This window comes from Diabrotica undecimpunctata, chromosome 2, assembly GCF_040954645.1.
Source record: "Diabrotica undecimpunctata isolate CICGRU chromosome 2, icDiaUnde3, whole genome shotgun sequence".
NCBI lineage: Eukaryota > Metazoa > Arthropoda > Insecta > Coleoptera > Chrysomelidae > Diabrotica > Diabrotica undecimpunctata.
This window is the reverse complement of record NC_092804.1, coordinates 31,904,260-32,148,052: the sequence shown is the minus strand read 5'-3', so window position 1 is coordinate 32,148,052 and position 243,793 is coordinate 31,904,260. Positions and strand designations below refer to the sequence as shown.

The 243,793-nt window shown below is 33.0% G+C and overlaps 3 protein-coding genes across 5 annotated transcripts; 2 read left to right on the top strand and 1 right to left on the bottom strand.

Annotated features, from left to right (window-relative positions):
• The first annotated feature begins 365 nt into the window (after positions 1 to 365).
• On the top strand, positions 366 to 48,258 carry chp (leucine rich repeat containing G protein-coupled receptor chaoptin). Of its 2 annotated transcripts, none has more exons than XM_072522565.1 (16): positions 366 to 593; positions 3,148 to 3,439; positions 6,026 to 6,196; positions 7,540 to 8,021; positions 10,138 to 10,448; positions 10,906 to 11,125; positions 12,529 to 12,753; positions 15,368 to 15,755; positions 23,435 to 23,682; positions 26,779 to 27,063; positions 29,553 to 29,747; positions 29,802 to 30,086; positions 32,173 to 32,298; positions 32,364 to 32,483; positions 36,850 to 37,088; positions 39,913 to 48,258. In XM_072522565.1, the coding sequence occupies exons 1-16, from the start codon at positions 591 to 593 to the stop codon at positions 40,175 to 40,177; spliced, it is 3,855 nt and encodes a 1,284-aa protein (XP_072378666.1). In that variant the 5' UTR covers positions 366 to 590; the 3' UTR covers positions 40,178 to 48,258. The 2 variants fall into 2 exon arrangements, with proteins under 2 accessions (XP_072378666.1, XP_072378665.1); XM_072522564.1 differs by having other exon boundaries at positions 23,417 to 23,682.
• A 2,378-nt stretch (positions 48,259 to 50,636) lies between these two features.
• lab (labial) lies at positions 50,637 to 207,305 on the bottom strand. Of its 2 annotated transcripts, none has more exons than XM_072522566.1 (2): positions 206,489 to 207,305; positions 50,637 to 56,390 (listed from the first exon to the last, which is right to left on the bottom strand). In XM_072522566.1, exons 1-2 carry the CDS (start codon positions 207,156 to 207,158, stop codon positions 55,945 to 55,947), a joined length of 1,116 nt encoding a protein of 371 aa, XP_072378667.1. In that variant the 5' UTR covers positions 207,159 to 207,305; the 3' UTR covers positions 50,637 to 55,944. The 2 variants fall into 2 exon arrangements, with proteins under 2 accessions (XP_072378667.1, XP_072378668.1); XM_072522567.1 differs by having other exon boundaries at positions 50,637 to 56,387.
• LOC140434378 (sperm flagellar protein 1-like) lies at positions 133,100 to 133,937 on the top strand. The gene has a single exon (XM_072522569.1). It carries the CDS (start codon positions 133,178 to 133,180, stop codon positions 133,859 to 133,861), a length of 684 nt encoding a protein of 227 aa, XP_072378670.1. The 5' UTR covers positions 133,100 to 133,177; the 3' UTR covers positions 133,862 to 133,937.
• Positions 207,306 to 243,793: the final 36,488 nt, after the last annotated feature.

Genomic DNA, 243,793 nt, shown 5'->3' with positions numbered 1-243,793 from the left:
CGGCCTTCATCACATTAATTAATCAACGTATGTAATTGGATTGCAATGTACACGCAAATTTTTGTGTAATATCAATACGTATTTAATTATGGCATCCTCCTCGTAGAAATATAATCAACCAAGTAATCTTCATTTCTCGCGGAAACTATTTACAATCCGCCGAGTGTAGTTAATTAACGCCTTCCTCGCGACCATCCGAACTACCTAAGATTATTCAAAACTAAAATTAGTCATTAATAAATTCATAGACGAACCCAACAATAATGTAGGTCACTGTAAATGATGTTAATTGTTGACCTTCGTCTAAAACAGAAAAAAATCCAATATAACTAATATTTCGAAAATCCCCATGGGACCTACTTTGATGTAAATTTAAAAATATGTCTACCGGCTTGCGAACTTAGAGATACCGATACGATACGTAGCTAATTTAATCCTATTAAAGGAAACCTGAGGCTTATAGGGTCCCGTAAGGTTTCATCGCCTACTTGGTAAGCTTTGTGTCAGTTGTAATAGCTGTGTTGGAGTTGATTGTTGACTGGATATCTGCGAATTTTGAGTGTTTATGTGGCCAACGTTTGGGAATAAGTATGGTATGTATTCGATTTTATAAAAATATTTCTATTTTTGTTTAGCTAATATCAATATTTTATTTAATAATTGAAATTTAATAATAAAACATGACTTGCATTGCAATTTTGTTTTGCAATATTGTATAGATATTTTTAATATGCAATCAGTCTACGATATATAATCATAATATTTTTGAATGTTTAAATTTTTGCTTGGTTCCACAACTAACTTCTTCTTCTAGTGCCTATTCGTAATCAAATGTTGGTAATCATTCTGGCAATGATAATTTTGTTTGTTGCTGCTTTGAATAGTTACATGGTGGATGTTGCGAACCAAGTTCTTAAGTTCTTTAGCCAGGATATCTAGCATAAGGGACATGTTCTACCGACATCTTCCTTACGCTAAACTTTTCCTTGAATTTTAATAATTTTTATTTGGTTTCATTTTTTCTGATTATGTTTCCGACATATTCCAATTTTCTTCGTTTTGCCATGTACATTATTTCCCCTTCTTTATAAGTTTTTGCAGTACACTTATGTTTGATAATTTAACCATCATTTAGACATTTCGATGAAATGTGCTCTGGCGTTTGCAATCCTTGATGTAATTTTCTGGGATCTTTCCCAGTGTTGTAATTGGTTCAAAAGTTTCAAATTATTTTTCAAAAGTTTTAAAAATTTATTATTATAATTCCTAGTAAATATTCAAACTAATGTTACTCATGATATCTATGCTCAGAGCACGGAAGCACCTAACTTAATGTTAAGAATCCAACTGTAGTTCTAATAGTTCCTACTTTGGCCACAAAATCCGAGCGTTCGTAACCTCTCGGCATTTCATCTCCCTTTTCTCTCTTTGAAAGCCCAGCAGACAGGACGAAATTTTGTTTGAATGGTCTCTTTACGAGATCCTTACCAGGACTACTAATAGTTGCCAGAACTATGTTTATTGGTCCGATCTTATCTTAGCTATGAATTTATGGTATGTGTTCTGAAACCAGAATGTATAGTAAGCCGCCGATACATGACACATGACAACCTTAACAATTCAAAGAATTACCGTTGTTTGGTATAAGTGCCTTTTGTGGAATATCTCGTTAACTTAGCCGCCAATCCTATATATTTTTATAGTGAATATTATGTTTCTGCTGTCGATAGATTCAACGTTCCGAAATCTCAACCTGAGTACCTAGTTGGTAAAATGATATCATTTCTACAAGCCACACAATCATTTTATATATTTTTTTATTGAACAGTGAAGATTATCTATGAACTAAATATTATTGAACAGTGAAGTAAATTATTATTGATCTTTTAATTACATAAATATCTACATAATATGTAAATATATTTTTTTATGTGAACGACTTTCGAAATTTGGAATAAAGCATAATTTTATTTTCATATGAGTAATCATTCATAATCTAATGCCAAGATAATAACTGTTTGTTTTCTTACAATATGATTTTAATTACAGTTTCGTAAGCACTTCTCATTTATAATTTGATACCTTAACAGAGACTGTTAATTTTTGTCCTGGATGAAGTAATTCTCGTACAACATTTTAAGAATTTTTTGTTCGTTACAAAATAATAAAGGTTAGCTTCATTTTAAAGTTTTCATTTTATTTCTTTGTCTGAGCTCGTTTCCTTACGAGAGTAAACTATTAAGGAATGGTGCCCATTTCATTTTAATTTTAAAGTTAATAAAACAGCTTGTACATGATTTTTGAAAGAACCACACACAAACTCTTCCGACACGAGCAGAAAGGCCTAGATTGTTTGTGTACTTAAGTAAATAATTTTCTTACTTTACAGTTTTCATTTAATACAATACCCCAGATATGTATATGATGGACTTGTTCTACCATTTTCTCATTGATGGTCAATTGTACTTCTCCAATTCTTGCTTTGCTAATTATCATTACTTTTTTTTTGGTGTTACCTTCTAGATCATATTTCTTACTAATTTCTGTGACTTTGCTTATTAGAATCCGTAATATTTTTTCGGCTTTGCCACACAGGATAGAAGCATGGACACTTAAGGCGTCGGTTACTAAAAAGTTAAAAGCATTTGAACTGTAGGTATATAGATAAATCCTGAAATCCCATAAACCGAGTACGTAACAAGCAACGAAGTCATAAGAAGAGTCAACAAAAGAATGGAAATATTGAAAACCATTAAGACACGAAAGCTGCAATACTTGGGGCATGTTATGCGTAATGAAAAATACAACATACTTCAATTAATTATACAAGGGAAAATCTAGTGCAAGAAAAGTATAGGAAGGAGAAGAAGTTCATGGCTGCGTAACTTGAGAGATTGGTATAGATGCACATTAATCGAACTATTCAGAGCGGCAGCATCTAAGATCAGAATAGCCATGATGATTGCCAACCTCCGTCGCGGAGATGGCACGTAAAGAAGAAATGTTGGAAAAACTGTAAGGCAGAGGATCAAAATCTACAGGGAGAGATAACACGGAGGGAGATTAGAATTGATTAAGTGCATTTTCTTTATTAGCTTTATTTCTTTAATTTCTTTATTTTCTCCTTATGGTTTTATATCATTTTAGGATCTCCTGCATATTATGAAATTTGGATATGCAGTAGTAATTGGTAGCATAATTATTATGATATGGATTTCAATGATAGAGTCCAAACAAGTGGAATTAGTTAACTATCCTCCTTGCTTCTTCAATCCACTTTGCAGTTGTTCCAAGTCAGTGCCGGACTTGGGAATTGTACGATGCCAAGATGTTCATTTGCCAAGAATACCGGAAACTGTCAACACATCTAAAGTGTTTATGTTGCATATGGAAAATAATGAGATGAGACATTTGGAGCCTTACTTTCTACAAAGTACAGGTAAGGCTATGATTAAACTGCTGTAAGTATATATGTATTTGAAATTTTTAATTAATTTCTAATTTATTAATAAACTTGAAAATATTTTTAGTAATGTAGCAATTTAAAAAAATTTTATCATTCAATTAGACAAGTGGCAAATTATGCGTATATTTTTATTTTTATTATATCTGCTCTAAAGCAACAGCATCTAAAAATATCACTCCTATTAAATATCAGGAGCTTTATAGTATCTTTATAAAACTACTAAATCGCGGTACACAAAAATTTCTCTGTGAATTTACTTTCTATTTTTATATTTATTATTAGTGATTTATAATCACGTTAGCGTATGGAAAACTGTAAAAAGAGAGGCTTGAAACTGTCAGTGTACATAGTTTAATAAAAATTACTCATTTGACAATAGCCAATTTAGTTTCTGTTGTATCAACGGGTTTATAACCCACTAAGGCGTCATTGCTTTGTTAAGTAATAAATTTTTTTTGTAAAAAACATAAAATGAAGTATAAAACTTTTTTTGTGATCGGTATTTTTAATTTTTAATAAAAATATCCAACATTTAAAACATTTTCGGTTTTATCAGTCCATCACAGCATCAAGCAGTGTATTCTTCTTCTTCATGTGCCGAGCTTGATTATCGAGCGTTGGCTATCAAATTGGCTATAGTAATTTTGTTGAGGGCAGATCGGAAAAGAGATAAACCAATCTTTCAGGTATCTAAGCCATGACGTTCTTCTTCGACCTGGCCTTCTTCTTCCGTCTACCTTGCCTTGTATCATTAAATGGAGTATATTATATCTCTCTGGCTGGCTCATAACATGGCCAAAATATTCAAGTTTGCGATTTTTAACTGTTTTAACGATTTCCATCATCCGATGCAAAACAACTTCGTTACGAACTTTATCCACTCAACTTATTCATAGGATTCTCCGATACACCCAGATTTGACGGCTTCCAGTTTCTTGAGAAGTATCCGTCAAACTCCAACCTTCGACACCATACAAAACAGTAGAGAACACATAACATCTCACTAATCTAATTTTCAGACTTAAAGTAATATTGTTTCCACATAGCAGTTTCTTCATCTTAAAGAATGCAGCTCTGGCCTTCTCTATCCGTATTCTAATTTCTTTGCTCATGTCCCTGTTCTCATTTAGATTACAACCAAGGTAAGTGATACTGTTAGTTCTCTCCATTTGTTCACTATAAGCTGTTACCACTTCCGGTTGTATTGGCGTTTTACTGACGACCATCACCTTTGTCTTTGCGGTGTTTAGACTAAGGCTATATTCATCACACGTTATGGTAATCCTATTAATAAGATGTTAAAGTTCTTCGTAATTGCTTGCAATTAACACTGTGTCATCCGCATATCTCAAATTATTAATTTATTAATTAAGCAGTGTATGTATATATGAAAATTACTCATTTCTCGGAGAGAACCTCGTTTAGAATTTAATACTCGACTTTTCGGCAAAAATTGGGAGTCATTATCAAGAGGGATACGGTTCAGTTCGAGTTCGGCGTCTCAATCTGTCTACTCCCCTCACTCGTGACGTACCAGTATGGTGTTCTGTAGAAATACAAGAACCGTCAAATAGCACTGAGGTCTCTATCTGTCTAATAATCAGTGTCGAGTGACTGATTTTTGGATTTGTCTCAGCCTCAAATAACAAAATAACAATTAAAGTATTGTAAAAGTTTACAGAAAAACTTTATCTTAAAGGTATTTTACAGTCGGTCAAATCCTATTTTTAATATCAATATTTTAGTATACTATATTTAATATCAATATAAAATTTCAAGTATACCTACTATATGCCAGTGTGTACTAGTCAATATACACTGGCAAAGCTTCTCAAAGCAGATGGACCACGACTTCTACGGAACACAAAAAGGGATATGGAGAATAATTAGAGTACTAATAAAGGAGGTGAAAGAATTAACAAAAACAAAATATATTTAGAAGGAAATATGGGCAGACTACTTTTGATCCCTTTTTGCTAAAGGTGATGATAATGAATCACCAGCACCAGTAGTGACGACAAATGAAGAAATACATATTGAGGAAAAAGTGTTAAAGAAATTATTAAGGAAATTAAAAAATAGAAAAACCAAAGTGATAACCAATAAACAAAATGAAATTATAAAACTAGTAGAAAAACAACAAGATTTTGGGCCAAGAAGATCATGTACTGACTCTATATCTATATCTATGTTTCCTGGAACTTAGGAAGGTATTTAACACGGTTTTAGTTAAAGAACCTTATATATTTATTGTGGGTAAGAGTAATACCTTAAGGAATAATCAAAACGAGCGAAAGTATCTACCAAACAACACCATAAAAGTTAAAGTAGAAGAAGAACTAACTGACTCAATTGACGCTGGCCATGGAATAAGACATTAGGATTTCCTGCATTCTCCGTTGTCCAACCCGATCATGGATAAAATAATATAAAGTAAGAACTAAACAAAGGAACAATTTATCTAAGTAATTTGGATTAAATTGACATCAAATTTTTGTAGTAAAAGTATCTACCCCTTTTTTTCCTTTAAATATTTTTTCTAATTTTAATTTGTTTTAGGATTATATAAAATAATTATCAGCGAAAATCCTCTTTCTGCGATAACGGATGAAGCTTTCATTGGTTTAGAGAGATCACTCTGGGAATTAGAAATTAGCCACTGTGCCTTAACAATTGTTCCAAACAGAGCGATTCGATATTTACAAAAACTTAGGAGATTAGACTTAACTGGTACATATTATTTACAAATATTTTTTTTTTAATAATAATTTTAATTGTGTTACGTTTTTATACCTAATTGCTTCTTTGTCATCCTTAATAATATTTGGACAAAGTTACATAGTTAGTTATCAAGAATTTCTCCTGTTCTTCCCTTCCATCTCAGTTTCATTTATTACCTTCTACACAGTTTTATCTTTTTATGTTTCACTTTTATCATCATCACTCTGGCTTTACAATTATACGTGGGTCCTAGCCTCCTCAATAATTTCTCTCCAGTCATCTCTATCCATCGCTTTTCTCCGCCAAGCACGTATTCTCAATTTCTCATGTGTTGATTGATGTTATCAAGGAACCTTATATTGGGTCTTGCTCTTCTCTGACGAATGGGTCTACGAACGTTTTTTTTAACTGGATCATTTTGTTCTATCCGCATTACATGCCCTATCCACCTCAGGCGTTCTATCTTAATGTGTTTTACGATATCAGGTTTCTGGTATATTCTACAAAATTCGAAGTTGTATCGTCTTCTACATACTCCAGCATTATTCACCGCTCTATAAATTCGCCTTGGTACTTTTCTCTGGAAAAATCTTAATATGTTTTTATTAGTAGTTTTTAGAGTACAAGTCTTTAAACCATATGCCAGGACTGAACACAAAATAGCATTTGTGGGTCGTACAAATTCTGCGGTTTATCTCTGCGGCAGTATTATTTTAGTGTTCGAACGCTCCCAAGTATACAAATTCGTCCACTACTTCGATGACGTCGTTTTTCCCTAATGCACATTGCAAATAATTGAAACTATTGCTTCTTACAATCATTCCACCATTAAAAATTATCATATATTTTTTTTAAATCCACCTTTAAATAAATATTCCAAATACTCTGCTTTCGGTACATTGAGCGTTAGATCATTTTTTAGTAGCTTGTTTTCACTTCCTAAGCATTGCTCTAATACCATTCCAGTTGTTTCTTGCATTACCTAAATATTATCATCATTAAGTTATTATATAATTTAAGCACTACATAATGCCACCTTCAATTTTTCTTTTCCTCTGGTTCAATACTAATTAGAATAAATATTACGCACTGATCGTTATGTAATCATTCTGTCACATGTAAGTTATGTCTTTGCATCAACTACACTTACCTTACCTAGACTCGTTAATACTCATAAATATATCTCACAATGTTCACATACACATTAGAAAATCCTTCTTTGTTCAGTGACGATGGCGGAATCTCACGAGTTATTATATCATACTCACTATTAAGGATGGAGCAGTAAATGGTGTTTATCGTAATAATAGATAAAAAGTTATTAACATACGTAATGAATATAATATTTTTAGGAAACGATATCAATAAAATATCTCCTGAAAACTGGAGAGGCATCGAGCATTCTTTAGAAGTTCTAGTACTAGCAGATAACGACATCAACCACATACCTATAGATACTTTCTCGGGACTGCCAAATTTGGACACAATAGACTTAAGAGGCAACAATTTGAGGGAACTCGATCCTTCTGTTTTTAGAGACGGTCTAGGAAGACTAGCTTATTTGATTCTCGCTGATAATCAACTTAGTTCCATACCGTATCAAGCCCTTCAACCTTTGAGACTTTTAAAAACACTAGATTTAAGCTTTAATAGAATCAATAAAATGGAGCCTGCAACAGAACCTGGTGTGCAGATTAATCTAAACTATCAGTTAAATTTAGACACTTTCAGGCTAGATTACAACCAAATTTCAGTTCTGGAACCAATGTCATTTCAGTACTTTAATGTATTGAATAGAACTTATTTGGATGGAAATCCTATAACCAATTTAGAAGTAAGTTAATATACTATAATTCAGTAAAATATCGTAGTCTTTAACATATTTGTATGAAAGATAATTTTACTTCTTTTTCTCGCTACCTTTGCAGCAAATAAAATAATAATTTTTTTTATGGTAAAGTATAACTTTCAACAAAAATAATTTAATATATACTTTTACCGAACTTAAGCCAGCAGTTTTTTTTTAATTTTATATTTTTGTTTCTGACTTTTTTTAAGGTACACGTTTCTTTGTTTTATAGCTTTTATGGTTTTCTTTGTCCTTGTTCTTTGTTTTATTATAACAGTGTATATATAGCAGTGGTTTTTATAACTACCTTTTACAATTGTTATAGCTACAAAGTTTCCGATATTCTTCTTCTTCTTGCAGTACCGTCGCCTATCGGAGGTTGACTACCATCACAGCAATTTTTACTTTTTTGGCTGCAGCTCTGAACAACTGTATTGAACTGCACCCATACCACTACCTTAAATTTCGCAACCAGGAAATCCTCCTACGTCCCACATTTTTCTTTCCCGAGATTTTTCCTTGGATTATGAGTTTAATCAGAGAGTACTTTTCTCCTCTCATTATGTGGCCCAGATATTCCAGTTTTTTTGTTTGTATGGTTTTTATAACTTCGCATTCCTTCCCTATCTTCACCAGAATATCTTGATTTGTTACTCTTTCTGTCCATGGTATTTTCCACATTCTCCTGTAACACCACATCTCGAATGCCTTAATGTTTTCGATGTTTAACTTTTTCAGTGTCCAGGCTTCCATGCCGTACAGCAGAACGGAGAAAACATAGCACCTTAACATTCTCCTTCTTAAGTTTATATTTATGTCCCGGCTGCATAGGAACTTTTTTATTTTGACAAACGATTGTCTCGCTATCTCTATTGGCCTCTTGATTTCTCTTGTCTGGTCATTAGAATCAGTGAAGCAAACCTCTAAATATTTGTAGGACGTAACTCTTTCAACTGGCTGATTATTTATGGTTAAATTCACATTGGTGTATAGCTTCTTTGTTACAATCATGAATTTCCGATATTATAATATTCTTATTAGTAGTTTAAATAAATACAGGTATGTTGCATCTAGCCATATTTAAGGAGCATCTGTGTAAGTCCTCATTAGTTCTTCCAAAAACTTAATACTCAGTCTTGGGCCATCCATGATCCTGCGTTTAACGTGTTATGATTTACTGCTCCTCCCTATTGTTATCAATAGCTGCTGGTCCTAGACATTTCCTAATATAGTCAATCCTCGGTGGTCTGTCTTCCTTCATTGTTCTCACATGATCTCTCTTCATGTATACTTGGTCCGTTTTATTCTATAACTAAATCCATTCTGGTTTTTTTGTTACTTTTTTTTTCAAGTTTTTGATAGTTTATCTTTTTTATTATTTGGATATACTTTGGATAGTATTTTTTAGTATTTTTGTATCTCGTATTTTATTATTTACTCAATTTTGATGTTTTTATTTAAGGAAAACATGAATAAATGAACATGAAACATTTAAAAAATCAGATTCTTTTGTATATATTGTAAGAAATATTATTTACCTAATATATGAGGTACCACGAAAACTATGTCCGAGCTTCTTTTACATACCTGCATTTTTTATTGTTTTATTCTACGACTTCTCAATAAAACGGTTTTTTAATAGTTAGTTGTAAAATATCAACAAATATAGAAGGTTGGTTCTCTGCTTATGTTGGAGGAAAAGAACAACTTCAGAAAAAAATTTAACCAATTTTAACAAATACCTAAATTTCACTTCAATAACTCAACAGTATGATCGAAAACCCGCAAACACTTTAAAGGCTATAATAGATAAATCGTCCTCTCATTATCTTTGCCATATTTTATTAAAGGTTCATATTTACTGTTTATTTTATTTTATTAAAATTGATACGCCCCACAATTCCATTATTATTCTATTATCTATGTTTCTTATTGCCACATGTTGCAGAGTCTAAAAAATCATTTCTTACTAAATTATAACCCTTAGAACCCTTATAGATTAAATAAAAATTTTTGACAAAAACGTTTTGGGAAACTAATTTTTGTAAATAGTAGAGATCTGATTTATATGTGTTTATACTTAATATTGTTGTTCTTTTAGGAAAATGCATTTCGACAAGCAAAAATCAAAGAACTATATTTGCGGAGCTGTGGTTTGACACAAATTAATCCAGCGGCATTTGAAGGTTTAGAAAAATACTTAGAAATTTTAGATCTGTCAGGCAACAATATTTCTCTCTTACCAGAAGCTGTTTTTCATCCATTCCAATTGTTAAGGTCTCTATCGTTGAGGGATAATACTTTGCAAAAATTAAATGCTATTGAAGATTTTAATGGATTTCAATTTACTTTGTACAACTTGGATCTAAGCGGCAATGATAATGTTCCGATCTCTCTTCAAGATCTCAGAAGGTAATGTACAGAAAGAAGATTCTAAAATATTATTACATATTTTGAAAAGGTAAACTGTAACACTAGGTATGTTTACAGCACAACATATTTTTACAGCACGAAATAATAATTATGTTTCTTATTTTTAAAATACGAGTAAATAAAGATATAGAAAAGACAGGTTAGATTTAATTTCACGTATAGTACCTCTGTATATTTGCTTGTAAGTATTTCGTCCTAGAAGGACTTATCAGAGCGACTGGGTAGAAGCTTTAAACGTGAAATCAAATTCAGTCAAAAGAAGTAATAATAAAATTGCAAGCCACCCTTTCTTACTTAGTCTTACATTCACCTATACATTCATTATACTTATAGTCTATGTATATGTATAAGGTTTAATAATTTTATTATGTCAATAAATATATATCAGCAATATATTTATCATTTTTAACGAACCAGCATATTTTTCTATTTTCAGATTGCGTAGTCTAAGAAGTTTGTCGATATCAAGACTAACACAGCCAACCTTATCCGCTGACAACTTTTTGGAATTTGGAATTGACTTGGAAGAACTAAAAATTAACTTTGCCAATCTTCAAACTATTAAAAACAATGCTTTTCAACACGTACATGGCTTAAAAGCAATAGATTTATCTGAAAATGCTATTGGAACAATTGAAAATAATGCTTTTACTGATGTAAGTAGTTATTAATAATTTTTTTCTTGTCTTAGGTCGACAATTACTTTTTATTTTTCGTTCTACCAGTACAGGTACCGAGAAAAAGGTGTCGTCTAATATTTTTTTAAGATGTACGTTCATCTTAATGTTTATTGTTATGATGTCATAAATTTTGTACTAAGATTAAGTATAATTCAGACTAGATTTTTTTATTAACTCTTTAAAAAGAAGTCGCAAAGCAATTTCCTCTGTATAACGGAAATAAACACGTTTCAATGCAAATTTGAAGATTTAAAAGAGAAATTATATATATTAGATTTGTTTAAAAAAAGTCAAATTTAATAACCAGAGCTGGATCATGTGTGGTGACTAAAAGGTGATATGCGTACTACTTAATCAACAATGCGATTATTAAACAAGATAACCATTTTCTGTAAGCAAGTACCAACCGTGAAAGGTCCATCACTAAAATACAAAGTTATAAAAAAACCCTAAATTCTGAAACTATACTGTTTTAGGAGAAACAATAATACGCCTAAGAAACGGATTAATGTTTTTTATTCATAATAAACCTGGACTGATAAAGGAGTCTTTCAACGACTTCAATCATGCGGGAGACTGTTTCAAGATTTTACCTTTCCTGGGTTGTCTTAAGAAAAAAGATTTTAGGTATGAATATTCATAGTCTTACGAAAGATAGAAGTTTTGGTTTTGCAAAAGAGTCCAATAAGCGGGTCTTAGTTTGCACAGGAGAAAACAGTCCTAAACTGAGTAGGTTACTCAAGACAGAGTGAATGAGGTAGTTTTTATCTCCGACTCGGATCGTTCCAATTACTACTAGGAAATTTCTTATGAATATATAGGAAACTAGGACACGTATGAATGAACTGTAACCAAATAAATACCAGCGGATCAAATAAGAACATGATACACGTGCTATAAGAGATATATGAAGCTATACCATTAACTGTAAATTTGTTAAAAGAATATAATACACAAGTCATATGCACATACTCAAAATACACATTCACACATGCACACCTACATATTGCGCAATCGGCAAATGCTCAGACCGCCACACCAGAACTGACTTATCAGACGCTAAGTCTGGTGATTTGATTATAATGTCAATAGACTAAAGATTCCATTATAACAATGACTTGCATAATCTCAATCAATACTTTTTAATAAATAAAAAATCAAACCTAAAAAGTAATTTCTACTTGATTTTACCTAAGTTTAAAAATCAAAAGTTTTTTACCAATTGTTTCAATTTATCTACTATTTTGTAAATCGTTCTGACGTAATAGATTTATACTAAAATCAATATAAACACCAGCTTTCAATCAATGTTTAAACAAGTTTAGACCACTATATTTGACCACCTATATTTGATACACAGTATGTTATATATCTTTCAGATTGATCACTCTTTGACCCATTTGAAAATATCTCACGGTCTTTCTTCATCGTTAACTAATATGCCAACGGATGCAATTAAAGTCCTCACGAATTTAAAGGAACTAGATTTGAGCAACAACAAGCTTAAAATGATGCCAGATACTTCCTTCCACTCTTTGCGCCAATTACAAAAGTTGGAGCTTCAAGATAATACTATCGATGTTATTCACAAAGGAACTTTTCAGGTAAAATATGACAAACTGAAATATTTTATTTATTTATTTAGTACATCAACCTATAAAGGTTCTCAACGAAATATCTATAGTTTATATAATTGTATTGACTATAGTTGTATAATAATAGAATAGAAATCACATAATTATACCAATATATATCCAAACTAACTTTAATATAATTTTTTAAGATTTTATCATACTAGTTGCTTTACAAACATTAATGTTTGTATTTTGAGCACGATTTCCGAAGTGATTACTTTAAAATGCTACAACAAAATAGCTTCAGTATAATATAAGGTTGTTTAGTTATAATTGAAAACTACCAACTTTTTTTCTGTTGGAAATGTAAAGCCTGTAGTGTTGAGTTAATCATCATCGGTTTATATTTCATGGATAACGCTATTGGCCAGACCTTCATCGTCAACTGCGCTATAGGTCGATGACATCTAACTTCTTTTGGCTTAATTTAATGGTATAGACGATAATAATGGTACGTGGTTTCAATAAGATGGCGCAATATACCACACAGTTTATGCCATATTGGATATTCTGTAGAATCATTTGGAAGACATGATCATCTGGCAGAAAGATGATATAAACTTTTAACCGAGATAGTACCATTTGGACATTTCATAATTTTTCTTGTGAGGTTTTCTTAAATCGCAGGCCATGTGAATAAGTCACAAACTATAGCAACCCTCAGAGCTAACACAACCCAAGTTATTGGTTAAATTCAGCCTGATTTATGCCTAAGATCATAGAAAATCAGCCTTAACATCATCAAAAGTGTTGGATGTGCATAACCAAGCGAAGCCGCAGTGTACCAAAAGGTCTCATTTTAACTTCGGTATCAGGGTTATTTCTTTGTCTTTTCACGTATCTGAAATAAAAAGATTATTGTTAATTGAAACATTTTAAATATTTGAAGCTAAACCTAATCGATCCTCATTGCCTTTACAATTGATCTTGCTAAAGTCTGAAATGATTTCCTCTTCAGATGTGCTGCTTTTCACAATGAAAACCCTTCTTTTATGACTAATTCCACGGCTTCCCTCATTTGACTGTCAGAAAAAGAAGTTGTTAGTCTTTCTTTTTCAACTCCTTGATTCCATGATCTACAAAAAAAAGACACAAATAGTATAAGTTTTTATTATCCAACTAGCGTCTTCGATGGGGTACAGTAAGACGCGTCTCAGTCTGCCCCAATAAGGATTGTCACAATGTACCCCAGAGGTACAATTTCACGAAAGTGTGATATTTTTTCTAAATTTGATAAAATAAAAATAATATCGCTACATAATTACATGCAAAAATACCTAAGCTTTACTACCATCAATATCAAAGTACTAACTCAATAGAAAACCGAATAATATCAATTGATGTGAGAAACAATATAATTACTTTCGGGAGCAAAAATCATACTATCAGGACCAGCTAAGATTTGCTGGTAAACTCTACGTGTTGAGAGAAACTTATGGTGGGGATAGCATGCAAAGCGCTGTTGACATGTTCTCAAAAAATGCATTGTCTCACTGTGGAACATGCCTCACTGTGGATCACTCTCTCTACTTTTTTATTTTCATATACATTTCTCTTACTTCTTAATATTGCTTTCCAAAAAAAATATTTTACGTTTTAGTTCGAAATTTTCCTTTTTCTCTTGAAAATACTGTTGGTCCTTTCCTATCGCTTTATTTACGGTGATCAATTTTATAATAAATATAATATAATAAATTATATTTATTTTATTTTTTTATTTTATATATATAATTTTTATAATAAATTACTTACCTAATTGAAGATCTGGACAGTCTACGGCTTCCTTGCCCATCCATTTATCATCTCTGGTTTTATTCTATCATCCTCTCCAGCGTTTTCTTTTCTAATTCTTTTTGTTGCTTCGATTTCATTATTCTCTAATATACATGTCCTGTTCTCTTCTTTCCTTGAGCTTGATGTGTCACTTGAGTTAAGTCTTGTTTCTTCTAGTTTAAATTTACACCTATAATACTCTTTCCGGACGTTCCACTATTTTGTGTTGTTTATGGTGTATCTTGTAATTTCTATCTTCTATACTATTTATTTCTGTTCTCCTAATGCCCTTTTAATGCTTTGATCTTACTCCAAAAGGATTTAGTGTCATGTTTTAACCTTCATTTAAGCTCTTTCCAAATTCTTCCTAGGATTTTTTTTTCGCATCTCTTACCGCCTTTATTGCTTACTGCTTTTAATTTTATTAAAAGAATTATTAGGCTGCTTCTTACTTTCTTTGTTTATGTCACTCTTTCTTTTACCATCTTCAGTGATTGATTTTTAATAATATTTTTGTTTTTCTTCATAATTACGTTGATAAATTTAATTTAATAGTAAATATAATAATCTAACCTTTTACCATTAGCCTTAAAGAATAAAGAAAATGCTTTATTGTTGAATGCCCTTCTCTTTCCTAAATTCTCATGTATTGTATTTTAAAATACTCGCAACGCATTACTTCCGGTTCTCATTATTTTATATATTTATATTTATTAACAAGAATTATACAATGGCGAACGATCATTTTGAAATAATAATACTCTGTGTATTGTATCTTGTCTTTAATGACTATTTTCTTTTATCATTTTAGGGAGATATCCACGAAGAACTAGAAGAAATATATTTATCGTTCAATTCCCTAAAGACTATCAGTCAACACACCTTCGTCCACTTACCAAAACTTCAACAACTGCTCTTAGATGACAACAAAATAGAATCTTTGGAAAGAAGAGCCTTTATGAACTTGGAAAATATCAAACGACTCAACCTGAAAGGCAACAAAATATCATCGATCTCTTTGGAAACGTTCCAAAATCTACCGGAACTGGAGGATCTAGATATGTCTTATAACAAAATAAAAACTTTTGAGTTTACAATGTTCGATCAAGTGGGAACATTGTCTATATTTTGCGTTAATGTTAGCCATAACAGTTTAACTGAGTTATTGGTTAATGTACCAAGTACTTTCGAAGGTGCAGGTGAGAGTGACCATAAGAAAATTATTAAATTTAACTATACCTAAACCTTATTGGGGATTTTAGCTTTTAAGATAAAATAATTTAACCAAAGTTTTCTTAAATGATAATCTTTAATTGTTTGGAAAATCTTTTCTGACCAAAGTACTGTATGTAAGGAGAATTTAATAATTAATTTTCTTTTTATATTTTGCCACAACAAAATTTCTTTTGGATACCTCGCTTTGTGTTATATCTCTTGTATACCAGCTTTTTGTAATAATACCTTACTTTTTAATCTTTACATGGCTATATTAGCTTATTTTACTTTCCTTTATCTTTTTCTTTGGTAATTTTAGCGAAAATCTTGTTCTGTAACTTGCATTCTTGATTTTGTTCATTTTTACTTATAATATTCTTTTTCTATAAAATATCTTCGTATGATTTTTCTTGGTATTTTTTTATATTTGGATATATTTCTAATATTGCATGAAATTATCTTCAGTTGCTTTATTTCTAAATATTAGAATCTCATATATACTTTGTAGTGTATTTTCCTGTTCATACTATTTAGTTTAAATTAGCATGCTGTGCAATTTTTATTATCCAACTGCATTTCAATTATAAAAGAGCTAACTTAGATATTGGACAAGAAATAAATATATACAGCAAAGGAAAGAAGCAGATATTAAAAAAAAAACAATGACAACAAAATCCTTCTCCTCGACTGACTTATGTTCCAAACCAGCCTGCCAGAAATCAAACACTTAGGTTTTTAAAACCATGATTAGTGTGCCATAGATGTAAAACATGAATGATAGCAAAAAATATAAAAAAAATTTAAAATTAAAGAAAAAAATTTTAAGGAAGATTAACGAAAATAGGAAAATGGAAAAATGGGAAAATTCTAAGCATTGAGATCTGGATGAACTGTGTCAATTTCTCAAAAATTACCTATCTTAGAATTCTCTAGACTTAAGATACTTCGATGGGTTAGGTTAGGTCAAAGTAGTCACGCGGGAGAAAGAATGATGAAACTTTTCCAACGAGCGCTTTAGATATGGATCCCTTTAACATGTATGGCAGAAGAGCAAAAGAAAAGCCACCTAAAAGATAGAAAAGAAGTGGAAGTGGACGCCTAGCTTAAAGGCAGGAATTTCAAGATGACAAATCTTAACTTTTTGTTCATATTCTATATCAACATTCTATATCGTCTTTTTATTATGTTAATGTAAGTATAACGACTACAAACTAGTATTTGAAAGGTTTATTAATTGTTTATGTGGCAATCTAGTGACCGAAAAATAATTTGGACTTTTTCTCTGTGGAGTTTTTTTATCGCTTCGGTAGCTTTGGATAAAGTAAGCACCAGTGATTTTAAATGATGTGTGTTTGATTCCTACTACTGCAAACAAAACAGATTTAAAGTTGTTTTCAGAAAACAATGTAAAACTGCTTGATAGTAGATATAAATAGTAAGCCTTTCTAAGGCCCCCGAACTAATCGTTCGGAATTAATTTTATACTCTACTCCGGTATATTTGTATATAAGTAATGATAAACAACCTAGATATATGTACGTACAGAGCGAGGCAATGTGGTATTGTGATGTAACAAAATTTGACAACAGCACAAAAAGTTGTCGCTTATAATTAGTTTTCTTTTTTCTTTAAATGACTTTTTCTAAGTTTTTACTTTTTTCTATTATTAAAATACACATACCCAGCAATCATAGGTATAGCGACCAACTTTGCCATCAAGTTTATTTATTTAGCCTTGATAGCCTAGGTATAGGTGAGTGTATGTTTTTTAGTTCTAAATGATGCAGGTTCAATTACATAAACTTTTCAAAGGAGTGCTTGAAATGCTTGAAATTGAGTGTGGCATATTATTAAGGAAATAATTTTTATTTAGATCAAAAATCGTGGAATTATTGAAGGTATGATAATTTATTTCAGTACATGTACATTGGCTGAACATTTAAATCATATCCCACCAAACAAAATATTAATGAATAGGATATGCTCAAAATCTGTCCAAACGCACAAATATCAGGATTTCTTGAACATTAACAGAAATTTAGGCTACCTAAGCCAGAGTTAAATTTAAGACATTATTTTGTGAGTTTGTGTCCTTATAAATGACCAGTTAATTAGTATTTTTCAAGGTTATTCCGTCAATCTTCAAAATTGTGACATAAATGTATATTCCAAGTCACATATAAATAAGTGATGGATTACGGTTAAACCGGTACTTGATGGAAATTTATTTTATCTAACAATAAAATAATGAAAACTTTTATTTTTAAAACTTTTACAGAATGTATTATAATTTATTTTCACTACAGCTGTTTTAGCAGATTATTGAAATCTCTTTTGTGTTCTGCTATTCTTGTGACTATTGAAAGCTCTTTTGTGTTCTGCTATACGTTTGTTAATAGTTCTACCCGTTTGACTGATGTAAGTTTTTTGCAGTCACCACATTTAAGTTCGTATACAACTCTGTGTTTTTTCTTTTGGCGCTTTTTGTCCTTTCCCTAATATATTTCCCTAAGTTGTTGTTTGTTCTAAAAGCTAGTGTTATTTCTTTCTTTTATATGTGTTTGGCCATTTTTGCTGATATTTCCCTGTATATTTAATCGAGCAGAAGCTACTAGGTTTTTCTCTGGTGGTGGAAATACTTATTTCAGGGCTTTCTTGTGTAGTTTTTGATTCAAAATTGTTTGTTCGTTGTACTCATTGTTTACTGCTATTTGCTTAATGACATTTAATTTTATCTCGATGTTTTTTTTTGACATGAAAATTTATATTAATCTATGTTACAGGCTATGGTAGGCTACCAATATATCGTCCCTACCATTTCCAACTATCAAATGTAAAAAGTGGTACTTTTTAGGAGAGAAAGCTCTTTTTTAGAGAATCCTAAATCAGCGTCTTGACAAATGGAAAAAATTTTATGTTTTTTATATTTAATTTTTAATCCTTTTAGATTGATAAAAAAATTAAACTGCTTACGGTTTTTATCTTTCCAAAACATCACATTCGTTACTTTGCTTTTTGTGTTAATCAACGATTTGTTTTGGTCCAATGTTTCAAAATTGCAAATGTGGCCTTTTTGACAGTTCATATTGATATAATTTTAACACATTCATTTGGCGCAATGTTTCAAAATTGCAAATGTGGCATTTTCGACAGTTCATATTGGTCTAATTTTAACACATTCATATTCTTAATTGAAAAGAAGGAAAAGTAAAATAATTTTATTGGTCTTACAAAGTTTATTACAAATCATTTAATTAAAAATTGAAGTTGTAGAATAAAATGGAAAAATTATGTTTAAAGAAATTAATAAAAGTATTTTTATGAAGGTATGTCTTACTAGAAAATTAATGTAATTAGAAACGTAAAAAACATAAAAGATAAAACTAATCACAATACATTAATTATGGAACTTTACGCCCTGTAGATACCTCAAGTACTCAGTCATGACTCTCAATTGTGGTAAAATAATGGTAAATTAAAAGTTTTAAATTTTGAATTAAACGTTATCATTGTCTTCAGTTGCGTCAGGTTCTGGAAGACAATCTTTGACAGTACTAGATGTTGGTAAAGATTGGTAATATTGTTGGTATGGCCTAGGTATTAAGTTTTGTTCACATAGTGACAAGTTTTTTCTTCACATCCATGATTGGGAGCCTTTCTTCGTATGCTTTAACGGGGTTTATACTATTTTTTGCCTATATACCAAATATACCATCACTATATTTAAAATTAGTATTTCCATTACTTGTTTGCTCTTCATCTTTTACTTCATTTTCTTTTTCATATCGTTTTTGTTTGTTCTTTGGTTTTATTTGTCGTCATGAAGTAGGTATTTCACTTCAAACGGGCATGGCTTAGTGCGTGCAAGTCTTATGATTTATGCCCATTCCTCAAGGATGTATACAGGAGATTTTTTTTACTTAAATTCAATTTTTGAATGAACAGAATCGCATTCCATTTCTGAGTGACCCGATACAAAAAACACATGGTCAATTGTTTTTAAATTTGGGTGACAAATGTTTGTTCTGTTTGTCCACCGCAATTGTCGGACACCATTTTGACATGTTCAATATCAGGGTAAGACATGATGTATTTAAATATTTATGCAGCAATTTCAGTACTACCGCGTTTTCCCTCGATCATTCCATAAGAAACACTGGACGCTCCCGTCTCCTAAATTATAAATGGTCAAATTATAAATGGCAAGTTATCTCACATAAAAAAAGGTCCTGCGGCTCCTTTAGGCGTTGACAAAACAGATTGCAGATCGAAATTAAATGCTAATATTTTCCTATTCTCAAAAGCCGACTTTTTATCTTCATCCCTTTTTTTTCTCGTTGCATCTTTTTTTTCGAGGTGTTTGTGATGGGATTCACGTTTAAAACGTTTTCGTCATCTGGACTACCATCATAAGTGACACAAATTTTGCAAAGGTATTTTTTTATATTAAAGGTCAAATTTCATAAATGTGACACATATGTCATTTTGCATTATACAAATATGCCTATAGTTATATTTATACAAAACAAAAGTATTGAATATTCCATTTTCGTCAGTTTATACTATATTCGATATCTTGACCAAAACAAATGACAAAATGTTCATATTCGATAGTTTAAACAAAATATTTCCCGCGTTCCTTATCCAGCTACAATTTCGATATTTTGCTATAAGGTGTATCACTTCTAATGCAAGGATAAGGTATCGAATCTGAAAAACCCGATTTTTCACATTCGATGGTTGGAAGTGGTAGGGACGGTATGTTTTGTAGGATGGGATGATGAATTGTGTATAGTCGTGTCAGTATGGGTAGGTTTATAAAATACGGAAAACTCATGTTTGTTTTTAAGCCCGATAAATTTTAAATTTAGAAAATGTATGGATTGATTCTGATTTGTTTCTTTAGTAAATTCAATATGACTAAGGAGTGATTTATTATACGATAAGAATTGGTCAAGTTGCCGGTTAGTTCCTGTAAAACATACCAGTACCACAGAATAAAAAATAACAATCAGAATGCCCGCTCTCAGATGCCGCCTTTGAAGTTTGTCAGCACGCGATCGCCATATTTTAAACGAAAACATAGACTCAAATTTTCGAACTCGAAATCGACTCGAAATTTGTGATAAGCTACGCCATGACCGTAATTTCAATTTTTAGAGATTAATAATTTAGTACATTTGAAATAAATTATTTTATTCTTCAACTAAAAGTACGAATAAAATAGTGCATAATATGCCTACAGTTGCCGTAAATAAATTAAACCGGATTAATTTTTCTATCTAGATTAACAACTAAGTTAGACAATTACCAGTCAAGAGAGCAAGTCGTTTTTAGAAAAGGATTCAGTACAAGCGACCATCTGCTTACGATAAAAATAATAAATGAAAAGGCGAACTAATATTAAATCCCAATGTATATGGCATTTGTAGACTTTGAAAAAGCACTCGATAAGGTGGAACATTGGGCAGAAAAGAAGTCTTTACAAAATGGGAGAATAGACTATAGATATACGGACTTAATTTCCAATATATATGATCAAGCAACAACATCCATCAAAATAGTTGAACAAACGGTGCCCTTTAAGATACGGCGAGGAGTCAGATAGAGTGACACTATATCACCCAAACTATTTAATCAAGCTTTGGAAGACGTTATAAGGAAATTACAATGGGAAAAACGGGGTATAAACATAAATGGCCAATACTTGAATCACTTGAGATATGCAGACGACATTGTATTAATAACAGATAAAAGGAAAAAATTACAAAATATGATCGATAAATTAAATAGCGAATCAACAAAAATAGGTCTACAAATGAATTATAATAAAACGAAAATTATAACCAACCAACCAGAAGAATTAATAATTACAATTGCACAAACAACTATAGAACAAGTAAAAGAATATGTATATTTGGGACAACTAGTTAAATTAAATAAAGAAAATCAGACCGGAGAAATAAAGAGAAGGATACGGTTGGCTTGAGTATCCTTCGGAAAACTTTCCTATATACTAAAAAATAGAAAATACCCCCAGTAATTAAAAACAAGAGTCTTCAACCAATGTATACTTCCTGTTCTCACCTACGGTTTTCAAACTTGGACGTTTACAAAGGAAAACATGGAAAAAATAGCAAAGACCCTAAGAGCCATGTAACGGCAAATACTGAACATCAGGCTATCAGACAAGAAAAGAAATACTTGGATCCGCAACAAAACAAAAGTGACCGATGTATTATTGCAGATAGCAAAACTTAAGTGGAAGTTTGCTGGACATACCATAAGACAGAAAGACGGCAGATGGAATAAGATGATTATACACTGGAGACCATATAGTTACAAACGAAAAAGAGAAAGGCTACAAATGAAAAGGTCAGATAACTTGAAGAAACACGCAGGCCCGAAGTAGATACAAACTGCCTACAATAGAGAGACGTGGAAGAAGGAAGAGGAGGCTTATGTTCAAAATTGGACAGCAAAATCTGTAAAGATAGATAGATAATTTTTCCATGCACATCAGATAAAATGTCATCGAACAGCACTGGTTCCGTTTAAAACATGGCTGATTCCCTCTGCGCGAACGAGATGCGCGTACTTATTTTTTTCAAACAGAGTAGGCATTTTGATTGTTTATTATTCCGTGCCAGTACATCGTCTACGTATCTCCACCGATATAAAAACTGTTTGAATACGGGATGTTTTGAAATCTTACTTTCCAGACAATCCATAATAAAAATATCTGATAGCAATGGGCTTAGAGAATTACTTATTTTAAATCCTGCACTGTTATTCAGATATATTTGATTATTAAATTCAATGGTTCTCCCATTATTTCAAAAAAATGTAAAATTTCAGATGTAATGATTGGCATTGTAATATTATGAACTAAAAGGTTTTTTACTAGAACAAAAGTTTTTATAGGAGTAATACTAGAAAAAAATTTTTTACGTCAAATAAAATTAATCTGGAGTTGTTAGGTCTTTTTCTTCGTCTCTGGATTCTGGAGTATTTGATGTTTTGTACTTCGTGTAGGCCTCTCGTTTCTCTTTACATTTTTCGTTTATTTCTTTTCTGCACCATGGTGTATTGTAATTTTTTCTTTTGTTCAGTATGACTTTGCGTTTTCATAAAGCTTCTTTTGCTGCTTCTTCAATGTTAATTTTAATTTTCTCCCAGATCGCGTTTATATATCTTCGATGTCGTCTATTTGTTTTCCCTTTACCTTTTGTGCTAGCCTTCTTTGGTTCATTTCTCTTGTAGAGTCATTCCACAGAGATTCTACATTGAATTTTTCCTCGGTGATTTCCTGTAAAAAATGTTTTGGTGTGAAAAAAAAAGATTTTTTACGTCAAATGAAATTAATCTGGAGTTGTTAGGTAATTGTTAAAATAAATAGCATTGGCAAGTAAATCCACTTACAATTTTATATAATTTAGGATACATTATATTCGATTCAGAATACTAGTTATATATTAGTATATAAATAGTATTTAATTTTTTTTAATTTTTGTGTTTTATTAAAATTAATATACAAATTATAAAAATCCTATAATATTTATATATTATTATATAAAAAAAATGTTCAAGGAACCCTTTTTAGTTTAAGTATCTTTATTTTTTAATATATCTAAATCTGAAATAGTCTGTTCTTTTTGTGAAGGCATCGGAAGTGTTCATTCCAACATCAAGCTTTTGGATTTGTCGTACAATAACATTTCTGCGATTTCTAAACAATTCTTCAGGCCCGTTGAATTGTCATTGACGCATCTTTATCTGTCACATAACAATCTTTTGAACGCCAGCAGGGATGTGTTCGGAAGCTTGAGGCACTTACAATGGCTGGATATCTCGCATAATGGAATGTATGAGATGGATTTTGACATGTTTAGAAACACGAAAAAACTACAGGTAAGTAAAATTGGCTTATTTAAATGTGTCGAAGATTTAACTTTGAGATTTTTACAGTTTTATTGATAAAAAAACTTACAATAAAGAATCTGGTGTAAATGGTGTATTTTTAAAATTACTAAAATAATGATAATATCCAAAAAAATGACAATTTTTATTAAATTATTTTCAATCTTATCAGATCATCAGCGAATATTTAAACATTTGCAAATAGCCAGTTTGAAAGGTGTAAAAATCTTTGTATTACGTTTTAAATGTGAAAGGTAAAATTGAAACGACATAAAGACGATAATTTTATATTAACCCAAAAGAAACATACTGTCGACTGTCCCTTACTCGAAACGATGACCATGTGTGGGTCTGACCAAAGATGACCAACTGTTGGTATCTTTGGTTATACTAAACTTTATTCTTTACTTTGACAATTCAGTTTAAGTTATTCTTTAGAATGCCAATACAAAAAGTGTTTAGATATAGATAATAAAACTTTTTTAAATCTAAACATTCCCTCAATATTAATTGAGTTCGATGGTCGTTGGACCAAAATGGTTGGTCCTGAAGATTGTTTTATATTGTTTATAGTCCTCTACTTTTTTGTATAACTATTTAAAGAGGGATTTTAAAGAAAAAATGGTTACGGAATTAATGCAGGTAATTGCAATTTGTAAAATATCAATTGAGTTGAGTAAAGAATTAGGCTACGTTCAATTGCTTTGGTGTCTATGACATTACAATATTCGTGGATATTCCTTTTTTTATCTCTTAAATGCTAACGTGTACTTCATCTTCTTTACATTCCATTTCCGCGACGGAGGTTGACAATCATCATGGCCATATTTTGATCTTAGATTCTGCCGCTGTAAATAGTTCGATTGATGTGCATGCGTACCATTCCCTCAAGTTACGCAATCATGAGATTCTTCTCCTTCCTACACTTCTCTTGCCCAGGACTTTTTCTTGTACAAATTAATTGAAGTATGTTGTATCTTTTATTATGCATAACATTTCCCAGGTATTGCAGCTTTCCTGTCTTGATGGTTTCCAATATTTGCGTTCTTTTGTTGACTCTTGTCATGACTTCGTTGTTTGTTACATGCTCTTACCATGATATCTTCATGATTCTTCTATACACCAACAGTTCAAGTGCTTCCAACTTTTTAGTAGTCAATGCGTTAAGTGTCCATGCTTCTATCCCGTAAAGCAGAGTCGAGAAAATATAACACCTTGCCAGCTCTCAAGCCTAATTTCAGTTGTCTTGCACAAAGTACCTTTTTCATTTTATTGAAGTTTGTTCGTGCTTTCTCTATTCAAGCTTTGATTTATTTGGAGTAATTGTTTGTGTGATTAATTACTGTGCCAAGATAATTGTGACTTTCAACTTGTTTTAAAGTTTTACCGTTAATTGTCGGGCTTTCATCATTATTTTGGGTTTTTGATATCCTCATAAATTTAGTTTTCTTGATGTTTATTAATAATCCATATCCTTTTCCATACTCAACTATCTTGTTCATTAGCTTTTGTAGGTCTTGGAGGTTGTCTGCTATTATGATAGTATCGTTCGCATATCTAATGTTGTTAATTGGTGTTCCATTGACCTTTATTCCTGCTGTTTCTCTCTCAAGAGCTCTTTTCATAATTTCTTTAGAGTATGCATTGAATAGTAGTGGTGACAATACACACCCTTGTCGCACTCCTCTTTTAATTTCGAACTCTTCTGATGTGTGTTCATTAATGCGTATGTGTGCCTGCTGTTTATAATATAGATTTGGTATAAACAGTATTGTAATTGTTTTGCTTTGAGGGCGTCCATTAGCTCTTTGTGGCGGACTTTACCGAAAGCCTAGTTGTAATTTATGACACAGACGTACATATCGTGGTTCACATCCAAGTATCTCTGGATTAGTACCTTAAATGTAAAGAGAGTTTCACGGGTGCCTACGCCTCTACGGAATCCAAATTGGGTTTCTCCAATATCCATATGAAGTATTTGGTAAATGCGGTTATGGATGATCTTTAAAAACATTTTAAGTGCGTGAGACATCAGGCTTATGGTGCGGTGGTCAGTGCATTCTCTAGCATTTTTCTTTTTTGGAAGACAAATAAATGTTAAGGTTAACCATTCCTTGGGTATGTCCACCGACTGATAAATTTCATTAAAGAGCTTTAAGAGGACATCCATGTACTCATTTTCTATTATTTTAAGGATATCAATAGGCAGTTGATCTGGCCCCGGGCTTTTTCCGTTTCTGGTGTTCTTTAGTGCATACAATATTTCTCCCTTTTCTGTAATTTTTATACTTGTTTCTCTGTCCCCGAAATATATGTCTTGTAGGTTTCCTCTTTCGTCGTCGAAGAGCTCTTCCATATATTCTTTCCATCGTGTTAGCTTTTGGTCAGTCGTTCTGATAGTATTTCCATTTTCATCTAAAAGATTTGTATTGTAGTTTTTTTTTGCAGTCCTGCCATTTCTTTAACCTTTTTATGTAGGCACTAAATAGGTAGTAGGTTGAATAGGTCGTATTTGTTCTGAATATCTGTCTTTTTACATTTTTCCTCATAGTAAGTTTGTTTTGCCTCTCTTATCATTTTTCTGCTTTCATTGTTAATGATTTTGTAATTGTGACTGTCTTTGTTCTTGGCTTGTCTTCTTTGGTCCATCCTGCCGAGTATTTCGTTGGTCATCCAGTTGTATCTCTTTCTTATCGGTTCTTTTAATTTTCCTTTGCATGTAACGAGGAGGCAGTTCTTTAATGTTTCTAATTGTTGATTTATCTCGTAGGTGTTAGTATCTAATTTATCAAAGTTTTTGTATATTTTCTGTTGGAGTTTGTTTTTTATCAGCTTGTTAATATATTAGCTTCTTTCAGTTTTCTAACATCTAATTTTTGAGTTCTTTTTTTTTGTAAACCGTACTAACATATACGATTACTATATTTTATGAGTTTGAAGCTACTTTATTTTGGAATTTCTACATTAAATTCTACGATTACAAAATTATATTTTTTGTGATTTATTTCAAAAATTCTATTCGTTAAAAGATTACATTTATAATCACTAATTTAAAATCTATTAAAAAACAATTATTTTTAATTTTAGGTCCTACTAGCATCGCACAACAAAATTGCAGATGTAGCAAATGATTTATTCAGATTTTTAAGCAACTTAAGAATCGTGGATTTGTCTCATAATCGACTACGAGCGCTGCCAGACAACCTATTCCGCGAAGAAGGTCTCGAGAGGTTAGATCTATCACACAATATGCTAAGCAAACTGCCCTTAAACAGCATGTCTGTTTCTACTGCCATAACGGTGTGCGAACTTGATCTGTCTTGGAATAGTATATCTTCTTTATCGCATGGAGGCCTGCTGACAAGGTTCAGAGTAAGTAGTACGAATTATTCTAACTAATGCGATTTTTTTAGAAAGCATTTATTTTTCATTACTCCTGTTTATTTTTCATGCCAAAATGATTGCGCTAGGTTTTAATGACCGGATCTAAAAATATATTATTATTTAGTTAATCTATTTTTTTAGCCGAATGCTGAAATTTCTTTCACTCCACCAGTTTTAGACCCTTCTCTGTATCAGGCATCACTCTTCAGTCTAAGTCGAGTGTTTCCTATGCCTTGTACCTCTCATGGGCAAATGCCCACTTGTAAAGGTATTTTAGGCATATGTCTAAGTACAATATGGTCAGAAATTGTCATCCATTCGATATCTTTAATTCCATTTATGATGTTACGATGTCCTATCTAACCCGTACGTTGTTTAGGTATATTTTCTTGCAGAATATCCCATTCTCGCCTCTTATTACTATGTGTAAAGGAGAGGGGTCCAGTAAATCCTTCATAGCTGCCATTGGTGTGCCCCTTATAGAGATGCTCCCTGTGATTCCGTAACAAGAAAGCCTTTGCATGGTGCTTATTTTTAAAATAGCAACTTTTTTAATGCACATTTGGCCACCATACCACTGACACCTATTTGTTATTATAAATCCATTATAACATATCTGGTTTCAAACCCCATATTTTTTCATAAGTGCGTCTAACTACCATTAACCTAGTTACCACTCTTAATCGTTCTATTTGCTGGTTTAAAGTAAGCGTTGAATCTAATTTTATCCCAAGATACTTTACTTCACTCACCAGATTTAGACATATCGGCTAATTTAGCCTTAGACGATCCAATCCCTCTTAATTTCTCCTTCTGACAAATTTGATTATGTTGTACTTCTTGTGGACCATATTAAGCTCTAATTTGAATTCCATTCTGTAACTACAGTCACAGCATGCTACCGTATGGTAGAATGACCAGGTCATCCGCATAGCCCAAGATATAATGCCTATCATTGCTAAGTCTAGCTATCAGCCCCTCCATGACAAGATTTTGTAAGAGAGAAAATTAAACCCCCCCTACGGACAGTCTTTGGTTACTTGTGCTGATACTGTAGTATCAGCACAACATCAGTATACTACACCTAGTAACGTTGCGTAGATCACACAGCTGCCTAGTATGAAGTCTACCGAACTGCAACTCGTTTTGCCTATTCCTTTTAGACAAATCGACCTTATGATTGCTTCGTAGGTGTTGTCGAATGTTCCCTCTATATCAAGAAATGCAGCCAACATTACCTCTTGGTTTTCTAGAACGTAATCAATCCTCTATCTTATAGATGGTGTAGGGCCATTATGTGAAGAGTTCAGCTTAATGCTCATACTGTCACTGATTATAAGCCTTTCGCCCAATGAATGCTCTAAACAAATCAATAGATCAGCATTGATACTATTCCCGTAGACCCTTTAAGCAAGAATTTCTGCGAAAGCAAGCTCTTTCTTAAATATTTCCCTGTAATATGAGTCTCAAACATTCATAATTTGGTCCTCTCATTACGTGGCTCAGGTATTCCAGTTTTCTTGTTTGTATAATGGTGATTCGTTCTGTTTCTTTACCAATTCTCAGTATACCTCGTCTAACAAATATTATTTTGTAACAGTTCTAGCCTCGTGAGTTGTGGCCAGTAATATTTCAATTACTTTTTTCGTTGTAAAATAACAAAGGTTGTACATTAAATTTTATAAAAAACTGTAGTAATGACTTACCGCTTTCATTGGTGTTTGTACTGCCCCAGGTCAAATTGTGTGCATCACATCTGATGATTAGTTACAATCATTACGCGTGATGTTAGTTTTTTCCTGCAACCTCTTCATATCCTTTCAAACCCCCCTTGGTGGGGGTTATTCAGGAGTTACAGCATTTGCACGTTCTCTCCGAATAACTGATTTTTCGCGAGGTACGAAGACGTGAGGTAGGAGCATGAAGCGCTTGAACATATTATTTGGATCGTTTAAATTTAAGTCTGCTCACTTTCACAGGCCCTTCATTGGCCCCACCACCTTTCTCTGTTCTGGTACTTTACAAATAATCTTTAATATTACATTTAAAATGTAACAAACTAAAAATAAAAATACTAAATATAATAATAAATATGTAATAACTGCTAATCTTAGTTGTTCTAATTAAATTCACGAATAATATTACAGATAGTACGAAATTTCTTGAGAGAAATCCGACATTACGAAAAACATTTAATTGTCTGGAGTGCGTTCGCATGGCAAGGCAGAGTACTTTTGGCAGTAAAATAGTTAACGTATTTATTGTTTCTCTTTTTTACTCTTACTCTGTTTCTCTCGTGTTTAATACTTTATACTGAATTTAGTATCAAATTAAAATAGTTAATATTTTTAGAGTTCAAAAGTTCATGAAGTTTGAAAATATCCATAACAATATTCTTAATTTATAATAATTATTCTTTGTACCTTTCGATCATTCGAAATACATATTTAAAAATATATTTCTTATTTTATTTGTAGAGTTTGAATTTTTTGGATTTATCTTATAACAGATTAGCATCAGTTGATGCTGGTACATTTAAAGGATTACCTAGATTGTCTGTTCTGGATTTGAGCCATAATAGCCAACTGGTGTTTGAACCAAATGGGTTAAGTTTTCAAGGACTAGAATATACTCTGTACCATCTCATGTTAAACAACATTTCTCTGTCACAGGTAAGCATAAGCTGACCGTATAATATTTTATAAACTTTACTCCAATTTTTCTAGGTACCAACATTACCAACACCACATTTAATATCACTATCAATTTCTTATAATTCATTGCCGACAGTTCCCCCAGAGATGACAACCAATTTAACGAAACTTCAGCGATTGAGCTTGGATCACAATGATTTAACTACCATTCCAATAGTAACTCATCAACTTGATGAGTTGAGGTATTTCTCTATCGCAGGAAATCCTGTAACCTTCCTAAGTAACACAAGTTTGCTAGGCGTTGCTGATCATTTAGTCGAACTAGACATAAAAAATCTTGAACTCACTACATTAGAGGTAAAAAAAATATTTTCTTTATGGGTTATGTCTATTTTTAGATCGATTATATACACAGGGTAACTTTATAAAAAGTAAAAATTAATAAGGTAACCAAAACATCGGTTAATGTGTCCGATATCGATATTACTTTTTTACTCCAGTCATCAGAGACGAAAATGCCAATGAACTCCTAAAAATCATACAAACAAGCTATATTTTGCCAAAACTATCAACTTTGGACGCTAAAAAAGATGCAAAAAGTTTACTACTTTTATCCCCGAGCTTTCCCCTAAAATTCCAGACGGACAGGGGGAAAAATAAAAAAAGCAGCTTAGAGAATTTTGAACAAAAACGTTTATAAGCATTTTTTGCGAAGAATGAACCGTTCTCTTAGAAACAACGATTGAAGCGATCGAAAATTCTAAATGACTGTTGAGCGCGCGAAATCAATGCTCATTAAATTTGTATAAGTTTGACGGCAAAAATGCAATATCGTTTGATTCACGTGTCCTATCGACAAAAATCGCGTTTTAAAGGTAAATAGTAGAGCTTTCGTATGCAATTTTTTTATTTTGCCGCAAATAAACTCACAGTTTTTGTGGTGTTAAATAAATAAGGTGGCGATATTTTTGTCACTTTTTATGATTCCTTATGAGATCATTACAATATACACAGTTCATTAAACGGCCACTACAGAGTTTCTATAACTATAAGCTAATATTCAAAAGCTATAGTATGAAATGTTAGGCATTTAAAATATGCATAAAAAACGATGAAATTTCACATTACAAACGATCTAAAACGTTTAAAACTGCATTTTTTTAATTACACTAGTACGTTAAAAATTACACCGAAAACTGTCTTCTTGAAGGCATTTCCTGTGATGTTCGGTGGGGGTTGCCGTGGAGATTACCGCGAGGGTTAGCGCGAACATTTCTGACAGTAGGATTTTGATTGGAAAGTGGAACGGACGATATTTTCTTTATGAGATCTCCATGTCGAAAGTAACTGGATGGCGTCATCTCTTATATTGAGACAATTTCGCCTTTTTTAACGTAATTTTTTAATTTGAAATTATGGTAGACTGGATGAATTGATAAGGAATAACATATTGGTCGTCCAAAAACAATCCATACAAATGTTAATATCAAAGCAATACGTGAGATAGTCTTTGGTGAAAGTCCTTGAACATTAATTCGACGTCGTGGACAAGAATTTGATATTTCAAGAAGCTCTCTACAGCTTTTACTCACTGAAGATCTGCATTTTCATGCCTTACAAAATTCAATTGGGAACTCAATCCTAATAACCATGCACAGCGTAGAGATTTCGTTGAATGAATTATTGAACATCAACAAGTAGATGCTGAGTTTTTGAGCAAAATCATCCTTAGCGGTGAAGCACATTTTCACCTTAATGGCTTTGTTAATCATCAAAATTGCCACATGTGGGGTTCTTAAAACTAACATATGAGTCTGTAAAAAGTGCATCCACAACGTGTCATTTTTTAATGCGGATGTTGGGCTAGTGACATCATTGGATTATGCTCCTTTGAAAATGAGGCTGGTCGATCGGTGATTATTATGGGAGCTTGATATCCCAACATGACAACCGAAATCTTTCTGCCTAAATTGGATGATCTTGGTATGGACTACATCTGGTGTTAACAAGATGATCTAATATGTCATACAGCCCTTATACATACAGTAAAACAATTAATTTATTATATGAGACATTTTCTGGTCGTGCTATCAGAATTGGTGCCCTAGATCTTGTGATTTAACATCATTGGAGTTCTTTTTATAAGGTAATATCACGTCAAAGGTCTATGCCAATAAGCTTACAACCACCCGTGCCTAAAAGGAGGAAACTCCTAGGAAGGTATGGAATATGGGTTTGCACCGCTTTTTTAGTGAGTGATACATGTGAATCACTTTACATTAATCCCAATATTAACTATTGCAAAATATTTTTTAAAAATATATTTAATAAAAAAACAAACATTATGTTTGTTTATGTAAAAACCGTACAAAATTCGTTAATACTATTTATTTAAAATCATATTTTTATTTTTATTATGATTAAACATCAGTTAATATTTTAGACAGGGGTATTTTGTAAGATGTATTCATTGCGAACTTTAAAAATGGACCAATTTCCTAACATAAAAAATTTAAACATTCCCAGTCTACTTCAATTTAACACGGGATTAAGAAATCTTGAAATTCATGTAAGTATTTCAAATTACTACAATTAATTAATAAAAAATAAATTATAATTTGTGACACTTTACAGGTTGATGCTCCCACTGAAGATAATTTAGAAAAACCAATGGCTGGAGAGTTACCTTTAAAGTTAAGAAATATAACGTTTACAGGGAAAGGTCTTAAGAAATTAGGAGGAAATGTATTGAATGTAAGTATAGACATCGTGTTTCTAACTATGTTTCTTCCAAAATTCTGTTTGAGGTGAAATTATTATTGATTTCATTCGGATGCACGTTTTTGTTTGTTGTCAGCTGTATTTTTTTAAATAGTATTAAAGCTACATTGAGTAATTCTTAGCGAATATATTTGTCCATTTTACATCATTTTATCCTACATCTCTCTTTCGAAGTACTCTAGTTTTTTCGCATACGTGCATGTCGCTTTTCCTCCACTGAAAAGTATTACTCGAAAAACACAATTCTTTATTATAACTTGAATATCAATATTAGATCGGGCTTACAAAGGACGTTTTCCATTTTCACAAATGCTGCACGGACCCGTTCTCTTCGGTTTTTAATTCTTTGGGTTAGATATCAGCTCTCATTTTTCAAATTTCTCTCCATTCTGACTATAACTGCATCGTCTACTCTAATACTGTCCTCTTGTACGTAATTTTATTTGCTAACTATCACATATTTTGTTTTCTGAACGTTGAGAGTTAATTCATACTGATCACAGGTCTGGATTGTTTTGTTTATTAGACTGAAGATCCTCAGTGTAGTTAGTCAGTACTAAGGTAACCACGGCATATCTAATGTTGTCCACGGTTACGCCTTTCACTATAGTGCATTCTGTTGACTTTATTAAGGCTTCCTTAAATATTTTTGTCTTGAGTGTATAGAGCCTTATTGTTACCACTTGATGCCAGTATATATTTGTAATTATTCGTAGTACTTTATGATCCAATCCACTTGTTTTCAATATTTCTAGCATTTTGTTAACTCGGACATGTCAAATGCCTTTGCACTTAAGTATTGAACTCTCTTTTAATATACTGTATATTCTACTATGTATTACTTGCAGCAATAGTTTTTAAACATAAATTACAGGACTTATTATTGTGACGAAAATCGACTTAAGCAATCAGTGTCATAAATTGTGATAACTAAGTCTCAAAGTACTTTAATTTTATTTTCTCTTAGCAACTTTAGTAACTCAACAATCACCTCATAAGAGCCTATGTAACTTTGCTTTCTAATTTGACCCAATAGAAGAAGAAAAAAACAATTTGAAAAAACTATCCTAAAATCAGCAGAGGTTTAAAAAAACACAAAATAGAGACCATATTTAATACCGAGAAATTTTTTTTTTAACCATCTTACCACACACAACAATAAAAATTGCATTGGAAAAACACGCAGTATACAAAATCCCTTGTAAGTGCTGCTACAAAATGTACATCAAACAGACTAATCGGAGAATACAGATTAGACGAAAACAGCATCGAAATGGTATTCAAAATCCAAATGTAGAAATAAAGCATGCAACTAATCTCGCAAATAAGACCCAGCACACTTGCATGCGAAGAGAACCAATCACAAGCAGCGCAGCAGAGTATTACAGTGAATCACACGATGGCCTAGATTGTGGTAAATAATCAAATCATTAATTCCGATCTATAGAAGGCAGATGCCTTTAAAACCCATCTATAAAATATATTCACCACCACAAACAATCACAGATTTGTCCAATCGTTCCATGTACGCACTAGAAGAGACATACAATGACAGCTCGCAACCCCTTTTGATTTATAGACACCCCATGAACAACCGATCATGGTCCCTGTGGATTAACAAACATTGAATAACTACTGCCAAATAGCTAACTCAAATTCACCGGGACCTTACAAAATTGCAAGAAATGCGTTAAACAACTTCCATTCGAGAAATACACTCAATCTGATGAATATAGTTAACGCTACTCTCAAACTCTGATACTTTCCATCTCCGTGAAAGTGGCCAACACAATTTTTATTCCAAAAAGGGGCAAACTTCAGACCGATCTCAACACTTATAAACAGACATATCTACTAAATTCCCTGGCTAAAAAATATTCGAGAGGATCCTTAAGGAAAGACTCGTGAACTTTATCACAGAAATAAACATCATCTACCTATTTTAATTCGGATTTAGAGAAGGTCATTTTACAAAAACTGCGTTGACTGAAATCGTCACGCACATTACACAAAATTTAAATGACACAGAACTTTTACGGTTTTCTGTGGTTTCCCGATCCCATTGCACAATTACATCGGTTCTAAGAGTAAGTACAGCAACAGCTGCCCTCAAGGCGATATTAAATTCATAAGACAACATTAAATTAAGTGAAATATCACTCATAAAATTAACAAAAAAAAATTCTGAAGGGAACCGTTTTAGCACCAAGCCCTTTTACCCCTAACCAAGCTCTTAGAACGACCTCCTCTGCAAGGTAACAACATCCGCCAAGCCAATGCCACCTGTAATACCCAAAAATCCCAGTGCCACCATTCACAAAACAAACCACGTGCTAAAGAGGTGATAGATACCGAAAACAAGACAACGCACATCCACTGAAGGTAAACAACCAATGCGACGGCCTAGATTTTAATTTTCTATATAGTCTATTTAGTTATGAAGTACTAGCTCCGGTATGTCTAATGATTATCTAAAAAAAAATATTTATTATTATTATAGTAAATACTTAAAATTATTTAAAAATTATATTTTGTGATTACTAGTTGCCTGTAAAAACTCCAACAAATCTCCTTCGCTTTGTATTTCTAGAAAATCTTTCCAAAAGAATATTTTTCATCTTCAACAATCTTTCCATTAACATCTCTCATGACAATATTGAGCCCTTGTTTCTTGGTAGATGCTAACACTCCTTTTAAATCGTTTTAAATTTGAATTTTTGAAAACATTTTTTGCCATAGTTTTGAGTGGGCGCGTGCACTTGTAATACATTCACATCTATTGTTATTATTTGCAGTTGTAATAATAATATCCTGTCTGAGAATAAAACTACGTTTTTTACAGATTTGTTCAACATCCTGATCAGAACTATTACTAACTACGTCCCGTCCCTGCATTTCTATGTTTTGGATACTTAAAGGATACTTATAAACCGCCGGTTCATTTTTTAATGGTGAATTTCTCCTGACTTGTACATACTATCTACATTCCATGTACGTATTTTCCTCCCATCAGAAAATTTATTTCTGATTCTAGCTACTAGCGAGATTAAAGACCCTTTCCCATTGAAGGAGAACCCGTATTCGGGGCCGGTATAGTTATCAGCCATTACTAAGAATTTTTTCTTGGGAAAGTTACAACCTAGGCGGTTTTCGTTGCTTTCCTAGATTGTATAGTAGAAAAAACGTAGTGACTTGTGTGCCTTCATAAAAGACATTTCATGCAAAACAGGTTGAAGAAGATTAAGATGTGAAAACTATTATGATACGTCAGATGCGTTTCATGAGTCTATGAGTATTAATACACTTTGTGTTCCCGCTCATAAAAAAAATGATACTAACATGTTAGAATTTTCCAAATTCACTGTGAACTTCACACCTTGTTACTTACCAAGCGTCACTTCTATAACATACTAAAATTATCAAAAAAGACTGAAGGCTAAGTTAGACTTCAGCCTAGAGAAAAAGCTCCATTTAGATCGTGATATAGCACTAACAACCACTTACTAGTGATAAAGGACCTGATAGGGACGTTTGCAGAATACAACAAACCATTAGCAGTGATATTCGTGAACTACGAGAAAGCATGTGATACCATAACCCAGCACAAAATGATAAAGGCATTGACAGAATGCCGAATGGGCCATCGCTACACTAACATAATCAAATATATCTACAAAAATGCGACAGCTAGCGTAAGACTATCTGAACAAGAAACAAATAAATTTTGTATACAACGAGGACTACGACAAGGAGACACCGTGCCTCCAAAGCTATTCACAACGCTTTTAGAACATACTTGTAAGAAGACAGATCTGAACAAGTGTGGTATTAACATAAATGAAGAGAAGCTTAATCATTTGAGATTCGCAGATTACATTTTTCTTATAGCCGATCAAATGGATGAGGCAATAATAATATAGGAAAAATTATATCACGCTTCCTTGGAGATCGGACTAAAAATTAACATAAACAAGACGCAAATAATGATTAATCTCGTACTAAATCAAAATATTGCTATTATTGAAAAAGATATTGGGGATATTGGGCAGAAACCACTTAAGGACATAAGGTTGGCCAGAGATAACCAGATATCTTAGCGTCCAAATTACGTAGAATTAGTCTGGGTAATAGTTTTAGTAAAAAAAAGCTCAAGGTTGGTAGAGGGGAACAAATGGATTAAAAAAGTTAGGAGACTATTTACTGAACTTTAGATAATAAAAATATTTTACGCATTTTATGGTTTCTGAGTTGGAGATCCTCTTAAACGATCAATATGTTTGCTCTCTTTGTTTTTGATTTATTAAATAAAAATATTCTTTAACCCGTTATTTGTTTTTAGGGAATTAGAAGTCCAGTATTTCACTTTGGAGTGCATAACACAAGCATAATGAAAATAGCAGCCAATATTTTTGATGACCTTGATAGAGTAAAGAACTTGACAGTTGATGTAAGGAATAACCAAGTACTTCAAAATCTACTTAACCCTTCGCGAGGACACATGCCTAATCTTTATGGAAAAACGTTTTTAATCGATTTGGATATCACTGGAAATAAATGGACATGTGATTGTGACCTAGGGTAACAATTTATGCATATTAATAGACAAAAATTTTATAAAAAATACGTAAAGCTGGTAAAATTTAAACTGTCAGTTTGTTCTTGCTCTCGGAAGCTTCTTGGGTTTTTTCGAATCAGAAAAGCGATAATACTAACTATTATGGAGCTCGATTGAAGGTTGTTGCTTCTTCTAAAGATTTGCCCTTATTTTGTAATGTCTTAGCTATGTCGCTATTTCACTTTTTTATTGGTCTGTCTTGTCTGTTTTTATATATTGGTTTAGCATCCCACATCTTTTCACTTACCTGTTACTGTCCATTCGTGTTATATGACCAAACCATTCAAGTTTTTCTTTTTTATTGTGTTAAGTAACGATTTAGTTTTAAGTCCGTCTCTTATTTCTTCATTTTTGAGTCTGTCTGTCCTTCTTGACCTTATCATTTTTACGAAGTATTTCATCTTTGCTGTTTGTGGATAGGTGAACATCTAAATGCCCTTCGACTGTGGAGATTGGCTTCACGGAAACGATGCTATGTCGCGGCCTATGGTTACCTGGTGTGCCGCTGCATGCACTAAATTAGTTTGTTGCATGAATTATTTTTTATTAATTTTATTATTTTTATGTAGGTACATGTGTAATATTCCTAGACTTTTCCTATGTGTTTATATTGCCATCTTTGTTTTCGTTGATCTTTCTTTGTTGTTGAGGAATCCTCTATTTAGAGCCTGGAATAGTTTTCCTGTACTCGCCTGTCTGTTGTGAAGATCGCCCTCAACAACAGACTGTTTATTAATATTGTTCCCAGTCCCCATATGTTTATTTGCTTTTTTTTGTTGATCCATCACCACTTCGATTTGATCATCCATGTCTTTTTCCTTGTTATTTTTGTTATCTTAAAATTGATCTAAAACAATTTCCCAAAGAGGCGATCATCCATATCCTCGGGGATATTAGGCTTCTTAAGTATACCTGGTAGTATATTGCACTACAGGAAGTGCAATATTGATAAATCCGTGTTTATTTACTGCATATTTATGATTATTGTTATAGTATATTTGGGATAAGCCCCATCTCTAATCACTAAGAGACATTTTGGTGGGTCCATTGTATCACCCAGTATTCCGGACTTGATGTGAGATGAGCCGCTCCGAATATCCACTACGATCAACATAGACCCAGAGTCAGAACCCATCCTAATATTTAAAGCATTTGATCCCTTAACAGACGCGAAAAGTCATAAACTTCCTTAGTTGTATCTACTTCATTTGGATTGGCTGGATAAACACTAAAAAAGATATTGTCACCATTGGTAGATCAGTATCGTACACTTAGAAAGGACATAAGGGAAAGTTTTCTTCTAGTCATTACATAAGCGATACTTATGATTACCTACCAGTCCCCGTAGAGAAATTTGGTTTTTACTTGGTGATTCACCTACTAGCCGAAACCATAGATGCCGTCTGATAAGTTACTTTGGGTAAGGGTCGACAGTGACCAGTAAATATACTGACCGTCAGTCAGGTGGACCGCAAATATGAGGAGATGAGTTAAGAGACTTGGAAGGCTTCGCGTCGTGCAACCTAGACTGTCTCATATTTCCACCAGTAGACCAAGAGTCCTAAAACCATCGTAAAAGAAGCTTCTGGAAACACACCCGCTGGTGCTAAAAGGTACTCCAATCGTGGGTTTGGGTCCCAGCGATTGTCTCGATGAGCCGCTTCTGCTACCCTTTACGATCTCCTCTGAGTATACAGATACCCTTATTAAGTAAATCTTGTTGTAAAATAAGTTGTAGTTTATTTTAAGAGCTTTCTTGTATTTTCTGCGTAGACAATAATTATCTTGTTAGTCTACCGTTTCTTAGAATAATTTTTAACTTAACTTAATAATGCTTTGTGTCTACATCTACTACATATAATTTTTTTACAACATTTTTAAACTAAAATCAAATAAAGTCAAACTAGTGTATAAATACCGATCTATATGGAATTGATTGATTATTAGCTAAAAAAGATGATCTGGGAACGCTGTTTACACTATAATCATTGCAAGGAATGGTTGCAATATTTTTTTGTAATTGGTCTTTTTTCTAGAAGATAACTATTGTATACTGGTAGTACTACAGCCTATACAAGTCCCCAAGATCTGCTATATATGAGCCCTCCACAATTTTCGATCAAAGCGACATTGAACCTGTTCATAGAGCAACAGTAAGTTCTGCGGCAGCTGTTTTACTCTCTGCTCTTTCCCACTACATCTTAATTTGATTAAGGTTTACTCCTTTCTGAGTAGTCTTTTCTGGATAAGCTGTGTTTGTCTTAAAACACTTTTAATCTTACGAATCGAAATGTAATTCTTTCAGGCACGGAAGTACGCCCATATCATGCTGACTATAATATGATGGAGTTCGCCAGCTCTGTGGGATTAGGCAACACTTTTGTCTCCTATGTCCTGCATCTCATGGGCACAGTGAAGTTGCATCTTAGGATTTAGAGAGCACAACTCAAGACAAATCTCACTGTTTGATAACTCAGTTGTGGTATATATTCTGAATATTTGTTGATTAGGCATTATATAGATATACATTATTGTATGTGTATTCAAGTGTGAGTGTTGATTTTTCCCTTGCTTAACTCTATTCTTCATATCCCTTCTATTATTTCCTTCTTCTAACAATATACTACCGAGGTATTTATATTCCCTAAAAGTTATACTTACCATATACTCTTTCAAAAGCTAGTCTCTTTATAAACTGTAAAATTAAAATAAAAACTAGAGCCATTATTTTTTTTTGTATACATGACGTCAATAACATTTCAGTACGTAAATTTGTTTTTTCTTCAGGTGGGTTGAAGTCTGGCTCCGAAAACGCCGACAGTACCTATGTGGAGATAGTCCTCCAGTCGCCGCATCTTTTACTGACTCCAAGTACACTTGCAGACACGTCGATGACGATCTACGGACCGCTCTATGCCATAACAAGAACAATCAAACTGTCATTGATGTGTTGAAAAGCGACATTGAATGCGGTTGGAGCTTTGCCCCACGTATAGCCGAACTACCTTTCTTAGTTTTGGTCTTTATTGTTTCTACGTTACAGTTAATTTAAATATTGTTTATTTTGTGATATAATTATTGTTTAACATTTAAACCCACTTTTATGACTGACACCAAAATAATTACTTGTTTATATTGCATTAACTAAATTAACTAAACATTAATTAACTTTCTATTAAGTAAAATAATATATTATTATTTATTTCAGTATTCTATTTATACTAAAAAATAGAATTTCACTCAAACAAGTTGTGGAGTTTAAATGAACACATTAGTACTTCATTTAACGCGCTAAGTAATTCAGAAACTTAAGTATTTATTTTGTATAATTTTATTTAACATATACACTGTGTGTCAGCCAAATGGAATAAATTAGCTAATAAATAAATGAGGGAGTATTCGAAAAAACGGTCGAACACGTCGATTAGTATTTATAGTTGCACATTTTTTCCATAAAATCTTTTTATACGGGGTGTATCAGATAACAGTGGTCAATACTGGTAAAAGTCCCGTACGTGACGGATGAGTCCCGTACGTGACACAGATAAAAAAAATTGTTTTAAGCTTATTTATAGAATTCATAGATATCTGCATACACGGTTATGTTGCTTGTAATTATGGCTTCACACACAAAAATTACAATTAATACTATAATACGTATTTGAGCTGAAATATCACAATGAGTTTCTCCCTGCAAATAGGTGGTTGACTTGAGATGTCCCGTACGTGACAGCTCTTCTTTTTGAGGCAGTGAAGTCACAAGACACAGTAGTTATTAATAACACATGTTAAAAAATACATCTTGCATGTCTTTTCAACGTAAGTCCATGAAATGCATAAATATTGTGATCTAAGTGTAAATTGGCAAACATTATAATCATGGAAAAATTGTGCATATGTCCCGTACGTGACAGTGAAATTCTCCACCAACTTGCTTATTTTAAATAGACTACCCTGTATATTAATTAATTTTTAGATTTATTAGATCATTTTAGACATTTTTTAAATACAATGTTCTATACCTTTATATCTTTAACTATTTCGGAAATATTAAGTAAAATGCAAAAATTCACATTTTGAAAAGAAAATTATCTATTTGCCAAAAGTTGCTACAACATATTCAAAAACTTCTAAATAATACAAATCTAAACAATATTGTCAATGCAGGAGATGTTAAAAATGCTCCCCACGAACGTCTTGGCAACCCCCTGGCCGTAAATAGAAATTTCTTCTAACGCTACTCAACATCCCAGATGTGATCAATCTAACGCAAGCGTTATTCGTCTTCGTAAGTCAGCTAAGTCAGTGGGTTTCGTTTTGTATACAATACTTTTCACATATCCCCATAAGAAAAAGTCTAATGGCGTCAAATCGGGGGATCGTGATGGCCATTCCATCGATCCTCGCCTCCCTATCCACCGATTTGGAAATATTTAGTTGAGGTACTGCCGGACATGGATTTGGTAGTGGGGTGGTACTTCATCTTATTGAAACCATATCATATTCGCTAGCACTTGTGGGATTCCTGGATGAGGATACAAGTAGGCTAACGTTGGCACTATACTATTTTAGAGCAATACTAAATAATTGTCGCCATTCAAATTGGCATCTATGAAAACGAGACCTATGATCTGATATTCAATAATTCCTGCCCACATGTTAACCTTCTCAGGGTATTGAGTATTGACTTTTCTTATCCAGTGAGGATTTTCCCCAGACCGATAGCGCCAATTTTGCCGATTAGCATGACCGTGAAGAGTAGAGGTGCACTCATCAGAAAACAAAACATGTTCTAACTGGATCACATTGCTGTCTAACATTGCCATCATTTGTTCACAAAAATATGTTCTCCTGTCAAAGTCATCTTCCATGAGCTCCTGCGTGTGTATAATTTTATAGGGATGCATTTTGTTTTCTTGTAATATTCGAATAACCGATGAATAGCTATCGAGTACTGAGGCTGCTTTTCGAACAGATGTATGTGGGTGTTCCTCAAACTCAAGCATAACAGCCAATTTGGTATCCTTACTTATTGCATTGGCAGCTTCTTTTTATACCTTCCTAACATGGCCCAGCTTGTGGAATTGCTTCTCTATTTTACCAATTGTCCCTTGAGATATGTGCGGCAAATCAGGAAATGCTTCGTGAAATAAACGAGCTACTTTCATTTGCGTCCGTGTCTTGTCTCCATAGCCAATCATCTGTATAATTGTAATTTTGTGCATTTCTGTTAAATGAACCATTTTTCTGGCTTGCGGTTAATGAAATTCAAACAACTATAGCACTGGCAACTACTTCTGTCATGGAACAATAAAACATTGGCGTTTTAAACCAAAGTAAACAATTTTTTGTTTTTTTTTTAACATATCAATAAAAAAGAATGCTTAAATAGTTTTTGCTTACTTTATCATTACCAAGACCTAAATGGGCAAGAAGTATTAGGACAGTGGTAGCGACTTTCGACAAATAAATAATTTTCTTTTCTAAATGTGAATTTTTGCATTTTACTTAATATTTCCAAAACAGTCAAAGATGGGTACAGGACATTGTATTCAAAAATGTCTAAAATGATCTGAGGAATCTAAAAATTAATTAATATACAGGGTGTTCTATTTAAAATAAGCAAGTTGGTATTGGCCACCGTTATCTGATACACCCCGTATAAAAAGTTTTTATGGAAAAAAATGCGCAACTATAAATACTAATCGACGTGTTCGACCGTTTTTTCGAATACTACCTAATTTATTTATAAGCTAATTTATTCCATTTGACTGACACACACTGTATAATAATTTCTAAATTAGTTACTTATATTATAATAGTTCACAAATAACAGTTTATTGTATGCTGTGTTCATCTTTTTCTTTTACAATGGCTCTCTTTTCTCCTTTTTCGCTATTGTATGTTCGTTTTGTTTATTTTGTATTTATACGAAGTTTTTTTTCTATAATTCCAACTATAAAAATACAAATATTTGTACCAGCATTACGCGATGAAAATATTTAAATTATACATTGCTAATAATAGTATACATTTTATCGGGATCTGTCGCTTTGACATTTTTTGATAATCGTATGGCTTGTGTTACCTCAGTGCGTGTTATTAGGGGTCCGTCGAATAGGTTCGTAATGTAATTTTTGCATTCTTTAAGTTTGTCCTATACTTCAAATATTACTTTACCATGTTCATCATGTAGCAGTGCAGTTTCTCTCTTATTGAAGATACCAGCCGCTTCTTTCACTTTTTTTATACATATTAAACGTGTCGTATCTATTTTCTAGTTCTTCAATTTCATGCACTGTTTGGCTAGATGTTGACCTTTTGCTTCTCGTATTTTATGTCGAATTTCTTTTTGTACACTTTTATAAAGTTTTTGGTTGTTTTTTGCTAGTCGCTGTTGCTCAATTAAATCCAATATGTTTTCTGTTATCCAAACCTTCGTTTTTAACTTTGAGCTGCCTTTTAAATTCCTTTCACAAATTTCTTTAACTGTTGTTATACTTTTTAGTTAAACCTTCATCGACATTTTAACCAATTTTCAATTAGTTGTCTTTAAACTGTTTCTTTAACTTTCTTGTCTTCTTCTTTGTTTTCTTTGAGATCACTTTTTTTAATTTTAATTGGGTTAGAGCTACTATGGAATTGTGATCAGACCCAATGTCAGCACCTGGATAAGTTTTAGCTAATTTAATGCAGTTTCTGAATCAATGGTTCTTAATTCGGTGTTAAGAATCGAAGTCAACTTGATTCTTAATAATTTTGTTCTCTGATTCTGCCTTTAATTTCCAGATGTAGTCTTCCCTCGGTGATAATTTAAATTAAGTATTCGATATAATGAAATTGTGTTCTTGGCCGAACTGGACAAGTCGATCTCCATGTTAACTTCTGTTTCCTAAGCCATAATTCTCACAATATTCAAACAGCGTCCTTTGCTGACTTTGGCGTTAAGATATCTAAGGACTATGGCATTTTGTGCTGCTTTAATAAGATCTACAGCATCAGTAAGTTATTTGTAAAATACTTCTAAATTAATTTGATCACTAGATGATGTTGGATCATAGACCTGAATTACGTTGATAATGAACGGCTTTGAATTAAATTTTACTACGATCACTCTACCAGATATGGGGATTTAATCTACTACTGATTGAGCCAAGTGTTTTGCGACTACGATTGCATTTCCATTATAGTGATTAACATTGTTATTTCTGGCATAGTACACTTGAAATCCATCAACATCACATACTCCCGATCCCGGCCACGGCATCTAACTTATTCCGGGGATGCCGATTTACATTGTTCTCATTGTTTTTATGGTATTATGAATTTTACCTATCACAGACATAATTCTGACGTTCCATGTGGCTATTTTGCAAAGATTTCGCATATTAACGACCTCAGAGGCCATGTCGTCTAGAGATTGTTTTCTCTTGTCGGATCTTGGGTTCCAAAATCACTGATCATTAATGTTTTGACACAAATTATTTAAAGCCAAGATAGTTAAAACTAACAATACCAACAGGCCTTTTTGCTTTCTTCATCCTTATACAGTTTACTAATTTATAGTTTATCTGCCTTAGGAAACGATTTCTAAATTGCAGGACAAAAAAGAGTGATCTACTACTTACCAACTCATCTACCCGAAGCCGTTGACAATAAGTGGGATCGGTAAATTTCTGGCTGTTCTTTTCTCTTTTCTGTTGTTTAAGTACAAATATATTGTGAATGTTGTTGAAGTACAAATATATTGTGGACACAAGATCTGCCAGAACGGAATTCACTCTGATTTTCTACTTCTTCATATTGGTTTTCGATTCGTTCTTTTATCAATCGAAGATTTAACCTTCCAATGAGATAACAACGCCTATACCTCTGTAATTTTTGCATTTAGTTTTGTCTCCTTTTTGTGTATAGAACTTATATACGTCAGGCTTCAATCTACTGGAATATTTTCAATTAGCCAGTTATTAAAGATTACCGCTAACAATTCTATTAGTATTTATTTTTCTTCTTCTTCCTTCTTGTATGTATGCTTTAAAGCCTGTTTCTTCTTCAATATTAGCATCCTAAATTGTTTAAATTACCGCACCATCTTGTTCTTGTTCTGCCAATACTTCTTCGTCAATTTGGTGACTTATCTTGTGCTATTCGTACCATCCTATCCTCTGCCATTCTACTGATGTGTTCGTTCCACTCCTGTTTCCGTTTTTTTATCAATCCATTTATGTCTTCTATATTGAATACTCTTCTTATGTTTTGGCTTCTCTCTCTATCCAACAGATTTTGCCTGATATCCGTTGGAGTATCTTCATCTCTGTTGTTGCCAGTAGTCGTCTCGTTTTAGATGTGTCAGGTCATGTATCCGCCGTGTATGTTAATATAGGTCTAATTGCGCTTTATATATTCTTGTTTTTGTGTCTTGTCTAGGTGTTTGTTCTTCTAGAATGTGTCATTAAGAGATCCCGCCGCTTTACTTGCTTTTAAGCTTTGTTGTCGTACTTCTTATCTAAACCTTGCTTCCTGCTTTATTATTCTCCCATCAATTTCGATTTTACATCGTCGTGGGTATTTAGATGTGGTCACACATTTGGTTTTCTCTGCTGATTATTATATTATATTTCTTGGCTGTTGTATTGAAGATGTGTGTTAATCTTTGGAGCTTGTCTTCTGTCTCGGCGATTAATGCGGCGTCGTCTGAATAACATAATATTTGGATTTCTTTGTTCCCCATTCTGTAACCATGACCTTTACGTACTGCTTATAAAATTTCATCCATTATTATATTAAAGAGAAGTGGGCTTATCGAGTCACCCTGTCTGACTCAGCTTTGTACTGGTATACACTGTGTTAGTTTTCCATTTGTATTTGCCTGTATTCGAGTACGGAATTAGATGTTTTCGATGGTTTGCCTAATATTGATTGGTATGTTTCTTTTATACAGTAGGTGTAAGACATCTTCGACTTGGATGCGATCGAAAGCCTTTGCCAGGTCTATAAAACATAGATAAGCTGGTTTATTGTAATCGATGACCTTTTCTGTGATTTGTCTTAGTTCAAATACGGCGTCTACGTAGTCCGGATCTGAATCCTTGTTGTTCATCTGATAAAGTTGTTAATTTATTGATTTTGTTAGTTAAGACTTTTGTGGTAAGCTTAAGTGTGATGTTTAGTAGATTTATACCTCTATAATTGTTGGGGTCTTCTTTATCTCCTTTCTTGAACATTGGTATCATTATGCCATGTATCTCTATATATGCGTCTGGTATTTTGCAGTGCAATATTAGTTTTTGTATGTTTTGTCATCTCTAGGGTTATACTTTCTCCTCCGTGTTTTAGAGGCTCGTTTGTTATTCTGTCTGGTCCTGATAACTTTCTATTTTGGTGAATTTATGGCTATCTCTACTTTCTGAAAACTGATTTCTATTTCGTGTCTTAATTCAGGTACGTTATTGTGTCGATTATTATTGTTCTTTCCTTTAAACAGTTCCGTCAAATATCTTTCCCATTCGTTTGCTGGTGAGTTATTGTATTGTATTAGTATTTTAGCTTTATTAATTCAATTGGGATGTTTTCAGGCCCTCTGGCTTTCCCGTTTTAAATTTGATCTTATCTTGTCCACACAGATTGGTTGTACTTCGTCTGCGTATATTGGATCTGTTCTGAACTATCTGTAATTTATTTCGAAATGTGGTCTTGCTTCCGTCAGTAGGGATTTGTAATATTCTTTCCACTCTGACATACCTATGTTTAATTTCCCTGTTCCTTTTTAATTTATTTTGAGGTTTCCTATAAACTTCTATTATTTAGATACTCGAGTTTCACCCATTATATCAGTTTATTTCTTTATATTTTTTTGGTCCCGCGTTTTGTTTCTGCTTTTGGTGATAGTTTCATTAACCTATTCCAATACGTTTATGTTCTCCAATTTTCTGGATTTTCACAGATTCGATAGGCTTTCTTCTTGGTATTTACCAACTCTCTTTTTTCTTGTGACCACCACTCCGGATCTTGGTTTTGCACATTTTCCGTGTTCGCTATGGTCTTTTTTGCTACAATATGTATACAATCTTTTATTTGGCAGTATAGTTGTTTTAGCATCTTGTTCTCTTTTCTAATATTTTGCAATTTTGTAGCCAAAATGAGTTTGTCCAAAAATTGGATGGATTCATCCTAAGTATGTCATTATTTATCCCATTATCAAATCCTTATAATGTTTCACATCTATACATTCATGTCTGAAGAAATTATATTAAAGGTGTTTTGTTACAGTTCAATCAATTAAAATAATACAAAGCAGATTTTCCAGTCCATTTTAGCTTTATGAAAAGTGTTATGTTTTGACCAATAAGTAATCAACTTCTAGAAAAGTGTTTGTCGTGTTTGCAGACGTAGCAAGCGTGCTAAACAATATTTTCAACAAGTCAAGCCAGGTATCTGCCATCGTTAAAAATAAGATATTCAATACTGCCTTTGTAAATATCTGCCACATGAAGACTATTTATTTCTAACGTTAAGTATTACAAAACAAACAAAAAAATAACGACTAATTTAAATTAGTATTTTTATATTACTATTTATCTTTCACACAATCATAAATCAAAACAACATAACCTTCTGATACACATAATTCAAGGAGGTAGATTCCTGTAATTTAAATTAACTTCCGAAATGTCACCATAGATGTCGTTAAATTACATATTTTATTTACAATATTACAATAACCAATGTACATTTTTAAATTAATACAAACAATACATAAAAAGCATTTTCATTAATATCCTATAACCTACTAAAACATTAATTTAGTCCTTTTTTGTTTTTTCGAAAAACTTTCCTAATCAATCTCTTTGGCGATAAATACGTAACAAATTTTTACAAAACAAGGAATTGCAGTTTCCGTTAAAACAAAGATTTGTAAGTACAATAAAAACCTAAAAAGAAAATATCCAAGGAAAGGTACTTGCCTTATTGATAGTAATACAGAAAGACCCGCATTAATAAATATTATACCATTCTAAAACATCACAAACATATGGTCATGGTCTATATCTGAAACACGTTGAAAACAGTTTGCTTGTGACATGTCTAAGTTATGCTATGACTTTCATAAATAATAACATAATTTTTGGTTAATTAATTCCTAATCGTCAATTTGGATTTAGAGCGTACTTATGCTCTGCTGCCTTTTGAGACATCGCCCAAGCTTTGGATACAGATTGGCAGGCTGAATCAGCGCGGCCGGCTAGGTGAAGTAGGTGAAGGTGAGGTTCACCAAAAAAATATAATTAAATTAAGAGAAATAAATAAAAAATAAAAGCAACATTATTATATCTAAATTCTGAAATGAATTATTTATTCTCTTTTAATTAATCTAAAAATTAAAAAAGACAACTAGCTTTATTAGCGGTACGTACTTGACGGTCAAGTCCTGACCTGTGTCACTAGCCGTGTAGGATTTAGGATAAGGTGAGTATAATTTTTGAAATGCGAAATCCATCTGCATAAGCGTTCACGGTTGCCATGGCAACGTGACGTCAGCCTATTCTTAGTGATAGCTGAGAAGACTGGTGAGTGCAGTTCCGTCTAAAAATATATTATCCGTCTTCACCCACTCTTGGATGTGTATTTAGTATTCCTATTTTTCGAAAATTTCTCTCAGCGACAATATTTTGAAATTTAGTCTATTATATAGATATTTTTTATATAATATAGTGTATAGTATAGTATTTATTAGTTTAGTTTAGTCACAGTATTAATTTTATTTGTTTAGTGCACTTTATTAATACCTTTCTCTGTGGTTTGTTTCGGATTTCGGATATAAAGTGTTCTCGTGGATTTCGTTTGGACAAAAATAATTTTAGACAGACATGAATCCAATTAATGACTTCTTCTTCTTATTATGCCGTCTCCATTAACAAAGGTTGGCGACCACATTTCAAAAAGTTTCTCTGTCTTTTGCAACGTGGAATAATTCGTCTACAGTCATGTTTGTCCAGTCTCGAATATTTCGCAGCCATGATTTCCTCTTTCTACCTATTCCCTTTTTGTCATCGACTTTACCCTGCATGAAGACCTGCAGAACACTATGTTTAGGCATTGGAAAAATGAAGATAAAAGGGATGTTCTTTTACATAGTCGACCAACCAGTATTTTAAAACATGTGTGCCCTAAAAAACTGTTTTCAACTTATTCGGGCCCTAAACTCTATACATTTTTTTTAACGAATTTTTAATGAGATTTGGGCGCGAAGTAGGTACCAAAACTCCTTTTGGCTCCGGCAAGCTTTCCTCATCTTCACCACTTTTTTAGGCCACGAGCCGCCGCTGGGCTGAATTATTATACAAAATAAGAAAAAGCTTACTAAACAACATTTTCCTTATCCTCAAATCCTACCTTCAAAATAGACATTTTTAAGTAAGGTGTCAAGACAAAACCACAACTGTGTACCCAATAAGATCTGACGTGCTTCAGGAGAGTGTACTTGGTCCGATCCTTTATATCATCTACACAGCTGATCTTCCCACTAGTAAAAATATAACTATTGCAATATATCAAGATGTTACCGCTGTTATAGCATTTCACGAAGATCCTGTTATTGTTTCTCAAATCTTGCAGACTCACTTGGATGTTATTTCCTCCTGGCTGAAAACCTGGCGAATTAAGCAAATTAAATTAAATCTATCCATGTCATCTACACCCTACGAAGAGGTACCTGTCCAACTGTGGCATTAAATGGCCAGTTCTTGCAACAAAAAGAATAAGCAAAATATCTAAAAATCCACATGTACCGACGATTAACTGGGAGAACACATATATTTGCTAACAGAAAGCAAATGGGCTTAAAACTTAGCAAATTGTACTGGATGTTGGGTCATGAATCACAATTAACAGTACCAACAAATTGTTAATTTACATAGTCGTTCTAAAACCGATATGGTGTTACGGAATTAAATTGTGGCAGACATCATTCCACTCAAATATCGAAATTCTACAAAGATTCCGGACCAAAGTAATTTGAAATAAAAAAGTACAAAGAAATTTGTCAAAGAAGAAATATCCTACTTCTCCCAGAAGTATTATGAACGCATAGAAAATTACCACAACGCATTGACTCAACCCCTAATGAAACATCCCGTCCAGCGAAGGTTAAGAAGGCATCTTCCATGTGAACTGCCCATCAGATTTTTCGAACCTCAGTACTGTTCTGTAGTGTGGTGTTGTGTAGTGGTTTAGTTTCCAAAACTCAATCTTATATAAGTTAAAGCAAACTGTCACTGGACAGTTTTCCTAAATGTTTTGTTACTGTCATTAACATTTGCCTATTGTAAAATTTTACAGATTTCAAATTAAATTGGATGTTTATTAAAAAAAAGGATTAAAAAAACCGCAATAAGCGTATGATAAAACCAAAGGATTACCACTCAAAATCCCATACCGGCAAGACGCTTCATTGTTTCTGTTAGTGACAAATATTCGAAAATTGAAACCTACAATACGATATAATCTATAAAAACCAAGTAACTTTACTCTGGGTGCCTAGGCATATTGGTATTGAATGGAACGAAAAAATGGATCTACTTGTCAGAAGATTCGTAAAATAAACATTCATAGTCCCAGAAGTTGTAATTGGTATAGCAAGAGCACAGCCAAAAGGACGATATCGGACGACGGGGTGGAACGGATGAAACTTAACCACAGCCATTAACAAATGGGTCTTAAACATCCGAAGGCTTTTATACATGAACCTTCAAAATAGATATCCAAAGATCCAATAAATATGAATGAAAATGATCTGCGAATTATCGTATGTCTCCTAACAGAACTCTCAAAGGAATCTCCTTGCTGCGTTGTGGATATAAAATATTTACCGATATAATTAACCATAGACTACAAACCCTTACAGAGGTTATTATTGGAGAATATCGGGCAAGATTTAGACAAGAAAGATTATCCATCGACCAACTATTCACGGTTAAGCAGGTTTTAGTCAAACCCTGTTATTATGACAAAGATGTTTATATAATATTTTGTCGACTTTAAACAAGCATATGACTCAATAAATAGGGCAGATTTATACAAAACATTAAGTATATTTAAAATACCGACCAAACTAGTTAGGCTCACCCCAATGATGATGACGGACACAGTGTCTCAGATACAGATAAAGCATGAGATAACAAACCCGTTTCAAATAACACAAGAATTAAAACAGGGTGATTGGTACAAGGACTAGTAGGTATCAATACTGTTGTAGTTTAACACTGGAATGCGTAGTTAAAAAAATATCAGAAGTAGAAACAACATCATCATCATCATTATCATTCTTAGCGTATTCTAAATATTATGAGGTAGCCTTCCTTACATAGTCATTCTTCATATCTGCCCACGATTGTCTAAAATTCGCTTTTCTGTGCCATGTTGTACCGGCTTGTTTCCTTATATCATAGTCTCATCTCAAGTTTGGACGTCTTCTTGGTCTCTTGACACTTCTTGAATACCGCAGTATAATTCTAGTGGACCATATATTGTCAGTTTTTCTTGCTAAATGTCCTACCCACTGTCATTTTAAAGATTTAATTCTGTGGATTCCATTAGTGACCTTGGTTTTCTGTTTGATCCATTTTATTCTTTTTCGATCTCGCTTTATAATACCTAGCATGCATCGCTTCATTGTCCTTTGAGTGACCTTTAGTTTGCTATTATCTCTTTCTTTAGTGTCCAAGTTTCGCAGCCATATATATTGATTGGTAGTATACTGTATTTGAATATAACTGTATTTTTAACAAAAGATACCCAAGCCAGTTTCGTTCTTTTGTTGATTTCTGGGAAGAAGGAGGCATATTTATGTATTAATTGTCGCAAGTATAATTGTCTAAGTCTAACTGTCTAACTTCCTCCAATTCTTTTTGTCTCTTGCCAATTTGCTCGCTTGCTCTTTGGTGACTCCTCTCTTGTCTAGGATGGCGGCAATTACATCGTCCCAGGTCTTCATGGCTCTGCATCTCGGTCTTTTCAAGATTTTTCTCGTTTCCCACACTTGTTTCACTGGTCTTTCTTTATCCATCCTTACTATGTGGCAGTATCATCTCAGTTGGGCTTCTTCGATTTTCTTCTCTATTGATTGGACTTTAAGGCGTTCTCTTATTTCCTCGTTCCGTATTCTGTCCATTCTGGTCACCTCTAGTACTCTTCTTAGATACTTTATTGCAATACTTTTCAGTTTATTTTTTAGTCTGGTGGTGAGCGTCCAGCTTTCACATCCAAATGTTAAGATAGGTACAAAAACTTTGTTGTAGATAGGTATCTTGGCTTTTTGGGATACTTCTTTTTTCGATAGGAATGTGCTCTTAATTGCGTGGTATATCCGGGAAGTAATAAAAGTATACTTTTTATAATTGCAATACATTTTCACTGAGTAAGAAGTAGTTTATCTAAAACCATACAACAAAAAGAACTACCGCTTAATGGAAATACACCAAAAGTCGAAAGAATAATCTGAAGTAATTATTCCTAAATACTCGTACCCAGCCGAAATATTTATTCAGCTACACTTGGATGGTGTTAGAGAAATCCTTCCCGTTCCACTGAGCTACGGATGTGAAACATGGGATTGACTCAAAAATATCGTCAGCTTAGTGACACAAAAATGTAACTACATTTTTTCCCGTTTTGAGATATCTACACCATTGAACTTACTTTAGTGAGTTCTATTGAGTGACACAAAACTGTATCTCTCCGACCACCTAAAACCCCAGTAAGGAGTTTTCGTAACTACATTTCTTAGCAATCTTTTAGTGTCACAGAAATGTAAGTGCTGTTACATTTCTGTAATACTATGTTTTCGTACTATAAATAAGCTAATATTGAGTTACATTTTTGTGGCATTAATTTTATTGCACTGAATGGTGATTGCAGATAGCAACTGTGGATTTGATAATTTGTTTATTATGTTTAGTAGCAGGAGTACCGTTGTATTTGCAGTTCTTTTACAGTTGTGAAACACGTGAATAAGTTGATAATTTGTTTATTATATTTAGCAGGGTGGTCCGTTGCATCTCCAGTTCTGTTACAACTGTGAAGACGTAAATACGTGAATCAGTTTTAAGTTAATTGTTGTAGAGATTGTTATAATAATCGTTATAATACTTTTTTATAATTTTATTATTACACAATAATGGATTCAAGAGGGAAGAAGTCAGTTTTGTTAGCTCTTAACAAATCGGTACGAGATGATAAAACACATAATCATAATTTACCGCTCTCATCACAAGTGACATATTCAGATAGTGCCTCCCATGTTTCTACTAGTGAACCTAATGTATCAGGGTATGAACAATGTGAGGATAATATATTTTTTTGGTGACGATTAAGAATAAATGACACGTGTGGTGGCCAAAACCACAACGTAAATGTATCTGCTATGTTGCTTTAAGCTGTTCAGAGATTAGAGATTCCAAAAATTGACCATTGCTTTTTTGAACCTGGCCATTCGATGATGGAGTGTGGCTCGGTCCATTGTCTTATTGAGAAAGCATAAAAAAATGTGGACATATTTGATCCCACCGTGTGGTACTCCACTGTAAGAATGGCGTCAAAGAAATTAAAATGCACTGTACACGAGAGTGGACAGGAAGAAATTTATGACTTCGAAGCTTTTGCCACAATTCTAATACAAAACAAAAAAGTGGACATCGATGGTAGTAGTATAAATTGGCTAAAATTAACATGGCTGCAGTACAGAAAAGACGATAATAAACATATTTTTTAAATAAAACAAGGAAAATGAAAATTTTCCTTGCCAAACTTAACAACGGCATATAAAGGACAAGGGCCAAAAAAAAGGAAAAATATAAGGATTTAGAAGAGCTGTGCAATAAAGGCATTATTCCTTCCCAGTATCATCTCTTCTATAAGTCGTTGCTCACCAACAATAAGGTCAATCAATCAGATGTGCAAAGTGATTGACATAATTAAATTTATTGATGGGAATATCCACAATATATTTATTAAAAAAACAAACTTTATTGGCGTTTCGATTTCTAATTCAGAAATCGTTGTCTAAACATTTTATAAAGTTTCTTTTTTTAATAAATATATTGTGGTTATTCCCATCGAGACGTTTAAATAGTATTTAATGTCACAAGAAATTAGCTTCAGAACAATATAAAGTTATAATAAAATGAATTATGATTATTATTTTGATTATTATTATTAGTAAATTGGGTGACCCTCAGTTATGAAATTAGATTATAATGCTACAGCAACAAAGAATTACAAGTAGGTACCATTTTATTTTATAAAAGCTTACCTCTTAATCCTACTACAATGTCATTTGTATTTAAACGGAATGGTTAAGTTTTCGGACCAGGTAGATATTAATTAATTATAATTTATTGTACTTTTAATTATTATACCTGCCACTCAGTATGTTCTTCTCTCGAAATTTATCGATATTACTCAAATACAAATGACTGTGTAATAGGATTAAGATTAAGCTTTTCTTAAATAAAATGGTACATACATAAATCTCTATATTCATAGACTTTTCAGTTAGGAACACAAAAATGTATCTCCTCTACTTTATCTAATTGTTGATATTTTGAAAACACAATTTATCCATTGTTGCATATGATTGTTTTACCGTAAAGAATACATTCCTAAGATTAATAATTTGAAACAAAAAAGTTGAGAATAAACTACAGGTCATTACAAAATGCAATCATTTGTTTAAAAACCTTATATAAGCTCTCCTGAAAAGTAGTCATTTTTGAAATACATTTTTGTGTCACTAAGCCGACGATATGTAAACCACATAAACATATTTAAAAGAAGGGTATGTGAAAACTGAATAACACATGTTTAATATTTGTCAAAACTCTATCGAATGACAACAAACGCGACCCCCCTGCCACACCCACTGTAGCGGGGAGGGGGCAACAGAAAAGTATGCAATAATTGTGCAGTAATGGGGGTCTAACTTGGTAATTAATTAAAATTGTTGAAAATAGGTGTGTTTACTAAATAGTTATAAGTTTTTTTAATATTATTGTAAGTATCCTTGTGTTACAAAATAAATTTTTAGAAAAGTCGCATCAGTGTTTTCTTTTATAAATAAAAATATAAAATTATGCATCCAAAATCAAAATAAATGTTTCTATGTAATTATTTTTTCAGCAAGTCCCTGATACCGGATGTTTCCCATTATGTAATATAGACACATATTTTGGTTTAAGAATTCATTATTAAAATATTAATGAAAATATGAATTAACATTGTTATGCAAAAAATGTTAATATATCAAAAACTTTGTGTATGAATTACAAAAGCTACTATTATATAGATTATAAAGATACTTCCTTTCACAGTTCTCTGTAGGAAGCTGTCCATACCACTGAGAATAGCAGGGAATATAGATTTATGATATTTGATATCTGACAAAATATAACATGAATGTTAACACATAATCTATAAAAAAAATAAGGGAAAACATGAAGCGGCTAATTTTAAAAATACCGGTAATTAAATTCGAAACAGGGATATACATTTAACAAGATAAATTTCACAAAAAATATAAGACTACGAACGATATGCGTCCAGGTTAGTTGATTTAGGTTATATGAGATACCTAAGATGGATAACAAAGATGACACACAGTTTCAGACAAGTACTAAATGTATATTGATGATAATTTATTGTATCCATTATATTTTTTTCTCAAGTTGAAACACATTTAAAAATAAAAATGGCAACGAATATTTGCTTTGGTTTTCAACTAATTTGTTCAAATACTGCAATTCCTTTTGTAAAAACTAAACCAAATCAATTTGATTCTCGACTATTTTCGTTGCTTCCAGCAACTGACTCATTTTGTAAAGCATTGACAGATGTGGGAGAGTTACTGTTACTTCCTGTACCAACAGTGGGCTCAGGAGGTATTAGCCCCTCTTTCATCCTTTTCTTCTGCTTCATTCTTCTATTTTGGAACCATATCTTCACCTGCGTCTCGTTTAACTGAAGGGCTGAAGCTATCTCGATCCTCCGCGCCCGCGTCAGATATTTATTAAAGTGAAATTCCTTCTCTAGTTCTGTTAATTGTTTATTGGTGAAGTTCGTTCTGCCGGTATTTAAACAATTGAGGTTTAAAAGGCTTGTCGCGTTGGAACCAAGGCATGAGCTTCGTGAAGCTGGATTCTGGATATCTAGGGGTACGTTATTCGACGGAGAGCTTTGGTAGTCTGTGATGGAAGATGTTGGAAGCTTGGCTGCTGAAAAAATATATATTATTAGATTATATATTAAACATCATATAACATGATTATTACAGATACCAAGTTTATAACAAATGTGTGCTTAAATCTGAAAAGGTAAATATTTGGTTTTGAAACCAGTATATTTGCCGCTTTATCAATCAAATAATATACATCTCAAAATTTATACGATTCATTTTATCAGGTGGTACCGATTACTATTTTGAAAAAGCGATACTGTTGGTGACATAAAAAAAATAGAGAAAAGGGGAAGATTGGCAGAACATAAAGCTAGAAATTCTAAAATATAACTTACAAAGTCTTAAAAATGAATCAATAAAATTCATACACATGGCGGACAAAGTTAAAAATATTGATACTAAAAGTAGAACCGAAAATAAATTGTATGGGGTAATCGTCGTCATCGTCTTCTTCACGGATTAGGCCTTATGACCTGTTCCGGCTGCTGAACTGGCCCATCTTTTCCGGGGACGTCTTATGCAGCGCATTCCACGTGGTTGGTATTTTATTGCTATTTCTGGCATGCGGTATTTACTCATTTTATCGACATAGGAGTACTAATTGTTGCAGTAGTGGTGGATTTTTTCTCCCATTGAGAATATCCTGAGTATAAATTTCTTTTTTGTTGCCTGTATTCCTGACATGTCTTTCTGTTTTATTATTCAGGTCTCGTAACCATGCAGAAGTGTTGATGGAGTTATTGCCTTATAAAACTTTAATTGGTTACGTTCACATCCGTATATGTCAGATCCTATCTACTTAAAATGATTTGTTCTAGGCCGTATTATCGTATACCATCAGGCCAATGAGAACCCTTATCATCGTTGCTATTCAATTAGGCCTTAGAACATGCAATAACTAAAATAGCGTCTGCGCTGACAGGGGGATTGGCGAATCGAGAATCAAAACTATTGTTGGCCTTTGCTGATGGTCTAGATACAGTAGACAGGACGGTAATCACAGATGTCAACCATATAGAAAGGAAGGTCTCATCAAGAATAGCTGCAGGGAATAGAGCATTATACTAACTATCACCATCACCAAGATCTAAGCTGCAAAGAAGAAAATCTAAATTAAAACTGTACAAGTCAATTATTTGCCCAGTTGTTACATATGGAAGTGAAACATAGACTCTACACCAGCGGCTAATAAATATGCTGCTGGTATTTGAACGGAAGGTTCTCAGAATGACATTTGGACCTCAATGAGATAAATTGACAGAAGAGTGGAGAAGGCGCGACAATGCTGAATTGGTGACTCTGCATGGTACTGAAAACATTGTCAGACATATAAAAGCTAACCGGATAAGATGGGCAGGTCATGTGGTAAGATCAGAGGAAGACAAAATGCTAAAGACAGTGTTTTTTGAGGGACCAGACTAAAGAAGATCAGTAGGCCGCGAAGCCTATTTATCTAGGATTGGAGTACAACAATGAGAAATGGAAAAGCAAAGAAGATGGAGGCTAGAGTGGATGCGGCGAGGACTCTCCCCAAGTTGTAAAGCCAGTTAAGAAAGAAAGAAAGTGTAAAGGTGTACGGCTATTTGTAAGTCACCTTCGGAAGTTGCAAGAACTGCTTAACCGTCAATGAAAAGCAGGGTGTTCATTAAGGTTCTTGGTTGAAGTGTCTTTGTTTTGTACGTGCCTTTGTAGCACTTCTTAATTTATAAAGATTGGTTCTGTTACTTTGTCAGAACTATTGTCAATAACTGTAGCGGTGTGTCTATAAACTATTTGATTAGATGTTTTGGGAAGCATTTATTTTCTTATATTTCCCAGAGTTTATTTCTTGTGTCTGACTCTATTGAAAGCATTCTTGAAATCTACGAATGCGATATGAGTTTCTTGGTAATTTTGAATTATCTGTTGAATCATGAATATAGCGTCTATACATAAGCGTCTATATATAACTATACTATAATAATAAAATTAAACTCCTTTGAGATGTGGTGCTACAGGAGAATCCACAGAATATTGTGGACTGAAAAAGTAAATAATATAGAGGTGTTACAAAGAATGAAGAAAGAATGTGAAGTCATAAAAACTGTTAAAATTAGAAAGATTTAATATCTCGGTCATACGATGAGGGGCGAGAAGTACGTATTACTTAGATTAATTATGCAAGGGAAGATACAAGGGAAGAGAAACTCAGGACGACGCAAAATATCCTGGCTAAGAAATTTGAAAGAGTGGTTCGGTTGCAGCTCATTAGAATTATTCAGAAGCGCGGCCAATAAAATTAAGATAGCGATGATGATTTCCAATCTCCGATAGGAGAAGGAACCTGAAGAAGAATACATAACCGAACCTTTTAAGAACCCATCTCGTTCTTCCTCAAGAAGGGATTCAATTAATATGTGCGTGATGCTATTATTCCTTGTGTTTGTGTCTGTTTTTTTCTTTTATAAAAAAAATTTATATATTTAAAATATTTCTTTTATGAAAAAGGTATTTAATTTTAGTAGTTATTTATTTTATTTATTTATTTTACAATAAATTTGAGCAGGGGTCGCAAAACCCATATGCCCATGTGAATATAATGTTATATAGTGTGCAATTAAATGGTTACATTACAATAGTTACATATCAAGCACTAACTAACTAAATAAATATACAAAAACATAGGTTATAGCAAGTGTTTAGTAAAAATTAAATGTTCAACTATGGAGCAAATGGTCATCCAGTTTATTTTTGAAAATATTGACAGATGGAGCATCTATAATCTCAGCCACAAGGCTATTCCATATCGAGAATACTCGATTACAGAGACAAAATTGTCTAGTTGTTGTTAAAAAAGTTTTCTTTTTAAACTTAAGTTTGTGGCCACGAAGACGATTGTCATTGTCTAGTATATACATATCCCCCATATTTCCAAAGTTGTATTTTACTATCCAAAACGTAATAATTAAATCGCCTCGAAGTTGACGTTGTTCAAATGTAGTGAGATTGGCCATATTCAGTCTTTGTGTATACGTAGGTCTTGAGCGACCAAAAGACATCCTAGTGCACAGCCGCTGTACGTTTTCGAGAATATTACGATCGCGCACTAATACCGGACACCAAACAGTTCCGCAATATTCCAGAACTGGACAAATGAACAGTTTATACAGATGAACTGAGCTCATAAATGACTTTCGCAAACGTTTTATTTAGTAGATATAATTTACTGTTAGCTTTTTTAGAAATATGCAAAATATGTTCCGCCTAACGTAGATTCTTATTAATTATCACACCTAGATCATTATGTGGTTATACTGTTTTTAACACGCACCCTGTAACGTTATAAACGTCACATCTCTATTAATTTATATTTAAATAATTATTTCATTTTAATTTGTTTATTAATTTATTAATTTCTTTACCTTCAGTTAAATTTTTACTATTTTTTATTTATAAAAGTAGTTGGTGCCCTCTGTTTTTCTCTTCTTCCTCTGTCTTTATTTTTTTCTGTCTTTCTGTCTCATAGAATAAATATTCGCCCTCTCACTTTTGTTCGGCAGACTATTCTGTTCCGTGTTGACTGACAAGCTAGTTTCATGATATCTATAGCAACATTCTATGACATATGTGCTAACTTCATTCAGTCTCCCACTTTCTGTCAAAACAACTTTTCTGTAGTGGGATTATTTTTTGCCTCTTTTTGAAATTTATAAAAGAAGGCAAAAATTATTATAAGACTCATTTTTATGGTCTACAAATTCTCTTGGGGTAAGTACTTTCATTGTGATATTTATTCTATAATTCTGACCACATTTAAAATATTTGTAACCTTACTTTCTTTCGAAAGCACATTTTTTTTTCTGATATATGCATTAGGATTCTTTAACAGAATTTAACTAAGTAGTAACATTCATATTTCATTTTATCCTTGCCATACGCTATTTGTTTAAGTGTAATTTTGTAAGATGGCAAGGAAGTTAAACCTTTCTTTTTGATGTGTTTCTAATGCAAGTTGTTCCTTATCTTTTAGTTTATTGGACGTATCAAAACTTTATTGGTTTACTGGACAGTTTACTGGATATTTTATTGGTTTATTGGACATATCAAAATTTTATTGGTTTTTTTGGCATATTTGGATTTCAACAATTGGTCAGGACATACAGCCACGTGAGACTGCAGCTCTTCAGAAGCCACAAATTCTAATTTGTGGCTAACCCAATTTAATTTAATTCTAACCCAACAGCTAGAACACACAAGCAGCCCATCGAAGCAATAAGTAACACTTATTAACTGTTAAGCTTTGGCAGGGTTAATTATTGTTTTTTTTATTCATTTAAATAAATATGTTTGGTTAAAATTTGTCTTATTTGCTATCAACTGAGAACTCAGGTTCAATCCCTAGTTTAAGACAAGACGAACTCACCCTTGAGATACTGAGCTAGGCAAGGTATAGACGATAAGCTCCCATGGTTGATTGAGGTATTATTTTTACAATAGTACTTCAATTCTCTTTGGTAGTCTCATCGTTACAACCCATTAATAGAGTAAGGAAGACACGGATTATTTTTACCCATGTAAAGAACTACACATTTGTCCATATTAAGAGGCAGTATCCAAGTAGAACACCATTCCGATATGCAATCAAGTTCATCTTGTAGTAACTGGAAATTTACGGAGTTACCTATTCTTTTGGAATTATTCTTTTTTTCTAACACATATTTATAAAGTGACATATGGTTAAATGTTTGAATACATGAACTTTAATCAAATAAAACGCAGATATCGAGCACAGTTTTTTATTAAATCTTGACAAGTACTTTCGCTCTCAGAGCATCTTCAGGGGCATTTTGTCAAAATTTTAGGCTATCCAGCACTTTCAAGAATGTCATTAACATTAAATAATACATTCACATAACACTAGACCAAGGAAAAACAGTTTACAGCAGCAGTACAAAGGACAGCAGGAGAGATAATGATTCTCTCTCCTGCTGTCACCCACTATGTAGCTTCTTAAAATTTAAAACATTTTTAAACTGTTTGTCCTTTGTTAAACTTCCATAGTTATATATTTTAACTTATTTTCAGACCAAATTGTTGTGCTTTTTGTATTATTTCCTTTATAAATATTTTGGATCACTTCATCAAAATAAAATGTGTCTTACATGATCATCCCAGTCCTAACTGTTGAACGGAGATAGAAATTAAATACACAAACTATTACCTTTGTACCTTGAAACTATTGTTTCAATATTTACGTCAGTGAGTACGATTTAAGTTGCGAACAGTTTATTATATAATATTACTTTAGCTATATTTGCAATTTTAGCTGAGCTCCTAAGTATTTACTTATTAAATAGAATAAACTTTTACGTTCCCCACCTAATCCTTTACAAATGTGACGTGCATATTGCACCATTTACACTGAAATCTCTAATTACCCCTTTTGTGTGATCGTCCGCATGCAGCTGGTCAAGCACTGGACCCAAGGGATTAATACCAACTCTTTCTGATTAATAGATTGTTTTGCACTTTCACTTTATGAGAATTATTATCGCTTTTAGTGTGGCTGTATTGATTATTTTAGAATTAAAATTAAACTATATCGCGAAGACGGGATTTCTTTAATAAATTACTTTAATAAATAAATTTGTCGACTTTAGTACAAGTACCAATAAATTAAGGGACAACATAATTATAACGGGTTATATGCGAAATGTTACGATTGTCCGATTAGCTTTAACGATTTTGTAATGTGGTGAGTGTGGTGTAAATAACTATTAACTTTATCAATTTTAATAACGAATTACCATGTAAGTTGGTAATTTTTTGATATTTTCCCTAATATAATTGTAATTCTTATTTGCTCTTCTTCTTCTTCTTCTGCTTCTTCTTCTTCTTTAGGTGCTGTCTTCTTAGCGAAGGAGGCGATGACCTCTGCAAAGTCTTCCCTATTTTGGGCTTTCCTAATTAGACTTTGAAAGTCTAATCCTGTCCAATCTTTGATGTTGCTCAGCCAGGTCATTTGTCGTCTACCCGGGCCGCGTCTGCCTTTTATTTTTCCTTCTATAATAAGCTGAAGGAAGTTATACCTGTCGTGTCTAAATATGTGTCCAAGATAAGACGTTTTACGCTTCTTGACAATTTCTGTGAGTTCACGTTCTCTATTCATACGCCTTAAAACTTCTTCATTTCTAACGCGGTCGGTCAATGGAATTTTCAGTATACGACGAAATACCCACATCTCAAAGCTCTCTAAACGTCGTAACGAGCTGACTGTTAACGTCCAAGCTTCCACGCCGTGTAATAGTACACTATATACATAACACTTTATCATGCGGTATCGTAGGGACAAATCAAGATTACGGGTAGTGAGTAACTGTCGCATCTTTAAGAAGGTGTTTCTTGCCTGTTCTATTCTACATTTAACCTCTTGTTCTTGGTCTAAGGTTTCATGTATCCAACATCCTAGATACTTTTTCACTTGTTTAACTAGATTGTTGTTGACTAGTATGTTTATAACTGGTGTGTGTTTTTTTTTAAATTACCATTGTTTTGGTTTTTTTTACATTCACCTTAAGGCCGTATAGTTCTCCTTCTCGCACTACTTTGGTTAACAGAATGTGTAGTTCTTCTTCACTGCCAGCAATCAGTACTGTATCTACTCTAAAACAAATTTCTTGAAAATCGTCCAAAATCAACATTTATATTGAAATATATTCATTGTGTCCGTGAACGATTCCAAGATAGGCGTACAATTTATTGTACCAGCTTAAAAATATAAAAATTATGAGTATGTTAGAAGTTAAAATCGATAACACTAAATTATCATCGTTTTAAAACGACAGTGGAGGAGAGCAAAGAAACGTTGAAGAAGAATTTAGAGAGGTGAAGGGGGAACGAAGAAGAGTAAGGAATAGTAACCTTGAAAAAGGAAAAGCTGGAAAAAAAGAAAAAGATATCAAAACAACCAATTAGACACAAAACAACGGTACTAAACAGATTGCTTACATTTTTACAAAAAGAGTTTTCCCTAAAAAAACTGATCACAGTCTCAGTCCATTTATTTTTAATTCAACATGGTGATAGAGGAGATTCTAAAGGAAGTAAAAACAGCAGAAAGAAGTGACATAATGAAAAACAAAGAAGTTAAAATATGCTGCTATGCTTATGACGTAACACTTATATCGGAGAATGAAGATAACTTCAAAACATTGCAAACAAATTTAATACGGTTATATCTATTGTATGTAAAAATAAATAAATACCCTACAAATACCTTAAAATAAATCAATCATCTGGTTGCAATAATATATAGCCGAACTGTTACATAACATGGACGAACCTGGTCTCCAATGAATGTGGAAACTTCGCTATCAGATAGGGAGAATCGACAAAGCTACAGTGATTGGTGAACTGCGCTATTTATTCTAATAGAAAGCGTAACTACAAAATGTGGTAACTACCGAACCATCTCACTAATTTTACGCCCAAGTAAAATTTTATTATTAAGTATTATCAAATGTTGCATATAGATATACACCACAAGAATAAGCAGGCCTCGTTAAGAGTAAGGGCACAAATGATCAAATTCTAAATATGCGACAGCTGATTGAAAAAGCTTGATATAGAATAAAATGCAAATATTTTTGAATAGACCACAAACCACAGAGGGTTGGACTAAAAAGGTTTGTGAAAAATTCTACACAAAATGGGAATTCCGTATCACATGTCAACTCTAATGAAGAGCCTGTATGCGAATGTTGATACCAGACAAAAAATTGAAAACATTAAGGCCATCTCTTTTAAAGTCAGTAGGGAAGTACATCAAGGATGTATTCTTCTATCACCAAATCTCTTTAACTTCTATGGGGAATACATACTAAGGAAAGTACTTGATGACTGGTATAAAGGTATCGCTATCGCAGAAAACAATATCTCACTATTTAGAATTATAGACGATACAACTCTAATAACTGCAGACGAAGAAGAAATGTCGGACCTTCTACAGCTGGTGGAAACTGAAAGAATTATATGTGGTCTAAATATTAATAGACAAAAACAAAAATGATGTATATATAATAAATTAGTCGAATATTCAAACTAATTGCAAACAACCGGACCCTTGGATCAGTTAGAGACAGTTCTTCTCCTTCTAATGGCGCTGCAACCCTTTGTGAGCCTTGGCCTGCTTAACAATGTTCTTCTATTCTGCCCTGTCGGATACTTTCCTTCGCCATTGCCTGATGTTCATGGTTTTAAGATCCCTTTTTACGTCGTCTATCCATCTTTTACGGGGCCTTCCTCTTGTTCTGTTTCCGTGGGGCTTCCATCTCTGGACTACTTTTACAGCTCGATTATCTGGCATTCTTTCTAGGTGACCAAGCCAGTTTAGTCTTTGTGACTTTACAAATTTAACAATATCTGCGCTCTGCATTAGTTCATCCAGTTCGTGGTTCATTTTAATTCTTCACGAACTATCGCTGCATTGGGTTGGTCCAAATGTCTTCCTTAGTATTTTGCGCTCAAATATTCTTAGTTTATTTTCATTAGTGGTTGAGAGGGTCCACGTTTCACATCCAAATGTGACCACTGGTCTAATTACTGTTTTGTATATTCTAAGCTTAGTCTCACAATTCAGTAACTTACTTTTCATTAAGTCTTTGTATGCATAAAAGCACTTATTACCTCTAAGAATCCGTGCTTGTGTCTCTTGACTGATGTTGTTGTCATTTATTATTGAGCCTAGGTAGGGAAAAGTGGAGGCATATTTGAATGTATGGTTATCTACCTTCAAATTCTTATGTTGATGTGATTTTGTGCACTCCATATATTTTGTTTTGCTTTCATTTATATATAGACCAAATCTAGCAGCTTCTCGTTTCAGTTCTATAACTTTTTCGCTTAATAACCTTTTGTTGCGGCTTATTATTATATTATATATTATATTAATTTCATCCGCATATGCACATATTTGCATTGCGCTTGTATTAATACAGCCGTTGATATCCAGTTTTCTAACAACAGCTTTTAAAGTTAAATTAAAAAGTATTGTTGATAAGGCACCACTTTGTCTAACTCCATTTTCAATATCAAAGGCCTGCGTCATATCTTCATCTATTCTCACCATAGCTTTGGAACCCTCCAGAGTCATTCGTATAAGTTTAACCAACTTATTGGGTATCCCTAACATAGATAGTTGCTTTAACATCTTTTGTCGATCTACTTTATCAAACGCCTGTTTAAAATCGATATACAAGTTGTAAATAGGTATGTTATATTCAACACATTTTTCATGTATACCTCTTAACATATCTATTTTTTTTTATAGTTGACCTATTTGGTCTGAAGCCACATTGGTATTTACCAATCATCTCCTCCGAAAACGATTCCAGGCGGCTGTATATAATTCTTGATATCTTGTAGACGACATTTAAAACTGTTATGCCCCTATAATTCTTTATCAGTTCTGCAGTTATTCTATCTGAGCCAGATGCTTTGTTAGTTTTTAGATGTTTTATGACGTTTATCGTTTCTTCCAATGTTGGTTGCTCAACTAGTTGTTCTGCTGTGTGGTGAATTATTTCTTCATCTTCTTTTTGTTCTTTTTCTGGGTTTAACAGCTCTTGAAAATGCTCCTGCCATTTTTTCGTTATTTCCTCTTTCTCGCTCTCGTTATTTAGTTAGAGACAGTTAACGACTTTAATATTCTTTTGTGAAACCAAAATACGTAAGAGAATAGGAATGGCCAAAAATGCTATGAGTTTATATAACTATGGAAAGATCTCTTCTTATCGAAAAACACAAAAAAAAATATTAGTACGTGGCTTAATTTTTCTTATATTTAGTTACGAGCTCGAAATGTGGACAATGAAATCATCCGATAAGAAAAAAGTTGACGCTTTCAAGATATGGTTCGAGAATATTAGCTAAACTAATAATATTTCTTCTTCGTACATAAAAACAAATGGTGTCCAAATCGAAAATGCAATAATTTGACTAAGGCTTGTTACGTCAGTCTATCATAAATTTCCATCAAAGAAAAAATGCTTTCGACAGTTAAACGATTACGTACAAAGTTTGTAGAAGGTTGCATTGGAAGTATAGAAACTCTCCGAAAATAGATTTATAATGTAGAACTTCGTTAAAAAAAAACAAAAATAATAGACACCTTAATAGAACCTACCAGATGCAGCGGTCCGAGAAAGCCTAGGAAGAGCTGAAGGAACTATATGTCAAATGAAAATAATTCATGTCATAGTTAAATAAATAAGAAATTACAAAAAACTATAATAATTTCTTTTTTACGGTTAAAAACGTTGTGATGAACAAGGAGGCGTTTCAAATATAAATTGGTTTAATGGAGACAAACATACAGTGAACGGCTAAATTATATTATCATTATTTCGAGAATATTATCATTATTTCCAGAAAACCGTTGAGTTTTGAGGCAAATCCCGAAACAGGTCGATTTTTGTTATAAAATACCCATATTATAACTTACATGGAGTAGGGATGACGTCACCGGTGTGGGTGTAGTGACATAACCGTTATTTTTTTTAAATAGAAATTGGTATAATGCGACACCTCATTTGAAGGTTAATTTAATTCTCTCTAAAATATTTTTTTAAGGGTACAAAAACAATTTTTTTTTAATTTAAATTTAACTATATTACAACTAATGATTTAATTAATAATGTACTTTAAAGTAACCAAATTATGCATAACAATTATTTTAAATTAAATGTTCGAAATGCCATCCATCGGTTACTGCCATGACTTTCTTAAGCAAATACTTAAAAAAACAAAAATAAGTAAAAATGATGATGGATACAAAAAGTTATCTCTTAAACACTGAAAATTTTTGTCAAATGTTAATTCAAGCAAGTGATAGTGGCATAGTTACTGTAATATTTATTGACGTAAATGTTTTGATTTTGTGAATTGTCATCAGTTGTCAATTGTAATTTTACTTTTGAATACTAAATTATGGCTCACCTAAATGAAACACAACGCATAGAAATATTAATTCTTAGCGGATGCGGAGATAAAAAAAGAACACAGAACGAGGTATGCAATTTATTTAACGCAAAATATCCAGACAGACCCATCAGCCAATCAACAATAAGTAAAATAGTCCGAAAATTTGGAGAAACTGGGCACGTTAAACATATTCCAAATGCTGGGCGTCCTAAAATTGAAGACAATGTGAAACTTGATATTTTATTAAATGTACATGATAATCCTCACAGTAGTTCAACACAAATGGGTGAATATGCTGGAGTTTCCCAACGATCGGTATTACGTATTTTAAAAAAAGAAAAATACCATCCCTACAAAATTCAACTACATCAGAAATTAAACGACGACAATCCCGATCGCCGGCTTCAATTTTCTGAAATTATGCAGGATTTATTTATCCGCAATCCACATTTCATCAATCAAATCCTTTTTTCCGATGACGCCACATTTTTAATACATGGTACCGTGAATCGTCAAAAGTGCAGAAATTGGAGTCAAGAAAACCCAGATTGGATGACTTAGTCACAAAAGAAATATCCTCAGAAAGTAAATGTATGGGCAGGGTTATTTAACTTTTTTGAGAAATCAACTTATACCTGTCCTTGCTAACATGTATAGAAATGCCAATAATATAAATTTACCTACTGAAAATATCTGGTTTCAACAAGATGGGGCCCTTTCGCATTAAGCACGTGAAGTACGTCAATTTTTAAATCATTGCTTTCCCAGGAGGTGGATCGCAAGACGAGGTTTTATAGAGTGGCCAGCAAGGTCGCCAGATCTAACACGTCTAGACTTTTTCCTGTGGGGTTACGAAAAATTAAAAGTTTATGTCAATAGACCCCAAAACTTACAGGACTTGAAAGATAGAATTAGGCACGAAATGAGTCTAATTACTCCAGAAGTCATCCGCAATGTACTTGATGAATGTGTCCGTAGATTCGCATATTGTCTAGAAACCGATGGATGGCATTTCGAACATTTAATTTAAAATAATTATTATGCATATTTGGTTACTTTACAGTACATTATTAATTAAATCATTAGTTGTAATTTAGTTGAATTTAAAAAAAATTACGATTACGTCACTACAACCACACCGGTGACGTCATCCTTACTCCATGTAAGTTATAACATGGGCATTTTATAACAAAAATCGAATTGTTTCGGGATTTCACTCAAAACTCGACGGTTCTCGAAATAATATGTTAATATTCCATAATTTAGCCGTTCACTGTATATATTCCTCGTATATTTACATCAAGAAATAACTTTATTATAACCCGATTATAAATAAAATTTATTTTCGTTCTACTTTTATTCTTGCAACGTATCAGTTTATTTTTAACACCAATCGTCTATTTTTAATTCAATTAAGGTAAAATAAAAAGTGTTTGTTATACTTGTTTACCCGATATCTCATCTTCATCATCTTCCTTCTCAAACTAATACACTTTCCCACTTACGGAAAGTAAACTTTTAAAACCATATTGGTTTTAACTGGGCGGGTTTTAAATTTCACTTGTCTAATTTATTTAATGGAAGACTTTTTCCGGAATTACCCAGATAGATTTAGAAAATTCGTTGAAAACGTCCCTTCCGCGCCAACTGACTCAGAAGTTAATAAGATGAATTGGGATAGGTTGAAATTAGTTTGGACAGAAAATGGACGTGAGATAGTTATTGTATCGGATGATCTGTCTTCATTGTTGGAGAGTGTACAATGTACAGTCTACGGTCATTTCTTTTTGTTGAGATGTTTACACATACAAGGAAGTGTTTTAATATTATTTATTTATGTATTAAATAGGAATCAAAACTGTAATTCTTAGGGTATTTTGCTAACTTTTAAACTATTTATGTCATTTGCACTAATTTTCTGATCAAATTTATCCATTGAGCAAAGTCTCTTTAAACTTACTTCTGGTATATTGGCTAAATCATTTTACATCGTATGTTTATTTTTGTGGCAGTTTATTTCTTATTTTTGATGCTGCTTGGTGCATTCGTTTTTAGATGCTTTCCTAAATCTTCTTCTTCTTTTGGTACCTATCCTCTGTGGATGTTGGCAATCACGTTGATCCATACAACTTTGTTGACAGCTGCTCTAAATAGATTTATGGTAGTCATTCCTGTCCACTGTCTGATGTTCTTCAATAACGATGTCCTTCTGCGCCCTTAAGATCTTTTACCTTCTATCTTGCCTTGTAAAATTAGTTGAATTAAAAGGAAAAAGACAGTTAAGATTTGATTTCACGTATACTGCGTCTGTATATCCACTTATACGTATTTCACCCTAATGGGGATCATTCGAACGGCTATTCACAGACGCTCTGAACGTGAAAATAAATCTTTCCTGTCTTGAGAAGCAATTCTAACAAGGCTTCGTATGGACGCAAATAGCGACATCTGATAATAAATCCGTGAACTAATTTTTCGAAACCAAATTCAGATTTCTGCTTTAATCTGTGTCTTTTAAGAATTGCAAGGAAAAACAGACGTTGGTAAAGATGTTATTAGAGACATGGAGAATCTAAAATTGCATTCCACAACATATCTCCTCAACTAAGCAAAAATCCTTAGCGAATTCTTTTCTAGTATTGCGGAATAAAAGTATATCGGAATAAAAGGAAAAATACAGTTAAGATTTGATTTCACGTATAGTGCGTCTGTATATCCGCTTTTACGTATTTCAACCTAAAAGGTATCATCAGAACGGCTATTCACAGACGCTCTGAACGTGAAAATAAATCTTTCCTGTCTTGAGAAGCAACTCTAATATGGCTTTGTATGGAAGCAAATAGGGACATCTGATAATACATCCGTAAACTAATTTTTCGAAAACGAAAATAAAGCAAAAAAGCGCTTTATTTTCCATTTCTATGATTAGAACACATACTTGGTGATATTCATCAAAGAAGGGGAGTTAATATAAAGAGTGAATTTAATGTAGATCTGAGTCAAACTAAGGGTATCTTCCTATATAGTGTCTATAACGAAATTAGTGCATGCGTTTTTGTTTTGGCATCAATTTCTGCTACCTGTGTTTTTCCTCTAATAGAGTCATTCTTCATTTTATCATTATTTATGCCTAGACTCATCCATCTAAGTATTTTCATTTCCATGATATGCACTTATTGTTGTTTTTGTTTGAATGCCCAACGGTAAGTGTTGTATTTAATAGCTGTGTAATGTAAACATAGCAAGAAAATAAAAAAGAAAAAAATAAGGGGTAGTGAGCCTAGAAAAGAGTAATAATTATTTAGATAATTATTATATATATTCCAAATTGAATAAAGAACAAATAATTCGACATAGTTAATGTATACATTTCACATTAAACAAAGATTGAAAACTCGACCTAGTTTAAGTCACGAGTCTCAAATATCAGGTCGCCACGGTTGTTTAAAAGAAAAAAAATCACGTTTAAAAACATAGACCTTCGCTAGAAAATAACACCACCGCATGACCCGGTTTAATCACGGGGACTCAGTCAGCAAGAAAAATAAAAAACTCGACCTTGGTACTACGATCGGAAATTGAGAATACGGGCTCATAAAAAAAAACGAACGAAGCGGGTCAGACAAGGGCAGTAAGACTGAGGCACCTGAGAGTGCTCCACGCGAGAAGCACGGGCGATCGAGACAATACGCAGCCAGTAAGCGCGCTATTGTAACTCGACGGGGTAGTGTACCGTATAAGTGCCGGTATCTGGAGTTTCGAAAGTTCGTGATAGCGCGCGGTACTTCAACAGACTGATCTTGAATTCCTGTAGGACTGGAGGCGTATTCATTAGCTAGAGCCTAAATACGCGAAGGTAACTAAGATCTATATACTAACCCAAGGAATATATAATAATACGGATTGTGCACCCTTTAATTTCTTGCTTTGTCTCTTCTCGTCTCCCTTCGCTCCTGATCGAATCATTATTCGTCATAACTAATATCTTGTTATCTTAGTTGTAGTATACAGTCTATTTAATACATTGTAAACTTGAAATTTGGTTTTATTGTTCTTCCCGGCCGTTACAGGCAGAGACTAGAAGAGATACACATTCTTCGCTTATGCAGTTCTCCGGCTTCTAAAGCAAGCCCATAGACTCAAATCTTTACAGGACCTAAGACCTAGAAGTCCTTAATCCCCTTTCTCCCAAATCTCCCTACCCTCTTGTAAATCCGCGAGGGCGAAACCAGTCAGCTCAGACTAGTGGGACCAGTATGCCTTGCCCCGCTCGCAGGGATAAGTATCCCCTAAGAATTGTAGACGCATCCAAGGATTTTGAGACAGGCGTCTTCTACAATGATGACAGCAGCATTTATTAGAATGGTGACAGTAGGGTTCCCGCGAATATTATAATCGGTTCTCCAATTATTTACAGCGGATCCCCCCCAATTGTAACAGTGGTGACAGCGATTTATTAGAGCTGATCTCAGGCAGTCTTGTAAATTTTAAATTTGATAGTTTCATTGGAATTCATCTACCATACAACACATCACATTTTCTTTGGGCATTTTAATACCTAACTAAGATAAAATAAATATATTTTTAGATAAAATAAAATTTGATATTAAACATAGAACATTTTTATTACGTAAGTTCAGATAATCCAGTAATTGAGTTTTAATCGTTAACAAATATAAACATATTAGTAAGGCTATAAATTATAGTAAATTTATTTTTCGGTGATTTGCTCCAAAATATTTACTTGAATTGGAGAACTTCGTAATTTACAACTAATAAATTATTTCATAAAATTAGTGTCATAAAATATCGCAATATGCAATAAAGTAATAAGCAAAATTCAGACAAATATTTCTCAGTAAAAAAACATTAGTTACTGTTTATTGAATGAAAAATATTTATAAACCTCTATTTCTAATCAAATTTTTTAATGATACTGCTAAACTCGGAACAATTTTTACCACGAATTTTATACATAATTTTGTTTGGTACTATTTTCAATTATCAGAACTAATCATGCTTGTGTCTAGTTTGGAGTCTCATCTAGTTTGGAGTAGGCAACTTGAACCGAGTAAGGGTTCTTCAGCATTCAGCCCAGCAAGGCGACTGGGTGAGAAAGTCTTTAACCCCGACGCGGCGCATCTTCATTCCTGATTGAGAACGTCTTATGGAATAGATGCCAATAAGGTTTATCTAAATAAGCACTCTAAATCTAAATAATGCAGAGCTATTGAAAAACATTTCTTTAAAGGTTCATTTACAGATAATGTGGTTATTCACACATTGATTTGGCGGTCACATATTTATTTAACCAGCTATGATACTACGATGAGGGGCAACGGAAAATGACTTACTATGTATCTCCAAACAAAACCTTACTATGTATCCCCTGAAACAAACTTATTAAACGAGAACGATACCCAACCACCGATGTCTTGTTTCAAAAACAAACGGAATACCAAAAAGAGCTAAGTACAAGATTAAAATCAATAGAGACACTGAAACAAATGGATATAAACGGACTAGCCAATAAAATAAAAGTAACTGAAACAACATCGGTTAAGAAAATATGCCCAAACACGAAAGCAGCCAAAACATCTAAACTCCAACCTAATACAATTAAACTACTCCAAAAAAGACGAAACAGAACAGATCGAACTTCGGACAGCTTCAAAAGTTTAAACAAAAACGCGAAGAAAGAAATTAGGAACGATCATAGAAACTATACTAACAATCTAATAAAAGATATAATACAAGATAACTGCAATATGAAAGTACTGAAAGCAGAAAACTTAAGCGGCATAACAAAAATCATAGAAATAAAACATGAGAAAAACGTCACCGTCCGAGACAGAAAGGAAATAAGCGAGGCTATTGAAAAATTCTACACTAAATTATACTTGGTAAATACACAACCACAACAACGACGTACTAAACGAAAAATAATTAACACCGGCTCAGAAGAAATACCTTACATAACCGACCATGAAATAAGGATGGCACTAAATCAACTGAAATTGAATAAATGTCCGGGAGAGAATAAAATTACAGTTAAAATGTTGAAAATTGGTGGCAGAAAAATGAAACAGGTATTAAATATTTTATTTAATAAAGTAATTGATGAAGGACAGATTCCTTAAGAATGGTACAACTCCGAAGTCATTCTACTATTCAAGAAAGGAGACACAGCAAACATCGAGAATTACCGACCAATATTCTTGCTATCACATCTGTATAAATTACTATCATAACCAATTGCCTAACACATAAGGTCGATTTCTATCAACCTATCGAGCAGGCTGAATTCAGAAGACATTTTAGTACCATAGACCACCTGCACACCGTAAGAACACTGATAGAAAAAAAAATTATTAAAATCCTTTATAAAAGGTATACCTATATAATTAAAAAACCCAATCGGGCTATGTCATAAAGACAGAACGTTTTCGGAATCCATATTCCATCTTCAGTGTCTAGGTATACATGTTTAAAGCAACTCAATATCTGGGTAAAAACCCGTTAAAAGTTGTAGGTTAAAATTAGGTTTACATTATTCGATCTTATGTATTGTTAAAGTTACCAGTGGATTTCATAACATGGCAACGTACGACTCTACATGAAGTTGCTCGTCCTGAGACAAAGTTTCTACGAGGACTTGATGATAGCAACTTGCTATAGAGAAAATGCAAGTATAGATTCAAGATACACTAATATAATTAAAAACATACATGAAAATGCCACCATGCAGATAAAGCTGGACGAAAGCACAAAAACTAATCCTATAAGACTACAACGGGGAGTAACAAGGAGACACCATCTCTCCCGAACTATTTACCCTTGCTCTAGAAGACATTTTTAAAAAACTAGAATGGGCAACAAGGGTATCAACGTCGACGGATCATACTTAAACCACCTGAGATTCGAAGATGACATTATTTTAATAACCGATAATATCCAAGAACTAAATGATATGTTACAACAATTAAATGCAGTTTCAGGAGCTGTAAGCTTAAAAATGAACTACAGTAAAACAAAAATACTGAGCCGAGACCAGACAAATATAACAATACAAAATCATACCATAGAAAATGTTGAACATTATGTATATCTAGGTCATGTCATCAAACTAGGAAAACCAAATCAAGATGCTGAAATTAAAAGAAGAACACAACTGGCAATGGGCGCTTTCGGCAAACTAGCATATATCTTGAAAAACACCTCCATTCCTGTAAACTTAAAGAAAAATGTGTATAACACATGCATACTACCAGTTTGTACCTACGGCTTGGAGACAGTAGCCCTTACCAAAAAATGTGCTAAAAAATTAGAAACAACGCAAATTAAGGATCCAATAGAAAAGAAAAATGGAAAGTGAAAGCCATGAAAGCAGATGAAAACTTGACAATGGCAGGTGCGAACTTGCCGAAACGTCGTCAAAATAATGGTTTTCATCAAAACCACAAATATTCGACGCGGAGTCAAACCCGTAAAACTACAGAGAGCATATACAGTGGTACCTCGACATACTAGTTTAATTCGTTCCGTAAAGATGCTTGTATATCAAATTACTCGTATGTCAAAGCAATCTTCCCCATTGAAATTAACTCAAATGCCATTAATCCGTTCCAGTTCCCAAAACACCACCTCAGTTGTTTTTGTTAAGTGTGTTTTAATAAAAAAAGGTATTTACAAGGAGAAACATTTATTTTTAAATAACAAATACATATTTTCTATAAAAACATAATAAAATAAAAAGTGAAGCGCTTACGGAAGCGCTTAATTTTTGTCACTGTTCTTCGTTTTTTCGTCACGCTTTGCTCATTTTCAGCTGCATATCGTAATTTTCATCTTTTTAAAGTGAGGAAATGAGTTAGGCAAGATTCGTTAAACAACTCCGATGCACTTCCAGTTGCAACTTATTTTTATCCACGAACTTTACAACTTTCTCCTACCTTTTTCCATTCTATAAAGATCTTTAAATCTTTTGTAGAGATAACTTCCTCCATCTCCATCTTCTTTTCAAAACTAATGTTTACCGTATGTTGCTGCGAATTTGGATTGTGTAACTCCTCGGTAGTTAGCCCCTGAGACTGTTTTTCGAAGAGTTCGTTCATATCTCTCTCATCCATTTCCAGACATGAATTTTTTCCAGAGAAAGACCCTTTCAGCTACAGCTTCGGGCCACAGTTTCTTCCATGCAGAGGTAAAGGTCCTCGTTGTAACACCAAGCCAGGCCTGATCAATAATTCTCAGTCATATCAAGATGTTAAAGTGGTCCTTCCAGAACTCTCGAAGGGTAAAGTTTACGTTCTACGTCAACTCAACTGTGCTTGATGTACAACTTCTTAACATTACAAATAACCTGCTGATCCATGGAGAGCAGGATAGTAATGGTGTTGGGTGGTAGGTAGAAAACCTTTATAAACTTAAACTCTTCCAGTAAATAATCTTCGAGATTTCTTGGGTGAGCAGGGGCATTGTCGAGGACGAGAAGGGCTTGCATGGATAAGTTGTTTTTCTGTGGATAATTTTTAACAAAAGGACCAAACGCCGGGTTTATTCACTCTACAAAGAATTTCCTGATGTCCCACGCCTTTGGATTTGTCCTTAACATAATTTGCAGTTTTTCTTTTAAATGCTCTGGGATTTTCCGAATAGTATACTAACAGAGGCTTGATTTTGCAGGCCCCTAGAATTGGCGCAAAGTGCTTCTTGCGAGTGTTCCTCCTTCAAGCTGCTTCTCTGCGATCCGCAACATCAGTAGTTTCTCCATCTTTTCATGCAGATAGGGTCGGATCCTCTCCATTTATATGGAGAAATTATTGTAACGCCCTTAGCTGGCGTTATACCCTTTATCACCTCCTTCCTTTTAAGCACAGTACATATCATTGATGTGCTATGCTCGTACATCCTCGCCAGTTTAGTTACTCGCACACCTTGCTCATGTTTTTTAATGATTTTACGTTTTGACTTTATAGAAATTATCTTCTTCTTTGGATTTATGTATGTAAATGTACAAAAAGCAAAAAAAATGAACCCAACTTATCAAAAATGCTTTGAAATCAAGGGAAATAAGAAACACAGACGAAGGTCTAGTCTAAGGTGGGAGAAACTGTTGGATGCTGCACAAGACCCCAACATGGGAGGTGCATATTGAAGTCGTGTGCAGCGGTGTAGTGTCCTTTTCCTCGTATCCCAAATCTTGCTCTTATCTCAAAACAAAATATCGCTCGCTCGGCTGCTCGTATCTCAAAATACTCGTATCTTAGGGCACTCGTATACTCGTATATAGTATATAAGCAGTGATAAAACAATAGAAAGAGGTCGAATCCCTCTCACACTGTAACTTTTGAAGATCTCAGTCAGATAAGAGGAGAAAAGAAACAATCAAGGTGTTATCTATTTCATATATTAGCGCAAATGTTTTGTTTTGTATTTACTATACAGCATCAGTCCAGACCTGCAAGACTAACACTATTTTAGAAGGATTAGTAAAGCTTTTTAAATAAAAAAAACGCCAAAAAGTGACCTCTCATGTTGAGTAAAAGGAGATAATAATGTAAAATGTGACTCACGTGAGCAGTCATACAATACCGATGGTAATTACAGCTAGCAGTGTTACAAAGAATTTGTTAAAAAATCAAAAATTCACATAGTGCAATCGTATTGGTAGGATGACAATTACTTACTTAATCCATCTATGACAAATTTAAACAAGTATAGTTTATGGAAATAGTCCTAATTGCTAAATGCATTTAAAACATTTAAAAAAATGTATGATTTAAATACAAGTAATGACACCAAAACGCAAAGCACGTGTCTATTTTAAAGTTAAATTAATTGAAAATCAATGTAGTTAAAAACACAAAACATTTATAGGTGAAATTATCACCTATAAATTCAAAACACCAAGAACAATTCATAATTACTTGTTAGAAAGCAATATTAATTACCCATTGTGAATCTATACCAAACCTCATTAGAAAACAATTTAGACTCTAGATTCAACCAAATTTGTACAACTTTTTACCTACTCTACCTACTGAATCCTAACCTATCACAACCAATTCCGAGTATATTGTTTGGAAATTTGCTTTTATCTATTCAACTTTCTGTTTGAGGGCAAACTAGTATGAGAGGGTCCAAACCCATCAATTCTTCAAAGTGACAGTTTTATGTATTAATATTCACATCTTTTTCCGGCTTTTATCTGCTGTGCCACTAGATACAGAAGTGGTGTGTTCCATTCATCTGTTCCGTAGATTACAGGGGCCGAAAGCATGTCGACAATGATAACACTTTTATAATAGAGATATGATTGTAGATCGAAGTTGTCTAAATTATATTTATATCAACTAAAAGTAAAATTATCTATCTGAAGTCTATTTATTTATCTGTCAACTAGTACTCAAGTGTATATAGGTACACATACGATAGAATTAAAAAATAGTACAGCAAGTAAATACAATCTTATAGTCGAATATATTCGAGTAAATTTATAGATCTTCATATATACAAATCTCGTGTGACGATGTTAGAAGAATTAAACAATTTTTCTATGTAGGTATTGGTGTGTTTGCGCACAAACATATTGTACAGACTAATACATTAAACACAACAGCCCTAGCCAAACATTCTCTAGAAAATAACCATTCTTTTGATTTTGAAAATGTATAGATTTCGGAAAAAGAACAAAATTACAATAAAGGATGCATATTGGAAATGGTTCACATAAAAAAGATCCAAATTCTATCAATAATTAGACTGACATCAAAGATCTTTTAAATATGTATCATAATTTAATAAATTGAGTTGTTTTTAAATGCACTATGGCAGAATTTAAGACACAACCCTGACCCACTCCTAGTTTAAAGGTGGGTACACATATGCGAGCAGAACTGTTCGCGAACCGTTTGTGAACGCTATATTCGTATAATTTGTACGACGGGACGAACCGCTTGCGAGCTGTTCGTTCGTTGCTCGTCAGGAACCACGGCCTGTCGGTTTTTGGGAAGAACACAAAGAAGTTAAATTTGGACGGTGTTCGAGACTATAAATTGTTTCTGCTAAGTGTGCGATAAGATCATTCGGTTAAACAAAATTTGCTCGACGAGCGCGGCTAATAGTCAAAAGTAACGAGAGAAACTAATAACAGATAATGCTGCCTACCGTGTAAACAAAATACCGAAATATTTAGAATAACGAAGTAAATTAATTCTCGGTTTGTTATTATAACGAACATAAAAACATATTTTCAACGAACTGTTCGCGAACAGCTCACGAGCAGTTCGCGAACAGTTCTGCTCGCATATGTGTACCCATCTTAATATACCTGCCAAATGTCATCTGTCAATGTCAGATACCAATTTTTTAATCCACGTTAAACTTTTAAAAAGTGTAAACATGAAATTTAATTATATAATACATATAATGTTTATAAAATAAAGTTATGAAGTTAATAAAGTTAAGCGCTTATTAAAAATGGCAAATTTGCCGAAGCGTTTAAGCAATAATTAAATAGTTTTATTTACAACAGACCGACAAACCTAGGAAATAACAAACTAAATATATTATATGTATAACAACTTTTGTTTTAAACCATTACAATGTTTTTATTTACACGTGTCTACATAAGCAACTTCGTTATAAGCTATGCTATAGCTGCACTCCATTTTTATTTTATAATTTTATTCTTCGGATTCATATACAAGCAGCAAGTAATATATTATTTACATTAAGCAACTTGCAAATTAAAGATTTTATCACATTTCAACTGATATATCTGATAAAAACGAGTTGGGGTGACCTACTTGGTTAGTTAATTTTTAATATGTCAACATGAAATGTCATTCCGCATTAATTTCAGTACATGCACCTTACATTTCCTAGCATGAATTAAATGTTTAAAATATTTTTAATGATTTTTCTTTCAACGCTAAAAGCGTTTTAATGTTTTAAAATGTGTATAACAACAATTTACTTTTTATGTAAGTAATTAAAGCATATTTAAATAATGAAATATTCATACAACAGTACATTTCATATTAAAACAAATATAGCAGTAACGGGACGATTATCAGAACATCGAAGTTGATATTTTAATAATAGAAAGAAAGTCGCTATATAAAAAAGATGAATCGTTGAGTATAGTGTAGACTGTAGTTAAAAAGAGAAGTGCATGCTGTACATACACTGACAATGAGAAGCAAAAAGGTAAAGGGGTATGAACATAAATAGGGGCCGTATGACACTATGCATTTTCTTGTATCATTTCTTATATCGTTTCTGATATAACAAAAAAGTAGATAGTGTCATACAAGTGTATAGTTCCTTTATCAGAAACGTTACAAGAATTTGTTTCCGCTGCAGTTTCTTGTACAAGAAATGCGCCAATTTGTGCACAAAAACGTAAAACTTCTGTTATAATGGCGGCTGGAGGAGAACTTTGATATACAATTAGACCAAACAGACATCAGAGAAAAGTGCCCACCAACCATAACCAAGATTAGAACAGCAGTAGCCAAATTTAAAAACAAACTTTGAAAACAAATCAGTTGTTAATATATTCGAAATATTCAAGGACGAAGAAATCATTTTATTCCTGGTACAGGAAACAAACCAATATGCTACTTTCAAGAACCTACTTGACAAAGGAGTTTTGGCAGAGGAAATGAAACGTTTCATTGCTATATTGATTCTTAGTGGTTATAATAATCTTCCCAGCAACTTGTAAAGGGTGATTCATTTAGAGGTACTTTTTTGGTGGGGATTTGATTGAAGATGGTGCATGAATACTGTCAAACTGACATTTCAGTTTTATTCAGTATTGTTTGACATTTCATGACGGAAAGACTTAGCCCGGCACAGCGTCTAGAAACTATCAAGTTGTATTTTGAAAATGAGAGTTCTGTGAGGAACGTGTTTCGTGGGCTTAGAGCAATTTATGGTCCACATAATCGGCCTACCGAACGTACAATTCACTTTACGATTAGTAAATTTGAAACCCAGTTTTCATTATTGGATAATACGCGACCAAATAGACCACATTCAGCATGTACTGAAGAAAATATAGCGGCGGTAACCGATAGTGTACTCAAAAATAATGAAGAATCGATTCGTCGCCATTCTCAACAGCTTGGCTTGTCATATTCAAAAACTTATTAGGCGTATTTTACGTAAGGATCTTGGTTTAAAAGCATACAAAATTCAATTAGTGCAAGAGCTGAAGCCGACCGACCTTCCGAGTCGTCACCGTTTCAGTCGATGGGCTCTTGATAAGCTTTCAGAAGATCCAATATTTTCGAGATAAGGCCCATTTTTGGCTTAATGGGTACGTTAATAAACAAAATGCCCCTATTTAGGGTGATGAACAACCTAAAGAGGTTCAAGAATTGCCATTACACCCTGAAAAAACAATTGTTTGGTGTGGTTTATGGGCTGGTGGAATCGTTGGTCCATATTTCTTAAAAACAAAGGCCGGCCAGAATGTTACTGTGAATGGAGACCGTTATCGTGCCATGATAACGAAATATTTGGTGCCTGAAATTGAAGCTCGTGGTCTCGGCGACATTTGGTTCCAACAAGATATCGTAACTTAGCCCGTAAAAGCATGACTTTACTGCGAGAACAAATTATTTCACGCTTTGGACCAGTGAATTGGCCGCCTAGATCCTGTGACATCTCACCTCTAGACTTTTTCTTTTGAAGCTACCTAAAGTCCAAAGTCTACATGAATAAATCAGATACGATTGAGGCATTGGAGGCCAATATTACTCGAGTCATTGGTAAAATACCAATCGAAATGCTGGAACGAGTTATCGATAATTGGAACTTCAGAATGAACCAACTTAATCGTAGTCATGGACGACATTTAAAAGAAATAATCTTTAAGGACTAATTATAAAGAATGGTTGTTTTGTATGATAACAAATATTTTTAAATAAAATTTATTTTTTTCATTGTTTTTTCTTGTTGACAAAAGTACCTCTAAATGACTCACCCTTTATATAAAGCTGGGTACACACATACCAGTAAACTGGGAAAGTAGCTGGCAAGCCAGTTGCTGGCATAGGCCAGTAACTGGCAAGCACAAAACACATTTGGTAGTAATTGGCATTCCAGTAGCTCGCTTGCTTATACTGGTAAAGCGAAAAAGCAGGGTAGATCTTTATACATGCCAGTGCTGGTAAACAATCAAGTGGTTTTTATCTGAAACTAAAGTATTTGTTTTGTAATTAGAAGTTTTTGAATTTCCAACAAAAAAAAAGAGATCCATGGAAGGTATTCGAAATGAATTAAACAAGCAAATATTGCTGATGACCACGGATATTGTTAAAAATTTAATAATGAATCAGAAGCGAAACTCAAAAAAGAGAAAAAATTGGGGTTTAGGTGTGTAAGCATTGTCACGGGCTATTTTATTTTTTATATAGAGATGATATAGAATTTCAAAGAAACCCCAATTCTCTATATATAGCAATAAATTTGGTGGTTTTTTCATCACCCCAACGAAACATTATTTAAATTAACAAGTTTAAAAATAAATCGATTAATTTTATTCTCTATCACCAACACAACAAATCTGACAATTCTCTGCTAGCTACTGGCATGCCCGTAGCGGTGCGGTAGCGCGCGTTCACACATGCCAGTGACACTCCCCACGCATGCGCCTTGCATCTCACAGCATGCTACTAGCAAGAAAAATCAAATTGCGATTAGCTAGCATTCCAGGAACTAGCATGTCAGTTAACGTACACACTTAGTGCCAGTTTGGGGACAGTAGCTGGTGTTTGCTAGGTACTGGTATGCCATTGTGCTAGTAACAGGCATGTGTATCTCCGGCTTAATGCTATGAGACGCAACAGATTTGAGCAAATTTTGAGGCTTATTCACTTAAATTCTAAAGAAAATATTGATAAGGGTAATAAGCTCTGGAAAATACGGCTATTTATAAATAAAGTAAAGGACAGATTTAGAAAGCATTTTGTTCCTAAAAAAGATCTGGCTTTCGACGAAAGTATGGTCAAATACTACGGTAAACATAGCTGCAAGTAATTTTTAAGAGCCAAACCCATACGATTTGGTTATAAAGTCTGATGCGATGAATACAGTGAAGGGCTATTTGATTAATTTCGAGATATATCAAGGAAAATCTGTAACTCCTGATATTGACATAGAAAGAAACTTTGGAAAGGCGGCAGCACCACTATGAAAATGATACAAGAACGACCTGATAATCTGAAGAAATCTTTTCCATTCTTATTTTACTTTGACAATTTATTCTTACCTTCATTTTATTGTCTTATTTACGTTTGAAAGGATACGAAGGCATGGGTACTATAAGGAAAAACCGTATACCTGGGAGCTGTCTTTAATTAGCTAAAAAAGATATTCAGAAAAAGTAAAGGGGATACTATGAAAGTACTATAAGTAAGACGCATGCTGTACTAGTAGCCAAGTGTGTCGATAATTCTATAGTTTGTATTGCTTCAAATAGATATGGCATCAATCCAATAACAAATGGTAGACATGATTCCCAAAAGGAAAAAAACACATAAGTTAGCAGACCAGCAGTACTTGCAGAGTATAACAAAAAATGTGTGATATTGATCGAACGGATCAGAATGTTGGACAGTACAGGATTGAAATTAGAAACAGAAAGTAGTACTGGGCTTTGTTTATATGGCTTTTTGATGTTTTAGTCAATAACGCGTGGTGGCAAGACTCCACTTCCATCTTCTAATGCGCAAAGAGTATCCAATGAAATTAGATATGATAGGATGAAACACCTAGTGGATAAAATTTCAAACGACAAAAGAAGATGTTGTGCTGAAAGATTTTGCAAAAGTGTAACACGCATCTTCTTCTTCTTTGTGTGCCGTACTTGTATTCAAGCGTTGGCTATCGTCATATTGACAAGCTAATGAAATGATTCTCGGTCGGCAGCTAGATGAAACAGTTCCTCGACCGTTCGACCTGTCCATTGTCTAATGTTACGCAGGCAGGACAGTTGTTTTCTTCCGACCCAACGTTTTCCTTCGATTTTGCCCTGAATGATTAACCGGAGTAAGCCATATTTAGGTCCTCTCATTATATGACCGAAGTATTGGACCTTTCTCATTTTGATGATGTTGATCAATTCTCGCTCTTTGTGCACGGTCTCTAGCACGCGTTCGTTAGATATGTGTGCTGTCCACGGGATTCTGAGCATGCGACGGTAACACTATAACTCAAACGCTTCTAATTTGTTGAGATTTTTTATTTTTGTTGTCCAGGTTTCACATCCATAGAACAAAGTGGACCAGACGTAGCACTTCAATACTCTTAGACGTGTGGTCAACGACAGACTTCTACTGAATAATACAGAACGCCAGTTAATAAAGTTTTTCCGTGCGAGTTCTATTCTGGTCGAAATTTCCTCGTCACTTTCAACCCTGCCGTCAATCCAGCTACCCAGATATCTAAAGTGTTTCACCCTTTCCAGGATTTTGTTATCTAATCTTAGCACTGAGTCTTCGATATTAATTTTTCCGACCACCATCCATTTTGTTTTTTTTTGCGTTGATTGTTAAGCCCTTTTCATTGCATTCGTTATTTACAGCATTCAACAGGGTTTTAAGATGTTCTAGACTCTCTGCCATTATTGCGGTGTCATCGGCGTATCTGATGTTGTTAATAATTTCACCACCGATCTTAACACCTTCGCGGCGATTATTTAACGCTATTTCAAAAACTGGTTCAGTGTAGGCATTAAACAACATCGGTGACATAACACATCCCTGTCTGACACCACGCTTAATAGAAACTTTAGCTGAAACCTCTTGGTCCACCTTAACACAAGAGGTCTGATTGTAGTAAAGATTTTTAAGCAATCTAATGTCATACGTGTCCAGACCAACTGAGTCTAAGCATTGAAATGATAGTGTGTAACACGCATGATGTGTTAACACGCATGATGTGTAAAAAATGTAACTTAGGTCTCTATATTGATTGTTTCGTTACCTATCACACAAACCAAAATGTTTAAATTCCTTTCCTTTAAATTCCAAAAAAAAATATTAGCATCACATTAAAAACTGCGAAAAAATAATCTGGGCACTAATGGGTGAACTATGCCCCCTGTAACTTAAAATGATCAGATATTTATTATATTTTATTTTACCTATTTTTTTATAGACTGTGGCAAAGGTCCAAATGAAGCTAGAGGTAAAGTATAAACAAAAAAGTAAGAGCAAACATTTAAACTATTGTTGTACTTTCTGTGTAAGAATAATAATAAACAAGAAAAAATATTTACTGAAAATACTTTTAAAAAGTATTAAATCTCTCGAGTAAAATAAAATAATCATTAAAGTTCTATCGCCAAATAACAGATTGCAAAGTTTTGAATACGCATGGTATAAAACAAAAAATCAGAATCCGAAATTTTTGGTCTCCCGAGTGGGTGTTCGTCGTTGTGAGAGGTGCAAGTCTGGGGAGACATTCATTAATCTATTGTGACAGCTCAGTGTTAACTACACGCTACATCGGTAATTACTGATGACGGACCTCAACATGACACGGTTGGTTGTTGGGCTCCGCTCCTTTCCTCTCTCTATACCTTTATTATTAATTTAATAAGCCAACTAATTGTTTGATTTCACTTCGCTCGACGTTTTGGGCTTCACTACAACGATATTATCTGGCGTTGTTTTGTTATCTGGACGAATGTATCTTCGGAACAAAGAATGAATTAAAAATACTTGTTTGTGGTTCTGTCGTTCTTTTATGACAAGAAAATTTAAGAAAAAGTGACAATTGATATTCAATTTAGTTAAAAAGTTTAGTAAATCATATATTCATACGGGAGATCCTACATAAGATTTTATATAAGGCAACCACGTTGTAAAAATGTTAAAATCGCACACTTGCATCGTAAAGTTTGAGGTTTCGTTGGTGAGTACTCATTTATATGAATACTACTTGCATTGTTAACAGTCACATTAAAAAATTGTCTTTCGTGTAGTGATATTTTATGATTTTAGATATGGAAGGAATAAGTGTATCAACTCATATTCTGATGTGTTGTATTCTAAAAGTTTTTTTATTTTAATGGCAGTGATGGTAATAATTTTTATGACGATTTTCTTGAAATCGGCAATATGTCTTGGCATTCACGTCAGTGTGTGTGACATCCTAAAGGAAAATATATGCAAATTAAGCAAGAAACCTATGTATTTCAAGGCAATTCATTAGAAAGAAATAATAATTGTTCACTGAATAAATTCACCTTTAGCCAATAATAAACTAACTAAAAATATTTCTAATATATGTAAGTGCAGGAAACTGATTTTGTTAATCTGCTTCAATTGATTTTTGCAATCAACTTCAAAATTTAGCACGTAATGTTTCATCATTCTAAAATTGTTTCGTTAAAATCGATATAATTTTCCGTCGTCATCATTGTCTTCATCGAAGGTTAGGCCGTATGACCTGTTTAGGCACAGCTGCTTATCTTTTCTGGGGGTATCCTTTTCGGCGCTTTCTCGTGTGTGGTATTTTTTCTATGTGGTTGGTCTAGAGCAAGTTGAGAATATCCCCCCTGAATTAGCTGGACAAATTATCCCCTGGGATATTACCCAATAAAGCAAGAAGAAGTTATTAGGGAGTAAACCCATCTAGTAGACAAATGACAGATTAACCTATATAACTTTCATTACATACAGGTACCTATCATGTATTTCTGGCCCATTGATTGACACTAGAAACACAAATGGATTTATTGCGTTTTCATTGATTTGTACACTTTCGATAGCTATTTTCTATTGGAAATATTGCGTTTAAAAAAATAGGCTATGACCACGGGATATCTTTCAGGACAAACCTATTGAGTATTAATTTAACTCAAATTCTGAAAAAAAGACAAGATTTATTGCGTTTTGATTGATGGCTCCTCAAGTGAGGCCATACGTCAACGCTTGGAAATCTTAGCTATGTGGGTATACATGACTACTAAAGATAATGAGCTTCATAGACTAAACAACACGATTTATTAAAAAGTCGCAAGCTAGAATAATTCGATCAGCTTATGAGGCACGTAAAATATATTAACTTTTGGATCCCATCACACAGGGAAACATCTAATCATAGTCCTAGCAGACGAACATTATGGCTTAAAAACTTATAACATAATTTAAAAAATCGATTACATCATTATTTAGAGCTGCTGTTAGTATAGGCATGATGGCGAATATTGTAGCCAACATAATATCAAATTATTGATAACGACAATCGAGCTAGAAACAAAAAAGAAACATACACCATAAAATATAGGTACACCTGTGATTTTAAATAACCCGTAAGAAAAAAAGTTATTATAACTGGTAGAAAGTCTGGTAATTTTGGTGACTATTATATCAAGACTTGTCTACTACCGGTCTCTTAGGATACTGGTTTAAAAAAATCTGGCAAACAGATTAGAAGACTGATAAAGCGGAGATAAGCTCGTGAACAATTATATGGAGCACGTTAAGATAATAAGAAAAATATCTAAAACGGTCACTTAAAGATGCACTTTTTACTGCTACAAATAATATGACAATTAGGAGTACATAGTGAGAGAAGTTTATACAAGACACATCTGTGATGAGAATTAATATTGTTGTAACACAAAATAAAAATTCATATAATTAAAAAAGCTACCACCTACATAGAGATTAAGGAAAAGAAGATCATGATAAATTTTATTAAACAACTCTCAAAATATTTTTCATTGCTATTATTGTTCTTTATTTTTGATGTCCGTGTTTCCGTTTATTTCTTGATAAAACAGTTTACATTTACCTAATCATTACTGGTCTTAATAGTCCCAATTCCTAAATTATTGTAAAATTATTCATATATGATTGCACAACAGGAAAACGTAATTTTTTATTTAAAACAGTTCCTTTTTCTGACATAAATTAATTATTTGGTAACCTTTATGAATAATAAAAAAAGTTGCAAGCTCTAAATGGTTCGCATCGGACTCCACCAGCAACTCAACATCAAAATCTTATCTGGCGATCATTTGATATTGTATGTTAATTATATCTGCATGACACAACGTTTTTTAAAGGGAATCCTTATCAAGCTCGATCACGCTATTCTACCTACGGAACTGGATACACGCACGGTATACCTACATACGCACAAGTTTGTACTGCTCGACCTCTACAGATAAATTAATTTAATGTTCAGAAACAGTTTAGTTCGGACGAGTGTTGACCACAGATTACGGTTGGATATTGTATATATTTTCATCCGACTTATTTTGGCCGTCCATCGGATAAAACAACAGCTTTAAGACGCAATTCAATAGTATTTATCAACCTAGACTCCTTTAAGGAATATATACCGACTCTTAAGCGTCTTTAATACTTTAGTTCAAATTTTGTAAAACTATTTGTTCTGAAAAATCTGAGTTTTGGAGATAACTTAATTTTTACCAAATGTTCTTCTAAAATATTTTTTTGCCTGTTTATATCTGTTGGTCATAGCTGACGATCAGCCGGTTGTAATTGGGGGCCATATCTGAAGAATGCGATAGCAGGTCTTATAAATAGAGCAAATTTTTTTGCTTCATTTGTGATGTCTTATTTAAATTTCTTGCTTCTTGTGTATCCCAAAATACGAATATTTGTGTTTGGTAGTTTTGATATGTTTCACCTCATGCTCTCTACTCAGTTAAGTAATTTGACTTCAGTATATTTATTAAATTCCTTATCATATGCAGACGCAAAAACCTTTTGTTTATTGCACCTAAATAATTGGAAGCTAAGCTCTTAATCGTTGACATGTTTCTATTTCTAATTAACTGTTTGCCAACGAGGAATTCACTTTGAATCTACAATGTTTTATATTTCCTGAGCAAACTGCCGAATTTGTGCTATCAAGCATTTTTAGCAGACACCTTATCTAAACTGTTTAACAAGTAGTTTACAGTGAGCGTTGTAGTCGACATCATCCAGCCTCAAAAGTCTACTGCTGAACATAAGTCTTTTCCAATTTTTATTTAGCCTTCTTAAATCGTCAGCCCATCGTGTAGGTTAGGTTAGATCGATCGATGGTTCTCTTGTCTAGTTGTTCATTAGGAAAGCAAAAGAAAACCATGAAAACGTGTGGAAAATGCTGAAGGCCAAACGAAGAGGAAAAAAAAGCTGCCGCTGATAATACTCACTTCGAAATCTAAGAAAAGGTGGATGCATTTGCAAGAGAAATGGCAGCAACCCACAGGCAAAACCAAAACATGTCGGATGCAAGAAACATCCAGGAGATCAACACAAAATACGAGACGATAAAAAGAAAAAACGAATTTTTAGTAGAGGAAGAAGACTACATCAATCCAACAGAAATTGCTAAAATCATTAGAAAATTAAAAGAAAGCAGAGCACCAAAGGCAGAAGGAATCCACAACACAGCTCTCAAGGAGTTCCACCTCGGAAACCAACTGGAAGAAAAGAAAAGCTACAGAAACGTCATGCCGCAGGATCATCGATGGATCAATATGGTAAGAAAGAATACCAAATGTACCCATCAGAAAAAGGCTCCAGTATACACCACTGAGTAAGCTGGCTAAGAATAGGACAAGATACTTCTTCCACCAAGCCACAAGAAGATTCCTTAAGACCAGGGACATCCTCGCAAAGAATCGAATCCAGAGGATGTACAGATCAAAACACAGACTAATCGACCATATGCTCAGGGTCTAGCCGGGTTGTTGCCAAAGATAGCCAATCATCAGGAAAGTAGGTACGATGACGAAAACAGGTACCTACATAAAAGAAGCCAAGGAGTCCTTGACAGAAAAATTTAAGGTCCGAGAGGATGTAGTTCAACCAGTAGGCGGTGCAAAAGTGGTACGTCAAGACAGAAGACTTAGGTTGAAATATCTTAAGTGTTAAATGTAAATTATATTAAGGCAATAAACGTTTTTATCATTTTTTTTTTATTTTTATTTTATGTCTAGTTGTAGTGTTTTTATCAAGTACCTGTTGATTTTTTCTATCGATCTTCTTGTTAAGATACCGATCCGCTACGTATGTTGGTAATTAACGTGACTAATTTAAATTTATTTGGTGATGATTTAAATAGTTCAGTGATAGATACTGAATTCTACAGTACAGACACAGGTCATATAGATATTTCAACTTGTGCTTTTTTACAGCTAAAACAATTTTACATTCCTTATTGAGTATATTAGCTACTAGTTATTATATTGTCTCGCAAAAGGCGGTATTGAATTTGTGTAACTTGTATTATTGGCTGTGAATTAATTATTAATAATTGTTTTTAGTAAAGTAAATTACTAATTATTTATCTAATAATTCTATATTCCTCGCACTTTTTTGCATTACGTTTCTTCGGCAAAACAACATAGGTACACTTAAAATACTTTTGTGATATTTGACTTGTAGGATAGATTTTATTGAATGTCAATCTAATTCAGATTATGTGTAATTTTTAAGAATATTAAGTAAAACTTTTCTGGCTCTACTGCTTTCTTGTTTTTATTGGTTTTTATTGATGCCTCTTCTTCACTAATTGGAATTAAAGATCAAGTGTTACAGCATACATTACATAAGAATGCATTTCTTTCGTTTTTAAATGTTTCCTCTACATAACTCGTCCAGATTTTTTTTGTTCCACTATACACATGAAGTTTAAACTAGTCATATATTTGCTATATTATGTCAAATTCTTTAGATTGTTTACTCATTCATTTAGTTTTGGCTTTTTTTAAATAATACTCCTTATCTCTTTTTTTAAATTGAGTTATTTTACCACATTATCATCGAAGGCCTACGACACAGTCTGGAAGAAAGCCCTCATTTACAAGATGGACAGAGCTAGATTGTCACATTATTTAGTTAATTTATAATATAATAACTCATATTTAACTAATGGAACTTTTCAAGTTTCAGCGGATTAAAAGACGTCCAGGATGCAAGATGTTCAAGTGTGACTGCCTCAGGGCAGTATTCTATCGACCATTATATACAATATTTTTGTTTCAGACTTAGCAACAGATGCAAGAACAAATACAGCACTATGTGCAGACGACACGGCAATCTACACATCAGGAAAAGGGGATAGAAGGATCGTCAAAGATAGAAACTCAAAATAAATTCTTAGAAGACACAATTCATTATCTTCACACAGCAGATCAGCCCACTAGTAGTCGACCTTACGATGAGAGCAAAAGTCATCCACTCAGAACCATCAGTTAACTACCTAGGCGTCCACCTTGACATAAGACTAAACTTCACCAAGCACGTTCAAGAAGCCAAGGTAAAAACAACTTTAGCTAAAAACTAATATTCCCTTATATTTTCAGGACAAGTCCCCCAGTGAAGGCCAAGAAGGTTGAATTATACCAGTCCTACGTTAGGTCAGTGACGTATGCAGTTCCAGTATGGAGTTCTATGGCAGAAACCAACTAGAGGAAGCTGGAGAGATCACAGACGTCATGCTATCGAGTAATCGACGGGCCGACATGGGAAAATAGAATTTTAAATGCAACCATCCAGGAAAGGCACCAGTACCCACCACTGAGAAAGGTGGCTGAGAACAGGACAGGATACTTCTTTCACCAAGCCACAAGAAGACTGCTAAAAACAAGTGACAACCTCGACAGAAATCGAATATAGAGGATGTACAGAACGAAACATAGGCTGATCGACCATTTAATCAGCAATTAGCCAGGTGGTTGCAACGTCGACCAAACAGGCAAGTAGATACGATGCCAAAAGAAGTACCTATAAAAAAAGATGTCTGTAAGTCAGCGACAACCAGCAACAACCAAATACCCGAAGAGGATGCGGTCGAAACAGCAGATAGTACAGATGCGGAACCTCAGAAGAAATAAGATCAAATTTTTAAGTTGAAATATTTTAAGTTGCAATGTTAATTATACTTAATAGCATAAAATGTTTTGATTTTTTATTTTTATTTTTATTTTATTACTTGATATTCGTTTGTAAGACGTTGCCCCGAATCGATGCATCGCATCTCACTCACTTCCATTATGTCTATATTGTTTCGTTCACTTTCTTTAATGGTGTTACATATCTTTGCCGCTTCGTACGTTGTTTTAACATTCCAGTTACATATATTTATTGTCTTTCCGGAGATATATTATAGGTATACTAATATTGTGTGGCATTTTGCCGGGAAGATCCTTTCAGATTGTTGCATTTTAACCCTATTTCAGGCAACTAGTATCAATGCACACTAGTCCAGTACTGCTCGTATGATTTTAGAAATGAAAATGTTATTGGTGCCGAGAGTCGCACTCGTGAGCTCTAGCTTAGAAAGTCAGTATGTTACCCACTGAGCCACAGCCACCATCTCCCGGAGATTCTTAGGTCTTTGTTCATTTAAGGGTTGCGTGGACGAAGGCCCATATTTTTATATAACTTACCACTAACAAGACCTATCTGTTGATATGTCTGCTTGTGCATTTTTGTGTTAACCTTGTCCATATCATTTATGTTAATATTGTTCTGAAGCTATTTTTTTGTGGCATTTTAAAGTAGTTACTATTTAAATGGGAATAAGCCCCAATTAAAGGTTAAAGTAAGTTTATTGACGTTTCAATTTCCACTTCGCAAAATCGTTCTCAAAATACAAACATTAGTGAATATTGATTGTTTCTTTTTCTATTATTTTTGTCAAAGGAAATTAATTATCAATTTTTGATGATCTTGCTCTAAATCCGGCTTGTTCTTCTACCTTCTTTTCGTTGTATTTATTTTTAATTCTATTTTTATTTTATCGCAGATTTTTACAGTGTATTTGTTAAAGCGGTAATTATTACAGTTGCTTAGGTCTCCTTTTTTATGGTTATTGTCGATATTTAGTACGTTTTCCATTTTTCAGGGACTTCCAATTTATCGATACAATTCTGAAAGAGATCTTTCAATAGAGCTTATTTATTCTAGATTCTCTAGATTCTTTGGACCTGCCGCTTTCAAAATTAGGTACAAAAATTTTAAGCTTTACTACTAATTCCGACCCTGTACATGCCAGAAAAAATTCTTTGGAAATTCCGTATGTTATCTTTTGCAACGATATATTTTTAATTGCAATCCTAGATACGATACAAATCTTGTCGCCTATCACTGCAATTCAAACAAATTTCATAACAGTACCATGCTATTCTCAATGTATGTGTAATTAAGCGTCCGTACTATAAAGTCAGCTTAAAATTAATTTGATCGAGATCATATCAGAAGAAATTATTGATTCATGAGTAAAAGACTGCGTTTACGCTTTACGTGACAAGTCATGTTCAAAATGACCCTCAATTAACTAGGCGATGGCTTGTTAAAAAGGAAAGTAAAATAGTACACTAATCATAGCGCACTTTTTCTAGCGTGTTAATTAGCTGCTATTATAATAACAGCCTTCTTTTCTCGAATAACAAATTTTTAGAGCACTGGGTTAATTGTTTTTAAGGCACTTTAAAAATGTATTACTACTATAATCTAATAGTTAGAGTGCCTGTCGGCAAAAAAGTTTATGATAGATACTCTCCCCAAACTTTGAGTATCGCTTCATTAGGCCGAGTCTGAGAATGTTTCCCTCTGCAATTTTTTTGGGGTCTGGTGCATTTTTTTTTCAAATTGTCCCAAAACTTGTCACGACATACCAAACATTTATAGATACTGCTATTTAATTAAATAGTTTAACACATTCGCGATGTTTTTAGGTCTGTCCACTCAAACTGATTGTGGGTATACATGAAAGAAACATGTCAAATCCAGCATTTTTGGGAGTATTATGATTGAACAAGGATTATAAAAAAATTGTTTTAGACAATATCACACCTGTGACACACAGTGTCACATGTGTGATACTGGTTTATAGTATTAAAAATTTGAACAAAACCCAAGTTTCACAAATATGTGACATAAAAATTTTTAGGTGCTACTTATAAAAAATCATCAATTTCTTTAACATTAACAAAAATAAAAGTTACTTTAGTTTAATTGTCTTTTCTGTGCCACTCAGCAAAACAGGGTGTAAGAGATAACCCAATGGGCTGTCCATCACTCCCATTACATTCCTGATATCTGTACCAGGTGACGGCTCTTTTTCTGCTTGCACTGCACTGTCGACGTCTTTTCCGCATATTTTCTTTTTTCAAGTTGTGTTTCGCAATAACTCTTTGTCTGCTTGGCTGTTCTGTTTGTCCTAATAAATGTTTAATCACTTCCTCTCTAAACTAAAGGTACGACATTCTTGTTTTCTTTGACGTTTTTCTATTTTTATTCAACAACCAGTTGCCATTCCATATACAAATATCTACTAAGTGGAAGAAAACTTTCATGTACCATCTTAAAGTTTTTCGTGGTGTGCCATACCATTTCGGAACCATACTTGGATGAAATCATTATTATATTTCTCTTATCTTTCCATTTTAATACTCTAATTGGACCTCTTCTTTGCCATACGACTTCTCCTCTCTTTAATTTTTTTAACAACACTCTTTGGGTTACTTTTTCTTAATGTTCCACAAACGTAGGTCTTATTTTTCTTTTTCTTTTTTTCGTAGGTCTCTTTATTTATATTATTTATATTTTTAATATAATTTTTACGGAAATCCCTACTAAACTAATAAGAAATAAAATAAATATACTATGCCTTAATCATCTAACTAGTATATGAACTAATGTAACTTAAAGGTTTTCACTCACAAAGGTACTTTTTAAAAAGACCCTTTTAATAATTTTTACAACTATACTACACTGCTTCATTGATTGAAAATAACTGAACTTAATGACAATAGATTTTCTTTTATAAAAATTAAATGCTGACAAAACTGCTGATTGGAATTGCTGACCTTCGGGGTAACTGCACTATAATTTCTTTACCCCTTTGGAAAGTTTTGTGAGGGATGCAGAAAACTGAAGGTATAAATTCTGGATCAGCTGTATCTTCTTCTTCTTCATTTTTTTTTATTTTTCCATAACTCCATACATTTGCAAACTAAAATAATGATACGGGCTGTTGCCAGGATATAATATTGGTGGTGTTCATAGATGATAATGATCCATTGTTCTTGAAGACACAGGTTGGAGTCTTATTTTCTTCTGTTGATAGTTTATGTAGTTTATCTCATTGGATTCTTTTTAATTTTAGAGGTTTTATTGTTGAATCTTTCCCTTAAAGTTTAATTTTGATCTTTGGCAGGGTTAACGGTTCTTCCTTTATTGTCGCTTTGGACTTGATGTAAACTTTGTTGTTGATTCTAAAGTCACATCTTGGGGTAGTTATATTAGTTATGTTCCTCGGAGCACTTTAATTTTGAAAGTAGAACAATAGGTGGTGATTTTAGTAGTTTTTGGAAAAACAGTAATATAGTGAGCTACCGATACTTTTTGGATAATTGTCGTGCTAATTGTGATCGGCATGTTTTGACATTGGGCGGCATCATTGGATAAATTTAGGATTTGATTGAAGCAGTCGTCGGTTTCTATATTTTCTTGTGGAAACTTCTTTGAACAGATGAATTTCTTTGGTTTGCTTTTTCTGCATGGTAGGTTCATGAGTTGAAGAAGTTCCAAATTAGGAGCTAAATATGGTCCAGGTGGAATAATTATTATGTTATTTTTGGTTGGAAGTAAATATAAATAAAAATATGTGAATAGTTTGGAATAAAAAATGGGGAAATGTAAAATAAAGACTAGAGAATGGTTGGAGTAGTAACCATCTACTTTTACTATCTCGTAATATCTCATCAGATCTTCTTCTTGAAGGTATAGTAGCTAAGAAGTTGGATGAAGGTCTAGCATTTTCTAGATAGTCCATCTTATTTCGTCTGGTTTTATAAGTCCATTATAAAGAGTTTTGATTTTGCGAATGTAATTGCTGTCTGTAGGTCATCTAATATTTGTATTATGGTCTGCAAGGCTAAATTCATTTAGTTAAGAACGTTTTGAACTTGCATGTAATGGTTCAAATCAAAGACGAATTGGTTTAAGTCTGTTCGGATTTTGTTGGTTTCTGCGGCTATTATCGCTTGATTGTGGGTTAGTACCGCCACTGTCTCGTTATATTTGTTTATTATTTTCTTATTAAGGCCTAATTGGTTATTGATGTTGTTAATAATATTTTGTTGGTCAAGTTTAAGTGACTGAATTGCAGCATCGTATCTTTCTGCGTCTTCTTGATCTAAGTTTCTTGAGATGGATTTTATAATACCTTCTAATCCATTGATAGGACCCCTTTTATTTCTGGTTGCTGAATAACCTGAATCAAGTTTTGTCTTGGGCTGTTTTGAGAATGCAATGTTTTGTCGAGATTCTGTAGACTGTCGAAGTACGGCTGACTTAGTCCATTTTCTATAGCTGTGGTTGTAGCTTTATATTTATATTCCATTGTTTCGATTTCTTGTGCTATTGGTTTCAATTGGAAACAGTGGATGGGATAGTGGGGGAATACTCTGGACTCTAAAAAGCTAAAAAACTGGATTTAAAATATTAAATGTCATATTGTATTTAACATTATAAGAAAAAAAGAACAAGTATGTTGTAAATGTAAATGATAGTATTGACAAGAATTAAACTCTTTATTTAATTAAAATGCGTAATGAATCTATTTCACTGTAATTACCTTTAAATATTTTATGTAACTTTAAGGAACTGAATAATCAAAACAAATTGGTAACACACCCAATTTATAATTAGACATTCTTAAATTTCCGAGTCAAATTATATCTTACGAAACACTTGATAAGAATCGCATGTTATGATTGAGTCATAAGCTATAATGTAATCAATTAACTAAGTGTAAATAGAAATTTAATCGTTTCATTAGAAAAGTCATTTAATCTTTTATAGTATATCCCAAATGTGAGACAACTAGTATAGTTAGTACAATATTATAAACCACTAAAATTAATCAAACCAAATTTAACCCCTTTAGTGCTTTTTTTAACATATACAGGAGAGTTATTTATCTGCAATATAATAAAATTCATAAACAAGGTCGTTCAAAGTCAAACCTCATTTAATTCTATGTGGTACCTTTTAAGTATATTCCAAAGTTCTGGTGCATAAGTAAATCTCGAAAGTGTGCCTACATAAGAAACTAATTACTTCAGAATCAATTTTATTGGTGTTTGTAATGAAGGAATGACTATATTGCAAAATTAATTTACACAGTAAACTTGGAACTTAAATTCAACAATGGAATAGTTAAATGTATATATAGGGGCACTAACAAAAACAAACCAAACGAACTTACTGAAAAATAAAAAAGATAGTAGATGTAATTAAGGAAGAAGTGGTACACAAATATTTCAATGTTTATGAACAGAAAGAGTTTATCTGAGAAAATTTTGACCTTATATAAACCAACTAAAACCGGGATCTCACAGAAATTGGAGCGGCGTTTTCCATCGGCGAAAAAAAATTTAAAATACGTAATAGAAAAAGACAAAATCTAAAGAAGAGAACCAACGCAACATGGGATAACGTTTTCTTCTTTATATGTGTGGTTTATGATCCCTGGGATAAGGAAAAACTGTCTGTTTATGGTGATAGCGTGCTGTCCCGTCGTTTGTCGTTAAATTAACACGGTTCAGAGGAAGGTTCTAAGCTGATACATACCACGTACTTACCCTTCCTTCCCCTTGCCATGCGTCTGGGGTCTGGTACGGTCAGTGTAGTGGTAATTTTACTATGGAGTGGTCTAATGAAATTGTGTTGGCGTATAACAGACAAAAAAACTCTCGATATCAAGAGGGAACGCTCCATTGGGTTAGTTATCAAAAAGTAAATATTTATTAATTTTACGGTAACGTGGCAGGTCAACCGTGCTCTCTTTTCTTTTCACTATTATCTGTTTTCTATTTCTCTTCGCAGACATAAACTGCATGCGATCCCGGCTTTAGGTGTCTGAAATCAAGTGCGTGAACTACAAGCTATCTTCAATAACTATTCAGTTAGAAATACTTTGACAGCCAAAACCGACAATTGAAAATAAAAATGTAGCCGCCAGGATCTATCTTCTATGAAAATCTGGATACAAAGTGAAAGGCGTGATTATGCTGTTAGATTCCTATTAAAGGGACATAACTTGGAGCAAAAAGTAGCAAAATCGCAACGATGAGCATTTCAACCTACGTCTTATACTAACCTAGAGTCTTCCTTAGGACTTATGAGTGCCTCCATGGCTGCTTGGTTACCTCTGTACATAATCCGCTTTAGTTCAAAAGATCTGCGTTTTAAGACTCGTTAATGTAGCAGGTATAACCCTAAAATCTGCGCCAAGGGTTTCCTCTTCTCTTCTCTTTCGTGTACATTTGCCAACTTGAAAAAGTACTTTAGAAGAAATATTTACTCTGGGTACCAAAAGAAGTTGGAACGGTTGGAAGAAGGTGGAATTTGCTTAGGTATCTTAGACGACTTAGATTGATATTCATATGACCCAAAAAGTATATAGAAATATTCAGAAATCATAAAGACTTGTATGAAGAAATATAATTAGTAAAGCAGATCCCGCATAGTGATTGAGACAAAATGTATGATCCGTCAATCCTACTTGCTTTTCTTGGATTCCCAAAACTTTAACATCTACATCGTGAATGCCGCATTTTAAAGTTTTTAATTTTTAAAATTTTAAGTAAATAGGTTTTTACATTGGAAAACTATCTATGTATTAAGTTAAACGTTTTTGAAACATCTGCTTCTCGCTTTTTATATACTTTTAATAATATATCAGAAGTGATTTTATATAGACATGAACTTTAATTCCGGCCACCTTTATCTTCAATATTTTATTTTTGAATTTACTTAATGCATTACTCTTTTGAAAGAAAAATTCTAAGTAATATGTTTAGACCGACCAACTAAAATTGCATATGGAGATCTAGACATAACCAAGAATTTTACCAATTATTCTAAAAAGCACCTGGTTAAGAACTACCTAAACTACAGTGATTTTGCTGGACTGGTTACGTAGTAAGGTGACTAAATATTGTCAATAGGAACAGATGTAGGACAGATGACTACAAGATCAGCCAAGTAAAAAATAGAGCAAAGTAGCAGCACATAACGAACATTACTGGACTAGCTTAGTTACTAATGTTTCTAAGAGGTGTTGATGATATCATTACAGGGAACGATAAAAGATTCAGACATTGTATAATATTTTCAAAAAACTCTCATGTCTTTAAAAGTACCTTTGACCAATATTTGTCAGAGGTTACTACTCAGATATTACTACTGATGGAGCACAGACGATAGGAACTAAGTTTGGTTTTGTAGACATATTTAAGGAATTATTTTCTGAAAATGACGATGTGTATTTTCATTGTGTCATCAAGAAGCTGTAATCTCTAGACAAAGTGTGATAACAATTATTAAACTCCAGGGAAGTATTTAATAAATCCACGATATTTAGGGTTATATCAGGGATTTTCAAATTGCAATTGAATCTGTTTTTAAACATTTGGTAAAAAAACATCAAAAAGCGTGAAATGTCGTGAAAAGAGCGACGAAAATTTAAACAAACATTGCAAGCTCTTAAAGTTATTGAGCAGAATCTGGACATTTTAAGCATTCCATTTAATGTGGATTGTAAATCAGTAAACCAGAATTGCAACTTGAATTGGTCAATGTAACATTGAATTGAAGCAACTTTATAATATATAATAGACTTTTACAAAATCTACAAGGCTTTGCCAAAATCAAGTTTTCTAAATCTGAAATCCTAATAAAATATCCTCCATATGTAAAAAGGTGTCTTCTACTAACCAGCTTCGCAAAAACAGTTTTAGAGGCCAATTGAATCAATATTTAGCTTCTCAGTTAGTAATAGATTTTAAATTACGAGAATTAGAAGATTAGAAGATTACTAAGAAGTTTCATAGTTCTCGTCTCTTACATAAGCCTTAATATTTTTTTAAAGAATAATCGATTTTTGTAACTTTTTAAGTTCTTTAGCATTGTAGCATATAGTATTTTTGTAAAATACATATACTCATCCTTATTATATACTTATACTTTTGTAAAAATGAGGAACGTACTTTGCAGCCACAATCTTAGTATTGACCTTCGCGTTCGAATGACATATTGTTATATTCTTTCAGTGCTACTGTATGGAGTGGAAGCGTGGACCCTCAGTGAGGCGATCCTTAAATGCTTAAAAGTCTTTAAGATGTGGTTATACAGACGACTATTACGAATAATCTGGGTCGACCGACAGAGGTCATTAGATGCCAGAAACAAAAAAGAAACACAACTACTCAAAATAATAAATGAAATATATGAAAAATATGAACTTTTGCATTTGATCATTCAGAGAAAGACAACGGTACGGGAAATCGACTACATCGTTATTTAGAGCTGCTGTCAATAAAGTCACGATAGCGAATATGGTAGCCAACATGATATCCAACGATCGATGACGGTCGTGGAACTACAAGAACAAGCATATAGTATAAGTTGTGTGTAATGAAAAATAAAGTTTAATATTCATAAAAAATTGTTTTGTTTGTTTATTTTCTGCCTGCCCAGATATTTTTTTATTTTTTCTGGCACTCCACTTAAAAAGTTTCTCCGTGTCTAGTTTAAATATAGCCCATTATTTATTTTTTATCATCAGTGCTATCAGTGTGATAGCATGTATGGGCACGTTATATGGAAAAATACTGAAAGAAAAACTGGAAAATCTATCTCAAATAAAATCGGAGAAGATCAGGCGGGGTTCACGGCAGGAAGACTTGCATAGACCACATATATACACTCCAACAATTAATTAAAAAAAAAATGGCAAAAAATAGACCAGTACACATGGCATTCATAGATTTAAATAAGGCATATGAGACGGTCCCCAGAAAACAACTATGGAACACGATGAAGGAAATCGGAATAACTCAGAGGTTAATAGAAGCCGTAAAAAACCTTTACAACTCAACAAGGTAAGAGTCAAAACCGGCAATAAATACTCCAACGAATTTAAGACCACAAAACGCTTATTGCAGGGATGCTCTACATCTCCGACACTGTTCAAGATATTCCTCGAACAAATATTAAAACCATGGAAAAGGAAATGTGAAGGTATGGGAATACCAATCCGGGACAACTTCTTGTACACATTAAGCTTTGCAGATGACCAAGTGGTAACGGCTCAAGATGAAGATGAAGATGTGTGCTATATGCTCCAAAAATTAGAAAAGAAATGCACAAAAAATGGACTGGAAATAAATCTAGAAAAGACCGAATATTTAACAACAGAGCAAGAACCAGTGAGAAACTTGGAAATTGACGATAATAGGGAAATTAACGGCACTGACAAATTCAAATATTTAGGATTCATACTCTCAAAAAATTGAACCACCGAGCAAGAGATAAGCAGCAGATTAGCACAGACAAGAACATGTATTAAACAAATGAACGGGGTACTGTGGGATAGACAGATTACCAGAAATACAAAGAAGAGAATTTATAACACCTTGGTACGCAGTATAATGACCTATGGAGCAGAGAATTGGGTAATAAATAAACGAAACATGTCCAAAATCACAGCAACTGAAATGGAGTTCATGAGAAGAAGCTGCAGAGTGACAAAAATGGATCGCATCAGAAATGAGGAGATAAAACGAAGAATGGCAGTAGAACAAGACATACTCAGCTACATCGAAGAAAAACGTTTAATTTGGTATGGACATGTGAGAAGAACAGATCATACAAGGTGGATAGCAAAGATTTCGGATTGGAGCCCAATAGGAAGGAGAAAAAGAGGTATACCCCGAAGATCATGGAGGGATGAAGTGGACGAGTCCATGGAAAGACGAGACCTTAGAGATGGAGAATGGCAGAACAGAAAGGACTGGAGACGTTGGCTGAAAGAAGGAAGGCGGCGACAGCTGTAAAAATCCTTATATAGATAGATGGATTTATTTTTTATGGGTTTATCTTTATAGATCTTAGTTTATTATTAATGGGTTTTTTTTGTCAGGAAATTTCCTATTTAACGTACAGAATTTCACTTCTCCATTACGATTTATTCAATGGATGTTTGCTTACAACTGCTCTAAATCACCTGAATGACATTTTACCAGTTATTGTTTCAATTTTTACTCACAAGGTTTATCATCTATCCAATCCACTTCTACCTTTCAATTTATCTTGAATTAAAACCTAAAGAATATGGTACTTATTACTTCTCATCAGATAACTAAAACATGCCAGTATTCTACGTTTACCTGTGCAAATCAGTTCTTGGTCTTGATCTCCAAAAACATTTGTGTTAGTAACCCGATGCATCCCTAGCATATGCATCATTCTGCGACAACTTAATATAGAGATAGCATAACATAAAAAGGGCTCGGAAACACATAGCAGTTCTACTCGAAGTCTAATCTGTATATTAAGGCATAAATTAAAAAGAACATTTTTTATAACACAGCTAATGAAAAAATGTGGAAATAAATGTATTATGAAATACGAAATATGGTATTCATTGATCTTGAGAAAGCATATGATAGAGTTCTGCAAGAGATTATGTGGTGCGCGCTCAACAATAATCCCAGTGAGTATTCATTGAATATGTGAAGATTGTAAGAGACACGTATCAGGGAATATCAACTAGTGTTAGGACAGTTGTGAGGGCGACTGAAAAATTTCCTATAAAGATAGGATTGCACCAAGGCTTAGTGCTTCGTGTCTATTTATGCTCATTTGTGTTAGATTCGATAATATTCTCTGGTGCTTAATGTATGCTGATGTAGTGTTAGTAGAAATACAACAAAAACTGGAATAAAGAAGACAAGTTCTTGAGGAAAAATGTATAAAAGCTTTGACTTTTAAACTTACTAGGACAAAAACAGAGTATTTGGAATGTTCCTTTAAATAAAATGATAACTTTGTATAGTAAAGTGATTATACAAGGTAATAGTTTTAAGTACCTAGAATCGGTATTACAAAGTAATGGAAAAATCGGTATTAAACAGAAAAAAAAAATTTAAACTATCAACAAAAATGTAATATAATTATTATGATGTACGAATTTAATGGTAATACGATATTCACAGATATAACGGCAAGTACATAATTTCTTGGTCGATAAAATTATTTAGATAATATGATTTATATGGTATATTTTATTTCGACTGACACAGCAGAGCAGTAAAGTATTATACATAAAGATGTTGTTAAAGATATATTTGCTTACTTGGTCTACTATTAGTAAGCAGATAAGTTATAGCGTATTTGATAAAATTACTGTTTATACAACTTGGCAACTCAGCCAATGGATATAATGATAGAAAACTGCAATTTATGTTAGGGTTTGAAAATATTACAGAGTCATCATGTAGAAATCTACAATTAAGTTAAAAAAATGACCACAGTAGCATGCCGCAGTAGAGCCATCTCTAGGATCAGAAACAAATTAATCGAGGGTGAAGATCACCCAAATGAGAGAGCATAGATGAAGATGGTTGCAGCATGTTCAACGGCGATACGTTAATTACCCAATAAGAAGAATTGCTGATTTACAAGTTACTGGAAAAAATACGAGATAAAGACCAAAGAAGACCTGTGGAGGGACGCTTAGACAGGACATGTCGATAAAGGGCATTGATTTTGTATAAGCCAAGATAGAAATTTTTGGAGAAATATGACAAATGAGGCAAAAAGATTGATGATGATAATTAAAAAAAAATTTTTTTTTTTCGAAATCTAAACAAAAATCTGAATTAAATCTAAATTTTGACTATCTAGTATGTGATTTTAAAATGCGTAAGTATTATTTATATTAAAGTTAATATGATTCATATTCAATAATAAATTAAGTTCGATTAACTACAACATATACTTATTTTCTTCTATTTTACAATACATCTAACAAGTCATCAATGTTAAAAATATGTTATGTTAAACAACAAAGTATGCATATGTCACGAAACTATTAAAACACTTTTCAACTAAAATACTTGCAACCCTGCAAAGTTTTCACACGCAACAGCTTATAAAAAATTGCTTGTAATGAAATATAAAGCAACACACGTTTTTAGTTAGTAGATTGTTACATAAAACAATATTTTAACAATAATATATGATATATAAGTTAGCGTTTATAAGCTAGCGTTGTGCTTTTTTGTCGTAATTTTACCATTCTAATAAAGAAAAGCTGTTTTCTTATCGTTTCATAAATATAAGTGGACCCAACCAACTCGAAATCTAAAATCTATAATAGATTACATAATAATCAAATACCAAAACTACGATTGAAATATGTACGTGTGATGAAGGTAACAGTAAGTGACTTGGACCACTATTTAGCAAGAGCAAAAATAGTCGCCCCATTATAACGAAACGCGTTACTTTTTGCATTTGTATTAATCATTTGTTTAATTAAATATATAAATTTATTTCTTTTTGTCCGTTTGGTAGACAATCCACGAAAATATATCTACATGCGTGATTAAATATATTAGGTTTTTTAACGGCGAAAACACAAAGACTATTGGAAACAACAAAAATGAACGTCTTACGAAAAATAACAAACCAAACTCTAAGAGACAGAGTAAGAAGTGAGGAAATACAAGCGAGATGTGGTATAGAGGAAATAAACGCGTGAACCAAAAGAAGAAAAGTGGAATGGAATCAACACATCGAAAGAATGACAGAAAATAGAATAGTACGAATAGCAAGAGACAAATCGCCAAATGGAAGAAGATCATTGGGACGACCGAGGAAAAGATGGTCAGACAACGTCAATTGAGGCTAAAAACCGAAGTAAAACAGGCATTAAGCCTATTTATAAAGTAGGAAGAAGAAGAAGAAGAAGAAGAAAAATAAGTAATTTTTTGTCGTCATCTTTTCATTTTCAAAAGACATATCAATCCATGACGCCGCCTGATTGCCTTTAATGCAAAAATACCGACAGGCTAGGAATCACCAACGATAGTTTCCGAGGTACTTTAAAACGAAAATAGTAACTGAATAATTCAAATATCGATGATTTGAAATTTAATCAATTTTAATATGTAACCTTCCTTGTTGCAGTAAAGCATTCCGAAATTCGGTAGAATGAACATATAATTTTGGTTAGGCGAAGTAATATATGGTAATTAAAGAAAGGGTCAAAATGAAATTTATGTTTTATGGTGTTATTTTTATGTTAAGAAGATCCTTAATTAAAGAAGTTTAGAAGTTATTTATTTTATATTAGTTTGGGAAGAATTTGTGCCTATTTTTAGATCCTATTTTCGGTAAGCATACGATTTTTCAGACTCTATTTCTATATCTCTTGTAAAATTCTTTATTTTAACTCCTAATCTTTCTATTTAAAAGTGAATTTAATTAATATTTAGCTTTTATCTCTATTTAAAATATCTCTAATTTTTCCAAAGTAAACGTGAAACTCATCAGCGTACTAGTTTTTTGCGCAAAGAACAGAGAGTAGCCAACCAAACAGATCCTGTGATCAATTTTTGAAGAAGAATTTTATTTAAGTTACATGTTTGTTTTGTAATAAAAAACGTTTCGTGCAGTATTTTTGCACTTCTTCAGTTGTAAAGTCAGATAAAGATGTCAAAAAATGTCAAATGCATAGGTTTAGGTGTTAAGGCCGGTTTTCACGCTACGTCTTATTGTACGTTTTGTTGGATAGGACAAATCCTATACAATAAAATGTGGCATGTAAACAGCAAAACGTACGTCTTGTCGAATCGAAATGAAATCCAAGATCAGATCGTAGAAATGATGGGAGAAGCATAGTTTTGCGAGAACTGATAGGATAAAACGTTACGTGAAAATACATGTTCAGACAAGTCGTCCGATCTTGACTTATTTGACGACTAGTTACTAGTTCCACTGCAGTTCGTTTCAGTTTTCCCAAAAAAAGCCTAATAATGTCAGATTTGCGGCAATGCACCCACGATTTTCTCTGGGAATTTATTGAATTGTATAAAAGTTTTTAAGTAGTTATGTTTTAAAACCAAGTAGATTGCATTACAGGTTTCAGGAATTATTTGGCTTAACGCTGGTTTGGATATTATGATTGTGAACTCCAAGTCCTTGACGCTGCGTTCTGTTGTGATATCTGAGAGTTGCTGTGAGTCTTTCATGGGGTGTAATGGCTTTTCTCATGAGGTGTCTTATTTCAATATGTATGGTGTTACCAACTCTAGCAATTGACAATAGGCTGAGGTGGCCATTCGCAAATAATTGCGCCAGTCATCTGGTTCGCCTCTTTTAGTAACGAGACGTGGGAATACTGGCTTCTTTTTAGAAGCCCACTCTCTTGACCATCTTGTCTTTTCCCTCTTCATCCCCTTTTTTCTCAGTCGTAGTATCTTTATAGTTGAAAAAATAAAAGAAAGCAGCCGTGTTTCCTCCATAATAAAAAAAAACACTAAACAAACTTTACACAACTCAAGACTCTGAATTAGAAATGAGGTAGAAAACGTAAGGAAAAACGTAGTGTGTATACACTGGACAAAACGTACACATTGTCGTACGTTTTATATGACCCACAAAACGTACAATAAGACGTAGTGTACAAACTGGCCTTTAGAACATACATTTAAAAATTAGAATAAAAATACAGTAAAAAACACATTAAGAGTTTTTTCTAAAATTATACAAACATTAAAAAGTCACAAAAATGTTACAGTATGTTTACAAGAACACAATATATGATACAATATTTCTATTCTACAGCTGATGTAAAATATAACGAAACGTGAAGCCAGGAGAAAAAGTAACTTGTTTTAATTAGAGCTTAAGTACACAATTTAAAAAATAAAAAAAGGCATGGAAGTTAACTTTATTATTAGAGACACTAAACAAATTAAAAAAGCGACTTTTGACAGGCTTGACTATTGCGAAAAGAAAAACAAAAATTAATATGGATTACTATATATGGAAATCAGATTTTGTATGAAAAATAAACTGGATAAAAAAGTTACTCATTAAAGCAGGACAGAATAGAAAAGTCAAATTTTTATAAATCTGGATTAAAAAGGAAGGTTGGAAATATATAGGTACAGATGACCATTGACCACGAAATTGTGTTGGGGAACCTAGAATTACGTGAATGTTAATGAAATGAATTGTGATATGAATTTATTTAACTCACTATGAGGTTACTTTTGGAACAGATATTACATCGGATGTGATGTGTGAAGATGACTGAAGTTCTCGTTGAAATGAATATAAGGGATTGAATTTGGAAGTATCGAAGTAGAACCGATGTAGCTACTTTTTACTCATAGAGGACAAAAACCGAAAATTTAGGCCATATCTTGGTCGGATTTGGGTTAACATAAGTTAAGTTTATGAGTTATAACATTTAACTAGAAGGAGTTTAAGAATTATTCAACAGTAAATAGTGATAAATGATGCTGAGATGATCGATGTCTGTACGTCTGTTCATGGAATTTTTTTCGCTTAATATGCGACACATTTCAGAAAGGATCTCTTATAGAAATTATCCTCAGTTCCTAGAGATTTAATATTCTCAAAGTCGATTTGGTGGTTAAGAGAGATAGAGTGTGTACTAAGGGCACAAGAGTTCTAGTTGCACCTGATATCGCTTTTATGATATATAACACACCCTTTAAGGGTTCTTTTTGTTAGGCCAATATACTTCAAATGACAGTCTTTGCATGGAATGTTGTATACTACATTTGTTTTCTACCAAATATCTAAAGGTGTTTTAATACGTGAAAAGAGATTTCCAACTGTTTTCCACAGGTTACAGAGAAACTTACTAAATTGTTTAAACCCATATCTACTAAAATAGGCATCAACAATTGCAAAACAGTTGGAAATCTCTTTTCACGTACTAAAAAACCTTTAGATATTTGGGAGAAATCAAATGTAGTATTACACTTACTCCTATAGTTGATAAAGATTTTTAAAAAGGGTAAATATGACCAACTTGTATGCCTATCCCTAATTTGCTCTGTTATGCGTTGTATGGTTAATCAAGTTGGTCTCGGTTAGTCTCTTCAAAATAATAGGTGAATTTTTTCTATGTAAAGAACACTATATCTCGAATCATACTTGGACCAGAATATAGAAGATTATGATCTGACAGGTCGATAATATTAAATAAATTTGGCAAGTGCCTATGTTTTGTAAATTACAGGTATAAGATCGAATTCGTGTACCTGAAATCTGATACGAAAAAATCGAAAGGTATATCAGTGTCTGTGGTGTCTGTTAGCTGACAACCCATTCAGTCGGAGTAAATTGGATCAATGATCAGATGATGTGTCTCCGTGGACGAGAGATAAGGTAAACCCAAAAGACGAGTTTTGTTGATTCTTGAAAAATAACCTTTAGTAATAAAATTTTGGTTAACTAATAAGTTTCATAATTTTCTGCATTTTTTAATTAAAAAGAATTTTTCAACAGTATTTTATTTAATTAAAATACAAACAAAGTTTTAAAATGGTATAGAAAAAAATAATTATTAATATCTTAGCCTCAACATGATATTTATGTCGAAAATCAAGATTTAAATTTGTTCTTACCAAAAATTCACTACAAGAAATGATCGTATAGAAAATATTTGGGAATGAAATTATGCAGTTGTGTATCAGTAAAGTAAGAAGTATAATAGTATGTCAATAATAATAATAGTCAACAATAATATTATATAATAGGTAAGACTGTAGAAAAAAGTGGCAGAAAAATTTCTATAATTCTTCGGTTAAACCAACTAAACTCCATTCCCTTAGCTCGGGCATATTTTGACAGATTCATTGTCGGAAACCTACAATACAACAATTCCTACTTCTCAGTATTAATAGCTCAAATATAATAAATACTATTGCAGACTTCTTTCTTAAAAAAAAAGAAGAATTATTTTAAATAGTGGAAGTGTATCCTAAACCCATCAAATTTTATGTAGTATATATTTAAAGAATATATTTTAGTTGTTATAATTTAACATAACTATTTATTATATGGTGCAGATAAATAAATATTAATTGTCGGTAATTTGCAAAGTTCTATTTTATTTACTATTTAGTTTGTTTACTATTAATATTGGTTATGAGTACGTGTGCTTGGTTGTATAGTAATTTCCAGCCACTTTTAGTCTGTCAAAAAGTAACTAACTTCGCAAAAAAATAATTACTAAATTCACTAGACAGTTGGGACTGGGAATAGCGAACCGAGTTTAAGAATTACGTCTAAGCAGTAAGCCACTGAACCTGGCTTATTGCTTAGATAGATTCAATGAGGTGGTTTTTGGCCTATTCCATTGCGACCTTTTTTGAGATCTATGTTCAAAATTATGTCAGTTACATTTTTTGTTTGAAATATTTTTTTCTACGGCGTACATATTTTTCCTGTAAATCGATTTTTTCCGTCCCCTCCTACGAGCGGGGATTTTAGGAAGAAGCCGTTTAGTGGTAAACTTTTTTGCATTTTTTGCAGTCTCAAAATCGACATTCACAACAATGCTTTTCATTTGTGGAGGATTGATTGCCACCATCTTGTTAGACCTATTCTGATTCGTGTGTAGCTGTGAATTACTTCTTTTCTATTTTATTACATTTTTCTTTAGTTTCTTATCTTTTGCCGTATTAATTTGATATGTATAATACCCTGGTACTACCATTTTTATTAAGGTCTTCCATTCTGTTTCTGGCTCCTATCTGAAAACTTTCATAATTAGAGAGCCAGGTGTTCTTCGTTCTATATGTTCTACCCATCTTAGTTTCTGTGGTTTAATGAATCTGAATATATCGTCTTGTGTCTCTTATTTTGTTATTCAGTTCTTTTTTTATGTTCCATTCTTATTAGCTCCATAATTTTTTTGCAAAATTCCTTTTTTTTGCTTCTTAAATAACTACAACCTTTTTGATCTGTACTTTTGTCTACTTCTCAGTATTCCCAATAGCTTTTGTTGCTAATACACGCTTCTTTGTTTTTACATTAACTTTTATTTCTTACACTTAATATTACTTTTATATATCAAAAATGCGGGAATTTTTCAAATATATTTTGAAGTTTTATATTCTTCATTTTTTTGTACTCATTTCTGGAAATACTAGACTTTTTTACTTTGCTTTAGTTTATTTTTAACCTCCCCTTATCTCGAATGTTAGTTCTATAGATTTTTTACAAGCTTTTATTTTTTAAAATGACTATGTCGCGTGATTTGCTAGTATTTGTTTTATTGGACTATATTTACACTGGTTTTAATGGAGTTGCTAATGCTTTTGCACTATACTTCAAGTCAGTTTATCACATCATCTGATATGAAGATACCTAAGGTTCACGTTATTTTATAGTTTGATGAGATAACTAAAAAAGCTATTCGAGTTAATGTAAAGTTATTAAAACCCAAGAAATGTACAGAAAAAGATAATCTACCTGCTTATATCTATAAAGGGTGTATCGACTATCTTGTGGAACCATTAAAGGTTGTATTTAATTTAGCTTTAAAAACTTTTTATCAATTCTTTCAATCAATATCAATATGGATTTCTACCAGATAGATCAACAATTACAAATTTATGTATATTTGCACAATCTGCTGCAGATGCCATAAACACTAAAAGGCAAATGGACGTAATCTTCAATGATTATGCAAAAGCATTTGATAGGGTTGATCATGGTTTATTATTAAAAAAACTGTGCACATTTGGCCTTTTAAATAATGCAGTAATGTTTCTGAATATATATTTGACAGACAGAAGCCAACATGTTAGAGTTGGTAATTTTTTTCTCAGAGGAACATTTGGTTACGTCAGGAGTTCCTCTGGCACCAACCTAGGACTACTCTCATTTGCTTGCTTAAAAAATGATCTTTCTAGATGTCTCAAATTTTCATCTTACTTAATGTTTGCAGATCATTTTAAGATGTTTAGAGTTGTAAAAAATCTATGTGATTGTCAACTATTACAACTAGACTTAAATGCAGTATCTAATTGGTTTCAGATAAATGGAATGGATTTAAAGGTTGAGAAGTGTTTAGTGATGACCTTTACACGTAACAGGAACTTTATAAAAATGACTTACGATATAAATAATAGAGAATTGCCAAGAAAATCAGTGTGTAAAGATCTTAGTGTGGATTTTCAACAAAATTTGCACTTCAATGAACATTATCACATCACTACTAATAAGGCTTTTAGGATATTAGGCTTTGAAATTAGAAACACATACATTTTAGGACTTCAGATAGCATAACTAAATTATACAACTCCTTGGTTATATCACACCTTAAGTAAGCTTCTGTAGTTTGAGCACCTCATGCAGAAGTAAATATAGATTTAGTTGAAAACGTACAAAAAAGATTTTTTAGATACCTATATGTTAGAAAATATAATTCTTATCCTAACTTGGTGTCTAACAGAAGTATGTTTGAAAATTTCAAATTTGTAACACTGAAACAAAGAAGAAGAATGCAAGCAATGCTGTTTGTATATGTTATCGTGAATAACTTAAATATAAAGATTTACTCTTTATTAACTACATAAAGTTCATTAAGGTTAAGTCATAGAGGGCTTGTTTGTGAGTTAAGTTTTGTATTTGTGAGACAGATTACTCTCCCATAAACAGCATGATCAGGCAGTGCAATATAATTTTAAAAAATAGCAACATAGATATCTTCAACACCAACACCAAAGCCATTAAATCTAGCTTTCTACCTACTTCAACCACTACATCTTAGTGAGTATATCTGACATAGATACACCGAGATATGGATGTCTGTATATGTGCGTATATATTATAATTACATTTTTTTCTGTAAAATGTGTTTGTTGTGAAATAAATAAATAAATATTTTCTTTGATATCGCACTTATTAACTGATACATCTAGAGCTATGTTGAAGAGCGAGTTTGACAAGAAATCGTCTTGTATCATCCCTGTTTTTACTTCCTTTATAATTAAGGTACCTCTTTCTTTTGTTATTTTTGATACTGATCCTTTTATTGACAATTTGGGTAATCTTATTAGTTTTTAGAAAAACCAAGCCAATATGTCTTGGTTTTTTAAAATCTCTCGTTCAATATTGTGTTTCTGGTATTTCACGATCGTTTATGTAATCATATATTTCGCATTTGCAAAGAAACTGGGCATGAAATCCTGATTTCTGACAAAGCGAGTTTCAATGATTAATAAAGAATATCCTAGGAATATGTAGAAAAACAGAATAGCTGCGAATAAGTTAAAACCAATCCTCCTCCCTATTTATTGAGCCCTTGTCAGGGTGTCGTGACACTTTAAATATTATTGGCTTGCTCCCTCCATTGGCTGCGATCCTGTGCCAAATGAACAGCTTCATATAGGGATTTTCTCACAAGAGTTTCAATTTGGTCTGCCCATCGTGTTGGAGATCTTCCTCTCCAAGTCTTTGGCCTTTTACCTTTCTTTCTACTACCAATAGTTTCATGGTCCCCGCTCTTTTATCTATGTGGCCAAAGTAAATTAAATATGCTCGGTTTACTTTTTTTAATAGCCTGTAACCTTATAACCAATAAACACCCGCATATCAAATAAGATCATCTATGTCATTAACTATATGATTTACCGTAACACACATTTAAACATACAAACACAGATAAACAAATACACATATGTAGACTTATACCCTGCCTAATGTGCTAAACGCCCCAATTAATTGGCACATGATACAGTGAGATTTGTTTTCCGACTACTGCGCTTCCCAATCTCGAAATATGGCACCATCGTGCCCTTGTAGTGCATGACACAGGCGGAAAAAGTAGGTATGTACGTATAGCGTTAACTCTGACATCTTCCATCACTACATCTCTTCATTTTTTTTTTGGTCTTTCTCTCTTTTTTTGTCCTCTGGTAATCTCCAAACAATATTTTTGACTAGTCTACTACCTTTCATTCTTTCTAGATATCTGAGTCATTCTAGTCTACGTTTTTTCATTACTTTTATTATTGTAGAGTTAGCATACAATTGGTACACTTCTGCAATAGTTCGTCTTATCCATTCTTTTTCTACTACTTTTCCACCAAACATTCTGCGAAATAGTTTTGTATACTCTTATTTTTGTATTACGAGATATACCTTTGACCTTAATTATTTCGCTCATGGCTCCAGCACACCTGTTGCTCTTGGTTAGTCTCAGGTTGATTTTAGTTTCTACCTTACATGTCTAATCGATAATAGTACCTAAGTACATATATTCATCCACCATCTCGAATTCTACAACTGATCCACCCTCCACCTCCAATTTAAAGAAACCCCTGGTGTTTATTCCTTTTTTGCTCGAGATTTTTATGTACCTGGATTTATTAATATTAACTTTCAGTTCAGTTTTAGAGCTTTCCCGAAACAGTTTTTTTGCTATACTTGCTAGTTCCTTTCCATTTCTTACAATGAGAACCACATCATCCGCGTTTGCTAATAGAATCTTTTTCACTTAGAATTCTTTACTGTACCGTTGAATTTCACAGAACAAATGGTTTGTCTAATTTTTACCAAAAAAAGCGGAAAAAGTATTGTAATAAACTTCAGAAAATTATAGCCGGGGCACTGGGTATTAAGGCACTTTCGTGCTTCATAACATTTCGTCTGAACTAGTTAGAATACAATAGACATGGAGACAAAAATAAAAGAAAGCGACCCAGAATATCTTTCTCAAATGCATAAGAAGTTCCAAGAGAATGGGAACAACATTAAGTCTGTTTTTTAAGTGGTCTTAGAATTAGAAAAATGTTATAAACAATATCGTCAAAGTCAAATTCGACATTTGCTGGCTTCCTAGAATATAAAAGCTTTTGATATATCTACATAAAGGAATAACACATTTTCTATGGTTCTCTAAAGTAGGTGAAGAGGACATACTAACAGTAGCTACTCTGTATTTGGGAGAGAAGGTAACAGTACTTATTAAAGACCAATATACCACAGCAGTACATATACCTATAAAAAAAGGATAAAATTAAGGAGGGGTCCCCAGAAAACAAAGATCATGGCTTACTACTTTCAGGAGTGGTTTTAAACAAAGTCAACTGAAACATTTAGCAGTTCAACGAACTAATTCCATATGGCATGATGATTGTCAATATCCAAACCAGAATCCAGGAAGAAGAAAAAGAAAAGTATATGTCGTAACTAATCCTGAGACCTAACAATAAAGTTATTAAAATATTTTTTTTAATACGTGTAGTCCATTTTTCCTTACAGCTTTGTATTCCCCTTGTATATTACTCTTTTATTAAAATAAATGGTTTTATTTGGCTGTAAAGTCAGCCTAGCTAATAATAATGCATACCAATATTTAAAACCCATAACGAACTAATTTGTGTCCAAATTCTAAAGAAGAGATCTTTATCTAACCCCGTCAACTATTAGGGTGGCTAACTAACATATTTTGCAAGTCATCTGACTTAAATAGCTACTCGTGCTCACATTATCTGCAGATCCTAGACTTGACGGTCGCACGCCAATGAACAGGGGTTGAATATCACTACGACTAAAGCAAACAATCGGAATATGAAATCCATTAAATCTCTATTTATATAAGGTTATTCTATCCAAGATTACTCAATATAGAGGTTAACTCTGTTCTCTAACCAACTCGTGTGAAAGTGGCTGATTATTGGATAAGGTTTCCGCTGTAGAATCGTATAAAATTTAGAGAAAAAATGAATGATTTAAAATGACTTTTATATCAGATTCTTCTACACTGTGAGAATTTATTTACTTTAGAAATAAAATATTTGCGTACTACTTTAATTTTAAACTATGTAAATCTTATGACACTCAGCGCAGGTAATTATTGAGGATATAATCGCAAAATTAAAAAGAGACGAAGTATTCAGAAGAAATATAAAAGACGGGAAAGGCCTTCATAAATGAATGAAACTTACATGGTAAATAACGATTTAAATTACATCAGAAAATTGGTGTCGAATATAAAATCTTATTGCTTCTTTTGCGAAAGTTCCTAATCAAAAAAAGACAATTTCATGGTCTACTACAAACACAACTATTTGGGTATGCAGCGGAAGATAGGACAAATAAATACTCTTTTTAGAATTTATTTGCATCATCAGGGTGCTACAATAAACAAAATTAGTACAAATTACAGAATAAAAATTATTTTGTATCTTACACTAATTGAGGTTAGTTGTCATGGTGTTTATAAAATGAAATGGACAACTCATCTGACTCCTACAAATGATGGCGAAAACTATCCAAAAAATGTTGTTTTAAAACGTTCTTTTATAAAATACATATTTAAAAATACTTAAAAACACCTATACATAAATATTAAGATAAAATTATGTTACAAAACAATTACAGAACATGTAGTCATAATATAAAATTTAGGTTATAAATATTCTTATGAGAAACGAGTCCGCTAGATACAACTTTGTATTTACTGTACAAGTCAAACTGAGTTATTTGCAAAAAACTGATAAATTTAGCAAAAAAACTTAGACATAATAAATGGCACTTTTTTGTGATAGATAAATGCTTTATTAGGTAAAATATAATGATTTTTTTCTTGGAAAAGTTATTGGGTTTGCTAGAAAAGGAAGAAAAATTTGAAAATACCGAGTTTTGAAAGTGAACTATGTAAATACAGATTTATGCAACTAACATTTGCAAATACATGATAATAGTCAACGATTAACGATATTAGTGGTTGTTATATTAGTCTGTTTCCTAAACCTAGTGTGTTAGGAATAAGGAAGAAAGCATGTGGAAGTAAACTTTTAGTGAAGTTTATTTTTATCCAAAGTACAAAGGGTATTACAAATTCTAATATGTATATATTTATATTAATTGAATCTTTTGGATGTTCAAACTCCAGCCAACTCCATTTGCAGAAGAAAGATGGGATTTCGAATTTCCAGCCACGATGGTGAAATTATAAAAATTTATTTGCTGTGAGAAATAAGCCGCCTGGTCGGGAAGCTTTGGCAAAGAAAGATTTTTTTGACAATCAAAAGAAAATATTTGTATGTCATGATTTGATTCATTTTTTAACAAAGAATAAAAGGCTTTAGCTCTTAACGTATGAACTATCTGCTCTGTTATAACCTTTAACTTTTCTTCTTCTGAATTTTCTTTTCTCAAAATTTCCTTCGCTCTGAGACACGCAGAACAAGCATCTACTAAGGGAGTGCCGAATGATATGTTGTAGTGTTCATTAACGTATGTTCGGAAATATGATAACTTTATGGAATGATATGGATGACGTTGACAATACATTCTGTAAAGCTTTGTAAAATTCAGATCACATGGTAAATACAATCTAGTCGATCGTCCTCTATTATATTGACTCTCTGCACCGTTCAAACGCCCCATAAATGTTTGGATAGATAATTTTATTGGATCAAATCTACCTTTTGTTGTATCTCCTCCTCTTCTCTCTTTTGGTATTTTACCCCGGATAACAAACGTTCTTACAACACGCTCTATTCTTTCAGAACTTAAATGAGTTATTCCAAGAAATGCTGTCTTGCATACTCTTAAAAGTCCACCCTCTACTGTAGGAACAAAATATTTAATTGAAATTCCATGTAGGTTTGTACCTGATCTCTTGGGCTTTTGACCTTCACAAAATGTCAGCAAAAAAATATCTTGTTTTATTTTGTCAGTTGTTGAATACAGATTATTATGGAAACGCTGAATGTCTCGCATCTTTAAATCTATACAACAATACACTTTCTTTGTATGGTTACAGGTGGGAAAACCGGGTAAATCCTTAGGTTTATGCCTAAAAATATTAACAATAAGTCCCAAACCTATCTAGTTAATTGTAGACACCTCTTACCTCTTAAGTTTCATTACATTTCGTTTCCATTTTTCTGTTTGTACAACTCATTTTCTCCCTTTTCCTTTTTCACAAGGTCTAATATGCACATGAAGATCCATAATATTAATTATTTGCAGTAAACTTGGTGTTTTTAGTACTCAAATAACAAACAGTGAAACCGGTAATGGTGAATGATGGAATAATTGACATGTGCACATGAGACGTGTCATGTGACTCAAACAATGTAAGCGATTGGCCAATTGCAATTACACAGTTATGCAACTGGCATAGGCTGACAAATACAGAGTTTTGCGTCTGATTCAAGATTTCTAATGCCTTTTTCTTAGTAAATACCTTACTTTGCTGCTGAATTTCTACATCAGCAGATAGCTATAACATGTGACAAATAACTGTCAGCTAAAACTCAATTTTTACAATTTTTGCAAATACAGAGTTTTGCATCTAGCGGACTCAAACAAAAGAACTGGTTGTGAGATAATTACTACCAACTTAAAATGACAGAACATTAGATCTTAAATGATAACAATGTAAAGGTAATAGTATACCTAATAGACGCTAAATTTTCTGAAAAATAAGAGGCAAAAAGACTTATTTTGAAGAAAAACAGATATTATATATCTCATATATACGAAACTTATATTGTTGACGATGAATTGCTTTTATTGGTAGGTTTGTGGTTATCTAAAGTTAACAATAATGAGTATAAGTTACTTAAATTATTGGTATCTGTCTTTTTATTAATGAAAGTTGTTTTTTTTTTCTTGAAAAATGAAAGCCATCTCGAGAAACAATCTTTTTAAATAATTGCTCTCCGACGATAGGATTTTCACATTTGGAAAATCGAAAGAGTGCTCCGTTGTGTTAGCATGTGTGGCTAGGGAACATCTATCAGGGTGTAACCTAATGTCACTCTTGTGAAGAGTCAAACGGCTGGAAACTTTTTGGGAGGTGTGACCTCCTACAATAAGAACCTTCACAGCCTAAACAACTAAGTTTGTATACAACATCACTTTTATCTGAGTTAGGTACTTTGTCTTTCAATTACTTGTATAAAGATCCCACAACTAGAGTGCTTTTATAAGCAATTTTTACATTTGGTAAGTATTGAGCAAAAATTCTGGTCAATTTGACATCTTTAATAAATGGAATTGATACAAAAGATATTTTAGGAATATTGTTAGTTAGTGAATGGGAATCAGAACTAACTTTCATAGCACCTGTATTTTGGGGAGGGTTCACTTGTGTCTTGAGTATAACAGAGGATTTGTTAAAGATGATTTTCCTGAGTAAGGATTCGAAGTAAGAATTATCTAGAAACAATTGTAAAAGGATGTTGAGATTCTTCTTTCTAAAAACAGGGTCAGGTAATTTACAAACTCTTGTGGTCATTTGTTTCACTAGATTAACTTTCATGCTTGATGTGTGGTAAGAATGGTAGTTGAGGTATCTCCTAGAGTTACACTTTATTATTTTTTCAACCAATTCTATCTCTTCTGTGTTTGATTTTTGCTTCTGCTTCCATACATTCTCTTTGGTTTGACTTAATAAAAAATACTCTTTTCATCTTTCGACTATTTCTGCTTCACCGCTTATATTATTTCCTGCTTTGTTTTTAACGAATATGGGTTTTTGTTGGAAACCTCTTTTTTCATTTCTAGCACCTTGATATAGGTTTTTTATTTCTTTATTTCTGTAATTCTCTTCTATTTCTTTTAGCTTATTTTCTATGTGTTTTCTCTTCTTTTCTCTCAGCACCCTCTTTACTTTTTGTCTTTGCTCCATATATCTATTCTTTGTCTCTGTTGTGTTTTTCGTGATCATTTCCATCCTTAATAACTTTCTTAGTTCTATTCCTTTTTGGCACTCTTTTTATTCTCTGTTTATTACATTCTTTTGCTGCTTTGTTCATTACTTGCTTTATATTTTCCCATCTGTTCTCAGTTTGCTCTTCTATTTGTATCTTTTTTAGTTCTCTTTCCATTGTTTCCTCGTACATTTCTTGCTCTTTCTTTATTGCAAATTTTGGGGTTATTTATACATTTCTTTTCTTTTATTTTGTTTTTGTTTTCTGGTATCAGTTGCTTAATTTTGATGCCCACCATGTAATGATCTGAGTCAGCGTATGGTCCTCTGTATGTTCTTATCTTCTTTATACATTGATATTCTTCTTTTTCGATGAGCACGTGGTCTATTTGGTTTTTAGTCTTTCTATCTGGCGATATCCATGTTTCCTTGTGTATTTCTTTTCTTTCGAAATATGTGCTCAATAAGATCATAATTTTTCTCTTGCGAAATTTATCAGGAATTGTCCGTTCTCATTAGTTTCATTGTGTTTACTATATTTTCCTATTGTTGGTCTAAATACTTCTTTCTTCACTATTTTGGCATTTGCGTCGCCTAAAATAATTTTCATATCATATCTGGGTATATTTTCGATTATTCTGTTTAATTCACTGTAGAAACATTCTTTGACATCATTATCTTTTTCTTCTTAAGGCGCGTGAATATTTATGAGGGTGATTTTTTGGTATTTTTCCTTGGACCTGATACTACATATGCGGTCTGATACTGGTTTAAACTCTACTATTGCTTCTTTTAGCTATTTTCTTATTATAAAACCTGTGCCTAACGTTCGATTATTTCCACCGCTGCTAAAAAACACTGTATCTTCTATTTCTAATATATCATTTCCCAGTTGTTTCGTATCCTTCAAAGCTACTATATCAAAATGGAACTTTTTGATTTCTCTCGCTAAATGTTTAAGTTTGCCTTTTCCATATATGCCTCTTACATTCCATGTTCCTAAAAATAAGTGTTTTTTTTGACATCTTTTCTTGTGTTTTGGTCCGGTTTTCATTTTTTCGTCTTTTTTCCTTTTTTTGTAATATCGCTAACCTTTTTCTGTGCTTGTTTCGTTAACTTTATTCCAGTAGTACATTTGGTTGCTAGTTTTTTGATGCTGTTTTAACTATTGCGCCTTCTTTGTCATTCCACATCCATTCGCTGTTATTTACCCATATTTTTTTTGCTCCAATCTTGACTTCATTTCCTTTATTTCTTTCTTCTTGAGCAATGTTTCTAATTGTTTTCTGTATTTCTCGTTCCTTTATGCTTGCATCTTCGTTGATATATACTTTGTACTCTAATTTCTTTTAACTTGTGCTTTTTTCCATTATTTTTCTTTTTTCTTCTTGGTTTTCTAATTCAATTAGTCATGTTTTTTCGCCTAACTTGTGAGCATTTCTTATTTTAATCTTTACCCCTATATGTTGTTTGATAAAATTGTTGATTGTTCCTTTTACCCCGCTTGCTCATATGTGTCTTTCCTTAGGCCGTTCATAAGTATGTTATTTATTCGTCGGTGTTTTTCCATAACTTCCATGTTTTTTGTTATTTCTCTGAGTTCCTCTTTGATCTCTATATTTTTTTGTTTTAGTTCTGCATTTTCTTTTCTTAGCTCTCTATTTTCCATAATGAGCTTTTCTATTGTTTCCTTGCTTTTTGATTTCTTTTTATTTCCTTAATGTCATCACTATTAGTAATTAATCAATTTTTGTTTCCTTCTTTTTTTTTGTCTTTTTTTTTTGTTCGTGCTCTCGAGAACTTCTTGCTCCTTCTGCAAATGTTATCTTCTTCCTCGCTGTCTTTATATCTGTCCTTTCTTTATGACCCTCCTTCTGAAAGTGTATCATCACTGTCTAAATTTTTCAGATATTTTTTCATTTTCCGGCGCCAAACACTGTCTTCCACCTCAACAGTTCAGAGAAGACAGCGTTAACCGTATTTATTTTATGTTTATTAAACGTTGTTATTTTTCTGTGTCTACCCCGAAAGTCTACTCACAACGGCAACGTCGCAATTTCAAAGGTCAGAGTTTTGTTTCTATGCTTTGATGTTAATTAGGCTTATCAATTATAGCGATCTTACTTTTTATAGGGCCTTGGTGCTTTCCGATGTTATTTCACCGATTTTAAAGTTTTTTTCTTAGCACTGTCCTTCACTTAATGTCATATTTTTCACTGGATATTTTTAATAGTTTATTTCCCTTTAAAACTCACTTAGAAATTGAGTTAATTGCAGATGACAAATATAAAATATTTGTTTACGTTTTGGCTACCGTATTGCCATCCCATCCCATCAAAAAATGCTACCAGTAAAAGATTTTACTGATGAACAAGGATTATGTCACGAACTGTCAAAAAAAAGACATTTTGTTTACTCTTAAAGTTTTTCAATCTGTTTATATCTGATAATATTTTAGATAAAATTACTTTTTAAACCAACCTGTATGCGGAACAGGAATTTCAAAAAAATCAAAAGAAATATACTCCCAAATCTGCTACTGGGTATAAAACCACTGCCAAGTTATAGGGTTTATTGGAGTATAAAAAAAAATCTTCATAATGACTATATCTGTAAATTCATGCCTGTAAAGAGATTTGGTTGACTGCTAAGTCATATTCGTCTAAATGACAACAACCCAATTCCAAAAAAGGAGAGAATATATATTATAAGCTGTATAAAGTCCGGCCTTTCCTCAATGAAGTGGAGAGTAATTTTCAAAAATACTACAAACCAACAGCTAATATAGCCATCGATGAGTCTATGGCAAAGTACAAAGGTAGAAGTGTATTGAAACCCAATATACCCAGTGTATATGCCTAAAAATCCAATATAAAGGGGCTACAATATTTGGACACTCGCTGATAAAAATGACTGTCTATATAATTTTTATCTTTATACAGACAAAACAGACGACTATGTAGAACACTCTTTAGGCGAAGAAGTAGTTCTAAGGTTGACAGATAACTTGAAGCAAAAAACCATGTTTTATTCTTTGATAATTTCTTTAATTCTTATGACTTACAAATAAAAATAAAAGACCTCGGATTTTATTCATGTGAAACAGTTATGTCATACAGAAAGCATTTGCCAAAATAAGGTAAAGATAAGCAACTAAAGCAAGGTGAGTACGATTAGTTTGCAAGTAGTGATGGAGTAACTTTTATTAAACAGAAAAATACTAGGTCTGTTCATAATTTTTCTAATTTTCACGATCCCACCAAATCAATTTCTGTACAAAGAAGGCAAAAAAATGGATCAAAAATGTCTGCTGCATCTGTTACGGCTTTGTTTAATTAAAATCTTAACATGAATTTTGTAGACAGGTTTGACCAAAGGAAGTCTTCATACGAATTGGATAGGATAAGCAAAAAATGGTGGATGAGAATTTTTTTTCATTTTCTAGACTGTTCTGTTGTAAACGCCTTCATATTACATAAGATACGCGGTCTACAAAAAATATCTCTAAAAGACTTTCGAAGAAGAGTAATAGATAGATTAGTGGCAGAGAAATATGTGGAATTAACTGCAGCTAGTTCGGAAGAAAGTAGTGGGGTACCAATAAATAAACGACAAAGAAGGTTGCCTGAAGAAGTAATATTTACGTCTTCAGACCACCATCCAATACGGTCAACAAGAAGAAAGTGTGCCCGATGTAGTACTTACTAAAGCACAGCAAATCCGTACTGAATGGACTGGTACCATTTGTAAGGTTCCTTTATGCCTCAGCAAAACAAAAGATTGTTTCCAACAATATCATAAAAAATTATAATTTTTTTTATCTGAAAATAAAGATTTTTAAAACAATATTCATTATTTCTAATACATAAAACAAATACTGGTGCTGCACAGTGGTACAACTGTTGTACCGTCCTTTATATGTCAAAGTGACAGGTTTTTTAAATGAAATTTCTTATTTTTTATATCTGTGGATTACCAACTCCAACTTAAACACAAAAAAATGTTTCTTATTTAAAACTTTGTTTTTTGTGCAACTAGGGTCTAGAATAATAACACACTTTTGTGCCTCAAAGATTTATCAAGACATCTGTTGACAATAAATAAATATAAAAATTATGTAGTTTCAATTATTGGTCTTTTTATTTACTAATCGTGAGATTAAAAATAAGTTTAGACTTCACAAAACCCACAATCACACATATATTAAACTTTTTTTAAATTGTCTTAAAATTATATAATTAGCATGTTAATCAACATACATTTGAACGGTATACAACTCATTTAAAAGCAAAACCGGTAACAGTAGTTTTTATTATTAATTTAATTGTTGATGAAAACTAAATTAGTCCATTCAATTTATCTCGAGCATATATTATATGAATTTGTCTGTCTGTTTGAAATGTTGAGATGTCGATAGAAACTAAGATTGTTTGTTGATATGCTAATATGTAACAATAAATGTTTTTGATATGTCAATATCCGATTTTCTATTTATACATTTTATATTTTTGTATATGTGTCATTTCTAGAAGTAACCGCTTCTGTTCATTTTTCTCCCTGTCTAGAATTGAAGTTTGTGAAAAATTAAATGCATGATTTAGAGTAATAGAGTGGTCGACTAATACACAAGCTTTTGATTTGTTTGTGTTTGTATCGCTTTTGTGAGAAATCATTCTGCTGTGTATTGTACGAGAAGTTTCTCCAATATAAACCTTATCACAGTCTGAGCAAGGGTATATGATAGATACACTTGTTTGGAACTTTCTTTGGTTGTTACATGATCTTAATTTTGGTGTATAAATTCGCTATGGTTTTGACATTTCTAGGGCAATTTTTATATTTTCGAATCTTTTCAATAATTTAAGACGTTTCGGTAACGAATGGAATATAAAGTGAAGATCCAAAAGTTTGTGGTGTTGCCAACCTTCTTAGAGAAAGTGGCACATGAAGAAGAAGAAGATATGTTGGATGAGATATTTTAGTTACTTCACTTTTTAGTTTCAAAATTAAGTGGAGTTAAGGATGTTCAGAATAGTAACTAGGGAAAAACAAAAAAAAGCACCGGAAGTAACAAGATCCCGTTTCTGGAAAATAAAAAAGAAAAAATGGAATAATATACAGACAACCACACACCAGACAATCTCAGGAAAGACACTTTCCAGTATTTATGTTTTCTGAAAATGAAATTTTTTAGAAGAGATCAATACTAAAAAGGTTGATAGGCACGTTGCAGACTATCTTTTAACATGTTTCATCATTCATTATCATCTAGCCTTCTACGTCCAAAGTTAAACATAGGCCTCCCCTACTTTCTTCCAGTTCTGTCGGTCTTGAACTTCCTAATTGAGTCTTGAGCTGCTCGTGAGCAGCTAATTCCCAGCGATTCTTTTAAAGTCGTCTGTCTACCGTATATATGGCCTACCTCTGCTTCTTCTCTCAGCTTGTGATCTTTACACTGTAATTTTTTGGCCCAACGAGTTTCACTTCAGCCATGCACTCTATGGTCTATATAAAAGATGGATATGAAAGTAAATGGTAGACTTAATAACGATACACAGATTACAGATGACACAGTCGTGATAGCAGAATGGTGGAAGCATCTACAAGAGACAAATTAGTACAAATCAGCAAAGAAAATGACTAATTTCTTTTATATTTCTTAATATATTATATATACTCTATATAACCTAAAGTTATCACGAAAAAAACGGTATAAGGAAGCCAAAATCAATAAAAATTTTAATGACAACCTCAAGGATACTATTCTTTACAAAATTAAAAGAAAAATTGCACATGCGTACGAGTTTCTTGTAGAAAGATGCGTGCAAAAATGCTACTGAATGGATAAATTACTCAAAAACTAAAATATTTTTTGTCATCAGCTATAACAAACAAGCACAAAATACTATACGATTAGAGATAGAAGTAAAAATGATATTCAGTGTATAAATTAGAAAGTGTACATATATTTAGCAAATCAACTCATAACTTCCCAACTAGACCATCAAAGCAAATAAAATATGCATTTAGATAGCAACCACAGCATTTACCAAATGCTGAATTACCAATATCCAAGTAATCAAGACTAGATTAACCATTAACTACCAGCACTAAACTGTTACATCCGATGATTCTCCTTCATTGATGTAAAACATGTATCTTAAAACAGAAAGATAAAAGCTATATGGAGTCAAACTGTAGATAGGAATATTCCTCAATATGTTCTTCTTGCGGTGGCTATCCGTTTCGGATATTGACAGTTTTGTCTTTATTCACAGCTGCTCGAAATAGATGCGATGCCAACATATTAAACCAAGTTTTTGGGTTATGGAGCCAGGAAATACATCATCTTCCTAGGCCATTCTTACCAAACCTTTTTCCTTCAGGAACCAATTGAAGTTAAACATACATATCATTATTACTCATAATATAACCGAAGTACTTTAATTTATCATGATAAGTACTAAGCATTATTTAGCAATTCTGCGAAGAACTTCATAATTCGTCACTCGATCAACCCATGCAATCCGAGTATCCGTCTCTAACACCACATCTCGAAATCATACAGCATCTTCATAGATGCCTCTGACATAGAGTCCAAGCTATCGCTCCGTAAAGCAAAACCGGAATTATCCAGCACCGGTCTTTAATAATGCGTTGCGTTGTTTTATCACTACAAAATGGTCCAATCGGCTATTAGACTATCGAATTTCAAATTTAGAGTCAAGCATTTTTCGTTTTTCTGAAAACTGAATTTTCCTAATTTTTTGCAACTTTTTCCGAGGTAAAACTTTTTGTTTACACGACCTACCATTATGCCTTTTTTTGCAGGTTTCTTATCAGTAGTAATATCCCTAGGACATTGATAACCGACGAGATAATTTCATGACAATCGAAAACTCGTTCCTTGGTAACAGCACGAAGCCGAAGGCTGAGTGCTGTTACCAAGCAACGAGCTTGAGAAATTTGTCATGAAATTATGAGGCATTCATCAACGTCCGAGGGATATTCGGCAGATAATTTTTCGAAAAAAAAAATCATAACTCAACATAACGAAACATTTATTTATTAAAAGTACAGTTAGGGAAAGTACAATTATTAAAATTTAAGTTAACATTAGATTCGTTGCTGTTCTCTACTATAGAAGATCTATTACCACGCATAATATTTATAATCTTGTTGTGGTGTTCTTGATCGAGATTTAAGTATGGTTTTATAGAATTCTGATTGCCATGACCAGTAATTTTTAGCAATTGTTTTTCTTCTACACCACTTTTTGCTAATTCGCTAACAGCAGTTGATCTATTCGAGTGATTTGTTATCTTTTTTTCCTTTACATTCAAGCCAATTGCTTCAGCAGAAGATTTAGTCCATCCATTCATTGTATTTCTTCCAACAGGTACATTATCGTACCATTTGTCAGTTTCATTTTTCCAGTGTCGATTTGGTTTTAAGAACAGTCGTGGTGAGGTAATATTGTCGCCTCGTTTTGATATCAGTTTATGAAAAAGACGTACAGGGCATCTTTGTCTCTCACTATTGATAACCAACCATTTACTACTTGCACAGTTTTTAGAACCATCTTGGCACGGTTTACTGAATACCGGATTGTATTCAATGCGATTTGTTGGAGTGTCATCGTTATTTTTCTCGATTTGAAAAAAATCCACCAGACAAGCAACTGCCTCTTCTCCTCGCCACGCTAATTCTACAGCAGCAATATGGTAAAATTTACGCATAAGACCTTCAGGGGTATCTTCATCCCAAAGCAATATTATTTTGTTAATTTCAGACCAATTTAACGAAACTGAACTGGCCTTACGTTTACATGGATCTGCTTGTAGTTTCTTCCTGATTGCATCGCGGGCATCTCGGGCCTCGTATTCTCGTCTGCAGCAAAATTCCATGAATATTCCCCAAATATATTTGTGACTGTAGGTTGTATTTCTGGGAATTTTTTCTTTGATTAGCGCAGTTACACTTTGAACATTCTCATTGCCGAAACGTGACATTTTGAAATTTATTTGGATGAAGTTGTCAAACTCGATCGTGTTGTCATAGGGATTGAAAATTGCACTGAATGCAATTATCAGTCTAATGTTGACATGATTGGGTGAATTGTTCCACATGACACAAAATGACGAAATTTGAATGGTTGTTAGAACAGTCGAAAAATTATCAGTAGTAATATCTGAAGCCTTCGTCTTCGTGCTGTTACCAAGGAACGAGCTTTCGATTGTCATGAAATTATCTCGTCTGTTATCAATGTCCTAGGGATAATTCTATAGTCACATTATTTTGCGTAATGTATTCGATATCCAGTGAATAAAGTTATGGCAAAGGAAATACAGTATGTCTCGAACACAAAATGTGATATACAAAATGCAAACAAAGCTTATACTCGAACGAAAAATAGACAAAAAATGATACTTATGTCGAGAACAAATCGAAACATAAAATATAACACACCGAACAAACCTCCGTGGAATAAATCTCATACATTTAGCTCAAAATAGAAACGAATTTATCATGATTGTACAGCCAACCGTAACTTTTTCAAGGATTTCCAAAAAATACGTCGTTTTATCTCCCCCTATTTATACCGTAACAAGGGTTTACTTTGCACTGAGCAGGGTAACTTCACACCAAACGTGTAAAAGTATATTTTCTGTAAACCTAAGCTCAATTGTGTTTGGATAGTTGTACTGCTTCTAGAACACATAGGCAACATCACAATACGTCACTAAGATGCGCGCAATTCTTTTGGTCCGAATCACAGACATTTGCAAATTGGTTTAACAATATTCTATTACCCAGTCTTAAAAAAATTCAGGGAAAGAAAGTCGTTTAAGAGACGACAATTTGTCTTCTCATAATAATGTTGAAGCCCTGAATTTGTGTCGAACACACGTCATTCATTTTATATGTTTGCCATATAGCACTCTCGTTACACAACCATTAGATGTTGCATTATCTGCCCCGATAAAAAAGGCCCGAAGGGAAATTTTATCTGAATATAAGGAAACCCATGTAGGGAGTAGATCAATTGTATTTTAAAAACAGCAGTTTCTAACGCTTTTACGGTCATTTATCGAAAAAATACAAAAGAATAGCGATGAGATATTAAACTCAGGATTTAGAAAATGTAGTATTGTTACTTGTAATGTAACACCACTCTTGAAGCAGATAAAAACAACAAAGACAGAAAGCTACACAGTTTTATTATACACGGGAAAAAAAAGAAAATAACTTTTCTAGCAGGACAAAGTATGGCCCATTTTGAAATTAGTTTAAAATATTAAGCTGAATATTTTATCGTAGATGATTCATAGAAAGACAATATTTTGGACGACAAAAGTAGCTAAACTAAAAGAGATGTAAGAAGAAAGCGAATTGAATGAAAAACTCGTCTTAGGTTCTCTTGGATCAAATCTAAAAACTCTGAAATAGATGATGTTGTACTGGTAAATACGTTTTATTTTTCTATGAAGATCATGTTTACTCTATAGTGATAACAGCAATAGAAAATGATGGAGCGAAGATCAATGCAATGACAAAATCGTTAAAGGTTTAGAAATGGCTAGAAAGACGCGACGAAATATGGTATTCGTGGGACAATATAATTGGCGCCATAAACCCTCACAAGAAAATTTTCAGACGAGGATTGTACATTGTTCCAGAATGCGATAAATTGTAGTGGGATTAGTTTCAAACTTTGTATTTTTACCATTGTTGTTATGATAATGCGTCTTTATTAAAAATGTAGCAATGTTCTTTACTTTTATGCTTCTTTCATAAGTGTAGATAGGTTTAAATTCAAAAAACTGGGCCTATGAACATTTTTTTCATTTAATTGGTGCAAATTTTAAAATGGTATAGGATAACTGTGCACCAGCAAAGATTTCGTAGCCAAATATTATTAAAATATCGAGTGGTGCAAAGTATAATTTTTCTAGGGTATATTTTACAGTACCGATAAAACTAGGTTGTTGTCTTAATTATGAAATATGCCCAAAAAATCTTCTCTCGAGTGGCGTTATATGCACTCTAAGACAATAAAATAAAAAAAAATTGTGCAAATAACCCCTTTTTACGGTACAGCTTCTAGGATTTTTTGAATGTACACTAGTGGCCCAAAATTCTGGAAACTTTACAAAAATTATCGTTTTTTTAGCAAGACTCGTCTCATAATCATGATTTATATAGTTTACCATTACAATTACATTTTTATTTTATTGTTTTATATTCCTGCATAATATTTTATGTATTTCTCACACTTTTTTTATTAACATGAATATTTAATCAAATATGGAACCAGATTCAAGCGAAACGCCGAAAATCCGAGATTTGTGAATGGCAACATTGGCAATACTGTATTGCGTCAGGGTTTTGCTAGTCAGTCAACAACCCAACTAGAAGCGGTTAGGTGGCCTTTAGTATAGTTTCGTGTGGCTTCCAGTGTTTATGAGTGACATCAGGTAGTTGTTACTAAGGTGATATTGTTTAATTGTCGGAGAGGAATTCATCAGCGTCGATTCAACGAAAATGGCAACCAGAAACCCAAAACGTGTTGACTGGTCGCCAGTAAAGAGGGCCAAAGCAATTATCCTTCGAGAAGAAGGTTACACTTATCAAGAAATAGCAAACAAATTGGGTGGTGGCGCCACAAAATCAGGTGTAATGAAAGTTTGCATACGTGGAACGACAAAATCAGCGAAAAGATCTGGCAGAAAACCCAAAGTTAGTAACTACGATGTGCGTAGAATATGCCGACTTTCTTTAGAAGATCGTCGCAGATCCACAAAAGATATTAACGGGAATGTCAAATCAACTGGATTACAAATATCGGACCGAACTATCAGAAGAAAGTTGCGTGAAAATGGATTGCGAGCACGAATTCCTAGAAAGAAGCCGGTTCCTGAACAAAAAACGAAGGCAAAAACGCATTGATTGGGCTTTGGCACACAGAGGGTGGACAGAAGAACAATGGAGTAAAGTAATTTGGAGTGATGAAACCAAAATCTCGATCTTTGGGAGTGGACGAGTGAAGTTTGTTCGCCGCCGACCGGGAGAAGACTTTTTGCCCCAGTGTACTACGGTCACTATGAAGCATCCTGTGAGTGTCATGGTATGGGCTTGCATGACCGCTAATGGAGTTGGACGTTTAGCAGTAATAGAGGGCAATATTAATGCAAAAAAACATCAGTAAGAGATACTGCAAGCCAAACTGCTGCCGACTATCAGAGATTTGTTCGAAGGGGATGCCCAACAATGCATCTTCCAGCAGGATGGAGCGCCTTGTCATACGGCTAAGACTTCCATGGAATGGTTGAGAAACCATGATGTTACTCTTCTGCCTTGGCCTGGAAATAGTCCCGATCTAAATCCAATAGATAATTTATGGTCAAGGCTGAAAGTCTTAATATCACGCCGAAACCCAAGCAACAAGAGAGAACTGATAGAAACCATTATTCAAAACTGGTTTAGAGTTATTACACCAGAAGATTTGGCTCGTCTCGTCAACTCCATGCCTCGCAGAATTGAGTCTGTCCTAAAAAACAAAGGTTATCCTACCAAATACTTATTTTGTTGATAACAATCATGTACCATTTTTTTTAAATATATCTACTAATAGCTAACGACTGTTGTTTTATTTATTTTTAAATTTTTAGAGGATTTACCTCCTTAAAATAAATGTTAAATATTAAGTAGAAGCATAAAACGATGTAATAAAATTATAGATAAACTTATAAATAATATAAGTCTTGTGAAAAATAGGAATGCTGATAACAAAACTAAAATTTTTGAAAAGTTTGCAGAATTTTGGCCACTAGTGTAGTATAACAAAAACAAAATTTACTAGGACAGTTTTTAAAACAAACCCGACTTACATATTGTATTATTAATTAAAATTAAAAATATTTTTGTTTTAACACGGATTACTATGCCACCCAGGTACACCACTGTATAACCGATTAAATGGATCGGTCCATATTACGAGGTAGCTCGAAGAATCAAACACAGCTGAAGATAAAGTCAACAAGACTGGAATGTGTTGACAGAACAGCTTTATTATCATCCTCGAAGTATTATCTTACAAAACACTGTGTAATAACTTTTGTGTGTTTAGTTGTGCAAGTAATATTGCAAACGCAGTGATGTAATTTGTTTAACCGATATAATTTATCTGAATAATATATTGGTTATCAATCAAATATTATTTAATGCTAATTAATTTGCAGTTAGGTGAACTTTAGCATATATCCGAACCTAAACTAAGCCTAAAGCACTAAAAATATATTGCATATTACTATTCACGTAGTTTCATTATCTCTTTGAATGTAATACATGATTAACCAATCGTAATTGGCAACCCACCTTACAAGTTTAATATCGCTGGACCATAATGTTTTATCATTAGTTGTTATTTTGATTTTATAATTAGAAACTATCTCTTCTACTTTTTGTGATCTTCTTAGACATAGTGACGGTCTTTACAGTTTGTAATTTAGCTGCTTTAAAATACTGATTTAAAGAATTGATGAGTTAAGCTCAAACGGAAATTAAAGAATTTGTCGGTCTTAGATTCAAACATAAAACAAACCTAATAAGAAATGAAAACCGTACAATAATGATGAACTTTAAATAATATATAAAAATATAAATACATATCTCAGCCCTTCAATGATAATAGATTAAGGAATTACGTCTAAACAAATTTGCAAGATGCACCCCCAATAACACCTGATGAGGTAAAACAATGTATTAGAAGTCTTTCTACTAATTCTACATACCAGAAATTACAACTAGTGACTCTCTTCAAAAAGGGAAACAAATCGGACCCGAAAAATTACAGAGAAATCAATTTATTAAACACAACACTAAAGTTAACAACCAAAGAGATAACAAATAAACTAAATGAAATTATAATACTAGCAGAAGAACAAAAAGGTATTGGCCAGGAAGGTCATGCACCGACGCTATATTTATAATGAGGTGCAAGACAAATCATCAGAATACAACCAACCGGCATATCTGTTTCGTGTATTTTAAGAAGGCATTTGATCGGGTATAATTAAAGGACATTATGCACTTATTGTAAGCACGAGAGATACCTCTGGGAATAGTCAAACTTATTTATTCTTCTTCCTTCTTGTATGTAGGCTTTAAAGCCTGTTTCCTCTTCAATATTAGCCTCCTACATTGTTTAAATTATCGCATCATCTTTTTCTTGGTCTGCCAATACTTCTTCGTCCATTTGGTGACTTTTCTCATACTATTCGTACTATCCTGTCCTCTGTCATTCTACTAATGTGTTCGTTCCACTCCTGTTTCCGTTTTGTCATCCATCCCTTTTATGTCTTCCTTATTGCATGCTCTTCTTATGTTCGCTTTACTCTTCGCTTCTCTTCCTATCCAATAGACTTTTCCCTGATATTCGTCGGAGTATTTTCATCTCTGTTGTTTCCAGTAGTCGTCTCGTTTTAAATGTGTCAGGTCTTGTCTCCGCCGTGTATGTAAATATAGATTCTTCTTTTTGTATCTTGTATTAGGTGTTTGTTCTTCCAGATTGTGTCATTAAGAGATACCGCCACTTTAATTACTTTTAAGCTATGTTGTCGTACTATTTCTTCAACATCTCCGTAACTAGTTATATCTATTCCCAGATATCTAAGCCTTAATATCTGCTTTATTATTTTTCCATTAATTTCGATTTTACATCGTAGTGGGTATTTAGATGTTGTTATATGTTTGTCATTTGTTTTTTTTTTCTGCTGATATTATCATATTGTATTTCTTGGCTGTTGTATTAAAGATATATGTTACTCTTTGGAGCTCGTCTTCTGTCTCGGCGATTAATGACCACATTGAAGTGGGCTTAACGAGTCACCCTGTCTGACTCCGCTTTGTACTGGTATGCACTGTGATAGTTTTCCATTTATGTTTGCCTGTATTCGATTATAGAAGTAGATGTTTTTGATGGTTTGTATAATATTGATTAGTATATTTCTTTTATACAATAGGTGTAAGACGTCTTTGACTTGGATGCGATTGAAAGCCTTTGTCAGGTCTATAAAACATAGATATGCTGGTTCATCGTACTCGATGGCCTTCTCTATGACCAGTCTTAGTACAAATACGGCGTCTACGCAGGATCTTTCGGATCTGAATCCTTGTTGTTCATCTGACAAAGTTGTTAGTTTATTGATTTTGTTGGTTACGACTTTTGTGGTAAGCTTAAGTACGGTGTTTAATAGATTTATACCTCTATAATTGTTGGGCTCTTCTTTAGCTCCATCCTTGAACATTGGTATTATTATGCTGTTTCTCCATGCGTCCGGTATCTTGCAGTGCAATGTTAACTTTTGTAGAAGTTTTGTCATTTCTAGGATTATACTTTTTCCTCGGTGTTTTAGAAGCTCGTTGGTTATTCTGTCTGATCCTGATGTCTTAATTCAGGTACGTTATTTTGTTGATTATTTTTTTTTTCTTTAGAGAGTTCCGTCAAGTATCTTTCCTATTCGTTTGCTGGTGTGTTATTGTATTGCTTCAATTCTGCTAATTCTTTCCGTTGGTCTCCTATGAATCTCCATATTTGTTTTTGTGTACCATAGAAGTCGCTTGCCATCCTTTTGTAAACTGTTCTCATTGTTCATTTTTTTGTTCTTCTCACAGCCGGTTCCAGGCCCAGAAAAAAGAGGAAGGATGATGGGCCAGGTTAGCATCCTACCAATTGTAAAAGAAAACAAGGCTTAAAGAATCGATATAAAGCCTCGGAATAATCAAAACGATCGAAAATATCTACCAAAACAACACAATAAAAGTAAAAGTAGAAGAAGAAATAACTGACCCTATTGCAGATGGCAATGGGAAGCTGGCATTTTATTTAAAAGGTTTTTATCCATGTATTTAGTGGCTGTTAACATGTATATCCAGATAGCGCTGATGATGGAATATTAATTCCGAAAACGTTCTGTGATGTAGCCCGATAGGGTGTTTTAATATATACCTTTTATAAAGAAATTTTTAAATATTTTTTTTATTTCTAAAGATTTAAATGTACTGAAATGATGTGAAAGTAAAGAAGTAATACAATTTACATTGATTCAAAATAACCTAAAAAATTACAACCCTACGTCACCATATGATCTTGCATTGAATATATCTAAGCCTTTTAATACGTGTCTAATAAATATTTTCAAACTGTCATCTGATGACATTTTACAATCATTTTTCTGAATTTTGTATTTTGACCTAAACCAAATCAATATTTGTTATTCTGTAATTATGGACATTGATTACGAAGAGTTATATAAATGGGTCGACAGCCATTCTATTAGTAGGCCAAAACGAAACCTTAACAGAGATTTTTCAGATGCTGTACCTTTAGCAGAAATACTAAAACAGCACTATCCTAGATTGGTCGAGTTGCACAACTACAGTCCTGGAAATGCTTTCTCCAATAAAATGATCAACTGGAACACCATCAATAAGAAAGTTCTTAATAAACTAAATATAAACTTAAACAGGAAAAAGCAAGAAGATCTAGCACTTGGGAAACCAGAAGCGATAGCTAAGTTACTTAATATGATCAAAACTAAAGTAGAATCAAAGTCAGCTCGTGGCGATGAGAAAGACCAAGGCAATAAAGTGTATTATATCGAAAATGGTAACAATCTCTCATCTGCAGAAGATATCGTTCCCATTAAAGTAAATAACGGAACTGAAATGATAGACAAGAAATTAGTACCTGCTGAACTATTTGAAAACATGGAAAAAGAATTAGCACAAAAGGAAGAAGCAGTAAATCTCTTGACAAGTAAGGTAGACCATTTAGAAAAATTAATAGCTATTAAGGATGAAAGAATTAAGGATTTAACAACGCAAATGCAAGCGATTATTAATAGTACAAATGGATCAACTTCGAATTTGCTGTCTCCAAAGGCCAGGTTTTTTAAAAATTTATTTTAAATTTTGTTTGTAAAAATTTTTACGTCATATATATCAATATACGAATATACAGATTATTAAAAATATTATATTACAAGGAAAATAGTCTAATTATTTTTACAACTAAGTAAAGTTAATCTTTAATTAGTTAGTCTAAGTTAATTTTATGGTTAGATTGTAATGTGACTGGAATAATTCAAGGAAAAATTCAGCTTTATAGACAGTTTTCCGACGTTTTAGTCCAGTGGTCGCCAACCTCTTCAATGTGTTGAGCTACTTTGTTAATTTTGGAATAAACAGCGAGCTACCCACACGGAAGCCACGTAACGCAACGTAAATGAAATAATCCACAGTTAATCTATCATTATATGTATTTATTTTACTGTTTAACTGGTAATACATAATACATAGGTACTAATAATAACTTAATAACAAAATAACTAATATTACTAGTACGTACTTGTTCATAGCTACATTTCTACCTATCAAACGAAGGTATTTGAAAAATAAACACAAACTTTTATCAAGCCACAACGGCATGTCACGTATGATTTAAAAATAGTTAATAATAACAACAAAAAAGTAACGCACTATCATAAACATAAACATTGAAAAATAAAAAAGCACGTTCAATGAGAAGGCTGACACTCAGACTCATCGATAATTTTTTTAATGTTTGCAGTATAATTTTATGCAGCCATTCGAATACAATTATCCAAATGTTCATCTGTAAGTCGATTGCGATATTTGTTCTTAATAAACTTCACAATGGAAAAAGAAGATTCACACAAATAGGTTGAACTGAATAATGCTTTCACTTTCAAGGCAACACGGCATAGAACTGAATATCTGTCTTTACTTACAATAGGCCAGATACATTCAGTACTTGAGACTAACGATTTTAAGGCTAAATCATTTTGAAACACAATGACTTCCATTTCTGTTGCAGCGATGTCTTCGCCAAAGTTCTGCATAACACAAGCTGCAAACTGCTGGATATCAATTTCCATATAGGGTGAAACAACAAACTGCGCTACTAAAGCCATTTCACTGAAATCCTTAAAACGATTTTTGAAGTTACTCTTCAGGGTAGAAATTATTTCTACATGATATTAAATATCATGTATGTTGTCATAGGGTCCTAATGGATTTTGAGATATTTTTTCTGAAAGAATAGGAAAATTCTTGGAATCGCTGTTAATTAGGTTTTGTTCCCAAAACTCCAGCTTTTTGATAAATGCTTTTATATTAGAAATCATTTCCGCTAGTTCTTTGTCTCTCCCCTGAAGTTGCAAATTAAGTTAGTTTAATTTCTCTGTAATGTCCACGAGAAAACCAAAATCTCTAAGCCAGATTGAATTTTCTAGTTCCGGAGTCGGTTCATCGCGATGTTTGAAAAATTGAACTATGCCAGATAGGACATCATTAAAACGTTTCAGCACCAGTCCTCTACTTAACCATCGGACTTCAGAGTGAAGGAGTAGGTCCCCGTATTGACAGTCAACTTCATCGGCCAAAGTTCTGAATAATCTTTGTAACGCTTGAGCTCTAATCTTGTTCACAATTTTTACCACCAGTTTCATAACGTTGTTTAGTTTCAGGAAATTTTCACATAATGCTTGCTGATGGATAATGCAGCGGTAACAGAGAAATTGCGGAAAAGTTTCATCTTTACGACATAACGCCACCAGACCCTTATCACAACCCACCATAGCTGGAGCGCCATCGGTTGTCAAGCCTACCATTTTCGATATTGGAATTTTCTCGGAAGAAATAATATTTTTTAAACGAGAAAACAACTCCTGTCCAGTAGTGTGTCCTTTCAGTCGAATGAACTTCAACAGATCTTCTTTAATCGTAAAATCACTAAAAACCATCCTGACGAACACGGCCATCTGGGCAGTGTCAACGACATCTGTTGATTCATCCAGTTGAAGTGAAAAATAAACACAGTTATCTAAGTCAGTTCTTAACTGTAAAAAAATATCATTGTTCATTACTTCTACACCTCTCATCACTGTATTAGCAGAAAGTTGCATAGATTTTATAGCTGAAACTATCTCGTCTTTATTTCTAAAGTTGGCAAATAACGAATCAGCAGCTTCTAAAAACGCCTGTTTTATCATTTCCCCGTCTTCATAAGGTTTCTTTTTTTGTGCAATTATCTGGGACACACGGTACGATACTTCAGTTGCAGCCTTATTTTTGTCGACTGTTCTTAAAAATATTGATTGTTGTCCAATTAACTGTTTTTTAACTGTTTCAGTTTCTCCTTTCTGGCGGCAGAATGTAGTGGGAATGATTTTTCAAAATTAGAATGTACAGATTTATGATGTCTCTCAATATTTCCTTTTTTAGCAACGGAGACCGAAGTATTACATAACAAACACACATTTTTATCTTTAACTTCTGTAAAAAAGTATTGTTCTTCCCATTCCGAATGAAAGTGGTATGTCTTTACCTTCTTACAACTGCTTGCCATAATATTACTTTTGTTGTTCTCTACGTACCCAATCGCTGGACGTTGGTTACGCGTTCAGTTTTAAACTAAGCGCAATGTCGCCGCGCCGTGCGTATTTATCCCGTTCAAAGTGGTCCTGAGTTATCCAAAGTTATCCTGGTCCGGCTGGTCGGTTCTATAAATAGCCGATTCTAGCTTGACGGCATCAGGGGCAGATCGCTCACCACAACGTTGCCGCTGTTTATGTTTAATATTATGACAATTCGATTTTTTTGTGAAATTTTCGGAAGCTTCTCTGATTTTTGCAGTTTGTATTTTTTAAATTAAAATCGTTGTGAGAGCTACCAGAATTGCCTCCGCGAGCTACCAGTAGCTCGCGATCGACAGGTTGGCGACCAAGATTTTAGCTTTATAGACTATAAAGCTAAAATCTTTAGTTTCTTAGAGTAGCGTCTTCTAATTGACCCGCCTCTTCTCTATAAAGCTGAAACTGGAGCAGTTTTATAGAAGTTTTGAAAAATATTTGTCTTAAAAGCCGAAATTGTCATTCCCTTAAGTATAACGCCAAACTAATATTTTTTCTCCATTTGAATTTTATTATCCTGAAAAATTAATTTGATAATACATATATAGATTTAATGATAGGATAAATTTACAGATTATTAATATATGGAAATATTTCCGTTGTGTTAAATCAGTGATTCTCAATCTGTGGGGCGCGCCCACTTAGGGGGGCGCGGTATTATTAATGGGGGGGGGGGCGTGAACCTATTCGAAAAAACATCAACAACATTGACTAATTTACTAAAATCAAAGCAAAACAAAATTCTTACAAAATAAAAAATAAAATACACATGAACACTGATATAACAGGTATAATTATAAAAAGCACTGAACACTAAATTATGAACAAGTTTAATAATAAATCAATGATTGCCTTGAGCTTGTTTTGTAAAGCAAAGTTTATCGAAACGAGGTGTAATATTAGAAATAGACGTTCTCAATTCTTTTTCTATATTTAGCTGCGATCTATATTTGGTCTTTAAAGCAGCCACCGCAGAAAATCCTGTTTCGCAAAGGTAGGATGTTGAAAACGGCAATAGTATACGGAACGCTCTGGTTTTCAGTGCAAAAAACTCCAAAAATCATTTACTCCAGTCCAAAATTCAAAGAGGGATTTATTATTAAACTGTTTCTTGGTTTAATCATTTGCCGTGAAATCAATGAAGGTTGCTTCTTCGGCAGTAGAAAGCCCTTCCGGTGTAATTTGGAACGGATTCCTATCCCACTCGTAACTACGTATTAATTTGTCGTCAGCAAAAAAATATCTTTTAAAATTTTTAGTCAGCATTGCTTAATGATTGTCAATGGTTACAAAAACAACTTTCACGTGAGGTTCTTCAACCTTGTAAGTTTTAATACATTCATCCACATTTGCAAACATTTCTAGGTTTTTTTGTTTTAAATTTCTGCTCCACAATTTCAATTTTTTACAAAAACCATTAACTTTATCACTCGTATCCAATATATGTGTATTGGCTCCTTCAAGCTGAATGTTAAAATATTAAGTTTCTCGAATATGTCAACCAAGTAGCTCAATTTCATCAAAAATTAACTATCTCGAAACATCTCGGCTTCCGGTCTATTTTCTTCTTCTAGAAAAATAGCGATTTTATGTCTTAATTCAAAAACACGTTGTAAAAATTTCCCACGTGATAACCATCTTGCCTCACAATAAAATAATAATGCTGAATGTAATGCACCCATGTCTTTACAAAGTGCAGAAAAGATTCTAGTTTTCAAAGGTCTCATTTTTATGTAATTAACTACTGTTACAACCGTTGTTAGTACAATATTCAGGCCAGGAGACATTTCTTTGGAAGCCAAAACTTATCTGTGGATCATACTGTGTGTCCATATACACATTGGAGACTTTTGTTTCACAAGCGCTTTAGACTATGAAATTTTCCGGACATTGCACGAGCACCATCTGTGCATATTCCGACGCAATTCTTCTACTCTATTTTTGCTTCATTTATATAACCGTTTAAGATAGCAAATAATGCGAGCGACGTTGCTTTCAGTTCTATTGGTTTGCAAAAAAGTAGTTCTTCTACTAATGATATCCCATCACAAAATCGAACGTAGGCAATAAAATGAGCATCTTTATTGCTATCTATTGCCTCATCAAGCTGAATCGAAAACAGCTTGTCGCGCAACTTCCCGAGTAGCTGATCCTGTACATCTTCAGCTATATAATAAATTCGACGGGCAACAGTATCATTTCATAGAGGTATAGACTCCAATTTTTGGCAAAATTATCTCCAAACATAGTTTCTACAATTTGAATTGCAGCTGGCAAAATAAGCTCTTCACCAATAGTATGAGGCTTTTTACATCTGGCTATTTAATGGGAGGTTTTATAAGAGGCAAGTAAAGCTTTTTCATTCACAGTCAAAGTTTTTTTTTAAATGATTTTTGTTTTTCATGTGATTTTAATTTTAACTCAAAGAATTCTCGGGGTTAATTGATGCACTCACTATGAAGCGTTTCGAAATGTCTTTTAAGTTTATTTGGTTTCATGCTGTCGGCTGCTGGAATTTTTTAGCAAATGATACATAGAGGCCGTTCTTCTTCATTTACTTCAGTAAACGTAAACCCAAAATTTAAGTAATCTTGAGAATATTTTCTTGATTTTATTTTTGAAACCATTCTTGCCTGTACACTTGTTGATGCTTCACTAGTATCGAATGCTCGCTTACGCCCAGTTTAAAATTTATCCATAATTTTGTATAAATTTAAGTATATTAACCTACTGCTTGAAATATTTTAATACCGTGAACTGCAATTAATACATGCAAGCTACAACATAAACATTCACAATAAATTTAACAGGTGCAGAAGGACTGACTGACTAAACTGACTCGACTAAGGTCTGGGTCTGAGAAGAAGAGAGGAGAACTCGGAACTCGGAACTTCTCGCGAAAAGAGATGATCGTTTCTGGATTGGTGTTGCCACATATCAATAAATTTACTTATTCTCGGTAATTTGGTAATTAAGGTTTCACTGTAAGTTTAGTGCAAGGGCGGATCCAGAGAGACTGGCTAAAAAATTTGACAAATGAATATACTTTAATAACGATAAAGTTTGATTGTCTTTATGGCACTCAAGTGTGAAAATTTCGGTACCAACACCCCCCCCCCCCCTAAAAATCGGTCCTGGATTCATATATATTTATTGTATGAGGGAGGGTGCGGTGAAAATAATTATATAAAATTGGGTCGCAACTGGTAAAAGGTTGAGAAACGCTGTGTTAAATGATCTTTTGTTATTTTTTAATGAATAAACTAAATGCATAATATGATTTTAAAACCTCAGCGAGACACCGAACACCTGGTGCTCCATAGATTTTTAGTCACGCGAATCTTATTCAGTAACTTTTTTGTGAGTGTTTCCACTCCATAAGTGAGTACATGTAACATACATTGGTTAAAGATTTCACTTTTGAGGCATATGGGTAGGTCCGATTTAAATACATTAATTTAATTTAACAAACGCTGCCCAGGCGAATCCTATGTGATATGGTTATCTCTGCCCAACCGAATTTCATGTCCTAAGTACATCTAATGCTTCACGAAAATATATTTAGAGTATAAATTGAATAGCATTGGCGAGAGAAGACATTCTTGTCGTACATCTATTTGAATACTTATTTCCTCCGACAGGGAGCCTTCGAGTTTTATTCTTGATATTTGGTCTCAGAATAATCTTGGTATTATTAGAACATATTGATAATCAATGTTTAGTTTTCGCAAGATTTCTAGTCTTCTAGTGCTTAACATTGCATACACCTTAACAGTTTGCAATTGATGAGTCAATCCGATGGTGATTTTATGAGTCTTTAATGCAGTGGTTCCCCTTTGCCTTCTGCATGTTTATACCGTTGACCATTTGTTGATTCATCCAACTTTGGCGCCAATTTCTCAACCCCAGGAAAAAAGAGTGTCCTGCTACTTACCGACTCATCCACTCGAAGCTGTTGGCCAGTAAGTAGGGTATTGTTTATACCGGCGGGCACTCGGACGTCAGAGCCTCGTTTGTTATCTAGCAGCATACACCGAATGATCAGCGTCATGATCGTCACACGGGCAGGTGAGATTGACATCTGGATAGGAGAGGCTAAACGTTGAGTATCACTCATATCACGCATATATTGGATTGGAAAACCAATATAATTAATTTTAACGATATAGGCATAAAATATAACAAGATTTGTTTTGGTTTTGATTTAATATTAAATTTTTTTTATATTTTTTTATATGATAAATATGATCAGTTTAGCTGAATCAATGAAGCGAAAATTCAAACAAAATGGGATTAGTTAATAAACATAAATATTTGGATCATGAAATCTAAATTGCCAGGGACAACCAAACTGCTGAACTGCAAAGAAGAACCACTGTAGCATGAACCTCATATGGAGCTCTATCAGACATCTTCAAGAGCAAAATGTCAAATTATTTGAAAAGGAAAACGTTCGGCCAATGTGTGCTTCCATTCATGGCTTATGGTGCCGAAACACTTTCCTTAATCCAGGCCACAGCAACCTGATTAAGGATTAATAATAATTAATACTTAATTAACCAATTGTCGCTACTGCGAAAACTTCGACACTGTTACCCACACAATGCTGGAGTGTAATAGATGGACAGTGAAGAGAAACCTAATGTATCCTTCTAAAGAATTTTCCCCAGTCGTCTCTATCCATCGCTTTCCTTCGCCAAGCACGTATTCGCATATTTCTCATGGCTTTATCAATGTTATCAAGGAATCTTGTTCTGGGTCTTCCTCTTCTTCTCTGACCAATAGGTCTATTCTTTTTTAGTCCTTACTTTTTTTTAATATTTCTTCCATGATTAGATTAAAACAACAGAGGACTCAGGGAATCTACCTGTCGTATTCTATTGTCAGCTTCAATTGGGTCACTTAGCTCTTCTAGTTTAACTTTTATTGTGTTGTTTTGGTAGATATTTTCAATCATTTTGATTATTCCTAGAAGTATATCTCTTTGTGTTGAAGAATATAACGTTGGTGACTCCTCCAATTCATATCTAAAACATAGGGATTTCTTTTTTGATATGTATCCGTTGAATATGTATGGGATAAAATTGTCGTGTTGATGTCTTCTTCTTAATGGATTTTAGTCGTCAAATGTTTAGAGTTTTATCCTAAAACTTTGTTTATATTATTATATCTCTTTATTTACAAGAATACATAAGCATATTTGGAGGCTTTATGGATATTGCATTTTTAATTCCTGGCAGTATAGTTGAACATACCGGTAAAGAAATAAAGGAGACTAAAAGGGTTTATTGATAGTAAAGAGCGATAGTAGTAGCTATAAAATAGCATTAACAGTTTTAAAGTGCATTTAGGGAATTACTAAAAAGAACAAGACATGTCACAGCAATAATTATAAAAGTTCTAAAGATATAAAAAAAAATTGATGCAAATTGTATCCCTTTAAATATTTTTGATTTATTAAGGAATATATTGTTATAAAACATTGCTGTACATTATATAACCCATAAAAAGTTATTATTTAGACCTAATTTATTACATTTCAAAAGATTCAATAATTCATAAAATCTTGCGATTATTTTTGACAAATATTTCGTTGATACGAACACAGAAACGAAACTCATAGCTGTAATTTTTTCTATTATATTCATAAATTCAAATAAATAAAAAATAAGCCATATACATGTGACCAATGTCAAATTTGAATGGCACTTGGTGGAGATCCACGCAATCTGATAATGTTGCTGCTACTAAAAGCTTTTCAGGGGTAGAAAAGTAATGTATTAAGAAACGGACTCTCGGGTGTAATGCAAATTCCGGGGAAATGATAGAAGTTATTTTTAAAAGTTTATGAAACAAATTTTGCCAAAAAATTACTATGTTGAATTATAATCTAAAATTAATCTAATTAATTATTAGAATCCAAAATTAATTCTGTCCAATTATGTATAATTACATAATTGGACAGAGTTTAATTGTGTAGTCAATACAGATTCATAACTGTAATCTATACAGATGCATCCAAAACATCGGAAGGGACCGGATGTGCTTTCTATATTCCATCCAAGGCAACAGAAAAATATTCAGACTACCTCTTAATTGCTCAATTTTTAGTGCTGAAGCACTTGCAATTCTTGAATCCTTGATATATTTCGACAGTTTAAACAATAACGAAGTTTTAATAATATCCGATTCATTGTCAGTCTTATTATACCTCAAAAATACAAAGTTACCCAATTATAATTCTAATCCTTTCATTTACCAAATTAAGAACATGCTTGTCAAACTTAAAAGTAAAAATAAAACTACCAATTTTATTTGGGTAAGAAGTCATGTTGGTATGAAATATAATGAGCATGTTGATTCCATCGCTGAAGCTGCAATAACCTTTACATCTGAAAATTTACCAGATTAGAGAATTTGTGTTCCTGACGCTTTTCTTATCTCTAAAAGAAATCAAACAAATCGTTGGAATACTTCCTGGCAAACTTTTTGTGACCACTCAACAACACAATAAGGGTATATACAACCACACATCTCTAATTTCAGATGGTTTAAGAATTTCAATACCGCCTGTAAATATACAACTTTAATAAGATTGAGATTTGGCCACGCTTGTTATCCTGCTATCTTGCACAAATCAAAATATACAATTCAGAGTTATGCGAAACTTGTCAAGAACAAGGAGATCTTAACCATATCTTTTTTAAGTGTTCCAAATATCTTCAACATTCAGGAACTCTTTTAAACAACTTGCAAACTCTGCAAATATTTCCTCCATATCAAATAAAAATAACCTATTGGCTACTAATAATAAAAAAGTCTATGAGTGTCTGATTAAATTTATACATAGTGCAAATGTGTGTCTGTAGTCAATCTTAGCTAAGCTCGTTAACCTTTGTTTTAACCCAATTGTTATTACCTTTCTTTCTGTGACCTACTGCTAATAATGTCTTAAACTAATGTCCTGATGGGTCCCTGGACGAGAAGTGAGTATCCCTGTTTTTCCTAATATTCGTTTTTTCTTTTATCATATTCTCTTTTTGTTTTGATTCAGTTATAGGAATTTTATGAGGTTCTTTTTGACTCGAATAGATACACTTTTTGCACTAGCAATAATTATTAGTATAGACATAGACCTTTTTATTTTCCTTAGTATTAATTATATTGGAATATTAATATTAGTAATTTTCCATTCATTATTTTTCAACACGTAATTGGCTAAATTGCTAAGTGCTAAAGCCACAAACAAAAATTTTGTATTTGATTCAACGATGTACGTTTTTGTATTTATAATCAAATATTATTGTGTCTACTGTTGACCAATACCATACCATTACGCGAAGACCAATCACGAACCTTTGATCAGTGAAGTCTAAATAAATAAGAATATATAGTGCCAATAATTTAAGTGTTATTTCGTCAGAGAGATCAGTAATAGTCCAAAAAACTATACCAAAACATAAATTTGTTTCAATAAAATGTGTTTTTATATTATTAATAATTACATTATACAAAAAAGATATGATTTGATTTGAGTATAGTGACTTCATTATTCGCTTAAACGTATTTCGTACTATCAGGACTCTTTAAAGAAAAAATAAATGAACATCTAAACACCGTATAGATTGAAGAGCAATGCAATGAAGAAAATATCAACAAAAAATGGGAAAAAATAAAGGCTGACTTAATAGAACCTTTAAAAAAGTATCTACGCAAAACCAAAGAAAAGAAAAAAGATTGGATGATGGACGAAATACTAAACTTGATGAACAAAAGAAAAGTATTTAAGGACCAAAATAAATCATTGTACCAGCAAACATAAAACGAAATACGGCGACAAATTCGAATAGCAAAAGAAAATTGATTAAAAGAAAAATTTGATGAAATAGAAATGCTACAAAATAAACATGACCGCTTTAATTTACACAGGAAAATAAAAGAATTAACTAGAAGACCAGAATACGAACAAAATATAATAGTTGATTAAAAGGGAGACACAGTAATGGATACAGAAAACAAATTGATGGTATAGGCAAACTATATAGAACAGCTGTTTAACGACAAACGAGACAAAATAGATAACGAATATTTCCTTGAAGAGACTGGACCAGAAATAACAGAAAGTGAAGTAAAATACACAATTAAAGAAATGTTGCAACTTATCGCCGACTGCAATATACATATGTTATTGTCGAATTATTTAATATCACATACAGAACAGGCATATTAACTAAAGAATGACTTCTATCAACATTCGTGACAATACCAAAAAAAAACGCCAGACAATGTTGCGATCACCGTAACATCAGTCTAATGTGCCACATACTAAAAGTATTCCTAAAGATTGTTCGTCGTAGAATATATAAAAAGTTAGAACAAGACATTTGACAAACTCAAGAAATGCTCAAGGAACCAGAAAAGCATTATATGCAGTAAATGTGTTAATACAGAGATGTTTAGATGTAAACGAGGACATTTATGTCTGCTTCCTAGATTATAACAAGGCATTCGATACAGTGAAACATAATCCGTTAATAAAACTACTGAGGACAAAGAACATCGTCACATGGGATACAAGAATAATAAATAATCTGTATTATATGCAAGAAGCTGTCTTAAAAATAAACAATTTAAAAACTAATAAAATAAAAATCAAAAGAGTTGTTAGACAGGGCTGTGTTTTGTCGCCATCACTCTTTAATGCATACTAAGAGGAAATATTCAAAAAAGCATTAGAAGATGAAGTAGCAGGCATAAAAATAAATGACCTACCCATACGTGAAATTAGATATGCTCATGATACAATACTAATAGCAGAAAATATTACAGATCTACAAAGAATTTTAGGTAAGGTTGTTGCAGCGAATTTGGTCTGTCACTAAACATAAAGAAAACAAAATGTATGGTTATGTCAAAGAAAAGTATTAGATACATCAATCTACACGTAAATAATAAGACGATAGAACGAGTTCAGAGTTATAACTATTTAGGGGCAAACATTAACGAAACAAACGATTATACCAAAGAATGTAGAGTTAGAATAGAAAAGGCTAGAAGTGCATTCAATAATATGAAACAAATATTATGTTGTAGAGACCTCAGCCTAAATTTTAGAAAACGAGTATTACAGTGGTATGTATTTTCTGTTCTTTTGTATAGTGTGGAGACATGGACTTTAAATAAACAATGTCTCAAAATTGGAAGCATTTAAAATGTGGACATATCGAAGAATGCTGAGAATCTCCTGGACAGACAGAATAACCAATGAAAAAGTACTAAGAAGAACAAAGAACAGCTGGGAGATACTGGATTCCATCAAAATAAAAAAACGACAATATCTGGGTCATATAACAAGTGGTGACAGATGGGAATTCCTTAAACTAATAATGCAGGGTAAGATTCAAGGAAAGCGCAGCATAGGTAGAAGAAAAATGTCCTGACTGAGAAACCTCAGAGAATGGTTTGGATGCAGCTCAACTGAACTCTTTAGGGCTGTAGTATCAAAAGTTAGAATAACAGTGATGATTGCCAATTTTCGTAGCGATGATGGCACGTAAAGAAGAAGAAGGGTTCAGAGCTACTATGTAGAAGCTCTAAACGTTAAATCAAATCTTTTCCGTCAAAAGAAGTAATTTTAAAATAACTTCAAACAGATGCTACGGCGCCATCATTTTGCTTTCGAAAACGAAGAAATCTTTGGATTTCGACTTTTTGTAATTAAATTATAATTTTGTGGATAATTTATCATTGATGTAAAGTTCTTAATTTTAATTAATAATATATAGCACAAATACTTGCTACTACAAAATGTTCTACAACTTGCTATACTCTCTTTAATCCTTTAAGTAGATGTTTCTTGTTAAGATGATGTATCTTATAGAACTTTGACAGTCAACACGTCAACAGCGCTAAGGTTATAAGGGATTAAATTAGGATTATAATAATTTCATCAAGGAGTGGACTAATCCAAAGAATATTGTCAAAATGATAATTTCTTTTATTAAAAAGATTGTGAATTATCGGATTTGTTCTTATTGCATTTAAATGCAATTATCACTGATGCGAAGGTCCAAATTTTAACTATCGATGAACATCATAAATACTTGTTTCTAGAAAATGTTCTATAACGTCTGCTTTCCTAAGTATTATAAGTCTGTTTTCTTCTCATTCTTGCAGTGCTGTGTCCCATAGATCTATGTCAATAAATAGGACTATTTTTACTTTGTCCACTGGCTTTTTAAACAATATTGTTTTGTAGGTTCCATTCCATTGCCACAATTTCTTTTACCAAAAAGTTTTGTAATGATATCTATTCCTTTTACCATCAATCTTTAATTTTAATTTAATCTCGCCACTCTTTATTTCGTATCTCAGTCTGTTTTCTGTAATCATTATGACTATTCTCATTCCTGCTGTTTCTAGCACTCTCTCTGTTTTTGGCTGTGTCGGGTCTTGCTTCTGATGCGTACTGATTGTCATTATAAAACCAATCTCTTACTGTTGCTGCAGTATGTGGCCTTGCATCATAATGCATGTAACGCATGTCAGGACCTGCAGCAGGGGAAAATGGAAGGACAATAGGTTCTAAGATACGACTAATATATTGAGATTGATTCAAAGTGCCTCCTGCAAAAACATGAACAGTTCGATGATGAAAAATTATTCCAGTTCACATTACAACTTATAGACCACTATATGGACGAACAACTTGTACATACGTAAGTCTCTTTTGTAGACCAGGTCCTCTTCAAACTCTTACTCTTCTTTAATCAGAGTAGAGACAAAACCTAGCTAGATCTGTAAATAACACAGAACTCCATTCTTTTAAGACCCACTGCACATGTTCTTGTGCCGACCTTAATTTCCAAGAGTCCACGATTTCCATGACGTAACAATGGACGTCTGACATGCAGGTCAGTTTTGTATGACTTATTTCTTGAAGTTTGGTTATACACGGTAATGTTGTGGGTATCTTCTAAGACTAAGATCTTCTCTGTGGAGGAGCAGTTCCTCGTTAACGGTCCCCATGTCTTTCAGCGACATTACCAAATTGTTCATATCGACGCCCCAATCGCCAATTCACGCTCCGAGATACGTCAAAATGACGTGCAACATCATTTTGAGAAAGATCAGCTTGAATCATATTCAAGCACTTACTATTTGAACATGTGTTAAATGCTGACCCTCCATGACTATCTTTGCATTTAATAATCTGGTTTTAGTAAAACTTTAAAGTATCTTTAAATTTTGAACCACTATGTCTTTACAATTTGCAGCAATTAATCGTAGGAATTTAATGTATTACAATACATGGCATACTTTGGTTTGTAGAGAACAAATTTTTAAATCGAATGGTATCTATTAATAAAAAAAAATTATTGAAAAAGGGGGAATAATAATGGTGTTTCATAGACATTTTTGATGTTTTTGCATATTAAAAATATTAAAAAAAAAATAATATATTAAATATAAGCATTTACGACTAAAACATATTTATTTTTGACATAAAAATAAATGAAATGAGGTACACAAACTGAAATTATAATTAAGAATCTAAAATTTTGTAGTATTAATTCATAATTAAACATTTTTTTAAATTTGCACCAAAAAACTTTTGCCATCTATCACTAAAAATGTTTGCGGACACAGAAAATGTTCATTCTACATGTACTGACGTTATAGGGCAATATTTTAGCAGAGCGGTGAACTAATTTACCAAGTCATTAGATCTTCAGAAAAGTTACCTTCATTTTAATTTTAATCCCCGTATTTCCAATTCTTATCGGTAATTGACGGCATGGTTTCTAAAGTTGTTATTACATATTCGTATTGCTTTTTACGTGATTCATGCTGGGTCAAATGACCCATTAAAAATCTCCCATGGACTTATAGACTATAAAGTTACAGCCTACTTTTATGGAGATACACAGATATATGTAAATATGTATTACATCCCAAATCAGTATGTAACTCTGTCGCTGACGTATTTGTTTACGTTTCTCTCCGAATTAGATCTAGACAAATACACACCATCCTCATTAGAATGTTAAGCATTAAAATAATCAAATCATTATCTGAAATCTAATAATCGCTTATTACTGCATACGAAAAGAAGATTTGACGTTTATCACAGTGATATTAAGCCTTAGTTCATATAATTTTGCCACCGGTAATCCGGTTTATCTAATCTAATAATCCGTTAAACCCTATCAATTTGTTTTGAATGATATTATGAAATATTTGTGGTAAGAAATATTTGTTTTGTTCTTCTAAATTTGATATAAGTATTTACTATATTACATACCTGCATGTAAAATGAAAATATTAATATATTTAGGGTTGGTTGATTTTGGTCAAGGATTTAACTAAAACAATTATAATATAATAAAACAGTGTGTGATTATATTTGAGTTGAGTTGAGATACTTTGTTAAAAATTAGTATGGTACCATATTAGGAACAGTATCATAAAAAACTATTACGAGCAGGCACAGCAGGGCAGATATATTGCAATTCTAAAGACCACAGGTTGATAATATGGTAAAATATTAACTTAGAAATACTCAAGAAAATAGGCATTTATAATATATATTTGTATTATATCTATATATTTATAGATATTTATGAGTATTTATATAGAGAAATCAAATCACAATTCACAAAATGAAATTAAGTCCAGAAAGTGGGGTTGGATCGGTCACACACTCCGAAAAAATAGTTGCAGTATCGCAAAGACTACCCTAGAGTGGAATCCCCAAGGGAAAAGAAAAAGAGGTCGTCCAGTACAAACTTGGAGAAGATCCATCATGGACGAGATAAGAGGCCAAGGAAAGTCTTGGAATGAGGTGAAGGCCTTAGCGCAAAATAGAACCCGATGGCGCGTTTTCACTGAAGCTCTATGCTCCACTTAGGAGTTCAAGAACCTTATATATATATATATATATATATATATATATATATATATATATATATATATAGAGAGAGAGAGAGAGAGAGAAATCTCATATTCTACATGTACTCAGAGTCAATTTTCCAAGAAGCCCTAGAATACATAAAAGCAGAAATTTTATTAAATGTATTGTAAGGTTATAAACGTCCCACTTGTCTTCTTCTTCTTGACTGGCTTTATAACTTGGGCCGAGTCTTCGCCGCATCCACTATAGCTTATATATCTTTTACTATCTTGCGCTTCCATTTCCCATTGTTATACCCCAATTCTAGATAAATCAGCTTCAACATCATCCTTCCATCTTTTTCTGGGACAGTCTACTGATCTTCTACCATCTGGTCTCCCAAAAAAACACTGTCTTTGGCACTCTGTCTTCTGATCTTACCACATGACCTGCCCATCTTATCCGGTTAGCTTAAAAAAAATAACTTTATCCCAAGTTGTCCTAGGATTACTTTTTTTTTAATTTAAGAAAAAATGCAATCGTTCCAAATATGAAAAAATAATTTTCCTGAAGGTAATGGTAAAAAAAAATCTTTATAAATTATACACCCGAATAATAACGAACAGATTAGAGTAAAGCCGGATTTTTACCAACCTCGGAAACAAGCCGGTTTCCGCTCTAATTAGGCACAAACGATCACCTGCAGTGCCTAAAAACCCTGATAGAAAAAACTAACGAATATAACCGTCCCTTGGCATTGATATTTGTAGACTTTAAAAAGGCGTTTGATACAGTGGAACTACCATTCATCTTACAAGCACTACAAGATTGCAGGGTCGACCACAGATATTGTAATATAGTTAAAAATATATATGAAAATGCCACAACAACCATAAGTCTACATTCAGCAACTAATAAAATAAAGATAAAAAGGGGAGTCAGGCAAGGGGATACCATGTCACCAAAGCTGTTCATTACCGTTCTTGAGTATGCATTTAAAAGACTAACATGGCAACAGAAAGGAATATCCATCGATGGAGAAAGATTAAACCATCTACGTTTTGAGGACGATATCGTGCTTCTGTCAGATAATCTGGGAGAGATTAAAGACATGCTCCAAGAACTGAATGACATACTACAAGAAATTGGGCTGGAGATAAATTTCGAGAAAAGAGAAAAGAGATACAGATCAATAACAACAAGGTAGAATTAATCGATAAATACACATACTTGGATCATGAAATTAGAATAACCAGAGATAACCAAACCTGCGAGCTAAATAGATGAATCACGTTGGGATGGGCGGCATATGGAAGGATGAGAGATATTTTTAAAACAAATACCCCAATTCACCTGAAAAGGAAGGCATTTAACCATTGCATTTTACCAGTCTTGGGTGAGGGTAACACAAAGGCGAATGGAGAGATCAATGCTGGGCCTGACCTTGAAAGATCGCGTGAGAAATGAGGAGATACGCCGACGAACTGGCGTAGACGATATTATACTGCGAATCAATAAACAAAAGTTGAGGTGGGCTAGATACGTTGCTAAAATGGAAGACGGAAGATGGCGAAGAGGTTATAGGAGTGGAGATCAAGAGCCGACAAGCGAAGTCGAGGCAGACCACCCACCCGATGGACCGACGACCTAAGGAGAATAGAAACAAACTGGATTGCAGCAGCTAGAGATAGAGAGAACTGGAGACGTTTGGAGGAGGGCTATATCCAACAATGGATGTGAAAATGGGGCTGGATGATGATGAATGGTAAAAAAGTTATTCTAAATGTTTTTAAGAAAAAATCAACATTTGCAAAATTATTTTCAATATCTAAAATTGTTCTTCTTTATTTTACTTGAATTACTGTAACTTCAATATTTTCTTTTTTTATATATACCTATCGAGAAATAGCTAATAACTGCTGTTTAATTTAAATTGTTCAGTTTTAAAATTTTAGAGTGTTTTTATGGTTATGCATATTTTTTCGCCTAATCACTGGATACAACTTGGGTATATAACCTTCTACAGCCCTTCTACAGGTATAATAAAGGGCAAGATCGCCGGAAAAATAGGCTTAGGCCTAAGAAGACTATTCTGGCTCCGAAATCTCCACGTGTGGTATTAAGAAACATCCGCTAATCTATTACGAGTTTCCGTAAATAATGTTATTATTGCCAATATGGTCGCCAACGGTCGATAATCGGACAGGGTACTGAAAAAAGAAGAAGAACTTGACTGGACAATGATGTATCGACAATATTAGACAATATATTACCTAAGAGATTTTTAGAGTGGTATTCTTTGTTTTTGCAAGCTAATTAAACATTGTTTTAAAGAAATAATTACTTCCATTTTATTTTTTTTTAATAGTGAGATATCAAAGGGGTGCAAGCAACTCTATTTCCAACCGCTTTTACAAAGTATGTCCAGTCGGTCGACCAGTCAACTTTGCATGTCAGTTGAAAAGGACCGAACCGACTTTCGACGTTTCAGCAGCGTGCACGCAACTCGCCTGGTTAAGTTAGTTGACCGGTGATGGTAACAGCAACGGCAACCCGCAACCCACGCGTCCAAGAACTACTGTCACACGATTTTTTATTCAGCGATACCGTCAATTCTGATATAATAAGCTCGAATCTAGATGGGTGACTTCGTGTATTTCAACTGTATAATAAATACTTCATAGAATTGAAAGTAGATTGGTTGAAAAACAGTGGCGGACATTTAACACTTCAGAGCTAATCCAAAATCAAGTTTTACTTTGTCGATTCTAGAAACTTAATTAGAATCATTTAAATTAGCTCTCGTGCACGTGATTACGGTATCTGAAAATTAATTCAAAGACTGAAACAGTTTCAAGTTATATCTCTTACGATGAGCACTAAACTAATTAGGATATAACAGAGGGAATCGAGTCTCGAATATTTTATAACCACTATATACCACCTAATATTCGTTGCAGTTTAAAAATGTTCGAACTAAACTACACTGCCCCAAGAAATTAACGAACCACTTTAAAACTGAAATAAAACGCATTTTATTTCACATTACTTTTTGAAACAAAGAGATTTGTTAATGTTGTCGCTAACTATCTTCAATATTCATAAACTTAAACAAACTCCTGCTTTGAATGACAGTTTTACATCCACGATTCATTCTCCGAATAAACGGTCTTGAAGTATTCTCATCCAGTTCATTCCCAGTTTGAATAAGACGTTGCGTTGTTCCAGTTCCTGCAGAGTGTTTGTTTAATTAGAAGAATTCCGCAGAGATCTACCAAGGAAGTACCAAGCCTTCTCTATAGAATTGAGTTCAAAACTATTCGCTGACCATCCCATAAGGTTGACTCCAACTTCCTCTAGATAATTGTGCACTATATTTGCAACGTGGGACGTGCATTATCGTGCATTAGAACAAAATTTTCGCCAATATAAGGGGAAAATGGCACAACATGTGTCTTCTTCTTGTGGTGCCTATCCGTTGTTGGCTACTAGCATGGCAATTCTAACTTTATTGACCGCAGCTCGAAATAGTCCTGAAGTGGTCAAGGAAAACCATTTTCGTAATTTCTGGAGCCAAGATATTCTTCTTCTTCCTGGTCCTCTCTTTCCGTAGACCTTTCCCTGTAATATAAGTTGCAGCTTTTATATGTCCAAGATATTGTAGCTTGCGTTGTTTCACTGTGGATATAATTTCACATGTTTTATCCATCCGACGTAGAACCTCAATGTTTGTTATTCGGTCCACCTAGGAGATCCTCAGCATCCGTATAGAACACCACATCTCAAACGTCTCGAGATTTCCCATGAATGCCTCGGTTAGTGTCCATGATTCAACCCCATAGAGCAGCACTGTAAACACGTAGCATCTCAATAAACGGATTTTCGTTTTTAAGGGTAGGTCGTGGCACTTAAATATCTTGCTCATTCTGACAAATGCTGACCTGGCTTTTTCAATTCTTTGTTTTATCTCAACAACATGTGAAGCAATTCGAAAAAATTGTGTAGGTCTTAGTTTGAGTATTTTAAAATCTTTTATCTTGAATTAATTTTATATAATTACGTTTGATCGACACTGCATAAGGTTTTTGAATTCTGCGAGATCCACTCATATGTTCGACCGTTACTTTATTAGAACCAAGAGATAATAATTGTTTATTTGTAGTGCAACGTGCACAGAAATTCTTCTTCTTCTACGACACTACAGCCCAAGTTGAGCCTTGGCCTCCTTTATTTTTTGCCGCCTCCTCCCTTGCTTGTCTGTGGCTGATCTTCTCCATACACGGACTCCTAAAAGGGCTTGTGCGTCGCTGTTTACTGTGTCTTCCTAGCGCTTTCTTGGCATTTCCAACCGGTCTCTTTCCCTGCATTTTAGCATTCAGTGCTCTTTTTGGTAGCCTATCCTCTCCCATTCTTATCACATTTCCGGCCCATTGCAATCTTTGTATTTTAATGAAGTGTGACAGTATTGCTTCCTTATAAAGTTAATAAAGCTCGTTGTTGTATTCGTGGATAAAGCTACTTCTGCTGATTCCGTTTTCCCTCACAGGTCCTAGTATTCTCCTCAGTACTTTTCTTTCGAATGTATCGAGTTTGCTTTTGGATATTTCTTTCAGGACCCATGCTTCACTGCCATAGCATACTATTGGTTGAATTAAGGTTTTATAGATTCTCATCTTTGTATTTCTGTGGACATTTTTAGACCGGCATATATGGGAGCGGGCAAAATAAGCTCTGTTTGCCTGCGTTATTCTCTTCCGTATTTCTCCATCTTCTGATCCGTCGGCATATATTTCTACTCCCAGATATGTAAACTTTCCAACCGTTTCAATGTCATCTTCATGTATAATGTTTTGTGGGACTATATTTCTTTTCGTCTGTATCATTATTTCTGTTTTTTTTTGTGTTAATTTCCAGACCTAGCAGTTTTGTTTGCGTTTTTAACTCTGCGTATGTTTCCTACACTCCTATTTATGTTCTACGCATTATATTAATATTATCGGCATAAGCGGCCAGTTGAACCGTTCGGTTGGTAAGTATGTTTCTTCGAACAGTTTGCATTTGCCTAATCGCGTACTCTAGTGCCAGGTTAAACAAAGTTGGGGCCAGCCCATCTCCCTACTTTAATCCCTGGGAAATTTTGAAAAAGTCTGTTTGGTGGTTTGTATTTGTACACATGCTGTGGCTTTAATGAGTCTAATTAGCTTGCGGTATTGCCAATTCAGCCAATATATTGTTATGTAAAGTTTATTCTTTTTGACTGAGTCGTTTGAAATCTACAAACACGTTATGAACATCGATGTCATGTTCCCGTGATTTATCTAAGATCTATATATACTCAGTGACATTAGAAGTGTTCCACCTAGAAGAAATAAATTCTTAATTTTTTGCTTAATTTTTTGGCAACAAAATGACTATATTTAAAACTTGCTATGATAACAATATCAATATTTTATCTTTTCTACTTTTTGTAAAAATAAAGTTTTACCTTTAAATTTTTTTGTGAAGATACCGATTTGTGAAAAACGGTTCGTATACAAATTTTTAGTTAATATTCATCAGTCTAATTGTATTCAGTGTTAGAAAATGCCTCGAGTTCGAAGACATCAAAATTACCACTATGTAAGGGATTTTGGCAGGGGCAGAATTATTGTGTATAGAGATATGGATTTGTCGTATCGCGAAATAGACCGTCGTGTTAATTGACGGCAATGCCGGTTATGCGTGTCTATCGTGTGTGGACAAACGAAGGTAGAGGAACACGAAGAAGACCAACTGGTCAACCGAGGCGTACCACAGAGCGTCAAGATAGGCGCTTTAGATTACTGGCTCTGCGAGACCGTTTTGCTACTACGCCTCAAATAGCTGACCAATGGTTTGGAGTAGTAGGTAGACCTTTTAGTATGCATACTCTATACCGTCGCATTCGAGCCTTTGGACTGGTTTCATTTCGCCCACGATTAGTGCTTCCTTTGACTGCGGACCACTGTCATCGACGTTTGAATTGGCGAAGAGAACAGCAGCATTGGGTGGCAGAATGGCGTAATGTAGCAATCAGCGATGAATTACGATTCTGTTTAGGAATGCATGTTGGTCGTAGGATGGTAAGACGCCGCCGTGAAGGGCGACGAGATATCGGGTTTGCTGTTGAGAGGCATGTACACAGGACAGTTGGAGTAATGGTTTGGGGGGCTATTGCCTATGGTAGCCGATCACCACTTTGTGTTTACACCACGTGTTTATTCGAGGCAATATGAAAGCTGCGCGTTATATTGATGACATCTTATAAACCACTTTACTGCCTTATCTCGACGGCTGTCGAGACGTCCTTTTTCAGCAAGACAATGCGCGTCTCCATATTGCTCGTCAAACTATGGACTTTCTCCAAGAAGCTGGTGTTAATGTTTTGCCGTGGCCGCCCCGTGCTCCGGAGTTAAATCCTATCGAACATGTATAGGATATGATGGGAAGGAGACTGTCCACTTTGCAACATCCTCCACAGACTCTGGCACAGTTAATATATGAAGTTCAAGTTGTTTGGAACGAGGTGCCATAAGCAGACATCGATCATCTTATTTTGTCAATGCCTAGATGTATACAGGAGTGTATTTAGCTACGGGGTCGCCAAACACATTATTAATTGTTTTTTATTAGGTACTTGTTAATAAAAATTCTTGACAATGTTATCGTTTCATTCTTGATGTAAATCTACCATGTTGCCAAAAAATTAAGTTCAAGAAATTATTCCTTCTTGGTGTAACACTTGTAATGTCACTGAGTATATTTTGATCTATATATTTGACTATATATTTGATCCCATTGAAATTGGTTCGCTTTAAATCGTTTCTTTGAATATCTGATAAGTTTAGTCACGTTAAGAATTGCGTTTTGGTTTAGAACGTGAAAACAATCTGAGTTTTGTTTAGAATAAACCTTAAGATCTTTTTAAGATTGAGATCTTAAGATTTTTAAATCTTAAGATTTATTCACTACGGACACTAATGGTTTAAAAAATACATTTTGTTTAATTTATCTGATTGGATGGGAGATAGAGGTCATACCACACGAATCTAAAGTAAATCTTTAGGCAGAAAGCTGATTTAAGAAATTCACATCGTGATTTGATACTAGACTTTTGTATATAGTGTAAGTCTACCAGAAAGAAAAAATTTAATAACACCTTTCTCTATTTCACTAATATTCCCTGCGATGGAAATTTTTAAAAGTCATATGATCTTTCATAGTAGTTTCTATATAATATAATATAATTTTTTCATATATTTCCAAGAATTTTGATATTTTTACCTGTATCTCTCCAGTCAAACTTCGTTTACATGTTGACCTACGTTTTTCATATAGCGAACAGCTGAGTTTTTTTCGTTTGACTTAGATTGTATTGCAATATAGTTTGTTGGGTTGTAATAGTCAGTTACAATTTTTTTATCTGTTTTATAGTCCAAATATTAGACTAGACCAAATTTTATTTTCCGAAAAAGAAAATATTTTTAATATTCAATTTTATTCTACAGTCCGTAGTGCTTTTCTCGTTTTATTAGTAAAAAAATCTAATATTAAACATTATACCGATTTGTTGACTATACAGAGTGGTAATATTGTTATGATTTTTTTGTCTTGCTTATTTTGTGACTTTGTGCAGGCAGATGTAGTAGGTGTATGCTTTAGGTGCTGGAACAATTTTATTGTGGTTTCTGGTTTTGTTTTCTTGAGATTCACTGTGAGATATACAGGAACGTCACCTGTAGTCTTGTATCTTGGGATATTTTGATTTTGAGTTGACATGTAATTTGTGGTATTTTAATAAAGTTTATTAGACCATATTGTCGGATGAAGCCTTTTTATCATCATTGTTCATGATATGGTATAAGCGGAAATAAAAGTAACTTGCTGTTGTCTATTCTGACGCTTTTTTTATGCAGAGGTGAACGGACCTGTCGCTGCCTATTGTGATTGTCTTATGTTTGTCAACTTTTAGACCACGTTAGTTTAACAGCTTAGGTTGTTTTGGTACTCTCGTTAATTGACCCACTAAGAATTTAGAGTCTTTGTATTTTTATTTTGAGTCTTTTGAAGTTTTGCTAAAGAATAATAAACATGTGTTTGTGATTTGTTTAACAACCATCTTGTATTCAATTATCATGCCTAAATTGATGAGCTTTATTTCTTTCGTTTCTTTAGAAGTCTAGTATCAGTGGAGTAAACCTTGAGAAAATAGTCCGCAACTACGGTTTTAGGTGATCCGTACCAAAGTGGTGAATGGCCAAATGTTAGAGGCCTCGAACGAAGCCTTCGGTAACGATTCCGGAGAGGATTTTGCTTTATCCAGGTAAAGCCCTGCCTCGCTAATATCCGCCAAGTATATCTTGTGTAGTCACTCAGAAGCTTTCGCTCTTTGGTTTATTTCTTACGAAATCGTAATGATATATCTAACGCCGGAAACTAACATAACAAAGATTTAAACTACCTTGGGGACATCTTGGTCAAGGTTATTTGTTGAATCCATATGTTATTTTATTCCAGCTAATTTGCGTCATTTACCTTGAGTTTATTTTGGATCTATTTCAGAAGTGTATATACAGTGAATGGCTAAATTATGGAATATTATCATTATTTCGAGAACCGTCGAGTTTTGAGGGAAATACCGAAACAGGTCGATTTTTGTTATAAAATAACCATCTTATAACGTACATAGAGTAGGGATGACGTCACTGGTGTGGGTGTAGTGACATAACCGTTAATTTTTTTTAAATAGAAATTGGTATAATTCTCTATTTAACCACATAACATTTTTAACTAAAATATTTTTTTAAGGGTACAAAAACAATTTTTTTAAATTTAAATTCAACTAAATTATAACTAATGATTTAATTCATAATGTACTTTAAAGTAACCAAATTATGCATAACAATTGTTTTAAATTAAATGTTCGAAATGCCATCCATCGGTTCCTGCCATGACTTTCTTAAGCAAATAATTAAAAAAGCAAAAATAAGTAAAAATAATAATGGACACAAAAAGTTATCTCATAAACACTAAAACTTTTTGTCAAATGTTAATTCAAGCAAGTGATAGTGGCATAGTTACTGTAATATTTATTGACGTAAATGTTTTGATTTTGTGAATTGTCATCAGTTGTCAATTGTAATTTTAATTTTGAATACTAAATTATGGCTCACCTAAATGAGACACAACGCATAGAAATCATAAATTCTTAGCGGATGCGGAGATAAAAAAGAACACAGAACGAGGTATGCAATTTATTTAATGCAAAATATCCAGACAGACCCATCAGCCAATCAACAGTAAGTAAGTGGAGAAACTGGGCCCGTTAAACATGACGCTGGGCGTCCTAAAATTGAAGACAATGTAAAATTTGATATTTTATTAAATGTACATGACAATCCTCACAGTAGTTCAACACAAATGGGTGAATATGCTGGAGTTTCGCAACGATCAGTATTACGTATTTTCAAAAAAGAAAAATACTATCCCTACAAAATTCAACTACATCAAGAATTAAACGACGACGATCTCAATCGCCGGTTTAAATTTTCTGAAATTATGCAGGATTTATGTCTCCGCAATCCACATTTAATCAATCAAATCCTTTTTTCCGATGAAGCCACATTTTTTATACATGGTACCGTGAATCGTCAAAACTGCAGATATTGGAGTCAAGAAAACCCACATTGGATGACTGAGTCACGCACGCAATATCCTCAAAAAGTATATGTATGGGCAGGGATCATTAATGACAGAATCATTGGCACTTTTTCCTTTGAAGAAAATCTAAGAGGAGAACGTTATTGAACTTTTTTGAGAAATCAACTTATACCTGTCCTTGCTAACATGTATCCAAATTCCAATAATTAAAATTTACCTAGTGAAAATATCTGGTTTCAACAAGATGGAGCTCCTTCGCATTACGCACGTGAAGTACGTCAATTTTTAAATCATTGTTTTTCCAGGAGGTGGATCGGAAGACGAGGTTTTATAGAGTGGCCAGCAAGATCGCCAGATCTAACACCTCTAGACTTTTTCCTGTGGGATTACATAGAATCAAAAGTTTATGTCAACATACCCCAAAACTTACAGGACTTGAAAGATAGAATTAGGCATGACATGAGTCTAATTACTCCAGAAGTCATCCGCAATGTACTTGATTATGCATAATTTGGTTACTTTAAAGTACATTATTAATTAAATCATTAAATAGTGTATAAATAATGCTTAAAGACTTTTCTACGTTGGTTCGTATTGTTCTTGTTGGAGATTTTTAAACAAAATCGGATAGTATATGCATCCTCAATGTCTTGGTGAATCAGTAGATTATTGTCTATGATCTTTTTGTATTCACGTGCAAAGGAATCAACTCAGCACAGATGTAGCGGATATCAGGTTCAAGAGGGCATTTCAAAAATAGAAATAACCATTATGATTACTAAACTCCGTAGTGAGACGGCACTCTAAGAAGAGGTCTTGAATATTCAAGCAATCATCCTCAAAGTGCTAAGCAGATGAGTGTCCCTTTCTTTTATTATACACAAAGTTTAGCTATATAAATTCATAAAAACGCCTCAGTGGCACAATGGTAAGACCGCCAATTTTCTTCTTGGTCAGATCGACACTCAACGAGTTAACGTGGTCGTTCGAATATTATAAGTGACTTTTCGTAAGCATTTTCTGAATACACGCCCTACTCAGAAATTATTGTCGAGCTAATAACTTTAGCAATTATTGCGGTTTTCTTGTGGAGTTGACTGTCCCCCATCGGGCGCATCCCCAGGTGGTAAATAGGGGAACGCCCTAACCGGTTCTAGGATCGGCGGGTAGGTGGAAAATAAAAGTACCAACCGCGAACCAAAGCAGACTAAGGTATGGTAACCCTAACAGAAGAGTCCCTGGTCCTTCGAGTCTGGGGGTAGGGCGAAGGGCTAACAACCCTACTCTGGAAAAAATGCATTGTTACGAGAGCTGACAAAAACAAAAACCAGACGGATCTTACGTAGACGATCTGAAAAACGAAAAAAGGATATTCGATTTGGATAATGGAACGTGAGAGCATTGTACTCTGTAGGTGCGATGGGATGCCTCTTAGATACTCTCAGCTATACAAGAGGTAAGACGGAAAGGGACCGGTACTATCCAGATGAATTTAAAAGCAATATACTATACCTGCCATCAATACAATTATTAATTGTGACCTAATCCCATATAAACACAATATTTAACTTTAACATGCCACAAGAAAACAGTTTCAGAACCTTATTAAGTATTTTTAATTTTTTAATCAACAATCATAAAAGTTATGGTTTGTCTTTATAGCGAAATAACTTTAGGCTAATGGTTTTTATTCGTTGATTAAGAGTATATTTATGGCAGAGTTTGTAATGTACATATTTTTATCTAATAATTGATTAGTCGTAAACGGTAATTTTATGTTGCAAGTACGTTTTGGACAGACATCGACAAAAAATAAACAAAATTAAATTTATTGCCCTAACAAAAACGCCTATATTTACTAGTGCTTAAAAACCCATTATGGTTTATAGAAATTTATGACGTAGTTTAAGAATTTTTAAAAATTAGACTACTAGATTAAATTTAGAGCTAGGCAACTTTCTTGTCAAATGCATATTTTAAAGAAAAAAAATTAAATTGCTCTTATTTAGTAATTATCGTCTAATAATTTTAACTATACTTATAAGTTTTGCCGAAGTTTATACACCTTAAGTTTTGCCGACGATCAAGTAGTCATCGCACAAGATGAAGAAGATCTCAGCTTTATGCTCAGAAAACTAGAAGGAGAATATAAAAACAACGGAATGGAAATAAACTTAGAGAAAACCGAATAGCTAACAACAGAAAACAAGGATATGAGAAACCTAGAGATAGACGAGGGAAGACAAATAATGGAACAGATAAATTCAAGTATTTAGGAACCATAATATCGAACCAGGGAACAACAGAAGAAGATATAAACAACAGACTGAGACAAACAAGAAACTGTATAAGACAACTAAACTCAGTGTTGTGGGATAAGAACATTACGATAAAGACAAAAAAGAGAATATATAATACCCTGACAAGAAGTATCCTGACATATGGGTCCGAAAACTGGACAATAAACAAGAGAAATAGAGGTAGAATAAGAGCTGTAGAAATGGAGTTCCTGAGGAGAAGCTGTAGACTTACAAAAAAAGACAGAATTGAAAATGCATAGATTAGGCGGAGAATGGGAGTGCAATCAGACATAATCGACTACATAGAGGAGAAGAGACTATCCTGGTACGGCCACGTCAGAAGAGCGGACAGAGAACGCTGGATAAACAAAATCACAGAATGGAGCCCGATTGGAAGAAGAAAGAGAGGAAGACCCCGAAGGTCATTCAGAGATGAAATCGACGAGGCTATGGAGAAAAGAACCCTGCGAGATGGAGGCTGGAATGACAGGGAAAATTGGAGAAAACGGTTGAGTGAAGGAAGACAGTGAAAACTGTGGAAATCCTTAGTAGTAGTAGTACTAATATGCAAATCTTTACTTTAAGTTCTAAAATGACTAATTTACAATGAGTAATGCGATTGTTAAAATACCAACAAGTGCTTATCTTAAAGGGACTGGACAAATTTTTCGTTTAGTTGTCATCTTTGCAACGAGGTTGTTGATAGATATCAATTGCTTCAATTTTGAGTTGTTTTGGAATTTCTTTACTTTGGGGTGGTCGTTATAATTTTAGTATTTGTTTGTTGTTTATTTTTTTAAATTATCTATATCTGTATAAGGAAAATGTTTAAACCGTGGGAAAAATCACCTACATTTTTCGTCCATGGAAACAAGAGAACCCAAGTGTAGTAAAGAAAGTGTAATAGTCGACAATCATTTAAGTGATATAAAAAACACTGAGACTGAAACTGTAGAAAAGAGTTTACGAGTTTCAAACATAAGAATTATTTTGAATTAACAATCGAAGAAAATGTTAATGAACGTTTACAAAAAGCTGCAAAATGATCCTGATAATAGTTTTAAAGGGAGTATCAGAGGCCTTTCTGACAAAAAATCCGTATACTATCATGCAAGACATTGCGAAGAGGTGTGTTAAACATAAAAAAATAAGATCGAATGCTGGACAACCTAAACATCTTAATTATCAATATTATATACACCACGCTTGTTGCAATGGAAAGAACCTGCTACAAAACCACTTTATGCAGGCGACTGAAAAAACTTGGATTTAAATTACAAAATTGTTTATGAACGAGTGGCTATTGTGGAAAGTAAGAGGATAATACATTGGTGTTTACATTATTTAGAAAAAAGTATGAATACCAAGACCAAAGGCGAACAATTTATTATTTAATCGAGAAATGGTATGACACGCATGATACCACTAGCAAGGGTTGAACTGCTTTTTTACTTAGGTGTAGGGTGAAAGGTGTACTTCCGAATAAAGATTTTTGAATGATTATTGTGCACTCTAATAATATAGGATAATTTATTGATTGAAGCTGTAATTAAATCTAATATACCCCTCTAATGAATTGTCTCCACTCTGATAAATGCTGTCACCATTGTAGAGGACGTCTGTTCCAATCTCCTTATCAATGCCTCTACAATTCTTAGGGGATACTTATCCCTGCGAGCGGGGCAAGGCTTACTGGCTCCACTAGTCTGAACTGACTGGTTTCGCCCTCGCGGATTTACAAGAGGGTAGAGAAATTTTTGGAAAGGAAGGAATTAAGGACTTCTTGGTCTCAGGTCCTGCAAAGAGTGAGAGGCTATGGGCTTACGTTAGAAGCCGGGACACTGCATAGCGAAATGTGTATCTCTTCTAGTCTCGACCTGTAACGGCTAGGAATAACAAAACAAATTTCGAATTTACAATGTATTAACTAGACTGTACATTACAAATATCAGTTATGACCAAAATGTTCGATCAGGCGCGAAGGGAGACGAGAAGAGACAAGCAAGGAATTAAAGGTCAGACAATTTCCGTGCTATTAGATATACGTGGGGTTAGTATATAGAGATCTTAGTTACCTCTGCGTATCTAGGCTCTAGCTAGGGAATACGCCTCCAGTCTACCGGGATTTGAGATTTCGTACCTTCGAATCTCCGGTTGCCAACACTTTATACGTCACACTACCCCGTCGAGTTAAATAACGCGTCCACTGTCTGCATACCTTCCGATCTCCACACTATGGCGTGGAGCTGCTGCGTGACCACTTCCCACTAACGCCGCTCTCGCGTGGGGCCCTCAGGTGCCGAGTTCTTACTGACTCACTTCATTCCGTTTTTATGTCTCGCCAACTCCACCTTAGATTCTTTATGTCACGTATTCCATGTGTTAAACTGGATCACGCTATGTAAAACTACTTACTCAGCTCAATTCTTCTCACTTATTTAACAATTCTTACCTTGTATTAAATTCCAACAAGGTCTAAGTGTCGTAATTTTTTAAACATTCAGGCTTGTGTTAAACTGGGTCAATCGTTTTGTTTTTAATTTGAAATGTATACGTAAAACTGTGTCGAATTTATTCTTTATTAATTTGGAATATATAATAATTTCTTAAATAATTATTACTCTTTACTAGGCTGATTACCTCTTAATTTTTCCTTCTTTATTTCCTTGCTGTTTACATTACAGCACTGTGGGTCTTCAAATAGATGGCTAACTGAGTTAGAGCTTTGCGAAAAAAAAAAAAAATAAAAATATGTGTTATAGATTATCATCAAAATATGATTTGCAGCGAAATAAGACAGGTCGACTCAATGAGCCCTATGCTATTCAATTTAATCATGGATGAAATCATCAAGCGTTAACAAAGAAAGAGGATGCAGAATGGAAAACAAAAAAGTAAAAATACTCTGTTACGTAGACGACGTCATATAGATAGCCAAGATGAAAATAGTCTGCAAAAGCTTGTGCACAGATTTAGCATAATTTAACATTTGTAATTATATTTTTATGCTTTATGTATTTAATAAATATTTTGTTCAATACAAACGTTTTTAGTACTGTCCCAAATTAGCAGTGGAAATGGGCCCGCGACAAACTGCTACTGAGGTATCATAAGAAAAATGTATATAGGTCTTAGTTAGGTTACCAAAACATTTTATTAATAATTGGGGTTTTACAGTTTAACACATAAAACGCGTTATATATAAAACTTCTTACAAGACTTGACACTAAGGACATCCAGATTATAAAAAATCTATACTGGAATCAAACAGCCCACATGAAGAATGGACATAATATGGTGAGTGAAAACGTAACCATTTCGAGAGGGGTTAGACAGGCCTGTATTCTTTCGCCACTGCTTTTCAACCTGTACACGGAAAAAATATTTCTAGAGACACTGGAAGAGTACAACGAGGGCATCAAGATTAATGGCGTACCAATAAGTAATTTTCGATATGCAGATGATACTGTTATACTGGCCGATAACATCGAAGATTTACAGATTATGCTAAATACAGTAAATACAACTGACAACCAATTTGGACTGAAGATCAATAGAAAGAAAACTAAAATTATGGTGATCAGTAAAAAGGACATTCAACATATCGACCTGAATATTAAAGCCGAACGTATTGAAAGAGTACACTGATTTAAATATCTGGTATATACAGTAAATGATAAGTGGGACCCAGACGTAGAGATTAAGATCCGAATTGAAATAGCAAGATCCAAATTCATCAAAATGAGAAAACTCTTAAGCAGCCGCCACCTAACCGTTAACCTCCGATGGCGCGGCACGAAATACTACTCTCTACGCTACTTTACGAAGTTAAAGGGTGAACGTTAACAGCAGCAACTATAAAGAAGTTAGCGGCTCTAGAAATGTGGCTATATCGACGCATACTGAGAATACCTAGGACAGACAGAGTGACCAACACAGAGGTATTAAGACTAATGGGTAAAGAGGTTGAATTGTTAACAACTGTTAAAAGGAGGAAAGCGTCATACCTGGGCCATGTGTTCCGTAATGATAAGTACAGTCTGCTACAGCTTATCGTGAAAGGCAAGATTAAAGGTAGAAAAGGTTTGGGTAGAAAGAAGAAATTCTGACTGAGAAACTTGAGAGAATGGTTTCAAATACTAGAAGCTGCGAACATAATACATGCGGGACAAAACAGAGAAACCTATCGTTTGATGGTCGCCAACCTTCGGTAGAAGACGGCACATAAAAAAGATATAAAACTGACTAGGAAAACAATCAAATCGAGAATCAAGACGAGCAAATTTAAAGAAGGAGATTAGCTTGAGCAGTGTTTTATATCATGACATGATTACACGGTAGTGTTTGCTGACAGTTATGAAGCCCTCTAGGAGTTAATGAATAGAATTATAGAAGTGAGTCAGATATATGGACTTTCACTGAACATTAGGAAAACAAAACGTATGATGATCTCTAAGAAGGAACAGCAAATTAAAAGAATGCCACGATTTATCAGTATTCATAAAAATCAGATTACTACGATGTTATATCTTTCCTATACTGTTGTACGGAGTTGAGTCGTGGACTCTCGCAGACGCTACCACTTGGAAAATTGAGGATTTCGAAAAATGGCTTTATCTTAGAATCCTAAAGAAATTCTATGACGACCACGTTACTAACTAGGAGGTTTTATTAAAACTACAAAAAGAAAAAGAGTTGCTAACCACAATAAAAACAGCCAAAATTAAAAACCTCGGTCACATCATGAGGAACACTGAAAGATATGGGTTGTTGCAATTAATTCTTCGGGGAAAAGTAAAAGGAAAATGAGGAGCCAGAAGGCGAAGAATTTCCTGGCTGAAAAATCTAAGCACAACAGCCACAATCAACCACATCTTTTCAGAGCCGCAGTTTGCAAAATACAGATTGCCATGATGGTCGCCAACATCCGAAAGGGATAGGCACTACAAGAAGAAAAAGAAGTCTTTTATAAACTCTCTTAAACACTAAATAATAAGAAACATCCTCAGTATTAATGGTTCCTACATATAACTTCAAAGCATAGACATTTATCAAAGACAACAGCGGAAACACAATGACTTGGTGAAAGAAAAATCTGAATATTAAACACACAGATACAAAAAAAATTAGCTGAATTTATATTAAAACAAAGTAGAATATGTTTTAGCTCAAGTAGCAAAAGTTGAATGGAAATTTACTCAGCGTATCATGAGACAGAGAGACCACAGATGGAACAAAATAATTATACATTTTAGACCATGAACTTACCAACTAGGAAGAGAAAAAGTACAACTTTGATGATCAGATGACATGAAACAATATGGCGGGTTAAGATGCATGTAATAGTCTAGCATACATAACGATAGAGGAAAGATGATTAGGTCCATAATCAAAGATGGATTTTCTTGGTTGGTTAGATAAATAGATGGTTTTTTAAAAAAAGGGGGAGGTGAGTAGGGGAACGTTAGACCTGCACTGTATTTACATAACATATAAGAAAAGAACCCTGGAGGAGTGTGTACCGCAGGGAGCAGTGCTGTCACCCATATACACCCAGACTGAACCCAGATCGTTATTGAGCCTGTATGCTAATGATACTGTCATAGCAGCCAGCAACAGAGATCCGGATAAAGCCATCAATCACCTACAAAATGCCATTTAACGCCAATAAAATACAGGCGGTTATGTACCAGAAACGAAGAAGTAGACCAAACAGAGAAGTAAGGATCGCAAATACTCCAATAGAATGGAGCAATGAAGAAAAATATCTTGGACTTACACTAGACAAGACATTAATATTCACAGAACACGTTAAACAAACGGTCTATAAGGCAAAAGCACTTAAAGTCGACTCTCTCCTCTAATAGGCAGGAAAAGCAAATTAAGATTCCAAACAAAAATCAGAACGGCAAATAGTGTAATATTACCCATACGTGCAAAATCAACAGAAAGAAGATCCAAACAAGGCAAAATCAGATGCCTTGGGTATACCTAAATACGTACCTCTAAGGTACGTATATAGGAACTTAAAAGAACAATGGACGGAGAGGCATACGAAATCTTCAATAGCCTAAGAAACCATCCAAAAAGGAAACTAAGAGATTTGACTAGCAACGACGAAAACGAGAGGACGGTACATAGACGGCCAAAACATCAAATCGCATGATACAGGGAAGTACAGTTACAGTATCCATGAAGAATCGAGATAGCCAACCGGTAGTTAAACGCAAGTAGTAGTAAGTAGATAAAAGGTAAACTCAACAATACTCTGGCGAGAAGGGACGCATCTAGGTTAAGTATACTACTAAGAAAACCCTTACTTTCTGTCAAGTCACTTTCCATAATCGTCAAGTAAATAATTGACGATCAAAGTATAAAAGACTCATCAGACCTTTTATACAGCTACTTAGGCATAGGCCCCTAAGACCTTAGGATGGCAGTCCTTTTAGATGCTCAGCTGGTGAGGAGATCAAAATTTATTTTGCCAAATCGGGGCTGATTAAGCGAACAAATACCTATTTCGGACAGAGAGACGTTAACTTAGGTTGATGGCTCTCTGTTCGAAACACACATCTTTTTTTAGGAACCTAAGTTTTGTAGTAATGTTAGAGTAACTTCTATAGAGTCAGTTAAGTAAATAGGGAGAAAAGCCAATATGTGAGGTACCCCTATAGATAGGTGGCTTAACCACAGTCAAGAAAAACAGTGGATGTTTCATTACCCAGGGCTCCCAAAGTAACGTTCAGATGATAAGCCTCTTTACGTACGTCACACGTTGTGGAGGGGTGAAGGAAATGCCTGGGGTCAGATAGGTACCACTTTAATTGCTAAGTGTTATCGGTTTGATCTTCGAACATGTAGATGCCACAGTACCATGCTATACGGGTTGATGGTATATGGGCAGGGTTAATCACTATGTGTGTGATATAAGAAAAGAGAAAGTCATATTTGCAGACCTATATCAGCAATCATGCAAATTCGCTCATATATGAGTTCCAGAACTAAAACTGACACATCACTTACACAACCCAATATAATTGAAATTAAAAAAAAAAATCATATTTTGTAGATGATTTTGACATACCTCTAAGAACCTATTAACTATCTTTAATCACCGGAACTGTTGATTGTAGGTTACGCTATTGCGTAGGTTTAGAAATGTAGTAAAGGCTTATTTTCCCATCAATAACCATTAGGTACTATTTTTGTTACCAAATATACTTGTTCGTAGTTTAATTATTACTTTATTGCATATTGCGATATGTTTCGATACTAATTTTATGAAATAATTTATTAGTTGTAAATTTTGAAGTTCTTCAATTTAAGTAAATAATTCGGCACAAATCACCGAAAAATAAATTTACTGTAATTTATAGCTTTACTAATATGTCTATATTTGTTAACGATTAAAACTCAATTACTGGTTTATCTAAATTTACGTAATAAAAATGTCTATTTTATTAGGTAAATGTACGTTTGCCTATATTATCAAGTCTTATTTTATCTAAAAAATATATTATTGGAACATATCTATATTTAGATAATAAAAAATCAGCTGGAAGCTTAGATGATTTACAATAATATTTACAGAAGTACTGTAGATTGACTAGTATACATATATATATATATATATATATATATATATATATATATATATATATATATATATATATACATATATATATACATATATATATACATATATATATATATATATATATATATATATATATATATTCAGGAGCAACGACTGTCAAACTAACTCAATAAGAAGCGATATCTTCTTATGGTGCCCTCTCCATTACTGAAGGTTGGCTATAACTACAACAAATTGCTCTCTATAGAAGAAGCGATATAACAATGAAAAAGGTTGGAAACCTTTCACACTGTAACTCTTAAAGGTCTCAGTCAGATAAGACAAGAAAAGAAACAAAGCTAGATGTTACTATTCCATATATTAGCGGAAACGTTTCGTTTTGTGATTACAAAACAGCATCAGTCCAAATCTGGAAGAGTAATACTCTTTTAGAAGGATTAGTGAACCTCTTTAAATTAAAATAGAAGGACAAAAAGTGACCTCTTATGTTGATAGAGAGGAGAATGATAATAAAAAAATAAATTACTTGAGCAGTAATACAATATCGATGATAATTACAGCTACCAGTGTTTGGTCTACTATTAAAAATTCACATCTTATGATAGTATAGTAAGGATGTAATCACTTTTATATATAACAAGTATATTTGAATTATAATATTAGCCTTAGTTTGTAAATGAAGCTTGGCAGCCGGCTTGAACAGGCGTCTGGCAATTATTTATAAATATACACAAGTTAAAATGCCGACAAACACAAAGCACGTGTCTATTTCAACTTTAAGTTGAAAAATTAGTGTAGTTTAAAACACACATAATAGGTAAAAATATCACATAATTATTAAAAAAAAATTATATTTACTGGTTGTTAACATGTATGTAAGTATTCATTGTCAGTCGCCATTATGGCATTCCAACAAGCTGTTTGTAGAAGAACCAGCGCAGAAAAGAACTCAAAAGCCCAACAGGTGGGAATAGATGACAGGTGCGGCAAAAATGTAGCTGGTCGTGTATATTACCCCACAAAAAGAATTTATAAAATTAAAAATATTAAAATTTCGTGATTGTAAATTAAAAAAACGACTTCTTAGTATTTTTGGTATTCTCTCTTGGTATTTTCTCCTCAAAGAAGGACAAACATTGTAACAAAACACTTCTTGAGGCTGATGAAATCAATATACTCAAATGAAACTATACTTTTTACCGATGAACAGAGAGTTATACAGAACCATCCATCCACAAACTATATCTAGAGAAAGGCTTATGGCATTTTAAGGTAGGTAAATACCCATAAGAATGTAAACAGTAGGGTCATGTGGTGCAAAAATGAGACAGTTAATATATGAAAACGGATGTGGCAGTCCAGTGGGACTGCCGGTAGAAGTTATACTTCTATACACGCGTTCACCGTTAAAAATTTATATAGGAGTCAATCTGCACAACCATTACATATGTAATGCTATAGGAAAGAGAGAGCAGAAAGAGAAAAAGGATTAGTTATATAGGTACATGGTGCATCGTTTGCTGTATATAAACATTTGACCTGTAATAGGAGTATAGTAAATGAAGGATTGTATCAATATTTTAATGAAAATATATATTTTTATTTTAATATATGTATAAAAGGAGTTGAATGCAAAAAAAAATTTTACACTTACTCTGCAGTAAAATTCATTGTTTATTTTGTTATTAATATCAAAATTACAATACAATAAATACACTGCAACATAATTCAATATAATAATACAATATAAATTAAAATGTAATATTCATAAGTATTTAAAACTGCCAATATACATAACTTACTTTACGAAGATAAAAATAAAAAACCAACAACTCGGATTGTGTTGTAAATTTTCATTTTATTTTAAAATTTATGTTTTTTGCGTATATTACATATATATTTATTATACAATATATTCCAATATATAATATATATTTAATAAGATTAACGTGAGGTTTTTAAATATTTCAAAAATAAAAACAGAAATTCATAATTGGGATTCGAACTCACAACCACCAGCGTATGAACCAAACACGTAATGGATTTGCCAATTAGACATGATACTAACGGATTTCAAAATTGACGGTTCTCGGTAAAACAGTGATTATTTTGAAATACAAAAGCCTAAAATAATTATAAACGTTTAATTTTAAATAATACAAAACATATCACATAAATAATAATATTAATACATATTATATTATATATAATATCATATATATATATATATATATATATATATATATATATATATATATATATATATATATATATATACAATATTATATATAATATTAAATATATATACAAAAGGAACATTTTTATGCTCGAGAGAGGAAGAGAGAGAAAATATATCTTCTGTCTCTCTCTTATTCATTATCTTACATATGTAATGGTTTCACAGATTCACTCTCATGCAAATTTTCAACGCCGACCGTGCGTATAGAAGTATAACTTCAAAAATAAAAAAAATTTATTTATTTATTTTAATGGTAGTTAAAAGGAGAGAATTGTATAAATAATTTTGACGTGTGTTACACACGTCATACACAAATGTGTATCACAAAATTGGTAAATGTATAATAGGCTCTAATGGATGGCTAATTCTCAAGTGGTTAATAACGACTTGGTCTCTTCTGTTGGTAGAGTTATTTAAAAAGATATTTACTTGTGCGCATATGTCACATAGTTTGGTTTTTGATTTTTTCCACTATTTTGAAATATTTTGCAATTTTTGAGGTCAGTATGAGGATACTTTCTAGTTATTTATATATGATTTGGATTTATTTGACTTATATTTGCCAACTGAACTACTTTTATTTCCCAAATTATTTGTAAATAATTTAGGTGATTTGATGTCATTGAATTATCGTAAAGTTTGTAGACATCTTGAAATTGATGGAACAACATCGACTTATAAAATCAAATAAAATATAATAATTAGCCAATTAAAATAGATGACAGAAAGTTTCGACGAAATGAAGAATGTCATATCTAGGCACGACTTAGTGTGCACAAAAAGGTAAAAAAAATTACATATTTAAAAAACGAGTTATAAACGAGTTTAACAAAAAATAAGAAGAGAATGGCAACTGCATAATATATCAGTTATTTAAAGATCACAGAAGGCCCATCACCGAAAGGTACAAATGGGTTTACTGATTAAGTAAAATAAAAGTAAAGATGACAGAAACAATATTACCGAATCCTACCAAAATTGTACTGGCCGTCCAGAAATTATGAAATCAAAGGGTAGAACATGCTTTAAAAAGTGCTAAAATTAGGAAAGCCTGTGGTCCCGATGATACACCAACTGAGTTGCTAAAGCTAATAGATGAAGATGAAAATACTAGTAAAACTTTTTATTGCAATATATATAACACTGGAGTGATTCCCGCAGACTGGCTCAAGTTCATCTTTGTCGCAATACCTACAACTGAATTAGACGCAAATGCAAAGAAGATCTTGAAGATACCCAATTTCCCAATTACCCAATGTTTGCGGTAAATAACTTATAACAACAATGCCTTGATCAAAGAAAAGATGTATTTGCATGCTTCGTGGACTTCGAAAAGGGATTCGATAAAGTAAAGTCAACAAATATAGAGAATTCCTAATGAGTTTTAAACACCGAAAAATATCTTTTCTGGTACATACAGTAAGAAGAAATTGATATAGAATGCTCCAACTGATTCTTCTTCTTCTTCTTCGGCTGTTCCCATTATGAGTTCGCCATTTTCGTCCTCCACAGCACTCTATTCTCCCAGTCACCTTCTCTGAGGTCTCTATCTATCATAGCATTTCCGACGTATGTTTTCCATATTGTAGCAAGTCTTCCTCTCCGTCTTCTTCCCGGCGGGTCCCAGTTTAATATTCTTTTCTACTACCTATTCTCTGGCATTCTTTGTACATGCCCGTACCACTGCAGGGCTCTGTTTTCCAACTTTTTTGTAATTGAGCATTTTACTTCCATTCTGTTCCATATTTCCTCCGTTCTTATTCTATCCGCTCTTGTGATTTGTAGACATCTTGTCATAAAGTCCAGTTCAACTGTTCTTATTTTATTTTGTATTGATGTTTTCATTGGCCATACTTCCGCTCCATATAGGGTAATATTCATCACTATGCTTTGAAAGATCCTCTTTTTCTTTTCTTTGGTTAGAGTGTTGTTCCATATCACTCCACGAAGTGCTCTTGTGGCTTGTTTTCCCCGTGCTATTTTCATTTCTATATCTTTCATACAAGTACCATCTCTGCTAATCATTGACCCTAAATACTTAAAAGCCTTACAACTCTTAATAGTCTCTTCTTCTAAACTTAAGTTCAAATCTGCAACCTCGGGTCCAATACATAAGTATTCGGTCTTGCACATATTTATCTTGAGTCCCCAAAGTTCATATTCTTCCTTTAATTTCCTTATCATATATTCCATATCCTCCCTGTCTTGTGCAAAAATGACTTGATCATCTGCGAAAAGTAGTGAATGTAATATATTCTCTTGTACTGGTATGCCCATTGTTCCGCATTTTCTATACCATTTTTTCAAAGCCTGATCTATATATATGTTAAAAAGTGTAGGTGAGAGACCACATTCCTGTTTGAGGCCTTTTGTTGCGGTGATTGTTTTTGTTATTTCATTACCTAACTTTATTTGCACTTGTGTTTCTTTATACAGCCTTTGTGTTATATTCACCCATTTCTCTCTAACGCGCATTCTTCTCATTGCTTCCCATAGTTGTTTCCTGGGCACGCTATCGTATGCTTTCTCTAAGTCGATAAAGGTCATATGTGTTTCAATGTTTTTTTCTTTGTTCTTTTCAATCACCTGTCTCATAATGAATATATTATCAAAACATGATCTGGCTTTTCGGAATCCGGCTTGTTCTTCGCTATAATGGTCCATGTGTTGTTCTAGTTTTTCTTTTATAACTGATGAAAAGATTCTCGCTATTGAAGGCATTACACTGATTCCTCTGTAGTTATTTGGTAACCTTTTGTCACCTTTTTTGAAAATGGAGGACATGTATGATAAATTCCACTCATCGGGAATCTTCTCTTTTGCTTCGATATTATTGAACAACATTCGTATAAAGGATAGTATCCTTGCGCCTCCATATTTCAGCATTTCCATTTTTATGTTCCCTGGTCCTGGTGCTTTATTGTTTTTGGATTTCCTTAGTGCTTTATTTATATCTTCCTCTGTGATTTCTGCTTCCTCAGTTATTATTGTCACAGGGTCGTATGAGATATACTCCGGCCTATTCTCCTGCAATAATTTTGTGTAATGCTTTGTCCACTCTTTTGATGTAATTATCTGTATGGTATTTTTACTTCGTTTATTACTTCTAATGTTTTTTATTTTTTTCCATGCTTCCGTTGATCTGTTATACCCTATCGTGTTGTCTATGTCTCTGCACATTCTCTCCCAGTATTCGTTTTTCTCGATCTTTATTCTTTGTTTAACTTGTTGTCTGAGGGTAACATATTCTCCCCGTGTTCCTGGGGTTCTGTCGTTTAGCCATTTATGAAATGCACTTTTTTTTCTTTTAATCATCTCTTCTAAGTCGTCGCTGTATTTCTCCAAATATGTATTCTTATGTTGTTCAATACCCAGCACTTCGTTTGCCGCTTTGTTTATTTTTTCCTTTAGGTGTTGATACATTTCTGATTCTTAAAGGCAAAATAAAAGGCTTTAGAGGTGTAGGAAGTAAACAAGGTTTCTTGTTTAAAAATATTTTGTGAATTGACTTCGATATCAAATGCAAGACAATTATTCCATGTGGCAGAAGATCTAGAAGCATTCGCAATGGTGATCCAATGCGGGAGGTTTTTACTAATTTTTATCTAAGAAGTTAACACATGTGTGACACACATGGAGGGATAATAGAAGATGCTGTTACTGGACTAAAATTTTGGCAATAGATATAAGAATAGTTGTTTCCATTTTATGTATAGAGTTGGTTCTCTAGCCTACTAGTAGGTTACTTGTAGATGTAGACTTTTCATTACAACCAGATAAAATATTGAGTTGTTTAATTTTAATTGGTAAAAATGTAGTAGTTTGTTTAATATGTGAGCTCCAATTTAAGTTAGTAGTACTTACTTTACTTATAGTATCCGGACGAATCATTTATTCATAGTATTTCAGCCGTAGTAACAGACTACGTCGGTTCTATTTTAATTCGCAAGCTACATCTCTTAAAGGGTGTACAGTTTTAACATATGAGGTTGTGTTCCATATTTTGTATTTCTCCACAGTCACACTTTACATCATCTGGGTCTATTTCCCCCCATTTAATTATATTCGTTTTTACTGGCGAGACTCCTGTTCTCACCTGTTCTAATCCAAGACCGTTCTAATCCTGTTCATTGTCTTTCATGTTTTAAAATTTTAGGTTTGAGGGCTCAGCTCGCACAGTTCAGAGAACATATTTTCGAGGTTTCAGTCGTTTCGGTGATGTTCGAGCTTTATAAAGAGCATGTAGCTCATCTGCAATATGTTTAATAGTTTAATCTTCTCGACATGTTTTGTTGATCTTCTGTGGGTTGTCGGATCGGCAAAACCTCTGTAAGAGGTATTGCTTTTATGAACCCCGTCACTAATCTGCAGGTTACATTAAGGGCCATGTCTACCTGTATGCTGTAAGCAGATCTACTCTAGATGTTTTCAGCAGTTTAAAAGCATGTTGTCTATGCCGTTTTTCTTAGAAAACCATGCATCCCATTTGCTGCTTAATAGTTTCCCAAGTATAAGTATTGTTTCTGGTGGTAACTTTTTTTATTTTGATACAGTGTTGTTCATAGGTTAAGGACCGCTCCAGAACCCCTCTATGATATTTAGCTTAATCTAAGTGTTCTGTGGGTTTAATATTCCATGTAATTTGTAGTTTTTGCTTAGTTTTTTTTGAGCGAAGATAAAAAGCACATACTTGAGTTTATTTTTAATGGGCTTGGTCTAAAGGATGTCTGTTGATATTAAATGTTCATGTACTTAAATTATTCTCACGGTTTCTTTCTACTTCTTCAAATCTTTTTTGTTGAACATATATATATTGCAATATCATTGGGGTAAATAGTCCTGGGTATTGGCCGGCGTAGAGTGGTCATTTCTATATAGATTAAAGAGCATTGCTGCTAATATACTTTCTTGTGAGAACCTGTTTTTTTCGGTTTCTCCATCTACTAATATTTCTTCTTAGCATAACAAAAAAATGCCCTCTGTAACAACAAATGAACCACTTTCATTAGGTGGTATTCCCTCAATGTGCTATAAATTTTATCAAGCAGTGTCATATGACTAACCATATCATAAACTGCTGTCGATTCAATAAAAAAGTGAGCTCTGTTATGAGTTTCCTGTCAAATTCATGTTCGATATATTCTGTTAGTGTAAGGACTTGGCCGATGCATGAAATGAAGCTTAAATCCTCCTTAAATACTTCTCCTAAATCTATAATAAGTTATGGAGTTGTCGGAAATGACATTGTATGGACCTGGGTCTGAAACTCTAGAAGCCTCTTGACTCATTTCTTGGTTTTAACGTTTGATAAATTTCCAGCAAAAGTGAAAGTTTACTTCCTTCCTGATTATTTTAAAGGTTATTTAATATTAAGTTAATTGTAATCCGAATTTTCGAAAGTTTAATTTAATCAGTATTTCTTTTCAATAATGTGATTTTTTTCTATTCTTGTATTCTGATATCTATTTGAAAATGTTTTATTGTCTCTTCAACTGTATTTGTTATGCAGATGACTAGAAATACATAAAATATGTGAAAAAATTAAGGAATTTTTTTATTCCGCATAAAAATGTAATAATTATTGTAAAGTTCAAGTTATATAAACATTTCTGTCAGGTAAAGTTGCACGTTACAATATTTTTCGTAGGTTGAAATCGATAACCATAGCATGTGAGATCTCGGCCGCTGATAAAACAATATTCCTTACTACCCTAATCAAGGAAAATTAACGAGAACCTTTACAATTAGGTTACTTATAAACTAAAACTTGAAGGAATGTAACATTTTTCTCCCATAAAAAATTGCTGCGAATGGAAATGGGATTCGCATTCTTTTAGGTGTTTAGCCGGTTTCGTGTAGCTATAAAAATAACGACGTGAATGGCCAGAGCTTTAAATACTATTCATTACATTAACATTATTCTTGCTCTGATCTCTATTTAGGTTTGAGTATGTTATTGATAATAAATAATTAATAATTAAACTTAATAGACTTTCAGTATTTCTGCTTCTATTATGGAGAGATTTCGATATCTGAGTAAGAGAAAAAGTAATAAATCAAATCAAACAAAGATAAGTCCTTAATAATAAAACTAGTCACGGGAGAAAAAAATAGTCTACTTCTGAAGAACAAGAATACGTTTTCAAACATAAGATTCAACATAAGTACCTACATATTTAAAAATACGAGAGGTCAAAGATTATAACCTCCTTTTTCTTAGAGAATAAAAAATTCTCACTTCTAACAAAAACTATTAAAACTACCTAAAATTATTGCCTTCACTTATAAAGGGTGATTTATTTAGAGGTACTTTTTTCAACAAGAAAAAACAATGAAAAAAATAAATTTTATTTGAAAATATTTATGATCATACAAAAGAACCATTCTTTACAATTACTTCTTAAAGATAATTTCTTTTAAATGTTGGCCATGACTACGGTTAAGTTGGTTCATTCTGAAGTTCCAATTCTCGATGACCCGTTCCAGAATTTCGATTGATATTTCACCAATCACTCGAGTAATATTGGCCTCCAATGCCTCAATCTGGTATCTGGTTTATTCATATAGACTTTGGACTTTAAGTAGACCCAAAAGAAAGAGTCTAGAGCTGAGATGTCACAGGATCTAGGCGGTCAATTCACTGGTCCAAAGCGTGAAATAATTTGTTCACCGAATCGTTCTCGCAGTAAAGCCATGCTTTCACGAGCTGTATGACAAGTGGCGCCATCTTGTTAGAACCAAATGTCGCTGACACCAAGAGCTTCAATTTTAGGTACCAAATAGTCCGTTATCATGGCATGATAACGGTCTCCGTTCACAGTAACATTCTGACCGGCCTCTGTTTTAAAGAAATATGGAACAACGATTCCACCAGCCCATAAACCACACCAAACAGTTGTTTTATCAGGGTGTAATGGCAACTCTTGAACCTTTTTGGGTTGTTCATCACCCCAAATACGGGCATTTTGTTTATTAAAGTACCCATTAAACCAAAAATGGGCCTCATCTGCAAACAAAATTTTTCTGAAATCGACTGAAACGGTGACGACTCGGAAGGTCAGCCGGCTTCAGCTCTTGCGCTAATTGAATTTTGTGTGCTTTTAAACCAAGATCCTTACGTAAAATACGCCAAGTTGTTGCATATGACAAGCCAAGCTGTTGAGAACGGCGACGAATCGATTCTTCGTTATTTTCGAGTACACTATCCGTTACCGCCGCTATATTTTCTTCAGTGCGTGCTGAATGTGGTCTATTTAGTCGCTAGATTAGGCTACTTGGCGGATATTGTACAAAATTTGCACGCAAATGGCAAAAACACCTATTGTCTCAGAACTTAGATATATTAGGAGTGTTATAGCATACCAATAAAGATAAAATACATCAACTTAAAATTTGCAAACCAAAAATCCAGATCTAGAATTTGGGAGCTATTTGAAGGCACAACTTGCCTGATCGTAATAACTAATACAATACAAAACACATCATGACTCTTAAAACATACAATCTTGACAAAAGATAAATTCAAGACACAACGACCAGAGGTGTACTTAAAAGGAGTAATTCATACCATGGAAAGAATTTAACGTAAACATATCTAATATTCTTAGACAAATTTTATTGCCAGAAAAACCGCAGTAAGATGTTTGCTAAAATTATTCAAATACGACGTGATAGGGCTCTAGACGTAAAAATACTAAAGTTCTAGAACTACAAAAAAGCAACACCAATAGATAACCTAAATGAAATCACCACATGAGAGCCAACATACTGGTCTACAGACGAAAATTCCAGATATTCTTGATTTTGCTGTAGTGAAAGTGGCTAAAAAAATTTTAAGCGAAAGTCTAGCTATGACTTTTGCTCTGACCATTCTCCGATTGTTATAACCCTAAACAAAACCAAAAACAAAGAAGAGAGTTATATAGTACTTACTCAAAAACTAATCAAATTTGAATTATTTTAGATATCAAGTAGATAATTTAATCAATTTACGACTACTTAGAAACACCTAATGTTACTAAGAATTTTACATTCACAAAAGCCACGAATAACAAAGTCATCCTCTAATTTACATTTCTTGTACCACGATTCATTTGTTATATTGTCAATGTGTATCTTTAATTTACAATGTGTATCTTTAGTATCCAGTTATTATTTCTGTAACTGTAACTATTAAATTTTTACTGTAATTTTTGATTTTATTACTATTTTTTTTTTATCCAGATTTAGCCATACGGCTCACACTCCCTCTAAGGGGAAAATTGACTCATCCCAGATACCTACGGTATCAAAAGGATTCAGCTCTGGTGGGACTCTCTCCGTATTATCGAGCCCTAGGTGACTTGATTTGCTGGAGTATCTCCAAAAAATTTTCGTACACACCTGGACGTCGCGAGGAGTACAGCTTTCTGCATGGCTTTATAAAGATGTTCATTTAGACCCAGCTGTTTTATGTTCACTAGGAGGTTTTTGGGAATCACACCAGTAGTAGATAGAATAGTACTGTCTGGGTACTTTCCATTCTCCATTGTCTCCTGATTTGTATTTCTAGATCTCTATACTTGGCGATCTTTTCGTTGTATTTAACACGCAAATTATGTGTGTTAGATATTGCCACATCAATCAAAGTGTTGTTTGCCTGGTAAGTTTATTAACTAGTATGAGATCCGGTCTATTATGTGCCACTGGTTGGTCTGTGAGCACAGTGCGGTCCCAGTATAGCTTGTAGTTGTCATTGTTTTTTATTATTATTATTACTATTATTTAATTTTTTTTATTATTTTTGCATTTTTCCAATGCCGTCGAATGATTCTAGAACTTTAAAAATATTTATAGAAAGCATTGTTTTATTCTGTTTCTCGAAATAAATAGCTTCTCTGTATTTTTAATAGATATACACCAAGGACAGAATAATAAATAATACATAATTTCTTCTTATTTCAACCAATTTAGATATCGTCTAAATGGAATAAGGCTGTAACAATTTACATTTTCCAATTTGCTTTATTTCCAGCAATCCCTGTTACTGTCCAAGTTATTGTTACAATAAAAGCGGTAATTAGTTTTGTCAATACTTCACTAACTTTACTAGCAAAATTTCTTTAACTACTCTTCCAAATAACTTTACTATGGTCTCTTTTGATGTAACAAATCTTTTCACTAATGCTCCCAGATTAGACACCATTCCAATCATCAATAACCTCACTCGTAAAAATCATTGATCCCAATAAATATTTACAAATGATCTCTTTATTCTAATTCTGCCTTGCCCAAGACTTCTTTATTTTTATCGATAAAATTTATAGACAACCAAAAGGTTTAGCAATGAGAAATTCACTATCTCCCCTACTTGTAGATCTTTTTCTCGACTCTCTTGAAAATACTTTTGTTCATTTCTAACCACATATATACTCATAGTATAGATATGTATATACTGGTTTAGCCTTTATAGAAGGCTACAGCAGTACCTTACCAGTACAAGTATAGAACCTTCAGAATCACACAACATTTTGTCATTAATTAATAATTTAATTCATGCAATTAATTTCACCTTAAAATTAGAAAATAACAACATTATTAATTTTTTAGATTTACCCAATAAAAAGAATTCTTCCTTCTCTTCTTGTTCTACATTAGAATTTTTAATTTTAAGAAAATCTACCCAAAGTGATCATATGATACCTACATCATCGAATCATCCTTTTTAACATAAAAAGCACCTATTCAATGTTAGGTCCATAGACTTCTTAACATCCCTATGTCCCAAGAAAATTACGATAAACAAATTACAATTATTAAACAAATAGAAAACAACAATGGTTTTCCTCCTTCTGCTGTAGATAAGGTCATTAGAAGGTCAATACACAAAAAGAGACTACTCTAAGCTTTTTATGTGGAAAACAAACCCAACACTGTATCCATTTATAGATCCTTATCTTATTTAGGATCAATTTTAAAAAAATAATCAAGATTACTTTGTAATAAAATCAGTAACTTAAACATTTCTTTTAAAACACAACATTAAGTCCATTTTTAGCAAAAATTGAGGAATAAAACAAAAGTGGTAAGTAGGTATTTATACCTGTACTTTTGGACCTATTTAATGAAGTATATAAAACTGGAAAAATCCCACAGGAATGGTTGGTGTCCACCTTTGTAGCAATACCAAAAACAGTATATGCACAAGATTGTTCAGACTATAGGCCAATATCACTAATAAGCCATACCCTCAAAATATTTCTAAAGCTGATTCATGGAAGATTATATAGAAAACTGGTAAAGATGATATGGATGATACTCAGTTTGGGTTCCGCAAGGGACTGGGAACGAGAGAGGCATTATTTGCTTTTAATGTCCTCTCTCAAAGATGCTTAGATATGAACCTAGATATTTATTCCTGTTTCATCGACTTCGAGAAGGCGTTCGACAGGGTACGACATGAAAAACTAATAGAAGTACTGAGAAACAAAGATATAGACAGACGAGACTTACGAATCATTATCAATCTGTATTGGAATCAAAAGGCCAATATAAAGATAGAAGAACAAAAGTCCGAAAATATAGATATAAAGAGAGGAGTAAGACAGGGCTGTGTTCTGTCACCATTACTGTTTAACGTGTATAGTGAAGCCATATTCCAGGAAGCGATAGCGGATCTATGTGATGGAATCTCTGTAAACGGAAGAATAGTAAATAACATAAGATTCGCTGATGGCACCGTTATAATGGCAGACACTCTGGAATCGCTACAAGAATTGGTAAATAGAATTAACGATTATTGCATTAGATACGAACTAAAAATAAATAAGAGAAAAACTAAATTTATGATTGTCTCAACAACGCAACATGGAAATGAAAGATTAATGATAGAGCAAACCCAAATAGAAAAAGTAGAGACATACAAATATCTGGGAACCTGGGTTGATGACAAAAATGACCAAAGCAGAGAAATCAAAGTCCGAATTTAAACTGCAAGGCAAGCATTTGTGAAAATGAAGACAATGCTTACCAACAGAGACCTTCAGTTGCATCTCAGATTGAGGGCTCTAAGATGTTACATATTTTCTGTCTTACTATACGGAATGGAAGCTTGGACATTGAAGAAACAACACATAAGAAAAATAGAAGCGTTCGAAATGTGGTGTTACAGAAAAATATTAAAAATTCAGTGGGTTCAAAAGATTACCAATGCTGAGGTACTACGACGTCTAAATAAGGAGTTAGAAGTTATGAACAGCATAAAAAGAAGAAAACTAGAGTATTTGGGTCACATAACCAGAGGAGAAAAATATGAGCTGCTGAGAATTATTATGCAAGGAAGAATCCAAGGAAGAAGAAGCATAGGAAGAAGACGCATCTCCTGGCTGAGGAACCTTAGAGAATGGTTTAACTGTAGTTCACTACAACTTTTCAGAGCAGCAGCCAACAAAGTGACCATAGCCGTTATGATATCCAACCTCCGATCGGAGATGGAACTTTAAGAAGAAGAAGGTATTTATAAATTGTCTTGTGGTGATTGTAAGATGACTTATGTGGGTAGAACAATGAGAACCATTACTCAAAGAATCAAAGAACACACAACTCAATAACATAGATAAATCTAACTTTGGAAATTACATTAAATGTAAAAGTCATTCTTTTTATCCTACCAACAACAGTAAAATTTTATATAATATCGATTAAAGAAAAATTCTTACTTTTTCAAACTTCAGTCCATTTTCAACATATTATTCATTGTGATGCTATGCAAACCAAGATTTATAAAAGTTAATTTTAGACAGTCTTCGATAAATTTCTTATTTCATTTTGAATTTCAATTCATCAATTTTTTGATAATTATAATAATCTTTATGTTCTAATGACATATGTCAATTTTCACCTTTGAGGAATCATTAAGAAGGCTGGCATTCAATTTCCCTTATTATAGTTGCTGCTTCAACTCCAACAAATGGTAGAATTCTGACATTTGTACCATAACCAATTTTTTTAATGTGTCTTTGTGAAGAAACATTTTAACATAGAATCAGCTAAAAATGAAAATTTCTGTATTTTACTTCCTCATTTTACCAAATGAGATCTCTCCTAGTAGTGATACTTTAAAAACTTGACGTAAGTGAAAAATTGTAAACTTTAAATAGTTATTTATATCATTCCGTAGAGTAAGTAGAGTAGTTTGTAAGCCAAAAGCGCTAAGCTAAGAAATAAATGTTTACACATTTCATGTTTACACATTTGTAACAATTCTTCTCCATAAAAAGAAAATAAAACTGAGCTAGAAATTGATCGAAGAATTAATCTATTAAGTCACATTTACAGACTCTTCACAATAAAGTTTGGCACCAACGACCACTTGCAAACGGGAAAACAATATTTAAAGGTCTTTGATCAATGTGTTCTGCCAGTAATGACCTATGGTCCGAAAACACTGTCCCTAACAAAAAACAAATACCTCAAAACTAAGAATCGCCCAAAAAATAATGCAGCGTTTAATAATAGAACTATCAATAAACGACAAAATTAGAAACGATTAGAACGATGTCCACGGGGCAACCTGCACAATGACAAGATAATCTGCGAAAGATCAAAAATTGGAAGTATACTGCACAGACCACGCACTTTAAACAAAATAGGGAAAAGCTATGGCCTGCAGAAGACTTAAAACGGCTGATGATAATGATGAGACCATGTAAATCGGGAAAGACTAAAAATTTATATACTGTTGCTTTTATTAATTCATTTTTATAAAGCGATGAATTACCAATATGATGTTTTATTGCAGAGTTTATACAAATTTCAAAAAAAAACTACACTAACCTGAAGAACACACACAGATTACGCATTTATTATTCGTACACGCGAGCTTTAATATCATATCAGCTATTTTTTGACAATGATTTATGTGCTTGTCCACTTTCGTGTTTGATCTGTTTTAAATTCAGGCCGAGGAAAATAAATATTGTCCTCGCTGTATCTGTTTAACTGGACCCTATTTTTATTTTTTTTCTCGAGATTTGTGAGAGACCTTGCTATTAATATTTTAATTATTATAAATTTCTATTATAAAGAACATATTTAGTTTTTCCTTCTTAAATTAAAATAGTTACTAGATAAGCAAAAAATATTTTAAAAAAAAACTACCAGTAATAAAATTATTACAGCAAAATCTCATCCTCTCTACGTCCACAATGCAACAGTTTTATTGTCCATAGTACAATACTACACGTGCACCCTGGGTAACTCTAAATGAACTAGCAACAGAGAACGCTAATCCTGTCTCTTGTAGATCTTACAGCGAAAAGATTGTAATGAACAACAGCACGAAACAAACAAACAACGGCTCTTATCAGAACAATTTGATAATCGGGCCAACAATCCGACTTTGCCAAATAAATGTTAAAGGCATCAGCCGAAGCAAAATGCGAATATCTTAGGAAGCTCCTGGCAAAGAATAAAATTGAGGCTATTACAGTCCAAGAAATTCATATTGCAGACGATTTCCAATTAAAAAGCCCGTGGTCAAATCCCTGGATATAAACTAATAGCTTCACTAAACCATGCTCAGTGCAGTATCGCGTTGATTGTAGAGCACACATAAAACATTTCAGCACATGTCACTCTTACTCGAACAAGAGATTTTCATTTTTGCAGTGAAGGAAGGCGAAATATATACTGAATACTTTAACAGCCACTACTCTGCATGGACATATAACCTTCTTCTTCTCCTTGTAGTGCCTATTCGTTTCGAAGTAATTACTATTTAAATAGGAATAAGCTACAATTAAAGGTTAAAGTACGTTTATTGACGTTTCACTTTCCACTTCGGAAATCGTTCCCAAAATACAAACATTAGTAAATTAAACAAATTTTGTTTTTTTGTTACTTAGTGAAAAATTCTTCTAATAATTAAATTTTATCTGACTCATCTATATTGACAATTCAGACATACATTATACATTTTAAAGTAGACGACTTTAAAATAATATTGCCAATATTGTTGAGTTGCGTTCCTGGGACGACTTTACTTATAAGATAGTTCATTCGATTACACGAAATCAACTTTAACTTGAGAATATACGTCAGAAAACATCATAGCATGTAACAGTAAAATTCTCCTGTTAATGATTCCATAGTAAATTATGAGGGAAAAAACCAGGAAAAAAACCTCATAATACTATCCCAACATGGTAAGTATTTGGTCGTGCATTTAATTTACCTTCAATAAACACCAAATTCTAATTTTATATGTTTGTTATTTAAAAAAAAATATAAATGATGTTTCCTCTATATGTAACTGACTTACTAATACTGGTATTTTCCTGTTAATAACTTCCTCTTTTAATATAGGTAACCAGATACTACTACATTCTGCTGAGGAATTCGCGACACAATTGGTCTTATTTAGCATAATTAGAGCCGCTTCTTTGATTTTTCTCTTTTTACCATCCGTTTCTTTTAGGACTATATTTGAATCATTCCATTGAACCCTATGTTCATTATCCCATGCGTGTTTACATATTTGAGATCTATCAAATTCTCTATTTTTATTATAGGATTGATGTTCACTTATTCTAACATTTAATGGTCTTGATGTTTCACCTAAAATGGATTCATATTACTAGTGATATGAATCTTTTATATTTTTCCTTCCCGTCTTACATTTCGGAAATTTCATCTTGGCAGCTGAATTAAGTTTATAATGGGGCTGGTGGTGTCCATGATGATGGATGATACGGCTTTAATGGCGGAGACAGTAGAAGACCTGCAAGCCATTTTAAACAAGGTAGTCACAGCTAGTGAAGAGAAAGGGTTAACAATGAACGTCAAGAAGACGAAATTCATGATTATTTTAAAAAAACAAAGATTGAATGCAAACCTGTACATTCACAATAACGAAATCGAACGAGTGCACAAATATAAATATTTGGGAACAAGCATTAACAACAACAATGACATCACAGAAGAAATAAAAACTAGAATTGGAAAGGCTCGAGCTGCTTTTGTTAATATAAAGGACATTCTGGGAAGTTATGACATTAACTTAAACCTGAAAATAAGTAGAGACTTGGACTTTAAACAAGAGCAATACCGATAAATTAGAGGCCTTCGAAATGTGGATATACAGAAGAATTTTGAAAAAACCTTGGACAGACAAAGTAACAAATAGTGTAGTTCTTCGAAGAATAAACAAAGAACGGGAGCTGTTGATCACCATCAATAGAAGAAAGTTGGAATATCTTGGTCATGTGATGAGAGGGAAAAAGTACCGATTGCTCCAGTAAATTATCCAAGAACTACTAAAAATCATCTAAAGCTACGACGAGGACACCCCCGATGGAGCACAAAAAAAGTTTTTTCACCTTTGCTCATTTGAACTTGCTTGGAGAGGCAGTGAGGTCGTGAGTTGCAAGATTCACTTTTTCCAGAAGAAATTTGATGTTATGGGAGAATTTACGGGCCGAATTGATTACAACAGCCTTTTTCCAAAACAAATCAAGGCGGTTCGAAAAGTTTGGCAAGCAGCAAATGGCTGGTAAGAAATTCATCAAACAAAAATGTATGCCCAGTTAGATTATTTTGAAATTAATGGAAAAAAAAAGACCAAAGATTTCATCCAAAGACTCTTTTTTACCGTTCACCCCAACTGGAAGGATGAATCTTGATTCAAAAACTGTCCACTTGGAATCAACACCGTAGATTGTTGATGTGGACAAAAATGTCAGCTGAAAAAATTAGAATAGACACAAAAAACATAAAAAAACAAACCATTCACATTAATCTTTAGCTGTATCAGCCTTGTTCAAGCAAGTTGTTTTTAAACAGGAGTTAATTAAATTAACGGGTCACTTAAATATAAGTTCTCTAAAACCATATCTGCAGCTGGAAACCACCAGAAGTTGATCGAAAATCTCAGAACAACAAATGAAGCTGGACCTTCGAGTTCCCAAATGCTGCAGGTCAATATGACACAAAATCATGCTTTGGTAGGAAAGAATGAGCAAACTACAATAGCTTACAATAATTGTAAATTTAATATTGTTAACAAATAAATAAAGAATATGTTTCGTTGATATAGTGCATTAATTGTCTCGTGAAATAGTCTTGTGGAATATTCTTCGAGAGAAAATTATTTACTGGCAAAATTTTTTTCTGGTTTTATTCAAGGTTGTTGCCTTTTGGCAATTTTGAATTATGAAATTGTGACAAAATTTAATTCGATTGGACAAGAATTTGTGCGTCGTAGAAAAAAATATTTCCAATAAAAAATGTAGCCAAGGCAATTCCAAACAAAAATGTTTTTTAGCACTTTTTATGTAAAATAAACCGTTCTCTCAAGAGTATATCTTAAAGTAACGCGGCTACGAAATCAATTTTTAATATGTGTATCAATTTGACGGTAAAAATTCGATATCTTTTGATCAGAATGTCCCATCGACAAAAATCAAAAAGCATTTTAAAGGTGAAGAGTGCAGCTTTTTCTTACGCAATTTTTGCATTTTACCGTAATTAAAGTTAGTTTCTATAAAAGTGTTAAATAAATCAAAGTTGCGCAATTTTTGCCATTTTAATATTCTCACGAGATCATTAAAATTGGATCACTTTTCCAATAACTGGTCACTATGGAATTTTTATTTTTAAAGCCCAATCTTTAAAACGTATATCATGAATTTTCGGTCTGATTTTTGGCAACAAATGTGACATTTCAAATATGCCTAAAAAACGCTGAATTTAAACTTTCACATTAAAAACGATTGCACGCCACTAAACATACTTTCGCAAAGAGGGCATTGGGTTAAATTTGTATCTAAGGTAGTATCATTTAAAAAAAACACGTGCTTAACCGAAAAAAAGCAGTTTTAAATGTTTTAGATCGTTTGTAATGTGACAGCTTAAATTCAGCGTTTTTTAGGCTTATTTCAAATTCCTCACATTTGTTGCCAAAAATCAAAACCGAAATTTCATGCCATAGGTTTTGAAGATTGGGATTTAACAATAGAAATTCCATAGTGAGCGGTTAATGGAAAGTGATAAATTTTAATAATGCCATGAGAAGTTTCCAGCTTATTTTACCCCAAAATATTAGACAATAATATTACAATACTACTAAACTTTTTTAACCCTCGTACGTCGAGAAACGATGATTTCAATAAAGGAAATCACTTCACAAGACATTATCAAATGTGTTAACAGACGAAGTTCTCTTATCTGGATAATTTGTATTTACTTACATATGTCAGAATTTTATCATGTTTACAATGGTAAACAATATTCAGGAACAAATAATCAGAACAAAACTTTATTTGAATTTGTATAAATATTATGACGATGATTCTATAAATAAAAAAAGTAAACGGTGCATGGTTTAAAAAAAATATTTATGGGGTGCAGTCAGCACGTTAATATAAACTGCGAGACATAAGTTAGGGATATAGCTTAATATTAAATAAAAAATAATACAATAATTATACAACTGTATAAATGAATTAAGTCACTTTTACATCTACATCAACAAAAAACAATAGTTTTTTTTTGTATTCAAATAAATAAATAATTAAATTAAATTAAATTAAATTTATCTAAAGTTGTTTCTAGTTTATTACCCCGTGAAAGGAAGCTGAAAAATCACTTAAGAAATCAAAAAATTACTGGGCGCTATTTTTTAACTGGAATATCTTGGGGAAGTCAATAGAAAAGGCGTATTATCTCGTGGTTATCGAAGTTTTACTGCGTTATGACATTTAAACAAAAAAAGCGACTTTTTTCATTTATTTCAGTAATGTGAAAACACTACGCATTCTAGATAAAAACGTTAAACAGACGAATTTTTTGAAAATACTTGCAATTTAAATTGAGATTTTCTAAATTAAAAAATCGAGTGAATTAATCCAGAAAAAAATTAAGTGATTTGAGATATGCGGATGATACTGTGTTGCTTGCGGATTCTACGAAAAAACTTAAGCTACTCATTGACAGTATTACTAGAGAATACAAAGCATACGGCTTAAAATTTACTACTTTAAAAACTAAATAAATTGTAGTCTACAATATCTCTATATCTCTACATAATTACAGCATATGTTATTGAAACAGTGCAGTGTGTGGAATCAAAAATGCAATAAACAGGTGAAAAGGACAAGATGGTGAAATAGAGAAGTAAAGGCAGAAATAAAAGGAAGAAAATGAAATGGAAAAAAATACACCGAAACGGTATTAGAAGAAGATAAAGAAAAATATTATAGGCAGAGACGCTTGGTAAAAATGGAAAAAATTTGGAGTAAAACTATAAGAAGGATATGTAAAAAATTAAACTTTCAGACGACAATACGACACATAAGGGAGGAAAACGAAAGGACATAAACGCAGTAAGAGATACATCAAAGCAATTCAAACCCGGAACAAATTACTAGGGTTTGCACAAGATATTGTAAAATTTGATACCGAAGTAATAAAGGAAGACAATGTAATAAATAAAGGCGGAGAAAATATAGAGCTAGAGCAAATAAGTTGAGAAGAAGTAATAGAAGGATTATCAAACATAAAAATAGGCAAGGAAAGATGAAGAAGAGCAGAAGAAAGTAGAGATGATGAAATTGAACTGGAAATAGTGAAATACATGAAAGAAGAAGAAATAAACTGGCTATAAAATATATAAAGAGGCGTGGGAAAAACAAACAATCCCTAAAGACCTACAGATCATGCCAATATACAAAAAAGGAGAACATGAACAGTGCGACAACTATGGAGCAATGTCTGTCATTAATATGCTTTAAAATATATACGAAAATAATAAAGAAAAGACTTAAACAAAATGTAGAAATGGAACTATAAGAAGAACAAGCGGCATTAAGAGTAGGAAGACAGACAAATAATAAAATATATATCATTACGGACCTAATAGAAAGAAGCATAGACACGGAGGGAAATTAGTATTAGCATTCACAGACGTAAAAGATCCATCTATCGTACCAAAGAGCAGGATTTGATTCGATAGAAAGGCAAATTGTAGGATAATGCTTGAGGAAAATAGATGGATGTAGCAAATACATTAAGAAAAATTATAAAAAGTACTTACAAAGAGGTATAAGGAAGAGTACAAATAACAATTAAACAAGGAGATATTCTCAGCTCTCTGCTATTTATATTAGTAATGCACGTATCGATTAGAAACACTAAACTAAGAAACAATCAGCTACAGACATTAATAGGATACCACAAATTACAACCGGTAATAATAGAGTCCTTAATGTATGCGGTCGAGATAGTACTAATAGCAGATTCCGAGCATAAACGGCAGAAACTAATGAATATATGGTAGAACAAATAGAAAAACTAAAAATGGAAATTAGCGAGGAAAAAAAATAAAATAATAATAATCAGTGGCAAAGAAGATGAGGAAGATATTGAAATAAAGATAAAATGTAATAACTTGTAATAAATGTAAGAATTGGTAATGGTTACAACAACTTACGAATACCTGGAAAGTATAATTACTAACGACGGAAAAATAGACTGGAAATTACCAAATAGAGAAAAGAAACTAAACAAGTTATACTATGCGTTAGTCCCAATATTAGGAAAAAGGGAACTCACAAAAGAGAAAAGGATAAAAATATATAACACAATAGTGATACCGACTGTGCTCTATACAAGTGAAAACTAAACAATTCTGGAAAAACATATAGGATAAATGCAATGGAGATGAGACATCTAAAAAGGATAGTTGGAAAGACGAAATGGGATATATTAAGCAATGAGACTATTAGGAGAATGGCCAACCAAGAACCAATAATAAATAAAATAGCAAAGAGACAAATGAACTGGTAAGGGCATCTGATGAGGATGCAACCCAACACAATAACAAGAAAAATCCATAAAGCAAAGAACAAGTAAAAAGAAAAACAGGCAGACCAAGAAAAAAATTGATACAACAAGTCGTAGAGGAGGAAAAAGTTAAACAAAAATCACTTGAGTAATTGAAAATAATGGTAGGAAATAGAAAATAATGGAAGAGATGGGTAAATGGAAATTAAAATGGCTAGCCCAAATCCGACATCCTGATAGGATAAAAGGAAGGGGAGAAAGAAAAAAAGAAAGAAAGTTATTGAAATATAAAACAACGATAACATTACTCTACATCTCGGTTAAAATTTAAATCATTATAGTATGAAGTTAAAAGCTGGACGCTTACTAAATCTCTGTTAAATAAACTATAAGCTTTCGAAATGTGGGTGTATTAAAGGCTGCTATGTATAATGATATTTATGGCATTGTATCCTGCGTAAGTAATTTAATCAGTCTTCGTCATCTTTTTAGAGCTTTGGTGACCAAAATTATGATAGCCAACATTCAGTAATGAACATGGTACAGAGAGAAGATAATAAAAAAATTTTATTTTAATAAAATCCTTTATAAAAAGGTATATAAAAACCCAGTCGGGCTATGTTAAATAGACAAAACGTTTTCGGAATAAATATTCCATCATCAGTGTCAGGTCAATACATGAATGTAGCCACTAAATATAGGGGTAAAAACCCTTTAAAAATTACTAATTGAAATTTAGTTTACATTATTTCTTGTATAAAATTAAGATAGTAAAGTTACCGTTGGATTGGTAACATGGCGACATATGACTCTACATTAAGTTGCAAGTCCTGAGACGGTATGTCTACGAGGACTTTATGAAAGCAACTCGTCAGTTCAGAGTTGTTTTTTGCCAATTGCCAATAAATTGCACCAATCTTTTTTATGTCTGCTTCTACACCATCGCATTTTTATAGTTCTACTAAAAAACTCTTTTCCTCTATTTCTATTTTCCTCGGACAGAAATATCGGACTTTATATATGGAAAGATAGTTTTCATTCGTCCTGGACAATTTTTCTACTCCCTAACTTAACTTACGTATTTTTATAAGTGGTGTTGTATTCTTCTTGTCGCCTTGTTTAGAAATATTTCACCAAATATTATTGTCAAAATCTTCCGTTCGAAGATCTGTAGATGATTTCCATATTTTTTAGAAATAATCCTTTATTATCCTCCACGTGATATCACTAGTAGGATGAGTGCCTTACATGCCGAAAGCTTTATTTTTTGTTTAAATTTCTGTTGTTTAGATCATTGCTTAATTTAAAATAACACCTGTTCGTTAATTTATATAAATTGATCATATATAAATCGTTCGTTAATAGTTATTTAACTAACAAGTGAATTATTAAGGGCGATTAACAATTGAGATATTTTAACGCGTGAGCGGAGCGAGCGCGTTAATATTCGAGATTGTTAATCGACCATTAATAACCGTCGACCGTACTTTTCAGAAATAAAGACATCTTAGTTTAAATTTTTATTTACTTAACGATAAACAACAATTTTTTCAGCTTTCACTAACTTTATTCAAAGTTTAATTTTCCTTAGTGGTAGTTTTATTATTGTAAACATTAATATTCGAAATAGTACAATTACTGAAATTAAAGGAAGGTATTGATAAATGATTATCTGCTGTATAGTATTTTGACAAATTTAAATTTAAGTCTTCTTGGACCTCTGTAAATTCTGTAATAGAAGAAGAAGCGGTGTACTGAAGGAAGTACTTTGACAAGGTTTAGTGGTATTTTGTCCCAAGAGTTTTCAGCCCTCTCAAGTTTATCCTGCATAGAATTATCTATATAACCTTCTGCTACAGCAGTCGATTTCCAGCCACCTAGTCTTTTAATAGCTGAAAAGTCTGTACCCCTGTCACACAGTATTGAGGCAGAGGAACGTCTAAAACAATGCCCAATGTAGAGATGCGGGTGCTCTTATTTTAAGAATTTAGCAATAACGGAAGGAATTTTGGAAAACGTATTTATGCCAACTGTCTGTGTGGAACATTTGTTATTTTTATAAAAAATGAAAAATGGTTTATGTGGTGTGTGTGAGAAGAGTTAAATTAAACTCTTCGTCAATATCCATCTTTTGATTTTTCAAATACACAGAGTTTGAAACAATAAAGTAAATAATGACATACAATGACAGATACTACTAATAGCGGCTACTTCATTTTAAATTTTTTAGTGGGAATATAAATAGGTATATGTTTGGTTGCCTACACCACCGGTCACTTCCGTTCATTAATAGAAAATCGTTCATTAATAGGGGTCATTAATCAATGATTTTGAGGGTGTTAAAATTAATCATAAATGGACGGTCGACGGAAAAATTTGTTTTGTTACAATTTATGCAATATAATTTTACTAATAAGGGTTTTGGACTACTATAAGCGAGATGTCAATTTTTTCAAGTGCGGCAATTAAAGAGGTCATTTTGTAGGTCCACAAAAACGAGATTTTTTAAAAGATAACAATTTCGAAAGCAGACTTAATAACTTTTAAAAAAGAGCATTACCTAAAAACAAAGAAAAGACAGTTAAGACAGTTTTTCATCATCTGTTTTGCCTTGCAATTTATGGAAAGCACAGATTAAAGCAAAAATCTAAATTTTGATTTCGCCAACCAAGAAATCTTCTCATTTCTACTAATTCTTAACTGCCTTTTCTTTTATTTCGATTTATTTTTGCTTAAATGAGAAGATATGTTGTGGAATGCAACTTTTAGATTTCCCATGTCTTTTTTACACCTTTTTCATCGTCTGTTGTGCCTTACAATGTATACAAGGCACAGATTAAAGAAAAAATCTGAGTTTTGGTTTCGTTAACCAAGATTTCTTCGCATTTCAACTTTGGTCATTTAACATGAACCTGTTTTATAAAACCTGGTTAAAAACTTCTTCAGAAACAAGATATATAATGATAACAACTACAAGAATATGTTAATAATGCACTGAAAGCCCATAGTGATTTGGAGTGCAACATGTCTCTTTCCATTTTCTTGATTACCTCTTGGACTTTATTTCACAATATCTTGGAGATGTTAGTAACAAACATCTTCTTCTTTCTTTTATGTAGACATGATTCTGCCTGTTTTTTAATGTGCCTCCAATATCGTTCCATCGTTTTAGTGGTATTCCTACTGATCGTCTTCCTATCATCCTTCTATTTTCTACCTAGTCCTTGATGTTCTCCACCTTAAAGCTACGTCTTATATCTGTACTTTTAGCTCTGTTCCACAGAAGTGTCTTCATCTCTGTTATTTTTAACACTCTTTTTGTCCTCTCTGTGTTAGGTCGTGTTTCTGTCGCGTATGCCATCATTGGTCGGATGACTGTTTTGTAACTTCCGCCTTTCTTTCTGTTTCGAGTTTTCCGTAGCTAGATAATTTGATGCTGTAATATTTAAACTTCATCGCTTATTCTATTATAAGACTTGTTGAATATTCTGGTAGTTATATTGAATTGGTGCAGCATACGTTGTAAGTCATCTTCACTTTGACAGAGAAGTATTGCGTCGTCTGCATAGCAAATAATATTGAGTAGTTTTTCTCCCATTTGGTATCCTTTTTAGTTCTCACTTATTTTCATCCATAATCAGGTTGAACAATAGAGGACTCGGGGACTCTTCCTGTCTTATCCCATTGCCAGCTTCAATAGGGCCACTTAGTTCTTGTCCTACTTTTATTGTTATTTTGTCGTTTTGGTGGATATTTTCGATCGTTTTAATTATTCCTAAAGGTATCTCACTTTCATATTTCAAGTACGGATAAGCGACATCAAGGAAAATTGAGTCCGAGAATGCTGGCTGACTATTGCTGGACACTTAACCTTTAACTACGGGCTACGGTGTACTCAGTACACCAGTCGCACTAAATTAGCCGCTATTTCTGATAAGCACTGGTTGCGCACGTGTCCCTCTACCTAACCTATCTCTGATGTGTCAGCTATAAACCTCAACAGTTGTAAAATTGATTGCTGCAGAGATAGACTGACGGTTGGAAAAATTCAGCAGAAGTTTACCAGTGGTGTATGTAGTACACCAAGCACCTAGTTATGTAAGTAAATTTTGTGAGATTTATATTACGTTTATCTACTTAAAAATAGCATTATTAATGTATAGCGACTTATATGTAACAAAAGCTAGACATTTTGCAACGTTTTGAATAAAAGAATTTGTAATTTGTTATTAAAATTTTAATAAAACTTTCATTTTATTATAATAAAACTAGTTTTATGATAATACATTTGATCAAATATTTTATTTTAGCATTTTCTCATAACTTAATATACCGTTATCTATTTGGATATTTGTGAGTACCTATTATTGGACTATTTAACGACCTTCTAGTTATTTTTGTGGTCTTGTTTTTTCATGTTCTTTCTTCCATAGCAATACGGTCATGTCTCTTTGAAATATTAATTAGAAATAAATAATAAAAATTACAAACGTTGCCTCTATATATTTCTCGTAACGTTTATAAATCGAGAGGTACCACAAAATATTTACTTTGCAGGGAACGTGTACCAGTAAGAAATCCCCAAAAACTCTCAGAAGATGAACTTAGAGCTATGGCTCAAGCTATATTTGAGGAAGAATCTGATGAAGATGTTGGTGGAGACCCAGATACTTCAGACGACGAGCTAATAGAAAAAAACGGAGCACGACACTGAATCAGAAGTTGATCTGAATGACGAAAATCAATATACGATTGACTCGGACACAAACAGTATCATTGAAAACAGTTCAGATCTTGATGAAGACAATGATTATTTTATAGCAAAAGACAGAAAAACTAAATGGTATAAGAAATCTCTTCTTAGCAAATTTACTAAAACTCCTTCAAAAAATATTGTCAAGATATTTCCTGGGCCAACAGTTTGTGCTAGAGATGTTACTACGGAACTAAGTGCTTTTGAAAAACTCTTTACAAATGAAATCATAGAAAATATAGTTGAATGTACAAATTTGCAGATTGCAAAAATGCGATTAAATTATGTTCGGCCAAGACGGGCTAAAGATACGACTAAACAGGAAATCATGGCATTATTAGGATTATTATTTCTTGCAGGGACTAAAAAACAAAATCATACACACTTCCTCGAATTGTGGACAAAAGATGGTACCGGCTCAGAAATCTTTCGAGCCTGTATGAGAGCAGATCGATTTTTATTTTTGCTTGCTGCTCTTAGGTTTGACAACAAAGATACTCGAAAGGACCGAAAATCAATTGACAAACTTGCTGCCATTCGCTTTACTCTTGATACGTTTATGAAAAACTGTAGCAGCAACTATTCCTTGGGATAAGAAATGACTATCGATGAAATGTTGATATCTTTTAGAGGTAGATGCAACTTTGTGCAATACAGTCCAAGTAAACCTGCAAAGTATGGCTTAAAAGTGTTTGTGTTATGTGACGCGCAGATCTTTTATGTCACCAATTTTGAGGTGTATTGTGGTCAACAACCGGAAGGGCCCTACAAAAAATCTAACACACCAACGGATATTACCCATCGCCTGCTTCAACCTTGGAAAGGTAAAAACCGTAATTTAACATGCGACAATTGGTATACGAGTTATCCGTTGGCAATTGACCTTTTGAAGGAAAAGATAACGATGGTTGGCACACTTAAACGAAATAAAAGGGAACTACCTCCAGAGTTTTTACCAAGAAAAAACACACCAATTGGATCATCCACTTTTGGTTTTCAAAAAGAAGTTACCATTGTATCCTACACACAAAAAAAAATAAAGCTGTCATTCTTCTATCTACCATGCACAGTAATTCTACAGTAGATCCCGAAACAGGAAAACCAATGATAATTTTAGACTATAATTCACATAAAGGAGGCGTAGACACTGTAGACAAAATGTGCAGTACCTATTCGGTATCCCAAAGAACACGAAGATGGCCAATGGCATTGTTTTTTCAACTCCTGAATATTGCCGGAATTAACAGCCAGATTCTGTACAATGCTGCCAACATCGACAATCCTCAAAAATATAGAAGAGTTTTTCTAAAAGAATTATCATTGGCATTGATAAGACCTCATCTTTCTGAGAGGGCGGAAATACAGAGTTTACCTCTGGATTCAAAAATATTCTTGAAGAAATACAAAAACGTGCAAGACGACCACGATGAAGAACCACCAGCAAAAAAACGGGGGAGGTGCTATTGTTGTGGAAGGAGCAAAAATAGAGTTACAACAATATCTTGCAACAAATGTAATAGAATGGTTTGTAAAGAGCACTCTGTTACAATTTGTGCAAATTGTAATTTAGTAGACGCAAACGAGGAAGAAAACGAAAGTGAATAGCACACATATTCTCAAATATGTTCATTTGTGAATGATTATTTACTCCTAGTTTTTAGATTTATATACTAGTTTTATAATATTTTTAATGTTAAGCTAATATACAAGAATCTCAAGAAGGTTATTTTTAGAGAAAAAGAAGTGGTTGAGTTTTTGTTCTTATATTTGTTGCTAATCTTTATGTTTTCGTTATGTATTATTTTTTATGTTAAGACATTCTCTTAAATATATGCCTACATTTATTATATACAATATATGTACTAAAAATACCTAGTTGTGGCTTTTATTTGCGTTTTTAGTCGGTGGTGTACAGAATACACCGCGCACGTAGTTATGACTAATGGAGGGGCGCAAGTAGTTAAAGGTTAAAAGTATGTGCGAGAAGCAAAATACTTAAGAAAATCACTCACAACCACCTTTCAATATAATAAATTCATATTCAGCTGTAAATAGGTAAAAAATGTGTTTGTTGTATTTGACTGTCACAAAAAAACCATACGGATAGAAAAAAACTATTATTATTTTTGGATTTAGTGTCAAGTTGATGACACTTTTTAGACAAAACATTATATATTTTTTGTTGTCCAGTGTTATTATTAAATTATTTTCATGCACTTCACATCACTTTTACTAAAGCTCTAATTTTAAATGATGTAACGAGAATAAACTTTAACTTCAATAAATATGTAAATAGCAATAAATCACTAGTAATATCAGAATTATATAACAAACTCTTATTTAAATATTGTAATGCCGATCAATAAACTTTTACAACACCATAAAAAGACCATAAACTTATGAAACGGTAACAAGTGGAATACACTACTCAGATTCTGATTTAATTTGAAGTGCATGACCTAAAAAATTATTTATTTGTGCTAAAAATCTATCTATTGATAACGAAAGTGTTCAAATATAATATAAAAAGTAACATTCTCTGAAGGTACAAGAAAAAAGGCGTGCATTGTTCTATAAGTATTGAGTAACTTTTATTACAAGTGCATGCATGGTCAGGACATGAATCAATATTACGTAGAACCTTGATCCAAATTGTTTTATGATGGGATGTGTAAATATAATAAAGACATTTTTATTATTCGGTGGGGTAATACGATAAGGGTTCTAAACTTTTCCTGGGAACAAAATGTTTAAGTAATCATTAAAATAGGTGAAACTGTAACATTGAACTAAAAAATTTAACAAACACTTTTGGATGATCTTTTGCAATTATTAATAAAACAAGCAATCCTCGTATCAAATGAGACACAAAATTTATTTGCATTATATGACATAAATTAAAGCAGAGGTAGCATTTAACTAATTATCTCTTCTAAAGGGGTTAACTTTCTGAAAAAGTTTACTTTCTAAAGAGTGTAGTGATTCCCACTTTTAAATCATTATCATTATAATGCTACAGCTCTTAAAGCAACTCGAGCATCTCAAGCTTTCTGCGCCATTCTGCTCTGTCCTTTGCTTGGTTTTTTAAGTTGGAAACAGCGATCTTTTTAGCATTCTGTATTATCACGCCTATCCACCTCAGCTTTGGTATACCACTGCAGACGGTTTCGCTTGATTTTAGTGGTAATATATTTTTATGCTTGTAGATATTCTGCAGTTAACCCGGCGTCACCCAGGTGAAAAATGTGTGTATAATAACCCAAGTTGGGCATTATTGACCATATTTAAAATTGATTGGAAAAACTCAACAAACATTTCGAACACGAATTTATTTTTTTAAATATCTTACTTGACTATTTAAGTTTTCATAAATAACAGCAGTTTTTACAACTGGATTAAATTTGACCTCTTATTAGGTAAAATTTACAAAATAATAAAATTCCTACAAACAAAAAACACTAGCTACCTACATAAAAAAATTCACAAATAAAAGATAATGATTCAAAATAAGAGATTTTCCAAAAAAGTTTTTTTAAAAGGTTCAAATAAAAATATAAAAAAGCAGGACATTGGATATCCAAGCTTGAAAAAAGTTAGGAGTCCCGGAACTGGATACATTCGTCGCAAATGCGATGAAGGTGATCTAACCAATAAAAATTTTGGCATTGATCGCATGTTTGTTTTGTTTTCCGGTCAGATTTTCTGGAACAATTTTGAGACGTATGTTGCTTTTTCGGTGGAGCTTGGTCACTTTCTCCCAAAACTTGAAATCTATTTTCGATCGTAAATGTTTTGTAAGTCGCGGATTACTTTTTCGTTCTTCCATAATTGGCGTAACTAATGCTAAACCCAGATCTTCCAGGAATATACGACGTTTCTTTGAATAGTCACTAGTGTTTGTTCTGCAAATTATCTGGCTCTTGATTCCAGCTGTGTCCATTAGTGAAAAAAATATTCTTAGTGGCCACCTTCTACAATTACAAGCTACACTGTAACTTCCTGTCAACTCATCCATTGTATCAACCCCTTTGTAAAAGTTTCTCGCCGGTAGATTTATCTTTTTCATCATCGTGATGAAGTGATGATAATAAAATCACGTTTTTCCCTTATTTTGGTACAAGGAATACCATAGTTATATGTTCCTGAAATCCAAATACTGAGGACTGTGGTTGTCTGTTCTTAATCTGTATAAATTCTGGGGGAATCTCTCGCTTGTCTTTCCTCAGAGATCCTACTGAAGTTAAACTATGTCGTTCACGCAAAATTTTCACAAGTTCATAAGAAGTATACCAATTATCGAAAGTGATATTTCGATTTTTACCAGAAATTAGTGCTATCAGTCTTTGGACAATATCAACAGGTTTATTGCTTATTTGGTACGGCCCATCTGGCTGGGTCCCTGCATAAATTTTCATATTAAAAACATAAAAATTGCGGGTGTCTAGTAGGGCCTAAATTTTTATTCCGTATTTCACGGGCTTGTTCGGAATATACTGCCGGAATAAGTAACGCCCACGAAAAGACTCTAACTTCTCGTCAATAGTCAAGTACTATCCTGGTGAGTAAGCTTGTAGACAATAAAATATGGAGAGAACAAGAAACTTTTGAAAAAAAGCAAGGTTCTGGAAGACAAAAATATGTACCGCGCTTGAAGATCAAACGCATTTGGAAAGATTAGGAGAGAATCCTTTTGAAGACGAGAAAACTGCAAGAAATATGTCACAGTTTCCGGGAATAAAAACAACAACTTATCGTAGAATTAAACCATCGCGTCTTAGGTACCGAACTGCAGCCAAAAACAAGCTCAAGCTCTTACACCTTACACAACAGCAGCAATCAAGACTTATATTTGCTTTAAACCATCAGCTACAAAATCAAGATTTTTGGGACAGGCTAATATTTACAGATGAGACAATTTTTCAATCTTCTAAAAAGGGCAAAATTGGGGTGTATAGATCAGATAATAATAGATTTAATCCTCTATTTATGTTGTCAGATATCGAGCAGCTGGTCATTTTAGCGCCAATGTATGAGGATGGATTTTATCTTAAGGAATGGGAATGGTATGGCGTATTGATGGCAGGTTTGTTGGACAGACATCTGAATATTCTAGAAAACATCATGCTTCCCAGTGTAGACAGTTGTATCCAGAAAATAAATTTATTTATTTACAACAAAATAATTCTCCTGTTCACACTGCAAATATGATAAACCAGTGGCTCCAAAATAGCAACATCAAAACCTTACCATAGTCAAACTACAGTGCAGATTTAAACCCAATCAAGAATGTGTGGGGGGTTATTATAAAACGGTTGTATCGGCGTAATTTTATACCTTAAAATGCTGAAGAGCTGTGGCACGGTATACAACAGGTTTATGAAGAGCTCTCTGAAGAAGACAATTTCATAGTTCCTTTCAGGCAGATGGACCAAAGATTACAAGCTGTTATCAATGCTGATGGGGATATTAAAAATAATAATTTTATTTTTACATACCTAAATTTAGTATAGTTTTGGTCTTCCAGACCCTCGCTTTCTTTCGAGAATATCTTGTTCCCTTAATTTTTTATTAATATAAAAACTGTGGTTCTGCTTATGTTAATATGTTTTGCTACCTCTGATAGTGCCCAGTTATCTTTTAAATTGGTTACAATTCTTGCTTTAATATATTGTTAAGTTAAGTCGTTTGTTTTATTCCTTAATAATAATAAAAATAATAACAACCTGACAACCCTATTTTATGTAAAAACTATCATTTATATACTCTGTATAAAATGGAGGAATTCAAAATAATATTAAATTTTATACCTTAATAATTATTAAAATTTATGAATTAACATATATGTAATCGATTGTTTGTTGTTTGTTTGTTTATTTTAATATTTGTCTGTCATAATAAATATAATATAATGTCAGACCAATCAAATACACTGCTCAAAATGATTAAATCTTACTAAGAGTTGTATCAGTTTTTTTTTGGGAACCAGCTGTACAACGCTCGAGCAGCACACCTTAGATACCCTAAAAAATTTCTCACTCGTGATTTCACTCAATCAACATTTACAGCTCTTCATCAACGATTAAGACAAACAGGGTCAGTGGTCCCAACAAATAATGAAACAGTGGGACATGATGATGTAACACCCGCACGTGAAGATAATATTTTAATAGAAGTTGAGAAAAATCCAGAACTTAGCATTCGGAGACTATCTGCTATGTATCTCACAATTTCAAAATCTTCCGTAGGAAATATCTTACACAACGAAAATTTATATCATTTTTCAAAGCATTGATACTGTACAAACACTGCTTCAAGGAGATTTTCCTGCTCGTAAAAAATTCGCTAGATGGTTACGAAATCAGAAAAATCAAAACGAAGATCTTTTCAGATACATTTTGTTTTGCGACAAATCTACATTAAAACAAATGGAATTTTTAATGTGCATAATGCACAATATTATTCGTACGTTTGTGACAATCCCCACGTTGTTTAAGAGGTAAGCATCAGCATAGGTTTCGCATAAACGTTTAGATAAGAGTAAATAACGATTATCTGCTTTGGCCTGTGGAATTGGCTGCTTGTTGAAATGCTACTTTTTACTTACATTTTCTGCAAAAGGTTTTATCTAATTCGTTAGGTAATGTGCCTTTATATATTCGGCAAAACTACAGAAATGTACGATAATAACTACTTGATAATCACTACGAAGACCACTGGATTGGAAGAGGCTATCTAGTTGCTTGGTCAGCTTGATTAAATAAGGCTAAGGATACAAGATGCTTGTGTTACGATAAATATGACTCATATTTAATCTGTAAACATGTTATTATTCTAAACAAGAATTTTCTCGTAGATTCTCCAACCCGCTAGAAACCTGTCTGGCGTCCCCTTCCATTCGAGACCAGACTAACGGCTGTTTGATATATATAGAGGAATTTTCATTAAGTTAGTCTGAATAATTATATCGAGTCGTCGAATTGTAACGCGGAAATAAATTAGTGAAAATAAATATTGTAAATAAATAATATAAATTAAAGTAAAAAAAGGACGCCTATGACTGGTACAAGAAATTCGCAATTATTGGAAGCAATTAAGCTCTGGATAATAAATAATATTACCAGTTTCTGTTTGTCTATCTACAAGCGTTCTGGAGGTATTAAAAAAAACTAATTACAAGGCGCCATCTTCAAAGGACTTTAGCTCCCTGAGGAACCATTTTCGGACTAGGTGAATTGAGTTAAATTGTCTTAAAATTATTAGAGTAATCTCCAATCTTCGTTTGTCAGGAGAGTTTCTGGACATCCTGTATATAAATTTAAAATAATTTGTGGCAATACCTACCAACGACAAGTTAATATGGGTAACTCTCTAGATACACTTGAAAATGTTATTTAATTTTCATACGGAGAAAACAGTTTTTTTATAATAATGTTTATTTAAAATATTGAAGAATGACATTGCACAAAGTTTGATCATAAATAAAACTTTAAAGAACTGAAAAACATCTTAGGATACGATTAGAAAGAGTTAAGTAGTAGGGCCACCAAGCGAATTCGTTTCTTAGGTTAGTGTAATAGTAAAATTAATTTTAATATCAGTATAAACTTATCATTTACAGGACAATGTACTCAAAAATATTTCTTGGGTGGTCTGCACTTTATAAAAATGGTTGTTGATATTTTTTTCAAAATAAACCTTACTGTTTTTTTATTCAAGTCCACTTCATCGGCACTTTGTGTACTTGAACACCAGGTCGCTTCAGCCAATACACAGCCTGGATTTTTAAATTTCTTGTTCTCGACTCATTTTCTTTTCAAGAGGTTGATCTGATGGGTACACGTAAACTCACCACTAATTAGCATAAATGTCCTCGTAGATAATACAAACTTATCACCGCAATAAAACCAGGGAATTTAAAATAGACCCGGATAGATTTGTAACTGTAAATTGTGTAACTGATCACTGGCCTACCTGCACCCAGTGGTAGGTACATTGCTTGCAAACCGCTAAGTTCGCATGTGTTAAATCCAAATGCAGTGCATTGGCTGGTATTTGGGAATTTCACTAAATTTTATTGATAGCTACCTAAAACTATGCCAAAGAATTTCTCTTCATTTGCCCTTGTTCATTCAACATGGATAGTGAATTGCTTACTGATTACCTCTAATACGTCTAATAGGCCACTCACCATGATACACCCGATATAAATGAATATATTAGTTAAATTTTAAAGCAATTTGTCTAATAATTTATGAATTTAATAAATTATCACGTAAATAAGAAGTCTAACAGGTGACAGGCAATCTTCCTCATTAGAAACCAGCGCCTTGGGGCAAAAATGCTGGTGATGAGTTAACCTATCTACGGTGATAAGTTTACTGGCCTCCAAAGGATGCCGTTGATTAGTTTTCTATATCTTAGAGGGTCTAATAATTTTATTAGGGGCTATAAAGTGATGGATTCGCACACGCCCGATCTGATGGGCAGCAGTTTTTGTAATTAAATTGTAAAATACTGAATATGTATAGTGGAGACAACAGAGATACCTACAACTAAATATTGGGCAAATGATAAAACACTGGAGATACTACAATTTTCTTCTCATAACGAAACCCTGGAGGAATCAATTATTGACCGAAATTTACACGGAAGAAAATCCATATTTTCATTTAAATGGATACTGTGGGATGGACATGTTAATCGAGAAAATAAGACAAGAATTTACAGAAACACAGTAATAAATATTTTCACCTGTAACAAAAAGGTATATCCCTTATTCTTCTTCGTGTGCTTTATCATAACGAAGATCGACAACAAGTATCTCAAATTTAGCTGTATTTTGGTCTTCCTTCAAAAAGACTGTTTGTCTCGTATATTCTTAAGCCAGGGCACTGTCTGCATCCTGGTCAACTAGTATTTACTACATATGTTTTATTGCTCACGTTACTTTGTTGCTCGTTATATGACCAAGGTATGCAGCTTTCTGCTTTTTATTGATTTCAATTAGCTGACATTTCAAATGCCTTGAGGCCACGAAGGTTAATAAGACATGAAAAATGCTAAATAACCAATAAAATCGACTATACTATTGTAGAAGGATAGTAGCAAAGTAAAAATGGAATCATTTCTATATAAAAAGTAGAAGAAAAAGGTTAATAAAGGTATAAATATCTTTACCAATAGTGTCAAACACAAACCTTACTACGAGCAAGTAAGGTTTTGCCTGAGATGTCTTGATCGAATTCCCAGATACTTTTCTAAACAAACCCCCCAACTTTGATAATTAATTCTCCAAATATAAATACTGGCCTAATCCAATTAGACAAACATAATAATAGTCAGGCATAGATGGAGCATAATCTAGATTTAATTTTCAGTCTACATTACGACCATTGTTATAAAATCTTTACAGATGTATCCAAATGTGACTAGGGAGTAGGCGCTGCATTCGTTACCCCAAGCGATACATATATATTTCCTCTCCCAACCTACTTCACGGTTTTCTCCGCTGAGCTTTACACAGTGCTCAAAGCTATACTACATATCAATTCTAAAGACATTCCTAATTCAGTTATCTTAAGTGACTCACTAAACTCCCTTCATACCCTTAAACAGATCTTTACCAGAGGTCCTCTTGAGAAAATGATAAAACTCGAACTCATGCAGGCTCAAGAAAATTCTAGACATATCAGATTTATATAGATAACATATAATATCCTTCATTGGTATTGCAAGTAACGAAAGGGCTGATCAGTGCGCGAGTGAAATTGCTGTATGTGCCGATACAGAAAAAGCTGAAAATCGAAATACCGAGTAATATAAAAGTTTTATTAAGAATCGAGTTTTGTGCAAGTGGAAAAACTGTCAATCTTCTCAAACATTACTGAAACAAAATAAAAATGACGTTACAGATTGCTAACCCTCAACTAAGAACAGAAGAGAACAAATGGTGATAACTAGATTATAAATTAGATACAAAAGACTTCCACTTATAAGTGAAACATATATAATGTACAAGTTATTGTTAACCATTCTTTAATTGCATGCCCTCGGTTTGCTAATACGATACAAAGTCAGTTTAAACACTCGAAGAAACCAAGTGTTTTTAGATCAGAAGAATCATATATAAATCACTTATTTTGAATAAAACAACCGAATAAGCAATTGCTATTCTTGCTATGGTAGTCAAGTAATCTAGTATTTATATATTAGAAAAAAGCTTACGATAATACCCTGGCCAATATATTTTGGAAATACTTAACAGAGAACGCAGTATAACCACACTACGTTAACGTATTAATAAACTTTTACTAAAAAAACAGTTGCATTAAGATGCGTCATGGACACTCAAAATACCTTTAAACTCAACAGAAAATAAACATTGATGGAAGAAGAAAAAACTTTTTTGATAAATCCAAATAAGATGAATTAACAATAAATGTTTACTGATTAAAACCTGGGAACGAGTCCCAAAAGAAGAAAAAAAGGTAGACTAAAGTAGTTAAGAGAAAAAGGTATCAATCTAGCGATGAACAGAAGTGATATTGAAGTGGACTCGTGGTAAAACAAAAAGCAATGGCCTTCAAATTGCGCTCAACGGCCAATGTTATATACTGACATATTTTTAAATAATTGTTTTATACCAAAGTAGACTTTTGGTACTTTGATAAAACATGAAGGTATATGTATATCTACATTGCTTTTTTTATTCAATATTTAGTCAAGTACTTGTCGCACATACGTGCTTTAGATAAAATCTTTATCAACGGATTATAAATAACAAAAATACAAGTATTTTAAATGATAGTAGTACAAAAAAACTTACCAGGTGGTTTAGGAACATTTCTTTTCACTTGCATCCATTTATATGTAGGCAAAACTGGCTGCGCTATGGAGGCAGAACTTAATGAGTGCAATCCGTGGTGTTGTCGTAACCTCGAATGTTCTTCTGCGGGTATCATCTCTTGTTTATACCTATGAAGGTGCTGAAACTCCATACAAGCATTCTGAGCGCCTGATCCTAACAAATAGTTGCTATCGTTTATATCAACCTGATATTTGTTTTCGTGAAGATAACTGGCTTGCAGTTGCGAGTCTTCAGAACTTTCATTGTGATGAACTAGCTCCGGGTGAGTTCTGGAATAGTTTTCATTGTAGTTGTTCTGGCTATAACCAGAGGTACTGTTTGCATAATCTAGGTTGGTATAAGTCAGTCCGCTGTCTGTATTCACAATAGGATTTTCTTGGACGTGCTGATGTGAGTAATAATTCATATTATGTGGCGAAGACGGTGATTCTACGGAGTCAGCTGGAGCTGTAGCGTATAAATAAGGTTCTTCATAATGATAATTGGAGGAATAATAGTTCTGAAACTGATGATGGGAAGACGAGTGATTAACTTCACTGGAATAGTTATAATAATTCGGTTCGGAAGAGTTGTAGGGCGCGTTGTGTTGATTATGATGACCGTACATAGTAATGTCCATCGTCATCATTGTTATTTCACTGTCCCTGTGAGTGAAAATCACGACACATGTGTTTGTGATCACCGAACGCACTTACAACAACTAAACGATATAATATCCGTTACGAAACTGGCTGTGCCGCCTTGATTGGGTCTCTCCGCTCGCTAACAATCTACAACATTGTGTAGTTGTAACACAGCTGCGTCACAGTCGAGGCGGAGCTACGGATTACACGTGTCTTGCGCTGTGCGTACGGGAGCCAATAGCGGGCTGCGGTTATGAAAAGATGTGATGCTGGAAGAGCGATTGGCCAGCATCCAGCCATGATTGTGTCTATAGGAACGTTAGGAAATGTTTGGTGTGTCATTTATGGGAAGTTGGGAACATGACAGCTTTACTTGTATTTTTTTTTCGCGTAGAGGTAGATTGGTAGCCAGGCTTTCTACATAAATTTACATTATATTAGAAACTATTCGAGCGCGTTTGTTGATGCTTATATCTATATTAGTTTCAGAGGTAGAGATAACTGTTATTAACCTATTTAGCTATATAAATATACGTTACGAAACATATTAAAATGTTTCCAGTCGTATAATAAATATGAATAACAAAACATTAGTTATATTATTGATTCTCATATTATTTTAAAGATAAAAATGTATTTATCTTTAAAATATCTACAAAAATAAAATTATTATCTGTTTTCAAATGTTTTTATTAGCTGTTAAAATTTTAGGCTTGTTTAATGTAAAATAATTTGGTACATAAAAAGTCGTTCTCAGTTATTCTTCAAGGCCAATTTTGCAGACGGTTCAGGATGAATAAGTTAGAGAGGCTAGCCTAATTTTCTATTCGATTTTTCATCATTGTTTTTCGAGATATGATCAATAACTTTTTTGTTTTTCTCTTTGTTTTGGGAATTGTAAATCCATATTCTTGTCTCCATCCGTACTTCATAGGACATGCAAAATATACACAATTTAAATAAATAAAGAAACAGTTTATATATTTTAAACCGATTTGAGGTTAAGGTAATTATTAAAGTTTTCTCACCACAAAGAAGTATTGACTAAACATTTTGAACTGTTGGTGGCTGATAATGAATTGGAAAATGAATTTCCTGCTCGTTAACTGTTGTTTTTTTTTTATTTTTAGCCCCTTGTTACTAACGTTTAAAATATTTTAATAAGATTTTAAAGAGCAAAGCTAATTCCCTGTTTTCTTCTTTTGTTTTATAAAATGCTTCTTCTTTTCCTTTTTTTTAATAGGGATATGTTTACACCATATGATTAGACTTCTTATGAGATCTTCTTGTGTATCCAAACTGTTTTATTAAAAATGGTTTTGGTGATCCGACTACTAGTCTCCGCGTGTTTGTTTTTGAGTTTTAGCTTATCGTGTCTATCCTTTTTCTGGCATTATGTCAACATGGTTTCCCCAAAATGGTGTGCCTGTTCTAGACAACTTAATAATATCCTGTACGGTTGTACTTAGTTCTTTATTATTTTCTAATCAAAGTAAATATTCTAGTAGATAAGCTACTGTTTAACTGAGATAATAATTCTAGGAAGATAGGTTCCAGTCGCCTTTTTCAAGTGTCCTACCAATAAGGGAAGGGAAGATATTAGGCATATCCCTGCATTTGCCATCTATTTATATTTCTTAAAGCTTTCTTATATTCCGTTTATACAGATTACACCAAGTGTTTCTAAGATTTTTCGTTTATAGTTAAATAAAATTGAATTTAAATAGTCAGCGTTTTTGACAAATATATCAACACTAATAGGATGATTAGCTTAATGTTCTGTTGTTGACATGTTTGTCTAATCCAAAGTTACATATTCCGTTAGTAGCATCCTACTTTCTAATTTCTTAATTGTACTGTTGTTTTAATTTATATTTAAATGGGAATAAGCCACAATTAAAGGTTAAAATACGTTTATTGACGTTTCAATTTCCACTTCGGAAATCGTTCCCAAAATACAAACATTAGTAAATGTACTGTTGTGATTAGTCAACTGAGAATCTAGATATTTGAATTTGACTATGACCTTAGCGTTGTTGTTTACACTAAAGTTTTGATTAGTATTCCAATCTTTAGCTCTGCTTTTTGGGGATCGAGGCCACCACTTTGATTTTATCTTCGTTTGGTATAAGGACCATATTTTCTGCGGTAGTTAAGTGGGAGGCAAATGCTCTTTTAGTTTCTGTCATAATTTCCGTAGATTTATTAAATATGGCTCGCTTATTGTATAGCTGGGCATCTCTTATAGTTTTTCTCGGTGCAATAATCAAAACTAAATATCCAAAAGTCTCGGTGTCGCAATCCAATACCTATGTTTCAAATATTTGAAAAAATCGGCTTATATTTGCACTCTGAAGGTCACTGTTGCTTGTATAGGGTATGAAAAGCTACATTGGGGGCTATGATGTATCGTTTACGCAAATAATAATACACAAGTATAAAATTCAGAAAACGTACATCAGATTACAGTTCTCAAAACACAATGTGTAAAAACGGTATGATGTATCATGTCCTGCGTTGCTACGCGTAAAATGACCAAGCCGCAGCAAAAAATTACAAACAATATTATTTACGGTTCTGTCATATCCTGAAAATCAGTCAGTTAATTTAAATTAACCTAAACTTTTGGCTTTGTGTTTGTTTTATTTCTTTGTGTTTGAAAAATGGATTTTGTAAATTCGTTATTACTTTTATGAGATTTAGCGGACGGAATGGTGTAACTGGGCCTATTGACTACACACATATTCTGCTGATTTTCTGATCATACCTGGCCTGGCATACTTCCACAGAAAAGGATTTTACAGTATAAATGTTGTAACCGTTTCAAAAGATTTAAAAGAAACTCATTATATATTTCGATTATTTTTTTTTAAATAAAACTTCTAACCCCATCTATCTGTCAAGTACCTACTTGTAGCCGACTCAAGGTTTCTTCTGTAATTCCCAAATATATCCGGTAGATGAGCATATTTTTCAACTTGTCACTCACGCCCAATTTCCAGATTCAGGCGCCATGATAGCGCTTCGCTCTTTTCTGTTAAGACCGTCCAACCGTTAAGACGTGTTTCTAAAGTGGGTCTCAATTCAGAGGTGAGTTAATAAATCCTTTTCTTGTCCATATTTCAGTTCAGATAGATATATTATTTTTTTAGACCCTTATTGGAGAGGCTATAATGCTGATATTATATTTCTAATACTCGTCGCAAGATAGTATTGCTATGGAGTTATTCCAGATCATGGCCCAGTAGCAGTATCTTTTTTTGGAATCCCTAACCCCTCTTATCTAGGATGGTGGTGATTTTATATAGTACGTAGCTGAATCAATGGTTTATTTGGTGACTTATTAAACAAGAAGAGAAACAGAGCAGATTAAGGTTGTACCAATTTTTATTATACCTACTTTCAAGACAACAAATGATTATGAACTCAAAAAAAATTAAAATATAGTGAAGTGTTCTAATTTAATTTAAAGGTTTATTTTCTTCATTGTTACTAGTTGATAAATAACTATATTATTTTCAATGTAAACAAATTTCGAAATTTGGGGTTAATATATATATACATTCATTTTCTTTATAACCAATTCTTAATTTAATACGATACAAAGATTTTTGTTTATGATAATGTTAACATAAAATAATATTTTGGAATCCCTTTGGGATAACGTAACTTTTAATGTTTTCTTTTTGTTCAATACTAAGAAATAATAAAGAATAGTTGTCTTGTAAACTTTCAATAAATCTTAATTTTTTTTGCTCTTCCCCTTCGAGGATAAACCAGGGGTGGCGTCCAATATTAAATAATAATTTCATATTATCTAATTATGCTTGAATTTAAAATACGATATAGTTTCTATAACCCCGCCCTATTCTCTTCGACAACGAGCGATTCTGGCCTTGTAATATTATTGTAGCATGGCAGTGTTACATAAATGTCGCCCAGCGTGTGGGGCTTTTGAATATTCCTGTATCTTCAGAGTTTTTTTTCAATATTATTAGTTGTTTTGTACCCCCCTGTATATGTGGTTAATTAAGTCTGTATGTTTTGAACCATTTTTTTTGGTTAGATTGTGTATTTATTTTATCCAATTTTTCATTAAATCAACACTGCTACTATTTTAGAATTTTTTGCAAAGTATTTATATGTATTCGTTTTTAGTCTTCGTAAAATTACGTAGAAATATTTCCGTCTACTTTCTGAGATCAAAATAAAACGTATTTGGAATGATGTGATGTAAACATTCACTGCTTAATTTCTTTTTGTCGGTATTCTTAATGTGAACGACATTAGTTGTTTATTTTCCAGACTCGTCTATCTAAAATAAACATTCCATGTTAGAAATTTTGTTTACGTTCATGAAATAATTGATTTGGTATCTAAACGCTGGCCTTTTCTTAGAAGCGTTTGTAAGTAATATAATATTTCGTAGTTCTTTTTTAGTGTTTAGATTGAGTGAAACCTTGAAATTATTCCGGCTAATATGTCTCGACAATTTGTATAGTCCTCAATTCTTTTTCTTTGCAGTTCAGTCTTTTGTTTATAGAAGCATAATAATTATATTCCTCAATGTGTTTATTTTAAATAAACGAAATGGCTTTTAGCGTTCGTTATTTGAAAAATCAATTAAGTGAATTTTATTTCTTAACCTTGATTCATGGTTTTTATTTGCGGCAAACAGCCGGGAATCTATATACAGGCTGTCCCGACCTACCTAATTCTAAAATATGTTATCTGGATTCGTGTAGAATACTTACGCGAAATATTTTTTTGCGAGGATTTAAGTTGAGTTCCTTGATCTTGGATGTTTTTAATATGTTTAGTCTGTCATCTGTTAAATTTTCTTTTTAATTTGTCTTTCGTTTATTTTAAAAATTTATTTTTTCATAGTTTAACTTTTTCATACTTTGAAAAGAAAATTTTATTTCCTGAAAAGGAAAATGCTTTCTATATTTTACAGTCCATGGTTCTTTTGTTTTGCATGTATAAGGAAGTAATGATATGACTTCGTTTCTCTCTGCCTAAGGCGTCTTTGTTGAGAATATAGAGCGGAAATATTGTTATTCTCCTTCTGTTATGTTAATTTTATGTCTTTGTGTGGTCAGATGTAGTAGAAGTATGTTTTTGGTACTGGAATTTATTGTTATTTGTGGTTTTACCTTTTTCTTTTCTCGAGATGTCCTGTAGGACGTACAGGCACGTGACCTGTATTATTGTATCTTGAGTTATTTGTGTGATGTCAGACTGTTGTATAAGCAGCAGCTTTCTTTTTTTGTCGTTGACATTTTTGCGGTCTTCTAATAGTTTATTAGACCACATATATCTTTTGCTTTGAGACTTTTGGCTAAGGCTCAAAAGCTTTCATTTATTATCTTGTGTTCACGATATGGTACAAGTGAGGTTGAAGTAGTTTGCTGTTGTCTATTGTGACTCTTTGTATATACAGAGGTGAAACAACCCGCTGCCACCTATTGTGAATTTATCTTTTATCTTTATGTCGACGTTAAGACCACGTTTGTTTAACAATTGAGATAGTTCTGGTACTACCGTTGAATGACCCACTGAGAATTAAAAGTTTATATTATTTTGACTCTATTGGAGCTCTGCTAAAGAATGGTAAACATTTCTTTGTGATTTGTATGACGACCATATTGGATTCAATTAGGTGTCAAAAATGTTTTACTGTTCAACTTTTTTATTGTTGTGGTGTGTTACATCCAACATCATGATTTTTTATTATTGACGATGGACTGTAATATTTTTCTATTTCTTTGGAAGGTTGTAATGATTCTTCCGTTCCTTTTAAGTCTTATCGTAAGTTTTTGTTTCGTGGAAGACTCTTACGATTTTTTTTTTGTTTCTTTTGGAAACAACAGTTTGAAACTGAACTATTTGTGTAGCGATTGTGGCTTGTATGCCATATACCTCCTTTTCTTCCTTCTTCTCCAAGATTATGTATTAACGGTTTGGATTTATTTTCTTCTTTTTTCCTTTTGGGAGTCTTCTTGCTTGGAAATTTTTCGCTGTGATCAATCACAGAGGATATTCTTATGGAACTATTGGCCATCCTGTCTTTCTTCTTTTGCGTTAGTTTAATTTTCAACCAGTGGTTGGAAATTCATTCATTGCTTGACTGTCATAGTCAACTTTATTATTGTTTGATGCTATTTAGGTTGTCTACCTAGTGGATAACCATAGCGAAGCTTGCTAAGACTACTTAGTTGGCCACCCGCCTTTGTTAAGCTGGAAGCATCCCTCTTTTCGCTCCCAGAAACTTTAACACTGGTCTGTTCCACACTTTTGGTTAGGTTAGAGCCATATTTATAGAAATCTGCCATTGGTCGTTGTGCCTAATAGCCAACGAACTGTACCTGATGTCGATTCATCAAATCGAGCATCCAGTTTAATTTTGCATGTAAATATGTCGTGATTTCTGTTTATTTTTTTTTGTTTTATTCAGACCTAAAGCTTATCAACCAGTCAGTGTTTCGACGGATAATTCAGATTTGTCTGAAACCGAATGAATCGGTTTTCTTAAATTTTTAATACCTTTCTTCTAAAATGTTCAGTCCATTCTTAATTTTTAATTTTTTAGTTGATTCCCTTTACGCCTTTGCGTACTTAATCTTTGCTACCTTCTCCAGCGACTATTCAACCCCTCCGTGGCCCGTGTACAGGAAGAGTTGCGCTAACGCGAACTTTATCCTGGAGAGGATTCGTTTCCTTTCCAAATTTTTTTGGCGTGGGGTCAGTACAGCACTGATACCCTAGTACTTAGTACATTGAATACCTCTTTGCTTCGGCAAATCTGTCCCTTAGTGCTTCTTTCCCTTCAGGAAGTTGACACGTTTCAATTTTTTTGAGCTGTCTCGACAACCCTTGTTTAATGTCGGTGATGTTGACTATTAGTCAGGGAGCATCCTGCTATAGTCAAGTGGATTAGTGGACCTATCCCTATTCCAATTAATAATTTTGTGTATCTCAGATGTTGTCGCAAAGAGACGAGCCTCTGGAAGTAGTGTAGGAGACTCCGCACGTCGATCTCCAGAGCAACTCAGTTTGGCTCGCACCCCAGTTCGTTGAACTGTTTTACTTTTTATTATTATAATATTGATCATTATTGTGTTCAATATGTCTATATATATATGTATATGTGTCGTAGTTCTTTTCGACATAAATTTTATTTTTATCTTATCTTATTCTACTTCGGTATTATTCTCTCTCTAGTTTGTATTGATCGAGATCTTAAGTTTATGCTACCCCGACCAAGAACCTATATTGATTTTAAGGGTGTTTGCAAAATTTAATCTCATTTTATTTTTAGAATGCCTTGGTAGAATGTGATATTTTTATGCTTATGGTAGTTTATATTACAATGAATTGTACATACCTTTAGTTGTCTTCAAGTGGATACAAAATTCAGTTTATCTTATTTTACGGACTTATAAATCCAAGTAATTTTTTTTGGTATCTATACCAAAGATATCAAGATTCCTCTGTCTAGTTACCAATGATAGTTCATTATAGTATCTGTTCATTTTGCCTAAGTTTTACTCTTAGTGTGAAGACCTTCGAATTTCGACTCTCTATTCGAAACCCCCCAAAATAATGTTTGAAAAGATTATTGCTGTCTAACATCCTATATTCTGAATGGCCAGACACTGAGGAAGGCTAGGGATGAAGTAAGCGGATTCCCGCTAGTTGACTCGTCGGAATGATAAGCCATTCATAATTGTATTTCAGTAATAAATCTAGAATAACAGCCTCCCGCGTCAGGAAACTTTTTTTAGTTCTCCAATACCTGTTTAGTTATGTAATCTAGAATTATTTAGACCCTACCCGAAGTTGACCCTACCCGAAGTTGACCTACCAATGTTGTCCCTATTATAGGCGGATGATACACGTTAGTTATCACAAATTCTAGTTGTCATACTAATAACTAAACATCAGCCTTTTTTTGTTTCTAAATATAGATGTGTCTTACAGAAATTCTGATGTCTGCCTCTCCCAGTAAACTTATTAAGGCTTGTCTTTGTAGAACTTTAATGTACCCAATTTTGAACTATTAGTAACTCTTTCCTTTTATTTGTGTATTTCTAAATGTGTCTATAATGACGCGCTGCGTTATTACCTTATGTTATTCGTGGATTAAGTCATAGATGAAAGACTCTATGCTTCCGAACAAACGATGACACATTTGTATTTTGTATCTTATGGCGTTAATGATACGATTGTATTATTATTCTTATGTTATTCGTGGATTAAGTCATAGATGAAAGACTCTACGCTTCCGAACAAACGATAACATTATTTTTTTTGTGTTTTATTGTGTTAGGTCTCATAACGACTACGCAGTAAATTATCTGTTTTGTATCTTGGTGACAACACTAGTATGTTTTGCTTTATATTACTTATGAAATTTCAAATAATAATATCTTAATTATATTGTTTCGATTGAATGCGAGCATTTGGTCTCAAATAATGATTTGTAGATATGTTTTGTTTTATTCCGCTTTGTTCATGATATTGGTTATAGGTGAAATACCCTATGCATTTTGAGAGTGAGCATGCAATTTTTTTTTATTTACATTTTTATAGTTGAGTCATTTCTATGCGTTCTGTTTCGCTTTGTTCTGAAATCTTTGAGTTGTTCCCACGTGAGTTGTGAAAGAAGGATTCTGTGAGTCCAGATTGTAGCTATATTTGTCCATTCTGTTTGTCTTACCTCTCCGTATATCTATTCCCACTTTTGAAAAGGTTAGTATGGTGTGCCACCATGCCTAGTCCGATTCCACGCTGGTACCCAGTTGAAATCGTGGGGAGGGCTGTGTAACCGTTTCAAAAGATTTAAAAGAAACTCATTATATATTTCGATTATTTTTTTTAAAATAAAACTTCTAACCCCATCTATCTGTCAAGTACCTACTTGTAGCCGACTCAAGGTTTCTTCTGTAATTCCCAAATATATCCGGTAGATGAGCATATTTTTCAACTTGTCACTCACGCCCAATTTCCAGATTCAGGCGCCATGATAGCGCTTCGCTCTTTTCTGTTAAGACCGTCCAACCGTTAAGACGTGTTTCTAAAGTGGGTCTCAATTCAGAGGTGAGTTAATAAATCCTTTTCTTGTCCATATTTCAGTTCAGATAGATATATTATTTTTTTAGACCCTTATTGGAGAGGCTATAATGCTGATATTATATTTCTAATACTCGTCGCAAGATAGTATTGCTATGGAGTTATTCCAGATCATGGCCCAGTAGCAGTATCTTTTTTTGGAATCCCTAACCCCTCTTATCTAGGATGGTGGTGATTTTATATAGTACGTAGCTGAATCAATGGTTTATTTGGTGACTTATTAAACAAGAAGAGAAACAGAGCAGATTAAGGTTGTACCAATTTTTATTATACCTACTTTCAAGACAACAAATGATTATGAACTCAAAAAAAATTAAAATATAGTGAAGTGTTCTAATTTAATTTAAAGGTTTATTTTCTTCATTGTTACTAGTTGATAAATAACTATATTATTTTCAATGTAAACAAATTTCGAAATTTGGGGTTAATATATATATACATTCATTTTCTTTATAACCAATTCTTAATTTAATACGATACAAAGATTTTTGTTTATGATAATGTTAACATAAAATAATATTTTGGAATCCCTTTGGGATAACGTAACTTTTAATGTTTTCTTTTTGTTCAATACTAAGAAATAATAAAGAATAGTTTTCTTGTAAACTTTCAATAAATCTTAATTTTTTTTTGCTCTTCCCCTTCGAGGATAAACCAGGGGTGGCGTCCAATATTAAATAATAATTTCATATTATCTAATTATGCTTGAATTTAAAATACGATATAGTTTCTATAACCCCGCCCTATTCTCTTCGACAACGAGCGATTCTGGCCTTGTAATATTATTGTAGCATGGCAGTGTTACAATGTGCAAGCAATACCTATGTGATGCCAATTCTATATTTTTTATTTGTAATGCTTACTTTCCCGGTTCCTCGCATGATTTGGAAGTTAAGTGTAGTGAAGTGATTTTTGGAAAGAGAATTTGTGGAATATAAACTTAATAATGCCTATTTAATTGGAGATTAAGGGTAGTCATTAAAACCATTGCTATTGACTCATGTTTCAAATGCTGGAGAAACGATTAAACCATGCTCATATTACAACCAGGAATGTAATTGAAAAAGCTTTCAGAATTTTGAAATCCCATTTTTGTTGTTTGCACAAGCACAAGGTTTTACATTACAGCCCTGTTAAAGCTGCAAACATTATATATTCCTACGTTGCATTGCACAACATGGTTATGAAAGAACAGCTTCCTCCTGTAGATAATGAAGAAGATGCAAAAACTTCATGAAGTTGAAATGGAAATGGTTAGATGTTAAAAGTGCAGAGGATACGAAGAAATGTTCTCACTGCAAACTTTGTGTTGTGAAATAAATACTTTTTGTTAAATAAAAAAAGTGTATAATCAGTTTATTTTATAATTGTGGTATAATTTTATATTAAATATATTTATGATATACTGTTAAATTAAAATATTAATAAATGAAATATAATAAACATAAGATAAGAATGTTCTCAAAACCCTTAGAGGTTATGAAGAAGTATTATTGCAGCAAACTCTGTGTTATAAAATAAAAAGAAATTGTTAAATAAAAGTGTTTATATCCAGTTTACTTTATAATCATATTATTTTATAATCAATATGTTTATATATTGTTGAAAAATATTAATAATAAAATATGATAAGCACAAAACGTGTATGTATGTTACAATTAGTTACAATATCAAAAAGAATAATACAGAGATCGAAATAAAACAAAATAAAATTAAAACAAACCTAAAACTTATTACAAAGTGGCCCAAAAGTTTTCAAATCCTTAAAGAATACGAAATAATGTTATTGCTACAAACTTTATGTTATAAAATTGTTAAATAAAATGATTATATTCAGTTTATTTCATAATTGAGATATAATTTTGTAAACAGTATAGGTATTTATATAACGTTAAATTAAAATAAACATCAATTATTGATGAAATTTATACCTTCTAAATCAAATGTAGGGGAGAGTGGTCTACAGTGAGACGGTTTTTAGTCATTCGACATTTTTTCACAACTTTTTTGTATATATATTGAAAACAAATAAATCATCCTGTTAATTTTACAAAAATACACAACAGAAATAGATTTGAACTTGAAAACATAAGATCAACGAGAAAAAATTCTTTTCACGTTGCAACGTATGTGGTACACACTGAGACACACAGTGGTCCACAACGAGACATCGTTTATTGAACATGTAATGCGCCAAAATTCACTTCGAACTGAACACAATTATTTTGCCTCTTTGTTTTTCCATATAACACTGGTACAGATAAAAAAAATTTTCAGATTTATTTTTTCTTCTCAGATAATTGATTTTATATTCGAAATCAGTGGAAAGATTAGTCAAAATTTTGCCAATAAAATATTTTAATGACTTTTTGCTTGCGAACTTTACAAAAACAGAGTCATTAATGACTGCATTTCTATCCAGTTCTTCGAATCCTGTTATTGGAGTTTCAAGGTCGGCATCATATTCAGATGAGCTGTTCACTTGGTGTACAGCTCATTCTGCTTGGTCACTTAAAGAACTATTTTAGGATTCGATAAATCGTTTTTTTACTATCTTAACTTTAGCTTTGCGTTTTTCGGCGTTCTTTGTTTGAAGATCAATTTTTTCTGGAGTGGCTGTTGGAATGAAACTTTTTTTAGGTTTTCTGTTCTGCACTCGTTTTTTTGGAGCTGTTTTAGGGTAGCCTTAAAACTCTTGAGGGCTAGAAAACGATTTTGTTGTCATGACGGTTGCTTCAGAATAATGGTTAATAGTAAGTGTTATTATCACAGTATCAAGATTCGAAGTAAATTCCCTTTCCCCATGTTTGTCATTTATGCAGGAATCTGAAACTAGATATTCTACAATACCATTTGAAGGTGTTGACTGTTTAAGCCGATCTGTTACGGAACTAGGAAGAATATCTTCTTCTGTAAAAATATCCCGATCATAAGGAAAAATACCCGGTATACAGAATCCTGATGTTATATTAATCGGTCATTGAATACTAAAATGCACTTTTAATACATTCTGGTATATCGTATACGTTTATTGGAACTCCGAGGTAATGCATGAGCTAAGAGTCGACAGCTATGTTATATTCTGCCTTAAATGAAAAATAAACACCAACATCTAATGGTAGTAGTTTATTACTGCAATGGGACGGAAAGGTTAAAATAGTCACTCCATTGGATTCGGCTAAATCCACACCTTCAATTGAAAGACGACTTTTGTGGTTATCGGACAACAGGAATGTTGGATTTTCAATTGTGGAATTTATTTGGATTATAAAATGAGGTATAACTTCCACAAACAACTCTCTGTTTATCCAGCCCGAAGGTGTTGCAAGTCCCGACCAGTTGGCGCATTACGAAGCATATACGGTGCTGGTGGAATTGTGTTTCCTGAAGCACTTATGAAGCAGCAGGCTAAAGAAACTCAAAGACCTGAAGAAGGGATCAGAGAGGATGAAATCAGATAAATATTATTGGAAAAATTAATACTAAACTAACATGTGGTTTCCGGATTGAACCACATCGAATTTGACTACACTGAGTATTCGACTTTCTCTTCGAAGTCATCTTCAGGGCTTTCAGAGTGATAGTCTCCTGAGTCCTCTCATGCCCTACCAGTAGTACAGTGAACAATAAACAGTATACAAGTGAAGTATTATGTAGGCTTAGGAGAATGAGACCACAAAAGCTCTGATGAAGACTACAGAGATAAAGTCATAAGATCGGTTTACTTAAATTCTATACGATTAAATTTAATCTTAAAGGTTTAAGGGTTTAAGGACTAACCGCAGAAGCCTTACCGAATACTCGGACAATTGCTTTGATGATATTTTCTTCTGCAATTAAATTGACTTAACTGCAAAAAGCAAAAGAGCAACAAAGTGATTGTCCAAAGAATGTGTCTGTTAATGTGATGAATATGTACTTGTTTCTTTTTAGATTTGTTAAACATGTTATGCATCTATAGATTTAAAAATATTTCAACGTTCTTGGGTATCGGTAGCGTGGTAGCTTCACTAAGTTTTAAGTAACTATTTTTATTTAAAAATTAAATTTTTCAAAGTATATAATTTTCCTAATTATGAGAATAAGTTCCGAAGTGGAAATCGAAACGTCAAATTTTTTTTTATGAACTCGTAAATTATTTGTTTACATAGCGTGTAGGAGCCTCTTCCAGTGGAAAGTTTCTTTTCTTTATTTAGCAACTGTAAATGTTACTATTTATTGTAAATAAATTAACTTAAAAGTATGTAACTTAAAAGCAATAAAATAATAAAACACAATTACAACTACATATCACATAAGTAAGGTAGAATTTAAAATACAGTTGGTTTTGGTTAATTAAATCTGTTTGGTAGATTTTACTTTATTACTTTACTTTACTTTATTACTTTATTTTACTTTATCACTTTATTATTGATATCAAATAAACGCTTCTAGATCTTTTTCTATAACAGAAGATAAACCATACCATGGAGCATTTACTATTGACCTGAACACTTTATTCTGGAAGCGTTGGAGGATTGCAAGATTAGAATTGCTAGCGGTGCCCCATAGCTGAATACCATATGTCCATATAGGCTTGAGGATCGCCTTGTATATAAACAGTTTGTTATCCAATGTGAATTTAGTTTCCACCAATCAACCAGTACATAATATGTCTTAATTAAATGCCCAGTTGTTTTCTTTTGGTAAAAATAAGCTCCTACCAGGTGAATCGTTTGTCAAGATAGATACCTAAGTATTTTGTGTAGTTCGCCTTACTTAATTGCTTCCCACTGAGTGTGAGAGGACATTTTCTGGAATTCGCAATTTTATAGCCAAGTTTATATATTTTTTTAGGTTTTCTTGTAAATTTTATGATGTTTTTGTGGGATTAGAGTCCATGGCAAGTATTGCGGTGCTGTCTGCAAAAGTAGCAACTTCTGTGTTGCTGCTTGCAGTCAACATTAGAAATAAAATAGGTTCTAGTACGCTTCCTTGTGAAACACCTGCTTAGATAAGGTTGAGCTAAGTGGATTCATCGTACTGCTTTACCAGGAAGTATCTATCTGATAGGTAGGATTTTCGGAGTGGAAAGAAAGGATATGACAAGTGTTTCTTTATCTTATTAAGTAGTCCTTTATGATAAACCTTATTGAAGGCTTGACTGACGTCTAGAAAGGCTGCTGAGAGGTAGGATGTACTTTCCAGCTCGTGGGAGATTTTTTTACTATTCTGTGCACCTGCTCGGTTGTTCCATGCTTTAGCCTGAAGCGAAAATGGTGGTCCGGAATAAGATTGAAATCAATCTTATCAATAGAAGCTTCTCGAATACCTTTAGTAGAATTGGCAGCCAACTTTTAGGTCTGGGTCTTCTGGTTTTTTTCCAGATTTTAGTGTCAGGATAATCTGTGAAATTTTCCATTGACTCGGAAAGTAGCCTGTGTTGATGATAGCGTTGAAAATGCGGTGCAGATATTTATAACCTTTTATTGTACATTCTTGCAATAGCTTGCTAAGTTTTTAATAGGTAAATCCAATTAAAGCGGGACTTCTAAGAAGTTATGAATTTAGCTAAAATTGTCGTTGGGATCTAGTTCTTTTGGTTCAAAAATTTTTACTAGGTGTTCAGCAAAGGCTGTGGCTTTTTCTTTGTTATCTCTGGTATATTTACCCTGCATGTCTCTTATTGGAGGACAATATTGTTGTGGTTGTTTTAGCTTTCTTGTTGCTTTCCAAAGTGAGTAGCCTGTATCTTCAGAGGCTGCAACTTAGGTAATCCTCGATACCTTTGTTTTTGATTATTTAGTAACTTTATTAGATCTCTGGTAGCTCTCTTTAGCTTTGCTTTATCGCTTGCGCATCTCGATATCTGCCATTTTTTTCGTAGCTGCCTTTTCTCTAGTATTTTTTGTAACTGTAGGGTCAAGATTTTTTTTTTGGTTTAGTATAGTCAATAGTCGGGGTTGCTGCCCACGCTGGTTTCTGTACAGCTATTGTAAATTCTTTTGTTGGCGTACATACGCATTTTCGATTAAAATTGTGGTTAATTTCTATTTAAGATAGTAAATAATAATTGTACATCTAGTTGAGATAATTTATTTTAATTGCAATTTTCTGAGGGGTTCCTTTGGTTAGTTGTAAACTTTTAGTTATTTATATAATATTGTCTTAATGCTGTTTAATAATATATTTTTATACTTGGTAGTATAAACAAAAAAAAAGTAATAAATATTTTTATTATTATTAAATGTCGTTTCAAATTAAACCGTCTACACATAAATTGTTATTTGGTTTCTTTAATCTAAGTTATTTGCATACCTTCATATTCTAATATGCTCGAAAATAATGCAGGATCTCACGGTCAATTGCCTCTCTTGTAAAATTGTAAAGAAAGCAAAAGGAAGTGAAGAGTCAAACTGCTATCAGTACTATCAGAATGGTGGTCGATCTGACAAGGGTGTCATGTCTTTAGAGAGAAGTTATTCTGAAAGAAACCGTCTAGCCTATGAGGTGAAGAATCTTAAAAATAAAATTAGGATGTCCCGCTCAAATAAATTAACATTTTTACGAACTTCAATTAAATATTGACTTTGTCAAATACTTAAAAACTAACGAAGTAACATAAAAAATGATTGAAATAAAATACATTTAATAGTAATGTAAAAAATTAAAACAAAAATGCACGGTTAAATAAAATGCAACAAAAATTTATTATGTAGACGATAGAAGAAAATTATTAGGTATTCCTAAAAAAATTACAGGATTTGGATAAAAAAAATTAAAACAAGGTCAAAAAAAAGTAGATTTAGAAATGAAAAATGGTAAATTCTATTTTGTTTATTGATACAAGTCTATAGTCATATCAAATAAACCTAAATTGTGTCTTGATTAATATTAAATTAAACATTTTTATAAAAACGGTGTTCGGAAAATCAGTACCTAAACAAGAAATTTAACAGGTAACAGGCCTTAAGGCAAAAATGCCGATAATGAGTTTACCTATCTTCTGGTGACCAGTTTCTAAAACTAGGAGAGTCAAATAATTTTTATGGGGGACTATAAAGTGATGAGTTCGTACAAGTCCAGTTTAGCATAATAGACGACAAGAAAACTCATTTTGAAACCCAAGAAAAGCTGGATGCAATTGCAAGAAAAATGGCAGCAACACACAGGCAAAACCAAAACATGTCGGATGCAAGAACCATTGAAGAGGTCAACACAGAATGCCAGTAGATAAAAAAAAGTAACCAATTTTAGTAAAGAAAGAAGACTACATCAACCAAACATAAGTTGTTAAATTCATTAGCAGTTTAAAAGAAACCAGAAGGAATCCACAACATAGCTCTCAAGGAACTATCAAAGAGGATAATATTGCAACTCTACTATATCTTCAAATTCTGCCTGGAAAAGCGTATTTTCCAAACAACTGGAAGCATGCCAAGATCATATCTCTACTAAAACCGAGGAAGGACGGAGGAAGGCCAGAAAACTACAGACCACTACTGGAAAGAATAGGAAAAATACTGGAGAAGATTATCTATATAAGGCTTATGAAACATGCAGAAAGAAGAAAATTCATTTAGGAGGACCAGTTTAAGAGGAAGAAACTTTGAACTTCAACTAGCAAGAGTTATCAGCGACACGAAAATTAGATTCTACAGGAAACAGAAGACAGGAATGGCCATCCTAGACATCGAGAAGACATATGACACAGACTGAAAGAAAACCCTAGTCTACAAGATGGATATTACTTAGTTAATATATGTGACACATACCTAACTAATAGAACCTTTCAAGTTTCAGCCGATGTCCAGAATTAAAGAAATCCAAGAAGGAACACTTCAGGGCAGTATACTCTCGCCCATTTTATACAACATTTTTGTTTCAGACTTACCAACAGATCCATGAACAAGTACAGCCCTCTACGCAGATGTCATGCAACAGGAAAGGATGACAGAAGAATAGTCCAAAAACATAAAAAATTACCTTGGAAGAATCACAGAATTCACCGAAAAATGAAAAATCAAAATCAACACCCAAAAGACGCAATTAATCACAGTTTTGCACAGAAGAAAAATCCACCAGTAGTAGAAATCACAACGGGAGGAAACAGAATCTAATCAGAAGATTCAGTCAAGTACCTAGGAGTCCATCTCGACAGGAAACTTCACGATGAACACGCAACAAATCAGGGAAGAAGTAAATATTGCAAAAAAACTAATACTTCCTAATATTTTTAGGTTCAGTCCACTAACGAAGGCCAAGAAGATCAAGTTATACCAGGCCTACGTTAGATCGGCGATATTGTACGCTGTCCCAGTATGGAGCTCCACATCCAAAAACAACTGGAAGAAGCTAGAAGCTACAGAAACGTTATTCTACAGGATCATCGAAGGATTAACATATGAAGACAGAATAACAAATGCAACCATTAAAGAAAGGCTCTAGTATACACCACTGAGGGAGATGACTGAGAATAGAACAAGATACTTCTTCCAGCAAGTCAAAGACAGTAAGTTAGGAAAGTAGGTATGGTGCCGAAAAAAAAATACCTACAAAAAAAGAAGCCAATTAGTCCATGACAGAATAGTTCAAGGTCCGAAAGAAAGTAGTTCAACCAATAGGCGGTGCAGAAGCGGGACGTCAAGAAAGAAGGCTGTGATATCTTAGGTTGAATTATCTTAAGTGTGAAATGTTAATTATATTAAAGCAATAAACGTTTTTATTTTTATTTTTTACTTTTTTGTCCAGTTTAGAGATACTCTTAAGCCGGTTGCAAATTAATGGTACTCTAATAAGTTTGTCATAGTAGTAGACTGAAAAGAGTTTGCTTGTGTATTGACAGCAATAAGGATTCTATTTCGGCGCCGTAAGTCATGACTAGACGCACACATTGGTCGAGCGTCTTCTTTTTCAAATAATTTGACATGTTGCTCGTGAAGATGTCTGATAGAGCTCCATATGCGGCTCATGCTTAAGTGATTTTCTTTGCAGTTCAACAGTTTGGTTTTCTCAGGCAATTTTTCCTAATGAATTTAAAATACATTAAAAGTTAAAACCATATTTCTGCTTGTCTTCGGCAGTGCTTTAAATATTGGAAGAAGTTGCTATTAGCTTTCTCCGCAAAGCGGACTGTTTAAGTCAAAGCTTTCTTCCCTAATTCACTCAGAAGGATGCGGAGCGAATGCTAGCACCAGCGAGAATATTTAGATATTTTTAAATATATATAGGCCCCAGGTCGACTCAGCCTTGATACCTTGGGTTAAACCAGGGATAATGTAGGAGGATAAAGCGTAGGCCTGTTACCTTTCTTGTACACCGTAGGCCAAGAGATAGCAGACTACCCTGCTATAATCCCAAAGCCGCACTAGCAGTATAAAGTGAGACTATTATTGTTATTAAAAAAAGTTAACCAAGCATTCATAAATTACTTTGGCCGCATAGTCAGGAGAACGAGCACTACGGAACTATTGATAGAAAGAAAGGTAAAAGGTCGAAGGCCGAAGAGAGAAATATCTTCACCATGATGAAAGACGATTCTAGTGGGGCCAGAGGCCGTCCATCTGGCACAGAATTGCAGCCAATGGAGACGGCAACCTAATAATATTTAGTTTTACCATGCTCTGACAAGAGCTCAAGTAATGAGGAGACGGACCTAGACTAAACAGCACAAACCTTTTATTCTCAAAATTATTAGTTACCTACAGTAAGAGAACGGTTTTACTTACAACAAGAGAAGTTAACTTAAAGTATATATTCTAAATAAGTAAATATATTTTTATAATAATGGTAAAAAGACAATTTTTTTCTTTTTTTTTTTCAATCTTTTTATAAATTGTCTTAACAATTAAACATCAAAATTATAATATTAGGCCAGTTTAATAATAATTAATTTAGCTTCTACAAGTGGTAGCTTTTCCTGTACAATGTATTGTGTAAAATTTTTATTTGTTTCGAATTTCTCCCGTTTAAATTGTTTCAGACGCTATATTATTCATAAAAGATCAATCACACATCAGGTTTTCAATGTTGTATTGTCGTATATTTCCGAAAATTTAATATTTTTTTAATAATTATTATTTTTGGTAAGAGTGAAAATCTCTGTAAGCTTTCTTATTTTAAATGGAGTGTTGGAATTCTGTGCACAATTTTTGAGTAGTAACATTTTAATTATTATTTTTTTTTAATTTCCCATTAATTTACAATTTATCTATCACGTTATTTCCCTATAAAATCACTGGCTGCCTATTAAAAAAAAAATAAAATAAAACAGAAATGGGGCAAATATATTTTTAATGCAAAAAGTATCAAATGAAAGTTTTCCATATCGCATGCTATTGTAGCCAACTACTAGGATTATCTGGACTTATCAACGTTTTCCCCTGTTTGGAATGGACATGTCAAGTTCTTTCCCTGTATAGGGTTTTTTCAATCACTTCATCCAACCACTTGAACACCATCTTTTGAATTATCAAGTTATTACTCTGTATTGTGTTACTCTTAAAAACTATGTAATTAAAGCTAAAAAGTGGTATTAAAAACGAGACATGTCAAAAATTGGACTTATCAAGTTCTTTCCTTGTGGTCGGTCTTCAATTGTCGAAAACATTTTAAAATTTTCTATTATTCTAAATTTATACTTTATGAATATGAATTATTAAAACAGAAAACCTTTGCAGATTCTTTTATAACTTTAATTACCAAATCATTCCGATAATAATAAAAGTGCATTTTTTGCAGGACATGTCCCGCGGGACGAATCGTCAGCCTATCCCGAGTCCAGCAGGAAAATCACTTTCTGCATCACGTGGGATAAAATGCAAGACAAAGTGAGGAACGGGACTTCTACCGTGCATCTCTACTTACGAAGTTCAATTGCTTTTTTAATGCATATTTTTATTTTCTCATTGTGTTTAAATTTTTATTTGATCTATTTTGTTCGAAATCTAAACAGCAATTTTTTTACAATGGTCCCATCCGTAATTGGTAACCGATTTTGGAACTTCAAGTAGTTTTATAGAGTTATTAGCACTTCCAAACTATCCATTGTCTTTAGTTTAAAACCTCTTTTTAAAATTAAACATCCACGAGATTATATTTTTCAGCTACTACGTGCTATCTCTTAAATGTTATTCATCTATCAGATATTCTCTTCCATATTGTCAAATTCTAAATTTATATATTAAAAAATTCAGAGAATATTGGTTTCATAAACAGGGACATCCCAATTTTAACTTCGTATTGTACCAACAAAACCAACAGAAATCCTTTAGAAAGGGTATTATAAGGCTCTCTTTTTAATGGAATAAGAGGTAATGCTCTGAAAAAGGAGTGCGATGTTGGAGAGATACCCGCTGCGGCTAGAGTGCTCCCCGCGGTGCATGCCACTGTTTCACCTCATCACTGAACGGATAACACAGCCGTACGTCACCTGACATATTTAATAAGTAACAAATATTTATTTATGTTCGTTTTGTGGCCGTTGGGATCTTTGATAGGCAACGTCAAATATACTGACAGAAATATGTCTGGAGAATAGATATTTAATGTAATGTAAATTTTATTATTTTTCATTTAATATTTTACAATATCCTGCAACTGCAACATTTCTTTCCATTTTCATTTTCTCAGATTAGTTAGAAACAATTATTTGGACAGCAAAATTAGATTTAAACTTTACATAAGACTTCTTTATTTATTTATAAAGCTCAATAAGATTTTTTGAGTTTATTTTTTTGTGTTTTAAGTTTATTTTTCTATTACTATTAACTTTTACATTTATTCGTATAAAATATATTGAAAATTTCTTATAGTCTTACCATACATTTCTTTACCACTTCCTTTCATTGATTTCGGTCCAGTGCTTTTTCTTTTTAATTCTGAACATTACTTTGTATAAGTCTTTATATACGCTTCTTAGTCTACCTTTTCTTTGTTTTTGTATTGGCTTTAGTGATAGTACCATTCCTTTCTTATTCTTTTAATGTGTCCTAAATATGTGATAACTGTTTTGTAAATTCTAATTTTTGTTTTTCTTAAAACATATTTGGATTTCATTAATGATCGTAATGCTCCATAATTCTTGACATATTTTGCTATCCATGCCTTTATCTCACCTTACTCATGCCCCTTTTAATATAGCTTTACATCCAGGTAAGTAAATTCTAAAGCTCTTTTGATGATGCATGTATTTGCTGCTTATATCTCCAATGTGAAATTGTATTCTTTTTCTTGTTCTGTTTCTCCCAATATCATGTATTTTGTCTTTTCCTTGTTTATTAGAAGCCCAATTTTTTTTCCCTTTTTATTTTATTGTTTATTAATCTTTTTACTTCTTTCTTTTATTCTTACAGAGTGTTTAATGCAGATTTATTTTACTTTTTTTGATTATTCCTTCTTGTATCAGATTAAAGAGAGTCGTTAATAGTGGGTCTCCATCTCAAAATTGTTTGATTTATAACCCTTCCATGCTATTTGGTTTGTTGCATAGACATTTTTACCATCCTGAAAATTTTACTTGGCAGGCCCAACTCTTTTATTAGTTCGTACATCTGTTGCCTCTTTACCCTATCGAAGACTTGCTTAAAAGTCGACTAACAGGACATTTACTGCTGTTTTATGTTCTGTACACGTAATGTGTATTTATTTTAGTGCAAGTACTTGGTCTATCGTCGACTTATTGGTTCCAAATCTTGCCTGATATTCGGCCAATATCTTTTTCCTATATTGATTTAACTTTTTTCTTATCATTTGTATCAAGATTTTGTAAACTACTTCTAGCAAGACGATGCCTCTATACAGTCTTCTTCTTCTTCAAGTGCCATCTCCGCGGCGGAGGTCGGCAATCATCATAGCTATTCGGACTTTTAAGACGGCTGCTCTGAAAAGTTCATTTGATGTACATCCGTACCACTCTCTCAGGTTGCGCAGCCATGACATTCTACGCCTCCCTATGCTTCTGTTTCTTTGGATTCTTAATTGGAGTCCAATTAAGTTGGTACCATATTGAAAAAATTTTTATTTTTAGTTTTATGAAAAAAATTTCTCTAGTTTTGAATGGTCTAGCATTTCAGTTATCAGAATCAGATATTAGTATTCTTCAGTCATTTACGCGGTTCGTTAAACAACATGAATTTTATTAAGACTTGAGAATATCCACAATTCATTTTTTTTTTTGACAAACCGCGTATACAACTAAAAAATTTTTTATATCTGATCATTGTATTCTAGGTTTTAGATCATTCAAAACTTTTTATGTAACATAATTATTTTATATAACAAAATTCATAGAACTAAAAATAAAAAGTTTCACATATGGTGCCGATATATATATATATATATATATATATATATATATATATATATATATATATATATATATATATATATATATATATATATATTTCTAACAATGTGACTTTAACAATTGAATTAGAAATCTCAAAATATAATATCAGAAAAGGTAATCTACAGCAACAAAGTAATATTATGCCTTGCCTACAAGAAACATCTTATACAGTTAACTTAACGAACTTAATTACACTTATTTTTTTTTCTGTTTGATTAAGATTATTCGCGAAAACCAGTGCGAAACAACTAAACAAAAACGGTATAACATTTCTACTCACCAGTTGTATGACATTTAGCCTTACACCCTTTCGTCGCACAAGTCCACAAAAGGCAATTCGATTTTTTTTAGAGTCTTTCGCAATCAATTGAAATTTGAAATTATTGATAACCATAATTTTTTTCAGGACGTAATAAATTAGCAGTTCACTATACATGCTGAAGAAACAAGGGCAAATGAAGAGAAATTTTTCTTTTCGCATGATTTTAGGTAGCTATCAATAAAATTTTGTGGAATTCCCAAATAAAAACCAATAAATTGCAGTTGCATTTAAGACATCTGGATTTGGATTATTCTGTGAAATTACCAAAAACTTGACGTTTGCTGGGATTTTTTGGTCTATACCTGATCCAGGCTGCAGGTAGGCCAGTGATCAGTTTACCAATCTCTTAGGGTCTATTTTGAAAACCCTACTTTTATGGCGGTGATGAGTTTGTACTATGTACGAGGGTATTTATGGTAATTGGTGATGAGTTTACGTGTACCCATTTGGCAGGCCATCCCCTATCTGCCACCTGGAGAGATGTCCGATCGAGGACTAGTGCGGTAATAATGTGCATTTAAAAAATAATACCCAGCGATCTATGTGATATTAAATATATTCAACTGCACATTTTTAATGTTTCTTACATATATTCTTATGAAATTTTTTAAACAGTACTGTATAAATCTCTAAAAATTGTACAGAATTTATCATTTTGCCACTCTCTGAAAGCTTTTACATAATTTGTCTATTCTTATCTTATTTGCTCTCTGTTTAATCTAAAACTTTTCTACTAAAAAATAAATCCTAAAGCTGACTACTGCCACTCGCCATTTACTTTTACATCTGTACGAAGGTAAAAATCGATAAATTTTGCTTTATTGCATAGGTGAATACAATTATAGACTATAGATATTTTTTTTAAAATTTCGAAAATATTTATTCCTTTCTCTGTTGTGGACCTACCCCATCGCAACAAAATAGTTCACCTTACGGAATAGAAATAGTCAATCTAAAGTGATTTCGGGTCCCTACGTGATACCCCTGGTCCCCTGAGAGCTTCACCGTTGACATAAACATCTTTCTAACTGAATTCTACCAGAGAACCACCAACAGGAATTCGCCTTCAGTTGTCATTCTTTTTACTCGACCTTTTATCGAAATATAAAAATGGCATCTGAAAGGAACAATAAAGAAATAGGTAACAGTTTACTTTCCTTTATTCGCTTGATATGCACGAAACAGTTCGTGAGAGGTGAGTTGACAGTTACATGCATTTCTGAATTGGAATTTTGTAGAATATTCAATTTATAATTTGTCGGGAAATATGAAAATTTCTTATTTTTATACATAAAATATTAGATTTTATTTTTTTTAATCTTGTGGTACATATTAATATAAACATACTTAGATATAGCGAATAAAGCAGGTAAAAGTAATAAAATATACAATTAACAAAAACCATTTTGGAAAAAAAAGAAATAAGCAAGAAAGCAGAATTAATTACATGTTTACAAACTTGTCGAGTTGCCAGTATTAACATATGCAAGAAAATCTGGAATGGACAAACAAAACACGACAGTTAACTAAATTCTGCAGAAATGAAGATCTTAAAACAGATTAGTGTTATACTTTTATATAAAGTTTCCATTTATTTCTGACATCTTTCCTTATTAGTGGTAAGAAATGTCTATGTTATTCACCCAAACAAATTTGATATTTTTTTGTTTCTGCATTAAGTACCATAGTTTGGATTTAGTTTTTAGCATTATGTTATTTTAAAAAAAGGAATAATTATAAGTTAAAAAAAAATTATCAAAGAATATTAATTACACCTAATTACAGCAAGACACCTCATTTTTATAGAGTACCGAAAGTTCATAAACGGAATGTAGCACTTAGACCTATTTGTAGTACCATGAATTCTCCTTTTAGTGAACTGTCAAATTTTTATTAAATATTATGCAACCATTTAAAAATAAAAATGACACATTTATAAAAAATACACAATTTTCGATTTTTCTAAGTGATATTCTCAAGTAGAAGTTTTTATGTAATCGAATGAACTGTCTTAGGCTATGGCTCCACGAGCGACAAATTGTCGCTAGCAGTAGCAGTAAAATTACGGCGGCAGTAAAGCAGTAATATCGTGGCTCCACGAGCGACAGTTTACAGTGCGCATATCGCCGCGTTTTGGTCTTGTAGTGGCTCCATGAGCGTTAATATGATGCAGCTACAATCAGTGGTATCTTGTCCGTTTATATAATGTCCGCGTATATAGCAGATAAAATAAATAAATAAATAAATAAAATAAATTCACACCGATAATACAATAATATAGTATGGATAATCTATCATTTCAACAAAAAGTTGCTTTAATATTGGCATTGTGCCGTCGACGTAGGGTTAAAAAACAACGGAAATGGTGGATTCACCCTGTTCTAGTGCCTAAACAAACAGAGGGAAATTTTTTTCTTTTACACAACAAATTAAAAGAATATCCTGACAAGTTTTTTGAATATTACAGGATGTCAGTGTCTTCTTTTAATTTTTTATTATGTGAAATAGAAGATGTCATACGAAAACAGGATACATCAATGCGTGATAGCCTAAGCCCAGAAGAAAAATTAGCAATTACCTACCTTAAAGTAAGATTTCAAATTACATATTTTATAATCCTATACATGTATCTACCGAAAAATAAAAAAAAACAAAATATTTAACTATTTAACTTTCATTAGAATAAAAAGGGGCGTATTCTGTAATTAGCTACTGAATTATCAAGTAGATCGACGGCTCCCATATGTCGATTATATTCATTTATCATATTGGGTTGATGTAATGAATCTTCCATTTCCAATATCTACCTTGCTTTTTTATGTTACAATAATTTAAAAAATTCTGATGCGACATAAAATCTGCTTTGTTGCATTCTTTTATTTATGAATTACGCCAAGCTATCGAAAACGAAACATTAGTACTGAAGGATAATAAAATTTTACTATAAACAATAATTATTAAAATTTTATTTATATGACATGATTAGACAACCACTTATATAGAAATGAATCACCAGTTCGAAGAAGGAAATCCAAAAAATAGATTTTCGGGAAATCAATAAAAACTATTATAAAGTACAGTTTGATACGGTTAATTGGGATTGAAAAAAAACCATCCATTGATTTTTGTTATCTAGAATACCGATAAAGAAAATATTGAATATATTTCTTTCTAAGAACTTATAATTTTTTGTTATAATTTGAGACACAAAATTGTATGAAAAAAAAATTTAAAGTAATTTATAAAAACAAAGAAACAACTTAACAAACACATAGAAATAAACAAACAAGAACAAAAATATCCGATTAAATGGCAATTACCGCTACAAGCGATAAATTACTGCTAGTGGAGCCACAAACGCGCTGCAAATTATTGCTAAAAAATAGGTCCGGATCTATTCGAACGCGACACGACCTTGACGACGCGTCTCGGTCTCGAAACGAAGCGACAATCTACAGCGCGTGGAGCCACTCAGTATCACCGCTGTCATTTATCAAGCTACATTTTACTGCTACTGTTAGCGACAATCTGTCGCTCGTGGAGCCACAGCCTTACAAGTCGTCCCAGGAACGAAACTTAGCAATATCGGCAATATTATTTTAAAGTCATCTACTTTAAAATTATAATATTTGTCAGAATTGAATGAGTCAGATAAAATTAATTAATAAATTAATAAAAATTATTAGAAGAATTTTTCACCAAGCAATAAAAAACAAAATTTGTTTACTTTATTAATATATATTTTATGGCCGGTATAAAAAATGCAAAACCCACACTTTTTTTCAATTTTTTACCCATTGTTCAAAACAGTCACTATTATTTAATACATCCAACTCTGCCCGATAACATTCCTCATCTAACCTTTTCTCCTTCCAAATAATATGCTTTCACTATTACTTCTTCTTATAGTGCACCTATAGTGCGTTGGCAAATTATCTTAAGGCCAGACGTCTGTCTTTTGCGGCATGCAAAAAATCGTCTGTGTTATTTATGCCTGTCCAGTTCTTTATGTTCCGTAGCCACGACATTTGTTTGCGACCTACTCCTCTCTTGCCCTTATCTTTCCTTTGATGATTAGTTGAGGGATTGCGCTTACGGATCACTATTACTAGAATTATTAAAATGTATTGCTTGCTTCCCAGCCAATCGATTTAAAATAAGAGTATTCCAAAGCAGCTTTTGTGAGTAAAGCAACACTTTAGTGGGGGACTTAAACCACATATTATTTTTTGAATGTACCAAACACATAGGCTCATCCAATGAGCTCATTCAAATTGTACAAACAAAACATTGTGGTACCACCAATAGAGACACTGAAACAAATGGTTATAAACGGACTAGCCAATAAAATAAATGTAACTGTAATAACATCGGGTAAGAAAATATGCTCAAACACGAAAACAGCCAAAACATCTAAACTCCAACCTAATATAATTAAACTACTTCAAGAAAGACGAAACAGAACAGATCAAACTTCGGACAGCTTCAAAAGTTTAAACAAAAACATGAAGAAAGAAATTAGAAACTATCATAGAAATTATACTAACAATCTAATAAAAGATATAATACAAGATAACTGGAATATGAAAGTACTGAAAGCAAAGAACTCAAGCGGCATAACAAAAATCAAATAGAAATAAAAAATGAGAAAAACGTCACCGTCCGAAACAGAAAAAAATAAGCGAGGCCATTGAAAAATTCTACACTAAATTATACTCGGTGAATACACAAACACAACAACGATGTACTGAACGAACAATAATTAACACCCTAAATGGCCCTAAATCAACTAAAAACGAATAAATGTCCGGGAGAGGATAAAATTACAGTTGAAATGTTGCAAATTGGTGGCAGAAAAATGGAACAGGTATTAAATATTTTATTTAATAAAGTAATTGATGAAATAAAGATTCTTCAAGAATGATACAACTCCGAAGTCATTCTACTATTCAAGAAAGGAGACAAAGCAAACATCGAGAATTACCAACCAATATCCTTGCTATCACATCTGTATAAATTACTAACTAAAGAAAAATGCACCGAGTATAATGTTCCAATTCATATGGCGTTCGTCGATTCCATCGAATTATGGGCAGTGCTTGAATCTCTAGAAAATACACGTATAGATTTAAGATACACTAACATAATTAAAAACATATATGAAAATGCCACCATGCAGATAAAGCTGGACGAAAGCACAAAAACTAATCCCATAAGACTACAACGGGGAGTAAGACAAGGAGACACCATTTCTCCCAAACTATTTACCCTTGCTCTAGAAGACATTTTTAAGAAACTAGAATGGAATAACAAGGGTATCAACCTCGACGGATCATACTTAAACCACTTGAGATTCGCCCCGACCCGAAATGATCCACCCCAATCTCCTGTACTAGTGGATGATTCTGCTGGGAGATAGATGTTTAACCTATCTCGAAATATATAAATCCTCAAACGAAAAGTTAAAATCAATGCTAAATTGAAAAAAAATCTCTAAGCTTGATTCCAGTATCTGGATAATCAGCGAAACTAAGATCTAAAAATAGATACATCTTTCTAAATAAAACTTGTTAAATAAAGAATTTTTCTAATATAAAACAGCACCAAAAACTTAACCAAAGCCAAATTCTCTATCCAAATGAGGAATTATTAGAAAAGTTAGGAGTTCAAATCGATTAGATGTTAAATTACCGACATTTAAATCGCCTAAGTATTAATAAGGACGATTAGTGGAAAGACACAACACAATAGAATAAGGAACGAAAGAATCTTATAACTTACACCAAGAACCTACAATAAGAGTTAGTGAAAGAAAACAATTAGGATGATGCAGCCATGTATGCAGTATGAGGAAAAGTAGATTGAACAAAAGAGTTTATGAGAATAAACCAGGAGAATGGAGGGACCGAGGAAACTTTGGCACAGTAGATATACCAGATCGGAAAGAAAAGAGAAAAATCTATATAAGAAATGGAACATTTATCAAGAAATTAAAAAATAAATAAATAAAGAAATAAATATTTATTAGTCGTTTCTACTTCTTTTATAGAGCATTTTAAGGATTTAATAGAAAAAAAAAATATTTTCTCCATTATAAATACTTTACGTCCAACCTTTGTCACGTTAGAATTTAAAAAAAAAAATATTTCTTAATTTTTTAACTTTCGTTTTAATCCTTCTTTTATATATATTTGTGATTTACATAATGTGCATTATAAATTTAAAAGCAGCAGCGTAAAATCGAAATCATCCCCCAAATTTAAATTCAACATCCCATTAAATGTCTGGCTGTAGTAATTTTGTGTCATTACGGTTTGTTGCTTGTGACTGAAAGCTTTTAATTTCGCATTTATATTATGACTGATTAACCTATCAGACCGGCTTACAAGAAGCGGGTACAGTGGTTTACACTCCACTTTACACCAGATTAACATCGCAACCCTTTCCCTTGTGACAAGGTTTTCCAACAATTAAGTAGTTGAAGGAGGTTATGAAACTGTTGGAGACGGTGTTGTGGCGATGATATAAGTCAGTATCTGCTTTGTTAAAGTTCTAAAACCTTAAATAATAATAATAACAAACTAGCTGAAGGTCAATATCTATAAAAACTTTTTTTAACATATTTGCTATCTATAAAAACTTTTTTTAACATATTTGCTGTAAATTTTTCTTGAAATATGCGTTATCAAAAAATTATAGAAACTTTAATAAAAGTATAATGTAAATCCATATCACATCTTCATACAAATATACATAATAAGTTAAACAATAAATGTTAAACTATACGTGTAAATGGCTATAGTAATTTTTTTAAATGTTATAAAAGAGCAAATAATATTCATGCGGTACTAAAATTAATGGACGCTAGTATCTTAACATCGATAAATTAAGAAACATTGATAAATAATTCTTCTTCTTGATGTGCCTATCCGTTACGATGTTAGCGATAATCATGGCAATCTTTATCTTATTTGCAGCAGCGCGGAAAAGCTGCACAGATGTTGTATTGAACCAGATTCTAAGGTTCTTTAACCAAGATGTTCTTCTTCTTCCTGGACCTCATTTTCCAAATATTTTTATTTGCAGGATGGCTTTAATGAGAGCATATCTGGATTCATTTCGCATAATATGTCCAAAGAATTGTAACTTTCGAGATTTGATGGTGGTCAGTACCTCAAAGGGCGATGGAGCGTGCTATGTTGGGCGTTTCACTACGAGACAAGATCCCAAATCGCCAGCTACGACAAAGAACAGGAGTGGCTGATGCAGTAGAGAGAGTAGCAACACTAAAATGGAACTGAGCAGGTCACGTGGCTCGAATGACAGACAATAGATAGACAAAGCGGATACTGGAATGGAGACCAAGAGATGATGCCTACCGAAGTAGAGGTCGTCCACCAACATGTTGGACTGACGATCTAAAACGTTGTCATAGGAATTGGATGCAAGCGGCACAAGATCGAAATTGATGGAAAATTATGAGGGAGATCTATGTCCAGCAGTGGATAAGCGAAGATTGAATGATGAGTACCTCTCGGTTCTTATTCATTCTTCTGAGGACCTCCTCATTTGTGACTCGGTCAGTCCACGGGATCTTAAGTATTCTCCGATATAGCTACATCTCAAATGCTTCCAGTTTTCTGTACATATTTTTGTTCAAGGTCTACGATTCAACACCATAAAAAAGAACAGAGAAAACGTAGCATCTCAGCATTCTTACTTTTGTATCAAGGGAGAGGTTGTGACTCATTAAGAAGGACCCCATTCGATTGAAGATGGATATAGCTTTTCCGATGCATGCTCTAATCTCCTGGTTGTTGGTCCATTCTTCATTTATTATGGTGCCGAGGTAGTTGTAGTGCGTCACTCTTTCTACAGGGGATTGGTTGACGTAGAGTTGACCTTCTGTTATCCTTTTCTTGCTTATTATCATAAGCTTTGTCTTCTTGACGTTTATATTAAGTCCATATTGTTGACTGTAATACGTGATTTTGTCTATAAGAACTTGTAGGTCTTCTAAGTTGTCCGCAAATACTATGGTGTCATCTGCACATCTGATGTTGTTTAGCCGGTAACCATTTAGTAGAATACCTTTTTCAGTTTCGTGCAATGCTTTGATAAATATTCTTTCAGAGTACAGATTGTAGATTAAAGGAGACAAAATACAGCCTTGCCTCACTCGATGCATGATTTTCACATACTCAGTGTGTTCACCTTCAACTCTGGGATTTGCTGTCTGATTTCTGTAAATATTTCTAATTATTTTCAGATCTTGGTTAATAATTCCTGCTTCTTTTAGTATTCCTGCATCATCTTGGCGTGCTGTACTCGATCAAACGCTTTCTCGTAATCAACCAGACATGCGTATATGTTGCAGTTAACGTCTCTGCATCTCTGGAATAAGACTGGTACTGAGAACAAAGCCTCTCTAGTACCAACAGCATTTGTAAACCCGAACTGGTTGGGGGAAATTTGACTTTCACACAGCTTGTAGATTCTCTTATGAATTATCTTTAGGAACAATTTTAGATGACTCATGAGGCTTATATTACGGTAATCGTCGCATTTTTTGACTCCTGGTGTTTTTGGAAGTGCAATAAACTCAGACTTCAGCCATTCTGTTGGCATTTCTCCTGAGTTGTATATGTTGTTGAATATCTTTGTGATTATTGCTATTGATTTGTTGTCCATTAGTTTGAGTAGTTCTGCTTGTATATTATCAGGGTCTGCCGATTTGCCATCCTTTAACTGTGTTATTGCGGAATAAACTTCTTGCTGTAATATTCTTGGTCCATTATTTACCTCTTCTTCTAGCTCAAAGGTGTTATCTCTTTGGTCTTCAAATAGTTTTTCTAGATATTCTTTTGATAAACAATTAAGGGAACCTATAATCAGCAACAAAATGGAATTAGATTAATTAACTTTCCAAGTAGTCATAATTTAAGACACTCTTTATAACATGTTACCAGTGCATCCTTAAATACCATTGTAGAAACAAAGAAGATTAAATGCCATTGGTGAAAAATAAAGGAAAAACTGAAAGTTGCTTCTCCGGAAAAGATTGTAAACGATACCTCCAAACAAAAAAAAGGTAGGATCCATTTAGTTTTTAATATTTCAGGAATATTTCATATTTAGGAATTTGGCATAAAAGATTAGAAATGTCTGTTATACTTGGATCAGAATTAGGAGCGATGTAAAGACTGAAGATGTTAACTTTTAGTGGACCTACTAAGCACACCGCTACAGCTTCTAGATTTGTTATTAGAGGAATACTGCAATATTCATAGGAATTCTCGATAAAAATTGAAACTCCACCACTGGCATGTACTTGATTTTGCCTAATTTTAGATACGCTTGTATAAATTCTCAAATTATGAATTTTGTTATTTTTAAAATGAGTTTCTTGTAGACAAATTATAGAAGGAGAATTTTGAGCAATTATTAATTGTAACATTTATAAACGGGTATAATAACCGTTCAAATTCCACTGTAGAATAGACTTGAATGTGAGCTTATGTAGAAGGTTCTATGGAGGAGTCGCTATCGAGCTGAGGTTTTAGTTTTTGAGTAATTAAATTAATTAGTTTAGTAAATCGCGATTTCATTTTTTTTTTATATAATGTGGGGATAGATTTCTTTTAACATATTAAGTAACCCTAATGTGTGTTCTGTATAAGTTTTAGATAGACTCAATTTATCTGGAAATCCTAAAGCATTTTCAAAAAAATCAGTTAGTTGTTAAAAATTTAATATCGGTGTTAAAAGTTTATTAGTAATAAAATCTTTTACGGGTTTCATACTGTTAGCAATAGTCTTAGTTAGCAATAAGTTTTTGTATTGGTTTTGTAAAATTTTCTTTAGGTTCTTGTTAAAATTTCATCAAGGCTACGCTTTGCTGTGTTTATTTCTTTACTAGGTGTATTAGTTATTTCAAGTATTTCAATGATTGATGGGATTGATGTATGTGGTTGTGAAACATTAGGTGTTGTTGATAACTGGGTAGTTGTTATATTTGTATCTGTGCATGTAGTTTGAGAACTTGGAAATTATGTTGAGGGTGATATTTGGGATGCAGTTAATATTAAGTGCACAGTTAATGAAGAAGGTATAGTCGAGGATTGTGTGGAAAAGGAATTCGCTGAAGATGCTGATGTGATCGGGACGTCATGTGGAAGAGTATTAACTACTGTATTTATAGCAGTAGTTGGCACTGTTTTTGTTAAGTTTTGATTTGGATTTGTACAGGATAGACAATTTGCTACAAAATGGTCAGATTGTTTACATTAGTAACTCATCTGTTAGATGTTTGATCGTGGTTTATGACATTTGAGGAAGGAATTAATGTAGCTTCCAAAGGAGAGATAAATGTATGTCTTCGAAAGCTCAGTATATGTCTATATTCTGGGTTTGTTGTACCTATTCGTAAAAAATTAATTGGAGTTAATAAATTGAGGCCTAACTTTTTAAGTTCAGATTCTATGAAAGTGTGAGGAATACTAGGGCAAACATTAGAGATCAGTAATCTTTCATTTGGTGTAATCAAGCGTCGAGCATAAATTATTTGTTGATTGATAGTTATTCTTCCGTTGTCAGCATTCATGACAGTTTCTACTAATTCTTCACTAGCTAGGTAGATACAAATACGGTGATTTGAAATTCTTGATGAAAAAATAATATATTTTGGTTCTATAATTTTTCCAGTGCAAGTAGATATTCATTAAGTTTGGCGTTTTTCAAAGCATTTTATAAAATAGCTTGTTACTTGGATGGAAATTTTGGTTGAATTATTTAATGCTGCAGAATATGAAGAAGATTTATATGATGTCAATAACGTTTGGGGCCTCGACGCCCCTGGACTATTAACATCATTCATTTTCGTTGTTTAATGACAGGTAATAATCAGGTAATATAAATAATATGAACTTGTTTTGAGGTAAGTATCTAATTCGATTAAAATTACTTACGTCTTACGGATTTTCTCCAATAAGTTCACTAATTTTTATTTATAATAACACAACACTTTAATTATTAACTGGATATAATTCAAATAGGATTTTGATTTTAGTGTTATTCACTATTTACACTTTCAAAACTGTAGAAATAATTAATATTTTAATTTTTAAGAGAAACTTTGAAATGCTAAAGAAATATTGTTCCTTATAAAATGTGTATCAGATTCAGGATTTTATTTTATAATTAAAAACATTCTATTATTAACAATATACACTAATGTCCAAAATTAACGCACCACCTTAAATATACCAAAAGTTTGAAGCTATTTTTCTTCTGAACGAATGATTAGATTTTGATGATGTTTTTTTCATATTATAGGTCTATTTCTAGTAAATCAATGTATTATTAATGTTTTCTGAAAAATATCGACGTTTTACCCGTATACGGGTAAAAATAAAGTTGTGTTTTTTTATCGTTTTTTGCAACACTCTGTGGAATTTAATAGAAATAAACGCTACATCTTATTATTATTTTGAGATAAATTAGTTTTTTCTTAAGATTTTCGTAAAAAAATTATTTCGATATCTCTATTATCAAAGATTATACAGAACTTTAAATATAACAAGTTTTGTTCAACAATTAAAGCAAAGAAAACCTTACTTACATAAACTTTATTGACATTTAATACAAATAAAGCCTAAGAAAATATAACCTAAATATTCTTTAACAATTGCCTTTTCCCAGAAACACTTATATAATAACGAGTATTTCCACCTCTAAATCTAATTACTTCTTTACAGCGGCGAGGCATACTTAAAATCAAGCAGCGTATTTGGTCTTGATCAATTGCAGCCCAAACTTCTCTCACAATAACTTCTATGTCGTCAAGAGAGACAGGAGACACAATTTATCATTAAAAGAAAAGTATTTCCTATGTAAGGAGCAAATGGAACTACATGGTTAGACAAAATGTTTAATATACCTTTCACCTGTTAAGAAATCTCTTCGTAAAGCAACAAGGTCCGTTTGCGCTGTAAGAGATATTCCTCCCCAAACCATTACAGATCCACCACTGAATAAATTAATAGGTCGTATATTACACTGTGCATAGTGTTCTCTTGGCCGTCGATTAGCACTCACACTGAGCTATATAAGCAATACCACGATTCATCAGTGAACAACACGTACTTCCAGTCATCAACATTTCAGTCAAGGTGCTCTGGCAAATTGTAATCTACTTCTACAATGATTTACGTTTAAAGCTCTGACTGGTATCCTTATTTGCAGATCTTGTTCAGCGAGACGCCTTTATATAGTATTTCTACTAATTTGAATATTATGAACATTTGTCACTTGTATTTGTGAATGTCTCATTGTGAGAAAACGTTCTCTTATAGCACGAAGCCTGATAAACTGATCTTGTCGTGGTGTTGTAAGTTTTTCTCTTCCTTATCCACGCCGTTTCGTATTATCGTTTGTTTTTCGAAAAAGGTGAATAACTCGTGATATTGTAATATGAAATACCGCTAACCTCAAGCCTATTTCACGATAACTTAAGCCTACATCAGCTAAAGTAATTGCCTAAACACATTCATCTTGGCTCAGATTTCTTGAAATTGAATGTTGAATTTTTAAAATTCAATAAAGTCACGTTATTCTTTGAACGTAGTTTTATTTTTTGATAATAAAGATATCGATGATTTTTTTACGAAAATGTTGAAAAAAAAAATGCAACTTTTTTAAAGTATTAAGATTATATTAAGATTAAGATATAGCATTTGCTTAAGTAAATTCCACAGGGTGTTGCAAAATAAGATGAAAAATCAAATTTATTTTTACACCCCGTATCTAGGTGAAATGTTGACACCTCCCCGAAAACAATAATACTGTAATTACTTAGAAATAGGTCTGCAATGAGCAAAAAATGTATTGAAATCCAATCAAGGATACACAAGAAAAATAGCTTAATAATTATGGTAGAGTTGAGGTCGGGCGTTAATTTTGGAGACTAAAAAATCACGCAATGCTTTGAATATACTTTTCTTTTTTGATAATAAACATATCGTAATGATTTTTTTACCAGAATGTGAAGAAAGAATAAAGCGATCTTAAAATATTCATAACATGTAGCGTTTCTTTCTAATACATTCCACCGGGTGTTGCAAAATGAGATGAAAAAACACAACTTTATTTTTACACCCTGTATATAAGTAAAACGTTGACGTTTCTTAAAAAACATTAATATAGTCATTAACTAGAAATATACCTACAATGTGAAAAATAAATCATGAAAATCCAATTAAGGGTTCAGAAGAAATATAGTTTTAACATCATGGTCCATTTTAGGTGGTGCGTTAATTTTGGAGAGTAGTATATTAAACAAGGATTTGATATAGAATGCGAGCACTGCTTTTATTCTCCTTTTTTTAAATTCTTGAAATTTTTTCAGATTACTTACAAGCCGTCAACCGATGAGAATATGACATTTTAACGTTATCTATACATAAGATATGTACCGGCATGCACCGGTACTGTCTTTCCCATTCGATACCAATAAAATAGTTGCTGAATCAGAATCGAAGAACAATAAAATGTCTTAATGAAAGTATGTTGTTTCAGTTAGTCTCTCTGTCCCACAGTAATTTAGAATTGAGATACCGACGTTAATAACAGAGGGCTATTAATCAAATACAAAGACATCCGACAACCGAAACGTGACTGAGAACTCATGTCGGTTAAGTAGAACAGAAAACAGAAGGGTAAAGACAGATTGACGCCTTTTCGACGAACGATGTAAAAGTGAATTGATTTTAGTCGATCTGTTTCAAAGCGTTAAAAAGTAAAATGTATTTAATAAATACGACCTACTTAAATTTATCACATAGTTTTCCTAGATGAAG

Bases quoted from the DNA above. Each gene is read 5' to 3' on its own strand.
- chp (XM_072522564.1), top strand. The intron at 3,440-6,025 runs GTAAGGCTATGA...AATTTGTTTTAG, and splicing joins TTACTTTCTACAAAGTACAG to GATTATATAAAATAATTATC. The intron at 29,748-29,801 runs GTAAGCATAAGC...CAATTTTTCTAG, and splicing joins ACAACATTTCTCTGTCACAG to GTACCAACATTACCAACACC.
- LOC140434378 (XM_072522569.1), top strand. From the start codon at position 133,178: ATGGACATTGATTACGAAGAGTTATATAAATGGGTCGACAGCCATTCT.
- lab (XM_072522566.1), bottom strand. From the start codon at position 207,158: ATGATGACGATGGACATTACTATGTACGGTCATCATAATCAACACAAC. The intron at 56,391-206,488 runs GTAAGTTTTTTT...ATATTTTTTCAG, and splicing joins AAATGTTCCTAAACCACCTG to CAGCCAAGCTTCCAACATCT.